The sequence below is a fragment of the Scardinius erythrophthalmus genome, assembly GCF_964197995.2.
Source record: "Scardinius erythrophthalmus genome assembly, chromosome: 10".
Lineage (NCBI taxonomy): Eukaryota > Metazoa > Chordata > Actinopteri > Cypriniformes > Leuciscidae > Scardinius > Scardinius erythrophthalmus.
The window spans coordinates 19,971,858-20,218,238 of record NC_138230.1 but is presented as its reverse complement, the minus strand read 5'-3'; the positions used below and the strand labels follow the sequence as shown (position 1 = coordinate 20,218,238).

Genomic DNA, 246,381 nt, shown 5'->3' with positions numbered 1-246,381 from the left:
GTTTATTTTAATTATTGTAATTTCAAACTGAGCTACTACAGCACTTTTCTGATTCTTGATTTCTGTGCATTTGCTGCACAGCTGTTGTGGTGGAGCAGGACCTGCAAGGAAAGATGATGGCGGCATTTGTGGAAAAAAAGCATTTTTGTCTTCTAAAAATAATGACTGCTTTTGTGTTATGTTTGTGCATTTTTGCACCATCTGAAATGTCAGCAGACTGGTGTGAGTACTGAGGATGAGGAGCCCAGAGCTGAATCCTGGAGATGGTGCCATGGATGAGACCCTCCATCACTCCACCTGCCCTTATTGCCTCAGATTGGGAAGCACAACACATCACGCAACAACCTCAGGCACGAAGGCACGGCTTACCTCTGGCGCTCAGCTGATTCATCAGAATAAAGCCGCAGAATGGGAACCGCTGTGTTGAGATGGCAGAAGGATGTGGGGTTCAGCGCCTGTAGCTTACATACGATTGTAGTTTGAATAAAGCTTTGTTTCATGTGTTGACTTGTATATGCATTTGTTTATTGTGTGATGGTGACTTTGATTCATTCTTTAACTAATTTATTAATATTTCTCATTGTTGTCAGTAAATAAAATACAATTAATTCATGCTTTATTTATTGTTTGAATGAAAATGTAGGTATGTTCGCTATATACACATCTAGAGTGTATTCATGCATAGCTATTTCAAATGACATACATTACATTTTGTTTGTTTTATTGAATTATATCATTTTCAGTAAAAAGTAATATAATTAATTGGTCAGCATTTATCGTTGTTATTATTGTATGTTTTGGGGTGGGATAGCAATGCAATTCGTTCTGGGGTAATATTAATTTTTAATAATGATACTTAAATTTTTCGAGTATAAAATCAACAGTTTTCTCCAATCTTCGCACAGCAGCCCTTTGTGCAGACATTACAAACGCTGAGGAAAACCGTTCTAGGTAGGGCTGTCGAGTTACTGATGTTATGAGGTATATGTGTATATATATATATATATATATATATATATATATATATATATATATATATATCTCAATCATGGGTTTGCAAACATGAGATTTTATACACAGGAAAAAAACTATAAGGTTGAATATCTAAATATATATTTTCTTAATTAATTATATAATACATTTAAAAAATGCATTTTCTGTTATTTATAGGCCTGAGGGATGAAACGAGAGTTAAATTTAACAAGAAAAAGAGGAAAACATAAAGCAGTAAGCCACTTTTGCTTATGGATGAAAATATTTGGATATAAAATAAAGAAATTACAACATATTCACCCAGCCAGCAATGACACGTGGGGCCCAGATGGGTTAACTACGGTTTCCATGGGTACTGTGTGGGCATGGGCTTTGGCTGGGTGAAATCAGCGGGTCCCATGTAGGTTTTGTAGTATGAGTCCCACATAGGAAGCCCATATGAGCTGATTACATGGGCCCCATAAGGGACAGGCATGGGCCAATTGGGCATGGGTTTGAACTGAGAACACATATATGGGTCCTGCATGATTTATTTATGGGCCGAGTGGGCATGGGTTTGATCTGGGAACACATATATGGGTCCTGCATAGAATTTTTATGGGCCAAGTGGCCATGGGTTTGAACTGGGAACACATACATGGGTCCTGCATGGTTTATTTATGAACCAAGTGGGCATGTGTTTGATCTGGGAACACATATATGGGTCTTGCATGACATATTTATGGGCCGAGTGGGCATGGGTTTGATCTAGGAGCACATATATGGGTCCTGCATAGAATTTGTATGGGCCAAGTGGCCATGGGTTTGAACTGGGAACCCATATATGGGTCCTGCATAGCATATTTATGGGCTAAGTGGGCATGGGTTTGATCTGGGAACACATATATGGGTCTTGAATGGCATATTTATGGTCCAAGTGGGCATGGGTTTGAACTGGGAATGCATATATGGGTCCTGCATAGAATTTTTATGAGCCAAGTGGGCATAGGCTTGAACTGGGAACACATATATGGGTCCTGCATGGTTTATTTATGGGCCAAGTGGGCATGTGTTTGATCTGGGAACACATATATGGGTCTTGCATGACATATTTATGGGCCGAGTGGGCATGGGTTTGAACTGGGAACACATATATGGGTCCTGCATGGTTTATTTATGGGCCAAGTGGGCATGTGTTTGATCTGGGAACACATATATGGGTCTTGCATGACATATTCATGGGCCGAGTGGGCATGGGTTTGACCTGGGAACACATTTATGGGTCCTGCATAGAATTTTTATGGGCCAAGTGGCCATGGGTTTGAACTGGGAACACATATATGGGTCCTGCATGGTACATTTATGGGCAAAGTGGGCATGGTTTTGAACTGGGATAATATATATAAAAATATATTTTTGATTTATTTACCGGTATGTTGTGACATTTAAATTGTTTTTTAAAGATTATGTTGGTTGTTCGATGTAACAATTTTGTATTAATGTATTTTTTGGAGAGCTGCTTTTTTTTCAGAGATTTTTTTAAAATTTAAATATATTTTTGATTTGTTTACCGGTATGTTGTTGTGACGACCACAAAAGTGTTGTATTTGTGTTTTAAGAATATTCACAATTATTGTCTTTTATTTGAAACAAGTGATTGTATAAAAAAAAAAAATGAAAATTCTGTCAGTAATTACTCACCCTCATGTTGTTCCAACTGAGTAAGACCTTCGTTCATCTTCGGAACACAAATTAAGATATTTTTGATGAAATCTGAGCCATGTCTCACTCCTCCATAGGCTGCTATGTGACCGAAACTTGCTGGCCCAGAAAAGTTATTAAAGAGATCGTTAATATAGTCCAAGTGACTCCAGTAGCTCAATCTTAAGTATATCAAGTGACGAGAATACTTTTTGTGCGCAAAAACAAACAAAAATAACGACTTTATTCCACTATTCATTTCCTTCTCTCTGGACCTCTAGTTGGTTCGCGTAGTGTTTTTGCGTAGCGCGTCTGTGTTACACGTCACTACGTAGGCTCACTATTGGCCGACGCCGGTCATGTGTGTGATGCGTGATGACGTGCAACACAGACGCGCAGCGCAAAAATACTACGAGGCCCAGAGAGAAGGAAATGAAAAGTGGAATAAAGTCGTTATTTTTGTTTGTTTTTGCGCACAAAAAGTATTCTCGTCGCTTGATATACTTAAGATTGAGCCACTGGAGTTACTTGGACTATATTAACGATCTTTTTAATAACTTTTCTGGGCCAGCAAGTTTCGGTCACATAGCAGCCTATGGAGGAGTGAGACATGGCTCAGATTTCATCAAAAATATCTTAATTTGTGTTCCGAAGATGAACGAAGGTCTTACGCGGTTGGAACAACATGAGGGTGAGTAATTACTGACAGAATTTTCATTTTTGGGTGAACTAACCCTTTAAAGTGAATTGTGTAGTGTTTGCTCCAGGCCAGTAGGGGCAGTGTAGAGTGACGAGTTACTGTAGCTGCGTGAGTTGCGGGTTTCTCATTGCAGAGAGCTCGAAACTGATAACACTGGCTGCGTCCGAAACAGTGTTGCCAACTTAGCGCCTTTGTCGCTATTTTTAGCGACTTTTCAGACCCCTTTAGTGACAATTTTTCAAAAAAGCGACTAGCGACTAATCTAGCTACTTTTTGAACAAACCTCGGTAACCTCCTAATGTTGCCAGCATGAGTCCTGCGAGCGCGAGATTTGCTTTCTCCTTGCGGTCACACACCTCTCTCTGTGTCTACCCTGTTCTGTGAATGGCTGAGGGCAGCAGCACGGCAGCTACAGACGTGAATGATCAGTTTCCACGGACAGACTTTTAAAAAGTATATATATTTAAAGAATTTAGTTTGACCATTTTATTTTCCTTTCTTTTCTTGTGCTTATTACTTATAATACTCACTATCACAGTGCTTTAGTTCACCCAGTTCCCAAACTCTCAATTCAGATAATTTTACACATATAAAAAATAGTCATTCAACAGCTACTCGTTCTATTGTCTGACAAAAAAAATATAGTAAATGAGAACAGCTTTATTGGACATTCGGCTATATAGCCTATATTATATTATATTATATTATATTATATTATATTATATTATATTATATTATATTATATTATATTATGTTATGTTATATTAAAATACAGTATGTGAGCATGATTTTAATGAGAAAAAACATTAGGCAGGCCGAACGCAAGTGACGTCATGAATATGTTAATTTTCGTTTGACATCATCTAGCGTCATTTAGCTACTTTTAGGGGAGGCGTCAGTTACTTTCCATTGAAAATAGTTGGCAACACTGGTCCGAAACCGCATACTCAATGAGTAGGTACTTAATTTCAATGAGTACTTACTTAACGAGCGCTAAAAGAGTAGGTACTTTATAGCCAAATCTCGTTGAGTATGAATGCGAACCGGACATCTGCCATGTTGACGTTATCATGTGACTTACGACGCGTTATCACACGCGCAACAACTTAAAAGATTTGAACGACACGTTTAATTCATCTATCTGTAAATATCTTGATATTGATTAAACTTGCTCATTTTGAAGAAACTGCTGCCCATTTATTTTGTGAATACATTTATACATTTGATTAAAGTTCTTATATTTAACCCTACTAATGTGACCCACCGTTTTATCCTTACGATATTATTTATTTTTATTACGAAATCCCAAAATGGTCATCTCTTGAATGTTGTTAATTTCTTTATTTTATATCCAAACATTTTTATCCACAAGCAAAAGTGGCTAACTGCTTTATGTTTTCCTCTTTTTCTTGTTGAATTTAACTCTCGTATCATCCCTCAGGCCTTGGCCTATAAATATATATATATATATATATATATATATATATATATATATATATATATATATATATATATATATATATATATATATATATTTTAATGCATTTTTACATGTATTATAATTAATTATTTAAGAAAAAAATATATTAAGATATTCAACCTTTTACTAGGTTCTTTTTTCCTGTGTGAAAAATCTCATATTATGTATGCAAACCCATGATATATATATATATATAACATCAGTAACTCAACAGCCCTACCTAGAACGGCTTTCCTCAGCGTTTGTAATGTCTGCACAAAGGGCAGCTGTGCGAAGATTTGCCTTTGGAGAAAACTGTTGATTTTATACTCAAAAAATGTAAGTATCATTAATATTAAAAATTAATATTACCCCAGAATGAATTGCATTGCTATCCCACCCCAAAACATACAATAATAACAACGATAATTGCTGACCAATACTTAATTATATTACTTTTTACTGAAAATGATATAATTCAATAAAACAAAATGTAATGTATGTCATATGACATAGCTATGCATGATTGAATACACTCTAGATGTGTATATAGTGAACATATCTACATTTTCATTCAACAATTAAATAAAGCATTAATTAAATAATTATATTTTATTTACTGACAACAATGAGAAATATTAATAAATTAATAAAAGAATGAATCAAAGTCACCATCACACAATAAACAAATGCATACAAGTCAACACATGAAACAAAGCTTTATTCAAACTACAATCATGTATGTAGGCTACAGGCGCTGAACCCCACATCCTTCTGCCGTCTCAACACTGCGGTTCCCATTCTGATGAATCAGCTGACCGCCAGAGGTGAGCCGTTCCTTTGTGCCTGAGGTTGTTGCGTGATGTGTTGTGCTTCACAATCTGAGGCAATAAGGGCAGATGGAGTGATGGAGGGTCTCATAAGGACAGGTGGAGGTTCTCATAAGGGAGGTGGAGTGATGGAGGGTCTCGTCCATGGCACCATCTCCAGGATTCAGCTCTGGGCGTCCTCATCCTCAGTGCTCACACCAGCCTGCTGACATTTCAGATCCTACAAAAATGCACAAACATAACACAAAAGCAGTCATTTTAACCACACAATGTCATTTGATTTCAGTATTATTTAGAAGAAAAAAATGCTTTTTTCCACAAATGCCGCCATCATCTTTCCTTGCAGGTCCTGCTCCACCACAAAAGATCTACAGCAAATGCACAGAACTCAAGAATCAGAAAAGTGCTATAATAGCTCTGTTTGAAATTACACTACTTAAAATAAACTACAACTTAATATTGAAATAGTTGTTGTTATTCATTTTTGTAGTGTCACTCAAAGCCTTTGATGGCAGCATTCAGCTTCACTCCAACGGATAAACACACATCTGTTCATCTGTCCCTGTAACATCCAGACAAGATTCACATTACCATTTATGAACTCAACAACATTTTCATGTTGAGGTTGTTTTAACTTTTTATCCAACATAAATGTTCCTCAATTTATCAACAGTAATGGACAAATAAAATAGATAACTTATGTTTATTACTTTATAGATTTATTCTACATAATAGCACACATTCATCGCTGAGATGTCTATTTCATGTTGTGATGTGCTCTTCTGCAATACTTACTGAAGATTTTCCTATCAGATGTAAATAGATATTTAAAATAAGCATCTTTAAGATGTATATGGTTTATGTAAATCCACTTTAGAGACGTAGCTTATGTGTCCTTACTGGAACTCCCCTGTTAGCTAACGTTATACATAATAAAACGTGTTTTTACAGCAAAATCACAACTATACTACACTGTGTAACGTCTTTACACCTTCAACAATTCAACAGTTTACTCTACAGTAGTGCAACACTTGCAATTTTAACACAAGAAACCGTGTTTACTCACATTTGAAAGCACCCGCGTCGCCGATCTCTGCGATGTTTTATAATGACGTATCCTCTCGCGTGGCCTCCTGGGATAGAAGAGTAGCCATCGGTCGAGCACTCGAAAATCTGGCCGAAAGCAGTAAGCCATCCGGGAACTTCTCGCCTACTCTTTTATGAATACTGATGTTTCGGACGTACTGCTTCCTTCACGTACTGTTTTCGCCTACTATATAGTAGGAAAGTAGGCATATTCGGACGCACTTCAGTCCGAATCTCGCGATAATTAGTACGTCATCCAGGTAATTCTCGCCTACTCTTTTTCCCATACTAAATAGTAGGGAAGTATGCGGTTTCGGACGCAGCCACTGGGTGCTTCTCAATTCTTATTTGTGCATCCTCGTTTCCTCTCCTCGCTTCCTTTCCTCGCGTCTCAGCTCCGCCCCCTGTAGGATGTGAGGGAAGGCTGCAAGGAAAAGACGCGGAAGAAGGATCGAATGAAAGCTTTTTTTATACATTGGAATCCTTGGGTGCTTCTCAATATCCCTCCTCGTCTCCTCTCTCCTCCGTCCTCCATCCTATGACCCGGAAACCGATCGAGCTCAGCCATCTTGAAGGACATCTCAATTCTCTAATTGCACCGCGAGGAGTCGAGGATCGAGGAGTTAGGAGGCTTCCAGAGGAGTCATGAGCGAGGATACACAGGTGTATCCTATGCGGAAGAGTTTCATCGACTAAAACGTGACGCACGTATAAATTCTCCTCCCCCTTTACATCGGCCACAATAATTTTGATTTATACTTTACTTTTGCTGTTTATATAAACCACACACCTCACATATTTCAACAGGGTATCTTTCTTTATTATTATTTATTATGAATTTCTTAAATAAACAAATTTCAACAACATGAGGGCAGATCCTCTGAGCGCTGCTGATGACGCGATGAAGTGACGCTCGAGTGATCAAGGATTCCAATGTATAAAAAAAGCTTTCATTCGATTCCTCCGTCCTCGCGTCTTTTCCTTGCAGCCTTCCCTCGCATCCTACAGGGGGCGGAGCTGAGACGCGAGGAAAGGAAGCGAGGAGAGGAAACGATGATGCACAAATAAGAATTGAGAAGCACCCCTTGATCACTTGAGCGTCACTTCATCGCGTCATCATCAGCGCTCAGAGGATCTGCCCTCATGTTGTTGAAATTTGTTTATTTAAGAAATTCATAATAAAAAATAATAAAGAAAGATACCCTGTTGAAATATGTGAGGTGTGTGGTTTATATAAACTGCAAAAGTAAAGTATAAATCAAAATTATTGTGGCCGATGTGAAGGGGGAGGAGAATTTATACGTGCGTCACGTTTAGTCGATAAAAACTCTTCCGCATAGGATCCACCTGTGTATCCTCGCTCATGACTCCTCACTCCTCGATCCTCGACTCCTCACGGTGCAATTAGAGAATTGAGATGTCCTTCAAGATGGCTGAGCTCGATCGGTTTCCGGGTCATAGGATGGAGGACGGAGGAGAGAGGAGACGAGGAGGGATATTGAGAAGCACCCAAAGTCTCCTCGTTTCTCTCCTGTTTTACAGTTTGGTAAATGTATAAAAACACCTCAGAAGTAGCATTTATCTATGCTGAAATGTATGTGAGATATGAGTGAACTGTTTTTAGTGAAATGAGTTTCGTTAGGGTCTGTTTTTGATTTAGTTTGAAATGAGTTGAAACGAGAGGGCAAAGTCCTACAGAGTAACGGTCGAGAGACATTTACTAGAGAGCAAGTCAGCTCAACACACACTTTCCCCGTGTATATGGTATTTTTTTGAGCTTGTAATGTTAACAGATATGTTTAGCTCACTGTATGTCAGTTTCCCACCATCTGTTGGAAATGTTTTTTTGCTCAATGAGTTTATACAAAAATGTTTACAGTTTAAAATTCGGTTAAAAGTTACACTTTAAGCACTTTATGAGTTCTGAGCATGATTTTGCAGTACTGTATTAACATGATACTGATAAAATACTGTGAATGGAAGATTCTAAGTATCTAAAAAAAAGCTGGTGAATATTACCATTGTCTTTACATTTCATTTTGATAAATAGTATAAAATACAAGCATGAAGAGTAAGTGAACATGCATTTGGTGGAAAGAGGTTTATTTTAATATGGATTTTGCATTGACATGGACACTGAAAATGAATTGTAATGTTAAAAAGACACTGAACATGTAATATGTGAAACATACAATGATACTTAACAATAGAGATGTGATTGCTGAAGAAAAGTCAGAAAATAAATTACTGCAGAGAGCTCGAAACTGATAACACTGTCTCCTTGTTTCTCTCCTGTTTTACAGGAATTAATCTGTTATCCACGGTGCTGTTGCTACGGTACCCGTTACATTGTGACATTTAAATTGTTTTTTAAAGATAATTTTTGTTGTTCAATTTAACAATATATTTCTTGCAGTTCAAAGCATCAAGTGTCTTGTATTTATCTTGGACTTATATTCATTCTTCGTTTTTAGTTTTTCTTAGATTGTTTCTGTAGTAGACTGGGTTTCTTATGTTGTGAAATGCTGTTACGTGATTGGTTCTTGGATCATGTGGTTGGGGGGGAATCAGGAAGCTCGGAAGTGAGCTGCAGAGCAGTGAGTGTATCTGCTGATGTTCAGCTGTTTTTCAGTAAACTTTATTGAGTTATTCAAACCACCGTCTACCGCGTCTTGTTCTAAACCCAAGATATTACATTGGCGACGAGGATGGCGCTAATAGGACGAGTGGAAGAGTTCAAGGAGTCGCGGGAGGATTTCGCATCCTACTTGGAGAGATTTGAACTATGGCTATTGGCAAACGAAATAAAGGCAGAAAAACAGGTCAGTGTATTTTTAGCGTGCATTGGACCAGAAACTTATGGACTGCTGAAGAATTTGGTCATACCAAAGAAGCCCGCAGAAATGACGTATAAAGAGTGATTTTAAAGAGCGGACGCATTGAAATCACATTATCGAAGCCTTTGGTCATAGCGGAGAGATTCCGTTTTCAAAAACGTGATCAAAAAGAAGGAGAGTCAGTGACGGATTACATAGTGGCAATAAGACAATTGTCGAAGGATTGTGAATATGGAACGCACTTAGATGACGCATTGAGAGATCGTCTGGTGAGTGGACTGTCCGCTGAGTCGATTCAAAGGAAATTACTGGCAGAAAGAGAGCTGACGTTTGCCCGAGCATGTGAGATAGCGTTGACAATGGAGATGATGTCGAAGAATTCTCTTGAAATTTTGGGAAAAGTACAGGCTGCAGCTGTAAATCAAGTCTCTAAATCATATCTTGGAAGCAAGGGACAACGCCAGTTTAGACATGGAAATGAGAATCCAAAACTGAAAAATTATCAGGAAGGGGACAGCGAACAGAGATGCTACCGTTGTGGGGGAGGGGGACAATCACCTCAGGAATGCCGATTCAAAAATGAGAAATGTCATGCGTGCTCCAAGACAGGGCATATTTCCAGAGCATGTCGGAATAGGAGACAGACCGCCAAGGCCCAGTACGTGGAAACGGAGGATCACAATATAGACAGTGAAGATGACCCATTAGGGGTCTTTACAGTTTACATGGCATCCAGTGGGGATGGAGGCATTAAAGTTAATGTGAAAGTGTGTGATGAGGACATTAGCATGCATTTGGATACTGGTGCGGCAGTGTCCCTTGCATCTGAAGTGCTGCACCAAAATAAGTTTTCGCATTTACCCATTGAAAAGTCCAACATCAGATTAAAAGCGTACTCAGGAGAAATAATTCCCCTTCTTGGCTATGTTCAGGCACCAGTGCAGTATTGGGACCAGAAAGCTACACTGCCTCTCATCATAGTGAAAGGTAACAGGCCTGCTCTGTTTGGCCGAAATTGGCTGGAGAAGCTGAAGCTGGACTGGAGGAATATTTTTACAGTCGAAAAAGGAACTAAACATGGCGACCCGGAATTACAAGCAGTGCTGCAGCGCCACGCGGTGGTGTTTTCGGAGAAGGTCAGTGCCATAGAGGAGTTTAGAGCAACAATAAGAATGCAGCCGGATGCGCAGCCAGTCTTTTGCAAAGCCCGGCCCGTGCCATATTCATTGAAAGAGGCTGTGGAAAAAGAACTGGATAGGTTAGAAAAAGAGGGAATAGTTTCCAAAGTGGATCGTAGCAAATGGGGGGGCCCCGATCGTAGTTGTACCGAAGGCCGATAAATCCATCCGCATCTGTGGGGATTACAAGGTTACAATAAATAACCAGCTGGAAGTAGAGACTTACCCTCTGCCCAACACTGAGGATTTATTTGCGACCTTAGCAGGAGGGAAGTGGTTTTCAAAGTTAGATCTCTCTCATGCTTACCAGCAGTTGAAATTGGACAAAGACTCTGAAGAGTATTTAACCATTAATACTCACAGGGGACTGTACCGCTACCATCGTCTCAGCTATGGGGTTGCCAGCGCACCGTCAATTTTCCAATCAGTGATGGATCAGATTCTTCAAGGGCAAGAAGGGGTGACTTGTTTCCTGGATGACATCTTGATCACAGCCGACACAAAAGCCCTGCACTTAAAAAGGCTGGATGCAGTGTTGAGCTCTCTTGCACGCTATGGCTTGAGAGCAAAGTTGACCAAGTGCAGATTTCTACAGTCAAGTGTAGAGTATTTGGGGCATCGGATAGACCAGGAAGGCCTGCACCCCACTCAGCACAAAGTGGAGGCTATTGTAAATGCCCCAAAGCCCACAAATGTCTCTGAGTTGCGCGCTTATTTGGGGCTGTTGAACTATTATGGCCGCTTTCTGAGAAACTTGTCTAGTGTGCTACAGCCATTGCACACTCTGTTAAAAAAAGAGGAAAAATGGAGCTGGACACCTGCATGTGAGGAGGCCTTCAAGAAAGGTAAAGAGATGTTACTGAGCAGCACGGTTCTGGTACATTATGACACAGAGAAGCCATTGAGATTGGCATGTGACGCATCCCCGTACGGGGTGGGGGCAGTCATTTCTCATGTGATGGACAATGGTGACGAGAGACCAGTTGCGTTCGCCTTGCGCACTCTTACTGAGGCCGAGCAAAAGTATGCGCAAATCGAAAAAGAGGCACTGGCGATCATTTACGGAGTGAAGAAATTTCACAAGTATCTATATGGATGCAAATTTACTCTCATCACTGATCACAAACCCTTGCTGGCTATTTTGGGGCCAAAATCAGCGGTGCCGACATTGGCAGCTTTGCGCATGCAGCGCTGGGCGTTGATTCTCATGGCTTACAGTTATGAGCTAGAATACAAGAGGTCGTCAGACCACCTTAATGTTGATGCTATGTCCAGACTTCCCGTGACTGAGTTGGACAACACGGCACAGGAATCCAACATTTTCTACTTCTCGCATGTGGAAGAGTTGCCAGTAACAGCTCAGGACATAAAAGTAAGCACCAGCAGAGATCCATTGTTGAGCAAGGTTTGGAGCTATACTATGAATGGATGGCCTAATTACCTGAATGCTGAAAGCCTGAAACCGTACTTTGTCAGGAGGCATGAGCTGTCAGCAGATCAAGGTTGTGTTTTGTGGGGTCTCAGAGTCATTGTTCCTCAAATGCACCGGCCGCAGATTCTCAAAGACCTGCACCATGAACACCCGGGCATCTGTAAGATGAAGGCCCTAGCTCGTAGTTATGTATGGTGGCCAGGGTTGGATGGCGAGATTGAGATATGGTCCAAAACTGTGCTGTGTGTCAAGCCGTGCAGAAGGTACCTTCGGTGGCACCGCTCCATCCCTGGCGGTGGCCTGTCAGAGTGTGGCAGAGGATCCATCTGGACTTCGCGGAGAAGGATAGACAGTACTACCTAGTGATAGTGGATAGTCATTCTAAATGGCTGGAGGTTTTCCACATGACCTCCACAACGTCAAGCCGAACCATAGAGGTGTTGCGCAACCTATTTGCGGCATATGGTCTTCCGGAAGAGGTCGTGTCAGATAATGGACCCCAGTTCGTCTCCGCAGAATTCAAGCAGTTCCTTGACAAAAATGGAGTAAAACAAACTCTGGTCCCACCATATCATCCAGCATCGAATGGAGCGGCTGAGAGGTCAGTGCAAATACTGAAGCGTGCTCTTGTGAAGCAGGTTCTAGACGCAAGTGGACAGCCCAGCATCTCGCTGCAGCACAGGCTGTCAAACTTTCTGCTCATGTACAGGGCTACGCCGCACTCAGTCACAGGTCGCTCTCCAGCTGAGCTGTTTTTAAAGAGAGAGCTTCGCACCCGTTTCAGTCTTTTGAGACCAGATATGTCACGCACTATAGATCACCAGCAGGCAAAACAAAAGTTGTATCATGACAAAGAGAGACTGAAATTGAGAGAGTTTCAGGAAAACGACCAAGTCCGAGTGAAAAATTTCAGGGGAGGAGAAGAGAAATGGACTGCCGCTACTGTCATAAAGCGCTTAGGTCCTGTGACATACCGTGTCTGGGAAGGAAACAGACAGCGGTCCGTTCATGTTGACCACATGCTGGGAAGAAGAGGAGAACTCAAGGAACTGGAGCCATGCATACTTTTTGAGGGCCAAAACTTTACATCAGATGCTTCACCAGAGCCTGACCCAGTATCGGCCAGCGGAGTGAAACTGCCTGACTCCGACACTTCAGAGGAGGGCATCGGCCTGGGTCCAGCATGGTCAGGAAATGTTACGTCTCCTCTGGGCAGCCATAACAGCACTGTGGCTGTACCTCCAGGAGTGCAGCTAAGGAGAAATCCAGAGAGACTCAGAAATGCTCCCAAGAGACTGGACTTGTAAGGTGTTAAATTGAGGCAGGTTAAAAAAAAAAAAAAAAAGCATAGTTGAAGGACTGTTCCTGGTTCATGAAGACCTAGTGAGTTAAGGTTGTTAATTTTAGTAAACAGGTATTAAACTTAAAGGGGAAGGAATGTAGTAGACTGGGTTTCTTATGTTGTGAAATGCTGTTACGTGATTGGTTCTTGGATCATGTGGTTGGGGGGGAATCAGGAAGCTCGGAAGTGAGCTGCAGAGCAGTGAGTGTATCTGCTGATGTTCAGCTGTTTTTCAGTAAACTTTATTGAGTTATTCAAACCACCGTCTACCGCGTCTTGTTCTAAACCCAAGATATTACAGTTTCCTTAAACCATTTGGCATGGTTGGGCTTAGATAGGCCTTGCATGAATTGCCCAGTTAGGACCCACATAAGATCCTTACAGAGCCCACTTAAAGCCCATAGGGGCATTCACGGTTGAATCCTGGTGCAAGCCCACTTTAAACCCCTTTAGGCAGGTGGGGCCCAAATGGGTCTGACATGAATTACCCAGTTAAGACCCCCATAAGACCCTTACAGGTCCCACTTAAAACCCATCTGGGCATCCACGGCTGGCCCCCGTGTGGATCCCGGGTGCAAGCCCATTTAAAACGCCCTTTAAGCAGGTGGGGCCCAAATGGGTCTGTCATGAATTGCCCGGTTAAGATCCCACATAACACCCTTATAGATCCCTTTTAAAGCCCATCTGGGCATCCACAGCTGGATCCTGGGTGCAAACCCACTTTAAACCCCTTTGGGCAGGTGGGGCCCCAATGGGTCTGGCATGAATTGCCCAGTTAGGACCCAAATAAGACTCTTACAGAGCCCATTTAAAGCCCATCTGGGTAGCCATGGTTGGATCCCGGGTGCAAGCCCACTTTAGACCCATTTGGGCAGGTGGGGCCCAAATGGGTCTGACATGAATTGCCCAATTAAGACCCATGCAGTACCCTTACAGGTCCCACTTTTAGTACGTCTGGGCTTCCACGGCTTGCCCCAATGTGGATCCCGGGTGCAAGCCCATAATGGGGCCCACATTTGCCGCCCATGAAGCCCTCATCTGGGCCCCACATGTCATTGCTGGCTGGGCAAGAGATGACAATTTTGGGATTTCGTAATAAAAATAATTATCGTTAAGGATAAAACGGTGGGTCACATTAGTAGGGTATAAGAACTTAAATCAACCCTAAATGTACTCACAAAATAAATGGGCAGCAGTTTCTTCAAAAAGTCCACAAAAGGAGCAAGTTTAATCAATATCATGATATTTACAGACAGATTAATTAAACGTGTCGTTCAAATCTTTTAAGTTGTTGCGCTTGTGATAACGCGTCGTAGGTCACATGATAACGTCAACATGGCAGATGTCCGGTTCTCATTCATACTCAACGAGATTTGGCTATAAAGTACCTACTCTTTTAGCGCTCGTTAAGTAATAGTCGGGGAGCCAAAGTCTCAAAAGCTCAATAAAATGGGTTGAACCTGACATGGTCTGTCATACTTTTTATTTGTGTTTTTTCTGTTAACTTTGACCCTAAGAACCAATAATTGGAGGGTCTGCTCTGCCGGAAATATCGCGAAAAAAAATTGTGGCCATTTTAGTGTATGCACCCTTTTTTTTTTATCAGAAAAATGTGAAAAATGATTTTTTTCCTCAAATCCTCAGTGGGTTTGGTAGGCTGTCAATAAAAGCATTCCAGATACAAAGAACACATTTGCTGACAACATCCACTGAAAAAATAACTCTTAAAACACATTTCTACATGATTTTGCATCAATTTAATGCAAAAAATTAGGCGTTTTCTCACTTTTTTCCAATATTTTCATCTTTACTTCATTGGCAATCAACTATTGCCCCAAGTTATGACATCAGTCAATATGTCATTTTTTTCACCAAACAGTATACTCATTCCACAGAAAAAATCATAAAAATCCAACCAAAATCAATGTGTAGCAGGACGGTCTATCGCCCCTCCCACTCGTAATTGTTTAATATGTGGCCAATGGCCCAGCGTCCGGTGCAAATAAGAGCACGGCGTACCTGCTCTTTGGCATGCGTCATTGTCCAGGGACGTGATGTCATCCATGTGCCCTGCTGCTGTTTGATCGAGTCACGGCCAGCCGTGTTGCCGCTCGTAAAAGTTTCGCCGAGGCTGCTAGCCACTGGCAGTGCTGTTTGCTAGTCACTGCTGTCGGGAGAGTTGAATGTGGACATCTGAGACAGGTAGGAGAAGCATTTGCGTGTAATAGCGTTTTGTAAACCACGTTTCTATGTGTTGTTTGACTGAGCGATTAGTCTGATTAATTCGTATGCCCACTGTTACTTTAGTGTGAGCTCTGTCTGCGCCGGTGAGTGTTGTCGGAGGCATTTGGCCCTATTCATCGTATATTGATCCCGGGACAGCGTGCTCAGTTGTGAGTATTGAGTTACTGTTAGAGCGTGAAGCCGAGGGGGAAGAACTCTGTGTAACATCCTCTGTTTTGTTTTTAGGCATGCGATAAGGACAATATCGCCATTCTGAACGAGAGTTATCTGCCTGGTGCTTCATGGTGGAGCCTGTTTGCGCTGTGCCTTACTAGCTGCTGTTCTGTTTTGTGCTGTTCTGTTTTGTGCTGTTTGTTTTGTTCTGTTTCACGCCAAGTGAATGGTTCTAAGTGAATCGTTTCCAGCGAATCATCCGAGCGAACTGTTTTTGAGAATCATCTCAAGTAATCCATTCTGTGTGAACCATCTCAAGTGAACCGTTTCGGTGAACCGCATCGAGTGAATCGTTTCGGTGAACCGCATCAAGTGAATCGTTTCAAGCGAACTATTTCCACCGACGGTGACTTTATAACCGTGGTATGTTTTGAGTTTATTTTGTTTTCTTTTTGTTTATTACTTTGATTTATGTTAAGGAGTGAGTGGTTTTCTTAATTTGCATTTGTTTCCGACTCAATTATTGTGTTGGTGAATTTATATATTATTTTTGGTTGATTTATGCTGTTGAAATGGAGGATGAATTACGGGAGTTGCGAGACTTAGTGGCTCAGTTAAGGGCTGATAATGCCAGGATGCAGCAGCTACAGGCGCCTGTGGCTGGTGTTTCCGGGGATGGCGAAGTCTTGCCTGGTGCTTCTGATGCTCCACCGGTAATGCCCCAAATTTCTGGTGCTAGTGCACCGGAACGATTAGTTTTTGTGCCTCGTGAGCGTCGGTGCCCAAAATTTAGCGGTAAATCCGGTATAAGTATCGATGAATGGGTCGAGGAGGCACGGGCGTGCATGAGAGCGCGGTATATGGGGATTACTGAACAAGCTTTCTTTGTATTTGACCACCTGGAGGGGGAGGCCCGAGAGGAGATTCGGTATCGTCCTGAGACAGAGCGCGGAGATCCAAATAAGATTATTAAAGCGTTGCAAGAGCTTTATGGGTGTTCGCAGTCGTACATCGCGTTGCAAGAGGCTTTCTTTTCAAGAAAGCAACAGGAGGGTGAAACACTGTTAGAATTCTCCCTTGCGCTTATGGCTCTTTTAGAGAAGGTTAAGAACCAAGCACCTAACGCTGTCACAAATACCGAAATTGTATTGCGGGATCAATTTGTGGAGCATGTATCCGATAGCACTCTGCGGCGTGAGCTTAAACAGTTGGTACGTCGCCAGCCCACTGCTACGCTATTAGAAGTTCGCGGAGAAGCAATTAGGTGGGAACGTGAAGGGATGCCCGGGGGTGTGCAGCCGGCCCTATCTTGTCATATAGATAGGTGGATTTTAAGTACCATGCGTGACCGATACGAGCTCTGTGCACGGGTAGGCAAGTGGCCGGTTCGGGTCTTGTAATATGTCCCGTTTAGGTTGCCATGTCCCCATCTTGTCATATAGATAGGTGGATTTTAAGTACTATGCGTGACCGACACAAGCTCTGTGCACGGGTAGGCAAGTGGCCGGTTCGGGTCTTGTAATATGTCCCGTTTAGGTTGCCATGTCCCCATCTTGTCATATAGATAGGTGGATTTTAAGTACCATGCGTGACCGACACAAGCTCTGGGCACGGGTAGGCAAGTGGCCGGTTCGGGTCTTGTAATATGTCCCGTTTAGGTTGCCATGTCCCCATCTTGTCATATAGATAGGTGGATTTTAAGTACTATGCGTGACCGACACAAGCTCTGTGCACGGGTAGGCAAGTGGCCGGTTCGGGTCTTGTAATATGTCCCGTTTAGGTTGCCATGTCCCCATCTTGTCATATAGAGAGGTGGATTTTAAGTATTGTGCGTGAGCGACACTAGCTCTATGGTATTTGTTGCATTCGTAAACTTTTTGAACTATAGGGTCTGGACAGACTTCAGTCGTGTCAGTGGTTGTAGCTGCAGGCTGTTTAGGGGCCGTTAATTCCTTATATTGGTCATTTGGGATTGGACAATATGGCTCTGTTCTTTTCGGTCTGCCATTAACCCTTGAAGTTCATTGTTTTAGGCAGGAGTGCGGTGAAGCAGATTCATCGTCCCCTGTAAACGATTTGAGTGCAGTGAGGTGTATCTACTGTCCACTGTAGATGAATTTAGGTGCGGTGAAGCAGATTCATCGTCCTCTGTAAACGATTTGAGTGCGGTGAAGTAGATTCATCGTCCCCTGTAAACGATTTGAGTGCGGTGAAGCAGATTCATCGTCCCCTGTAAACGATTTGAGTGCAGTGAGGCGTATCTACTGTTCACTGTAGATGAATTTAGGTGCGGTGAAGCAGATTCATTGTTCCCTGTAAACGATTTGAGTGCGGTGAAGTAGATTTATCGCCCCCTGTAAACGATTTGAGTGCAGTGAAGCATATCTACTGTTCACTGTAGATGAATTTAGGTGCGGTGAAGCAGATTCATCGTTCCTTGTAATGTGATTTTAAGTGTGGTGTCTTCTAGCTCCCAGGGTGGTTGCCCCTCGGCAGATAGGCCGAGTGGGAGCTGGTCGGCATGGGAATTTGCATCATCTTCCCAGTTGGCTCTGAAGTAACCACTGCCGGTATCTTGTCTAGGCCATGGTCATGAGTGGTGTTGGGGACCCTGTAATGAGTCCATCGACGGGGCGCCGATGCAAAAAGGGAGGGGAAGATTGTAGCAGGACGGTCTATCGCCCCTCCCACTCTTAATTGTTTAATATGTGGCCAATGGCCCAGCGTCCGGTGCAAATAAGAGCACGGCGTACCTGCTCTTTGGCATGCGTCATTGTCCAGGGACGTGATGTCATCCATGTGCCCTGCTGCTGTTTGATCGAGTCACGGCCAGCCGTGTTGCCGCTCGTAAAAGTTTCGCCGAGGCTGCTAGCCACTGGCAGTGCTGTTTGCTAGTCACTGCTGTCGGGAGAGTTGAATGTGGACATCTGAGACAGGTAGGAGAAGCATTTGCGTGTAATAGCGTTTTGTAAACCACGTTTCTATGTGTTGTTTGACTGAGCGATTAGTCTGATTAATTCGTATGCCCACTGTTACTGTAGTGTGAGCTCTGTCTGCGCCGGTGAGTGTTGTCGGAGGCATTCGGCCCTATTCATCGTATATTGATCCCGGGACAGCGTGCTCAGTTGTGAGTATAGAGTTACTGTTAGAGCGTGAAGCCGAGGGGGAAGAACTCTGTGTAACATCCTCTGTTTTGTTTTTAGGCATGCGATAAGGACAATATCGCCATTCTGAACGAGAGTTATCTGCCTGGTGCTTCATGGTGGAGCCTGTTTGCGCTGTGCCTTACTAGCTGCTGTTCTGTTTTGTGCTGTTCTGTTTTGTGCTGTTTGTTTTGTTCTGTTTCACGCCAAGTGAATGGTTCTAAGTGAATCGTTTCCAGCGAATCATCCGAGCGAACTGTTTTTGAGAATCATCTCAAGTAATCCATTCTGTGTGAACCATCTCAAGTGAACCGTTTCGGTGAACCGCATCAAGTGAACCGTTTCGGTGAACCGCATCGAGTGAATCGTTTCGGTGAACCGCATCAAGTGAATCGTTTCAAGCGAACTATTTCCACCGACGGTGACTTTATAACCGTGGTATGTTTTGAGTTTATTTTGTTTTCTTTTTGTTTATTACTTTGATTTATGTTAAGGAGTGAGTGGTTTTCTTAATTTGCATTTGTTTCCGACTCAATTATTGTGTTGGTGAATTTATATATTATTTTTGGTTGATTTATGCTGTTGAAATTGTGATCTTTTGTTTACAGTTTTTTTTGGGTTTTGATTTGTGACGATCAGGTTGGGACTAGGGAGCTGGTCCCATCCTGAAATTGTAAACCAAGTTGATATATTATTTTGTTTATATATTATTTTGTTTATATATTATTGTTTATATATTATTTTGTTTACATATCACTGGTTAATGTCTCTTTTCTTTTGCTTTTTGGTAGGTCCTGGGCACCCGGGGGCAGACAAGTGACAATTAGGTGGTGGTGTCCTCACTGTGTGTCGTGGTCTTCTCTGACATGAGTCGCTGAGTGTGCTGTGCTGGTGTGTGTGTGCACTGAGTAGAGTAATTTCCAAAAAGGTGATATCCTGAGACTGCCTCCTGGGTGTGCCCAGGTCCCTCCATCGCCAACATTAGAATTTAGCAAATTGAAGTGATTGCTGGTCAACACCTTTTAATGACAAATGTCTTTTAACGATTAATAAAATGTACATCTTTTTTGTAATTCATCTGTGTCTCTTACTCAACGTGATTAGGACCTGTGCGTGCCTTCTACATTAGAGGTACCGTTAGATTCCTGGGGTGAAATTCCCCAGGTGGCGTAGTCGAAAATAGGTTAATTAGAACTGCATGAGTGAACACCGCTTCGCCACAAATGGATCTGTGATGATTTCACTAGTAGTTGATCAGCAGGCTCAGAACCTCAATAGAATTGTAGGCTACTCTCAAAATTCCGAAAGACATATAGTCCATGAGCCAGGGGGGTTGATCGGTATCATCGGGGGGGAAAATGCTATCATTGTTATTTGGCAAGGTATTGTGAATGAATTTTAATTAATCAACTTTAATTAATCAACTTTAATTAATCAACTAACATTTGTTTTTCTTGCAGGAATAACATTCATATGCTTTTAATGTGTCAAAACTCTTTGGGGAAAAACTTGTGACTTTGAGTAGTGTCTATGGGTAAAAATAACATAGTTAGGGGAATTGAAACTAGACAGTCTGTTAGAACAAATTAAGTCATCATTAAAACCTTGTGATAAGTAATCACAAGATCAGAGTTTGCTTTACCTAGTAACAGAGGGGTTTGCATATGAAGAACCAATCAAATAATGGGGAAATTATGTAATGGAGCCTGACATTTATGCCATACCCTGATTCTATAAAAACTGTTGTATATGTGTTTTTCGGTGGGATTCTCAATGGAATTTGTCTGAGATCCTCCGGCCTTGCTTCTTGGGAGAGATTCCCTGAGAACTGCTCGGGAAGATCTCCTGGCCGTGATTAAAGCATTTAAAGGACAATTGCAGGTCTGTTTGTCGATTTATTCCTGCGCAGGAAGCTAGTTTAGGGAAGCAAGTTAGTTAGAAACTCGGCCAGTTGTCGACTGAAGATGCAAGAGCTAGAGTTTAAGGTATTGGTGTCGAGTGTAGACGCCAGGGATATTAAGGCAGGTGTCGAGTGTAGACGCCCCGGATATTAAGGCAGGTGTCGAGTGCAGACGCCCCAGATAGTTAGGTTTAGGGAAAAATCCACGACAGTATACCCCCCTAGTATTAGAAAAATCATGATAGCAGTGCAGGGGTAGTGGCGAAGTCACTTTTTTCAGCTCATGAACTTACTAACCCCCTAAGATAAATTCCGTTTTTGAAATCTGGTGTATATCTGGTTTAGGCTCATGCTAGGGATATTGTCAATATTCTATAATATGGTGCTTGGTATCGCTGGAAAGGGGACCTTTTAGGCTTTCATTTAAGCCCAGTACTGAATCTGTCTGACAAACACAGAGGTCACATGACTTCTTTAAACCAAAAATAACACACATTTTTTCACAATTTCCGCCTAAACTGTATGCTTTATTTTATCCCTGTGGCATGAAAGAACACCACGGATACAAAAGTCAACAACTTCAATACTCAAGGCACTCTGATGACTCAGAAAATGTATAATATACCCATACTATTTATTTGTTAGAGCCTTAAATTGTGCTGGCTGCACAAGTCTTCAAAATAGAATAGAGCAAATAGAATGGACGAATAGAATACCCTAGTCCAGGGCCAAATGTTGTAATAAAAACACTTGTAATTGGTGTAACAAAGTGTTTCTATCATGTATTTTGATATTCACCCACTTTCAGTTAGAATTTCAGAAAGTAGCTCATGCACTGAATGTTGATGGATTTTGACAAGGTTTTGTCAGTTTTGTGAAAAGATTGTTGGTTCAGTTGACTGGTTATAACAACACCAACTATAACATCTTCAATCAACTTCCATTGAGTTCCAGGGGTATTAAATGTAAGTACAAAATACTTTTTCTCTTGTGCTTGTGAATTGGTGGGGAATAGTAGCAGTAGCTAATGTAAGCTTGGTGTTTTTCACACTTAGTATACTTCTTTTAAACTTAAAATAAGAAAGTATACTTTCAGTCTACATTTTATGTACTCAGAAATATACTTAAAATTACACTTCAGTGTACTTGATTTATACTGAGAGAAAAGTCCAGGGCCCGTATTCATAAAGATTCTAAGAATCCTCTCAGAAAACTCTTAATTAAGCTTAAAGGAGAACTCCGGTCAATTTTAACATTGAGCTCATTTTTTGTAAATTTGGAGTGCTGTCAATACAGAGAACAACGACAAAAATCGGTGTTGCCTACACCATGTTATCCTCTTTTTAAAATTTGCACCCTGTTGACTTCAATGGGGCAAGTTTTAAACCTGCTTTTAGCCTCTTAACATCCTTGATGTGTCATTACAAGTGCACAGCCATGTGAGCGCTGGCTGAATTATTATCATTTTTATCCATATCTTAACAGCACTCCAAATTTACAAAAAAAATGAGCTCCTTTAAAAACTTTTACATAGGAGTCTTAGCTTAAGAGCGATTCGGGGCCGATCTGAGAGCAACTCTGAGCAAGGAAAAGACAAAAACTTTCATCTTAGTGAGGAGGCGGGGCTGACCCCGTTGCTATGTATGACACAATCTTTTGAAGACTGTGATTGGCTGGTAGTCCAAGCAGGAAAAAAATAGTGATTTTAAGTATAGTGTCTATTCTAAGCCTTCACTTTGAAATTACATGCGACTGTGTACATTACACACTGCTGCATTGTTGCATTTTCCCAGTTGCCAAATATCGTAATGTAGTGATTACTTTCATTTCTGGCGCTATTGCATTTCTGCGCTGTCGGAGATGTTAGCGCGTCTCTACGATCAGTCACAAACATGATCCCTGCATGATCTAATCTATAGCGTCTTATTAACTCACTGTCATCCATTGTCTGCAACACATTTCTTCTCCTTCGTCTTTTATGGAATTAATTTTGTTCCAATAATAATGAACGTAACTTTTCAAGAAACTAATTAAAATATAAATTGAAACTGAATAAAACATTCTTGAAACTGAAAAAGAATAAATCGCAGGCAAATTTTTTTTATGTATACTTATATATAAACATATATCCATGGCTGTGTATTCCCCAGTTGCTAGATGTTTTCAGTCATAATTACTTGCATGTATTAAGGTTTTAATTTGGACATATATTTATTATTAAAGACTATTAAAGATTAAGCATTTTTCTCAGAAATGTTCATTTGAAGTGCAATTTTTGGCATTATTATTAGTCAAATATGGACACAGAAAAAGTATTTTCTCATACTAGCTACATATAATAGCTTTATCTATCAGTCATCTTTATCACACAAAAGTAATCAGAATAAATAATTTCTAAATAATTAAATAATTTTCAAGATTCAAAATAATTGAGTGTTTACATGTTATGAACAGAGACGTGTTCTGTGGTCAAGACGTGTCTCTCCTCTTTCAAAAACTCTGCATCGCAAATTAATCAGCAATTGAGAAATTCAGGTTTAAATAGCTTTATTGGCATGGTAAAAAAAAGGCTTTACATTGCCAAAGTTGAATCAGGCAGTGATTGACAGCGCTCTGGTCCTATGGCATCGGTCATTGACTGATACAGTACTTTTTGTACTGTAGGCTACAGTACAGATACTGTACATTACTCTAGCCCAATGTTGTTTGGGGTGGCTGGGGGGAAATATGATCTAATCGAAGACTGTAACCGAATGTAGATAAACAAGTCATGTAATGATTATGGTTACACAGCAGTATTACAGATGATAAATGCTGCATGACTCCCGAGGTAAATATTTAAGCTAGTACTGTAAAATCCCTTAAAACATTTATATAATTTGTTTGGAAAAAATATTTTAAATCTGCAACTTATTACTGTATGTGGGAGTTCAAAGTAGTTTGTATTGTTAGATTATAATACATTTCCTCTCTCATTTTCCAGGGAGTGGAGCAACTTTTCCATAAACAAAATTCTGATGCTGACACAGAGGATGGAGTGATAGTACCAGAGATCCACTGTCCCTGTCAGAAAATAATCTTACTTTGTTCAGACACATCACCTTTGAATGACTGGGATCTTGATCTTCAGACACCTGATTTATTTTATTTTAATATAAACTAGCAAATATTTTAATTTCCTCTAGATTAAAACAAACACACTGCTACTAGCCCCGCCCCCACGAGAGAAATGTGTCAGAACAGCAAACGAAAACTCTGGGAGCGTAAACGAAAACTTCAGAAGCGTAAGCGAAAACTTCAAAAGCGTAAATGAAAACTCTGGAAGCGCATTTGTAAGTTCAGATCAGCGAACGCAATATGAGAAATAGTTAGCAAAACATGCAGTGAATTAAAAACGAAGTAAAAAAATTTGCCTGCGATTTATTCTTTTTCAGTTTCAAAGATATTTTATTCAGTTTCAATTTATATTTTAATTAGTTTCTTGCAAAGTTACGTTAATTATTATTGGAACAAAATTAATTCCATAGTCTTTCTGCCATGTTCTCCTCTGCTGAAGAAACTCTTCAGCCTCTTAAAAGTCCTCGTCCGTGCTCCTAACAATTTTGACCTTAAGACCTCTTTTAAGGGTTAAGATGCTTTCTGAATTACTTTTTTCTTTAGTGGGATCTTTAATTTTAAGAGTAAACGGACACATTTCTAAGAATTTTCTTAGAATTTTGTCACTAGGAGCTACTCTTTGCATTAAGATTCTTTATGAATACGGGCCCAGGTATATTTGGCCTGTACTTGAACTCAATCTTTTGATCCAGATATAAAATAATAATTAAGAATTCAAAGTATACTTGTCTTGTAGTTGTGTTAACTCTTTTGATTGAGTAGTCAACTAAATATACTTTTTTTGCATAGTTTTTTTCATATACATACAGTCTTATGAAACTTACATTGTTTGAAAATATTGATTAGCAAATTGATATAAAACAGATATGTTTCTAATTCTGCATATCTGAATTTTTGTGTAGGCTAGTCCACTGGTAGTGTATATCAATTTACTCTAATTTTACTTTTTTGTTTAAAATGTTGCCTTTCTTTATGAAACTTACTGACATTCAAGTGTTAAGATTAAAAAAGGATGCATGAAGCTAATAACATGTTTTTAATATTAAAGTACAGTTAAAGGTATTTTTCAAGTGCAAAAATAATAATGTTACATGTTAAGTGCAAAGTATAATGTTATGTTTACTTAAAGAAAACTTACAAGTACACTTGCAGTATAAACTACGAAACTAGTAGTTTACTGAGAGTACACATCAGTGTGTACTTTCATAAACTAAAAAATGTACTACTTGTATTAAAACAGTAAACTACTAGTATACTTATAAGTTCACTTGTAGTACAGATGCATTACAAATGAGAAACCTAGTTGTGTACTTAGTTTACTACTCTTACAAATACTAAAAATACGAAAAGTGAGCCAATTTAGTTCCAAGCAGTATTGAAATAGTACACAATTTTACTACTAGTACACATTGATATTAGTATACTTACTACATAAAGAATACTTAAAAATATACTTGAAAATATACTTGAAAATTACTTAAGTATACTTCATAAAATGAACATGAAGAGATGCACTTTTATGATGAAGAGATGCACTTTTATGATGGAGAGATGCACTTTTATGATGGAGAGATGCTTTTTTATAATGGATAGATGGACTTTTATAATGGACAGATGGACTTTTATAATGGATAGATGGACTTTTATAATGGACAGATGCACTTTTATGATGGATATATGCACTTTTATAATGGATAAATGCACTTTTATGATGGATAGATGCACTTTTATAATGGATAAATGCACTTTTATGATGGATAGATGCACTTTTATAATGGAGAGATGGACTTTTAGAATGGATAGATGGACTTTTATGATGGAGAGATGGACTTTTATAATGGATAAATGCACTTTTATGATGGATAGATGCACTTTTATAATGGAGAGATGGACTTTTAGAATGGATAGATGGACTTTTATGATGGAGAGATGGACTTTTATAATGGATAAATGCACTTTTATGATGGATAGATGCACTTTTATAATGGAGAGATGGACTTTTAGAATGGATAGATGGACTTTTATGATGGAGAGATGGACTTTTATGATGGAGAGATGGACTTTTATAATGGACAGATGCACTTTTATAATGGATAGATGGACTTTTATGATGGATAGATGCACTTTTATAATGGATAGATGGACTTTTAGAATGGATAGATGGACTTTTATGATGGAGAGATGGACTTTTATGATGGACAGATGCACTTTTATGATGGATATATGCACTTTTATAATGGATAAATGCACTTTTATGATGGATAGATGCACTTTTATAATGGATAAATGCACTTTTATGATGGATAGATGCACTTTTATAATGGATAGATGGACTTTTAGAATGGATAGATGGACTTTTATGATGGAGAGATGGACTTTCATGATGGAGAGATGGACTTTTATAATGGACAGATGCACTTTTATAATGGATAGATGGACTTTTAGAATGGATAGATGGACTTTTATGATGGAGAGATGCACTTTTATAATGGATAGATGGACTTTTAGAATGGATAGATGGACTTTTATGATGAGAGATGGACTTTTATAATGGATAGATGGACTTTTATGATGGATAGATGCACTTTTATAATGGATAGATGGACTTTTAGAATGGATAGATGGACTTTTATGATGGAGAGATGGACTTTTATAATGGATAAATGCACTTTTATGATGGATAGATGCACTTTTATAATGGATAGATGGACTTTTAGAATGGATAGATGGACTTTTATGATGGAAAGATGGACTTTTATAATGGATAAATGCACTTTTATGATGGATAGATGCACTTTTATAATGGATAGATGGACTTTTAGAATGGATAGATGGACTTTTATGATGGAGAGATGGACTTTTATAATGGACAGATGCACTTTTATAATGGATAGATGCACTTTTATGATGGATAGATGCACTTTTATAATGGATAGATGGACTTTTAGAATGGATAGACAATAATAGATTTTTACAGCGATTGATTCCAACAATCTTTTCACAAAACTGACAAAACCTTGTCAAAATCCATCAACATTCAGTGCATGAGCTACTTTCTGACATTCTAACTGAAAGTGGATGAATATCAAAATACATGATAGAAATATTTTGTTACACCAATTACAAGTGTTTTTATTACAACATTTGGCCCTGGACTAGGGTATTCTATTTGTCCATTCTATTGGCTCTATTCTATTTTGAAGACTTGTGCTGGCTGCAGCTCTAACAAATAAATAGTATGGGTATATTATACATTTTCTGAGTCATCAGAGTGCCTTGAGTATTGAAGTTGTTGACTTTTGTATCCGTGGTGTTCTTTCATGCCACAGGGATAAAATAAAGCATACAGTTTAGGCGGAAATTGTGAAAAAATGTGTGTTATTTTTGGTTTAAAGAAGTCATGTGACCTCTGTGTTTGTCAGACAGATTCAATACTGGGCTTAAATGAAAGCCTAAAAGGTCCCCTTTCCAGCGATACCAAGCACCATATTATAGAATATTGACAATATCCCTAGCATGAGCCTAAACCAGAAATACACCAGATTTCAAAAACGGAATTTATCTTAGGGGGTTAGTAAGTTCATGAGCTGAAAAAAGTGACTTCGCCACTACCCCTGCACTGCTATCATGATTTTTCTAATACTAGGGGTGTATACCTTGCCAAATAACAATGATAGCATTTTTCTCCCCGATGATACCGATCAACCCCCCTGGCTCATGGACTATATGTCTTTCGGAATTTTGAGAGTAGCCTACAATTCTATTGAGTTTCTGAGCCTGCTGATCAACTACTAGTGAAATCATCACAGATCCATTGATTTTGGTTGGATTTTTATGATTTTTTCTGTGGAATGAGTATACTGTTTGGTGAAAAAAATGACATATTGACTGATGTCATAACTTGGGGGAATAGTTGATTGCCAATGAAGTAAAGATGAAAATATTGGAAAAAAGTGAGAAAACGCCTAATTTTTTTGCATTAAATTGATGCAAAATCATGTAGAAATGTGTTTTAAGAGTTATTTTTTCAGTGGCTGTTGTCAGCAAATGTGTTCTTTGTATCTGGAATGCATTTATTGACACCCTACCAAACCCACTGAGGATTTGAGGAAAAAAATCATTTTTCACATTTTCTGATAAAAAATAAAGGGTGCATACACTAAAATGGCCACAATTTTTTTTCGCGATATTTCCGGCAGAGCAGACCCTCCAATTATTGGTTCTTAGGGTCAAAGTTAACAGAAAAAACACAAATAAAAAGTATGACAGACCATGTCAGGTTCAACCCATTTTTGAGACTTTGGCTCCCCGACTATAAGTACTTATTGAAATTAAGTACCTATACACATTGAGTATGCGGTTTCGAACGCAGCCAATGTATGAGAAGGAAATCGAGTCAGCCGACCTGCTATATGTAGCTGATTCTGAACAAACTCATTTTTAGTCAATAAAATGTTAACACAATAGTACATATTTGACCATTAATTTTTTTACATTATAGGGGAAGCCGAGCTTACCTTGCAGTCTTAAAGAAATCAGACTGATCCTTAAGTGTGTAATATCAGAGTTTTTTAGTTTAAGGGCAAAACAGGTTTAACTGGCAGGAGGCGCTTTCAACCGTCCCAACAGCGCCTCCTGCCAGTTAAACCTGGTCAAAGGAAAACCGCTTTTAATGTGGCCACACTATGTGTTTAAATATTGAATAAAAAAGTGTTTTGCAATAAATAATGAAAACATTTGTAATGCATAAGAATAAGGAGAAAAACTACAAGGAAGCCAGAGCCAGAGCCAGAGGTATATGAATATATGTATATGCCAGAGGTATATGAAAGGGCCTATTTAGATATAGTGTCTAGGGAGGTCAGCATTAGGTGTGCAGCTGAAATACATGGCCTCAACCACGTCACCCTGTCATGGTACGTGAAGAGTAGAGCTGAGAAAACCCTACTGTAAGTTAGGCCCCCAGGCTACTTGAACCCGAATAATAGAGTGTTCAACCCAGAGCAGGAGGGCAAGCTACAGGCCTATCTTAAAAGAGCAGCTGCAATTTACTTTGGCTTGAGCCCTAAAGAGGTCAGTGTGAAGAAAACAGGGAAACACAAAATTAAACTACATCCTACATTCATACATGAGCTATATACAGTTAAATATGAATACAAATAAATAGTTAAATATGAATACAAATAAATAAATACAGTTACATATGAATACAAATGAATAAATACAGAACTATATACAGTTAAATATGAACACAAATAATTGCAGAACTATATACAGTTAAATATGAATACAAAACATACACAAACAGTGATTACCAAGATAAGTTTCATTATAAAAATGTTCCATGAGCTCAAGTACGCAGGCTTGTATACCAACTTGCAGAAAGATTTCACTGCAAATGCCCTGGCGCGACGAGTTTCAATGTGAACAATGTGAACTCCTTCTACCTCAATTTGCAGAAGGTCCTGGACCGCCACAAATTCACGGCAAAGGATATTTGGAACATGGACAAGACGGGTAGGTTATATTCATGAAACTCATGTTAATAAATAAACATATAGATAAATAAATAAATACAATACATCCATAAATAAATAAATAAATACTAGTTTAACTATAAACATGTGCTTAAGTTCATTTAAAAGTTAACATTTCATTTAACAGTTAATTTGTTTTTGCAGGCATTACCACTGTGCAGGTGCCAGACAGAGTGATAGCCGCCACGGGGGAGCGGCAGGTAGGAGCAATGACTTCTGGGGAGAGGGGGACATTGGTCACCATCGCCTTCGCGGGTAACGCGCAGGGCAACTATGTCCCCCCGTTCTTCATATTCACAAGGAAAAAATACAAGGACCACTTCGTCAGGGATGGTCCGGCTGGCTCCATTGGGTCTGCAAATGGATCCAGGTGGATGCAAGAGGCAGAGTTTTTGCTCTCACTGTTCCCACCGCCTCCAGCCTCTGGATCAAAGTGTGTTTGGTCCACTCAAACACTACGTGAACATAGCTACAGACCTGTGGATGAAAAACCATCCAGGCCTTCATATGACCATATATGACGTCCCCTCCCTGGTGGCAGCAGCACTACCCCTGGCGGCAACAATATCTAACCTAACAGCTGGGTTCTACTGCACCGGGATTTGGCCCTTGAAAAGGATGCCTTTGCCCCGTCATTCGTGACAGACTGTCCTCCTCCCCCACCTCCTACCCCATCACACAGTGCAGACCAGGTGCCGGAACCCTCTGCGACTCCAGGTACATTAAATGGATGGATGAATGGATGGATGGATGGATGGATGGATGGATGGATAAATAAAATAAATGCATGAATGAATGTTACATTTAAAATTAACCAGTTCTTTAAAAAAATGTCATCCTTCCATTTGCAGACATCGACATCCTTGAAGCTGCCCAAGAATTTAGCCTGGAGGCAGTCCATCCTTTTCCTAAGGCTGGTCCTAGGAAGGAAAATAAGAGAGGAGGGAGAAGGAGGCAAGTGAAGTTTAGTGTTTGACTTCTCTTCCTTTCCAGTCATGTGCAGTGAATTCCAAGTTGTTTAACTACCATTAGCCTAGGCATAGCTAAATCCTCTAGCAATTCTCAGATAAACGGTTGCTTTTACTTTGCCTTTATTGCAAAGATTAATCATTTCCATCCACAATGGCCTCTTTTTCATGTACACTAATATTCTGCTAGAAGCCGTGTTTCTAACTGCTTTTTACGGATTCGTGTGTCCAGGGGAATTCACTTCAGTTACCAAACAATTCAATCCTGTCCGTGGTCTTTCCTTCTCTGATTTGCACTTCTCACTTAAATTCTATACATTATTTCTTAAGCACTGTAAGAATGACTCTCAAGGTTCTGGCATCAAATTAACAATTTCTAAATTAGCAATAATTTGTGTCCCTTCTCATCTATGATTAAATTCCTAAAAATCCGTCCTAGATCCTCAGATCACTCCTCCCTATTTATCCTACCTAACGGAGCACCTCTCTCTACAGCCTGCCCTTACGAAAAAAAAGTATACTTCAAGTTCATTTTATGAAGTATACTTGAGTAATGTTCAAGTATATTTTTAAGTATACTTTATGTAGTAAGTATACTAATGTCAATATGTACTAGTAGTAAACTTGTAAGTGTACTACTTTAATACCGCTTGGGACTAAATTGGCCCACTTGAAGTATATAAAAGTATATGTTTAAGTGTACTATAAGTGTAACAGTAGTAAACTTTAAGTGCACAACTAGTTCATAATTATGTTTCTCATTTGTACTGCAAGTGAACTTATGAGTATACTAGTAGTTTACTATTTTAATACTTGTAGCAACTTTGAAGTATACTCTCAGTAAACTACTAGTTTAGTAGTTTTATACTACAAGTTTTATTTTAGTGTACTCTCAGTAAACTACTAGTTTAGTAGTTGTATACTACAAGTTTACTGAGAGTACACTAAAAGAGTAAAAATAATATATAAATGGTAAATTATAAGTATGATGTTTAGTTTACTGAACTTTTTTTTGTTTACTAAACTGAACTTTAGTTTAATGATGTTTACTAAACTAGTAGTTTACTGAGAGTACATTAAAAGAAAACTTGTAATATAAAACTACTAAACTACTAGTTTAGTAGTTTTATTCTACAAGTTTTCTTTAAGTGAACTTAACATTATACTTATAGTTTACTATTTATATACAATTTTTGCAGTTGCAGTAGGCCTACAGTATACTACTATGTTCAAATGTTATTTTTTCATACTTGAAAAATACCTTTAAAATTTTAAAAACATTAGCTTCATGCATCCTTTTTTATCAACACTCGAATGTCAGTAAGTTTCATAAAGAAAGGCAACATTTTGTTAAAATGTTGAGAAAATAGTTGAGAAAATCACATTTTTGTCAAAGACTACGCCTTGATCAGATCCAGAACGATGATCAAAACACAGGTGGAGTAGATCGAGTCCAACACTCCCAAAGCTTCACAGTCGTTTTCTCTTCATGGGTTAGGCCTACGCTTCATTTCATTTGGAAACATTAAGCAGTTTTGATTTACAAGCTGTTTAATGTTTGATGATCACATTATTTTACATTTGAGTGAGCAATCTTCTATCACATGTTTCACCTTCTTCTTCTCCTGTGTTTTGATCCAGAGATTCTGTACTAGAACTATCATAGCGCCCCCTACCGTATACCAGTGAAAACATGGATAGCTGGAAAATTCAGTCAATGGTGGGGAAAAGTTTAAAGTAAATATGTACACTACCAGTGAACTAGCCTACACAAAAATTCAGATACGCAGAATTAAAAACATATCTGTTTTATATCAACATTTTAATCAATATTTTCCAACAAAGTTTCATAAGACTGTATATGAAAAACAATGTAAAAAATAGTATATTTAATAGGCTACTCGATCAAAAGAGTTAACACAACTACAAGCCAAGTATACTTTGAATAATTAAAATTTTAGTTATATCTCGATCAAAAGATTGAGTACAAGTATAGGCCAAATATACTTGGACTTTTCTCTCAGTATAACTCAAGTACACTTAAGTGTAATTAAGTATATTTTTGGGAAGTATATAAAATGTAGACTGAAAGTATACTTTTTCTTTTTAGTTGAAAGTATACTAATAGAACACTTGAATAAACTTATTTTCCATGCTTATTTAATTTACTTTATAAGCTATTCCACCCGAAAGTTTGTTACTAGATAAAGCTGAACATGTTAGTTTATAAGACGTTATGTAATATTATGTTTTTAAAAAGTATTTAATAAGCTACTCAATCAAAATAGTAAACACAAGTACAAGCCAAGAATACTTAGAATACTTAATTATACTTTTAAGTATATCTCGATCAACAATAGGCCAAATATACTTAGACGTTTCTGTCAGTATAAGTCAAGTATACTTAAGTGCAATTTGAAGTATATTTCTGAGAAGTACATAAAGTATATTTCTGAGAAGTATATAAAAAGTAGATTGAAAGTATACTTTCTTATTTTTAGTTTAAAAGAAGTATACTAATAGAACACTTGAATAAACTTCTTTTTCGTAAGGGTGGTTCAGGACTCATCTAGTTTCTGTCCTTAAAAGCTGCAGTCTATCTCCTTCCCAGTATACTGGAAACTCCTTTAGGATCGGGGCAGCCACTACAGCGGCTGAACATGGTGTTTCTACTGCAGCTATCAAGATCCTGGCCAGATGGTCTTCCTCTGCATTCGAGACATATATAAGACCCTATTTAAAAATCATCCTTTAAGCTCAGCAAGCTCTTCAGTAACGATTTAGGTAAATCCCTATGCAACTACTGGTGGTGGTGTCATGCTCTATCTATATTGTCGATAGTCTTAGCTTGAATTACTCGTCTGAGTGGCCAACGTGACATTAGCCGCTTTCCGACCGGAGGAACCTTTTCACAGTTCCTAGAACTATTGGCTAAAGTACCCGGATGTCGGCGTGTTCGCACCGCAGGAACTAGGAACGATTTTAGTTCTAGGAACTCCATTTGTAGGAACTAATTTAGGTCCTACTTCAGAGTAGGGTCTAAACCAGCACTATAGGAACTACCCGTGACGTTTAGTGTACGCTGATGACCGAACGCATGCAAAACACCAGCACCCGCCATTTTTAAAACAGCTAAAATGTAAACACACAGATTATAGCCTATATATTTACTCCATAAACTAACTATACAAACATGGAAAACAGTGATAGATGGGTCTCTAAACCTTTATGCTGAAGAGAAAATCCAACGCAACTTTTCGAGGGGACCAAGCCAAACATGATTATGTTTATCTGCCCAGTTAGCAACACTGGACATCAACCACACGGCATAAGCTAATAACCTTTTTTTCATATAGGCTACTGTCTACTTTCTATAACAGTTCTATCTAATAAGATATTAAACAGTACTGTTAGACAGATCGCTAACTAATAAACACAGAGAATGCGAGAATTGTTTGCTCTGGCGTTCTCAGCGCCGCCAAAATAAAGGTCCGTCGCTCCGTCAAAATAAAAGTCAGCGTGCTTGCGTCACTCCCTTACCCCTCCTACCAGTTCCTATGGCCACTTGGCCAGTGCGAACGCAAACAGCAAAACCGAGTTTGGGGGAGAGTAGTTCTTAGAACTGTTTAGAAGTGGACAGTTCCTAGAACTAAGTTCCTAGAACTACTTGGTCGGAAAGCGGCTATTGTCTCTATTTGGCTTAGTTGCCGTCATCTCTGTGTAACCTCGTCTCTTTGTGGCCTTTAGTGGCCTTGTGGCATAGCGTTGCCTTGTCCTTTGTGCCTTGTGGCAGTGTGGCCCTTCGGGGCTTAGGTTTTGTGTAGTCTCCATGGCCTTGTGGCATATCGTTGCCTTGTCCTTTGTGCCTATCGCTGGCAGTATGGTCCTCCGGGGCTTAGGTTTCGTGTGGCATAGTCGCCTTGTCTATGAGTGTTTATTGTTTCTGTGTGGCATTAGTAGCCTTGTGGCTCAGCTGGGCCTTGTCTCTGTGTGGGTCTTCGAGGCCTTGTGGCATTTCGTTGCCTTGTCCTGTATGTAAAAAAAATGGCCATGGTGGTCTCGTGGCCCTTAGCGGCATTGGTACTATGTGGCCTAGTAGCCGTTGTTTCTGTGTGGCTTGTCTCTGTGTGGCCTTTAGTGGCCTTGTGGCATATCATTGCCTTGTCCTGTACGTAAAAAATGGCCATGGTGGTCTCGTGGCCCTTGGCAGCATTGGTTCTATGTGGCCTAGTGGCCGTTGTCTGTGTGGCTGAACAGCCTTGTGGCATATAGTTGCCTTGTCTGTACATAAAAATAAATAAATAAATAAAATAAAATAAAATAAAATGGCCATGGTGGTCTTGTGGTCCATTGTGGCCTTGCTTTCATGTGGCCTTGCGGCCTTGTCCAGTCTTACTTTGTCTTCTATGTGGCATTAGAGGCCGTTGTGGCTGATCGCCAGCCGTGTCTCTGTGGTCTACTAAGGCCATGTTGCTGTTTGCGGCCTTGTCTCTGTGTGGGCAGTCACGGCTTGCAGATTTCATGGATTGTCTATATGTCTGTTAGCCCTCATCTCGGTTAATGTTCCACTATTCCCCAGCTCTTGCTTCCCTTCAACACGTCCTTCTCGTAGCTCAACAGTAGAGCGTTGGAGCTTATAATGCTAGGTCATGGGTTCATTCTCCAGGGAAAGCAAGAACTAATAAGAATGTAAATGTGTATCTGTCATGATAGAACAGACAGGAAACAGTTGCAGGTGCTCAAAAACGTTTAATATCTCAAATGGTCAGAAAACAGTTCAGGAACAAAGAAGGGCGGCGACTCAGGCTCGTGCAGGGACTTAAGATGGTCTGTGGTGCTCTGGTGCTGTGATGTGCAGAATCCCGATCCCGGTGAAGTGCGGTGTATCCAAAGACAAGGAACAAGACGGCAAGAAGACAAGGCAGGCGAAACACCGACACGGCAACTACACAGGACGGCGACTTCACAGGAACACGGAACAGCAACACAGGACCTCAACAAACAATCCGACACTGGAACAGATAATGGTGTGAGTATATGTAGGCAATGGGAATGAACAGCAGCTGTGAACAGTGATTGAGATGATGATGATCAGCTGGAGCGCTGACAGACACGTGAGCGGGACAACGCCCACTCACACACATAACAACAATGACACGAGACAAGAAGGAAACAATGCATTCAACAACCGTGACAGTACCCCCTCCTCTAGGAACGCCTCACGGCGTTCCCAGACTCCCTTACCTGTCGATTGTAATCATCGATAAGAGAGTGATCCAGGATGTCACGAGCCGGAACCCAACTTCTCTCCTCCGGACCGTAACCTTCCCAGTCCACCAGGTACTGGAATCCGCGTCCCCTCCGCCTAGAGTCCATAATGCGACGGACCGAATAGGATGGTTCCCCATCTACGAGTCGCGGCGGTGGGGGAACCGGGGCAGGCGGATTAATGCGGGAAAAAAAAACGGGTTTAATTTTGGACACGTGGAATACCGGATGAATTCTCCTGTACACTGGAGGGAGGTTGAGGCGGACTGCCACCGGACTAACAATTTTGGTGACAGAAAACGGGCCAATGAATTTAGGAGCCAGTTTATTGGATACGGAGCGGAGCGGAATGTTCTTAGTAGAAAGCCACACTTTGGAACCGACGACATATACGGGAGGCCTAGACCGGTGGCGATCGGCTTTGGCCTTGGTGCGCGCCCGCACACGGAGGAGAGTCTCACGGGCTCTTGTCCATGTGCGGTGACACCTCTGGACGAAGGCGTGAGCGGAGGGGACCGCGACTTCGGATTCCAGACTAGAAAAGACCGGTGGCTGGTATCCTATACTACACTCAAAAGGAGATAGGCCCGTAGCTGACACTGGCAACGAATTGTGGGCGTACTCCACCATAGGCAGTTGCTGACTCCAGGAGGAAGGATTCCTGGCAGCCGTACATCGCAAGGTTCTCTCCAGGTCTTGGTTGGCTCTCTCAGTTTGACCATTGCTCTGAGGGTGAAACCCGGAAGACAGACTGACCGTCGCCCCCAGTAACTTACAAAACTCTCGCCAAAATTTGGACACAAATTGGGGACCCCTGTCAGAAACCACGTCTGTCGGGAGGCCATGTAACCGAAAGACGTGATTAACGACTGCAACCGCTGTCTCCTTGGCTGAGGGTAATTTGGGCAAGGGAACAAAGTGGGCTGCCTTCGAGAATCGGTCCACCACGGTTAAAACTACCGTGTTACCCTGGGAGGGTGGGAGGGCGGTAACAAAATCTAGAGCGATATGGGACCAGGGTCTCGAAGGCACCGACAGCGGTTGGAGTAACCCATCTGGGGGTCGATTGGAAGACTTACCAATAGCACAAACTGAGCAAGCCAAAACAAAATCGTGAACGTCGCGAGCCATAAGCGGCCACCAGAATCGTTGTCTGACCAAATAGAGGGTGCGAGTAACTCCTGGATGACAGGCTAGACTAGAACAATGGCCCCATCGAATAACGTCTGGACGTAGTTTCTCCGGCACAAATAAGCGGTTCGGTGGGCACCGGATCGGAGGCGTTACCCCTTCTAGAGCCTTCTTGACTCTCGATTCGACCTCCCAAGTGAGCGTAGAGATAATTAGGGTCTCAGGAAAAATACGCTCGGGAGTAGGTGCGTGTTCGGATCGATCAAAAATACGGGACAAAGAATCGGGTTTGATGTTTTTGGAACCCGGACGATACGAGAGGGTAAAATCAAATCGGCCGAAAAAAAGTGCCCACTGCGCCTGCCTGGAGTTCAACCTTTTAGCGGATCTAATGTACTCCAGATTCTTATGATCCGTCCAGACGATAAAGGGTACCCCGGACCCTTCTAACCAATGACGCCATTCTTCCAAGGCTAACTTGACCGCCAACAACTCCCTGTTGCCAATGTCGTAATTTTGTTCAGCTGGTGATAAGCGATGGGATAAAAACGCGCATGGATGCATCTTGTTGTCTGAAGGTGAGCGTTGGGAAAGAACTGCGCCTACCCCCACCTCTGACGCGTCGACCTCCACCACAAACTGACGTGAGGAATCAGGGGCGATTAAGATGGGAGCCGAAACGAAGCGGCTCTTGAGGTTGGTAAAAGCAGTCTCGGCTGCTTCCGACCACCTGAACGCAGTTCGGGGGGAGGTCAAGGCAGTCAGAGGTGCGGCTAGTTGGCTAAAGTTGCGAATAAAACGCCGGTAGAAATTGGCGAACCCCAGAAACCTCTGTAGGGCCTTACGGGAATCTGGGTTTGGCCACTCTACCACAGCCTTAACTTTGTCAGGATCCATACGCATACCCTCAGCCGACACGATGTGTCCTAAGAAAGGGACCGACTGTGCATGAAAAGCGCATTTCTCCGCCTTGACAAAAAGCCCATTCTCTAGCAACCTTTGGAGAACTCGTCGGACGTGCTGCACGTGTTCCTGGAGAGACGAGGAAAAAATCAGAATGTCATCCAGGTAAACATAAATAAACTGATCGATCATGTCTCGCAGCACGTCATTGACGAGTGCTTGGAAGACTGCGGGACTGTTGGACAAACCGAAAGGCATGACCAAGTATTCAAAGTGCCCCCTAGGGGTGTTGAAGGCAGTCTTCCACTCATCCCCCTTCCTGATACGAACCAAATGATAAGCATTACGTAAGTCCAGTTTTGTGAAGATGGATGCTCCCTGCAACCTCTCGAAGGCTGAAGACATCAACGGCAAAGGATAAGTATTCTTTACCGTGATGTTGTTCAACCCCCGGTAATCAATACAAGGTCGCAGCGATCCATCCTTCTTCCCCACAAAAAAGAACCCCGCCCCCGCTGGAGATGAGGAAGGTTGGATGAACCCGGATGCTAGAGAATCAGAAATATATTTCTCCATAGCCTCCCTCTCCGGAACCGAGAGTGAATAAATCTTGCCTTTAGGCGGAGACTTACCTGACAGTAAATCTATAGCACAGTCGTAGGGACGGTGCGGAGGAAGAGAAGCAGCCCTTGACTTACTGAACACTTCCCTCAGGTCACGGTACTCCGCGGGCACGTTTGATAAATCCACTGCTTCCTCCTGCAATACAGGAACAGAGACAACAGAACAGGCAGACACAAGACAAGAACTATGACATTCAGTGCTCCAGGCTGATATGGTTCTTTGTTTCCAGTCAATGCGGGGGTTGTGTTTCTTGAGCCAGGGGTGACCCAATACAATGGGGGTGTGATGGGAGTCCGTGATGTAGAATGATATTGTCTCTGCGTGATTTCCTGAGATGATGAGTGTAATGTTCTCGGTGGCCTGGGAGATGGTGGGTAGTGACTGTCCATTGAGTGCATGTACGGTGATGCTCTGGGGGAGTGTTCTGAGTGGGATTTGAAGCTGAAGTGCAAAGGTGCGATCCATAAAATTACCTTCTGCCCCGGAGTCCACCAGTGCGGTGCAGTGATGATCGTGGACAGACCATCTAAGTCTCCCCGGGAGGATGGTGGATGTAGATGAGGACTTTTCGGCGGAGATCCCACCCGATAGTAGCCTCATACTTACTATCGGGCTTGACCTTTTACCGGGCAGTTGTTGGCAAAGTGTCCTGCTCCCCCGCAGTACAGGCAAAGGCCAAGGGATCTCCGCCTCTCCCTCTCCTCCCGGGAAAGCCGAGCTCGACCCACCTGCATGGGCTCGGGATCGGAGGGACCGACCGCGTCCATGCCGCTGGATCGCTGATGTTCCCCCCCCCCACGAGGCAGGCTGGGTGGAGCGCATGGTCCGACCCGGGCTAGTCGAGCGTCCACCCTCAGAGCCAGATCGATAAGTCCATTCAGTGAGGGGGGTAGATCCAGGGCGTAGATCTCCCTCTGGACGCGGTCAGCCAGCCCATGCAGGAACCTATCCCACTGCGCTTCCTCGTTCCAGCGACACTCGGCCGCCAGGGTCTTAAACTCGATGGCATAATCAGATACCGAACGCTCTTGCTGGCGTAGCTCTGATAAGACCCTGGCAGCCTCTCTTCCCGCGACCGCGCGGTCAAAAACTCTCCTCATCTCCGAGGAGAGCTCCTGGAACGAGGAACAGCATGGTTCTTGATTCTCCCACACCGCCGTCCCCCATAGTGCCGCTCTCCCAGTCAATAATGTGAGAACGAAGGCCACCTTCGTCTCTTCCCTCTCAAATGTCCGTGGCTGGAGAGCAAAGTGCATGCTGCATCGAGTCAAAAACGGCCGGCAAAAGTTAGGCTCACCAGAATAGGGCTCAGGCGTAGGAAGGCGTGGCTCCGACTGGGAGGCGGTCATCGGTGGTGTGGGAGGGACGGGCGGTGCGGCTGGCGCAGCGGGAGGTTGCAGCTGTTGAAAACGCTGGGTCAGCTCGGACACCTGCGTGACGAGAGCCTGAATCGCGCGCGCCGCATCCCCTTGCTGACGGTCTTGGGCGTCCATCCTTTGAATACTTGCACGAACAAAGTCATCCATTGTAGCTGCGGCGCCACCTGCTGCTTCCATCAACTGGTCGGATTGTTCTGTCATGATAGAACAGACAGGAAACAGTTGCAGGTGCTCAAAAACGTTTAATATCTCAAATGGTCAGAAAACAGTTCAGGAACAAAGAAGGGCGGCGACTCAGGCTCGTGCAGGGACTTAAGATGGTCTGTGGTGCTCTGGTGCTGTGATGTGCAGAATCCCGATCCCGGTGAAGTGCGGTGTATCCAAAGACAAGGAACAAGACGGCAAGAAGACAAGGCAGGCGAAACACCGACACGGCAACTACACAGGACGGCGACTTCACAGGAACACGGAACAGCAACACAGGACCTCAACAAACAATCCGACACTGGAACAGATAATGGTGTGAGTATATGTAGGCAATGGGAATGAACAGCAGCTGTGAACAGTGATTGAGATGATGATGATCAGCTGGAGCGCTGACAGACACGTGAGCGGGACAACGCCCACTCACACACATAACAACAATGACACGAGACAAGAAGGAAACAATGCATTCAACAACCGTGACAGTATCTTGAATGTAATGTAAGTCGCTCTGTATAAAAGCGTCAGCAAATGCATAAATCTGTTTATGTAAATACAGCACCAGAAAATATAAAAATGCATAAATGCATACAGTAAATGCACGTCTTCACATAGTACCTTACAGGTTCACTGTTTCTCACAATAATGAAGTGGCCCTCTTTACTAATTAAGCCATCGGCCTATGAGGCCGTTCCATGTTTTATCATACTTATTTGCTAACGCTTTTTTCTTTCTATGTTTTAGGAATTACAGGATACATGACTGGTGAGTATACTTTTCTTTGCCATTCTTTCGGGTGGGCTCTGTTCCGGTGGAATTATTCTTCCACCTATTTTGGGGGGTTGGCTGCGCCCCTGCCTTCGTCTTCAGACAGGAAATACAGAGTCCGTTCCGGGATTGATGCATATGTGGAATGACATATGGGGAACGAGCCACTCGGCAAACCCAGTGGTGCTACTGGGAAGTATGGACTCGTCTTCGTGTAGAAATGACAAATAGGAGTTATAAGCAGCATTGACATCTGACAGGAGTTATCATATCCTGACGTCACGTGTCTTTACCGGATCTCTACGGGATGTGTGTGAAACGCATTCACAGATTCCGGAAAATCACAGGCAGTGTGAATGAACCAAAACCAAATCCCGGGACACATTATCCATGTATTTTTTCTGGAATCTCTGTGTGAAAGGGGCTATTAAGGGATGTGCAAGCACTGAGTGTGATAGGGCATTTTACTTCAAGCAGCTTGTCATCAATGATACCATCAGAGTTTGCTGCCAGTCGTGGGTCTCCTGCACACACTACTAACTCTTTGTCCATCGCTATTCAACCCCTCTCCCTAATCTACTCCTTAGCAAGTCCCTCACTTTCCTTCCTATACCTTGTGGCCACACTCCCCTGGAACTTTGGATAGAGGTGTTCAGTGAGAAACTTAGCCAGGTCAGTTGTCTCACACTGAGGCATCTTGCTGGCTGTGCTTGCTGTTATGCGCAGCTTGCACGCATCATGCCAAAGTGGTTATATGCTCTGTTTTCTGGTGTTCCTTTCTAGTTCCACCCCTTAATCTGAGTTGGGATCTTCGGACAGCTCAAAGCACTACCATGTTCACTGTGGGGCTGAGCTAAGCTGCTGAACACGTTGAATTCCTCTCCCTGAGCATCTTGCTCTCCCTGACTGCTGGTGAAATCCTGACTACCTGACTCAGAGACTGTGTCTGTCTCACTGCTGTCACACATGACAGAAAAGAGAGCACAGTCTGACACAACTTCCTAAAACAAATGGTGAAAATACCTTACCTACACTGCCATATATAGTACTGAATCTTTTAAATTAAATTAACTGGATGATTTGTTAGAGATATATAAACTATACTTAAAGCTGCAGTCTGCAGTTTTTCCTCTTTGTCGCCATCTCTGTTCGAAAGCTGCAATTGCAGTTATTCGCGGAATTATCAACTTTACGTGCGTTGTGCCTTGGCATGGCACAGCATGGATGAATCCAATGTTTTGAGGAGAATGTGGCTGTCAGTCACCACGCCGGTGTGGATACTGTCATTTGCAATCACAGATTCTACTTTTAGGAAGTATGACCAACATAAGAATTTTCACCAGAAAATGTCGTCTGAACAAATAAGTATCATCCACTTTTGTTCTGCCCAACTAAGGGGAAAAAGCATTGCAGTAAATCGCGCCGATTAAATCTAACGATCGCTCATCATATCACGTCAAACCGTGCAAATTATACTTTGTTCTCAAATTGTTAATGTTAACAACATCAGCATTGCGTGACTACATTTAATGCCCTTCCGATATTTATCCTTGTTTTCGCACGGGCCGGTTGCAGTCTCTTTTTTTCTCAGAAGTCCGAAGTCTTTCGTGTTTTACAACGGGTGAATCTCCTGGTGATCAAAGGTCGTTTGAACCTTTCTGGATCCGCCTCGAATTGATAGGTTTAATTATATCAAGTGCTGCGAGAAAAGGCTATAAATCTCCACCTCCAACATCCTCACACGCAATATAGCCTACTAGCCGAGACACCTTCTTTATGTTTACAAATGTGACGTAATGACGCAAAGACATGCTCAAATTTCCCGCGGAAATCCACCAGTACCACTGGAATTAAAAACATTATTACAAGCTTACCATTTTGAATCGAGCTAAGGCAAGCAGATAGGGTTGAACACTGGCTGGTTATGTACTTGCTCAAAAATTTATTTTGGATAATTTTTAACCCAAAAAAGCTACGGACTGCAGCTTTAACTTTCAGGGCTTTAAAAAGCTTTTTTGGTTACTCATTTTGTTGCTGCAGGAAATTGTTAAACATATGTAATGGGCACATTCTAGTGGTTACATTTGTGATTACTTATGCTTATTCAAACTAAAAACTGCCTAAAATCATAGCACCACATCCAAAGTGTAATCTGTCAGCTTGAATTTGAGATTCAGTTCAGCCAGATTCTTTGCCCCTCCCTCTTTGTGATGTTATAGTACAAGTACAAGAGGACTGGCTAACTGTAGCCTCAGCTTGTTCCTCTCACACATACCCCTTTTCCACCAGCAAGAACCAGGTGCTAGTTCAGAAACAGAGCTATTGCCAGTTCAGAGTTGGTTCGACTGACGAGCCTTCTAAGAATGATTTGCCTTTCCACAGGCCAGAAAGCCACCACAGAGCCAGATCTTACGTCACTGTTGTTAAGTGAAAATGCAATTTATTCTATTATATTGCCTTACATATAGAGGCTTATGTATGTTATTAGCCACATTTATAACCTTATGAGTGGAATATAAATATATGCAATTTATTCTGTATTAACTGATGGTTTATGTATAACCTTACATATGATATTAGTTATTGTATCTTATTAAGAAAGAGTGTTGTATGAGAAAGACACTGCAACTTGTTTTGTAAAAGTCTTTATTTTTGAATCTGGTTTATTAATAAGGAGACACTGCAACTTGTATTGTAAAAGTTTTTTATTATGAATCTGGTTTATTAAGAAAAACACTGCAGCTTGTATTGTAAAAGTTTTTTATTATGAATCTGGTTTATTAAGAAAAACACTGCAACTTGTATTATAAAAGTTTTTATTATAATAATGCATGAAAGAAATGACGATACTATATTCAATGTTTAAGCATTTAATCAATAGATAGAAGTAACATTAAGTAGTGAAAAGTATGTATCTTAGCAAAGTAGAAATGGCAAGCATTACCAGTTTGATGAGGAGCATGAGAAAGGAGAGCGGCAGAGAGTCCAGAGCAGCAAACAAAGGAGAACAAAGGAAAGAGCTTTATATATGGAGTTACCAGGGGGTTTCCAGAACTGAGGACAGTTCAACACTTCGGATTGGACAGATTGTCTGTAAAGGACTGAATCTGTGCGGAGGGCGTGTGGACTATAAAAAGTATTGTAAGGAATGTCAAAGTCAGACGCTGTAATACCCCGGCAGCCTCTCCTCGGTTCAATAGTCAAAGCCTGACACCTGTGGCTGAAATTTGCAAATTGTTTATTGTACTCTTTTTTGTTTTATTTCATTTTATTATTCAGTATGTAACCTTTTAACTTTACTATAATAAAAGTACTTATAATTATTACAAAAAGAACCAGCCTGCTTTGAGTCTCTGCTGTAAAAAGAGTTGAGCTGAACTAAACCACGGAGTAGTCTTTCGACTGAGTTGTAAGTATGAATATTTTTATACTTATTATTTAGATCGAAGTTGACTTACTTTACCTTACCTGAGAATAAATAAAATAAGGTAGAAGGTGTTTGGGAATACACACCCTAAAACATGGCGCCCAACGTGGGGCAGATTAATCATAGATCTCTGGCCTAGATCGATGATTAATTGCTCAAAAAACTAAGACCGTCGTTTAGAATACACAGATATAGATAAATCTGAATAGTGGGAAAAGGAAATCCTCGAAATAGGCTCGATCAAACAATAATTCAAAAAAGAATTATTAAAACAATCCACAAAGGATTGTATAAATAGTAGTGTTGAAATCTCATAATAATGAGATGTATATAGGATAAATGAAAAATCCAATATACTAAATAATTCCAGGGGGAATTATTTTAAGCCCAAAAACGGGCTAGTGCATGCACGCACTACTAAAATCTCTACGATGAAGTGTGTGATAATAGGCACTTTAAGGAAAGAGACTCTATAAATCAGTATAGAGAATATAATTCAAAAAGAATTATAGTGTCAAACTTATGGAAGTTTGAATAAGCACAGTAGAGATAGACTAAATCTGCAAAGAGAAAGATTTAGGGTGAGCTGTATAAACCATCCAACAAGAGTGCGCATATTGTTGGATGGCGAGGACAGCACAAACACACATCAGGATTTACACTAGTTAGAGATCCAAGAGTGATTGTGTGGGAAGCAAATAGATCGGCGATAGAAATAGAGTTGGATTTATTTGTACTTTGGCTTCCATCCAGAAATCAGTTAGGAGAATTTAATGAGATAGAAATATGGAGGAATTAACATCAATAAATGAGCAAAATAACCAACAGATAGAATTGGTTAATAAAAGCCCAATAAGAGAAACAGGGCAACAGGGAGAAGCAGATGCAGACCTAACAGATTCCGAAACAAGCCTGGAAGGGGAGAGAAAGATTGATGATTTATATTCATCAATGATTAGTACGGAATATGAAGTGAGTGAAGAAGAACAAGTGATAAAGAAAGAAACAAGGTTACGACACAAAAAAGGCGTAAAAATACAGTTACAGAGAGTAACTAAACAAATACAAAATGATTGGCCAGAAGTTGAGTTTAGAGGGACTAAGTATAAAAATCCCAGTAATGCGAAAAGAGATAGAGAACTAATAAATAGATGGGATAAGAAAATAATACCTGGAAGAAATCTGACTTATGGTCAGGTAAAGACGGCTAGCAGATCTCCCCCTGCAATACAAATAGCTGAGCAGGAAGGTTGGTCGAAGTCAGGAAAACACACCTTATTCATAGAAGGATATGAATACATTAGAAAAATAGTAGTAGAAATGGAGAATATTATAAAAATGTTAAAAGTTGAAACAAAGGAGTTACAACGAAACCTAGAGACTATGAGAGGCCTTAGAGCCATAGATAGTTTGGGCCGAGAAGCTGAAGAGGAATGGGAGTGTGAGAGTCTGACAGATCTAGTGCAGGATGATATAAGACGACCTTTGACTCCGGCAAGCAGAGAGAATCCAGTTAAACAGCTGCAGTTTAATACTCCTCAGAAAAGAAATGAGGAAGATATACAGTCAAAGTTGCTGGAATTGAAACTAACTAATGTAGTTAGGAAACAAGTAGGCTCAAAAAAGCCAGGAGAAGATTATAGTGCTTACACGGATAGGATAATAAAAGCATCCGAACAAGCAAGTCTAAACTCTGAGGCAATAACTCGACTTGTTCACACATGCACTGGTCATGCTATATCTGCAGAAGCGATTGAGAAGGTTCGGAACCTCACTGGTGTAGAAGATAAATATATCCAGTGGAGAGACATGCTAGTTAATGCGAATAAAGACCAAGTACCATTATTAAGTATTTGGTTAACTATAGAAGAGGAAATACCAATGTCAGACAAAGTAAGACTGTTGAGAGATGTGGGAAAGAAAATACCAGGAGGAGGTAGATTAGTGACAATCTTAAACACAGTGACAAAGAAACAAATAGAGGAGAGATTAGCAGAGTATGACTTAGCAGCTCAAAATTTGAGGAGAAAGGAGCTTCAAAATAAGGGAGAGCAGAAATTACAGAAAAGTAGTACCAAAAACCAGCAAAGTGTTCGAACGAACTACACGAACCCTTATAATACCCGATTTCAAGCCAGACAGTTTGAAAAAGACAAATTTGGTAAGCCTAAAACAGGAAATCAAAAACCAATGACCTGGGAAAGAAACAATAATGCTACAAGTAAGTTTGAAAGTGAGAGAAAAGGTAGTGCATTAAAAACTAATTATATTCCAGAAGAAGAATGGGAAAAAATGACACCAGAACAGAAAAAGCAAGTAGTTCAGGAACGTGAAACCGAGAATTCGAAAATAAAAAGATTTGCTTGAAATAAATGTATTCCGAGAGATGAAGTATCATCAGCTGCAGACAGACAGGAGAAATCTGAGAGAAATAAGCAATCAGAACACTCTAGACAATGAAATGAGCTTGGCCTGTTGAAGAGGAATATCAGTAATAAAAGAGGAATAGAAAATAATGAAGAATTATTTATAGATAAAGAAAGAATAACTGAAATAAAAACACCAGAAAGTGTTAGAAATGTACAACAAATAATGGGACTAATGAATTATATTCGAGATTTAATTCCTAAATTTAGTCAGAGGGCTAAATCAATATATGCTACAATAAAAGGTAATAGATTATCCTGGACAGAAGAAGCGGAAACAGCATTGTGTGATTTAAAAGAAGCAGTTTAAATTCAGGACAATTGGAAGGCAGAAATGATGAAAAGAATCTCAAAGTGGATCTAGATATAGATGAAATTGACAATCGATTGGTAATAAGGAATGAGGGAGGAAATATACCCATAAGGATAATGTCTGGCACTTGGGAAAATCCAGAAAAGAGATTTCTTCCAGTGTAAAAGAAACTAGCAGCTATCAGTAAAAGATATGCAGAATTACAAGGCTTAGCAAAAGGTCAGCAGATAAAAATCAACACAGATGAAGTAGTATTGGTCCATTTAACCAAAACTAAAGTAAAAGATGCAAAGGCACAAAATTCTCAATGGCAGCGATGGGAGAATATATTATTAGACCCTAATATTAAAATAATTAACAAGGAACGTAAGAAAAGCCAAAAACCTAATTTGAAGTTATTCAAAGGTGCTATAGTTTATACGGATGGATCTAAAACCCTTGCAGATAGTGAAGCTCACTGGGCATACATAATTAGAAGGAAAAAATGTGAAGAGATAAGAGACAGAGGATCTGTTGCAGGCACAGCTCAGAGTGCAGAAGTAATGGCCGTCTTGCAAGCACTTAGAAGGTTAAAAGAAATAAAAGCCACCGAAATAATAATTATAACAGATAGCAAATATGTAGAAACAAGTTTAAATGAAAATTTGAACATTTGGAGACAAAATGGATATACTAAATTTAACAATAAGCCAATTGAACATGAAGAAATGTGGAAAGAAATTGATGATTTAGTACAAAATCGGGATTTGATAGTAATACATCAAAAAGGTCATTCTAAAGAAAATACAGAAATTGCTAAAGGCAATGATGCAGTTGACAAATTAGCGAAATTGAGAAGAATTATAATTATCAAAGATGAGGACAGTAATGCTATTCAAAAGTTACATGATTGCATGAAGCACCCTGGCATAAATTTAATGGGAAAAGTATTATCAGAGAATAACATTAATATTCCTAATTGTAGGAAAAAATACAGAGAAATTAGGTTGGCTTGCGAGAACTGTATGAGAAAAGGATATCACAGGACTATCAGAAACGACTTTGGGAAAATAACTCCTAGCAGAATCAATGAAGAATGGTCACTAGATATAGCTGGCCCTTTAAATCCGCGCTCTAAATCAGGAAACAAATATATGTTAGTGGTTGTAGAGGGATTCTTGAATAAAATATGGGCTAGAGCTTCAAAAGATACTAATGCTAAAAATGTAATTAAAGCAATAGAAGAATTAATGGCAGCATGGGGAAGACCAGAGTCTGTCAGGGTGGATAACGGAACATATTTCGTTGGAGGACAATTAGAAGAGTGGTTAAATGATAAACATATTATGATGAATAAATCTTTAAGGTATTCGCCTCAAAGTAACGCATTGGCGGAACGTGCTATTGGGAGTTTGAAAAGTTTTTTCAGAGCAAATCACAATAATACAACATGGGATGAACATACGGAAGAAGCATTATATTTTGTTAATTTAAATACAGGAGACAGGGAGGTCAGAGTGAGAACCGAACAGCTAGATGATAAAAGTCAAGTAGGAGGCTCTGTGTGGATAAAATTGAGAAATAAACAATCTAGCAAACCTTTTAAGGATTTAATTACGAAGAAGGATAAAATTATGAGAATTGTAGATAAACATACGGTTGAGCTACAAGAAAATGGGCTGTGGAGCAAATGAAACTTAATTCTAATTAAATGATTTTACAAGAACTGCAACATTCCTGAAGGAGGGAAAGAGATAGCAACAGCTCCAGCGGCAGAGCGCAGTGACACATCGTAAATTATTAGAGCGGTATAGGCAAATAAATTATCCCTAATGAGGCCAGTAAAACAGAACAACACTATCCTGTTTGGATAATGTAGCTTTACACTTTCTGGATGGAACTAAAGGTAGTAATGATCGAAGCTAAAGGATTTCGTTAGATGAACAAACAGCTGTAAGTACAAACAGCAGAAAAGCTAAAATATACTCAACAACGGGACTAATGAAAGCAGAGTTTTTACAAAACATAAAACTATGAGACAAACAATTGTTGCAAATATTCTTTATGGATGCATGGCTTGGCTATTGGACCGAGTAAGTATAAAACATTTCTCATAGAAGGGTAAAATGTGTGAAAGGATTTTTAAGAAGGGGAAATAGATAGTGGACATTGTTAAAAATCCTGTTAACACACACAAAGCATTCGGAAAGAGTGGTGGAATTTAGGAGTTACCTAAAGATTAACGACCGAAGAAGAGGCCTAACAGGAAAGTAACTTTGTTATATTTCAGGACATGGAGTGCCAGGATAGGCAGAGGTCAAGGAGCCGCAGAATGACAAGAAAGTGGAAGCAGGCCTGCTTAAAAAAAACCCATCTTTATAGGGGCAATTATGTGTACGGGATTGCTTATTATATTGTTTTGGAGCAGGATTAAGTTAAGTAGTACCGAAATGAGGACAAATCAGGAAATTGATAAAGAAGAAGATATTGATACGGATAATGTAGATCCGAATTATGAGATAGACACAACGTTTCTGGTAAATAAGGAAATTGATCTGAAAGATCAAAAGGACAAAACGAGTGAGATGAGGCCTGCGGAAACAGTATTGATAGGTAAAAAGAAGATAAAAAGCCTAAGAGAAAGATATTTTGCGGTTGACTGTAAAGAAGCATATACGGAACAAAAATACACTATATATGAGACGTTAGAAAAATTAAGTAACCCAATTCCTGGTTCAATATGGTATAGTGAGACAAAACGAAAAGCTGAAGTTGCTTTAGGACGAAATAGGTATTCGGAGAGTGAAGGAATGTTTTATCAGATAAGTATTACAACTAATAAATTCTGGGAAGAATGCCCTGATAATAACCTAAATGAATGCAGTAAAACCAGATACAATTGGAAGTTACATAACATATGGAGAGATAAAGTGTTAGAAAAAATAAGTTACCAACTTAATAATCAGGCTTGTAAAGCAGATGAGATGAATTGGATTGGTTGTATTTGTAAGGATAAATGGGAATGTGATCAGAATTATCACAAGAAGGAAATAGGAAAAGGGAATGATAACGAAAATCATTGGTTAGTAATTACGAGTGGAGATAGAGGTGAAAGTCAAGGTATAGGAATAACAACAATGCTGGAGCGATCTAAAATGTGGATAGATTTGATAACAGAAAACGGGGCAGTGACAGATCAGATGATAATTCAATTTAGTATTTGACTTATTGGAAGATATAGCTATAGGAGAGGATGAAAAAATAATTCCCATTGGTGTTAAAAGCACAGCAAAAAACTCTGAAGTGATTCAATCTGGAGTGACCATCCAATATAATAATAGAAGATTAGGAAGATATTATCCAATACCAATAGTTCGAATGCGTTACAAAAATGATTATGAAATAATTACATGGGCTATTCCAAAAGAGATAAAGGAATATCATGGAAAGGAAAACGTGCCCAAACCAGCATACAAAATGACCTGGGACTATTTTGGTAAAATAGTAAAAGATGAAGAAATGTTTAACTTAAAGACTTTCTGGACCGTAAGATATATTGGAGGAATAAGTCCTTGGATGTATGCAGGCTGGGCATGTGCAAATGGAAAGATTGATGGAAACTGGAGAAGAAACGAAGTCAATCAAGGGATATGCAGAGTGTTATCCGAACCTGTGAAAACTGGAAAGACTATTTATGCTGATACAGTAGCAAATTTTAGTTTGCAAGAAAATAGCAGATGTATGCCTCCATTTCCATTTTACTTTATGTTAGCAAGAAAACAGTTTTTTGAGAAAGGAAGGCAAAATAAGGAGCCCCAGAGAACTCAGCGTATTGAGGGAGAGATAAGGAAGAAATTTTCTCTAATAAGTGAAGAAGCTCGAAAGAAAGTATTACAAATAGGAGGAATAGGAGAAAATACATATGAAACAATAAAATGGATTGTAAATCATTTTAAACTGATTTTGACTCTGGTAACAATTCTGTTTGTACTAATCGTTATAGAATGTTCAGGGTTAGGAAGGATTTTCAGGATCATTATTTCTGTGATATGGAGAATGTGTAGAGACAGCAAATGTGGTAAGGGAGTGACCAGATCAAATAACCATGATTTACATACAGTAAGGGCATCCTCTGCACCTGTAGGGGTGGTTTCATCACACATTGAAAGTTATGTGTGAATGTACATGTACTCTTTATCAAAACTTTGAGATAAGAGGACCATGGCTTTTAGCAAACACTGTACACCCAGACGCTCGGAAAACACTTTGGATATGCTGGATGACTTCGGAACAATGGTAGATATGAATTAATTATATGATAAGAATATAACATTTTATTCTAGTAACAATAATAAGAGAATGTGAATGACATACGAAAAACCATAATTTGTTCATAGGAACTTAGGAAGACTCCTTCGGGACAAATTCTATCAAAGCAAAAGGAATACTGGGTTGCAGTTATAGAGGATGTATGTATGAATTGTCACGAAGTGTTGTGGGGGAAAAAATATATTGGTTTAGTGATGGGAAATATATGTAGCCATTGTTTTGACAGAACTAAGAAAGTGTTGTGGTTCAATGAATTTGGTTTAATTGAATACTGTGTGGATATTTTTGAACTAATTGAGCATATGGATGTTGATGTGGTAGAAGGATACAAGGGCAGATTTAAAGTGCTCCATCCAGAGGTAAAAGATCTTTATAATGATTTGACTGCTCACAAAATTTGGAGAAGTGGAGACCAGTTATTTGTACACGAATTACATGATAAATATGTGAAAGTGATTAAATTTGACGGAGTTTTTTATTTTGTAGCAAGAAACAGTAATGGATTTCCGGGAGAAGGAGAAGCAGAATTGCTCGACGCAATTGTCTCATCAGATCTCCTGGATGAAGCCGACGGCTCAGGGCACGGGCAAGGTAGTCCTTCTCCCAGCCCAAGTTCCTGAGATAAAATCATGTAGAGCTTGTTTTGTCAAGGGGATGAGCCGCGCATTCATCTGTGAGACTCCTGGGGGACATTTAATTGGGGCATGTTCTCATGAAGTGAGAAATGGCAAATTGATGCGAGAAAAATTTGGTAGTTATTTAATCATATTGAAACAGAGTACAAAGATCTGGCCTCCCGGAACTAAAATGAGTGAAAAAATTATTGAAAGCAAAATAATGAAACCAAAGAATGTCAGACCCTGGCTGGAGCACTATATGAATGTCTTTCAAATGAATGTTGTTTCTGAGACAGGAAAAGTGTATTCTAAATTGTCAAAATATGACAAAAAGAAAAGATGCTACATGCAGTATTTGACTTTGGAGATAAAATAATAAATTGGCATAAGGGGCGTGTTAAGTGAAAATGCAATTTATTCTATTATATTGCCTTACATATAGAGGCTTATGTATGTTATTAGCCACATTTATAACCTTATGAGTGGAATATAAATATATGCAATTTATTCTGTATTAACTGATGGTTTATGTATAACCTTACATATGATATTAGTTATTGTATCTTATTAAGAAAGAGTGTTGTATGAGAAAGACACTGCAACTTGTTTTGTAAAAGTCTTTATTTTTGAATCTGGTTTATTAATAAGGAGACACTGCAACTTGTATTGTAAAAGTTTTTTATTATGAATCTGGTTTATTAAGAAAAACACTGCAGCTTGTATTGTAAAAGTTTTTTATTATGAATCTGGTTTATTAAGAAAAACACTGCAACTTGTATTATAAAAGTTTTTATTATAATAATGCATGAAAGAAATGACGATACTATATTCAATGTTTAAGCATTTAATCAATAGATAGAAGTAACATTAAGTAGTGAAAAGTATGTATCTTAGCAAAGTAGAAATGGCAAGCATTACCAGTTTGATGAGGAGCATGAGAAAGGAGAGCGGCAGAGAGTCCAGAGCAGCAAACAAAGGAGAACAAAGGAAAGAGCTTTATATATGGAGTTACCAGGGGGTTTCCAGAACTGAGGACAGTTCAACACTTCGGATTGGACAGATTGTCTGTAAAGGACTGAATCTGTGCGGAGGGCGTGTGGACTATAAAAAGTATTGTAAGGAATGTCAAAGTCAGACGCTGTAATACCCCGGCAGCCTCTCCTCGGTTCAATAGTCAAAGCCTGACACCTGTGGCTGAAATTTGCAAATTGTTTATTGTACTCTTTTTTGTTTTATTTCATTTTATTATTCAGTATGTAACCTTTTAACTTTACTATAATAAAAGTACTTATAATTATTACAAAAAGAACCAGCCTGCTTTGAGTCTCTGCTGTAAAAAGAGTTGAGCTGAACTAAACCACGGAGTAGTCTTTCGACTGAGTTGTAAGTATGAATATTTTTATACTTATTATTTAGATCGAAGTTGACTTACTTTACCTTACCTGAGAATAAATAAAATAAGGTAGAAGGTGTTTGGGAATACACACCCTAAAACACTGTATACATCTTATATTGCCCAGCAATGCTACCGCGGCAGCGCCAAACACACCAGGCTTGTTCGAGATGCATCGGCTTCTCGCAGACCGATCAGCGCATGACATCAAAGCACTGCGAGAGCGATCCAAAAGCACAAGGAGTTGTATGCTCTCCAAACACTCCCGCAGCTCCAATCGGTCTGCGCCGCTCCGATGCATCTCCAACAAGCCTTCCATCATCAATGGCGGTCGTTGCTTTACTATTGATGCTTATGGCTTTGCAAACCTACATCGGCATTGAAACACAGTGAATCCAACGCGTTTGTGCAGCTCGCCATAACTTGCATAGACGGAGACTACAATCAAGCTGCTATTAGCTTGATTAGCTGCTATTTTAAAAATGGCGGTCACAAGTTTCTGTTCGTCTTGCTGGTAACCCCGCCATCAGCCCCTGACAAAAGCGGTTCTCCCTTCTAGACCAGCAATGTTTTGGTTCTACTTAAGAACCACTTTTCCTGGTTCAGAGCTGGTGCTTTGGGTGTCGAAAAACAAAGAACCGATTTGAAACTAGGCTCGGGCTCCGAACCAGCACCAGCACTGCCTTGGTGAAAAAGGGTTAGCAAAGCTGCTGGTAGTATTAGCATTAGCAAGCCTGATAAACAGCAGGGCAAGCCATGTACTGACTCTCCCCCATAGACATAATACTCAGTACTGAGTTGGTTTGAGTGGGCAGGAAGGCATTAATACCGACTGATGAATCAATTTGCTTGGCCAGTAGGATATTAATTTTGTCCAACAGTTTGCGCAAGTATAGGTCAGTTTGCTTCATGCAATGCAGTATTGCAGCTTTACCTGAAGTTAGTCACTGCAGGTGTTAAGTCTTTCCTTGATGACACTTTAAATGTTCATGATAGAATTACAAGATGTTGCCGGTGTGCTTGGCTGGCCGTCTGTTCCTTGGCCTGTTTATTTGCTTTTTTATTTCCTTTTTAACTCAGAATGTTTTTACTTTGATTGTTTATGACCGTCAAATGCTTTTGAATATAAGGGACTCTGTTGAGGTTTCATCGAACGCTGATTTAAAATTCTTTCACTCAAACTACTCCCCTCCATTTTTGAAAACTGTCCCGGCCTATGAAAGCCGGTTGCCATGGGATTTTCATGGAAAGAAACACCGCAGGAGAAGAGGAAAGCGAGGGGGCACTGCGGCTAAATTTAAGTTAAGTTTAGTGCGTCAGCTGAAATCGCGTCATGGCATGGATCGCCTTCAGCTTGGGCTCGCTTTGTTATGCGGCGATCACTTGAGGTGGCTTATCAATGGATTTTACCTGTGACCCAGGATACATTTTTAATCTCTTCATGCTGTCGGACACCCCGTTTGCGTCACAGAGGTGTAAATCTCTGCAATATTCACCCGCTGTGCCGTGCAGCACAGCCGGACTGCGATCCAGTAAGTGTCAGGATGGCTCTGGTAAACGCAAGATCTCTTGTAAAAAAGACATTTATTTTGCGAGATTTCTTCAACTTAACTAAACTGGATTTTTTACTAGTGACTGAGACTTGGATGAGTATGGATGGGGATACAAGCCTTTTTTCTGAACTTGTGCCCTCAGACTGTTCCTTTTTGAACTGTCCCAGACTTTTTGGCAGAGGTGGTGGGCTTGCGTCTGTTTTTAAAAGTAGTTTTTGTTGCCGATCTTTACAGACAGAAATGTTTTCTAATTTTGAAGTTCTCCTGTTTCAGCTAAATATGGATCAGTTAGCCATCGCTGTGGTTTATCGCCCTCCAAAACCAAATAAGGATTTTTTAAGTGAGTTTGCCAACTTTTTAGGAGACATGTTGTTCTTCATTATGATCGTCTTTTGATTGCGGGGGATTTTAATATCCACATTTGTTGTGAGTCAAATTCTTTGGCCAAGGATTTTACTAATCTGATTGATTCTTTCGATTTCACTCAAGTGGTAAATGGTCCAACTCATAAACAGCATCTTATGTTGTTCAATTCCATTAGTAATTAGTAACATGCAACAGTTAAACCCCTTCTTACAAAACCCAATCTTGACCCAACCATACTTTCCAATTATAGACCGATTTCAAATTTATCTTTTATTTCCAAAATCTTTGAGAAAGTTGTTATGGAACAACTGCAGAGTCATTTGGAGTTAAATATTGTTTTTGAAGAATTCCAGTCTGTGAAAATATCACAGTACTGAGTCATCTTTATTAAAAGTTTTTAATGATACTGGAATAATCTTCCTCTTTCCTTGATATCTATAACTTCTTTTCGCTTTTTCAGATCATCCCTAGCTCTATATCTTAAAACAACTTGTTTATGCTTTTAACTTTTAAGTTAACTTCAATCCTTTGTTCATTTGTTTATTTGTTAAAATGTCATAGTTTCTCATTTATTTATTTAACTTTGAGTAAAAAAACTTGGGTTAGTGTGATGGTCGGTGTGAGTTGGTGAGAGAATTTGTGTATGAATGAGTTGTGTATGAATGAATTTGTAGGTTTATCTGTAATGTTGTTATTTATTATTTTTGCTTATGTTTTGTCTTTTGTATTCTGTATTTGTGTTTATAGGACCCTCTTGAAAATGAGATGTTGCATCTCATGAGGCTATCCTTTAATAAATAAATTCAAATTCAATTTTATTGTCTGTTGACTCAGGGGATTCTGTGATACTTTTACTCTTAGATTTAAGTGCTGCCTTTGATACTGTGGACCACAAAATTCTTATCTCACGACTTGAACAATGTGTGGGTATTGAAGGTTGCACTCTAGATTGGTTTAAGTCCTATCTGAATTAAGGACGTTTTCTGTTTGTCTAGACGGCTTTTCTTCTTCTATTTCTATTTTGGATTATGGAGTTCCTCAGGGCTCCAATCTGTTCCCTGCTCTGTTCTAGTTGTATATGCTCCCTTTGGGGACTATCTTTTCTAAACATGGGGTGTCATTCCATTTTTACGCTGATGACACCCAAATTTATTTGCCCCTAAAGAAAAATGACGAAAAGGGCCTAAGCTCATTGTCAGCATGCTTGTCTGATATTAAGTCCTGGTTTTCCTTAATTTTTTTGCATTTAAACGAGAGCAAAACTGAAGTTATTTTTTTTGGGACCTCAGGTGTTTATGTTACTCCTGATGGCAATTTGGGAGATTTTGTCCCCTATGTAAAACACTCTGTGAAAAACTTGGGTGTTATTTTTGATTCTGCTCTTAAATTTGAAAAACAAATAAATTCTGTAGTTAAACCTAGTTTTTTTCCAATTAAGATTATTGTCTAAGGCTAAGAGCTTTTTAACATTTGCAGAGTTTGAGAGAGTGATCCATTCGTTCATTTCATCTAGACTTGACTATTATAATTATCTTTATAGTGGAATTAGTCAATACAATATTAGTCGTCTCCAGATGGTTCAGAATGCAGCAGCCAGACTTTTGACTGGCACAAGGAAGTTTGATCATATTTCCTCAATACTGCGTTCGTTGCACTGGCTGCCAGTTTGTTACAGAATTGATTTAAAAAAATTCTGCTATTTGTTTTTAAAGCCACGAACTGATTAGCTCCAAACTATCTTTCTGATCTTTTGAAATGAAATAACTCTGCTAGATCATTGAGGTCATCTCAAAAAAGATTGCTGATGGTTCCGAGATCTAAACTTAAGACGAGAGGTGACCGTGCATTTTCTGTTGTTGGTCCAAAATTGTGGAATAGTCTTCCTCTATCCCTAAGACTAGTATCCACAGGGTCTGTTTTTAAATCTAAGTTAAAAACCTACCTCTTTTCACAGGCTTACAACTGTCCTTGATTTTAATGTTGAATTTTCAAATTGGTGTTTCCGATGAAAACTCTTTTTATCATTCTACTGTATCAACTACTGTTGCTTTAATTGTGCTATATAAATAAAAGCTGATTGATTGATTGATTGATTGATTGATTGATAAATCATGGTGCTATGATCATTAGACAGTTGTTCTTGTTATTTTATTTTATATTATATTTTATACTTGTATTATTTATTTATGTTTCCATAAACATAATTAATCATAAACATAAACAATCATAAACATAACCACCATGTGTGCCCATGACATAATATACCAGACAAAAGTTGAACACGCTTTCTCATTTAAGTGAATGTGAGGTTGGTTCAAACTTTTGGCTGGTACTGTCCATGTTCTACAACAGCAAAATTAGAAAAGAAAACCGTTAAATAACACAGTAGAATAACACTGAATTAAAAAAAAAAACAAAAAAAAAACGGAATTGATAAAATCACAGGAAACCATAATTCAGATGTCATAGGGTATAATTGTAACATGTATATTCTGTTTTGGTTTGGTACCTTTCCTATTTGTCCTGTCATTATTTGTTGACTTTGGCTGCAGCCTAAATCGCATACTTCCCTACTATATAGTAGGTGAAAAACAGTGACAAAAGTATGTCTGAATTCCTACTCATAAAAGAGTAGGCAAAAAAAAAAAAAAAAAAAAAGTTTTTGAAAGTTAATTTGAACATCTTTCAGATCTGTAGAACACAGGATTTTTTTTATTTATTTCAATGCTGTTGCAATAGACATCAGGTCTTGAAAGATATTAGCAGGAACCCCATGACTTAGTTTTGTGCCAGGTTGTGAAATTTGTGCAAGCATTTCAAAGCATAATTACAGAGCTACAAATTCTAATGTTTATGTTTAATGAACATGAACATTTATTAATTGTTAATATGATTTTATTTGTCTTTAAGAGACTGTAAACTGCTATTTAGTTTTTCATTGGCTTTTGTGAAAGACAGAGACAGTAAAGAGGTTTATGATGATAAGGTATACACACACACGCACACACACTGAAGCATTGCTAGTCTTACACTGCTGTTTTTTTTTTTAAGACTTCATCTGATCATATGACAACCTTTTTTCTACATTCTTATAGCATTGCTCATTTTTACAGTATGTGGGTTATTTTCAAAATCTTCAAGAGTAGTTCACATACTGTATGTTTAAACTCTATTTCATAAGTATGGTTAAAATACAATGAATTTAATGTTACTTCAGTCCTGGTGTATTATAGTGGACAAAAATTTTCTAATAAAAAATGAGTTGGCACAAGTCTTGTTTTTTAGACTCATTCATTCATTGGAGAAAAACATGTCAAGTGGACAAAAATGTATTTACTCAGTGGAGGTTGGTGGTTGTGGAGATTGCATAACAATTAGCAAGCACCATCGCACACCTACAGGTGATAGGTGCATGGGAAAAAAAGACCATATGAGTAGGTCAAAAAATCTACAAAAAACAAGGAACTCTCGCACACTATCAGTATTTGCAATTGAGTATCAAAATTTTATTAGCAATGTTTCGGTCTCAAGACCTTCATCGTGTAACGGTCACCAGCTGGAGTGCCTTCGAGAGCCACCAGAGGCCACTCCACACTAGACTGTGATCACTCCTTCAAACACTACATTTCCCATAACGCACTGCCGGACTCATCAGCACTCATCTCTTTCACCTGTTTCTCATCACCTTGTTTCACTCACACCATAAATACCTGGTTTTCACGTTCACTCATCGTGAAGTCTTGTACTGTTAGTCTGTATTTCTGAGCGGTTTTCCCGTGTTTGTTTTCTGTTTTTGACCCTGGACTGTTTAACGTTTCTGACTCTGTTCTGCTTGCCCCTATCTGGATTGTTTATTGGACTCTGTTTATTGCTGCCTGCCTTGACCACTGCCTGTTTACTAGATTTCGAGTTTGGATTACCCTTATTTAATAAAGCTGCGTTTGGGTCAATCTTCGTGTCTCAGAGCATTCATAACAGAAGACTTCGCCTACTACAGATCCAGCAGCCAAGAAAGATCCAGACCTACCATGGATCCAATAATTCGTCTGTTCCGTCTCAGCCAAGGTGACCGCCCTATAGAGAGGTATATGGAGGAGTTCTGTAAACTCTGCCATGGGGTGGACGTAGATGAGAGTGTCCTGAAGGACATGTTTCGCTATGGGCTTACAGATATTGTTGATTACCTCATGCCTGATAACACCCCTCAATGGACTTTAATTCAATATATTGATCTCGCTTTCCGGTTAAGTGCCTCATCCTTCACAGTGGGCTTTATGGATGAGGGGTCCCACAAACTCACAGCATCCGCTGAACCTGAGCCCTCAGCGAAAGTGGCCACCGCCACGTCACCAGAGCCCTGTTACGTCTCAACAGACAGCCCAGAGTTTCCCAAGTTGCTGGCTCCGTCCAGCCCAGAGTTTCACGAGAGGCTGGTCCCGTCCAGCCCAGTCCATCCCAGAGTTTCCCGAGAGGCTGGTCCCGTCCTGCCCAGAGTTTCCCGAGAGGCTGGTCCCGTCCTGCCCAGAGTTTCCCGAGAGGCTGGTCCCGTCCAGCCCAGAGTTTCCCGAGAGGCTGGTCCCGTCCAGCCCAGAGTTTCCCGAGAGGCTGGTCCCGTCCAGCCCAGAGTTTCCCGAGAGGCTGGTCCCGTCCAGCCCAGAGTTTCCCGAGAGGCTGGTCCCGTCCAGCCCAGAGTTTCCCGAGAGGCTGGTCCCGTCCAGCCCAGAGTTTCCCGAGAGGCTGGTCCCGTCCAGCCCAGAGTTTCCCGAGAGGCTGGTCCCGTCCAGCCCAGAGTTTCCCGAGAGGCTGGTCCCGTCCAGCCCAGAGTTTCCCGAGAGGCTGGTCCCGTCCAGCCCAGAGTTTCCCGAGAGGCTGGTCCCGTCCAGCCCAGAGTTTCCCGAGAGGCTGGTCCCGTCCAGCCCAGAGTTTCCCGAGAGGCTGGTCCCGTCCAGCCCAGAGTTTCCCGAGAGGCTGGTCCCGTCCAGCCCAGAGTTTCCCGAGAGGCTGGTCCCGTCCAGCCCAGAGTTTCCCGAGAGGCTGGTCCCGTCCAGCCCAGAGTTTCCCGAGAGGCTGGTCCCGTCCAGCCCAGAGTTTCCCGAGAGGCTGGTCCCGTCCAGCCCAGAGTTTCCCGAGAGGCTGGTCCCGTCCCGTTTTTGACCCTGTTCTGCCTGCCCCTATCTGGATTGTTTATTGGACTCTGTTTATTGCTGCCTGCCTTGACCACTGCCTGTTTACTGGATTTCGAGTTTGGATTACCCTTATTTAATAAAGCTGCGTTTGGATCAATCTTCGTGTCTCGGAGCATTCATAACACATCGGGCATATACAAACATTCAAACTCAATCCCATTTAAAATTATCACATGACCAATCAATGTAAAGATCCATTTGCAACCAATTAGGCTCAATGACTGAATTCATAATTAACACCACATAATCATAGACGGGTACAAACATAATTGTAAATAATATCAAAGTTCAAAGTTTAACATCACATTAAATAATGCTTAATCATTCATACCCCTAGGTGATGAAGTCTGAAGGGTAAAAATCTATCAAAAAAATCAAAGTTAAAAAAATAATCAAAACACTTTATAACATCACATTAAATAATGCTTCATTATTCATACCCGTAGGTGAAAGTCTGAAGGGTAAAAATCCCAAACAGTTCACGTCTCTGTAAGAGCAATTCAATATCACCCCCTCTAGGTGGCACACTCACTTTTTCAATCCCACAAAAAGGTAAGGAGGAAACATCGTGATTCAAAGACAAAATTAGCCACAACTGGATAATTTACATCTTTTCCTCTGATAGAACTCTTATGTTCACTAAAGCCCTATTCGCACGGGATTAGTATTACCTAGGGACCTCTGGTAATTTGTAATAATCGCAGAGGTCGTCTGTGATTTTTATCCCGTGCGAATCTGCCATGTCTGTAAAAATGTCTGTAAAAATTCCCCCGAAAATTACCTACCGTATTTCGGCCAACACAGGGGTCCTCTGATAATACCAGTCCCATGCGAATACCCATGTCTGTGATTTGGGCTGTTTTTCTGTGAGCCTATCGTTTCCTAAAGAACATAAAAACCATTATGGGCCGTTTAACAGTCCATTTTACGTCTGTATTAAAACTATATTAACAATAAAATCTCTCGATATGCTCTACTCCAATCCGATTATAGTTTTTCTCCAATAAAAACTATGAAGTGCTGCAAAAGAGAAAACAAACTACAGTAAAGACGTGATCCGGAAGCTCAACTCGGACCGTTGTCAAATTAAGCATTTTGGCGCAACATGGAAGCTCTTTTGGAAAGTTTGGACGCTTTTTGTGGTAGTGTAACTTAGTAGTCTGTATCGTGAAGCATTTCTTTGTCTCACACGGCCTCTAAAGACGTCCATCCTGTAAGTATCTCAAGAAATCAAAGTGTGAAAGAGTAAAAATTATATAAAATGAAATAAACCAAATCAAATGAATATAAAAACAAGCCTATCGCGACGTTTCGGTATTTATAATAGGCTACCTTCTTCAGGCAGGCTTGTTGTAAATATGGACAAAGAATAAAAGAAAAAGAAGATATATTATATATTTATACAATAATATGATATTCTATAATATATATATAATATATTTCTCTAATAAATTGGTTTTAAATAAGTTCTTTTTTTGAATTGCAATACTGCAGCGCGATCTTCGTTTCAGCACGTTCAGCTGAAGTGTGAATGGGTGGGCGCACGCTTATTTGCCCGTGTGAATGAGCCAACAAAAACACAGACGTTAGGGGGTAATTTCTTAATTACAGAGGTCCAGGGGTAATACTAATCCCGTGCGAATAGGGCTTAAGTCTTTGTTTCAATTGACGTGACGTTTTTCCCACATAACCTAAACCACAAGGACAACGGATCAAATAAACGACATGAGTGGGAACACAATTAATCACAGAATTGATTGTATATTTTTTTTTACCAGTTCTTGGATGACAAAAAAAATGATGTCTTAAATGTATTATTGCACTAAGCACAATTCCCACACCGATAATTACCATTCTGTAAAGGACTAAGTAAACTCTGAGACGGACGCTAACACTCTGAAAACGAGTATGTACTAGGCAATCTCGTAAATTCCTAGCCCGTTTATCAACGGAGGATGCTGACAAATTTTGCTCAACTCCGGATCAGAAGACAACAAATGCCAGTACTTTTTAAAAATGGGTTTTATCGCAGAGGACTTAGGTGAATGAGTCGTAGTCGTAGACTTTTTTTGTCTTCTTTTTTAACAACTCAGAACGTGTCTTTTGAAATGACGTATTAAATGCTTCATCAACCCATTCTGAAGGGTAACCCCTATCTAAAAATGCATTTTTCATGATCTTCGATTTTTCTTTTTAATAAAATCTGAATCAGAATAACAAATTCTCCTCAATCTATAGAACTGACTCTTAGGCAGACCTTTTTTTAAAAAAACAGTCGGATGAAAACTGGTAGCGAGTAAAAGTGTGTTGCGATCAGTCTCTTTTGTAAACAAAGTTGTAATCAAATTTCCTTCATTCTTCTGTACCCACATTGGAAGTGGACTCTAAAATAGTTGACTTCCGAGGTAAATTCCAAGTCGTCAACCAAGTTACCTAGGGGTATAAATGATTAAGCAGTATTTAATGTGATGTTAAAGGTTTTTTTTTTTTTTTTACAATAAATCCATACAGAATTGCATTAGAGAACAGCCTGACGATGAAAAAGAACCGATGCTAGCGTTGTGGTTGTGGACATGCAAGTGACAATAAGAGGAGAAGATGACATGACTCACCGTGTTTGTGGACTGATCCTACTCACCACAGTTGTTTGATGGACTCGTAAAAGGCACGTGATAAAAAATAAAGATGGCTGACACGGATGGCGCGCGCGCGCGCGAGTAAAAATAAAATTATAAAGACCGCAGATACGGATGGCACGTTAACAGGCTAGCGAATTCTTAGTGTGTTGAGCTAGCGATAATGATTTAGATTGAAGCTAGCGATGTCAGGTTAATGTGTGGTGATGAGTAAGTTATATTTAGCAATATAAACAACAAGGAATGATAGTAAATAAAGATTAAAAACAGAAAGCTATACAGAGCATATACAGATGCAAACCACTCAGCAGCAAGGCAAACTAGCCTGCCTTTTAAGAACCTTTGTCACTTTGAGCAGCACTTTACTGCCGGATGTTGGGCAGTCAACATCCAAAAAAGTTGACAACGAAAGTTGTCGAGGCAGCCCTTGTGCCACTCTGGCAACACGGGGTTCACATTCTGAACTATCTCGACGACTGGCTGATCCTTGCTCACTCTCGAGACCAGGTTTGCGAACACAGGGATCTGGTGCTCCGGCATATCGCCTGTTTGGGCCTTTGGGTCAACTGGGAAAAGAGGAAACTCTCCCCGTGCAGAGGATCTCAGTATGGAAATCGACTCTGTCGCCATGTGCGCACAGCTTACAAGTGTAAGACTGAAAATACTGGTTGAGGCCTGGTCTGAGACAAAGGGCCCTGCTAGCTAATTAACATTCGACCTCCCCCATACAGGAAGTGAGGTTCACTTCCTCTCAGAAACAACGAAGAACTCACACAAGAACATGGTTTAATGTGAATGTTTATCATTGACTTATGTTTTTGGTGTCATTTGAAATGTCTCAAAGTGAGTGGTACAGATATCTCATATCCAGATAGATAAAATAAAAGGAAATAAGGTTTATAGAAGTTTAGAGAAAACTGGTCCAGATAATGCCACCCCCCTTTTGTTGAATAATAAGCCATTTTGAGGGTGGTCTCCACCATCCCCCATGTCACCTGGTCAAGGGGATAAAGGAAGGTGTGCTCCGGCTCTCGGGGGCTTCTTGGCTGGATACGACTGGAATAGGTGGTCTTTCTCCCTCTCTCTCTCTCTCTCTCTCTCTCTCTCTCTCTCTCTCTCTCTTTCCCTTTCTCTCTCTCTATCTCAGGTGCAAGCTGGGTAAGATTATTTAGTGTAACCAATGTATAACCATGTACTAGATATTTGAATTGATTGTGGAAGAGATCTCTGATATCTGAAATATTAAATTGTAACGTGATTATTCTAACTGATTTTGACGTTGTTCATTTAATGGTTAAAAGCAATAGTCAAACATTCGCTCACTTTTAGTGAGGCACAGATATTATTAAAACCTTTCATTTATGGAGTCAGATGAAATTACGAGAGAATACATGATTAATGTATAGCATTTAACTAACCAATACTTTGCATGAGAAAAGGACAGTAACACGTGATACCTTCCCCGTGTATTGGCGAACCGGCAATTGGACCAATATAGCGGGTCTTACAAAAATGGTGACCTCGAGACATGATCTCAAAACAGATCAAAACAGTTTAACGAGAAACGTCCTTTCCAGCAAGCATTGGGATTTTAAAATCAACAAGAGGTTTGAACATCTTCTCTTTCTTCCGCGGTTGTGGTAAGTAAATTTTCTTTGCATTTTTAGAAGTGTTGAAGAAATGCTTGCATTGTTTACGGGTCGGAATTAAAGCCCTTTGTTTGAGAAACTTGATGCGGCAGCCAGATGAAGAATGATTAGATTTTAAAGATCTCCTTGTTTTGCCTAAGCAACAAGAAACGAAACCAAAAGTGAGAATAACATCTTCCAAATAATTAATAACTCGATGAAGAGCTGAAAAAGTAAAGCCTAAAAAGTTTTAAAATCAGCCGCATGTTTTCCGGCCATTGTTGTATCTGGGCTTGTTAACTCAAACCAGCAACACGTGATGAGAATGAGCAAACAACAGAAAGAAAAATCTAAGTTTGTAAACGAACGGGAAACACGTGATTTTATAAATGAAAAGGCAGATCGATGCATTGTTTAGGAAAAGAAAATTTTGGGAAAACAGGATGATATGATTTACAGGCTAAAACGCTCAAGGCTAATGCTAAATGCTATTGTCAATGCTAAGCCATGCGTCGCCCAAGGCTAATGCTAAATGTTATTGTTCTTAAACTTTAACACCGATGGGATTAAAAAGTATGCAGTAATTCTGTGAATTTTCAAATTTGAAATTGTGATTAACACACCATGCACATAGAACACAATTTGGTTGTTTGTGCTACAACATGCACAGGCTAATTTAAAGTTTATGCTTTAAACACATGAATGCTTTACTGTAAGTGTATTTGAAACACTTAAGCAAAGGTGATATAGATGTTGTATTCTATTGCTTTGCTGTGGGTGTATTTGGAACACTTAAGTAAAGGTTTTAGATGTTGTATTCTAGGCCATGTATCCTGTGTAAACTGAATTAAACACGCGTGTCTATGCTGAATTTGGTGGCTATAGTGTGACTCACAATGAATTTGAACGATCGGGAAACATGTAATTGGATAAACAAAAAGACAAGTCGATGCATTTGTTTATGAAAAGCAAGGTTGAGAAAAAGAGGATGATGTGATGCATATTCATGTTTGCAATGATTCTGTTTCGATTTTCAAATTTGTAACGTTAGTTGTGCTTAACACATTGTGCTAGAACACACTTTATAGTTGTTTGTGCTACGAAAATGTGCACATAGGCTAGTTGAGTTTATTCTTTAAAAACACAAGATTGCTTTACTGTAAGTGTTGTATAAAACACTTAGGTAAAAGGTTGTAGATGCCATGCATGCTAGGCCACGTGTCTTGTGTAAACTGGATTAAATATCAAGTGTGTTTGTTGAATTTGTTTGTCTCCTTGGTGGAAAACTCTGCTATTTTTGATATAGCTGCAGTAAAACCATAACAGGAGCAAAGGATTGCCATGTGGCTACAATGTAAATCACAAGACAAAGAAATCTGAAAATCAGAAACAGCGAACGCATCTCATTAATCCTGAAACAAAAACCTTTTCATATTTAAGGACGAAATATTGTCACGTTTGAACTCATTCTGGATTGCTCTGCTATTATTTTTCCCAAATAGATTACCGGATTTGTATATTTCCACAAGTTTGCGCCAGACATTAGTGACGACTAATACTGATATCAGATTCAAGTGTACTTGAATGAGGAGGGCGAGTTATTTCCGTCCAGAATCAGCAAATGCTTTTTGATCAACCTGAATTCGGGTGCGTTCCATAACCTCTGTTCTAATTTAATGTTCTTTTAGATAAGTGTACGTGGATGTACCACGAGCTTGACTAAACCAAAGCCATTTTAAGAAAAGTAAGTTGATCGGCTAACGTCTTTTAATGGTGGTCATGACCTCTACTAAATGAAACGATTGAATTAAGTTCCTGAGGTGGCATTCAAGGGGGCTATATGTAAGTGTCTTGTTATTTTGTACGTGTGAATACGGCAAATCTCAGATATTTAGCCAATTACCTCTGTTTTGATAATCAGACTGGCGAGATTGTGTCGTGCATCCTTAGGAGAAGGACTACAAAGCAATATAGTTTCCTTATCTATCAATGGAAAAATATGAAGTAAGAGTAAATAGAAGAATCAAACGTTAAAATGGCTATTTAAAAAGACTAAATGAGAAGAAAAGGTATTTGAAACCTAGCAAAGGAAAAAAGAGAAATAGCTAATGTACATCTTATCAGCCCTGAGCCAAAAAGCCTTTTTATATTCAAATGTATTGACATGATAAATAGCAGAGACTTGACCATGTGTTTAGCATGTGCTGGCGGTTCATTGAGTGTTAACAACGACAGAGTCCCTCATTGGCTTTCAGCCTGACCTGTGTTGCACATACAATGCACTGGCCAGTACGGCTGCGATTACAGGGCCAAATCTAAAATAAATCGTCTTTTGAAAAATGAACACTTCAACAAATAAGCCGTTCCAGAGACTCTTCAGAGACCGAAAACAATATAATTTGACTTGTATTGTTAAAGAATATAATTATATTATAACTTGAATTATAATAAACATTATACTACACTCGCAGAGCAGGATAATAATTGAAGAAGTGTGACTTTTGTCATTAAAACTGAATTTCTGAAACAGAATTTCATTTGTGTGCTACCCAGTGCCAAAAAAGGGGAGGGGTATGCCTTTAATTTTCACCTTTAGAAAACACGGCTAGAATTGTGGCACAGGTAATAGCAAACCAAATTGTGCAACAACTAAAATGTAATCTAATCAGAGAAGTAAATTTACGAGGAGGGTGAAATTAAGTAAATTAACGAGGAGGGTGTGAAATGCTAAACAGCAGTCAGAAGTACCACAGTTTTTGGCTGTAATGAGAGAAAGCAATGAGCATTGCACATGCAGCGGACTGAAGGCTGAACTGAAAAAGCAGCTTCAGGTGTCATAACACTGAAATAACAGCAACAATTCAGACTTGGTCAATGAAACTCAGTTTCATGTGACATCTGGAATTAAAAATTGCAACTGACATGATCATGGAACAAGTAAAAGAATTCCACACGTCTGAATTTAACGCTTTTGAAATATTGGAATTATCTGTGGTTCGCTTTCCTATGTTTTCTGTCTCAGGTTTACGTCTGCAAATTCCTCAGAAGACGGATGCCAGGAGGGGCAGGAGCCCACCTGGAGCAAATCCAGGACAGCGGAATTGTTAGAACATAACCTGAGACTCGGGAGATGGGTGAAAAGACATTACAAAAGGACTTTTCACACGTCACACTATCACATTACTGCATAAATATGGCCTCCCAGTTTAGAACTGGATCGAAATTTGCAACACAATTGTTATAGATTAGATTCCACCCATCTCCTAGACATGAACACTGAACGCACCCCTCCATCACTATACCCTCACAGCATCATCACCTGGGGTAGATAGAGTCTATCCAGGCTGAACACTACACATCAGACGAAGATGTGTCATCTTCACACTAACAGATCCAGATAGCTTCACACACACAGGGTGGAGCTGATCTCATGATCATGGTCTAACAGAGACACAGAGAATAGCATACGCTATTCACAACAAACTGCCAACTAATGTAACACACATGAACAACTGAATGGCTACAGTCACAAATCAAGACAAATTCTAAGGCAGACCTGCCATTAAATTTCAAACTCTATGATTGTTGGTGGGAGTTGGAAGATCAGAGGGCCCCTGATTTCTCAACTTACCACTAATAACAGAAACATCATAAAAAACTAATAAATCTGAAGTGTGACCGCTTCAATCAATTATAAAAATTACAATTCAACTCTATCATCGACTGTGACTTAGCCAGATCAATACACACACACTCTCAAACACGCTCTCAAACACACTCTCTCACAGACACACAAACACACACAAACACAAACACATACAAACACTCTATCACAGACAAAAACACACTCTGACATTCTAAAAAACACTCTCACACAAACACACAAAACCATTGATTGGTTCCCTTTCAAGGGAACTCGCGTTGCGTCGAGTTTGACGCTATGGGAACGCTTTGCGTGATGACGTCTTGAAGCACATGTAAAATCAGTCCAATGGTGTGGCGGAACGTCAGAGGCGGGTGACGTCATGTACCAGGAAGCTATAAAAGCCGGCCCGAAACAGAAAACGAAAGCTTTCTGAGTCTTCAGTTGCGCTCTGTGTTGAATCTGTTATTTGGTGTTGTCTGTCTATATATATATATTCAGTATGGCGAGCAAGCAGCAGTTTAGAGTGTGTGTCCATCCCTGCCCGCGTTATTTAACGGGAGGTGATACTCACACTCTTTGTGTTGTTTGTTTGGGTGAGGAGCATGCCCAGTCAGCACTCGAGGGTGGTGGCTGTGTGCATTGCGACGCGCTTCCATTGCGTACGCTCCGATCCCGTCTGGCTCGATTTAGCCAGGATTACGTTCCCCAGGGCTCGGGTCCCGCCGCTGCTGAGGCTCGGTGTCGATCTCAGACCTGGGGTTCGCAAATGGATCTGTCAGTGGATGTTGAGACGGGCTCTGCCTTATCTCAGCCTCTTTCTGACAGATCCAGTGCCTCTCATCAGGGTGTGGAAGCACGCGCTGCGGTTTCTTCCCCCCCGGTGGAGGCACCAATACTGCAATTGTCCAGCTCTGAGGAGTTGGACGTTGTTAGTGTTGACGCTGAGTCTGAGGATTCGCCACCTCAGTCTCATGCGTTCGAGGAATTACTCGATGTTGTCACTAGAGCTGTGGAAAGATTATCTATTGAGTGGCCAGAAGATAGGCAGGACGTTCGCTCGAAAAGTAAGCTCGACGAACGCTTCCTGCCATCTCGCGCACAGCCTCAGCGCAGAAGCCTTCCGTTTTTTCCCGATCTCCACACCGAGGTGTCGAGATCGTGGGGGAAGCCCGTGTCATACAGAGTGTACAGTGCACAAACATCACACTACTCCACAATTTCCCAATATAAAGAACATGGTTATGGGGAGATGCCGAAGGTGGAGAAGACACTTGCGAGCTATCTCTCTCCAGCAACGGCATCTTCCCTGAAGGCTCCTGTATTACCCACCAAGCCAGTCAGATTCACATCATCACTGATTAATAAAGCTTATTCCGCCGCTGGTCAAGCTGCAGTGTGTCTTCACACAATGTCTTTGATGCAAGCCTACCAGGCAGAATTACTGGGTGATTTAGATGAGGGCGGAGGAATTGGTCCTGATACAGTTTCCGAATTGCGTAGGGCCACAGATTTGTCTCTCAGGGCCACCAAGGAGACGGCTAAATCCATCGGCCGCTCTATGGCAGCCCTGGTGGCCACTGAGAGGCATCTGTGGCTCAATCTGAGCGAAATTAAGGACAAAGAAAAACATTTTCTTTTGGATGCTCCTATTTCCACATCAGGTTTATTTGGTGATGCTGTAAATAGTGCCGTTGTTAAATCTCAAGAGGCTTCTAAGCAGGCAGCCGCACTTCAAAAACTTCTCCCCCGCCGTTCTTTCTATGAGGCTGCTGAGCGGGAGCAGCCTCACTCATCTAAAAAGAGCGCTGAACATCGTGCCACTCAAAAACAGAGCGTGTCCTCCCGTGCTCCCCCACAAAAATCACGGGGACACGGAGGGCGCTCTCAAACCCAGCAGTCTTCGAGGGGTAAGACGGATCTGCGGACCGTTATTACCGCCAAGAAGGCTGCTGGGAAAAAGTCCTGATGTCCGAGGGCTCAGGACGAATGAGGGTAGTCCCCCCCGAAGTAGAGCGGTCAACACCTCTTTTTACGGTGCCCGTCTCTCTTCGGTACCCTCAGGGGGCCGTTCTGCCAACCCTGCCGCCTCCGGTGTTACAGGGCGCAGCGGTCTCCGGCGAGCACATATCTCAAGGACCACCCGGAAACGTAGTGGCCTCGGGATGCCCGCCCCCTCCGAGGAGGGTGTTAGAGCAGTCTGTTCGGTCGTTCCCTGCCGGTGCGCCGCTACAGGGCGACGAACTGGCTACTCAACAACAACAAAATCCAGAAACCAGTCTCGAGAGGCTGGTACCTTTAGTAGAATCTCTGACAGCGTGGAAGCTACTGTCAAATGTTTCTCGTTGGGTCCTGCAGACCGTGGAAAAAGGGTATCAGATACAATTCAAGAAACACCCACCTCGGTTTATGGGGGTCCTGCCCACAGTGGTGGGTCCCGAGCAGGTTCTGGTTATGGAACAGGAAGTAAACACTCTGTTAGAGAAAGGGGCCATAGAATATGTACCGGTTTTACAGCCGGTACTTCATAGTTCCGAAGAAGGACGGGGGATTGCGTCCCATTTTAGATCTTCGAGTTCTGAACGAGTCAGTCATGCAGCTCAAGTTCAAAATGTTAACATTGAGACAGATCGTGCCACAGATCAGGTCCGAGGACTGGTTTGTCACAATAGACCTCAAGGACGCATATTTCCATATTTCCATCCGTCCGTGTCATTGGAAGTTCCTGAGGTTTGCTTTCGGGGGCAAAGCATACCAATATCGAGTACTTCCATTCGGCCTAGCTTTATCACCCCGCACTTTCACCAAATGCATGGATGCAGCTCTGGCGCCCCTGCGCCTCCAGGGTATTCACATCATGAACTACATCGACGATAGGTTGATTTTAGCTCAGTCGCATCAGTTGGCGGTTCAACATCGAGATGTTGTTCTCGCCCACATGAGAGAGTTGGGGTTACGGCTGAACGCCAAGAAGAGTGTGCTTTCTCCACTCCAGAGGACCACTTTCTTGGGCGTGGTTTGGGATTCAGTGTCGATGCAGGCGCGCCTGTCACCACCACGCATAGAGTCCATCCTTGCGGCTGTGAAAAGTGTAAAGCTAGGCCAGCTACTCACTGTCAAACAGTTTCAGAGACTGTTGGGTCTCATGGCAGCAGCTTCCAACGTGATACCTTTTGGACTACTGCACATGAGGCCCCTGCAGTGGTGGCTCAGGACCAGGGGGTTTTCCCAGAGGGGCAACCCATTTCGCACAATCAAGGTCACGCGGCGATGCTTACGTGCCCTGGTTATGTGGAAGAAACCTTGGTTCCTGTCCCAGGGCCCAGTGTTGGGAGCTCCTTGTCGTCGCAAACTGCTAACGATGGATGCTTCCCTCACGGGTTGGGGAGCGATCCTGGAGGGTCGCTCATCTCAAGGTCTGTGGGAAGACCATCATCGTTCCTGGCATATCAATCGCCTAGAGATGTTAGCTGTCTTCCGGGCTCTGAGGAGCTTCATCACAGATCTCAGGGGACACCATGTGTTAGTGCATACGGACAACACGTCGGTAGTCGCCTATATCAACCACCAAGAGGGTTTGCGCTCGCGCCCATTATCCAATCTGGCACGCCATATCCTCTTGTGGTCCCAGGGGAAGTTGCTGTCACTCAGGGCAGCTTACATCCCCGGGGTCCAGAATATAGGAGCAGACACTCTGTCGAGACAGGGGCCGAGGCCCGGGGAATGGAGGCTCCACCCCGAGGTGGTGGAGCTGATATGGAGGGAGTTTGGCCAAGCACAAGTGGATTTGTTTGCGTCTCGAGAGACGTCCCACTGTCCACTTTGGTTCTCCCTCACGCATCCAGCTCCTCTCGGACTGGATGCTATGGTACAGGCGTGGCCGAGGCTACGTCTGTATGCCTTTCCCCCAGTTGCTCTGCTCCCGGGAGTTCTGGAGAGAGTTTGCAGGAAACGGGTTTGCCTGCTTCTTATAGCCCCGCGTTGGCCGGGCAGAGTATGGTTTCCCGATCTTGTGTCCCTCCTCGACGGGCATCCTCTGGAGCTTCCTGTCAGGAGGGACCTTCTGTCCCAAGCAGGGGGTTCAATATTTCACCCCCGCCCAGAACTGTGGAACCTGTGGGCTTGGCCTCTGAGGGGGCCCAGCTCATAGAGTCAGGTCTCTCAACTGAGGTTGTTGAGACCATTCTACAGTCCAGAGCTCCCTCCACGAGGAAACTTTATGCCCTGAAGTGGAGAGTATTCACTTCTTGGTGTAGTGACCGTCGGTTGGACCCAGTTAACTGCCCAATTGGTACAGTGCTGGAGTTCCTGCAGGACCGGTTCACGGCAGGTCTGACCCCATCCACTTTAAAGGTTTATGTGGCGGCCATAGGTGCTTACCACATTCCTTTGGGTGGAATGTCTGTGGGGAAAGACCCTTTGATATCTCGTTTCCTTCGTGGCACTTGGAGGCTGAGGCCTGCAGTTCGCTCTAGGGTGCCACCTTGGGATTTGTCCATTGCGCTACAAGGCTTATCCCTGGCCCCCTTTGAGCCCATTGAGGAGGTTCCTGAGAAGTTTCTAACTCTGAAAGCTCTTTTCCTTCTGGCTATTTCTTCTCTCAAGAGAATAGGGGATCTGCAAGCATTGTCGGTTGCTCCGTCATGCTTAGAGTTTTCACCGGGTATGGTTAAAGCTTTTCTACATCCGAGACCGGGTTATATCCCCAAGGTCCCCACTAATGTGGTTAGACCTATTGTTCTGCAGGCCTTTTGCCCTCCTCCCTTTCAGAATGCGGACCAGGAGGCTAATAATTTGCTTTGCCCAGTTTGGGCGTTAGACGCTTATGTCCACAGAGCTGCCCTGTGGCGTAAAAGTGATCAATTGTTTGTATGCTTTGGGTCTCCTAACAAGGGAGGTCCAGTGTCTAAGCAAAGAATGAGCAAGTGGGTGGTCGAGGCTATCTCGCTTGCTTATGAGGCGGCTGGGCAGCCTTCTCCTTTGGCTGTCCGGTCGCACTCTACGAGGAGTATGGCGGCCTCTAAGGCCCTTATATCAGGAGTGTCTTTACAGGATGTCTGTGATGCGGCAGGTTGGTCCTCACCGCACACTTTCGTCAGGTTCTACTCTCTGGATCTAGACTCTGCTCCAGGGTCTCATGTTTTGTCTTCCTAGTGCTGCTCACCAGATTTCACACAGGACAGACATTTGGAGCTATGGAGGCGTTGGTATAGACGTTCCCATAGCGTCAAACTCACCGCAACGCGAGTTCCCTTGAAAGGGAACACCTCGGTTACGACTGTAACCTCGGTTCCCTGAAGAGGGAACGAGCGTTGCGTCACCTTGCCATATCTCCTTCATGCCTGTCAGCACGACTTCAGACTTTACGAAGCTTTTGTTTTCTGTTTCGGGCCGGCTTTTATAGCTTCCTGGTACGTGACGTCACCCGCCTCTGACGTTCCGCCACACCATTGGACTGATTTTACATGTGCTTCAAGACGTCATCACGCAAAGCGTTCCCATAGCGTCAAACTCGACACAACGCTCGTTCCCTCTTCAGGGAACCGAGGTTACAGTCGTAACCGAGGCGTTTACACCGACCTCTTGCTGCATTTCTGAAACCTATTTTGATTTCTGTATTTTTTCCTTTGAGTAATTCAGAAAAAACATTTCTGAAACTTATTTTGGTTTCCTTTGAGTAATTCAGACAAACATTTTTGAAACCTATTTTGATTTCTGCATTTTTTCCTTTGAATAAGTCAAAAAAAAAAAAAAAAACATTTCTGAAACTTATTTTGATTTTAATTTCTGAAACTTACTTTGATTTCTGCTTATTTGTATTTTGTCCATTTTACTTGCAACGATGTGTAACCCGTACACGTGATAAATTTGTGTCAACTTTACAAACGGACCAGTGGGCTCAAAAGATTAGGTTCGTCCGGGGAGAGAGATGATACAGCAGCAGTGAATACTCAACAAAAGGATGAGGTAAGAACAAGATTGAATTTACTGAATATGTTCTTTTCTTTTCACCTTGTTGTTAGATTGTAATGATTAATCAATTTGTTGAACATGGACCCATATAACCTCACACAGGCGTAAGGAAAACAATAGAAAATGAAACAAACAAAACAAAACAGAATTTCATTCACTCTTGAATGTAAATACTCAGAAAGTCCAAAAGTTGGATGTTTCTCAATGAACAGATCAGTTCGTAAACTCAGTGTAAAAGTTCGTGAGGCACTTAATTCAGTCGTCCTATTCTGCCCTGGATAGAACAGAATAATTTGATGTGTGGTTCTAATCCTACCGTTCAAAGATGAGCAAGTTTTCTCTTTCACAGGGAAATCAAAGGATTCGTTAAATGGGCGGCTCGCCAGTCCAACCCCACCGTTACGCACACAGGAAGACAATCCACAATTCAGGAATGATTCACACTTCGTTCGATTCACATGCAGAATGGATCACACTCATCAGCTGGACATCACAGCACTCACGTGGAAACAAAAGCAGAAGAACAAAAAACCTGGCCAAGGAACTCGTTTACATGTACATCGAAAGAACCAGGGAAGTTCCAGATGAAACACGTTCTCAAAATGTCATTCGAGCATAAACTGCTTCTCTCTGAATCGTCAATTCTCGACTCAATCGGAGCTTCAAATCTCCCGGAGCAAAACAAGCGTCTGCTCGCGTCAGAGGTTCACGGAGAAAAGAAAGTTCTAGAAGGCGCTGCTCTCTAAAAGTGCCGCGATAGCGGAATTTTCCATGACGTCACTTAAAATGCGATCTCATTGGAGGCTTATGTAAAGGAAGATAATGCTATTGGACATATTTATAACATTCAATATTTTATATTTATCCATTTCTATATAATTAATTAATTTGTTTGCAGTCTTATATTTGATCTGAAAGTATGATCTTTCATACTTTAACTCTGTTTAATTTGAAGTGCATTTTGTCTCTGTCCACTGGTAACCTGGGTTACACTTTCCCCCTCTGAATTCAGACGCGTCCTCGGGCATGCTTGGGGTTGACTTGTCACCACTATAGGAAAAGCACCAGACATATTCAAGGACTGATCACTGATGGATGTGGAGTCTTCCAAGGAAGTGGTAAGTGCAGAACTTAACCCTTGCAGTAAGGACTGAATAACTAGTGTTAGGGGATTTCCTAGTTTATGATACTGGAATTTGTTAGGAGGCCCACGCTGCCTTTTGGAACGTCTAGGGTCAATAGCTCCAAGGTCATCATCTGTAACGGGTTGGTTCCTTGTAACATCCTGGGCAGGTGAGATTGTGTCATTGGACTGTGTTTCCTCCGTCACAGGGTCTGACAGACCTGAAAACTCCAGCACATTTCCATTCATAGGTGCTAACAACTCTGGGGGCTCAGTACTTTCAAAGCATTTGCTTCTGCAGTTCTCCACTTCAACAGTGTCTCCATCTTGAACAGGTATACAATTTTCTTCATTTTCTGATTGATTATCTGTGGAGTCTTCTTCTAGTCTGATGCCAGGTAAGGTTTCTTTTACAAGGTCTACGGCAGCCGGAAGGGTTCCAGTGTCAGGTAAGGTTTCGTTCACAGGTTCTACCACAGCACCAGGGGAATTGAGAAACTCTGTTTCAGGTAAGTTCTCTATGGTCATAGGATGTTCTGGAGGTGAAATAATTTTTGTACTAAACTCCAATTGGCGTCCTGAATTTCCAAAATAAGAGTCATCCTCTGATTCAGACTGACCACTCAGATGTTCTTGAGGAACTGCTTCACGTGCAGAGTGGGATCTGGTTCTAGGCTTACGACTAATTTTCAGAGGGTCTGTTCTTTCGATTTCATTCAGGGGTAGGAACCCACAAGGCAGTAGCAGATCAGGGTGTAATGTGCGGACTGGTCCATCTTTCCCTTCTGGGCAGACTGTATATACTGGCATGTCACCTGCTTTCCGGACTACCACATAGATCTCAGAGGCCCATTTATCTGACAACTTGTGTTTCCCTCTCAATCTGACATTTCGCACAAGGACTCGATCACCTGGTTCAAGTGTAGAGGCAACTACATTTCTGTCAAAACGTCTTTTGTTCCGGTCAGCTATTTTGGATGCATTGTGAGAAGCAACTCTGTAGCTTTCCTCTAATCTACTCTTTAGGGATTTCACATAGTGCGAATGGGACTGTAATGGGAAGTTGGTATGAAGTCCGAAAGCAAGGTCGATTGGCAGTCGAGGCTGCCTCCCAAACATTAGCTCATATGGTGAGTATCCCGTTACATCGCTCCTGGTGCAGTTATATGCATGCACCAATGGTTTGACGTGATCTTTCCAATGAGCTTTGCTTTTGTTCTCCAGGGTGCCTAGCATCTTTAAGAGGGTCCGGTTAAAGCATTCCACCGGGTTCCCTCTAGGATGGTAGGGGGTGGTTCTCACTTTTCGGATGCCAGCAATTCTACACAACTCTTGGATGATATGAGATTCAAAATCTGGCCCCTGATCGCTGAGCAGCTTTTCTGGAAAACCGTAATGGACAAAGAAATTATCCCACAGGCATCTAGCAACTGTTTGTACTTTCTGGTTACGGGTAGGAATAGCAACAGAGCACTTGGTAAAATGGTCTGTGACGACCAGGATATCCTTGGTGTTGCTGTTGTCTGGTTCCAGCGACAGAAAATCCATACAAACTAGTTCTAATGGCCTATGAGTCTGAATATTCACCAAGGGAGCCGCTTTCTGTGGAGGAGTCTTCCTACGAACACAGCGCTCGCACCTTTTGATTTTTTTGTCCACATCAGCCGCCATCTTTGGCCAGTAAAATCTGGAACGGAGAAGATCGAGAGTTCGCTCCAGACCCAGATGCCCCATGTCATCATGAAGACTGGTAAGTACAATTCCTCGAAGATCTTCAGGTAAAGCCAGTTGGTTCAACACTTTGTCTCCGTCCATCCTCTTCCGATATAACAACCCATTCTTCAGCTCAAGTTTGTTCCATTGTCTCATCCACAAGGTTACTGCAGGTAAGTGGAATTTCAAGGTTGAAGGTTTGTTGTTAGACTCCAAGTACTCAATTACCTCTTTAATTTCAGGGTCAGCTCGCTGCTTCCTGATCAGATCCTCTTCAGACAGGCAAGGCATCTCTGGGAGACCATGACCATCTTCTTCCTGGATTTCTGGAGGTAATGCCTTTTCATTCATGCTCAGAGACTCTACCAAGGTCAAAGGGAAAGACTGAAAATCATGGGATTGATTGACTTGATGTTTTTCACAGATGGCCTCCACTACTTCAGGTAAGATTGTCTTGGTGTTGCCTTCAAGATCTCCAAGATGATGTAGAGTGAACTGTCTGATTCGTTCTTGCTCTTTTTTAGATTCCCAATCATCTGATGGTTCACCATTGGGAAAACGAGACAATCCGTCCGCATCTTGATTTTGTGCTCCAGCTCTGTATTGGATCTTAAAATTGTAGGTTGAGAGACTGGATAACCATCTATAACTAGTAGCATCTAGTTTGGCAGACGTAAGGACATAGGTGAGGGGATTGCTATCAGTGACCGCTGTGAAGTCTGCCCCATACAGATAGTCATGGAATTTTGTGGTGATTGCCCATTTGAGAGCCAGAAATTCCAATTTGTGGGCAGGATACTTGGCTTCACACTTTGTTAATCCACGGCTGGCAAATGCTATGACTCTCATGTGTCCTTGCTGTTCTTGATACAAGGCTGCTCCTAGTCCTGTAGCACAAGCATCTGTATGCAATAGGTAAGGCAGACACGGATTTGCGTACCCCAAGACAGGAGCAGAGGTTAACCTTTCCACGAGGCTTTCAAATGCCTGTTGACACTCGGTAGTCCATCTGTCACACAGAGACTCTCTTGGATTAAAGTAAGTATGATCTTTATCTTTCCTTTTTCCCTTTAGAACCGGAGGATAGCCAGCTGTAAGATTGTTGAGCGGCTTTGCAATCTTGGAGAAATCTTTAACAAATCTACGGTAATATCCTGTAAATCCTAAGAAAGATTTTAGTTCCCGAAGGTTCTGGGGCCTTGGCCAGGTTTTAATGGCCTCAATTTTTGATGGGTCAGTTTCTACACCGTTCTGGGAGACAATGTGGCCCAAGTAGCGCACAGATGTTTGGAAGAATTTGCATTTCTCGGGTGAGAGCTTCAATCCGTATTCTTTTAGACGATTCAGGACTTGTATCAGTCGGCGCTCATGCTCCTCAAGGGTTTCGGAGAAGATGATAAGATCATCGATGAAAACTAAGACTTCTCTTCTATTTAAGTCACCCATGCAGCGCTCCATGAGCCGCTGAAAGGTGCTTGGCGCATTGGTTATCCCTTGCGGCATACGGTTAAACTCCCAGAACCCGAGGGGGCATACGAATGCTGTCTTCTGCTTGTCCGCTTCATCCATCTCAATCTGGTAATACCCGGATTTTAGATCGAGAACAGAAAACCACTTGGAACCAGTTAACATGGAGAACACTTCCTCCAGGTTTGGGAGTGCATATGCATCTCGTATGGTTTGAGAGTTTAGCTTCCTAAAGTCAATACATAGCCGCACTGAGTTGTCTTTTTTCCGGACCACTACAATGGGGGATGCGAATGGGGACTCAGACTCTCGTATAATACCAGCTGCTAACAACTCCTGTAGATGTTTCCTGACGGCATCAATATCTTGTGGGTGGATGGGACGAGCTCTATGCTTGAAAGGAGTTTCGCCACTCAGTTTAATTCGGTGCTTCACCTTATCAGTGTGTCCATAATCCATTTCCTTCAAAGCAAAAACTTCAGGCATAGAGTTTAACAAGGCTGATATCCGTTCTTTCCATTCGGAAGGAAGTGGGGAGTCTCCAAAATCGAGAGTTATCTGAGGACTTTCTGGTGTTTCAGAAACATCACTTGTTAATGGCTTGTTTATCACCTGCTGGACAGCATGCATTTCTGCAATCACAGACCGGGGAGGGATTACTATGTTAGTCTGGGTTTCATTCTTGACTACCACAGGCAAGGAGAAGAAACGTTTCACAGGTAAGGCGTGCAATCCACTAGCAACTAAAAGACCACTTGGCAGAGAAGATATGGTGGGAGGACTTATAACACTCAGTGTTTCTGCTGGGAGGTAATTCAGACAGACGGCTCCATCAAGAACAGTAGTGCATCCTGCTGGCACTGTTTCAGGGACTGCCCCTTTTAATGTCACACACCCAAGGGTTTTGGCACATGATTGTCGATGCCTCACATCAAGTGTCTTCAGTACAGCTGCGTACCCTTTAACCTTCTGAGTTCGACGAACGCGCCGGCGCGTTTTGCTGGATTTTTTTCACATAGCAGCAACATAAACTTAAAAAAATCTGTCATTTATGGTCATATAAATAAAATAAATACATGATTATAAACTATAGAGGGTCTTCTTTTTTTTTGTGTATACTCACATTAACATCAAAACCTTGTTTTTATTTTTAAATAAATAAACTAAACAGGGTGCGCTTTCAGCTCACTCTGTCTGCGCAAAAATCTTTCTGAAACAAGTCTGGAAAATGAACTGAAACTCAGCTAAAGAAAGCTTTACATTTCTACTTTTAAATAAAACAATTCACATTCAAAACAAATATTCTCCTGCAATGTAATCTGTATGAAACTAAAGAGAAGTACAGTTTCTCCCGTCTCATCTCATTACATGTAATGAGTTCACACCCACTCGCACATCGCGCTATTCATAAGATAATGCGCTGAGGTGATCTATGCAAAATGAGGTAACGCCCCCTGAAATGCCTTAAAACCAGCAAGTTTCATTCATTCACTTTTCTGCGACGTTGGAAGATGACACTGTTCACAGGTGAGGAAGCTCTTCAGCTAGTCCTGGATAGTGATGATGAGTTCACTTTTTCCTCAGAAGAAGAGCGGGACTCTGACGACGAACGCTTGTATTTTGAAGAACGGCTTGATCCAGCTGTGGATAATATTTCGGATGAGTAAGTCTTTTTAAATTTACTTGCATAAGTTGACAAGCTATTTTATATATAAACGTAGGCTACATATTTTAATAGTTTTGTTCAAAATAACACATTTCGAGCTTTCTATATATTTCTCTGGCATTTTAGGCAAAGCTTATGAGTTTGGGTTCATTTATGAGACAAGCTCCAGTTCACATGCCGACACGGAGCTCTACTGCCTGTTATTTTTAATTATTATGTATTAAATACAGGCAATTTGTTGATGAAACAACGATTAAAATTAAGATACAATTAATACAAAACGAAATTCACTTTAAAGAAAGGCTTTATACAAAAAATAAACCTAATGAAATGGTCTAAATCTTGTCTGCCCACTCCATTTGTCTCGCGATTGCGCACAATCTTAGAAAATGGCCTGTATGAAAGTTAGGATTTTGAAATTTTTAGAAAATATTAGATTAGATTATATTTTGACTAGTGTTTATGCTGCCTCATTATCATCAACGAAGAGTGCTTGCAAATATCTATTGCAAATGTATGTGCTGAAATGTGTAAATATGCCCAGCTGATGAATTGCAAATGTGTTAATGTTTGCGCTGTGCTATCTCAGTAATGGCCCATTGACACGCAATATATGCCTACAGCACGTGTCTACAATTATTTGCATCAGTTATTCATATAGACTAATGGTAATATACTTTGAAATATTTATGTTATAATAGTTTTCAACTTTTTAAAAAAAAAGGAATGTAGCTGCATCACCTTCATCTGCAACTCGGAGGGCGCGCAGCAACACAGTCGAACATCAGAATGAGTAAGTACATATTTACCCATGTTCCTTCAATTTTTTTTTACAATATGAGCCTGTATAACTTTATTTTTGGAGGTTGGTTGATAATGTTACATTTTTTCTTTGTTTTATCTTATCAGCATATGTCCATCAGTTGTGCATGTGCTGGAATAGTACTCTAAAATATATGATAATAATAGCTTTCAACTTTTTTTTAAAGGAATGATGTAGGTTCTGCAACTCACACTAAGAGGACATGCAGCAACATAGACAGAAATCAGAAAGAGTAAGTAATTGGAAAAATGCCAGGCATGTAATGTTCACTTGTGTCTTCAGCCGAACAGGAACTGTTTTCAAAAATGGCACCAAGACATGTAACTATATTCTATCTGCCTTTATTTTAGTTTATTTTGCTCATTTTTCATTATTTTGCTTTATTTTGCTTAGAGCCCGCCATCAACGGGGCATAGGCATTTACTGTGAGATACCTGCAAATTTAGAACATTTAGTTCCTCCACATAGAGGAATTACAATAAAACAGATTGAAAAACAAAACCTTTGAATCTCCTCTTCTTTGTTCAGGCTGTGATGGGCCATTAGCCACTGGGGGAGTGTAAGTCACACCCCTGGTCTGAATCTCATTAATATTCATGGTTAATCACCCCTCCCATGCATAAACCTCTTCTGACAATTTTTTTTTTTACAAGGTTTAAATCAATGTATTGGTTTATGAGAATGATTAGGCAGGATGATTTTCACATAATTTTGAAGAAAAAACACTAGGTGACCTCATCCATTAGTCAAAAGTCTTGTGGACACATATTTACTATATGTTTTGTGGTGTTCTTTTAGCAACTTTCATTTTTATTTTTTAAAAAAAACACGCATAAACATTATTCTCTTAAAAACACAAAGATTTACAAGCATTTTGATCAGATATGATGGTAGCCCTGTTTGTGCTTTATAGAGTGAATTTACACCTTTGCCATTAACATGTTTATAAATAACTGAAAAAAGCACAAATGTCAGAGCATGTCAGAACACCTCCAGGGCCCAGAAAACCCCTCAGACTCCAGAGGGTTAAAGGCTGATTTGGGCTGACAGTCTCTTTTTGAACGTAACTGGAGTAAAGCACATCCAAGGTATTTGTACCGATGAGGACTTGTGGTACATTTACCAAATCTGGAACCACCAGTGCTAGTGTGGTAACCTTGGTATCTGTTCCTAGGAACTCTTTGGGAAACATTAAAGTTAACTCCACATACCCAAGGTAAGGCACGGATTGTCCATTGGCTCCCTCCACTTCCAGCAAAGACTCCAGGGGTTTCATGGGGTAATGAGACAAGTTATTTTTGTAAAATGAGAAGGGGATTGTAGTCACCTGGGAACCAGTGTCTAAAAGGCAGTTCACTTTGATTTCGTCAACATAGATTTGGGCAGTACATTTCATTCCAATTAGTCCCTTTGGCAGTTGGCTTTTAGGGCAATGATGCTTTGTCCCAGTCTCCATATGCCCTGCTACAGAGACTGCCTGGTGTTTAACTGAGTAGTAGTGGTTTGGTTCTTTAGGTCCCACTGGGCTTGTTTTTCTCTCTGCGCCTCTTCTCATCTACCTTAGAAGGGTTCGGTTCATTTTCGCAGTTGATGGCAAGGTGTCCCTCCTCACCACATCTAAAACAGTATCCAGGACGAGGACGAGTGAACGTCACTGAACCACTTCTGAGTTGGTTGTTCTCATCCCTCTCAGTTTGCCTATGCTGTAATTTTGCAGTCTTGCCTGACCGATGTTGTGGTATGTCAGGGGCTGACAACTGAGCCTTTAACTCTGCCACTTGCTTCTTCAGTCCCGCTATTTCCTTAGCTGCTAAGGGTTTCTTTTGGCACTTTACCAGAAATGGATGTTCTCATAGCCTCTACTTCTGCTTGTAGTTCTACTAGCTCTTTCTTTAGCTGGATCAATTCAGAATTTTTGGAATAATCAGGCTTGCACTTCTGGTAAGTTGAGGTTTGCATAGCAGCAACCTGAGCATTAATTTCAGATATTTGAGCCCTCATAGTATCCACCTCTTCAGCTGCTCCACCAACTGCATCATGGGAGTATGTTGACATTTGATGAGTAGCAGTTCTCATTTTGGGGGCATTACTCTGTTTGTTCAATCCAAAATGATTTCTCATCCTGTCTTCTTTTGAGGCTTGTCGGTCTTCTTCTGTACGAATTTGCACTACCATCTCTGCAAAAGAAGGTGGGTGGATCTTTTTCTTCTCTAGCTGTAAGCTGGAAATTAACCCATTATCCCAGCATCCACGGCAGAACTGCTTTATCAGACAGCGGTTTTGCTCACTCTCCGCAATGCCACCTCTCCTTACAGTAGTGCTCAACATAACTTGCAACCGGTGCAAATAACTGGAGGGCTTCTCCCCTGGGTTCTGTAGCATGGTCATGAATTTTGCTAACAGCTCATCTCCATCCTCCACGGATCCGTAAACTGACTCTAGTAACTCCAAGTAAACTGAAGGTAAAGACTGGGGACTCACATGTTTAATGACATCAGCTGCCGGGGGGAGCAGACTATCAAGTATTCTCCTTGTGCGAGACAAGTCCGAAATGGAGGGATCATCTAAAAGAAATTGAACACTTGCCCGCCATGTGTCGAAGTCTGGCTCGTTTACTGGCCTAGGAACTTTCCCAGAGAAAGACCTGAGACGGAAAGAGGTAGGTTGTAATGTAGCAGTGTCGTTGGTTCTGACAATGTGTTCAACTACAACTTTTTGCACGCTGGGTGGATCAATCATGTCCATTGTCCAAGTACTGGATGGGGTAATACTGTAGGTGCAGGATGGCTAGTTCTACTGCTGGGTCTTTCCTTGGACAGGTTTTGTGATGTCTCAGATTCATTTGAGGGAGGGGCTACTTGTTCTGTGGTCACTCTCTGTAATTTGGCTGGGGACGACGGTCCATCCAGTGAGCTGGTGGTGCTGCTATCACGAGTTTGAGAGTCTGCAACATGTGGATAGTTAACTCTTTCACCTGAAGCAGATAAGGGCTCAGCAACAGAACAGCCAGCTTTCATCCTCTTTAACTCCTCCTGGAGCACTTCTTCAATTGACTTTCCACTAGCGCTAGCAATAGTTTGTAGTTCTTCGAAATACAGCTTAGTGGCACTGTCACTAGCTACTTGAGTGTAGACATGGCTTAAGGCACGTACTATGAAAGTTGTATCTGGGTTTGACGTACTGACCATTGTTACGGGCAGAAGGGGCATTAGTGTTTTCATAGCGGAGCTATAAGTAAACTCTATAATGGCATGTTGATGGAATTCGGAGTTTGGATCATCAATGAGAAGGTTGCGACTAATGCTGCCATATCTCAACAACAGTGTTGTGTGTAACGCGTTACAAAGTAACGTAACTACTTTTTCGGGTAAAAAGTAGTGTAACGCGTTACTACTAAAAATTTGGTAACGAAACGTAGTTCCTTTTTCAATTCGGCGCAACGTTACTTTTCCCATGGATATATTTGACAGCGACACTGCCTCAGGTGCGCGCTTGAGAGAAGAGAACGGTTGAGATCTGAAGAGAACGATTTAGTTTCATATTTATGTTTAAATAAAATAAATAAATAAATAATTTAATCTATGTTGATTATATGAAAAGTGAAAAGCATGAGTAAGATCATAATTTTGTGCAATATATCGGGAGATAAATGGAGTGGGCAGACATGATTTAGACCACTTTATTAAGTTTGTTTTTGTAGAAAGACTTTCTTTAAAACGAATTTCGTTGTGTATTAATTGTATCTTAATTTTAATCAATGTTTTACCAACCAATTAATTGCTTGAATTTAATAAATAAGTAAATATGGCATGGAAAATAATCATGACGGCACCAGCGCGTGAACTGGAGCTCGTCTCCATACTGTAAATGAACCGAAACTTAGATAAGCTATACTTGTCTCACAGACCTGAGAAATATATAGAAAGCTTGAATATGTGTACTTTTAAACAAAATATATATTTTTTCTCAAAATCTCTTTTTTTCTCCTACTCCCTTAGAGTGAGTAGTATGTCTGAAAACTAAGCTTATGTCTTCTATATCATTTTGTCCTATGCTATCAAGACGCGATTCGCACCGGTGTTAGAGAGCAGGAGCGCTTTATTGGCTGTTGCCGAAATTTAAAGTTCGGTGGATGGGGGAGCGGAGCGGAGAGAAGTGGTGCGGGCGCGCTGCTCATCGCGGAGTGTCGCACTCTACCCCATGATGCAGAGCCGGCTGAGAATAAAAGTTGCCGCATACAGCAGCACCAATGAGAAGGACTTTTTTTTGATACTATTGATACTATTTTTTTATAATAAAGAGCACAAAATAATTACCTGTTATGTCCTCCATTGTATAACTTTATGTCTTCATATTTAGGAACAGATATTGGGTTCTGCCCAAAGTCAAGCAACATAAAAGTAACGTAATAGTAACGAGTAACGTAAAAAGTTACTTTCCAAATGGGGTAACTAAGTAAAGTAACAGATTACTTTTTTAAAAAGTAACGAGTAACGAGCAAACACTACTTTTTAAAAGTAACTTCCCCAACACTGCTCAACAACCATGCTTCTAAGTCCTGATCTGTTTCAGTTAATGTTAAGCCGCTGACTATTACGGCATTTGAGACATCTACATTCTCTCTTTTTACAATATCCATGTTGTCAATATTCTGCTGAGTATATAAATAATTAATAATATATTTATATTGTCACTATTGCTGCAGGCCAATCTCTCTCCTGGCTGGCACTCGCCACTTTTACTTGTAACCCGTACACGTGATAAATTTGTGTCAACTTTACAAACGGACCAGTGGGCTCAAAAGATTAGGTTCGTCCGGGGAGAGAGATGATACAGCAGCAGTGAATACTCAACAAAAGGATGAGGTAAGAACAAGTTTGAATTTACTGAATATGTTATTTTCTTTTCACCTTGTTGTTAGATTGTAATGATTAATCAATTTGTTGAACATGGACCCACATAACCTCACACAGGCGTAAGGAAAACAATAGAAAATGAAACAAACAAAACAAAACAGAATTTCATTCACTCTTGAATGTAAATACTCAGAAAGTCCAAAAGTTGGATGTTTCTCAATGAACAGATCAGTTCGTATACTCAGTCCAAAAGTTCGTGAGGCACTTAATTCAGTCGTCCTATTCTGCCCTGGATAGAACAGAATAATTTGATGTGTGGTTCTAATCCTACCGTTCAAAGATGAGCAAGTTTTCTCTTTCACAGGGAAATCAAAGGATTCGTTAAATGGGCGGCTCGCCAGTCCAACCCCACCGTTACGCACACAGGAAGAGCTGAGACAATCCACAATTCAGGAATGATTCACACTTCGTTCGATTCACATGCAGAATGGATCACACTCATCCAGGGCCGTTTGAAGGAATTTGGGGGCCCCAAGCAAAATGGACATGGAGTCCCCCCCAATAAAAAATATATTATAATATGTAACCATATGCAATCCGTTCGAAAAAAAAGTTGCACTAACTGTTTGTTACAAGCAGCATTTGCCGTCAGGCAGGTAGCTAACATAAACATATTTTTTTTCTAGCCTACGGTAGGCTGCCTACCTGCTGCAAAATTACACTATTTGTACAAGACAAGTGGAGCTATTTTATCCAGTGTAATTTATCACTTACCACAAGGGGTGTAACAAAATTCACGGTTCGGTTCAATACGATACACGTGTTACGGTACGTTTTCGATACAGCAAAAAGAAAGAAATGCCAGAGAAATTTCCTTGATTTATTTATTTTTCTTCTTTTTTTTTTTATTAAAACTAACATCATAAAATATGATTATTTATTTTTTACTTTGAGCAATTCTGGAGCTATAGGCTAATTGACTCTTCTTAGGAGCATATAAAACAAAACAGCTCCTTGGAAAAAATGAAATGTAATATTGTAGTTTATTTGTAGTAGTTATAAACAAATGTTTATTTTAGTTCAGATTAACATTTGAGGGCATTGTATTCATAATGTCAAAATAAAACCAACGTAATGTTACTTGAAGGCATTATAGCCTAGCCTGCTATTCCTGCCAAACTATGTGAATGTTTCTTACTAGATCTTGCAGCGATGTTATTACTTCTGTGGCGAATTCAAATGCTTTCTTTACTGGATCTCTTATTAGTGCTGTGTAGTAACAGTTTCGCATGATCACGATCGGCTCGCGCTGCTTTGGTCCAAACTGATAAACGGTCCTTCAACCACACAATAACGAGCAGTTTCGTTCCGCTTGCATTACGTTTGCCATTTGATGTTGGGCAATGTTGTGGTCGCGCCGGCGTCTCTACATTATGAGCGCGCTTGCCACGCACAACGCGCCTACATTTGAAATAACGAAATTTTGGTCGGAGGAAAAAATTATTTCTAAAAATTATATATTAATATTTTGCCGGCAGCAGAGATCACGCAGTTGGCTGGCTGCTGTCAGCGACTACTGAGAGGGGCCCCTTGAGGGGGATTCCGATAACAGTGTCATTCCACTTTACTGCATTGACTATCAAAGGGGCGCTTACACAGTTTGTCGTTGCATTTTATTCTTAACCAGTCGTTGTCTTGGGGCCCCAGGCCAGCTCGGGGCCCCAAGCAATTGCTTGGTTTGCTTGCCTTGTCGCGACGGGCCTGCACTCATCAGCTGGACATCACAGCACTCACGTGGAAACAAAAGCAGAAGAACAAAAAACCTGGCCAAGGAACTCGTTTACATGTACATCGAAAGAACCAGGGAAGTTCCAGATGAAACACGTTCTCAAAATGTCATTCGAGCATAAACTGCTTCTCTCTGAATCGTCAATTCTCGACTCAATCGGAGCTTCAAATCTCCCGGAGCAAAACAAGCGTCTGCTCGCGTCAGAGGTTCACGGAGAAAAGAAAGTTCTAGAAGGCTCTGCTCTCTAAAAGTGCCGCGATAGCGGAATTTTCCATGACGTCACTTAAAATGCGATCTCATTGGAGGCTTATGTAAAGGAAGATAATGCTATTGGACATATTTATAACATTCAATATTTTATATTTATCCATTTCTATATAATTAATTAATTTGTTTGCAGTCTTATATTTGATCTGAAAGTATGATCTTTCATACTTTAACTCTGTTTAATTTGAAGTGCATTTTGTCTCTGTCCACTAGTAACCTGGGTTACATATGTATTTGGACATCAATTCAATTGAATCTCTATGTTTGGTTACACCAAAATTTTGCTGACACTCTTCATGAAATGTTGTTTTAACCCAGCACTGGTTGTTTTGTTAGAATGCCATTTATTGAAATGTTTCTAGAAACAGGGTAAGAGCTTGTAAAATCTTCCTTTGTCCTTCCTTGACCCTCTATAGGAGTACTATTGGCGTGGTAATTAAAAATCAGGTAATTAATGAGACCAAATGGACCACTCACATTTGCTGACATGAACATGGTATGCTTTATTGACATGATTTTGCTTTATTGCATTATGCATTCCTATGCATTTCCTTACGACTGTAAGTTCATATGTGCTCAATCGTGAAGCGGACATTTAAGATGCTTTTCAGGTGTCTCACACAAAGCAGTGTGGATCAAAGGAGAACCCCTTCATCCACTGAGGTCTGCCCAGACCACCGTACCGCTGGAGGTGACAGGATTGGTCAAGAAGGGTTAGATCATCATCGTGGAGAAGGTGCCAGGGAAGCCGAAGTTTCTCCATGAAGGAATGACACGTCAACTGAACAAGTCACAAAAGGTCCAGATTGACTCTATGAACTTTGCTCACGTCACAGGATTACAAGAAGAGAACCTGAACGCATTCATCCACCTGCTGGACTCAAACTATACACCTGGTGAGAGCAGGTGTTCTGCAGGTGAACACAGCCCACTGAGCTTCTACAGATGCCAACATTGCAAAGACAATTTTTGTGCTACATCTTCAAGGATTATAACAAACGTCTTACTGTGACCCCATAAGTGTTCATCAGAACGTGACCCACGGGATCAAGGAGGGAAATCTGTAAGACTGAAAATACTGGTTGAGGCCTGGTCTGAGACAAGGGCCCTGCTAGCTAATTAACATTCGACCTCCCCCATACAGGAAGTGAGGTTCACTTCCTCTCAGAAACAACGAATAACTCACACAAGAACATGGTTTAATGTGAATGTTTATCATTGACTTATGTTTTTGGTGTCATTTGAAATGTCTCAAAGTGAGTGCTACAGATATCTCATACCCAGATAGATAAAATAAAAGGAAATAAGGTTTATATAAGTTTAGAGAAAACTGGTCCAGATAATGCCAACCCCCTTTTGTTGAATAATAAGCCATTTTGAGGGTGGTCTCCACCATCCCCCATGTCACCTGGTCAAGGGGATAAAGGAAGGTGTGCTCCGGCTCTCGGGGGCTTCTTGGCTGGACACGACTGGAATAGGTGGTCTTTCTCCCTCTCTCTCTCTCTCTCTCTCTCTCTCTCTCTCTCTCTCTCTCTCTCTCTCTCTCTCTTTCCCTTTCTCTCTCTCTATCTCAGGTGCAAGCTGGGTAAGATTATTTAGTGTAACCAATGTATAACCATGTACTAGATATTTGAATTGATTGTGGAATTGATCTCTGATATCTGAAATATTAAATTGTAACATGATTATTCTAACTGATTTTGACGTTGTTCATTTAATGGTTAAAAGGAATAGTCAAACATTCGCTCACTTTTAGTGAGGCACAGATATTATTAAAACCTTTCATTTATGGAGTCAGATGAAATTACGAGAGAATACATGATAAATGTATTGCATTTAACCAACCAATACTTTGCATGAGAAAAGAACAGTAACACGTGATACCTTCCCCGTGTATTGGCGAACCGGCAATTGGACCAATATAGCGGGCCTTACACAAGCGAGCGCGCGCAGTCACTGCTGAATTGCCTGAGTCAAATCAAAGGCAAGAATGCGGTTCCACTGAAGTTATTTCAGAGGCTCCTGGGGCATGTGGCATCTGCAGCGGCAGCCACACCGCTCGTACTGTTTCATATGAGACCACTTCAGCACTGGCTTCGCGATCGAGTCCCAAGATGGGCATGGCAACAGGGCACGCTCCGAGTACCAGTCACTCAGGCCTGCCGTCAAACCTTCACCCAGTGGACGAACCTCTCCTTTCTACGAGCCGGAGTTCCCTTAGAACAAGTTTCCAGGCATGTTGTTGTCTCGACAGATGCCTCCACACGCCTATGCGTTGAAGTGGAACCTTTTCGTCACCTAATGTTCTTCTCACTGAGAAAACCCCAGAAAATGTGCGATAGGGCCCATGCACTCCTTCTTCAAAGAAGGGTTGGAGCGAAGGCTGTCTCCTTCCACCCTGAAGGTTTACGTGGCTGCCATCTCTGTGCACCACGACCTTATGGAGTCAAAAACGGTGGGACATCATGACCTGGTCGTCAGGTTCCTGAGGGGGGCGAGGAGACTGAATCCTCCTCTTATACCCTCTTGGGACCACGCAGTGGTCTTATCAGCCCTGCAGAGAGCTCCCTTTGAGCCATTGCGATCAGTGGATGTTCCTGTCAATGAAGACAGTACTCCTTGTCACTTTGGCTTCCATCAAGAGGGTAGGGGACCTGCAGGCATTTTCATTTGACAAAGCATGCCTGGCTGGCTAACTCTCACGTAATCTTGAGACCCCGCCCTGGATACGTGCCCAAGGTTCCCACCTCTCCTTTCAGGGATCAGGTGGTGAACCTGCAAGCGCTGCCCTTGGAGGAGGCAGACCCAGCCTTGGTACTGCTCTGTCCAGTACGTGCCCTCCGTGCTTACGTAGACAGAACGCAGTGTTTCAGGACCTCAGACCAGCTCTTTGTCTGTTATGGTGGGAAGCGCTGAAGGGAAAGGCTTCAAACAAAGGTTGTCTCACTGCATAGTGGACGCCATTGTCTTGGCTTACCAATTGCAAGATCGACCATGTCCCCTTGGGGTGAGGGCTCACTCCACCCGGAGTGTAGCTTCCTCCTGGGCTTTAGCGCATGGCACCTCGCTAACAGACATCTGTAGAGCTGTAGGCTGGGCAACACCCAACACTTTCACAAGATTCTATAATCTCCGCGTAGAGCCAGTGTCTTCTCATGTACTCGCTTCCACTAGCCGGTAAGCAGGACCTGCTCGGTGTCATCGCTTGCTGCACCATTCCACTCCACGGAGGTTGGTCAGCCCTTGTGTCTGGCTAGGTGCTCCATGTGCATGGTTCCTCCGTTGGGCGACCCCGACTTGTGTATTGTGTATCTATTCCGAGTTTTCCATATGCATCCCGCTCTCAAGTCATATGTGTATTCTAAGTTATCCCCTCGGGTAGGCGCTGTGTTACATATTCCACCTATATGATATGCCACCCAGTGTACCTTGGTATTTCTGCATTAAGCCTAGCCCTACTCACCACCATTCCAAATCTGAATTTCTTTCTTCTGTGGAACATAAAAGACGATAATTTGAGAAATGAGAAGTGTCTTTTTTTTGGTCCATACAGTAGAAGTTGAATTGAAATTTATTTGACAAGTTTACAAACTGTACAAAACAATTATCCCACACACTTTAAAAAACTGTCAAGGATAAAAACACAAAGCCATTGGCTTATTTACGTTGCGGCCCCCGATGTTAATAAATGGGAAATCTTAGGCAGAGATAAACATAAGGAACACAGGACCTGCTCGAAATGCTGACAGCGAATACAAACCAAAACAAACAAACAAGACTTCAAATGAATACAGGGCAAAAGGCATTTAAATAGACAGGGATAATGATCAAATGAAACAGGACACAGCTGCAACAAATAAACTAATAATGAGCAGAGAGTTCTGGGAAATGAAGTCCAGGAATAACATGGTGGCAGTTAAAGGGATACTTCACCTCTGGAAAGATGAATGTGTATTTAAATTGTGTCATTTATGTAGTAGAAATGTGAAATTATTTTTGAATTTGGAGCCTTCTAGAATGAGAAAAGCCAGAAAATGTATTTTTGGCTCATGTGGATGAAAGACAACAACTCACAGAATGCACTTGCTTCGCTGCTCTACGAGGCCACTCCCAAGCCATGCCTACCGGTTACAGAGCAGTTGTAAACAATAAAGCTAAGCTACAAGTAAGTCTCCGTGACGAGTCTGCCCGGGTTTTTGAGGTCGCACAAAATGTCAGGCATTCGGCTTTTGCGTTCTACAGTCGCCATTCATCATGTTTACTGTGGCGAGCAGGACGAGGCTAGGGCCGCGGGAGAACGACGCGAGGCCAGTGGCGTGATTACTGATGAGCGACACCTGTGAGACGCACTGGTCGCGTATCTCTCACGGAGGAGCGGGTATTTTCTTAACAATGGTAAAACGCACATCAACCGATCACGCCACCGGCCTCGCGTCGTTCTCCCGCGTCCCTAGCCTCGTCCTGTTCGCCACAGTAAACATGATGAATGGCAACCATAGAATGCAAAAGCCGGTGGCGTGATTACTGATGAGCGCCTGTGAGACGCACCGGTCTCGTGGGCTATCTCTCACGGAGGAGCGGGTATTTTCTTAGCAATGATAAAACGCAGATCAACCGATCACTTGTTTAGCGTTCATGTAAACACTACATTCAGATTCACCAGTCGGAATGAATTCAGTTAGATTGAAACAAAAGGTGTGCATGTAAACAATGAATGGCGACTGTAGAAAGCAAAAACTGAAACCTGGACATTTTGGACGATCTCGACGGCCGAACATGTCCGGGAAAAAGAGGATGTATGGTAACTCCTACTACTTAGCTTTCTCCACAGAATAAGAACTCGATAGCTTAGCTTCCAAAAAAAGATGGCTGACACTGCTTGTACATTCTGTGAGTGAGATTTCAAGGGTTGAAAACATGCAGAACAACGCCTTCTACTGGCTGTAGTCTTTAGCCTCTGGCCAAAAAATCCTCAGATGACACAAAATGACGATTTTTGCGTCATCGGAGGATTTTTTTCAGACAAAAAATACATAAATCTCTCATATCAGGGGGATATGAGGGGGGAAAGCATGGTAATTCGAAAATACTACAGGTTTTCTACTGATACAAAGCTTAATGCTAAATCCTGAAGTATCCCTTTAATGATGGTTAAACCTGCTGTAAATGAGTGTAAATCAGTGAGGAATGAGGCTGCCATCTGCTGGTAGTTAAGGGGACCGTAGCTAACAGATGTAACAACATGAGGGAGAGTAGCCTGAATGATAACAGAATTTATAAAGAGTAATTTACTGCACCCTTATTCAAAATCAATGCTTTACTGTCAAGTGAATTTCTATGTGACAAAAATGCAATATTAACTTTGTTAACTGCGTTTGCCATCTATTCAATAATATATATTATTATTTTTTCCTGTCCTGTATTATTTGTTCATTTATTTAAACCAATTTAAGGCCATTAACCCCAGCAAAACATTCATGTGGGAACTTGTGAGCCAGATTTTAACCCCAATCCAGCCATGGATGTCAGTGTTTAACTTTGAAAGCCAAATAATAGAAGTCCTGTTGAAAACAAAGAAACATACAGGATTTCAGCCAGGCTTATTTGTAGTTATTCAAATATTTTCATTGCTGTGTAAAGGCAGACACACTCAGTCACACTTGCGCACATGTCGACCATTAACTACCTTAACTTCAGGACTCATTGATGAGCTATAGTCTGTGCTGTTGGAAGAAAGATGAATGAATAAACAAAGACTTGATACGCATCAATCCTTCTGCTCTCTGCATCTGCACAGGTGGGTTGAAACTCAAAGCCTTATTTACATCAAGTAAATCAGAGAGTAGGGATTCTGCTAAAAAGCTGTTCAGCCTTATTACAAGATGGTTATTACAAGTAAAAGTCACTTTAATGAATGAAATGAATCTGACTGGTGTTTCAAGTTGATTAAATAATTAATGCTTGTTATATTTTAAATGTGGCTGTTGCTATTTTGTTACTATCTTGGTTTGTCCCCCCTTGTTTTTTTTTTTTTTTATACAAATTTAACTTAGATTTCCATTTAACCATGCCTGGGGCAGAGTTATTTGTGTAATTCAGATACTTTGATAAAAACAAAGAATATAATACAAACACTTTTTACTAAGTTTACTTTATTTTTACTAAAATACTTTTCTTGTTCAAGGGTTCAAGAGATGAGTAAAAGATGCTGTGCTTTGCCACCAAAAGAGCTCGATACATCACCTTAAGTGTGAGTGTAATCATCTGTCTATTTATAATCTCTCGACCTTCTGTACAAAGACATATCTCTGGAGCATGTGCATGTGGTCAGTGTGTGCTAGACCTCACTCATGACACCTGGTTCCAACAGCACTATGACCCCTACACCCAACCCTTACTGACTAAGAAAAACAGCAAACTCAGCAACGCCCTCTATTGGTGGTGGCAAGTAAGTGCCTCGCCCAAAATATCCACAATGTAGGATTATCTATGCAATATCATTATTGGCATTAATTTTAAATTACCTTGAAGAAGGAAATCTAGTGTATTGTACCACTGGAATCCATTGGATTATACTTGGTTTTTTTTTAGCAGAGAAGACAGCTCTGATAACCATGTATGTTCTTCCATAATTTTTTAACAGAAGCTGCAATATAAGAGTAGAGTGAACTACAAAGCAATAGCCGAGATGTTATTTGGCATCTTCCCAAATGAAGAAGATTACTCTGATGCTGGCCCAGGCCGCTGCAGAACCTGTGCTGTAGTGGGGAATTCTGGGAACCTCAAAGGATCCCACTATGGTGCTCTCATTGATGCCCATGATCTTGTTGTTAGGTGAGTGATTTAACTGCATTGAGTTAACAGTGTTAACTGCATGGTAGAGCCCGAAGCCATTTGTTTTGAGAATAATGGCTGGCTGATGAAGTTATTGGCTGGCTAGCCGGCTCAGCCAAAACCTAAATGGCTGCTGCAGCCGCCAAACTTTTCATAGCTGCAAATGGCTGAAGCCATGTTTTTTGGAATAAAATTGTATATCAGGCTAGGAATAATATATTTACAAATCCCTCTGTAAATGTCTTCATAATATAACTAGGTACTACTGAAGTGGAGATTTCGGACTTGGAGTATGAGAGAAAGGTCATTTTGAGAAAACGGGCTTTAAAGATTTATCATCAGCCAATGAAATCGCGCATTCAGTCTTTTTTACTTTCAAGATTGGTTGCTGATAAAAAAGGAAATTACCATATTTGGATCTGACAGCATTGTACAGGAGAGAGAGAGAGAGCTGCCTAACGATGCATGTGATGAGAGGGTGACGGAAGAGATCGCGGAGAAGTATGTTGATTAAGAACGCAAACTTTTGTTGAATGTATGAGAAATCTACAGACGCAAACAGACGAAGTGTAGTAAAATAAAGACCTACTGTGTATTTCGGACTTTTTTCACCACAAGTCTGAAAGAAGACATGTATTTGAAGACAAATTTCCAAAAATCTCAAAATTGACCAGTAAAAAAAAAAAACGATGTTTTTGCCTGCCGTGTCTCGGCTTAATATAAACACACACTGTTATCAGTATTATTATGGACAAAGTTTTGCACATTTCACTTCAATGTACACTGAAGCATGCGTCGTGAATTAGAAACGGTGGTTTGTTACTGCAGTAATATCACGTTCAGTGCTATAAATCTCTCCGTTCCAGAATATTTGGTTCATAACGTCAATCTTTGTTTCAGGTGTTTGTGCAACCGTGCCCTGAAGATTTAACAAAAGTCTGGGTAACGTTAGGCCTAAGTTAAAAAAAAAGTAAGTAGGAATTAGGAAAGTATGTGAGAAGTGAGATCAAAATTACCTTGCTTGCTTCTTTCCGCCATTTCACCTCAGTGCGAGAAAAAAATGCATCGCTTAGCCTATTCTGTACGGAAAACGAGCAATTTTAATTGGTCGTCAGTTCACTGTGAGTCTGTGTATCGTAGCAACGAGCACAAGACTGTGCTGTTATGAATCCAGTGGGAAAATATATCTTGTGTATTGTTTATATATTTCGTGTGTGTATGTCTCTATGTGATATAATTATTATTTGATGCAAATAATTCTAGCCGGCTCAGCCAAACTTTATCAGATGGCGGCTCAATTTGGCTTACGAAATTATTGGCTGGCGGCGGCTGAAATTCTAAATGGCGCAAATGGCGGCGCCTGGCGGCGGCTTCGGGGTCTACTGCATGGAGTCTCCATAAACTAGAATAATTATACCATATGTAGTCTTATTCGTCTTCTCTCTACATATAGATCATTCTATAAATAATGTTTACTCCTTAAAAAAAAATTATTCATTTTAAATTAATTTTTATTTTATATTTTATTAAATTATGTATTATTAGCATTGCAAGAGATGATGTATAGTACGTCAAGAACAAAAACAAAATCATAATAATGATTTCTTGGTCTGGGTGTTGTTGTATGCACTATGTATGAAGCATTTACGTTTTACTGTGGAGTGAGTGTCTCTTGGCAGTTCCAACTTTGCATAGAGCTATTTAAATATACTATTTGCACGAAATAGTACATTTAAATAGATGTTATGGGGTGTATGCTTCTAACATACAACATGTTTCCAAAACACTGAAGTTCTGCAATGATGAAATGCCTCTGAAAACAGAAACAGAGCATAGTTTGGTCTTGATAATGCAGACAAACTGCTGCCAATATCTGAAACTGGAATCCAGCCTCTGAAGGATTGTGGCTGTGATACAATTAGCAGATAAGCTTGAGAGTTGTAATAACAATGTCATAAGCCGCTTTTCCAATGTTGGGCCAGTGAGAGCCAGGGCTAACAACATGCCTTAGACCTCAAGCACTGAGGCCAAAATCAAATTGCGTTTCCACTGTCGGGGCAGTGTTGATACAAATAAACGCCTGTTCTTCTAATGTAACCGGTCCTACTCGACCCACACCAAGCGGGATTCGAACCAGGGTCTCCAGTGTGGAAGGCAGGCGGGCTAACAAAGACGTGAAAGACCACAGCTGCTAGCTCGCCTCTTGAGGCCAAGGGAGTGAGGTTTCCTCGCACAGCTCTTACTGGTCCAGCTCTGTTACACTCACCCCCCTAAACCTCACTCCCATCCAGGTCAATAGCACCAAATGTAACCTGTCCTACTCAAACCGCTCCGAGCAGGATTCGAAACCGTGGTCTCCGGTCTGGTAGGCGGGCATGCTAACAAGGACACTAAAGACCTCTTGAGACCAGGGGAGTGATGTTTATATTGCACTAGTGTCTTGAGTCCTCGCCTTATCCCTCACCGACCCTGACAATGACATGTTATGGAAGGAAGGTTTGCTGATAGAATTAGATCAGATTGGAATGGGTGGTAATGGTAGACTATATCATTGGATTAAAATAATAATAATAATAATAATAATAATAGAAAAAAGTATAAAAGTGATGATTAGAGAGTATATATCAGAAAAAGGTTTGATTTAGAATGGGACTCCACAGGGTAGTGCCATAAGTCCATTGTTAATTATTATTATGATTAATGACCTGTTTGCAACAATAGATATTAATATAGATATTGTTGTTTGCAGATGATGGAGCTCCTTGGTTTAGAGGAATGTGGATTATATTGTTAATAAAATTCAATCAGCTTTAAATAATATTGATAAATGGTCTTATAAATGGGGATTAAAATTCTCTATGGAGAAAACCAAATATATTTCCTTAACAAATAAAAAGATAAGTAGTGATTTAAATCAAAAAGTTTGTGACATGAAGTACACACATAAATAAGATGGAAGACAAATGTAAGGTTTTAAATGTAATGAGTTGTGTATCAGGTCTTGAATGGGGGGCCAATAGAATGTCAAATCCACTTGAAAAGGAAGCAACTGACATTGACATACTGGGGAAATTTATATGGTCAGAAGAATAATCATTAGAGAAAAAAATATATTAGAGGCAAGTTGAGAACATTAATAGTTTTGGCTGCATCACACTGAAGATTTAGTACAGGATATGAAATTAAATGAGTATAAAGTTATCTTAGCTGTAATATTACCACCAATACCTCTATGGATTTTACCACAACCAAATGTTGTTTTATTCCTATTGGAAGCAAGACATAAAGGGTCAAAATGCATTAGAGGCAGAGTTAACAAGGGAGTTTATGGACTAAGAACATTATATCCAGGTTTTTACAGATGCATCTAAAGATCCAGGGAAAAGTCAGGTGGGGGTTGCATACATCATACCAAGATTGAAAAATTATATCAGATCAAGTGTCAGTGTTTACGGGAGAATTACTAGCAATTTTGATAGTAAAATAAAATAAATTAAATGGGATTAAACAAAACTCGTATATGTTCAGATTCAAGCTTGGCCCTGTTAAGACTGGATGCTCAACAGTCTGAAACTAGATATATTGATGTAGATCCTTCAGATATTATATAATGCAGCAGACAAAATAAGTTTTTATGGGTTCCTGTGCATACTGGAGTATCAGGGAATAAGGAAACAGATAAATAACAAAACAAGAAATGACAAAGAAAAGTACAGATATGCAAATAATCTATAGTTGATCAGAACTTGAAGAGGAACTATGCAGTTTTTTTAGCTTAATATACCTTAACTGAACAGCTTCGAGTCATTGGAATGGTTTTATGACTTTTTTTGGGTTGAATAGTGGTCTTCTCGCACCCCCCTAGCGCCTGTGAGCGGAAAAACACCCTTGCAACTTTGCCGGCCTCAGCGTCAGGACGTATTGCGTGATATCAGGTAACGAGTTGCTTTACGGCACTGCACACATACACTATCTAAACATTTATATGCTAGCCTTCTGTGTATCATACTGTACATACCTCAGTGGACATGGCTTTGTCAGCTTCTTTGAAAACAAATGCACATGACCACAGGGAGAAGATGGGAGAGGGTAGAGTCGCCAAAGAGTTTTGACGACAGTGTTGTCAAATATCTATTCCGAAGCTGTAGGGGGAGCTCTATAGAGAAACCTGCGAGCAAAAAGCTAGAAAACAGCAAAGAAATTGCCAAAACTGCATAGCGCCGCTTTAAATCAATAATAAAAAAAGAAGCAATTTTATTGGGATAATGAACAAAAGGGCAGGTATCTACATTTAATACAACTATTAGGAGGAAGAAGAAGGAATTCAGGTGGGAGGAGGAAAGAAGATTGTATTATATCTAGACTCAGACTGGGACATACAGGCGTCACAATCCCAGTCACTTTACTATCACCTGTCACCCTCACACTACATTTCCCAGCATCCCTCCTGGTCCCCACCTGCACTAAGTCAGCCATCATCACATCTGCCACTGATTATCAACTCCTCAAGAGACACATACAGTGCTATGCATAAGTTTAGACACCCATACTAAAGTTGACTAAAAAGAGGAATAAAAAATCATCTTTTGGAAACTGAACTTAATGCCTTAATTTAAAAAATTAGGAAAAATCCAACCTTTAAGGACACCAATTTTCTTTGTGAATGAATAATGTATCGTAAATAAATAAATGTTCTTCCTTAAAATACAGGGTGCATAAGTTTGGACACCCCTATGTTAAATTCCCATAGAGGCAGGCAGATTTTTATTTTTAAGTATTTTTTTTTTTTTTTTAGTACAGGATATGAAATTAAATGAGTATAAAGTTATCTTAGCTGTAATATTACCACCAATACCTCTATGGATTTTACCACAACCAAATGTTGTTTTATTCCTATTGGAAGCAAGACATAAAGGGTCAAAATGCATTAGAGGCAGAGTTAACAAGGGAGTTTATGGACTAAGAACATTATATCCAGGTTTTTACAGATGCATCTAAAGATCCAGGGAAAAGTCAGGTGGGGGTTGCATACATCATACCAAGATTGAAAAATTATATCAGATCAAGTGTCAGTGTTTACGGGAGAATTACTAGCAATTTTGATAGTAAAATAAAATAAATTAAATGGGATTAAACAAAACTCGTATATGTTCAGATTCAAGCTTGGCCCTGTTAAGACTGGATGCTCAACAGTCTGAAACTAGACAAGATATATTGATGTAGATCCTTCAGATATTATATAATGCAGCAGACAAAATAAGTTTTTATGGGTTCCTGTGCATACTGGAGTATCAGGGAATAAGGAAACAGATAAATAACAAAACAAGAAATGACAAAGAAAAGTACAGATATGCAAATAATCTATAGTTGATCAGAACTTGAAGAGGAACTATGCAGTTTTTTTAGCTTAATATACCTTAACTGAACAGCTTCGAGTCATTGGAATGGTTTTATGACTTTTTTTGGGTTGAATAGTGGTCTTCTCGCACCCCCCTAGCGCCTGTGAGCGGAAAAACACCCTTGCAACTTTGCCGGCCTCAGCGTCAGGACGTATTGCGTGATATCAGGTAACGAGTTGCTTTACGGCACTGCACACATACACTATCTAAACATTTATATGCTAGCCTTCTGTGTATCATACATACCTCAGTGGACATGGCTTTGTCAGCTTCTTTGAAAACAAATGCACATGACCACAGGGAGAAGATGGGAGAGGGTAGAGTCGCCAAAGAGTTTTGACGACAGTGTTGTCAAATATCTATTCCGAAGCTGTAGGGGGAGCTCTATAGAGAAACCTGCGAGCAAAAAGCTAGAAAACAGCAAAGAAATTGCCAAAACTGCATAGCGCCGCTTTAAATCAATAATAAAAAAAGAAGCAATTTTATTGGGATAATGAAAAAAAAGGGCAGGTATCTACATTTAATACAACTATTAGGAGGAAGAAGAAGGAATTCAGGTGGGAGGAGGAAAGAAGATTGTATTATATCTAGACTCAGACTGGGACATACAGGCGTCACAATCCCAGTCACTTTACTATCACCTGTCACCCTCACACTACATTTCCCAGCATCCCTCCTGGTCCCCACCTGCACTAAGTCAGCCATCATCACATCTGCCACTGATTATCAACTCCTCAAGAGACACATACAGTGCTATGCATAAGTTTAGACACCCATACTAAAGTTGACTAAAAAGAGGAATAAAAAATCATCTTTTGGAAACTGAACTTAATGCCTTAATTTAAAAAATTAGGAAAAATCCAACCTTTAAGGACACCAATTTTCTTTGTGAATGAATAATGTATCGTAAATAAATAAATGTTCTTCCTTAAAATACAGGGTGCATAAGTTTGGACACCCCTATGTTAAATTCCCATAGAGGCAGGCAGATTTTTATTTTTAAGTTTTTTTTTTTTTTTTTTTTTTTTTTTAGGATACTATGCATCCTGATAAAGTTCCCTTGGCCTTTGGAATTAAAATAGCCCCACATCATCACATAGCCTTCACCATACCTAGAGATTGGCATGGTTTTATTTCAGTTAGCCTAATAGCTAGTTTGATTTGCATTGAGAGATGATCTTATGGAAAGTACCCCATGCCAATCTCTAGGTATGGTGAAGGCTATGTGATGATGTGGGGCTATTTTAATTCCAAAGGCCAAGGGAACTTTATCAGGATGCATAGTATCCTAAAAAAATAATAAAAAAAAATACTTAAAAATAAAAATCTGCCTGCCTCTATGGGAATTTAACATAGGGCTGTCCAAACTTATGCACCCTGTATTTTAAGGAAGAACATTTATTTATTTACGATACATTATTCATTCACAAAGAAAATTGGTGTCCTTAAAGGTTGGATTTTTCCTAATTTTTTAAATTAAGGCATTAAGTTCAATTTCCAAAAGATGATTTTTTATTCCTCTTTTTAGTCAACTTTAGCATGGGTGTCTAAACTTATGCATAGCACTGTATAAGCAGCCACTCTCCACTTCATCCATATCTACTCTCGTTGTTTCCTTCGGAGTTATGCTGGGGCCACACCACAAAATATTCAGTCCAATTTCTCCCCTTCTGACAATCCTAAGTAAAGTCCCAATTATCTTGATGTTTCTATTATTTTATCAGATTTTCCTGTGGTATGAGGTGTGTTAAGAGTGACCGAACCTGCCCGGAAGAACATTGGAGCCACCCGATCGCAAATTGTAAATATTCAACATGTTTACCAACCGAAATTTACCAAATAATCCACAGTGAAATACACTGAATACAAACAAATAATGCACTGCTGAGACATTCACATTGTTGGGGAAAAAAAAAAACACTATCCTAGCATTAGGATTGTTTGGAAGGTAATGGTATTGATCCTGTATCGATCTTTTCTCGTTCTCATGTCACTGTTCACTAACGCTCGTTTGCTGGCCTTGGTTTCAATAAAAGCAGTTTTTGGAATAACAAGAAAGTTTTGAGCTTTGAAACTTACAGGGTATTTTTATAGTATGACGAACTCCTAACTGTCAAAGGATCAAGGAACATTTGAATTCTCATTCTATTACCCCTTTAAGGCTGTATCAACATATAAAGCAACACCTCCTCCTTTTTTATCATAATCATAAACAAATTGTATCCAACTCTACATCTTGTACTTTCTCGTTATCAAGCCAAGTTTCTGACTCAGCAATTACATTAAATTTGTTAAACTGGCACAATTTCATCGTTACTAGCTTAGTCACCATCCAACACTACATTTCCCATCATCCCTCCTTCTGCTTACCTGCATGGAATCACCAGGCTCCACCCTCACTCAGTCACACCGATCGCCATCACCTGAATATTAATCACCACCAGCTGTCACCCATCACCGCAGCACCAGTTAAAATGACTTGCCACACACACATGCTGCATCTCAATTCGCCTACTTATACTACGCCTGTTGTGTCATGTACTGTAATTCCTAAAGCTACCTCTAGAGACGCTGTGTTGTAAGAAGAAGAAGAAGTGGGTGAAAGAAAGAGAAGAAGGAGAAGAAGAAGTGTGCTTAGTGTTAAACATGTGAAGTTACTGTTCAGAATAAAATACGAGATCTTTGAAGATATACGGTGTCGTGCTTACTACTCACACAAGATCTAACAAATTGGCGACGAGGATACTAAGTTTTGCTTAACGTTACTGACTTATCAACCATGTCTTTGCATGTCTCTGCACCGTCAATGTTCCTGGCCTGCCCGGGAGAGCCTACCATGCCATTTGGCATGTGGTTGCGCATGTTCAATAACTATTTGATGGTAATCAACACAGTGGGCGCTGCATGGCCTGAAGCTCGGAGGAGGGCTACATTACTTCACTGTTTAGGCGCAGAGGGTCAACGGATCTTTTACGCACTGAAAGACATTACAGAAAGCAACTACCCTTGCAACACAATTAGAAGCTGCGGCTGAGCACACAAATAGAATGACGGCCGACAGAGATGCTCCAGTGCGAGCCGTACAAGTCAAGCCACATCATGAGAGAGGGAAACCCCCTTCACGTCCGACTGCTGTCCCCGCTTCTTCGACCAGTAAGTCATGTTTCAGATGCGTTTCAGACAAACACCTAGCTAACTCAGCACAGTGCCCAGCTGCAAAGGTGTTTTGTAAATTATGCAACAAGAAGGGACATTTTGCTTGTGTGTGCCGTTCAGCCCCAGCGAGTGATGTGCAAGTGCATGATGTCACAGTGCTGTATCTAGAGAACTCTGCCGAAGTACCAAAGAAACTACATTGCGAAGTGACTGTCAATACTCCTGCTTCACCTGGCACCACAGTACAATTCGTTGTGGATACAGGTTCTTCTGTGTCTATATTGCCTCTTCACATTTATAAACACCACTTCAGTGTCACACAATTATCAACACCTGCCATCCATCTGGTGACTTATACACAGTAATACATACCTGTACTCGGATGCCTGCAAGCACAAGCGTGTGTATCAAGTGCATCAGCTGCTGCCACGTTCTTTGTTGTGGATAATGGGACTGCTTTGTTAGGCATGGACTTCTGATTTCTGCCATAAAACTTCAAACAAAGGGTGATAATGTCTGCTTCTCGGTCATGGCCACCAATACCACATCCCTGACAGATACTGAAAAAGGATGTGTAAAGAACTTTGTCCACAAGGCAAAAATTTACCCCACAGTAAAACCTGTGCGTCAGAAATTGCGATGCTTACCTTTTGCAGTCCGAGCATCTGTTTCAGCTGAATTAGATTGTCTGCTAAAAGCAAGCGTCATCGAACGTGTGGATGCTTCAGCCTGGGTGTCCCCCATTGTTGTTACTGGGAAGAAAACAGGTGGGATACGAATGTGTGCCGACTTAAAGGGTAACTAAACCCTAAACCAACTTTTTTTAGTTAATGATCTGTAAGAATGGGGCTTTATTAGTGCTGTTCATTGATTCGAGTAACTTTTTTGACATTTGGGTATAAAGTGTTTTAATTCTACAATATATGGTGTAAAAACATCTGAGTGCTGCCCTCTTAAGGTTGAACGGTGAGGTTGACGTAAGGTTGACGTAAGCAGGTTCCAGCTCACCATGCCCCTGGTACGAGCTCACCACGCCTTTGGTACGAGCTAGCGTATATTTATCTGTATTGTACAGTGGGCAGGAGGGTACTTAGGTGTATCTGCTGGACTGCATAGCTTTCCAGCAGACTTGGAAATTAGGCGCTAGTGTTTGCATGCACTTGGCCTGGAAGACCGTGAGTGTGAAACCTGCATTTTACGCGGGATTGCTTCTCCAACGCAATAGAGGTGGACATGGGCTTCTCCACACAGCTCGCGCTGAAAAGCGACGAATTGCCAAACGCTGCTCCTCCTGCATGGACTCCACCACCGCAGCGGCGTCTTGATGTGAGTGATCATATATATTTTAATCACGATTTATGGTTAGGCTAAAGTTAATCCTCTGGGGTCGACAAACGCGTCGGCGCATTTTTCTAGATTTTTTCACATAGCGGCAAAATATGAAAATGCCTATAGAGAGCGTGCGCTATTGACATCAACTCGATAAAACTCATCAGATGCATGTACTTTACGTCGTCTTGCGACCCTGTGAGCAAACTCTCCATTTTAGAGAGTCTGACAGCAGGTCTCAGGTGCACGCCCCCCCGCTCACTGTTCGTCCCCTCTATCTCCGCTGGGGTCTGCCCACTTTTCTAGCATTTTTCAAATATTGCCAGTGGGTGGAGTCAGGCTCTGACCAGGGGTTTAGTTACCCTTTAAGTGAAGTTAACAAAGCCGTCATTATTGACTGTTAACCATTACCACACATTGATGAAATTCTTACCAGCCTTAGGGGTGCTACAGTATTTTCTACTATTGATCTGGCTAATGCATACTATCAGCTTCCCCTGCATGAGGAGTGTAGAGATATTACAGCTTTTATCACTCATGACGGCCTGTTCAGATTTTGCAGGGTTCCCTATGGCCTGGCGTCGGCACCCTCCACTTTCCAAAAGATGATGGCCACCATCCTGGAGGGAGTAGCAGGTTTAAAAAATTATCTGGATGATGTTATTGTGTATGGAGAAACAGAAATTGAAAGAGTCTGGGCTGGTGTTAAATGATAAAAAATGCAATTTCAAACAGACTTCACTGCGGTTTCTGGGCCATGTAATCATGGAATCCTACCTGATCGAGAGCATCTGGATGCTGTCTGTGAAGCTCCGCCTCCATCTAATGCAGCGTCTCTGCAATCCTTTCTAGGATTACTGTCCTGGTACTCAAAATTCCTTCCTGGGTTTGCGACAGTTGTTGCCACAATGCGTGAGTGCGCTAAAGAAAAAGGACAATTTTCTTGGACGCCTGCTGCTCAAAGCAGTTTTGAGAACATTAAACAGATGCTTGTGTCCAGTCCATAAATGTCCCTTGCCATTTATGACCCCACAGTTCATTCAGTCATTTCAACGGATGCCAGTGACTACAGGTTGGGTGCAGTGTTCGCCCAAGTGCAATCAAACGAAACAGAAAAACCAGTGGCTTTCGCTTCCCGCACACTCACTGATGCTGAAAAAAATAGCCATCGCTTTACACTTTACACTTCACACAGATCACCAGGCACTCCCCACCTTACTGACTACAAAAGGCATGGGGAGAGCCGGAATGCGGATTGCTCGTTGGGCAGCACGTCTGCTTTGTTTTGATTATGACGTTGTCTATCGGCCGGGTTCCCAGAACCACATAGCAGACTGCTTGTCTCGTACCGGCATCTGCTGACTCCTCTGCTGATTTAGAGCCTGAAATAGTTGCATTCATTTTCCTCAACATTATGTTCTCTTTCAGTGACTGATTTTGAAACTGCCTGTGCCTGTTGTCCTGAACTGGAAATGCTGCGAAAGCAAATTACACATGACTGGCCACCCTCCATCAAAGTGGTGAGTCAGGACATGATTCCATACTTCAGAGTGAGAGATGAACTTGCAGTGAAAGATGCTTTCATTTTCAGAGGAACAAGATTGTTAGTTCCTGTAGCCCCTACGACACGCTTTGATTTCCTTGGCACACGAGTCTCACCAGGGAGTAGTCCGCACAAAACAGAGGTTGCGGGATCTTTACTGGTGGCCGAAGATGGACTCTCAGGTCCAGTCAACTATCGCTATATGCATTCCCTGCCAGTCCAACGACAAATCTGCTGTGACGCATCCAGCACCTCTGCAGCCAATTCAGTTTCCTGAGGGTCCGTGGAAAAAACTGGATCTGGATATAGTCGGACCATTTGAAACAGCCACCCCTGGTTGCAGATATGCTATAACGCTCACAGACTATCATTCCAAGTGGCCTGAGCTTGCATTTGCTAGCACTGCAACTACTGAGGATGTTATCAAATTTCTGAGTATGGTTTTTAGTCTTCATGGCAACCCAGAGTGTATCATCATGGACAATGGTACACAGTTCACCTTAGCTGTCTTTTCGAGTTTTTGAAGGAACGAGAGTTTTGCTGAGTTTTTGAAGGAACGAGATATAAAACACATCCGTATATCTTTGTACTATCCAGCATCTAATGGTGCTGTTGAAAGATTTCACCGTGCACTGAAAGGTTGCATCCAGACAGCCATTCAACACTCACAAACATGGAACAGAGCTGTGAGCATGGAACAGTGGCTCAGGTGTACAAACCCTCATGCTACTACGGGTGTGTCACCATACGAGTTCTTATATGGGAGGAAGATGCGAACCAAGCTTAACATCCTGCATTTACAATGGGAGGACAAATGTGATCTTGCTGCTGTCCGTGAAAATGTGAAAAAGAAACAGGACAAAATTAAATTATACACTGATCTCAAATGCAGTGCTTGCAATCCTCTCTTTGGTGTGGGAGTGAGAGTGAGAATAAGGCTTCCTCGTGCAACCCCAAAAGGTCATCCTAGATGTTCTGCTCCTGTAAGAGTAGAGAAGAGAGTGGGACCCAACACATTCCTGCTCAGTGATGGGAAAATGTGGAATGCTGCTCACCTGGCATACTCGACTGGATTGGCTGACTGTGAGAGAGAGGTTATAGGGCAACATATGTCACTTTGAGTGATTTATTGCCCTTAAGCCCCGCCCCCTTTTTGACCGTGGGAACTTTCCCACGCTTGCCCCGCCCCTTTTCCAGCAGGGGATTTTTCCCCACGCTTGCTCCGCCCCTTTTGACCGGTGGCTTTTTTTCCCACGCTTCCTCCTCCCGTATGGGCGTGAACAGAACCAGGGAAATATTATAAGATAAATTATATATTAAATTATATATTTAATAGTATAAAACGTTTTATAAAAGTTAAAATACACATATCTTTAGTGTTCTCACACATTTGTAAAATGTTAAAATGTCGATGAAAAAGTTTAAATTGCATTATCTTAAAGCTATCAAAATTTATTAGTATTAAGACATTAAACAAATATTAAAACATATCATATGTATAAACACATACGTACATTTAAAAAACTGACTTTGTTGAAAGAAGAACAAAAGTTTTTTATCCGTCTCCAAAGGCTTAGAGCTTTTAACTCCAAAATCCGAAAAAGCGAATAGTTCTATTTTCTAACATACATTTAAAGAAAAAGCTGTACTTTCACAATTACATTGTGTTTAAAGGTGTATAAAACATTGTTTAAAGTTTAAATTATATTTTCTTAAAGATATCAAAATGTGTTAGTATTAAAACATCTAAAACAACATTTTATGTTAAAACATAAACCGTGGGAAATTTTCCCACGATCCACATTAAAACATCTAAAACAACATGTATTAAAATTATACCGAGCAAATAGTTCTATTTTCTAATACATTTGAAGAAAAGTTGTACATTCACAATTACATAGTGTTTAAAGGTGTATAAAACATTGTTTAAAGTTTAAATTATATTTTCTTAAAGATATCTAAATGTGTTAGTATTAAAACATCTAAAACAACATTTTATGTTAAAACATAAATGTTAAAACATTGAAAATCAATGTTCAGTCATTTACAGAAGAGTATAACAAGTTAAGAGTTTTTCATTACAAAAAGATAATTTTTAAAAATGTTGAACCATAATCATTTAACTTTCACACATTATTTATAAAACGTTACATTTTACATAGTATCTTTAAAAGTGTATATTTTCTTAAAGATGTAAAAAATGTGTTAGCATTAAAACGTCTAAAACAACATTTTAAAGATGTTAAACATTAATGAAATAAGTTAAAATTGCATTTTTCTCTAAAAGAGTTATTAAAAATGAGTTAGCGTTATTTTAAGATGTTAAAAATCAATAATTTACAGAAAAGTAAATGTATCCATCCGCACAGTATTTGTAAAACTGTTACATAAAACACAAACTAGTTTAAAAACATTGTTAAAAAGCAATATTCAGCTCCGGACCGTGGGAATTTCCCATGGTCCCCTTCCCTACAAACATCCCCACCCCTCCCCACTTCTGTATTGTTTAACAGATAACATTATGACAATGTATATTAAAACTTTTTTAAGAAATGTACAATAAAGACATAATCAGAGATGAGATCAGTGTTTTTTATTTATTAAAGAAGACAGATGTAATTTCATTTCATCCATGTGTCCATCACTTTTAAAACATTAATGAAATAAGTTAAAATAGCATTTTTCTCTAAAAGAGTTATTAAAAATGAGTTAGCGTTATTTTAAGATGTTAAAAATCAATAATTTACAAGAAAAGTAAGTGCATCCATCCATACAGTATTTGTAAAACTGTTACATAAAACACAAACTAGTTTAAAAACATAGTTAAAAAGTCTTACGCTTTTTACATACCATTTGTTGAATGAGAACCAAAAAACGTCTCGGTTACGGATGTAACCCTAGTTCCCTGAGTAGGGAACGGAGACGTTACGTCGGATGACGACGAATGGGGTTTCGCTTAGAAATCCTATCATCTTCGAGTATATAAAACGAGCCAATGGCAATGAAATGCCATGGGTCTGCAGAATTTGCATAGCGTAACTCCGCCCCACCCTGGGGGTATATAAGGAAGTGCGCTGGCAACATGCAGATATGTCTTCGCTGAGGAGCCGAGACTGAACTCAGGCGTTCCAGCGTTCCAGCGGAAGTGGCAGGGAGACGTAACGTCTCCGTTTCCTACTCAGGGAACGAGGGTTACATCCGTAACCGAGACGTTCCCTTTCGTTGTCACTCCGAGTTACGTCGGATGACGACGAATGGGGTTCCCAGTGTAATCACGCCACCTCTCGACTGTCTTCCAGTGCCCTGCGTAAGTCTGAGCTCCCTGTCGTGAGACTAGCACAGACGAAGGAGTCCTACTTAACACAGGAATACCAAGGTACACTGGGAAGCATATCCAGTGGAAATATGCAATCAAGCCCAACCCGAAGGGGGGGACTTGGAATACACATATGACCCCGAAGGGCTGCATACGGAATAACACTGGGGTGTCCAGCCGCAGGTGGAATATTTCAACCCCAGGGGTGGCAAGGTGGCTTGCCAAGGGAAAGACACATGCTCAAAGAGGCTTACAGTGGAATACACATGTGGGGGTCGCCCGGAGGGGAACCATGCACATGGAGGCACCTAGCCAAGCGCGAAAGCTGCCGGTGGCATAACTCTGGCGTTGACGTCGTCAGTGCTGGAGGAGACTCAGGGCTTATCAGGCTCACCTGAGGAAAATATCGCACGTATCCCGTCCGTGGAGAGGAATGGCGAGCAAGCGAAGACACCTGAGCAGAATCTCTTACCGGCTAGTTGAAGCGAGTACATGAGAAGAAACTGGCTCCACTCGGAGATTATAGAATCTCGCGAATGTGTTAGGTGTCGCCCAGCCTGCAGCTCTGCAGATGTCTGTTAGCGAGGCGCCATGCGCTAGAGCCCAAGAGGATGCCACACTCCGGGTGGAGTGGGCCGTCACACCAAGGGGGCATGGTCGACCTTGCTGCTGGTATGCCAAAGCAATGGCGTCCACTATCCAGTGAGACAACCTTTGCTTGGAGAGAGCCTTTCCCTTTAGCTTCCCACCATGACAGACAAAGAGCTGGTCTGAGGTCCTGAAACACTGCGTTCTGTCTACGTAAGCTCGGAGTGCGCGTACTGGACAGAGCAGTGCCAAGGCTGGGTCTGCCTCCTCCAAAGGCAGCGCTTGCAGGTTCACCACCTGGTCTCGAAAGGGTGTGGTGGGAACCTTGGGCACATATCCGGGCCGGGGTCTCAGGATCACGTGAGAGTTAGCCGGTCCGAATTCCAGGCACGCTTCGTCAACCGAAAATGCCTGCAGATCCCCTACCCTCTTGATGGAGGCCAATGCAACCAGGAGCGCTGTCTTCATTGACAGGAACTTAAGCTCCACTGATTGCAGAGGCTCAAAGGGAGCACTCTGCAGGGCAGTTAAAACCACTGAGAGGTCCCAAGAGGGTACGAGGGGAGGACGAGGAGGATTCAGTCTCCTGGCTCCCCTCAGGAACCTGACGATCAGGTCGTGCTTTCCTAAGGACTTACCATCAACTGCGTCATGATGTGCGGCAATGGCGGCAACATACACTTTCAGGGTGGAGGGAGAAGGCCTACGCTCCAACCCTTCTTGCAGGAAGGAATGCACGACACTGATGGGGCATTTCGTGGGTTCTAGATTTTTAGAAGAACACCAGTTGACGAAGAGGTTCCACTTCAACACATAGGCATGTCTCGTGGACAATGCTCTAGCGGAAGTGATGGTAGCCACCACCGCTGGTGGTAGGGTACTCAAACCTGCCTCATCCCGTCCAGGAGCCACACGTGGAGGTTCCAAAGATCGGGACGAGGGTGCCATAAGGTGCCCCGTCCCTGAGAAAGCAGGTCCTTCCTCAGAGGAATTGGCCAGGGAGGTGCTGTCGCGAGGAGTACTAGTTCTGAGAACCAGGTGCGGTTGGGCCAATACGGGGCAACCAAAATTACCTGCTCCTCGTCCTCCCTGATCTTGCGCAAGGTCTGCGCAAGAAGGCTCACTGGGGGAAACGCATACTTGCGGAGGCCCCGCGGCCAGCTGTGCGCCAGTGCATCCGTGCCGAGCGTGCCCTCGGTCAGGGAATAATACAGGTCGCAGTGGGACGAGTCGTAGAAGGCAAACAGGTCTACCTGTGCGTCCCCCAACTGATCCCAAATTAGCTGAACCGTCTGGTGATGGAGTCGCCAATCTCCAGCGAGAGGCCGAAGCCGAGACAGCTCGTCGGCCGCCTGGTTCAGGTGTCCCGGTATATAAATGGCACGAAGCGACCTCAGATGCTTCTGACTCCATATGAGGAGGTGGCGGGCGAGTTGTGACATATGGCGGGAGCGCAGACCACCTTGACGGTTGATGTACGCTACAGTCGCGGTATTGTCCGATCGGACCAGTACGTGTTGACCCCTGAGCAACGCATGGAAGCGTTGCAGGGCAAGACGTACAGCCAACAACTCGAGGCAATTGACATGCCAAAGGCGCTGGGGTCCTGTCCAGGAGCCCGCAGCAGCATGTCCATTGCACATGGCGCCCCAGCCCGTGGTGGAGGCATCTGTTGTCACAACAACATGCCTGGACACTCGTTCCAAGGGCACTCCGGCCCGAAGAAAACTGAGGTTCGACCACGGGGTGAAGGTCTGACGGCAGGTCGGAGTCACTGGAACTCGGAGCGTGCCGTGGTGCCATGCCCACCTCGGGACTCGATCGCGAAGCCAAAGCTGAAGTGGTCTCATATGAAGCAACCCGAGCGGCATGACAGCCGCTGCAGATGCCATATGCCCCAGGAGCCTCTGAAATAGTTTCAGTGGGACCACACTCTTGCCCTCGAACTGACGAAGGCAAGTCAGCAGTGATTGCGCGCGCTCGCTCGTAAGCTGCGCGCACATGGCGACGGAGTCGATCTCCATACCGAGAAAAGAGATCCTCTGCACGGGGTAGAGTTTGCTCTTCTCCCAGTTGACCCGAAGGCCCAGACGAGCTAGGTGCCGGAGCACAAGGTCCCTGTGTTCGCAAACCTGGTCTCGAGAGTGAGCTAGGATCAGCCAGTCGTCGAGATAGTTCAGGATGCGAACCCCGTGTTCCCGAAGGGGAACAAGGGCTGCCTCGACGACCTTCGTAAAGACGCGAGGAGACAGGGCTAGCCCGAAAGGGAGAACCGCGTACTGGTATGCCTGCCCCTCGAAAGCAAACCGTAGAAACGGTCTGTGTCGAGGAAGAATGGAGACATGAAAGTAGGCGTCCTTCAGGTCGATCGCTGCAAACCAATCCTGCGGCCGTATACACTCGAAAATGCGCTTGGCCGTGAGCATCTTGAACGGCATCCTGTGAAGGGAGCGGTTCAAGACGCGCAAGTCGAGGATTGGCCGTAACCCACCGGATTTCTTCGGTACATTGATGTAAGGGCTGTAAAAGCCAGACCTCATTTCGGCTGGAGGGACAGTCTCGATCGCACCCTTCACCAGTAAGGTAGCGACCTCCGCTCTCATAACCGGGGCATTGCCACCGACCATAGTGAAGCGGAGACCGCGCGAACTGAATCGCGTAGCTGAGCCTGATGGTCCTCGCGACCCAGCGGGACAGCCTGGGAAGCTCTAACCAGGCTTCCAGGAACTGTACCAGCGGGGTCATACGGACCACAGACGTACCCTTGGTGGTGCAGCGAGGCGGAATGACCGGCCCAGGCGTGGGTGGCATAGCGGCCCGGTGCGGGGGCACGGTCATTAGCCGCGTCCTGCCAGAGGAGGCCAGGGGAGGACCAGCGTCCCACTGGGGCGTGCTCTGGCAGGGAGCTGGCGACAGAGGGGGACGAGAGTGGCGAGGCTCGTGAGCGGCGCGCACTGTCATCCGGACACTCTGTGTGCTCAGAGATGGGGGAGTGAGTTCTTTCTTTGACCACAAAAGGGTGCTGGAGCGGGGGAAGGAGCGGCCCTGCTACCGGCTCCTGGGAAGAACTCAACGCCATCTCTGAGCAGCCCGTCTCAGGAGCGCCGCTTGGCCTGGCGTTTAGCGGGGCATGGGGCGGGAGAGGGCTGTGGCGGGAGGGGGCCGTGCGGGAGGGGCGGGAGCCGTAGAAGGGCGCCCTTGGCGGCGAGCAGACTGAGGCACCTGTGCCGACGGCTGGGTGGAGGCAGCAGCTGGCCGTCGGGGCAGGACATGTCTGAGAGCCTCAGTCTGCTTCTGGGCGGTCGAGAACTGCTGGGCAAAGTCCTCAACCGCACCGCCGAAGAGGCCAGCCTGGGATATGGGAGTGTCGAGGAACCGGGTCCGCTCGGCCTCACGCATATCGGCCAGGTTGAGCCACAGATGTCTCTCCTGGACCACGCAAGTGGACATCACCTGACCCAGGGAGCGTGCGGTCACCTTCGTCGCTCGGAGAGCAAGGTCGGTGGCGGCACGCAGCTCATCAAAGAGCGCTGGGTCAGTCCTCCCCTCGTGCATGTCACGCAACATCTGGGCCTGGTAGACCTGGAGTGTCGCCATGGCATGCAGTGAGGAGACCAACAGCCCCGCAGCTCTATAGGCCTTCGCCACAAGCGTGGAAGAGAACCTACAGGCTTTGGAGGGGTGCTTTGGGTCACCACGGGAAGAAGCACTCTGAGGACACAGCTGCATCGCAACAGAGCGTTCAACCTGGGGAACCCCAGTGTACCCTTTGGCGGCCGCCTGATCGAGAGGAGGCAGGTCGGAGGAGGTCGCCGAGCGATCACGAGAAGACAATGGTGCCTTCCAGGACCTCGTGACCTCCTCATGCACGTCCGGGAAGAAAGGCATTGGGGACGCGCGCTGACGGGGATCAGCGGCGGCACCCAAAAACCAATCGTCCAGCCGCGAGCGCACCGGACCAGGTGGCGGGGACCACTCAAGCCCAATGGCCGCGGCTGCCCGGGAAAGCATGGCAGTCATCTCGGGATCAGACTCGGGCAATGCTGGCACACCCGAAGGTGGCAGCACAGCCGAATCCTCACTTCCCAAGGACTCTTGCCCACCCTGCGATGCAGCGATCGACATTGAATCTTCCTCTGGAGCGCCAAATGAGATCCGCGGCAAGTCAGAGGACTGTACTGCGGGCTCATTTGGACCACTCGCGGGTTGCACGGCACTAGAGGACGGTGTGGAGCGTGGAATAGTCGGCGCTTTGTCCCACACCGTAACCCTCAGGTCACCCTGACCGCCAGCCGAAGTACTAGCTCTCGCGGAGCCCGTAGATCGGGGTGCGGATGAGGGGACTCTACCATGAAGGTCATTGAGTCTCGACCGTAACCGTGCGATGGGCATGTTCCCACAATGGGAACATGACTCATCCACAAACACTGCCTTAGCGTGCTCTAAGCCCAGACACACAAGACAGCGATTGTGCCCATCAGAGTCAGAAACAAATAGACCGCAACCAGAAGTGCACGGGCGAGGCATCTTTAAAAAGACGTGCCGCGTGCAAGCTCTTTTAGAAAGGAGATTTCTCCACAAATGCTGAAGCGACCAGGGAGAGAACACACAAACACTGGCAAATCACTGCACAGATAAGCAGGGAATGTGCACTCGCTGGAACTCGCTGTCACACCAACACTTGGAGAGAGGCTCGTCTCGAAGAGAAATGAAGAGATGAATCTCAGGATTGGCTGTGGAGTGAAGTACATCAACTTGGCTCCGAAGCGAAAACATATCTGCATGTTGCCAGCGCACTTCCTTATATACCCCCAGGGTGGGGCAGAGTTACGCTATGCAAATTCCGCAGACCCATGGCATTTCATTGCCATTGGCTCGTTTTATATACTCGAAGATGATAGGATTTCTAAGCGAAACCCCATTCGTCGTCATCCGACGTAACTCGGAGTGACAACGAAAGGGAACTCTTATTATCTCCAAAGGTATATTCCACATGAAATGTATATCCAAAAGGTATATCCAAGACCAAAGGTTTATCCAACAACAAGGATATATCCATGACCAGAGGTATATCCAAAATGTATATCCAAAAGGTATATCCAAGACCAAAGGTTTATCCAACATTAACCCCCTGAGGTCGACGGTATCGCCGGCGATACCAGCTCGCTTTTTTTCAGTTCAGTTCAAAAGAAATTAATTTTGCTCTGTGGACTTTGATATTACAAGCAAGTTTCATACATCAATCGATTCTGTTAAATGTGTATTATTTTTGTGTATACTCACAATAAAAACAAAGTGTTGTGTTTTTTGCCAAATAAAGAAAAATAAACGTGATGCGAGTTCTGCCTTCTATCTGTCAGTGTAGTCCATTCTGAAACGCGTCCGAAAATAAACAATAACTCAGCGAATACTCAGTCAAACAGGCAAACAGACATACAGGCATGAAGCTTGAATTCTCTTCTCTTAAATGAAGTAATTTATATAAAAAAACAAATATTCTCATCTTGTGAAATCTGTATTAAAAGAGAGCGATTCCAGTCGACCTCATTACAACTAATTCAAATGTAATGTGACTCCGCCTACGGAGAGCGCGCGCTATTCAAACGCAAATGAATGAGGCAATCCGCGCAATCCTGTGAACGCCCCCATATCAGCTCGAGAAACACAAGTTAATTCAGATCATTACTTTAACACCGTCTCGTAGCGCTGTGAGGAATAACAATAATGAAAAAAGTACCTCAGAAGTGCGGGTATATCGAGGAGCGAGCTGAGGAATACTGTAAGTTTTTTTTTCTTCTCACATGAATCGGGTTTCTGTTTATGAATGAACGAACGGCAGAGATGCGCGCTGTTTACCACAGCTCGCAAAAAGACAGTTTAAATTTAAATTGCGTCTCTGTGTGAATGAATGATGATGTTTTAGCAAACTGTATTGCCGTACTGAGTTGAGTAAAAATCGACAGAAATATGTTGAAATAAAATGTAGGCTATTTGTATAAGCAACGTTTTAAACTGAAAATTAACATTTTTATGCCCTAATATTTCATAAAAACAACGTTACAGTCAGGCGTTTCTGTTTGTGTATGAATGTTTCGGTTTTAGCAAACTGTATTGCTACACTCAGTAAATATCAACTAAAATATGTTGAAATAAAATGTATTTGTATAAGCAACGTATTAAACTGCAAATTAACATTTATATTTCTTATAATAAAAATGAAAGACCTATGTTACAGACATATGAAAGACAACATTTCGTTGATTAGTTTTGGATAGATTATACATTTTTAATGTAAAATATCTGCCACCTCAAATAAGCTTCCAAATAAGTTTGCCAATATTTGCTTATGTTAAATATAATATGTTTTGTCAAAAATAAAGTTATCAAATAATCAATCAAATCCTTAACTTTGAAATATGTATGATAAAATGTATACTAGTTTTTACAAAGAAAGATTACACTTGAATTGTTGTAATTGTAACCTTTTTAATAAAAAAATATATTTACAAGGTAGATGTAAACAAACTATTAAAAGGTAAATATAAGCCTTTTCTTTAAATAACTTTTATTGTGTTTTATTATTGACAAATTTGGGGAGAGGATAAATATTCCAAAACTGAAAATACAGTATGAGAATTAACTGCACAATTACTAGACATGTTTTCCTTGGATATTATAGGCCAAATTGCAAGCTCAATATGTGGAAAATTAAAAAAGAATTGAGATGCTTCCAACTGCTGCTCTTGCATTCTTGTGGCTCAATGACTCACCTGAATGAATGGCTAATTAAGTATGCGGCCCCATTGTCTCCTCGGGTGTGAACCACTACATATACATGACCGTTGACGCCCACTCCGCATATGGCCTTTCCAAACAGAAAGTGCTTTGCAAAATTCAAATCAATGTATTGTGTTATGTGAATGATAAGGCAGGGTGATTTTCACTTCATTTTGAAGAAAAAACACTAGGCAATGACATATTTTAGACAAAAGTCTTATTGGCACATATTTAGAATGTGTTTTATGGCCTTATTTCAGAAACTTTAGTTTTTAGTTTTTTTCAATAACCATGCATAAACATTATTCTCTCAAAAATGCAGACATGTACATTCTTGTTGCTCACATTTCATGGTAGCCCTGTTTGTGCTAAATAGTGTGTAATTTTTTTTTGCCATTAATATGTTTATAAGCAACTGAAAAAAGCAAAAATGTCAGGGCATGTCAGAACATCTCAAGGACCCCAAAAACACCTTAGACCCCAGAGGGTTAAGGGTATATCCGGATCCATAGGTTTAGAGATTTTATTTCCAAAAGTTACAAAGTCTCGTGAGGAGCTCAATGAAACACGTCCGAACAGTTACACCCCAAAAGTTAGACTGACCTCTGTGACATCTGCCCAGTAGCCACAGGTAGACCACTCCCACCCTAGACACCTCCCACCCCTAGACACCACCCACCCCCTAGACACCTCCCACACCAAGACCCCTCCCACATCAAGACCCCTCCCAAGCCACTTATGTGTCTGGTAACAGATCAGTGAGTTGTTTTAATTAAAGAACAGTTTTGTTTCACCCAATAATTTAAAAACTTTTTAAAAACAACGTATGTATAAAGTTAAAATACAATGGTTTAGTATTCGTACGTTTACAACGTTATCTGAAAAAGCTAGAATTAATAGCTAGATTTTAGTTAAATTATTAGTTAAGTTAGAGTTAATTCATGCTTTAGTTAAGTTATATTCACTAATTTACTGATTTATTCACTACAACCCAATGGAGAAATCTGATTATTGTTTGAGAATGTGTATTTGGAGTAAAAATAACGATTCTGTTCAAAACTATGTCCTTTTAACTTTAAACCGTGAAACGTAAGCGCTAGGCAGACATTTTCCACACACATGTAACACTTTCACATACAACTTTAATAATAAAATAACTTTAACTTTAATAAAATGATACAGACCTTTAAAATACAAAGGTGTATAGGGTAGTATTTAAAACGTTAGGCCTATCAGAAAAATGTAAACAAGAATGTCTTCTTACGTATACAGATTTTAAACCCTGTTAAAAACAAAAAAGTCAACGTTAAATCATTTAAAACAAGTTATAGAATGTCTTTCACAAACAACTTTTAAAGATACCAGAAAAATGGTAAATTATGTTTCAAACGTGAACAACATATCAGGCATATCAAACAACAACAGTTAAAAAAAATAATACATAAAGTGAATAGTTTTTAAGCAAAACTTTTAAACATTACAATTCACTAAAAACTTTGTTTAGTTTTTAGCTAAAATATATATCTTTCACTGTCTCGCAAAGCATCCTTGCGCTCCGAAAGCACAACACGAATGAGAAATAGACTGGTCTGTGAAGCGCGTCTCCGCCCACCTAACACTCATTCCAAAATGGAGTGTTCACAATCTACAATATACAGTTAGATATTCTCCTACCTCGTATGTGTGTAAATAGTTGCGCTTATGGACTAACTTTAAAAAATAATCTTTATACGGGAATACATTTGTGTAAGATTCAAAAGACCAAATCACTAGAAAAGAGGGGTGAAAAGTATAGTTTACGATAAATACACAAAGCTTGCAAATGATGACCCTGTTTCACATTTTGTATTCTGAATGTACAGAACAGAAGCAATATAATCTTGTATTGTTTAATATTAACTGTAATAGATAGAGTAATGGTTAGGATTTGGCCTATGTTTAGTTACTTGTAACGTAATTTACTGTTATTACTATTAAGTAAATGTTGTAACGTATAAATATGTCACCTTAAAATAAATGTTACCAGGAATTCTTAAAAGAATCAACCTTTCTTTTTGTTATAACACGTCTGGTTGCTGACAAACTGGAAGGTAGACAAATATATTTCAACACAAAGTTTATTAACAATAATCTGGCAGAAGGACAAACGGTATGTAACATACACAATTAGCACACATGATATACCGATCAATAAACAGAACATATGCTGGACCTTAAACACATTGCTGTAGTGTAATGACTGTGTATGTTCCCATGATGGCAGATAAGTGGCGACAATTAGGAACACGTAAAACTCAACAAAATCCTAGAACTGAATATAACTGAACAGATGGTAACGAATGTAAATAACATTTTAATGATACTTTTTCCACTAAAAGGGTATAGTCTTTTAGAATACATGTTCGGGTTGTTTTATTTAAAATGTACATCGTCACAAGTAGTCTAATATTAGTCCACCAATAATGTCTACACACAGTAAAATGTAGTAGAAATACAGTCACGTATATACGTAACGTACAAAATTCATAAGGAAATAACATCAATCAATTGAGTTTGTTTTAAAAAATAACAATCAAATTTTACCTTCTCATAAAAGGATCGTATAATTCTCTCAACACTCGTTGAACAACGTTTAGTCTTTCAGAAATTAATGACAATGCAATTGTTAACATTTGTTGATCGCTTCTCACCTGTTCAATCTCCTGATGAACGGTTAATAATTCATTGCGTGTTTGTCTGTTTTCATCCAATAATTGCCAATGGCAGATCCCAAAAAATTCAGCAGTGTTCCTTAACTCATTCGTGTGTTGATTTTGCTGATCTAACATTCTATGAAGAATCGTTACGATGTCTCTTTGCGACTCTGATGTAATCTCCTCCATCTGCTGGTAGGTTAATGGTTGTGTTACGTTACCTAAAATACCCAAAACATTTCTATTGATACTACGTAATGTATCATAACTCAGTCTGTGAAGATCTTGTTCGCCGAATAACGGGGGGCCGTTCCGTACAGAGTTATCCTCATTGGAGTTTGACGATTCCGACACAGAGTCGTTGACTTGACATAACACTGCTGATTGGGAATCCAAGAATATTTCCAATTCTCTTTCGATGTAATTTTGTTCTAGGATCAAACATAAAAATAATTTATTATATGAAATGTTTAATAGATAAAATACAATAAAAATGTATAGTGACTTACCGCTATCTTCCGGAGAGTTTACACAAGGACTGGAACACAGGCAATGTGAATCCAGACTTGGTCTAAGCACTTTCGATCACCCCATGGTAATCAGGCACGGATGTACACTGTACAGGAATGTTTTGTTCTGGAAAATAACATTTATTATTTTAAAAATTCAAAGAATAAAAATATTATGATAAGACAAAAATAAATAGTCTAAATATAGCGCACCACCGTCAGGATAGTGTAATTGGCTACCATTAATGGCATCATATTCTCCGTAAACATCTCGTAGTCGTTTCACACCTCTTCCAGATACACGGAAATTCAGGCGCTCGGTAGAAGTTATCGGCCCGTAGCTGCACGTTGGTTCCTGATCGGGTTCGTATACGTTATCCGTGCTGCATTCAGGCGTCGGAGAATGATCTGATTGTTCGCAGACATACTGTTCGGGGGACGAGCACGGTGTGATGTCTTCGTATCCATTGCCCGCTACTAACACATCGGGCCCTTCAATCGATGGCCGTGATAACTCCGTAGCACTGATAGTGCTGTGAGCCACTGTGTCCTCTGAGATATCTGTTGAATTATTGTAAAGAGTTTACGTTTTTTCCTTTTTTAAAAAGTTAAGAAAAATGATATAACTAAAAAATAAACACTCACCTTGAAAAAAATCGCTAGGTAAAACACCATCGGGGAATGAACTGTCATCTGATCACCGAACAAAATATATATTAGGTCTGGGTTACTGACAAATTCATTCCATAAAAATTTAATAGGCCTTTTGTTGAAAATACTTACAAAGATCGTTTAAAATTTGCGATAAATCTTCATCATAGCACTGATCCGATGAAACTTCTGATTCGCGCTGATTTCCAGACATAATGTAGGCTAACTTACGATTTGGAGATCTGTCTCGTTCGCATAGAGTTCCGTAAATGATTTAGACAACCTCATTTTAAAGACTGTACAGCCATTTTAAAACACCTTTTTTTCCCGTCACATTTTCAAGGGAGTCTATCTCTGTAGGTGGTAGAGATTCTGAAAGCTGATTGTATGACTAGAAATACGTATGACGGATCTGATCTCATCTTGTTTAATAAGATCTGTAATAATCTAATTCACACAAATCCGTCAAAAGAGAAAAATAAGATATGTGAATGCTAACACAATGGATAATAACACCAATGCAGACACAGTGCCGCCAAGTGTATGTGCGCGTGCGAGCGTGCGTGCACATGTGTGTGTGTGTGTGTGTGTGTGTGTGTGTGTGTTTGTGTGTGTGTGTGTGTGTGTGTGTGCTTAAAAATCCTTAAAAACTCATTGCTCTAAACTTTTAAATATAACTTTGTAGGTTCCGACACATAACATAACTTTATTTAGTAGATTTCATGTCACATTGTAACATGTGGGGGGACACATTGTAACATAACATATGACAGCTTAAAATCTTATCTGATCTAATAAAAAATATACAAAACAAACTAAATATTTCTAAATAAAATACAATTAAAAGCGTTTCAATATAAAATAACGACAATTTTTAATAATTAAATATAAATTCATTTTTGAGTTTTGACTACAAACACATGAAAACACAGCTATACAACATAGTTCAAAACAAATAAATATTTATTAATTTCTGAACATTGACTCAGTCTTTATTCACCTTTTTCTCACGTTTTCTCAATAAAATTAATAAAACCGCCTGCGCAACCGATATTTAAAAACTGCTAGGGTCTTCTGCTAGTTAGCGAAGCATTAAATAACTATCTCAACTGTTAAATAACATCTAGGAGATTCAAATATGATCAGATTTGTCTTATTTTAAAAAAACACAAAAATAGAGATGAAATTAGCTTAAGTAAGAAATGTACCTTTGCTATGGTTTAATAAATGACTATGGATATCTACCAAAAAATTGGCGGAATTTTTCTATATAGTGTTGATATGACAACTAGTAAATACACAAAGTTTCGTCATCCAAACATGTGTGGAAGTATTTAAAACAATCGTGTTACAACTAACCTCAGCGTATCTGCCTTTTAATCTATCATCAAACTCTTATCTTTTGTCAGTGTGTGTGTGTGTGTGTGTGTGTGTGTGTGTGTGTGTGTGTGTGTGTGTCTGTGTGTGTGTGTGTCTGTGTGTGTGTGTTTTTCCAGATGGTAGAGATACCATAACACCCATTGTAGACACCCCGCCACCAAGTGTGTGCGTGTGTGTGTGTGTGTGTGTGTGTGTGTGTGTGTGTGTGTGTGTGTGTGTGTGTGTGTGTGTGTGTGGCTACTGTATAGTGATGCATGTCGTGAAAGGTTTACAACGTATTCAGTTGTAGACTATCATTTTGTTTTGATTATTGGATTTATTCACAAACAGGACTGTCCTAAACTGCATGAAGCTTTTGAAGTTTCCTAACTTTTGTGTCTGTCTATTTACGTGATGGTTGTGGTGAAAATAATATTATTTTGATGCGAAACGCAAGTTCTGTTGCTTTTATATGAAATAAATATAATGAACAAGACACCGAAAGTAGCCTACTTATTTAATTCCATTCCAAATACATGTTTATCAGTCTTTTTCTTTAATACAGACATCTGTTTTTTTTTTGTTTTTGTTTTTTTTTATAAAAATTACATTGCATAACCCATAGAGATCGCACTGAGATAGTTTGGGAATATTACCACATAACGTATACACATAAAACATGATATCAGAGTTTTATTAAAATCAAACCTTTTAAAAGAGAACAATACATCACAGTTGTTTAAACCAATGAACAAGCTGTGTCGTCAGTAAGTGTTTCCCGTCATGCTTTTGATCAGCGCAGTCGGTGGAGAGCAACTGCGCTCGACTTCAGAATCCGCCAGGTGCGCCTTGCGCTCGCGGGAGATTTTTGACATACGTCAGCATGACATCAGAGCAAGGCGGACCGCACTCGGACACATTTCTAACCAGCATGCATCTCGCGCTGATCACCGGTGCACGCCGTTTCCGGGAAACATGACGTTCAACCCTGAAACCGTAGCAGTGCAGCTCTCGCGGTACTTTGTTGGCATACGTCACAGTCACGTGGCGTCGCTGTGATGCAGGCTAAAAATGGGGCTATGGTCGTTCTAGTTGTTATGGAATTCCGGCAGTTCTAGTGTTAACTTATTTCATTGGTGTTTTAACATTTTACATAATGAATGAAATGCTATAAGACTGATGTATTTTAACGCAATGAAATTACAACTGTCTTCTTTAATAAATGACGATGATCACTACTCTGAATATGTTTTTATTTATTTTTTATTATTATTATTTTACATTGAACAAAACAAAATGCTCTGATTGTCCAAGATAAATGTCTTCTGTTACAATTCACATAAAAAATCACAAGTACCCGACAAAAGTAAAATGTAAAATTCTATTCAAAATTGTTATAGGATTTATAGGGTGAAGATTTACTATGGTAAAATAAAACCATACAAGTGTAGTCGTTGTGCGTTCTTAAATCTGATTCACACAATGAAAATACATTAATTATGTTTGAAAAAGATACGTGTATTGCCTACTATGTATGTGCAACACTAGGGATATATGTGTTTATTAAAAACTCTGCACCCTATCTGTTTGTAACTTTACAGGTAGGTTATATTAAAATGATCTTAGTTACTTCAGACGTGGTTTTATTTCGTGACACCTTGTCCATCCACATTTCAAGAAAATATCAATAATAGTTTGAATATATTTAATATTGACGTTCTCTTTAGAGAATACATGTATACAGACAGATCTGATAATCTTACGTCATATAATCCTGTAACACTATCTGTTTTAATCTATCTTTACCTCCACAAAACACAAGAATTCGAAGGATAGTCAAATATCTTAGTTCAGACATGTCAATACAGTCAGATTTCAATCAATAAGAATTATGTTACAAAGTTGTACATTATTTTTATTTCAGAATATAAAAGTCACAAACATTTTTTATTTCACAATATAAAAGTCACAAACATTTTTTTTTCACTACATAAAAGTTACAAAACATTTCCAAACAACAAAAATGATTTTTTCTTTTATTAGAATGTAAGTAGAAAGTTAAAAACATGTATAATGTGAATTATATCACACAAACAAAAAAATAAATTTCACAGACATTTCAAAATTCTTCTCCATGATGTATTCACCTAAAATATAAAATCATTTTACAAATATTTTTAATCATTTTACAAAACACTCAAGGACATATTATATATTGTCCAAACAAAGGTAAATTTATACATGCATTTTTAAAAAAGTAGGTTACATTGACAAATTATATAGTCTTGATAATCCCTAAAATATAAAATCGTTTTTACAAACACTCAAGGACAAATTATATATTGTCCAAACAAAGGTAAATTTAAACACACATTTTTAAAAAAGTAGGTTACATTGACAAATTATATAGTCTATTATCCGTACAAAAAATTAAAAATTCCAAAATGACAGCCAAAATAGTCTTGATAATCCGATGGCCTGTGAATCCCAAGGCATCTGTCCACCTCATCGACAGTTGTGACGAGGCCTCGCTCACTGGGCCAGGTGTTGCAACTCCATAGTTTTGGGGAATGCCAAATTATGATATCCAAGTTCAGTTGCTGCAGAATTTATTTAACCATTCGATGTTTTTCCGCTGTAATCCATTTTTGTAAATTCATCAGTAGTTCCCAGGGGTTGAGATGTTGAAGAAGGAGAACCAGTATCCTGAGTCAGATAGTCCGGAGAGTAGTTTCTTAATGTTTGTAGATCGTAGGTGGGGTTATATGGGAGCCACGCCTACACGGGACCGCCCACTCGGGATGGAAGAGCTTCACTTTAATGTTGGTGTAACGCTCATATGCGTTGGTCCACTGGAAAAACTGATTGATCTTTGAAAAAATCTCTTCCATCAACGCTAGATCCTTCCATTGGAACATGAATTTCAGATCATAAAATTTTAAATGCTCCTCCTCAGAAACAGGCCAAGAGTAATCTGGGGTGTTCCTTCCAAAATCACTGCACAGAATGTAGACGTAATCGTCAGGGTGTTTATTTATCTGGTCTGCCAAAATCCGATACCTCGTTCCCATGGTTATCGCCGACCATTCTCAGATAAAGAGAGGTGTATCCATCCCATCTTTCAAATCTCTCCATACTTTTGAGTAGAATAAAAACCAATCTCTTTCTTCGAATATTAAAAATGGATCATCCGTTGAATTCATGGTGAATCTCTCATCGTTATCCACATTAACCAATCTGACTTCTCTGTTGATTTTGTCATACACGTACATACACGCACGTCCTTCAGACAAGTGAAAAGCATATTCCACACGATCCGCCGGCTCGTGAAGAAATCACGTTAAACAAGGCCCATGGGTTTCCCGTTTTTTTCGTGGTGCTAAAGTCAAATCCTCCATAGCATCAGTAATCCTTCTCTCAGGTGTTTTCGGTGCCGCAGTAGCCATTGCAGGTTGTCTGGTTTGCAAAATCAGAAGTATCTCTAGTAGTGTTTGAGTTCCTTTTTAAACTCTGTCACACTGAGGGAGGGAATTCCCACGTGATGTCACCATCGGTGTCATTTTTACGCACACCTTTAAATCGCAACAGACCTCTCAGCTTTGAGAGGCGTGTTAGTGGGTGGAGTCTGTGTCACATTTTGGCCCGTTAATGTATATGTCATTTAAGTTCGGACACTGTGCTGAACGGTCACTTTTCACGATGGGGTGTGTTTGTTGTCTCGCCTAGTGATTTGGTTCTTTTAGTAAAGTATATCACCAAGCACTGAAAAAGTTCTGCTATGTATGATCTCACAAAGATTACAATAATATTACTTTTCTCGAACACGACATGTATGTAATATGTCTTGTTATCTAGACTTAACACATCAAACAATATTAGGCTAGAAAGATCTAATACTGAATTAATAACTAAATTAAATAAAATGTACAAAAATTTAAAATGTTGTTTTGATTAAGTCTTTTTTTTACCAACGTAGACCTGGGTTCACAGACCAGTCTATTTCTCATTCGTGTTGTGCTTTCGGAGCGCAAGGATGCTTTGCGAGACAGTGAAAGATATATATTTTAGCTAAAAACTAAACAAAAGTTTTTAGTGAATTGTAATGTTTAAAAGTTTTGCTTAAAAACTATTCACTTTATGTATTATTTTTTAACTGTTGTTGTTTGATATGTTGCTCACGTAATTTACCATTTTTCTGGTATCTTTAAAAGTTGTTCGTGAAAGACATTCTATAACTTGTTTTAAATTATTTAACGTTGACTTTTTTGTTTTTAACAGGGTTTAAAATCTGTATGTGAAGGAAAACATTCTTACTTGTTTTACATTTTTCTGAGGCCTAACGTTTTAAATACTACACCTTTGTATTTTAAAGGTCTGTATCATTTTAAAAAGTTTTTTAATGATTGTGGAAAACAAAACTCTTCTTTAATTAAAAACAATTCACTGATATGCCACCCAATACATAGTTGGCTTGGGAGGGATCTTGATGTGGGAGGGGTCTTGGTGTGGGAGGTGTCTAGGGGGTGGGAGGTGTCTAGGGGTGGGAGGGGTCTAGGGTGGGAGTGGTCTACCTGTGGCTACAGGGCAGATGTCACAGAGGTCAGTCTAACTTTTGGGATGTAACCGTGTGGACGTGTTTCATTGAGCTCCTCACGAGACTTTGTAACTTTTGGAAATAAAATCTCTAAAAAGTAAGACTTTTTAACTATGTTTTTAAACTAGTTTGTGTTTTATGTAACAGTTTTACAAATACTGTATGGATGGATGCACTTACTTTTCTGTAAATTATTGATTTTTAACATCTTAAAATAACGCTAACTCATTTTTAATAACTCTTTTAGAGAAAAATGCAATTTTAACTTATTTCATTAATGTTTTAAAAGTGATGGACACATGAATGAAATGAAATTACATCTGTCTTCTTTAATAAATAAAAAACACTGATCTCATCTCTGATTATGGCTTTATTGTACATTTCTTAAAAAAGTTTTAATATACATTGTCATAATGTTATCTGTTAAACAATACAGAAGTGGGGAGGGGTGGGGATGTCTGTAGGGAAGGGGACCATGGGAAATTCCCATGGTCCGGAGCTAATTATTGCTTTTTAACAATGTTTTTAAACTAGTTTGTGTTTTATGTAACAGTTTTACAAATACTGTGCGGATGGATACATTTACTTTTCTGTAAATTATTGATTTTCAACATCTTAAAATAACACTAACTCATTTTTAATAACTCTTTTAGAGAAAAATGCAATTTTAACTTATTTCATTAATGTTTAACATCTTTAAAATGTTGTTTTAGACGTTTTAATGCTAACACATTTTTTATATCTTTAAGAAAATATACACTTTTAAAGATACTTTATGTAAAATGTAACGTTTTATAAATAATGTGTGAAAGTTAAATGATTATGGTTCAACATTTTTAAAAATTATCTTTTTGTAATGAAAAACTCTTAACTCGTTATACTCTTCTGTAAATGACTGAACATTGATTTTCAATGTTTTAACATTTATGTTTTAACATAAAATGTTGTTTTAGATGTTTTAATACTAACACATTTAGATATCTTTAAGAAAATATAATTTAAACTTTAAACAATGTTTTATACACCTTTAAACACTATGTAATTGTGAATGTACAACTTTTCTTCAAATGTATTAGAAAATAGAACTATTTGCTCAGTATAATTTTAATACATGTTGTTTTAGATGTTTTAATGTGGACCGTGGGAAAATTTCCCACGGTTTATGTTTTAACATAAAATGTTGTTTTAGATGTTTTAATACTAACACATTTTGATATCTTTAAGAAAATATAATTTAAACTTTAAACAATGTTTTATACACCTTTAAACACAATGTAATTGTGAAAGTACAGCTTTTTCTTTAAATGTATGTTAGAAAATAGAACTATTCGCTTTTTCGGATTTTGGAGTTAAAAGCTCTAAGTTTTTGGAGACGGATAAAAAACTTTTGTTCTTCTTTCAACAAAGTCAGTTTTTTAAATGTACGTATGTGTTTATACACATGATATGTTTTAATATTTGTTTAATGTCTTAATACTAATACATTTTGATAGCTTTAAGATAATGCAATTTAAACTTTTTCATCGACATTTTAACATTTTACAAATGTGTGAGAACACTAAAGATATGTGTATTTTAACTTTTATACAACGTTTTATATTATTAAATATATAATTTAATATATAATTTATTTTATAATATTTCCCTGGTTCTGTTCACGCCCATACGGGAGGAGGAAGCGTGGGAAAAAAAGCCACCGGTCAAAAGGGGCGGAGCAAGCGTGGAAAAAAATCCCCTGCTGGAAAAGGGGCGGGGCAAGCGTGGGAAAGTTCCCACGGTCAAAAAGGGGGCGGGGCTTAAGGGCAATAAATCACTCAAAGTGACATATGTTGCCCTATAACCTCTCTCTACTGTGCCAGTAACACATTACAGCAAACACACAACACTACACACAGTTCTGTGAAAGTCACAAGGACTATGAGATACACTAAACAGGACTGTTTTACACAACTGTAGCTCTCAATGAAGAAAAAAAAAACTGTTCTGAATGAGTTAATCACTCCTTGGTTTACAAAAGTGTTTGAAGTAACAGTAAAGTAATGTTATTAAATATGTTCAAATGTCAATTGACCTCTTTTGCTGACCATTCATGTATTGATGTCATGAGTTATTGATGTCATGAGTTATTAGGTAACAGAGATGTCACTGTTTTACATACATTGAATATAATGTACAGACTGTTACTGAATAGTTGTCTAGGTTGTCACAGCTACTTTATTCAGAGTACATGTTTCCTTCTGGTTGAGTTAAGAAAAATGTTTTTACAAAGAGGGGAAATGTTGTGTCATGTACTGTAATTCCTAATGCTACCTCTAGAGATGCTGTGTTGTAAGAAGAAGAAGAACTGGGTGAAAGAAAGAGAAGAAGAAAAAGAAGTGTGCTTAGTGTTAAACATGTGAAGTTATTGTTCGGAATAAAATATGAGGTCTTTGAAGATATACGGTGTCGTGCTTACTACTCACACAAGATCTAACAACGCCCTAAAAGTATGTACTCTTTTTGTGAAGAAAAAGTAGATGTAAAGTAGTGATGGGAAACCGAGGCTTTCTGAAACATTTGAGGCTTTCTGAAGAATTTGAGGCTTTCATCAAATTGTGCCGAAAAAAAGGTTCATTAAGAGTAAAAGAGTACACAAGCTTTTGGACATACTATCACATTATACAATTGCGTCCTTAAAGGGGGGGTGAAATGCTATTTCATGCATACTGAGTTTTTTACACTGTTAAAGAGTTGGATTCCCATGCTAAACATGGACAAAGTTTAAAAAATTAAATTGTACGTTTGAAGGAGTATATCTGTTCCAAAAATGCTCCTTCCGGTTTGTCACAAGTTTCGGAAAGTTTTTTTCGAGTATGGGTCTTCGTGACGTCAGCTGGGGCGGAATTTCCTTATACGGGTCCTAAGGGCACTTCTCCGGAAGGACGCGGGCGCGCGCGCATCCGTAGACCAGAGCGAGAGAGCGAAAGCAGTACGCCATCAAAGCGCTATGCTCAGCTTTAGGGAAGTCAATGTCACCAAAGAAGTGGGTTTTTGGTTGCCAGGGCAAGACAGCCCTGCACAGATTCCCAAAGAACCCAGGGACCAGTGGGTGAAGGGACCAGTGGATGGAGTTTGTTTTTCCAGAGCATCAACGGAGGTTGTGCAAGACTGTTTGTTCCCTGCATTTCGACGATGATTGTTTTATAAACAAAGCCCAGATCGACGGATTTGCAGATCGTCTAATGCTTAAGGATCGAGCAGTCACAATGATAAAGGTTCGCGGTCATGGTTGGAACCGGGCGGTGAGTAAAACTGCTTTAAATGTCTCTGTGTTGTTAGCTTGGCGCGTTAGCACACAGCTTTAGCTCCGCCCACACGGCCCGCCTTCAGCCGCTCGTTTTTTTCCGGAAAGACTCGGTACAGCCTATCTTTCTTTTATAAATATAATAAAACTAAAGACTTTTTGGAGATATGAAGGATGCAATACTACTCTATAGGTACTCAAGATTAACAGGAGATTGAGTGAAAATGAGCATTTCACCCCCCCTTTAACAGTTGCTCTCTGTCGCATCCTGTCACTAGTGATGGGCAAATGAAGCTTTGGCGAAGCACTGAACCACTTAGAAGAATTGTTTTGAAAATGGGTTCATTACTCGAAGCTTCAGTAACAGCGACCTCGCCTGGTGAAGTGCCAAGGCTGCATCTAAATGATCCCGGCTCGATAGTGGACAGGAGGCTTTAAAGGATTAGTTCACCTCAAAATTAAAATTGCCTGATAATTTACTCACCCCAATGCCTTCCAAGATGTTCATGTCTTTCTTTCTTCAGTGGAAAAGAAATTAAGTTTTAGGAGGAAAACATTTCAGGTTTTTTCTCCACACAATGGACTTCAACGGTAACCAAATAGTTGAAGTCCAAATCAATGCAGTTTCAAAGGGCTTTGAAGTGCTTCAAATGGCTCTGCACGATCCCAGCTGAGCAATAGGGTCTTATCTAGCGAAACAATTGGTCATTTTCAAAAAAAAAAAAAAAAAAAATAGGCACTGCTACTTCTGCGGATTGATTTACTCCAACTCTGAGCGAACTCTCTGCTCCTCACCACAGGGCTTCTCAGGTGCTGCGAGCAAATCACTCCGCCCAAGTAGCAGTGCTTCGCCTTCTGAGAATATAGTTCCCAGAATGTATACGGTTAGAAGATGGCTGTGTCTCATGTGACCTTGTTATTTGTACACGCTGTGACTATACAAAAGGATGAAAAGGGTAAGTATGGACTTACCTAACTTTGGGGGATAAGGTGAATAAACTAAAGTCCCAAAAAGTCGGCGTGTTCCTTTAAAGGGACACCAGGCAATGTTTTCGTGTTAATTAATCATCTTCGTAAGTCGGTATATGGTTAAATGACTCATTACAGGGCGAATGAAGACTCTCTCGCCCTTCCCTACTGCCTGTAGGAAGAATATCCCGCTTGCAAGTTCGGTGTATCCTACCCGCGTCCTACCCGCGTCCTTCAGTCTCACAAAGTCTCAGACATCGCGAGAAGCAGGATCAGTTTACGGCAAGCATCCCCAGCACAGAGGAAGGCTAACGAAACCCAGCTAGCGATTGTTGCAAACGTGTACTAGTATGCATGACAACGCAATTAAAAAACAAACTCGCCATCAGTTGGTTTACTTTACTTACCTCGGTAGACATAACTGGTTTTGAAATAGCCGGTTCCTCTGCTCAGCTGGGTTGACAGCTGATCAGCTGGGTTGCTCGTGGCGAGGGGGGAGGGACAACAGTTCGTTTTTACAACAGTGTGTTTGAGAGCATTTACTACCAGACACTAGGGGGAGCTTCGTAGAGAAAAAAACACTCAGGCTTGCTTGGTGTCCCTTTAACCCTCTGGGGTCTGAGGGGTTTTTGGGGTCCTTGAGATGTTCTGACATGCCCTGACATTTGTGCTTTTTTCAGTTGCTTATAAACATATTAATGGCAAAGGTGTAAATTCACTCTATTTAGCACAAACAGGGCTACCATAATATGTGAACAACTTGCATGTACATGTTTGCATTTTTGATAGAATAATGTTTATGCATGTTTTTTTCAAAAACAAAAAACTAAAGTTTCTGAAATAAGGCCATAAAACACATTCTAAATATATGTAAATAAGACTTTTGACTAATGGATGTCATTGCCTAGAATTTTTTCTTCAAAATTATGTGAAAATCATCCTGCCTAATCATTCACATAACACAATACATTGATTTAAATCTTGTAAAACACTTTTTGTTTGGAATATGCGGGTGGGCGTGATTCACACCTGCGGAGTCAATGGGGCCCGCATAATGAGGCTGCATACGTAATGAGCCTTTCATTCAGGTGTGTGACTGAGCCACAAGAATGCAAGGACAATATATAACTGGTTTGTTGTTTTTTTCCACAAATTTTGCTTGCAAATTGTACAATATCCAAGGTAAACATTTCTAGTAATTGTGCAGTTAATTGTTCTCATACTGTATTTTCAGATTTGGAATATATTCTCTTCCCAAATGTGTCACTAATAAAGCATAATAAAATTATTTAAAGAGAAGGCTTATAATGACCTTTTAAGATTTTGTTTACATCTATCCTATCCTATATATATATATATATATATATATAAATATATATATATATATATATATATATATATATATTATTTTTTTTTTTTTTTAAGGTTATACAATTACAACAACATTTAAAATTGTAACAATATTTCCAGTGTAATCTTTCTTTGTATTCGCGATTCATATTAAAACAGTATTTTTGCCAGCTGTAGTAGCTCCACAACAGCGCGCATCTGTGCGTTCATTCATTCTTAGAAACGCGATTCATATTAAAACAGTATTTTTGCCAGCTGTAGTAGCTCCACAACAGCACGCATCTGTGCGTTCGTTCGTTCATTCATTCATACACAGAAACGCGATTCATATTTAAACAGTATTTTTGCCAGCTGTAGTAGCTCCACAACAGCACGCATCTTTGCGTTCATTCATTCCGATTAGAACAAAGCAAACAGAACTGACCTAATTCCTCAGCGGGATCCGTTTGCTCCTCGAAATGATACTTCCAGAACTTCTGAGGTAAATTTTTGCAGGTTTATTATCAAGATAGTATTATTCCTCACAGCATCGTAAAGTACATAAGTCTGAAAGTGAACTCGCGGTGTGTGTTATCCAGCTGATGTGGGCGTTTCACAGGTTTGTTTGGATCGCCTCACATTTGCGTTTGAATAGCGCGCGCTCTCCGTGGGCGGAGCACATTAAAACTTAATTAGCTGAGATGAGAACGACTGACATCTGTCTCTTTGCATACATATTACATAAACTGTGAATATTTGTTTTTTATAAAAATTACTTCATTTAAAAGAAGAGAATTCAAGCTTCATGCCTGTGTGACTGTATGCCTGTTTGACTCAGTATTCGCTGAGTTACAGTTCATTTTCAGACGCGTTTCAGAATTGACTTAACTGACGGAGAGTAGGCAGAACTCGCATCATGTTTATTTTTCTTTATTTGGCGAAAAGCACAACACTTTGTTTTTATTATGAGCATACACAAAAAAAATACACACTAAACAGGATCGATTGATGTATAACACAAGCATATAAGATAAAAATTAATATATTTTTTTTATTATTTTTTTGCACTCATACGGAAAAAAACGAGCCTATCGCGCCGGCGCGATAGCCGACCTCAGGGGGTTAATGGCATGTGTTGCAATCTCTGCCTCTCTCTCTGGCGTCTTGTTGAAAGAAAACGCGAATGTGTGACGTAGTGGGATATGTGGGTTTCCGTAGTGTAAACAAAGGATAGCGGGTGAATCAGTCTGAGTTACCAGTGAAAAATGTGGTAGTGACGCAGTCTATGTGCCAGTCGAACGCTAGCAAGCAAAGTGCCTTTATGCTGTGAATGCTTACCACTGTGAGTAATAAAGCCCGAGTTCATTGCTGAAATCAACCGATGCATCATGGTTTGTGCTTCGGCTCTGTTAGCCCAGATCACTAGACGCAAGTTACCTGCCATGAGCCAAGTTATTATGTTGAGACTAGCTCGCTCCCAACTAAGGTTCGGAGCGTGAAAGCTGTAAAGGTAACACTGGTGGCTCGTCCGGGAGCGGAATGACGGCGCTCGGGGCTTGAGCTAATGCTAGCGCTGGGACTACGAGGTCTGTTGAGATGGAAACCCCAGATGTAAGCACCAATCCGTTTTTAACGGATATAAGAGACATTAATATGGACCCAGTTAATCACGGGGACGGCCGATACGCCGACAGCACCAACCATTTCGCGGCCGGCACAGAACAAACATTAGCCGCGGACGGCGCGATTGTTTACGGCCAGATGCCGTCATTCAACCTAGCTTCGCCCCCCACACCACCGTCATCACAGTTGACTAACCCGTTCCTAATGCCTGTGGAACCTCAGAATAAAACAGATGGTGAGTCCACATACTTTTATCAGCAAACATGTGACTGTTCAAAACGTATGACATCCAGATCAGCTGCAGGTCTACCATACAGTTTGAAAAATAGCCCCACTCCAATGTTTGCCCTTCGCAGTGCTAACCAGCTAGCTAACCCATTCACCTCCATGAACTTTACGGCACAAAACCCATTTTCCCCGGCCCACGCATTGCTCTCACAGTTCACTTCGACACCTTTTCCACCCTGCATGCCCCGGCCCGTGGAACGTAGTGGAGTAATAAGCTATGATGAAGACTATGCCTCACACCGTGATCGATACCAATATGGTCAGTCAGCTGTGGAAAGGGCCAAGTCGGCGCCACGTATATCACACAAAGAGCCAGATGTTGAAATAATGGACACTAGTGATGATGAGTATTATGGGCATAAAGAGAGAATTCCAATATTAAAGCCAGGCCATTTTGATGGAACGGGCTCCTGGAAAGACTTTATTCACCGGTTTGAAAGCTGTGCAAGGGCAAACCATTGGTCAGAAATGACAATGGCGGTTCAACTGAGATTCAGCCTGACTGGCGCGGCTGGAGCTATCGTCCATAAAACCCCAGATCTGACCGCTGGAGCTACCGGCGCATTGTGACTGAAATAGAGACCGCCTACGGACCGCGATCTGACCATGCAGCAGCCATCGGCATTGAACTGAGACAGAGGGTTAGGGGGCAAAACGAAGCCTTACACCTATTAAGGGATGACATATACGAGAAAGTGTCCATTGTGTATACTGACCATACAGAGCTGGAGCAGGATGCCATCAGTGTGGAGGTCTTCACCAACGCCCTGGCCGACCCTGAAGCGGTGCAAAAACTACTGGAGAAGCAGCCGCGCACCCTATCCAGAGCATATGACATCACACACAGCTACGAGACTACCAAGAGGGCCGCCAGAACGGTCACACAGTTCATGCAGCCTGGCCAACGTGGTCTCGTAAATCAGAGAGCCAGGGCCACCACAGTACGTGAGAATAACAGCAGGCCAGCTTGCGTGGAGCCAGTGGGGGTAGCTGTTTGGTCCATCGACTCGCCAGAGAGAGCTCCAAGATTTAATCAGCAGTGGCGCCAGAAGAGAGACACAAATGTCAAAATGCCTATGGGGGATGTTCAATGCCACAACTGCTCCGGTCTGGGGCATATCCAGAGGAACTGCCCTTCTCCCCGTCGACCCAGACAGCAAGACTGGACAGTCAATAAGAACACAGCACCCGACACAGGTAAATTGGTCACCTGTACTGCGAGTCAGAAAGATGATATGTGTGTTAAAATATTGATATATGAACTGGAAATGTGTGCTCTGCTTGACTCTGGTGCTCGGAGGAATGTGTTGCCCCTCCATGTTTTTAACTCCATTCCCACAGAGTCCAGAACCCCAATAGAGCCATCTGTCGCACAGGTCCTGCAGGGTATCGGCCCCAGTGTTTTGGCAGTGCTGGGGGAAGTCAAACTACCAGTACAAGTTGGAAGCAGAGCTACCAATGTGAACTTTATTATTGCCGACACAAAAAAGAACACAGAGGTTATTCTGGGGCACCCTTTCCTCCATCAGACAAGTGCCCAGCTGGACTATGGTTGCCGTGAGATAACCCTCTTCGGTGAAAAGGTACCTCGTCTTAACCCAAGCCATCAGTCCCGGGTGCACATTGTCAGAGTGGCCCGCACAACAGTGTTGGAGTCTGGGTGTGAGTATGTAGTGCCTGGCACCGCCCACCTGTGCCATGCTACTGAGGGAGACCTGATGCTGAGCCCAACCAAGGGTTTCAAAGAAAAGCACCATGTTCTTGTGGCTCACATCGTCGTACAGGCGCAGTGGTCAACCAATGTGCCCATCAGAGTCTTTAACCCTGGTGCCTTACCTGTCACTTTGAAGAGAGGTGCTGTGGCGGGGATTCTACAGCCAGCCACGGTGTTGGGGAAGGTGGAGCCCCAGCCACCCTTGGCCCCACCGGCCCTTGAACCTACTAACTTTGTCTGTGCTTCTTTGCCTAGCCACCTGCAGGTCCTGTATAACGAGAGCTGTGGTAGTCTGTCCAAGGGTGACCAGGAGAGATTGGCCCGCCTGCTACGGTCTTACAGTGACGTCTTTTCCTCGGGGCCCACTGACCTTGGCCGTACGGGACTCGTGCAGCATGATATCCTCACCACCCTGGGTCCGCCTGTGAAACAGCAACCACGCAGGATGGCTAGAGACAAACAAACTGCAGCAGACCAGCAGGTGCAGCAGAGCCTGGACACTGGTGTGGCCCAACCCAGCAACAGCAGCTGGGCTGCACCAATCATTATGGTCAGAAAGAAGGGCGAGACCTTGCGGTTATGTGTCGACTACAGGCCCCTAAACGAGAGAACCATAAAGGATGCTTATCCACTGCCCTGCATCCAGGACACCTTAGACACACTTAGACACTGCCAGGTACTTCAGCACGCTGGATTTAACATCAGGGTACTGGAAGGTGGACATGACACCGAGAGCCCGAAAAGCCGCTGCTTTCTGCACCCGTAAGGGCCTGTTTGAATGGAACGTGATGCCTTTCGGACTGTGCAATGCGCCAGCCACGTTCCAGATGCTCATGGATTGTGTCCTGGTGGGGCTGCAGTGGGAGACCTGTTTGGTCTACCTCGATGACATCATTGTCCTGGGGCAGGACGGAACTGAAATATTGGAGCGGCTGAGTCAAGTGTTCGACAGACTATGCGCAGCCAACCTGAAACTTAAACCGTCAAAGTGTGTCCTGTTCCGAGAGCAAGTGGCTTACTTGGGGCACATTGTCTCCGCCAAAGGTGTCGCCTCCGACCCCCAAAAGATCCAAAAAGTGGCTGGGTGGCCCGCACCCCAAAACGTATCTGAAGTGCTTCAGTTTATTGGCCTGGCATCGTATTACCGACGCTTCGTTAAAGATTTCGCCAAACCCCTCCATGAACTGACCAAAAAGTATGCACGTTTTAACTGGACGGACGAATGCCAGGAGGCGTTTGAACAGCTGAAAAGCCACCTGACGTCAGCACCCGTGCTGGGCTATCCCCTCGACAGTGGCCAGTTGCTCCTCGACACGGATGCCAGTGACTGGGGAGTTGGAGCAGTCCTCTCCCAAGTGCAAGAAGGTGAGGAGAGAGTACTTGCTTATGGGAGCAGGAGATTGTCAGCCACTGAGCAAAACTATTGCACCACCAGACGAGAACTTCTGGCAGCTGTATTCACCTCTCATTTCCGGCAGTACCTGCTAGGGAGATCATTCATCATACGGACGGACCACAGCAGCCTGCGCTGGTTGACTCGGATGAGGGAGCCTGAGGGCCAACTCGCTCGCTGGCTGGAAAAACTGGCAGAGTATGACTTCCAGGTGATCCATCGTCCAGGGAGACACCACCAAAATGCAGACGCGCTCTCCAGAAGACCCTGCGGGATGTCCTGCCCATGCACAGTGCCAGAGCCTAGCCTTCATAACCAGCTTCAGCACAAAGGGATTCAGTGCAACATGGCAGAGAGTCCAACTGCAGAGGATGCTGGGGAAACTCCTGCAGAGCAACCTCCAGTGGGGGTAGTGGTGCCCGAAGGTAGCTATGGAGGCAGCCCTGCAGTCGAGCCTAAGTATCTTCCAGTGGGGGTAGTGGAAGCTGTCAGTGACAATCAAGCTGGCTCTTTGTTCCGTCCAGGTGTCTACAGGGTCAGTGAGCCAGCCCAAACCAACCTGTTCGGTGGTTGGAGCAGGGAAGAGTTAATCAGTGCCCAAGAAGCTGACCCAGATATAGCACCAGTGAGAAAGTGGGTGGACAAAGGGATGGGCAGGCCACTGCGAAAGCCCGCCCCAAGAAAACACCTCAAGCCGCCATGGGCACAGTGCGTGTTGGTGCCCCCTTTGAACAGATCGCAGTTGATTTAATGGGACCATTAAATGAAACTGAAAGGCACAACCGCTACATAATAGTATTACAGGACTACTTTAGCAAATGGGTGGAAGCCTATCCTGTTCCCAACGAACAAGCAACAACAGTGGCTGAAAAGATTGTTTCCGAGTGGATGTGTAGGTACGGAGCTCCACAGAGCCTACATAGTGACCAAGGTACCAATTTCGAGTCAGCTGTGCTCCAGGAAATGTGTGAGCTGCTGGGAATTGACAAGACACGGACCACGCCGTTTCGCACACAGTCAGATGGCCAAGTAGAGCGTTTCAATGCCACCCTGCAGAAAATCATAGCCACCACTGCAGAACGATGTCATTGGGACTGGGACATTATGACACTATATGCAGTCATGGCTTACCGCGCTACCAAACACAGCTCCACGGGCCTGACGCCTAATATGATGTTGTTCGGACGGGAAATTACAGAGCCAGTGGATCTTGTTGCTGGGCAGCCACCTGACCCAGACAACACTACTACCCCTCCATCTTATGTTGTACAGCTCAGAAAACGGCTCGAGCTATCTCACCAGTTGGCCCGAGAGGCGCTGGGAAAATCTGTGGAGTGTGCTAAACGACAGTACAATAAAAATATTTTCAGAGTCCAACACAAAGTCTGTGATGCAGTATGGCTCTTGGTGAGGCACAAAGAGAGTACAGAATAAAGTGCGGAAGTTCCTGCCTTCCTACGAGGGCCCATACTTCGTCGTTGGTGTTCTGGACGATTTGGTCTATCGGATTAAAAGGGGCCCGAGGACAAAGATGAAAGTCGTTCATCACGACAAACTTAAAGCTTTCCATTGCAGGACAACACTAGACAATGGCTGGGTCTTTCAGGAGGCTGAAACGTGGGCACCAGTGGAGGCACCACCCCCGTTGTCAGACCGCAGCTCTTCAGAAATCAATATTAGCCCCCTTGACCTTTGGGGCGAATCAACAGAGACAGAGGACCCTGTGGTGGGTTCCCTTCCAGGTCTCTTCTCTTTACCACCATCATCGGCAGCTTCACTGAGCAGCAGCCAGCTTCCTTGCCATCCCGCTGAGCCTTCACTAATTGAGGGGACCCAGCATGAGACCAGGGGACAAGCTGCTTGCCCTGTTTTGAACTCCACCCCTTGGCGTCAACCCCGGAGGGTCTGCAGAGCTCCTGACATGTTTGGTGATTGGATTGGTTATTGAGCACATTTGCCTGAGGTTGGGTGTAGGCGGATCGCTGCCCTCCTCAGAGGAAAAGAGTTTCAGTAAAAAGAAAGACAACAAAACAGTGTTGAAAACAGAGTTCATGTGTTGTCAAAACAAAAGAGTTCATGTGTTGTCAAAAACAAAAGAGTTCCAGTATTGTATCATTACATAAGTAACTTGTTTATGTTGAGGTTAAAAATGTGAAGATGGTTTGGGCTTAATATAATTGTTTACTATCAACAGTCGGTAATTTGGATACTAATGGGCTACATAGTTTTGTTATAGCATCCTGGGTATGTTTACTGCTAAGAACTTAGTTTAACAGAATATTTTGCTTCAGTTTTGCACTTGAAATCCTGCACCCCTGGGTAATTTTACGCTAACTTTGGGTTGAGTGGTTAAAGTAGTAGTCCCATTTTTCTCAGGGAATGTATAAGTGTCATGTCTATATTGCCTAGGACATTTGCTTACATGCGAAGGAGTATGCAATATGCTTTAATGGACATTGCCTCTTCACCTTAACTTTCCACTGGAGGAGTGCCCTTCAGGGACTGTGGGAAATACGGGTTATGGTTGGGGATGTTTGTATAATGGCTGTCTAATTAATATTTCCCTGTGTACATTGTAATGATGCTGGAGATATGTTAAAGGTTTAAACATCCTCCAGAGTGGGGGTAGTGTTGCAATCTCTGCCACTCTCTCTGCGTCTTGTTAAAAGAAAACGCGAATGTGTGACGTAGTGGGCTATATGGGTTTCCGTAGTGTAAACAAAGGATAGCGGGTGAATCAGTCTGAGTTAACAGTGAAAAATGTGGTAGTGATGCAGTCTATGTGCCAGTCGAATGCTAGCAAGCAAAGTGCCTTTATGCTGTGAATGTGTACCACTGTGAGAAATAAAGCCCGAGTTCATTGCTGAAATCAACCGACACATCATTGTTTGTGCTTCGGCTCTGTTAGCCCGGATCACTAGACGCAAGTTACCAGCCACGAGCCAAATTATTATGTTGAGACCAGCTCGCTCCCAACTACGGTTCGGAGCATGAAAGCTGTAAAGGTAACACATGTTTGAGTCATGCTCTTAACAAACTATGTTTTATTTCCTCTTTCCATATTGTGAATAATAAACGTGTATCATTTTAATTTGCTTGTTTCACAATGGAGCCTAACTTTTTGTAATAATTTTTTAACGTAGTCTACTTTTACACTCAGAATTATTCCATGCATTCCCACGTACTAAACTGCATTTTTTTTTTACGCCATACGCTATAACACCGTGTGCAGAGTGATGTTAATATTTAAGCTAGCTAGTGAGAGAAAATGACACTATCAAAGAGTCTAAGACTATTAAAATGAAAAGCTCTCAATTAATTTCAAAATACAACTTTGCTGCAAAAATGTTCTTGTACTTTTATTTTGAAGGCAAAGTCACTAAAGACGAAGTTTTTTGTGAGTACATTTCAGAACCAGCCGCTATCAAAATAATATTGGCTGCGGGCGCGGGCCAGATATTATTGCTGACGGGCCAGTTTTGGCCCGTAGGCCACCTGCTGCCGACCCCTGAGTCTAGCCATTGAGTCATTAATCCAGTTTTCGACCATTTCAAGGGGACACCGCTGTAACCCCATATTCAGTAGCTTCTTTAAATACTCCTCACGGTCCTCGGCCGGCAAAGAGAGTGTGTATGTTTGTGCCATTTTTGCTATCAAGAAACTGCAGATCTAGAGCGAGCGAGCTCTGTTCTCAGGGGAATCCGTTTGTCTTCCCCTAAAAAGGGGCGTTACCCTTCGATGACGCAAAAGTAGAGTTGGTCTATCGCCTGTCGCCATGCAGTTTATGAATGGCTCTAACTTAAATGGCGACAGTTGAGACAGACTCTGGGTTGGGAAAGAGTTTGCACACTCTGTGAGGATGTATTCTCTCGTTCGAGAGACCAGTCTGAGAGACTGATCAGTGTTTGGGGTTCGCTGCTTTTATGATCTTGCAGTTAGATCAGTTCTCTTTGTTTGTGCTCGAATTTTTTTGTGCTCTTGATACGTGCTGGAGGTGCTGCTAAATGTTTGTTGCTGTCATGAAATCTTCATATCTGTTCACCGTCCAACCTTGTGTAGATTGGCGGGAGAGGTTGTGAGTCAGGTAAGCAGGTCGCGACCTACATTTGCACACGTAGTTTTCTGTGATGTATTAGACGCACTACCTAGATAGCCACTGGACGCTGTAACGGAACAGGGCCGCAACCGCAAAACGATAGAGCCGGGTCTGGCCCGCATCCGCCTCACAGACTCGTTCCTGAGTCCAAACGCACATCGGGCCGAAGCCGTATCTGGTCTGTTTTTAGGGGTTGTTGCGGATATGTGCCAGCGCCGATCCAGCACCGTCTGATCATCCCGTTACAGATGCGTAACGGGTGCGTGAAACGATTCCGCCTAAATCACCACTGAATTGTCCTTTTGCCTTATTTTCGGCATTTTTGTCAGTTAGGGTATCATATTAACCTATGCTACCTAGGCATACATAAAGTTATTTTATAATAATGCTCTATCTACAGTAATTATCTTTTAATATATAGTTTTTCTGTGTAAAATAACTATGAAGTTATGTATAAAAATGCAATAAGTACATACATTCAAATACAAAGTTTGTATATTTACAGTTTTAATTTTTGCAGATCCAGTTTCACAACTTTGACCAATCTCTAATTAAGTACTTAATAATAGCAAATGTAGTCAATTTCTGTTAAATTAACTAAACGTACAAGTACGGAATACCTGCACATTTACAGTATTTCTCATTAAACAAACACTAAACATCAAGATACGTGAATGATAGGAAATACAAGCTTAGTATATAATTTAGAACATGTAAAAATATCCACATTAAAAGACAATTGCTGTATACCTTTATACTCTAATAATTGCTGTATACCTTTATACTTTAATATAACTTATTTTAAACATTTACAATTACATTTTATCCAAAGTGACTTAAAATTAAGAGAACAATAGAAGCAACAAGTGCAGTGACAAGTCCCAGTTAGTGTAGCACAGTGCACATTTTTTTTTTTTTTTTTTTTTTTATTAAAACAAAGATTTAGTATTATTGGGTCAAGTGTTTATGAAAAGATGGATCTTTAGCAGTTTCTTGAAAATGTGTTGAGTTGGGCAGGTCATCCCACCAGCAGGGAACAGTCCAGGGAAAGGTCAGTGAAAGTGATTTTGTGTCTCTTTGGGATGATGGCACCACAAGGCGCCGTTCACTTGCAGAACACAAGCTTCTAGAGACACATAGATCTGAAGCAGTGAGTTTAGGTCTTTCTGCAGCATGTGGATCAGTTGCAGAGGTTTGACTGATGCTGGAAGGCCTGCCAAGAGAGCATTACAATAGTCCAGTCTGGATAGAACAAGCACTTAGACAAGGAGTTGTGTGGCTCCGATAGGAAGGGCCGGATCTTTCTGATGTTGTATGAGGCAAATCAGCAGGATCGCAGCAAGTATAGTTTGGCTGAAACCATAAGCAGTTCTGTCTTGGCAAGGTTGAGTTGAAGGTGAAGGTCATTCATCCAGCAAGAATTTTCCATCAGGTAGGCTGAGATGTGAGCAGCAACCGTCAGATCCTCTGGCTGGAATGAAAGGTAGAGATATGTGTCATTAAGTGATAGGAAAAGTCATGTTTCTAAATGACAAAGCCTAGTTACGCTAAAAAAAAAAAAAAAAAAAAAAAATTAAATAGATGGGTGGAATCTAACACAATCGTGGTTTTACTGTAGTAAAACCAAACCTTGTGCAGCTACAGTGGCCTCACAAGGATCAAATGAATATTCATATGGGAAAATATAGTATAAAACAAATTAAATTTTCTGCCACTTTTAGTGCAATCATATGGAATCAGAAGACTCGGCCAATACAACATTTTAAATTACTTCTTACCGTACCTTGTTTGCCATGATCATTCTGCTTTCCACTTGACCTGTCTGAAATCACACACAAAAAAATAATAATTAACAACTCAGTATTCCATTTACACATGTCAAGTCAAGTCATCTTCATTTATATAGCGCTTTTAACAATGTAGATTGTTTCAAAGCAGCTTTACAGAGATAAGAGTATAATTTAAGGTAACAGAGATTGTTTTGGCTTTATAGCAGATTTAAGTTATTTTCCATCTAAAGTTAGTTTTGATTGATTTGCTTCCGTCGCAACGGTCATTTGTTATTAAATTAGGGGCCGCTAAGACGACACCATTCTCTCTACACAGACTTTAAACACGAACCTGTGAGAAACGCTGATGGCGTTCACATGCGCATTTAGAATGGGTTCTATAGTTATGTGCGTTTGAAAATACGCAGGTTTGGAATTCCCTACAAACCAAGCCTAAACAAAGTACTTGTCTTTCCTTATAAATTTTGATAAAGAATTTTATTTTATTTTGTTGCTTTGGGGTAGGAACGTGAAACGAATTTTCCCGACAACGCCTTTCTGTATAGTGGTAGAGGGATCCTCCATAGGGAGAGACTAGTTGGCACTTCAGCACTGCGTTGTCATCGGTCCAGGCGAAGGTCCTTCGTCAGATCTGGATACGGCCTGGATCCGGCAGGCTGCAGGAAAACCTCGGGATAAACACAGACACTAAAATTAGCGTAGATGCCATTCTTCTCATGATGTAACGAGTACATCAGGATTTATGGGAAGTGTTCCCGGTTCCGGCTGACCTAATCTATGCAGCCTAACATTAAATTATAGAAGTCTATAATGTATTATGTGAATGCTAGGTCAAAGAGATGTGTCTTTAATCTGGCTTTGAACTGACAGAGTGTGTCTGCTTCCCGGACAATGGTAGGAAGACTGTTCCAGAGTTTTGGTGCTAAATAGGAAAAGGATCTACCGCCAGCAGTCGATTTTGATATTCTAGGTATTAGTAACTGGCCGGAATTTTGAGATCGCAATAGACGTGACGGACTATAATGCGTTAAGAGCTCGCTCAAGTACTGCGGAGCTAAACCATTTAGTGCTTTGTACGTGATCAGCAATATTTTAAAATTTATGCGATGTTTAATAGGGAGCCAATGCAGTTTTGACAGAACTGGGCTAATATGGTCATACTTCCTGGTTCTAGTAAGAACTCGAGCTGCTGCGTTTTGAACCAGCTGTAGTTTGTTTATTAAGCGTGCAGGGCAACCACCCAGTAGAGCATTACAATAATCTAGCCTTGAGGTCATGAACGCATGAACTAATTGTTCCGCATTTGTCAATGAGAGCATATGGCGTAATTTAGATATATTGTTAAGATGGAAAAATGCAGTTTTACAGATACTAGACACGTGACTTTCAAATGAAAGATTGGTATCAAAGAGCACACCCAGGTTCCTAACCGACAACGAAGACTTAACAGAGCAGCCATCGAGTGTTAGACAGTATTCTAGGTTATTACGTTAGGAAGTTTTTTGTCCAATAATTAGAAACTCTGTTTTTTCAGAATTTAGAAGTAGGAAATTACGAGTCATCCAATTTTTTATATCCGCTATGCATTCCGTTAATTTTGTGAATTGGTAAGTTTCGTTAGGTTTTGAAGAAATATACAGCTGAGTATCGTCAGCATAACAAAGAAAGCTAATTCCATGTTTCCTAATGATATCTCCTAATGGTAGCATGTACAGAGTGAACAGCAGCGGTCCTAGTACTGAGCCTTGTGGTACGCCATACTGAACTTGTGATCGATGAGACATCTCATCATTTACTGCTAAAAACTGATAACGGTCAGATAAGTATGATTTAAACCATGCTAGTGCATTTCCCGTAATGCCAACATAATGTTCTAATCTATTTAAAAGAACGTTGTGGTCAATGGTGTCAAATGCAGCACTAAGATCGAGTAACACTAATAGAGAGATACAACCACGATCGGATGATAAGAGCAAATCATTTGTGACTCTAACGAGAGCTGTCTCGGTACTATGGTACGGTCTAAATCCGGACTGGAAATCCTCGCAGATATAATTTCTTTCAAGAAAGGAACACAGTTGTGAGGATACTGCCTTTTCTAGTATCTTTGACAGAAAAGGTAGATTCGAGATCGGCCTGTAATTGACTAATTCTGTAGGATCAAGTTGCGTTTTTTTAAGAAGCGGTTTAATCATAGCCAGCTTAAAGTTTTTTGGTACGTATCCTAGAGACAAAGATGAATTAATGATATTAAGAAGAGGATCTAGGACCTCTGGAAGCATCTCTTTCAGTAGCTTAGTCGGTATAGGGTCTAACATACATGTTGTCGATTTAGATGATTTAACGAGTTTAGTAAATTCTTCCTCTCCTATAGCAACGAATTAATCCAATTTTTCCTCAGGGAGACTACAATGCACTGCCTGATGCGATACTGTAGTGGGCGGTTGCATAGTTATAATCTTCTCCCTGATATTATCAATCTTATAAGTGAAGAAGTTCATAAAATCATTACTGCTGTGTTGCTTGGAAACTTCTGGGCTTGAAGCTTTATTTTTCGTTAGTTTAGCCACCGTTTCAAATAAATACCTAGGATTATGTTTATTTTCTTCTAATAGGGTTGAAAAATAAGCAGATCTAGCAGCTTTTAATGCCTCTCTGTAAGTAATTGAGCTCTCCTTCCATGAAATGCGAAATACCTCTAGTTTTGTTTTCTTCCAGTTGCGCTCCATTTTTCTGACTGCTCTCTTAAGGGCCCGAGTGTGCTCGTTGTACCACGGCGTTGGACTATTTTCTTTAATCTTCTTTAAGCGCAACGGAGCAACTGTGTCTAAAGTGCTGGAAAAGAGAGAGTTAAACGTTTCTGTTGTAATATCTAGTTCTTCTAAGCTATCTGGGATGCTGAGATGATGAAACTGATCAGGAAGATTATTAATAAAGCAATCTTTAGTAGCAGAAGTGATAGTTCTCACATATTTGAAACACGGAGTCGGCTTTGCAGCCTTGGCTAAATGCAAATTACACGAGACTAGGTAATGATCTGAGATGTCATCGCTCTGCTGCAGAATTTCAACGGCATCAACATCTATTCCGTGTGATAATATTAGATCTAGAGTATGATTACGACGATGAGTAGGTCCTGACACGTGTTGTCTAACTCCAATTGAATTTACAATGTCTTTAAATACCAATCCCAATGCATCTTTTTCATTATCGATGTGTATATTAAAATCACCAACAATTAGTACTTTATCTGCAGTCAATATTAATTCTGATAGAAAGTCCGCAAATTCTTTGATAAAGTCTGTATGGTGCCCTGGTGGCCTATATACAGTAGCCAGCACAAATTTCAAACGTGATTTATCGTTTACACTATTTATTTTTACATTAAGCACCAATGCTTCAAAAGAATTATATTTAAAACTTGATTTCTTAGTGGTTTTGAAACTATAACTATAAATTACAGCAACACCACTCCCTTTGCGTTTCAGACGAGGCTCATGTTTATAACAGTAATCTTGCGGGGTTGATTCATTTAAAGTAATGTAATCGTTTGGTTTTAGCAAGGTTTCTGTCAAACACAGCACATCTAGGTTATTATCTGAAATCATATCATTAACAACGAGTGCTTTTGAAGTAAGCGATCGAATATTCAGCAACCCAAGCTTTACCATTTGCTCATCTGTATTATAGCTGTTTTTTATTTGTTGAACATCAATTAAATTTTTAACCTTAGATGGGTTTAAACGTTTTTTGGATTTCCAAGTTCGGGGAACAGACACAGTCTCTATATGATGATAGCTAGGTGAAAGAGGCTCTATGTGATGTGATTTATCTGACCTTGGTGACGCGAGGCCGCTAGCAGACGATCGGTTTAGCCAGTCTGTCTGCTTCCTGACCTGAACCCCAGATTGTCATGTTTGAGCTCTAAGACTATGAGCCATATTATTAGAGAGAAGAGCAGCACCATTCCAGGAGGGATGAATACCATCTCTTTTCAACAGGTCAGGTTTGCCCCAAAAACTTTTCCAATTGTCTATGAATTCTATATTATTAAGCGGACACCACTTAGACAGCCAACCGTTAAGCGAACACAATCTACTAACTATCTCATCACTCCTGCGAACAGGAAGGGGGCCAGAGCAAATTACAGTCCTTGACATCGTACTTGCAAGTTCACACACCTCTTTAATATTAATTTTGGTGATCTCCGACTGGCGGAGTCGAACATCATTAGTGCCGACATGAATAATGATCTTAGAGAATTTACGATTAGCATTAGCCAGCACTTTTAAATTTGCTTTGATGTCAGGCGCTCTGGCTCCCGGCAAACATGTGACTATGGTGGTTGGTGTCTCTATTTTCACGTTCCGTGAAATAGAATCGCCAATAACTAGGGCACAATCAATCTCAGTGGGTGTTTCACTGAGCGGGGCAAATCGGTTTGTTATGGTAATCGGAACGGAAGAGTGGTTTTTAGATCCGCGACTAGAGCGATCCCTCACTGTCACCCATTTGCCCGGCTGCACAGGCTCTACTTCAGCCGGAACCGACTCATGTAAAGTGTTCACTATGCTATGCGCATCCAAAACATCTAAAGCACTAGCACTCTTACTATCCTCAATTAAAGTTTGGATGCGTGTTTCTAATTCTGAAATCTTCTCTGTCAACCTAACTGTCTCCTTACATTTATCACATATAAATCCTATATTGCCGACAGAGAAGTCTATGCTAAACATGTGACATGAAGTGCAGGTGACAATAACAGGACAAGACATTACTCACCGTGTTTGTTGAGTGATTCTTACTCACCTGAGCTTTTATGAACTCAAAGGCGCGGACGCGCGAGAGAAAAATAAATAAATAAAAATAGCTGAGCGCACGGGTGGCGCGTTAACAGGCTAGCGAATTACTAGCGTTTTGTGCTAGTAGTACTAATAACAGAAGCTAGCGATGTCAGGTTAATCTGAGATGTTGGGTAAAATGTAGTAGTATAAACAACTAGAAATGGTAGTAAATGATGGTTCAAAACAAAGAAATACAAGGCTAAGACGGAGCTTACAGCACCGAAGCAAAGAAACACACTCACAGCAGGCAGCGAGGCAGACAGGAGCAATCGATCGTAAGAATATGTTCCACTGAGACAATGCAAAACCTGACTATGATCTGGAAGCTGAGCAGGAAAGGCTAACAGTGAAGTTTTGAGCTGAGACGAGACACCTAACGTTAGGGGTGTAACTGTCTGTTCATCTGGATCAATGCAATTTTCATAACCAATGATCAAAAGTATCCTATGAAAAAGGCTACTATGATGACCCCAGGCCATCCAAAATGTAGATACATCAATTTCTTCATCAGAACACAAACATTCTATCAACTTTTATTTTATAAGCCTAATATATGCACATATATGCATTCTATAGCTACGTGTTGGCAAGCAGATGCAGCCAGAATATGCAATTTATCATGTGCCGTTCATATTCTAGTCTCATGTTCTTTCCTGTATCATCAACAAGTACAGTATTTACTGAATTCGTTTTCTTACCAGTCTTGAGATAGCCATGTTAACCCTTACGAAAATTAACTATGGTTTAACCACAAAGAAAAAAAGGAAAAAAAAAAAAACATGGTAGGCCTATTTGTATTTGTAGTATAACTGTGGTTATTAAAAATGGTAATAAAAATCCGCCAAAAACGTGGTTACTATAATTAAAACCGAGGATATTTTTTAAGAGAAGAGTTTTCAGCTTCCAGGCAGTGTTTCAAAATGTCCCGCCATTTAATAGATTGATTTACAGACAGATACTATCGCGTATTAACAAAGATTTTATACACAATTAAACGGACTTTGATATGTATAACAAGTCTACGAAAGCTTGTTTTAGGTCTTTTGAGATGTGGGTTCAACTGATCTTTCTTAAAACAGATGGAAAATGTAAAGACGCATGATGCATTTTCAGTATTTTGCCCTCCAGCTCTCGCCTGTTATGACAGAACATCATTTAAGAATGCTAACGTTAGCTTGAAAACTGTAAACGTAACACAAATGTAATATAAAATATCGTTCACATGTAACTTAGTATAATGAGACTCTTACCTCAGCCGGTGATCGGTTGGCATGATGTCCGCTGTGACGAACAAGGCTCACTGAAAAGGGCGTTATTTCCAAAGAATCCAAACGGACTGACTGACAACAGAGGTTACAGAACTCCTGCTCACGGCTGCTCGCCTCTTGACGAATACGATTGCTTTGAACCACTGTTGATCTCCCAATCCACTTCACGAGAGTAGACTGAATTCAAATCTCCCTCTTGCCCAAACTCGACTAATCAGCTAACGTTAACCGTTGTGGGCGGGAGTAAACAGCGGAAAAGTAATGGTGGCGAATTTGAATCTGCGTCATCGCGCGCACTCACACACACAAAGCCCTGAATGTGCAGCAACGGAGATTTGGAAAAATATTCATAAAATATACATGAAATTATGGGAGAATAAGACAATGAAATAATGATCAAAATGAGTATAAAATAAAATGTGAAATAAAAAATAATTCAATACAGGCCTACTGTAGCCTATGTAGGGTACTGCAGCCTATGTACAAATACTATTATTTAACCTTAAAAAAACTCACTTTAACCCCCACATGCTTAATAATCTGTAAGGAAAACATATTGAATAGATGCAGATTTCCGCAGTTATACCTTCTTAACTTTGTTTTCTAATTTCACAGAAAAAAATCTGTAAAATATTACCTAATAATTTCTGTAAAATGACACATAACTCTGTAAAAATACAGAAAAGTTCCTTTTAAAAAACGTAAAATTGATGTAAAACCAAAATACAAGCAATTACCTGCAAATTTAACAGTGGACCTTTAAATTACAGCAAATGCCTTTTATTTTACAGATATTTGCTATAATAATGACAAAACGGTAAAAATCTGTAAAAAAATACAGACAATTACCTGTAAAATTACCCTTTTTTTTTACAGTGTGTGCTGTAACGGACCTTATAGCATCACACAATGTTGCTGTATAGTTTTTAAACACTGATAATATTGCTCAGCTTAATGACAATGCATTTATCTCATGCTCTAGATAGAAAAAAGATACACAGGTATCCATGTTGTTTTGAAAATGTTTATTCCACGGAGTTCTTCACACAGTTTGAGAGAAGTATTTCGGATGTGGTCCACATCAGGTAGTCTCTGTCAAAACAGTGTTGTCTCAAATCCGTTTTGCAGATATGGGCCAGAGCAGTTTTTAGCCCTTTTTTAAATGCAGTTGGCTCAGATATGTGTAACAGATTCGGGCCACACCAGTGTAGCCTATGTGAAAACAGTGTCGGCTCAGATTCATATTGCAGATCTGGACCAAATCAGTGTCAGACACAGCTAATGTCTTTCAGTTACCTATGGGAAAAGTGATCTGGGCCAGATCTGTAAAATGATATAAATACTGAACTGATGGCAGTTAGAATGTTTAAGCTGAAACCTCTATCTGGCACGGATCTGGTTCACAATCAGAAAACGTCTCTAAGATAGAAACGAGGCAAGGGGCTTAAAACGGATCCAGGCCAAATGTAATTGCTATCTGGGTAGTGTTAGGAGTGGTGCTAATTATGTATGTTTTGTTTTAGTTAGTATAGTTTAGTTATAGCATCTCGTACGCTGAAGATGTTTATTTCTACCTCTTTCGTTGATAGTTAGTTTAGTTCTTTAACTTGGGTTAAAGTTTTTTTGTTGTTGTTATATTCAGTTTTTTTATTTAAGCACCACTCTCTTGCTCTTTCCTCTCCTCCCAGATTGTCTGTTGATCTGATTATTCTTGATACGTTGTACGAATTGTAAATATTCATTACTTTATTCCTTTATTCCTTTATTACTACTTCTCTTTATTGCAGTTGAAGAATTAAAGGTCCCGTTTTATGCCCCTTTTCACAAGATGTAAAATAAGTCTCTGATGTCCCCAGAGTGTGTATGTGAAGTTTGAGCTCAAAATACCCAACAGATCATTTTTTACAGCATGTTTAAATTGAAATTTTTTGGGGCTCAGAAAAACGACCTGTTTCAGTGTGTGCCCTTTAAATGCAAATGAGGTGCTGCTGGACGACACAGGGGGCGGAGCTTCATGAGCTCGCGCTCAGTCTGTCAGGAAAAATTCATCTCACGGAATGATGATAATATCAGAAACTCTCAGTAACGGCGTTCATTTCGAGTCGGACAATAATGCCTACAGAGTCAGAGTGCTGTATAGAGATGAAACAGGTATGGTTTAGTAGTTTAATTACGGTTATTATAACGTATTTGTCATCTGCTTGTAGGCTATGTATCCATTATTTATTAATAGCCTACAAGTCTGCTGTCTGAATGATGATCAAACATATACTGATGAGTATAATAAAGTTTATTGTACATCACACAAAAGATGAAGCGTCAGTTTTACTTCAGAAAATCACCGTAAGAGCTGAGTAAACACAGTAGCCTAAGTTATAAGAAGTGCGCAAGTAGCCAGTAGAGTTGAGGGAGCATTCCTGTGGGCGGAGGTTAGTCAAGAAACGGTTCTGGTGATGTCACTAATGCAGGAAGTAGAGGGGTGTAGTCCAATCGAGCCGTTTTTTGTAGTCAACTTCTGTTAAATAAAATATCTCGCTTGGCATTGAACTTTGAGCTTTATAATTTTACAGATATTATTTATGCTCTAACAGCAACATTACACACTAACTAAAGTTTGAAACATGGGATCACGCAGAACGGGACCTTTAAAACCTTTCAACTAAGTTATGGATTGTTGTTTGTTCCTTTTCAATTGCAGTTCCCGTTACTGTATAAACACGTATGCAAAACTTTTGTTACGTCTAATAATATTCCTAGACGAATAACATCTAAATAACGAGGGACGTAACAGGTACAGAGGGTGATTTTGGACACAGCCCTAGTCTTCCTCCAGCCCAGGAAATCATGGTCATCTGGTATATTCTCCAAAGGTTGCTGGCTCTCAGACCATTATACACCTGTCAGTAATACATCCAACTGGTTAGTTTATTTGCAGGTCCTCTGCCAGTCTTAAACCTCTCTTCGGATGTCAGCAGGAGTTTTTGGTCCCACTTTATATTAAGTGGCTTTAACTACTATGTACTAACATTGAAATTAATAACTTGATACAATGGACTTATTGTGTACATACATGTTTTTACATTGTACTTATATTTGAAAATACCAGCATGTAATTACAGCTGTAATTAATTTATTTGACCCTTCCCTTACACCTCAACCCACCCTTAAACCTACCCATATCACCACACCTGAATAACCTTACCGTATCCACCTCAATAGCAGCAAAAGTGTTTTACAATACAACATCAACTTTTTGATGTAAGTAGTACTTAAAGGCACAATATGTAACTTTTTTGCTTTAAAAATAGCAAAAATCACTATATCTACGTTATATATTTTTTTTAGTTGTGTACTTACATTATCCAGACTGTTTCCAACTACTTTCAAACCAGGAGAAATTTTAATTTAATTCGAAGACACGGCACGTTTCTTTATTTCCGTTTTGTCGCAGTCAATGGCGTCATATCCGCATTGTAAGATTAATAAGGGAATTAAGATCAATATAACTCAAAGGGGATTGAATTACAGGGAAGAACCGAATTATTATGCAAATTATTCAGAATTAATATTTAACACTTTATCAACTATTCGTCCACCGATAAGTTGAGATTAGGGTATTTTATCAATTCTGGACAGAATATTATCCCGTGGCCTACGGTAATAATATCATAAAGTTATGATAACTGATTAATATGAGCAAGGTAGCAAAATCTTTTTAGTTTAAGGCAGTAACTTGTAAGCACACAGCACAAGACGCTTGTATGTAAAATCAACCAAGACTTTATTGAACTACTCTAATACACACAAACTAAACTAACAAAAACACACAAACATTCATTCAAACAGTGACAGAGAGTGATGTTATTAACGGAGGGTGAATGGAGTCCCAAATGTCTAGCGTTAGACACTATTTCTTGACCGCAACCTGAGAGAATCAAACTACTAGCACTTCAATCTTAGTTCGTTTTCTTAATAAGATTTGCACCAGTTCACTTCAGCCAGAATTAGGAGAATTGTGTACTTGCGTTTAGATGCTCCTGAGCGCATGCGTTCCCTGTGACGAAGTTGCTGGAGAGGGAATCTCTTCGGCGCTGATTGGCTGGCAGTCGGTCGATGTGCGTTCTGAGGGACAGCACTCGATGGTGAGTGGTTGGTTGGCTTTGCCGGGTGGCGCTTCGTTCGCGGGATTTCCTGGATTGCGGGTTGCTATGCAACGGAGTTTCCTCTGAGTCTGGAGCGACTCTGAGAGGGGTTTCTTTGACGAAGTTCAACGAAGGATCTTACGGAAGAGTTGATGAGTTTTGCGTGAGCTCTTGGTGGTTTGAAGAGTATGTAAGCATACACGCTGGACGATGGAAAGGTCAGCAAGAGCAAAAGTCACTGCAAAAGCGAGGCACAAGGCAGGCAAGCAAGGCAAAAAGCAACTCATAGCTGCTTGTCATTGGGTTATAAGCGTGTCCATCTGACCCGTCCTTCCTAGTGCGACAGCCAATCAGATATTGTCTTGGGCGGGACCTACGCCCCGTTCTCCGGTTCTTGCATGTAATTAGCGTAAAGTCCACATGATCACATGTGCCCAAACTCCTGAGAGTTTAGTTAAACGCTTTAATAAGTAAACTTAATAGTTTAAATATGGTGCATCCTACACACATCTACTTTATATCAAAATTCTAGAAATCATTTACCCATCAAGTAGGTACCAAAATACATATACTTCCCATAGTTGAGGTGGGAGTAAATAAGGATTTAGCTGTGATAAGTGTTTAACACACAAAATTAACTTGAGTAATATAAAGCATACAGACTACAGAGAATACACATGTATGAGGCAACTTCTGGTGATTAGTTCCTATAGCTGAGGTAGAAAACCTTACAAATAGGCTGTAATGAAAGTTAAACACACAGAAATAACTCCACAGGTTACATAAAATATACATGATACTTAAGATATATGTGAGGTAAATACTGGTGATCAGTTCAGCTTATTGGAAGCAATTTTGAGACCGTTGTTTGTATTAAACAACGAGTGGGTTAATTTCAGTCTATTGGTTTTGGAGACAAAAAGTCTCTGGAATTTACAACTGCAGAAAGGGGGGTGTCCCCTGGTTGAGGGTTTCTGGTGATTCTGGGCCATAAGAATGCTTTAGCATCCTTCGTTTCCTGATAAGGCTGTGGATTTATGCATTGGGGTCACCACAGGGTTCTTGGCCATTTGGTCTTAAGTTTGTGGAACAAAGAGGAATCTTTTCCTGCTGTCCTGGCAACGCTGGTTTGAGATTAGACACACACAAAAAGGGGAAGGGGGGTGACATCTCCTTTAGCCATCTCGCCACCATGACTGTGTTTTATGACTTACTAATGGTTCACTAGGGAATCGTTCCGAACTGTGGAATGTGGTGTTGGTTTCATATGACATGGACTGTTCAAGGATAATCCTACATATTCCCCCTTTCGGTCGGTGATGTTCCAGGTGAGGACATCGGCGAGCGCTGGATAAAATAGGCAGAGAGAGAGAGACAACACATACAAACACAACACTCCATCACTTAGCTGAGTTCTGGTGCAAGATTTCGCTTTTGAGAATATTGTGGGCCTATGGCGCGACAGGTTAACAATTATGATGATGATGGTGGCTTTTCTTGATTACCCTAGTTTTGGTTGTGCGACGCACGGGTAGAGACGTAATCTCAATTAAATTGGTCGAGTTCTCAGATCGGGATCTGGTTCTGCTCGCTCGCATTGAGTCTTGTTCTACATCGGTTGCGAGAGTGCCATGACTGGTAGCTCACGGGACTCTGCAATCCACGTTTTTGCACAGTGGACGTAGTGAGTCAATCCTATCATCAGGCCCTATACCAAGTTTTTGTAGGTTTAAGATTGTTTAGGTGAGAGGAGTGGAGAGTGGAAGAGAAGGAAGGGAATAAAGAAAGTGAGCATTAGTAATGACTTCTAGCAATTGCTTCTTGTTAGTGGGGCAATCTCAAAAGAGTGGGTGCATATCATTTGACAACTCTGAGTAAGGTGTTTATGAAGACAATTGAGTGTTTCATTAAATGGGGTGTAGTGTGTGGAGTAATTGATCTGTGTCAGTCACTTTTGGTTTCCCCCTTTTCTTGTCTGTTGGAGCCCAAGTGCCCTTTTATCTGGTTTCGGTGGACCCAACGTAGGACTGGCTCGTTGCGCTTTTGGCTCATCCTGATTCGGTATGCGACAGGTGAGAGCTTGTCCACGATTTCATGGGGTCCTGTCCAGCGAGGCAGGAACTTCTTTGACAGGCGATGGGGACCCGATTGTTGTGACTGCACAAAACTGTAGTACCACACTTTGTCTCCGATGTTGAATTCTTGGTGAGAGGCCTTCTGGTCGTAATAGGCTTTGCGACCTTCTGCACTTTTCTGTAGTTGTTGTTGCGTAAAAGCAAAGGCGGTTCTTAGATGGCGATGCAACTCTTCAAGATACTGGTGGGTGGTATATGCCGTGACAAGGCTCATGTCACCTGGCTGGTAGAGCAGGTGGAGCGGCAGTGTCATTTGCCGTCCTGTCATTAGCTCAAAGGGTGGCACCCCGGTGGACTTGTTAGGAGTTGCTCTGATAGCCATTAGCACTAGCGGGAGCTTGATATCCCAATCCTTTTGGTTCGCAGACACATACTTCTTTAGCATGCTGACCACGGTTCGGTTGGAACGCTCCACTTGCCCAGAGGCGATAGGGTGGTGGCTGATATGAAGCTTGGCCTGTATGCCCAGGAGTTTCCAGACTTCCTGCATGATTTCGGCAGTGAAATGTGTTTCGCGGTCAGAGTTCACTCTCAGCGGCAGTCCAAATCTTGAAAAGATATGGTTCATTAGGAGGCAGGCCGTGGTTTGAGCTGTATCATTGGGAGCGGGAAGGCACTCTACCCATTTTGTGAATTCACAGACGACGGTGAGGAAATATTTGTTACCCCTTGTTGACCTTGGTAGGGGTCCGACCCAGTCGATTTGGAGGTCCGACCATGGGAAGGACATTCCTTTTCGCTGTAGTGGTGCTCTGTGGTTCGGGTTCGCAGGTTGGAATTGGCAACACACCAGGCACCCTTTTACATAATCTGCTACATCCTGCTGCACGTCCTTGGAGTGTCATCAGCCATGTGTCTATGCGAGCGTTGGTGACCACACCGTCTCTGATTCGCTGGCTGTTAAGGAAAGTTACAGGTTGGTGGCATGTCTCTATGATGACCTTTTGGGCACCAATGTAGTTTGAGAAACGTTGAATGGCCCACACCGTGCAGAGCAAAGCCTTTTCACAGTCTGAGTATTTGGACTCTGGTGGAAGCAGCGTCTTGCTAGCATAGGCGACCACTCGCTTATCTCTGTCGTGGAGCTGGTATAGGCCCGCACTGAGACATTGGCTGGAGAATCCAGCTTCCAGGTAAAATTCTTTCCCTGGGTCAGGGTAGGCCAGACATGGGGCAGAGCAGAGGCGTTGTTTTAGCTCACTCATGGCCTGGTCTTGAGCTTCTGACCACACAAATGGTTGGTCCTTCTTGAGAAGGGAAGTGAGTGGACGTGCAATGTCTGAGTAGTTCTCTATGAATTGTCGTGAGTAATTGCATACACCTAAGAAGCTGCGAAGTTCTGACACATTAGTGGGCGTTTTGATGTTCTGAATTGCTTGGGTGCGGCTCGACTGTGGCTCGATACCTTGAGGTCCGATGCGCAAGCCCACATAGTTTACTTTGGTTTTACACCACTGTCCTTTGTGGAGAGCAATCTTTGCACCTGCATTTGTTAGTTGGTTCAGAACATGATCTATCTCCTTCAGATGATCAGCGACATTGGTACTCTTCATGAGTACATCATCCACGTAGATAAGGTTGCCTCTGGTTCGTGCATCAGGGCATGCTTTGTTGAGGAAGATATTGAATTCTGCTGGTGAATTGGCATACCCGAAGGGGCACCGGGTGAAGGTGTATTGTCGGTTCCCAAAGGTGAATGCCAGTTTGTGTTGGTCCTCTGGGTGTACAGGAATTGTCCAGAATCCTGAAGCGACGTCCAGAGTTGAAAGAATTGTTGCACCTTTGATTTTTGGAATTTCTTGGTCTAGCTGTGTCATGGGCCATCGTGATAAGGGCACCTGTTGGTTCAACTTACGATAGTCTATGGTGGGCCTCCATTTGCCGTTGGGTTTCAGGACTGGCCAGATGGGGGCTGAGTAGGTGCTGTTGCAATGACGGATGACTCCGTTTTTCAACATTGAGTCAATGATTTCCTGCACGGGCTCATATGATGCAATGGGAATTTTGTACTGCCGTACAAAAGTTGGTGGCGCACTTGGGTGCGTCGGTATGCGTACCGTGTGGATGTTGGTGAGTCCACAGTCCAAAGAGTCTTTTGCAAAGGAGTCTTTGTACTTATACAGGACTTTGTGAAGTCCCTGTCGGTCAGTGTCATTGTGGAGGGCGTCTGCCTCGTTCAGAATTTGTTGGAGCTGAGCGTTGAACCCTGCATACGACTCTTCCACCGTAGGGTCGTCGGAGAGGCCCTTGACTGTGGGGATTACCAGTTCGTTTGGTTCTGTCACAGGTTGTGTTGAGATGGTGTACACAGCGAGGTGTGCGTCATCCGTAAGTTCTGATCTGCAGACGTTTTCTTGGGAAACTGGCAGGATGGAGGTGATGGCAATGGTTTTGAGGGGTGCTGTGAAAACTCTGTGGTCAATGCTTTCTTCTGGCAGTAAGTGGGCTGGTATGGGGCCTATGACAGGTACAGAGAGCTCAAAGTCATGGAATGTTTGGCTGATGAGCCATCCGAGGTGACTTGCTCTGGGGATCTTGATGTCGTTGGCGGTACAGTTGTTGAACAGTACATACACAGCACGAGATGACACTTCCATGAGAGGTGTGGCTTCTAGAGTCAGTCCCAGTTTTAAGCAGTTACGGGAAGGCTCAAAGAAGCCCAGATTGTGGTTGAGGTTTTGGCCAGGTCGCATGTTAAGGCGGACACTGACACTCTTGGTGTAGGCAGGTATTGTGACCTCCTGTTCATTGGTCGTGGCACATACTTCTGGTATGGTTTGCCCAGATTGGAGATTCTTGAGGTTGACTGAAGTGCTTATTTGGCGAGACAAGGGAGCCCATATAGCTTCGTTCAAAGTGTCCACGTAGGCATTGAGTCTGACCATAATGTCTGCTCCGATGTAGATATCGTGTGGCAGGTCGGGGACAACGAGGAAGTAGTGACTTAGGTGTCTGTCGTTCCAGCGCATGTCTAAGGCACAGACAGTCTTAGAGGTAATCATGGTTAAGGAGCATGGATTCAAGGGGAAGCGGTTATGCTTGGTGGCATGTGGCAGTTCAGGTTTGTCTTTCTTTAAGGCTCTGAAGAGCTTCAGGCTGATGGCTGAGTTTTCGGCCCATAGGGCTAGCACAGAGTCAGGTGCTGTCATGCCTTGAATGTCTATAGCTGTCATCAGTTGAAAGCCATTTGAGCCTGGTTCTGTGGTTTTGAATGCGCACAGAAGAGAAGTTTGACTCTTGCCATGTGGCACCAAGTTTGAGACTTGCTTTTGTCTTGGGCTTGAGTTTTCGCTCAATGAGCTGGAGCCAGTGTCTGTGACTTGACACTGCGCTTCTGTGGAGCATTGTGAGTGAAAGGGAAGGGGTTCCCGAACTTGGGCCCATATCTTTAGGTGCTTAAAGTCTATTAAGGGCTCAAAGCGATTCAGAAGGTCTTTGCCAATGAGAAGAGGATATGTGTCCAACGGCGAGATGTACACAGGGTGTATAAGGCTCATTGGTCCGACGGTCAGGTGGATTGGGGCCACCTGCTCCAACCGCAGTCCCGTGTGGGAATAGGCTTGAACATTGAGTGCACACTTTTGAAGTCTGAGAGTTCCACTGGTTCTTTTGGTTCTTTCTTGAATTTCTTCTAAGAGCTGAGTGGACATTAGGGTGATGTCGGCTCCCGTGTCTACTAGGGCCTCTAGTTTGACATGGTGTTCTAGTGTGATGGAGAGGTAGAACTTCCTTGCCACACCTTTCTCGATGAGGTCACCCAGAAGTTGAGGAACTGGAGTTTGGGTTGAGACGGGTAGAGTGTTGTGGTTTGTTTGCTGTTGCTCGCAGGGGTGACAGACAACCAAGATGGCGCTTTCTGGTACTTGAGTGGTTCCATCCTCCTCTGGTTCTTGGAGGTTTCTGTGGTCTGAGTTGACGTGTCGGATCAGGTTCTGAATCTGTTGCTAGGCATTCAGGTCCAGTCTCTTGTTTCCTTGACAATGGTGTTATGGCAGCGTTACTTGTCGTGTTTTGAGGGTGGTGAATGTGAGAGAGGTGGTTATTGCTCTGGCTGATGTGTACCAGGTGGTCACTGTTCCCTTGCTTCGCCTCTAGTCATGCTGAGTCTGACTTGTCTTTCTTTTCCCATTTCCTGTCCTCTTCATTGCGTTTGAAGAATTCTTTCATGAACATCTGCATCATTTCTTGTGAACTGATACCTGGTGCAGTCTGTTGTTCTTGTGTGGACTCAGTGTGGGGTTGGTCTGATTGATGCCTGGGTGGATTTCGTCGTCGACCCCTTGGGCTAGTTGTTCCTGGGGGCATGTGTCGCTTTCCTTTAGACGTCCAGTTAGCCTCCCATAAACCTTTTCCTCTTGAGTTTCCATATGACCGTGTCTGGTTCCATGAATTATCCCAGCGGTTTTCGTGCGGCCATGTCTGGTCCCATGATTTCTCCCAGTGGTGTCCAGACGTGTGTGGCGGGTCTTGTTGCTTGTGCCAGTGATTGTTTGGTTGTTTTGGTCTGACACTGACATAAGAGTCCCGTTCTTTTCTGAAAGAGGATTGTCTCTGTTCTTTAGATGGCAGCTTGGTGCTTTCGTGATGCTGGGTGCCCTCTAGGGCTAATCCTTGATGTTGAGTATTGAAATCACAAACTGCTGGTGGTTTGGTTCCCTTTTCTGAGGCCATCTTTTGTTTGCCATAGGCTTTGTGGGCCAAATCCCTCAACTGTTGTGTAGTCATTGTGCGAGGACAGGCCATGACGCCTAGGTGGTGGCTTACTCCAGGGTGGAGGTTTCTCAGAAAGAGGGTTTTGAAGTTCACGTCCTCTTCCATGTCAGGTTCATTACGTGCACCAAAATACGCTCGTCTGAGTCTGTTGTAAAAGGCTTGGGGTGTCTCATGACGGCCTTGTTTGGTTTCTAGGGCGGCCACCAGTCCTTGGTCTGCCTCTGGGTCTGCAAATTCTTTAATTAGGGCTTCTCGGAGGAGGTGGAAGTCTGACTTGGTGTGGGTAGGCTGTCTATCCAAGAAACTTCGCACCTCAGGACTGGATGTTGTTCGAAGCAAATAAAGTCTGTCTCTGTCTGTCACGTTGGATCTCATTTCCAAGTGGAATTCAATATCTTGCAGGTAGGCCTGGACATCTTGACTTCCTGCCACATTTGGGTTGAATTTGTTGATGTTCCTGGCCAGTTTGTCAAGGTCCTTTAGTTCCAGGCCATGTGCAGCTTCGTAGTCGGTTCGGAGAGGCCCCCTTCTCTTGTCAGCAGGGTAGCGCTCCTCCATGACAGCTGGATAGGGCTTTGGTGGTGATTCCTCACCTTTTCTTTGATGTGGCAGTCCCAGGATAGGGGACGCAGCTCTGCTGGGCAGGTGTGAGACCAGAGGACGCCTTGTCCTGGTTGGCTCAGGGTGCAGCTCATACGCATGCTTGAGTTCCTCTCTGATTGAGTCGGATTCTTCTTTTACATAGTCGAGCTGTTGAGTCAAGTCGCTGATCTGATTTCGTGACCTTTCAAGATGGTTTTCAAGGGCCTTTATTCGGCTGTTCTTGTCTCTGAAGTCAGCCTTGGCTTTTTCCAGTAGCTGCTCTGCATACTGTAACTTGTTGGCCAGATCATCTTGGGCAGCCCTAGCTTGTTCTAATTCTCTGTTGGTGGTTGTCAATGTTTCTTGAAGCCTTTCGATTTCCTCTTTGGCGCCTGGCTCCACCTCGTCGGACCCTTCCTGTTGGTCCTGTGCTTCCAGTTCTAACTGCTTGATGCGTTGTTTTGCACGAGTCAGCTCCTCCTGGAGGTGAGCTTCTTGCTCATCACTCAGCTTGAGTGAGGCTATCAGCGTGTGACTCAGGGAGCCAGTGATCTTTGCTATCTCTTTGTGGTTGTAGCTGCGAGTTGGATCCTGTGCTGTGATGTCAGAGATGTTGGCATCCAGTTGTTCTTGCGTGTGCTGTCGTAGGTTGTTGGCAGCCTGGGGCAAGAAGTTGCATGTCATGATACTTAACCAGTTCTCTAAGTCTTCCCAGTGGGTGGTGTGATCATCAGTGCGAGACATGTTGGCACAAGGTAGGGAAACCTGGAAAAGAGACTGGCACAGATCTGTGAAAGTGTGTGTGAGCTAAGTATGTGATGGGTGGTTAAGTGTGGTTTGCTGGAACTGTGGGCCTCCGTTGACGTGTACTGCTACTTGTAGTCTCTGTGGGAGAAAAGAGTGCATACAACTTTGGAGGATACAGCTGAGCGGAGGGAGAGTGAGCAAAGACCAGACAAAGCAAGGTAGTACTCAAAGACAGTAGATAGCAATCAGGGCTGTGAAACAAAGAACTAAAACTAAAATAATAGTAATATTCTCAAGGAAGGGAAGATTTTTTTTTTTGTAAATAATTCAATAGAGATACTTCAATGAAGGTCAAATTGAAAGGTACCTGGAATCTCTTAATTCTGTGTATTATTGTTGTTATAACTTCCTCTTGGTAGAAAGAAAGTGTTAACGACAATAATCGTGCTCCTTCTTATAGGATCGACACCATACACCTGTTACGTGCTCTCTTTTTTTTTTTTGGAATGCGTTAAGTGAGCGGTAGTCGTTTATTGTTCCTCCTATCAATTTATTTATTAATTTATTTACTTATTCAGCAATTTATTCGACTGTGTAGGATGCCAAAAATGTAGGGTAGCGTGCAGTGCAAGGAGGGTGAATTCACACGACTGTTAAAACTGAACAGAATGTTTGCAAACCATTTCTTTTGAAAACGTCCTGTAATTACTGATTGATTCTCACAGGTTCAGTTCCAGAAATATCATGGGTAAGAGAGAGTATAGAGGGATACAAACTGTCACTTTTGAGTGATTTATGACCCTCTAAGCCACGCCCCCTTTTTTGACCGTGGGAATTTCCCACGCTAGCTCCTCCCACTTATGGGCTGTACGTACACCATGGGAAAATCGGACTTGTGGCACGCCTCCTTATGGGTTGAACATCTGAAGCGTGGGAAAATTTCCCACGCACAGTAGTTCTAAACAGTGTATATTAAAACTTTTTTAAGAAATAAAGACATAGTCAGAGTGTGAGATCAGTGTTGTTGTTTTTTTATTAAAGAAGACATATGTACATTTAAAACAACAGAGGTATAAGTTAAAATTATATTTTTCTCTAAAAAGAGTTATTAAAAATTTAGTTAAAGCATTAAAACATTAAAACAACTTTTCTTTTTTTCCATTTACAAAAAGATCGTTTTAAAAATGTTGACTTGTAAGCATTTAACTTTCACATAGTATTTTGTAAAACTTTTACATAAAACACAAACATTGTTAAAAACCCTTGCATTTTTACATACCCGATTGTTAAAGGACTCAGAGTTTAAAGATACATAAGTATTTTCCTTGTGGTGGAGCAAAGTGGAAAACGTCCAATCACTCCAGAGATCAGTCAGGACTGAAAGTTTCTGAAGGTAGCAGAGAGACACAGTCAGACTCCGCCTCTACCCCACCCACAACATATGTCACCGTGGGAAAAATACCCCCACCCCTTAGAGCTCAGCTTCATCTCCCAAATAGAAAACACGACCGGTCACTTCAGAGCCCAAGCTGGAAATGACCAAAGAATCAGGATGCAACGGCTCGAAGAGACCACACCCCTAACACACCCCTCTCAAAACTGAGTGGCCAATTTCAATTTAAGGGCGTGTGTAAAAAAAAAAAATGACATCACGTGGGAATCCCCCTCGCACAGCGTCACAGTCACATGAGATGTTTAAAAAGGAGCGCAAACATGACAAGAGATACTTGTGATTTTATAAAACAAATCTGCAATGGCAACGGCTGCACCCCCAAAAACACCTGAGAGAAGGATTACCGATGCTCTGGAGGATCTGACTTTAGCTCCGCGAAAAAAACGGGAAATCCACGGACCTTGTTTAACGCGATTTCTTCACGAGCCGGCAGATTCTGTGGAATATACGTTTCACTTGTCTGAAGGACGTGCGTGTACGTATGTTTATGACAAAATCAACAGGGAAGTCCGGTTGGTTAACGTGGATAACATTGAGAGATTCACCGCAAAATCAACGGACGACCCGGATTTGTTATTCACAGAAAGGGATTGGGTTTTATTTTACACGAAAGTATGGAGAGATTTGAATGAAGGGATGGATACCCCTCTTTTTATCGGTGAGTGGAATGGATTAACCATGGGTACAAGATACCGGATTTTAGCTGACCAGGTTAACAAATTTCCAGACGATTTTATCTATATACTTTGTAGTGACATGGGCAAGAAAGCGGAATTCACGTGGCCAATATGTGAAAAAGATCATTTAGAATTATATGATCTGAAATTCATGTTCCAATGGAAGGATCTACCTGTGATGGCTGAGATTTTTTCCAAGATCAATCAGTTTTTCCAGTGGACCAACGCGTACGATCGCTATTCTAACATTAAAGTGAAACTTTTCCACCCCGAGTGGGCGGTCCCCGAGAGACGAGGATCTTTTATAACTCCGCCCACTCTCTACAAACATTAAAAGGCGGCCTCTTGAAAAGCTTACCTCATTCACGCACCATGGATCAGGATACTAGCTCTCCTCCTTCTTCATCATCATCTCAACTGCTTGGATCTACTGATGGATTTACAACTAATGGATTAATGACTATGGCAAATGGATTACCTCAGAAAAGCATCGATTGGATAAATAATTTCTGTACTGAACTTGGTTATCACAATCTGGCTTTCCTCACAAACTACGGAGTTTCAACACCTGCCGTAAACGCTGAGACCCCAGACACAACCGTCGATGAGACGGACGGATGCTTGGGGGAGACAGGCCACCGGATCATCAAGGCTATTTTGGCTGTGATTTTAGAATTTTTGCTGGATAAACAGATGAAAAAAGAATGTCCCGGATGCACCGTAGATCATCCATCTCAGACTAGACACAGCTGCTTGTATGAACCCTCTGCTTATTATTTTTTCGGATGTTTTGAAGAGATCAGACTGGAACTTCTCACACCTGAGTTAAAAAACATATTAGCTCAGGCCTTGAGTCAGTTCGGATCCAGCCCTAATCTACAGAGAATCCTGGGGGCTGTTGATGCTATTTTATTTGAGCTCCGGGATGAGATATACATAGTGGAAAAATTATCTTCAATACGTGACAAGCTGATTGACGAATCATGCGAGGAAATAATCTACACAGCCGTGGACAAGTGGAAATTCGACGTATCTGAAGATCCAGAGATTACTCTCGTTTGAAAATGGGGAACTTCTCCTGCGTCTCTTGGATTACAAAATATTTCTTCAAATCACGTGTTAAATCTGAAATATCTAGCCTGCTCCATAAGATTATCCTGAATAATAGGACTACAAATACCGACGTGAGTCCGGATGAAAAACGACTAATGGAATTAATGAAAGGCGTACGTGTATTATCGGACGAATGGGATCATATGGTAAACATGTCTCTTACCTGTGACAAGACCCCGTATGCTGTTATCAAAAACATTCTCGATCTAATGCCTGAGTGTCAGAACTCTCTTAGGATAGGAGATATATTATGTATTTGTACGTATGTAACTGATGTGTGCATTTTGTTAAGCAACGAAAACCCAGATGTATGTAATATTATTGATTTTTTAGTCGAATACATTCTGGAGAAGAATTTTAAAATGTCTATGAAATTTTATTTTGCTGTCTGTGTGTTATAATTCATATTATGTATGTAACTTTCTACTTCTTACATTGTAATAAAAAAAAAAAAAAAAACATATATTTTTGTTGTTTGCAAATGTTTTTTTTTCCCAACGTTATATTGTAAAATAAAAATGTTTTGTAACTTTTATGTTGTGAAATAAAACAATAAAAAAAAAAAATGTTTGTGACTTTTATATTGTGAAAAAAAAATGAAATAAATACTGAACAAAATTTGCAACTCGAATCATTATGACCGAAATCTCATAGCGCTGACATGGCAGAACTAATGAAAAAGATATACTATGACCCTGCGAGCTCTGGAGCTTTCGGGGGTAAAGATAGATTAAAACAAGCTGTATTAGAACAACACGGTGTAAGACTATCTGATAATGAAGTGTCCAAATGGCTCGCTAGTCAGGACACATACACTCTTCATAGAACTGCGCCAATAAATTATAAGCGGAACCGCGTAGTGGTGTATGGGATAGACCAACAATTTCAGGCCGATTTAGTCGATATGTCCGCATACGCAAAAGAGAATGACAATATCAAGTTTATAATTACCATTATAGACGTTTTTAGCAAGTACGCGTGGACACGGTTGTTGCGAAATAAATCCGCGTGTGAAGTAACTAAGGCTTTTTTGTCAGTTTTGAAAGAGGGACGTGTACCCATCAAACTACAGACAGATAAGGGTACAGAGTTTTTCAACAAACCTTTTCAACAGATGATGAAAAAATATAATATAACACATTTTTCAACAGCTTCTGAATTAAAAGCGAGTGTAGTAGAAAGGTTTAATAAAACTTTAAAAGGACGGATGTGGCGCTATCTTACATCGATAAATTCCAAACGCTACTGTGATGTTCTACAGGATTTGACAGAGGGGTATAACTCCAGTTACCACAAGTCCATTAAAATGCGACCGTTGGATGTAAATAAAGAAAACGAATCCATGGTATTCAGCAATTTATACGGAAAAATGCGTAAAGAGACACCCATCTTTAAATTCTCAGTGGGTGACGTGGTCAGGATATCTAAAGTCCGGAATATATTTACCAAAGGCTATGAGCAGAACTATACCGAGGAATATTTTACAATAGCATCTTGTATACCCAGGGAGGTACCTGTGTATAAATTGCAGGACTATGATGGCGAGATAATACAGGGATTTTTCTACGAAAAAGAACTCCAAAAAATTATTGTGAGTGATGATAAATCATTTAAGATCGAAAAAATTCTCGATAAAAAGCGACGTGGAAAAGCCATGTACGTTTTGGTGAAATGGCTCGGATGGCCATCGAAATTCAATAGCTGGATTCCTGAAAAACAGATGATCGATCTTCAGCCCCCTTCAAAACCCTAGGGAGAGTCGCTCGCGTTCTCATTTAATCAAAAAACATGTCAGAGGAGGAGGGGTTTTACGTCACCCTACCGTGCAATGCATCAGGTCACGTTTACCCCGAAAATCAGATAGCTAATTACAGAACTAGACTGGCAAGAGCAATACATTTAAAAGGATTATGGGAAGTGGCGTTGGTCGAGTTCCACTATCCAAAAACTTGGTATACTTTCAACGAGGAAGACGCTACTTTTATTATTGAATGCAAGCCCTGTTTGAGCGACGATGAACGTAGCAAGGTGCGTGGGGATAGTATTCAGACTTTTCGGAAAAACCTAAAAATAAAATACGGGTATTTTGAGGATATTCCGGTATTACTCAAGGAAATAAACGCATCTCTTCCACCACGGGTGCAACTCAGGTATGATAATATAAAAAATAAAATATCCCTGAAATCAAATCAGAGAGCATCGCTGACTTTTTACGGAAAGTTGGCCATCATTCTAGGGTTAAAACCAGGCGTCCCTATAGAAAATGTAAACAGTTCGGATGAAAACGAAGACGTGCGCACATATGCACCACACCAGGCTGATATAAGCGGAGGATTTTACACTCTATTTGTATACATAGATATAATAGAATATCAAGCAGTCGGTGACGTGCATGTTCCGTTATTAGAGACGATACATATTGAACCGACCACTAACAAAGCAGTCAATGTGAGGTACAACAAGTCTCATTACGTACGTCTTAATAAAAACATTATATCGGATATCGGGATCGAGATTAAAGACGATCAAAATAAAGACGTGCGGTTCACCTACGGCAAAGTTGTGACGAAGCTACACTTTAGGCCAGTGAGAAAACATTTGTTTTAAAAATGGCTTATCTCCATCCCTACCAAGAAGACCCCCACCGCTACATATCTTATTACCAGTCCCAGACTGGACACGGCATGCCTGGGTATGCCGGAAGCGGTGTTATGTACGGTTCCGGTTTTGCGTCAGGGATCGGGGGTCTGTTTCGTGGATTATATCGTATGGCAATACCGTTTTTAAGAAGGGGTTTCAGTATTGCAAAACCACACATAAAAGCTGCGGCAAAAAATATAGTAAGTGACGTAGTAACCAGTGCCTTGTCAAAGTCATTTAATAATAATGATAACACTGAGACTCAGAGCGGTCATGGGCTTATGGTCATGCGTAGAGGATTGAAGCCCCCTGGGACCCGTATGAGGAGGGGGCGTGGTCATGGTGTAAAGAAGACTAGACGCGTCACTAAGAAGCGCCCAGTTGCGAAAAAGAGAGGAAGAAGCCGGACGAAGCGTGTAAAAAGATCTACAAGTTTGAAAAGACGCAGCAACACTATCTTCTAAATCATGTCATTGATTCATGCATTATCAGATGAATGTATTAAATCCGAACTGGATATTTTTACCCTTCCTTTGACTCAGACAGCTATTGAGAAAAACACTTATGTGGAAATCCCACCCATGTCAGCGATTAATGATGCTTCTCCGATTGAGTTTTTCATCGCAGGGACTGGTGAAGATTACACAGATCTGAATAACACAATGTTATATACCCGTGTGAAAATAACTCTGCCAAACGGAGATGACGTACCACAAGGAGCTCCGGTGTCTTTGATTAACTATCCTGGAGCATGCATTTTCTCGCAGGTGGACGTGTCCCTAGGAGATCGACTAGTGTCACAGTCATCCAGCACGTATCCGTACAGGTGCATTCTGGAAATGCTTATTAATTATGGAAAAGATACCCTAGAGAATAACTTTTCAGCAGGACTTTTTTATAAAGATACAGCGGGGCATATGGATGCTACAGATCCGGCAGGGGCTAATGCAGGTTTAACAAAAAGAGCTGCGTTTACAGACGGGAGTAACGTTGTCGAGCTACTGGCTCCGATACACAGCGATATATTTTTTCAACCGAAATTAATTTTGAACGGTGTTGATATTCGTATTCGTTTAACAAGAGCAAAAGATGAATTCTGTCTTATGCGTGGGGACGCGATCGATTATAAACTAAAAATAATCTCCGCATCTCTTTTTATCAAAAGAGTGTCTGTCTCCCCCTCACTCCGTTTAGGCCACGCCCAGGCGCTACTGGCGGCCACAGCAAAATATTCTTATGATAAGGTCTGTGTTAAATCCTTTTCTGTACCGGCTGGAGCTCGGGTCTCAAACCACGAAAATCTCTTCCTTGGAACTCTTCCGAAATCCATCATTATAGCAATGACGGATAATGATGCTTTCACTGGCGCATACGATAAAAACCCATTTGCTTTTAAACACTTTCACGTTGAATATTTAAATATCACATCAGATGGTGGACACGTCCCTAACCGTCCTCTTCAGCCACAATTTAATTTAGGCAACGCGGTAAAAGAATATTATCAGCTGGTTACAGCCACGGGGCGACATCTGAAGAATCACTCTCTCGCTATAGACAGGGAGGATTTTCTCAACGGCTACACACTGTTTGCCTATAACCTTACACCAGATTCAGAGTGTGAGCAGCACGTGTCTTTGATCAGATCAGGCAACATAAGGTTGGAAGTCCGTTTTAGAGAACCTCTACAAAACACAGTAAACATTTTAATTTATGCGACCTATGATTCTCTGCTTGAGATATCACACAGAAGACAGGTGTTAGCAGACCATTACTGAAGAGTTGAAATGAACACTGTAGAGCTAACGGAAATTATGGATAACATTACGTGTAATGTAAATTTTTTAGGAGTACTTGCTAGTGATCATCTTCCCAAAGAACCGTTGGTAGACGTTCCAGCTCTATTAATTTGTAATACGGATCGATCGGACGAGCCGGGACGCCACTGGTTATCTATATATATAGATCGAAACGGATACGGATGTTTTTTTGACAGTTTTGGAAATCCTCCTGATTCAGATTTTTTTCCACCGACCATTCTTGACTTTCTAAAAAACAATTCTACACAAGTTCATCATTCTACCAGACAAGTCCAAGATTTTACATCAGTCACCTGTGGACAACACTGTGTCTTTTTTCTGTATCATATTTCACGGGGTGTTGAGTATAAGGATATAATGAAATTTTACCATAACGATAATCTATTAAGAAATGATACTATGGTGTCTCTTTTTGTGAAAAAATTGAAACCGTTGGTTTGTGTTAGTAAAAGATTTAAATGTATCCAATGTGTACAGTCTGGTAAAATGTTCCAGTCTTATTAATTCCTGTGTAACGAATAAATAAAGAATATGTAGTAATGAATGAAAGTGAGTCGTAAGCAGATGAATAATTTCATTTCTTTCTTTTATTTGACATCATAAAACAATAACACATAGGCCTAGATGTTAACAACAACATAACAACATAATAACATAATAACACACATAGTTTACAAAAAATAAAACACAGATACAAAACCTCTCACATGACTATATTTTGTTAAAAATTCATCCATTGGCAGGCTTCTACTCTGGGGGGGTTAAATACGTTTCCATCAGGATCATGTGCATGTGTGTGAGTGTGGCGTTTTTTCAATGACTTAGTAGGTACAGCACCAAAGTCATCCGCGTGTGTTTTTGTTTTAATCGTTTCAATCATCCGTCTTACATTATGATTGGTTACAGTCGAATAAGGAATCTTTAATGCCGCAAATGCATCCAGAAACTCATACCATCCTGGAGGATGTCGACTGTTATGTTTCATTTGTGGTGAAGTTAGAGTTTTTACCAGATCAAATATATGGGATCCTGAAATGATTCTCCCTTTATAAATAAATTCTCCATCATTTGTCCATGAAGACACGTGTTTGGCTTTGGACATTTTATCCATAATATATTTGACATTTTTTAAGCTTCTCTGAGGTATATTGTTTAAAACCTCTGAGACGATAGGGTCCTCGCTGACGTCATCATTCCTAACATCCGGGGTATGGGGGGTGACAGGTGTCTCGTGTTCCGGTAATGTAAGAGTTAGAGTGGTACTTTCCGTATCACCATGTTTTACCACGTTTAAGAATCGTTGTAAAACACTAGTGTAGAGCTTGGATTTTTCGTAAGTGTTCAAATCCTGCCTCTGCAGTATATCTCTAATGGATGAGTCCAAGTCATTCTCCACAATCGTATGAATATTTTCACGAGGCTGAGCAGTTCTTAGTCTATCCAGCTGATGTTTTGGTACAAGATACAATTTCTCGGCATGCTGCATTTTTTTCTCTTCAGATTCAGTTTCTAGTTATCAGACTGCTTATGAAAGGAAGTGCTACGCTGAGTAGAGGGAGCAGAAAACCCCCTTTTTGATTAATCATACGTCTCTTCCTGCTGATATTAATCTTTTTATTTGCAACGTATTTTAATTCTTTTTTTCTTCTTTTTAAAGTCCCGTGTTGTTTCGCAGTTAGAGGGATCTTGCCATGAATAATATTTAGAGCCACTTCACATAGAGCTAATATTAACTCGTCGGGTGACGATTGGAGAATAACACGTCGCTGCTTGGGCGAACTCTTGTATAATAATTTTAAGAGGTAGAGATTTCTGGAAAGCCGTGTGCTCATCTTCACTTTTGGAGGTAGACCACCGGATAGTCTGACAGTAAATCTGCTCTGAGACGGAATTTTTCAGGTGTGTGCGGTTTATAATCGATTAACAAATAACTGTGAGGACGTTCAGTTGCATCGTTATATGCTTCGATAAAGAACCTTGCATTACCCGGAAACATTTGTCGACCCAAAATACCAATCTGCTGCTTATCGCGAGGATTTTTAAATATTATTAAATAATTAGTATTTAGACCGATTGTTCTGCTAGATTTACCCTGGAAAAACAGATTCTGTATTAATAGCAAACAGCTAATCTTCATGTGATGCACTAGTCGTGTAAAAACGTTTTCGACCTCTGAGTTGGATGCTGCTTGTGTCATGACGTCATCCATGATGAGCAAAGAGCGTTTGGCAGGTGGAAATAAACATTTGTCATCCAGTTTTTGTGGTATGCCTTCAATGAATTTAATATCAAAAGCATGTAACATTTCATCATACATTGGTTGCCAGGATGTATACACGTACACAAAATTGTCAAACTTGACAGAACACATCTTGTCTGAATTATACATTAGAGTCTTCACAAAAAAAGTCTTCCCACTATTACTCGGACCGACAACGACAGCCGAGAATGGGTGCTGCATTCTGCAGTCAAAAACATCTGTTTCACACATTTTCAAAATATTGTTAAAACCCGTAAGGCAATGTTGAATAATCTCTTTGGAGGATTCTTTTGTCATAGACTACTGAAAATTTCTTCACATCTGACCTATTGTGTAATGTGAATCTCCTTTTGTTTCTTATGATGGTGTCTGTTTTTGCTGTCAGGTGTAATTTGACACCTGTTTCGACATAGTCTCGCACAAGATCGGTCAGACTCTGTAGTGTAACTATTTCTGCATTCTTTGCATTGAGTGTAATACCCTTCGCTTTGAGACACAAACGGCCATTGGCTGTTTTAAATGCATATGACTTTGGTCCTGATGAGACGTACTCCACAATGGTGTCATCAGGATCTAACTCATTTGTAAGCTGACCGAGATAAGATCCTGTTTCTGGCATCCAATCATCTTTTTTTGATACAAAAATCACCGAATCTGTGTCTGAATAAATCGCACGTCTGCCTAATTTATCCAAAAGATTATATAATTCGAGTCGAGCCCAACAAGTCGTGAAAGCCCCCACGAACACATTCACGTCGTGCGTGGGGGCAGGGTCTTGCGTTGAGCTAGAGTATTGAATCATGGCTACCGTATCAGATACGAAAGAGAAATGACGTATTACGTGGGCGCGGCTAAAGAGCCGTTGTGTGAAGTCCTCTGCGTCTGTTAGGAGTTCCGTGGTGGGCAGATGCGTGCGGAGAGAGAAACGACCCCATAATGTATTCAGAATTAGTTTACTTATGGATCTTTTTGCCGGATTTTTTATTATTTTAGAGATGTCTAGTTGAACGCCTTGTTTGTCGAGATAATCGTCAACGTACGCTTGTTTATCATCCTCTGTTACTACATGCGAGGGAAAACCAGATGACTCCTGTTTTGATTTTAGGAATGTTTTGACATAATCGGTGAATAAGCTGTCAGATGTGTGTGGAAAATGCCAGACCTCTTGTATTTTTATTATGCGATAGCCGTGTTGAACAGCCTTCTGGAGTTCCGGGCTGACCCATGTACCTGTAATACATCTATCAGCCTCTGTGTGGCAGCATTGTGTATCCTGAATCTGATTTTCGGCACACGTTCGACAGAGAGGAAACATTAATTTGCCCCCACATCTGTAAGGTAAAATGGGGTGGTACAATCCGTGAGGCGGTAGAACTTCTGCCTTTATTAAGCCGAAATATTTCTCTATCTCTTCAAAGTCCTTGAAGATAATTTTAGGGTGCCCGATAGGATACGTTTTAGTGGATTGAACAAAAGGATATAACGATGTGAAATCGTAATAGTCAATTCTCTCATCTTCAGCTGTTTTGTGATACAATTTATACGCATTTGTTCTCCCTCCGTAAATTGCATCACGAGCTTTCAGTCTCTCGGGTGCGTCATAAGACTCCATAAACCGGATGACGTCAGGATCTGTCTGTTTTAACCCCTCCCACTCACAATCCCAAATAGAAATGACACGCAAACCATAAACCCTATGTAGTGATTCTAGTTTTGCATCAGTTTGCCTCCTAAGAGTACCGAAAGACACTTTTGATAAAGGGTTAATTTCATCTGATTTAAAACGACAGTCGTGGCCGTGGAAAAAGCATCCTAAGTACTCATATGCAGTTTTTAAGCCGCAATCAGATTCATGAAATCCATCGATGTGATATGGACCTACCGCACGTTCTCCGTGATTTAAGGCATGTTCTATATTAATGCTTTGACTAGTTTTGATATACTCTAACCACTGTATTGAGACGTTTGAGAACGTTTTATACTGATTTATGTATGCGTGGCTGTGTGTTAGAGCCAGCGTGTCGCGAGGAAGAAAATTGGTTTTGAACGTTTTCATGCATGTTCCTGCCAGCGTTATTGATTTAAAAGGATCAATGTTTGTGATGGCGAGGAATTCGGCTCTGTAACGAATGCACGCTTCTCGTAGAATAACAACATCGTTTCGACAGTAGAAAGCGAGTTCTTTTTTGAAGTCAAATACGCCACCCGCTACACCTGCAAACCACTCGTCAAACTGTGTACGCTCCTCTGTATGCATCGAATCATATCCATAAAACTCTTTTGCAGGATATGGACCGATATATTCCTCATTTTCTGGCTTATTGAAACGATGTGGAAAGAAACCCTTTTCACTGACACTCAAATTTAAGGCTGAGGGTATCTTTGCGAGTTTAAATGGGATGAATTGCCATGAGTCTATAAAACGCTGTTTAAACACACTATCGTACATATATAGGATTCGGCACCCCTGCAGAATAACTTTAGGAGTTAAACCTTCGTCGGTAAGATACTCTAACAGGATGTAGGAATCAAAACCCGAAGAATTATGTGCTATGAAAGTATATTCTGCATATTTTGGACGTCTAAAATGCTTGATTAGACGTCGGATACAATCTGCTCCACCGGCTTCAAACATCTCTCCCCCCTGTGTCATGGCGCATACATAGTTAGCCACATGTTTATCATTCTGATACCTAGTCTCAAAGTCATAATATATGTATTTCTCGGTGCATAGTTCAGGTTTTAGAGGCTGTATGTAGCACTCATGAACACCTTCACTTACCAAAACCTCATCACAGTGCACGCACCTGTCAGATTTACACGTGTGTGGTTTTCCACCTGACGATCTATAAATGGTGTGACATTTTGAGCAGAATTTGATCGTGTCACATTGAGATTTTTCATTAGATGCGCCCTCTTGTTTATGTGTTTTGTAGCAGAAGATGTTTTTACAGAATCTGAGACAGTCTGGACACTGTCTACTTTTGGTTGGTTGTGTTCGACACTCGTTTGTCATGCATATTTTACAAACAAACTTGCAATTGTGTGTTCTCCTATCTCTATATCCTTTAAAACAGTATGGACAGACGTATGGAGATCCAAGAAAACCCTTCAAATTTTTTATTAGATGGAAATGTCCTTCGTGATTAAATAGATGTACGGTTTTTGGGTGAATTTCGTCTGTGTTTTTGTAAACCTGTATCTTTCCTGAACAGTCTCTGTGAAAAACTACAATTTTTACTCCTAATTCTCTTTCGAAAATGTTTAGATCATGAAATCCTATTTTATCATACGTTGTAAAACCGCATTGTGTGTGGATTTGAGTCGCTGGTGTTTGCAACTCTTGATCGCTGAATGTTGGGTTAAAAAAATATGCCAGGCAGTAGCTCAAACACATTTCATTGCCGATGTTTACAGGACTAAATAAGTGCATTTTATTCCGACTAATACTCTCACTTATTGCAAGGTCTGTGATTTTCCTACGCCCACCTGCAGATTTATCTCTCACAATTGAGATTTGTAATGTCAAGCTCGAATCTGTCGATACGTCACGATTGCTTTGAGCGGCTTGTTCTATCTGGCTTATGAAAACTGATGCGTCGTGGTTGCTCTCGGGTGTTAAAACAGCATTTACAGAGGTTGCAAGCGAATCTCCAGCTAATGATACGTTAATATACCCTGTTCGCCCTGCAAACTGTTGAGAGAAATCCACAACCTCATTCAAGATATTTTGCAAGCGCAAATTGTACTCTGCAAAATCACAAGCCTCTATTCCACGGAGATCTAGCGGTCTGTGTAACTGCACACCGTTGAAACGCGGTCTTGGTGTTATTGTAAAATCAGCCACGCGCCCTCCTTGGACCATTAATCTATCTATTTCCTCCTGACTTAGTTCCGTAGGATTTTGAGATGTCTCTACACCACTACCCATCTGTACACTCTCGTCTCCATCAGCCATAACCGGCTCTAACCAATCATGTTGGTCAATTATAATATTATTTAATCTCTCCGTATTAGACAAATCATTACTATTTAAACCTCTTAACTGTTCCCTTATTAAAAGATTGAGTCTTTCGTTATTCTCAGACCTAGGTCTTATTTCATCACACTCTGAGTCGGTTCGTTGCCTTTTAGGAAACATTTTGATATGTTTATTTTTATTTTTATTTTTAAAATTGTGTGAAACAGAAGCGTACCATCAAATATAGGTCACAATGTTGTTAATTGTATAGATCATAACCATCAGTAAAACATAATCACACACACACACACACACACACACACACGCTTAGATTAAAAAAACAAAACAAAAAAAACAGAGAAATAGATTTTAAAAAACTAAAGACACAAATGCAAATCTCACACAGCTAAATATAAACAATATCACACATAGGGTTTTCAAACAATAACACTGAAATGGTTTATACAAAATCAAGCATCAAACATTCCTCGATTGCCTCTGGATAACATTCAATCTTTCAGATATTAAAGAAAGTACAGTTATTAGCATGGAATGATCGTTCCTCACCTCCACCAGGGCTTGCTGGAGTGATAAGACCGTGTTACGTAATTGTCTGTTTTCTTCCAAGACGCGTTCTTGGGAGGCAGCGAAAAATTCCACTGCACTTCTTAAATCGATGGTGTGTTGATCCTGTGCATCAATGAGTCTATGCAAAAGGTCTGCAATACCGCTCTGGGCATGTGAAACTATGTCTGCGGTCTGGTGATAAGTTAGGGGTGATGTTGCGATTTCCAGAACACGTTGAAAGCTTCTGTTTGCCGTACGTAAAGCGGCATAATTCAAACCATGTAGATCTCTTGCGTTGAACAGCGGAGTAAAGGGCCTCTCATCTTCGTCACTAGTATCTGAAGTTCTCCGCTCAGAATTGATAGTGTTCAGCACAGAGTCCTGAGATTCAAAAAACACTTGCGCCTCTATTTCATCGGGGAATTGTTCTAGACCCCGCCAAAAAAAAAAATATATATATTATACGATTTATTTAATGTAGATACAATATGATAAAACAAGAAATATATCTTACCGTCTCCTTCCGAAGAATTCGGACTCTCACAATAATTCGAACTCTCACAAGAATATTTGCCGATTCGCTTTTTGCCTTGAGTTGTGGATGAAACAGATGGACTTTCACTGTTTTCTTCTTCTTTAAAAAAAAAATATATATATATTATGTAAAATTTGGAGTAAAAAATTCAATACAGAAAAATTATAGTTGAACATAAATAGTTTTCTTTTTTCCTTACCTTTCTCCGGATAGATTAATCCTTCTCCATAAATTTCTCGAAGACGTTTAACCCCTTTACGTGAAGCGTGAATGGTGTTAGCCGTCTCGGTGATTCTTGATGGCAAAGACAGGTTCGGAGGGAGAGAATCCTCGCCTTCAACTGTTTGCGTGCCTTGGCATATGGTACTCCCAGAATCTCCGGAGATGTGGGATCTAGGCGTCACGTGGGGTGTGATATCCTCGTAAATTTCATTGGCTGGGGCTGGATCGACAACCAATGGATGGTTAGTGGGATTCGGTGCCTGGGCGGAGTTATGAGCCGATGCATCCTCTTCGAGTTCTGTTGAAATAGCACTGTGAGTTGATTTTTTCTTTAAAACAGATTTGAAAATAGTAAATATATATATATATATAAAAAAAAAAGACATAGCAAAAATATATCCCTTACCTTGTAAAAAATCATTTGGCGAGACACCATGTGGGAAAGATGTATCATCTATAAATAAAACCATTCGTTGAGATATCTTTGCAGTTTTGTAGGTTATAATTAATGATAAAAATAAAATAAAAACTCACATAGGTGATTAAGGATTTCTCCTAATTGAGAATCAAAATACTGATCCGATGAGTCTTCAGCTTCTTCTGTTCCATAATAATGATTTGCAGCCATTTTCCGATCCGGTGATGTGCCTCCTTCGCCGACTTGGTGCACAAATGAATTAGCTACCTCCTTTTAAAGATTACGATACGGCGCGTTTTAAAAACACTTTTTCCTTCTTCATTTTCAAAGAAACCCTTTATCTCTACATGTGGTAGAAAACATATGTCGAATTTAACCCCCACTCTAATTCACACAATTCCATCAAAAAGAGAAGAAATAAAATATGCAGGATGTTATCACACGCCATAACACCTCGTGTAGACATTATGACGCCGTCTATACGTGTGTGTGTGTGTGTGTGTGTGTGTGTGAAAGTTGAGAGAGGCTTAAAAAACTATATGTTCTATTCCTTAAATATGATGTAGGCCTATAATCTATTAAGAAAATGATACTATGGTGTCTCTTTTTGTGAAAAAATTGAAGCCGATGGTTTGTGTTAGTAAAAGATTTAAATGTATCCAATGTGCACAGTCTGGTAAAATGTTCCAGTCTTATTAATTCCTGTGTAACGAATAAATAAAGAATATGTAATGAATAAAAGTGAGTCGTAAGCAGATGAATAATTTCATTTCTTTCTTTTATTTGACATCAAAAAACATAATAGTTTATTTACCACATTTCATATGGCTGTTCAAGTTTTTTTTTTTTTTTTGTAAAATCACAAGTATCTCTTGTCATGTTTGCGCTCCTTTTTAAACATCTCATGTGACTGTGACGCTGTGCGAGGGGGATTCCCACGTGATGTCATTTTTTTTACACACGCCCTTAAATTGAAATTGGCCACTCAGTTTTGAGAGGGGTGCGTTAGGGGTGTGGTCTCTTCGAGCCGTTGCATCCTGATTCTTTGGTCATTTCCAGCTTGGGCTCTGAAGTGACCGGTCGTGTTTTCTATTTGGGAGATGAAGCTGAGCTCTAAGGGGTGGGGGTATTTTTCCCACGGTGACATATGTTGTGGGTGGGGTAGAGGCGGAGTCTGACTGTGTCTCTCTGCTACCTTCAGAAACTTTCAGTCCTGACTGATCTCTGGAGTGATTGGACGTTTTCCACTTTGCTCCACCACAAGGAAAATACTTATGTATCTTTAAACTCTGAGTCCTTTAACAATCGGGTATGTAAAAATGCAAGGGTTTTTAACAATGTTTGTGTTTTATGTAAAAGTTTTACAAAATACTATGTGAAAGTTAAATGCTTACAAGTCAACATTTTTAAAACGATCTTTTTGTAAATGGAAAAAAAGAAAAGTTGTTTTAATGTTTTAATGCTTTAACTAAATTTTTAATAACTCTTTTTAGAGAAAAATATAATTTTAACTTATACCTCTGTTGTTTTAAATGTACATATGTCTTCTTTAATAAAAAAACAACAACACTGATCTCACACTCTGACTATGTCTTTATTTCTTAAAAAAGTTTTAATATACACTGTTTAGAACTACTGTGCGTGGGAAATTTTCCCACGCTTCAGATGTTCAACCCATAAGGAGGCGTGCCACAAGTCCGATTTTCCCATGGTGTACGTACAGCCCATAAGTGGGAGGAGCTAGCGTGGGAAATTCCCACGGTCAAAAAAGGGGGCGTGGCTTAGAGGGTCATAAATCACTCAAAAGTGACAGTTTGTATCCCTCTATACTCTCTCTTGGGTAGAAGAGAGAAGAGCAGAAAAGACAAGGAAGGAGTTAAATGCCAGTGAGGGAAGGGATACTGACTCAATTAGCATGTGGATCTAGTTGACCAATAGTTATGCTATGGTAATATGCTAATCCACTAAACCTTACTGCGATTAAAGGCTGCTTTTATTTGGTGCACACCTAAATAAAACAATGTAAAAAGGAGTTGTTTCCACTTTATCATTAAACTCGCAGAGTGTTTTATCTATACATTTATGTCAATAAATATATACATTACTGCTCCCACTGAAGATAGGAGAAGGGAAAATGGAGCGGAAGGGAAAACAATACTGGCAATAGGAGATTTTGAAAACAAAATTAATCAAAAATAAAATAAAAATAAAAGAAAATAAAAATAAAAGAAAATTAATGTCAAATTAAAAGTAAATAAACAAAATTTTAATTATTGTCGTCTCTTTATTTAAAACAAATGAACGATGAAGTTCCTCGTTATTTATTTAAAAGAAATGAGACTAACAGTGTAATCCAAGCGTTAATAATAATTAACATGCAAAGGAACCGCTTATGACGGTATAGAATGAGAGAGAAAACAAATGAAAATGGGAAATAAACAATAAAACAGAGTGAATAAATAAAGCAAAATAAAGGAATAAAAAAAAAGGGAAGAAAAAAAAATAATTATAATAAAATAATACAAAAATAAAGAAAAATAAAATGGCTGATCTAATTGGTAACTGGTTTACTTAAACTTTGAAGGTCAAGATTTCCTATTACACAATTGAAGAGCTATTGCCAATGTAATGCTTAGGGTATTGGTGATTACGATTAGCCTAGATTTAACTCTAGTTAATTGTATATTCGTCACAAATTAAATACTTCTGAGTCAATATTCCTTTAATGGGGAGAGGGAGGTAAAAAAAGAGTAAAACATAAAATGGGAATGTTCACAGATTGTTAGAGTGGAGATGTGAAAAGGTTAAATCATTTCAACACTGCTACACAACACACCGCATCCAGCTTCAGCGAGCAACACCAATGCTTGTGCTAACCTACGAGGCTAATGGCTTTAGCATAGACTTCCGTGAACACCTGAGTTGTTTACAACAGTGCGCGCATGCGCACTTGAGGGTCAACCCGAGAATCTTTTAAGACTTCCGTGTCACGGCTGTTACTATGGTGACGCACAGCCATACAGTTCAAGCCGCACGTGGGTATGTCTGCGTGCAGACAAAGTTCAAAACATTACATGAAATGGCGGCGCATTTCAGTATTACACAAACACTGGGCGCTTATTCTTTACGATATAGCGCTCAATAAATCTCAGCTCTTTGTGAGTGAGGCAAAATATTTCGTGCACTGCAGATGCACTGTTAAAACAATAACGTTATTGCGATCTCGGCGGATCGGAATTCTTCGTGTCAGTTTCTGTGGACACGCAACACAGCATGCAGGGTTTACTGCATCAATTTACTTGATCAAGATTAACAAAACTCCCATTCAAATCAGACTCGGACACGTAGTGTTTCACGAGTAACAGTATCTACTTCACCAAGTGAGTCAATACAAACAGGTACATTAGTTAGCTACTTCTAATGTCAACCTAGGGAGACAGCTTAGTTGAATTAATATTGGAACACGCAATAATTAATCAATCTAGCTATAACAAGGCCTTTTAGGAAGAAAGTAAGGAACACGCTTACTTCTGTCCTGGTGCGCTGTAAGGCGACTTTCTTTTGTCTCAATAGACAATCTTAAATTCGTTTACTGCAGTTTCAACAATAACAACAAAACACTTATACAAACTAAACGTGAGTTTAGATTTCCATTCATTCACACAACGCCCTGTTATGCGCTCTTAACGTTACACATCAACAATAAAAAACTCGTTTTCCTGTGTCTCTAATCTATCTTTCCGGACCAATAGATTAGATACAATCACAAATGACTTGTTTTGTGCTTACAATTTAGTTTAAACTGCCCGCATTTTTCTCCACCATAAATATGTAAGATTAATAAGGGAATTAAGATCAATATAACTCAAAGGGGATTGAATTACAGGGAAGAACCGAATTATTATGCAAATTATTCAGAATTAATATTTAACACTTTATCAACTATTCGTCCACCGATAAGTTGAGATTAGGGTATTTTATCAATTCTGGACAGAATATTATCCCGTGGCCTACGGTAATAATATCATAAAGTTATGATAACTGATTAATATGAGCAAGGTAGCAAAATCTTTTTAGTTTAAGGCAGTAACTTGTAAGCACACAGCACAAGACGCTTGTATGTAAAATCAACCAAGACTTTATTGAACTACTCTAATACACACAAACTAAACTAACAAAAACACACAAACATTCATTCAAACAGTGACAGAGAGTGATGTTATTAACGGAGGGTGAATGGAGTCCCAAATGTCTAGCGTTAGACACTATTTCTTGACCGCAACCTGAGAGAATCAAACTACTAGCACTTCAATCTTAGTTCGTTTTCTTAATAAGATTTGCACCAGTTCACTTCAGCCAGAATTAGGAGAATTGTGTACTTGCGTTTAGATGCTCCTGAGCGCGTGCGTTCCCTGTGACGAAGTTGCTGGAGAGGGAATCTCTTCGGCGCTGATTGGCTGGCAGTCGGTCGATGTGCGTTCTGAGGGACAGCACTCGATGGTGAGTGGTTGGTTGGCTTTGCCGGGTGGCGCTTCGTTCGCGGGATTTCCTGGATTGCGGGTTGCTATGCAACGGAGTTTCCTCTGAGTCTGGAGCGACTCTGAGAGGGGTTTCTTTGACGAAGTTCAACGAAGGATCTTACGGAAGAGTTGATGAGTTTTGCGTGAGCTCTTGGTGGTTTGAAGAGTATGTAAGCATACACGCTGGACGATGGAAAGGTCAGCAAGAGCAAAAGTCACTGCAAAAGCGAGGCACAAGGCAGGCAAGCAAGGCAAAAAGCAACTCATAGCTGCTTGTCATTGGGTTATAAGCGTGTCCATCTGACCCGTCCTTCCTAGTGCGACAGCCAATCATATATTGTCTTGGGCGGGACCTACGCCCCGTTCTCCGGTTCTTGCATGTAATTAGCGTAAAGTCCACATGATCACGTGTGCCCAAACTCCTGAGAGTTTAGTTAAACGCTTTAATAAGTAAACTTAATAGTTTAAATATGGTGCATCCTACACACATCTACTTTATATCAAAATTCTAGAAATCATTTACCCATCAAGTAGGTACCAAAATACATATACTTCCCATAGTTGAGGTGGGAGTAAATAAGGATTTAGCTGTGATAAGTGTTTAACACACAAAATTAACTTGAGTAATATAAAGCATACAGACTACAGAGAATACACATGTATGAGGCAACTTCTGGTGATTAGTTCCTATAGCTGAGGTAGAAAACCTTACAAATAGGCTGTAATGAAAGTTAAACACACAGAAATAACTCCACAGGTTGCATAAAATATACATGATACTTAAGATATATGTGAGGTAAATACTGGTGATCAGTTCAGCTTATTGGAAGCAATTTTGAGACCGTTGTTTGTATTAAACAACGAGTGGGTTAATTTCAGTCTATTGGTTTTGGAGACAAAAAGTCTCTGGAATTTACAACTGCAGAAAGGGGGGTGTCCCCTGGTTGAGGGTTTCTGGTGATTCTGGGCCATAAGAATGCTTTAGCATCCTTCGTTTCCTGATAAGGCTGTGGATTTATGCATTGGGGTCACCACAGGGTTCTTGGCCATTTGGTCTTAAGTTTGTGGAACAAAGAGGAATCTTTTCCTGCTGTCCTGGCATCGCTGGTTTGAGATTAGACACACACAAAAAGGGGAAGGGGGGTGACATCTCCTTTAGCCATCTCGCCACCATGACTGTGTTTTATGACTTACTAATGGTTCACTAGGGAATCGTTCCGAACTGTGGAATGTGGTGTTGGTTTCATATGACATGGACTGTTCAAGGATAATCCTACAGCATTGTCCCTGGTTTCTGCTCATACTGCCATGGTAACCAGAGCTATGAACCAGAGCCCTCTGATAGTAACCAAGGCGACATCGTTCTTTGCACGCTGTTGTTGTTTCGTTCAAACATTATGGACCATGGCAAGCAGACTTTGGATAAAAAAGGAGAACTAAAACGAGAATCAATATCAGCGCAGTGTTTTCGAGATGCCTAGAGCTCCCATAGACCGTCGCGTGTGGAGCTGATAGCTGTCTCTTAGCAATCCCGACCTGCTTCATATCACAGTCATGATAAAAACATTGATGTATTCAGTCATCCATAAACATTATTAGATCGGTCGGCTTGACGTTGACGACAAGATCCATAATTCTTAGCAAACATTGCGTCATCAAACGCTTTGTTATTGTAAGAGGTTAGCGACCCCTAGCGGCGGAAAAAATGACATACTGTACGTTTAAGGCCACTTAATATAAAGTTGGACCGAGTTTTTTTTTTTTTTGGGGGGGGGGTATTTTTATATTCTTCCACAACACCAGTATTGAATAACTACTGTAATGTCACCCCACAGATTTTCAAAAAAAGTAAGGTAATAAATCTGATGATTCAATCTTATTTGAAGTTGTTGTATTGTTCTTGTAGATTTGTTATTGTTTGTTGTTGTTGTGTGTGCAACTGTCCTAAGAATGTAAACAATATAGCAAGATTTATCAAGATTTAAATTATTTGGCCCACAAAAAAATACAAATATGTTTTATGCAAGTCAGTGAAAACTAATAAAAATGAGTGTTAAATATACTCTATCAAAAAAACTCTACCGAAATGATATTTGCTTTTTTTCAGGATTAACAAAGGCCCAACAGAGGGTTTTGAGAGGGATGTGGGGTTTAAGACCACTCACCGTATTATCTACCCTGAGAGTGCTGTAGACATGGACAACTCCACCCATCTGGTGCTGATTCCGTTCAAGACTCTGGATCTGCAGTGGCTCATTAGTGTCTTTACTACCAAACACATTGATCGGTAAGACCAGTTTAACAAATGAACATGCATCACAATGCCATTGTGATTTCATTTGTGTAAAACAAACTCACCGGCCACTTTATTAGATACACCTATTTAACTTCTCATTAATGCAAATATCTTATCAGCCAATCACATGGCAGCAACATGGCAGCAATGCATTTAGGCATGTAAACATGGGGCACGTTCAAGTTCAAAACGGTGCGCAACGTTTTGCTACGGTTTCCGGGTTGAACGTCATGTTTCCTGGAAACGGCGTGCACCGGTGTACAACGGGGTTTGAGATACGTTTTCTCTTGTTTGGTGGGTGTGTCAGAACTGCAGTCCAATCAGCAGCAACATGCATATAAAGCATGTGGTATTAAAGTGAACTCGCACAATGGGTTCAAGGAAAGTAATTTACAAATGTGTTCGATGCAGCTCGGTATACGCAACAACTGAGGATATTAGAAGACATGTTTGTCGTAAGTTTTATTGTAAAAATATTGGATATCAACATAATGATGTAGTTGTTTTTAGCTTCATTGCAAGTGTATGACATTTGGTATAGAGAACAATGGTACTTAAGTGCTTTTCCTAAAAATGAGAAAGAAAATACAGGGTATTAAAACAGTATGAACTACAAATAAAGTCAGTATGTGAGGCTAAATAGAAGTGTTTTAGTCTGAATTAGGTAAGATGTGTGCTTCCATTTCAGTTTCCACAAATCCCTTCACTCGATTGGGATGTTCTATTTTGTTCTGGACGGCAAGTGCAGTAACTGTAACTGTTGTGGCAAAAACAATAACTAACAAAAACAGCATCAAGGCATAAGAAACATTCAGAGTCAAATTGTATTAAAGAGAAGAAGTTTTATTCTCTTTAAGAGGTTTGTTCACAAAAATACCACGACAGCTACCTCATGATAGGAACAAGACCTAATCACACAGAAACCAGACAGTCTTTTATACAGTCCCTTCTCCTGTAATTTTCCTGCTCCCCCCGTAAAACCAGATCGAGCTAGTTTATTTTCCTGCTCCCCCCCTGTAAAACCAGATCGAGACAATAGTTCTTCAACCCTCTGTCTTTCCTGAATAGGAACTCGTTCATGCCAGGTGACATACATGCACACTGAGATAGAATCACAAGCTAAATCAAAGGAAAAAAACCCACACAATATCTGAGTAAATGGGAAAGAGTAAAATATAAAATTTCCATAACAATTCCTCCTCTTTATCATTCTCTGATAAACGATTTAGTCTCATTAACATTAGTTTTGATCAAATAAGTAAGTATTTTATCTTAAACCAGGCTAAAAATGAATAAATATTGTCATCACGTTTTTCCGGTTGAGAACCAGACCCTCATTTCAGACCCTGGATCCTTCTAACCAATGTAGTTGTTCAAAATTAACTCTAATACTTCAATTACGGACTGTCTTTCATAGCTTATTACACATCAGTTAATAGATTTTCTACATTTGCACCTAACAAATCAATAACTAGTTTGATTCAATCAAATAAAATCACAAAACTTTTCTTCAACCATTAATTGGTCAACATTTTTCTATGTTCGTTGCCCCATGGACGTTCCATCTTCACCATTTTGACACTTTGCGCACCGTTGCAATGGTCTTTCCAACGTCGGCAGGAGAGGTATGTTTCTAGCACATCCTTGATCCCCCACTTTATTCTTCGCGTTGGCGTATGGGGTTGCTGATGTTGGTTGGTATAGTTTAAGGTGAGATGCTTGGAACCAGGTCTCACACTCTCCAATCATTTTCAAATCCTTACAAGATTTTCTCTTAGATCACAATCGCACCCCCACTGGAATGAGTCATTTACTGTCTGCTGTCACCTGCGAATGGAGACCTTAAGTGATTTTGTTAGTAGCCGCTTGTCTTGTCGTCCCTTTGGTGTGACCTGTGGATTCAACAGCCTGAAACATATTGTCACCAGACAATTTTGCTCACTGAATAGCACTCAGGGTCCATTTCCCCTGAAAAACACTCAACCCACGTTGCTCATGTTAACAAAACAATATTTATACATTTGGAACAGAATCAGTTCTGTTTGATGCAATCCATTCTGACATCCTGCAAAGTAAAAATTTTAAGTTATGCGCTGCGCAAGTGTTGCACCTTTCTTTCTGACACAATAATAATCCAGGCCAGGATAACTAGTTAAATTCATCCATAGCTATTATTTCATTGGGCACAGTCTGCCCTGCCCGTTCACTTCTGTATGACAAGATCAAGCTGGTTTTAGAAACAAATGCTCCTTCTGACCCCGTCCTGGGCTTTCCTGTCCTTCCAACATTTATCTTCCCACCTGTGCAATGGCTTTCAGCAAATGTGAACCCCTTAGTAAACCATATTTGGCAACTGTTGTCATCCTCCTCTTGATGCACGACCCATCTCGTGCATCATAATAAAATTCTCTTGCTTTTATCAGACGCTTTTATCCAAAGCGACCCACATTTCAAGGTACACATTTACATTCTTATCAGTTCTTGCTTTCCCTCGGAAATCGGACCCATGACCTTGGCGTTACAAGCGCCAACGCTCTACTGTTTTGAGCTACAGGAAAACTGCAATATTCTTTTAATATTTATTTGGTAACATTTGTTTGGATAAAGTTTGCTAACCCAAACATTGTCCTTCAGCCAAATTTCCTTTAGACATCTTTCTCTGCTTCTGAAGCAAAAATATTACTTGAAGCCACAATTACATCTTCTTATCAAATTGTTTTAAAGGGGCAACGGCCCCGAGTTTCACAGCGTGTCCTGCTTTTCAGGCCTGTTGTTGGTCTCGTAATTCAGTCATCTACAAACATTCTCCAGGTCATCAATTGGTCAGGTCAGGCTGTGGTGTGCAGACTTCGTCAACGTCAGTCGAGCAACAATCTCCCCCTTTTTTCAATACATAACTGTTAAGGGCTCTCTGGATAATCTGATATTTACTTAGCCTATGTGTTTGTTGCTGTCAAATCTTCAACTTTTTCTCAACTTATGTCTGACGGCTATCTACGACTTTACAATTCTAATTTACACATCAATACTTAAACCTGTCGAGAAAGTAATTCAAATCTACTGCACATCATAAATGACCAAAATAATAATTAACAGACAGAGCTCGATGATCAATCAACTTAAAGCTCATCCTATGTTCTGTGTTGTCTTCTCATCAGATTGACTCACAATCCTCAGCTTACTTTCGAATTTGTCATTTGCCTTAACCCATCTATAATGTTAAAACACTCTTTCCAGAGGTTAATGACAAATTTATACACACTATTCAGACAGAATAGTTGTCCTAAACTAACGCATACTGTACAAAACATGAATTAACACTCACACTCATCCCTGACTATGAACCGCTCATATTTCTTATTCATATCTTTTCTCTAAAAAGATTTGCATTTTAAATGACATTTTAACTTTACATTTTCCTGTATCTTTTATCTATTGTTTTTATGGCCTCTTAACCAGTTTCAAAGCATGTCTGTTCATTATTCATTTTATTTTAGAAAAGTCAGCTGGATTGTTTTGGTGCATTATTATTACTTTGCTTCAGCTTTCTTTGGCTGGCCGATAACAGAAAGACAGGCAGAGTACCATCCCTTCCTCCATTCAAGCAGTCTCTATCTCTTTCACTATAAGCAAATCATATTTTCAACAGCCTCCTAGGACTGTAACTAAAATAATCATAGTCATGGTCAATCCTTAATAGTTCACACATGTCAAAGTACAAATGTTTGACTCAAATTACAACAATCTAAAATACATTATACTATGATATTTTCTAAGGTTATCTTTAGTTTAAATACTCAATTTACCTAACCTTTGTTTTCCAGAAAATTCTCTTGACTCATCACAAGCTGTTCTCATCTTTAGCCACCACCATATTTTATAATGGTCCTTTGTCATGTCTAATGATCTACAAGAGTCAGAATTAACACATTAGTTCAACATCAACACAATCTCTGCGTTTTCCTTGCCCATCAGGCCACTAAAATTACAAAAGTTTTTGTTACTGTCTCCACAACAGATAATTATTAGTTCAATGGTCTCTGCTGGCTCTTGAATGCCCATTCAGATCAGCTCTTAAGCTATAATTGTCTTTTCTTCAGGGTGTTGTCCCCTGGCATAGTTGTAGACGCTTGTCACAATGAAAAACAAGCCATACAATCAACGCGGTTTTCTCGTGAGTGCATAGAGGGGCTCACATTTTCTGGGCTAGACTGAACTTCTTACAGCTCATCTCCCCTCTCAATGATCTGCTGATGCTGGTGACCACTCAGTCAATCAGCGCCACTCATATATTCATGTCACATAAAGCATCTCCATCAGGAGATGCCCAGTGTTTGTGGCGTGATCCCCCTGTCTTAGGTTGCCCTTTGGCCAGAGGGTCTTACCCGTCCCTGGGGTAATCACTTCGTACACACTGGTAACCGCTCTTTCCCATCACAAAATCAGTTTTCTTCAACAAAATCTGTTGTTCTCTGGAGCTTAGGAAAGGCACATTCAAGAGTCACACAGAGCCATTCAGACCTAATAGTGTTCACAGGGAGACAGGTTAACAACAACAGTATTTAATCACTTGAATTCATTAATCATCTTAAAGGTAGCAACCTAGCTGCTTAGATTATAGTTAGCGAATTTAGATCACAACCGTACATTCAGTGTACTGTTACTTCTGTAGCCGGAGCCATCGGCCCTGTTTCATGGTGGAAGCTAAAATGAGAGCTAAAAGTCTCTGGTCCTAAAATAAACAAGTCCAAAACAGTATTATTTTAAAGATTTCTTTAAAGTCATTCAGTTTTACTTTTAAAACATTTACAAATTGTCCTCTAAATTTGTCAAATCTGAACTGCCTGTAGCATGATTTGTTTTAGCTTTTCCATATCTATGATTTTCAACTGAAACACTGTGCTTTACACTGGCTCAGACAACAGCTTTCAGCTGACATTGAATGAGAGAGAGAGTATTGAGGCATTCAGGACTGGTACACTGCATTCTCATAAACTTTTAACTTCAAAATTTATCTACCATCTTTTTTTAACTCCAGCCCATCTCAAGGCATCTTTTCCATAAATTACATGTATTGTAATTAAGACATTACAAATTTCCACTCAGAATGAGTCTCTGTTGCACTGAAACTGTGGCAGTTTCAGTCACAGCACATACCAGATTCAGATAAGCAAATCACAAGCTTATCTTTTAAAATCAACATTAACAAGCTTTTGTTTAAAGGAGCTGTATGTAAGAAATCTATTTCAATTAATCATAAAATTGCCCTGATGTGTCACTAGACATTAAGAAATCATGTTCATTTCAAATACTTATATCACTGACAACAGTAGTATGGCTAGGATATTGTCATTTAAAAAGTGGACTTGCAGCCCTCAACTGATGTTGATGTTGTCATTTTGTGTTTTGGCCTGACGCGCCTCCCTCCACCTATCTACCAATCACGAAGTCAGTAGTGTTTCGGGATCCGGGTTGCCAGCTTTGCTCTAACCTAACCTACCCTAACTCTAGTCGGATAAAAATGTCTAACGTTACTAAATCAAAAAGACCTCGTTATAATTCAGAAATTCGTTGTGACAAAGTCCGAAATAAAACCAGAATTTGTATAGGAGATGCTTTTGAAAGATGGAGGCGGCTGAAAACGGAGAGGAATTTGAACACAGACGCCAACGTTGCTAATTTTCTCCTAGACAGGTAAGATTCATCTATGCTTGGCTAACTTGTACTGGATGTCAATGGACATTTCATATATTCATGACAGTCGAACAAAGTTATGCATGTTCAAGCAACGTAACGTTAGCTCACATGGACGTATGCATTTGCAATGCATTATAGGAGCCCGTTTCTCTGTCATTATGCTGAGACGCTGATGAAAACAACATTAGCACGCCCATTATGGCAATTTGAAACGTAATTGAGACAAGCCTAACTTTACCTCAGAAAAAATTATTCGTCATTCGTTCTTCACGTATATCGTGGACTAAGTTAGACATGCTGCAAGTTGACCTGTATGACCATTGCTAATGTAATTTAGTTACTCTAACAATATTTTCTGATGGGACTGAAAACAACCCTGTGATAGCCATTGATGATATTGAATTTGTCCCGTGTTATAATTTCTGTGGCAAATGTTTATTCTGTTTTTAGCCTACTTATGACAAAAACTGTAGCACTTGTAAATCGAGGGGTTTTTTTTTCGTATTGAAAAATAAGGAAGTATTATTTTGTTGTTTAAGTCTATATGTTTTTTGTTTTGTTTTACTATTATCCTTTTTTTTTCCTCAGATTTTTTTTGAATCGTAATTGTATTTATATGTTCAAAATAAAGAAATCAAATCAAATTAAATATCAAATCAAAAACGCTTATCTCTTCAGCTATTATGGCCCCAGCACCTCAACAATTAGTACATTTTTTAAATAAGTAATTACTCATCAAAATATCTCTCATAAAGCATAAACACAATTAACAGAAAAAAAACTTACTGTGTACGTCTCGTCGTCACTTGCCATTGGAAGCTCATTGAAGCAGCATACGTTTCTGCTGAATCCTGCAGCTTATCTGGCAACCTGGAGTCAGGGGGGAGGGGGAGGGGATACACGGCTCTACAGTATTTTTAAAGTGATTGCAGTACCAGTTTTGGCCACAATCCTACATACGGTACCTTTAATCAAATGCCTTTTTTACACATTTTACATTTAGCAACTGTTATTCCTGTAACAATACTTCTGTTTATTTTATCTTAAAGAAATAATAATAATTATTCTATTTCTTAATAACGTTTCAAATTTAATTTCAATTTTAGTTGTCAGGTTTTCAATTGCCATAATTTAATACCTGACTTCAGTGTTTTCTCTAGGAGTTTATCAATCTGCTTCTATGATTCAAGTTTCGAGGCTGCGCTCTCTGCTCGTGATACATTTTTTGATTATCATTATAAATCATTCGTTAGATTTGTCTCTCTATATCATCTAAAACCTTATCAAAGCGTTTCATTCAAAACACAATCATCCTTTTAGTGACCGGTACTTTTAAAGTATTTTACAACTCATTTAGTAATTTTACGTCAACCGGTACTTTTTATAGTTCTTTCCTTTCAAAAGGAATTCCTTACACTTAAATCTTTCAATCTTCTTACAGCTTTCAAACTTTCTTTTCTCCCTCATTTACATGCACATTCTTTTCACTTTCCGTAGCACTGCATTCACATTCTCAGTTCTTTCTCAGAACAAAACTTCAATATCATCATTTAAATACTGTTCCACTTTCAAAACCCCACATTAATACACGTACCAAATGGGCATTTACAGTCACTGCAAAATGACCCCGCTGACCACAATAAAAACACTTTCTGTCACCTTGCCTATTGTTTAATCACGTGAGCTTTCAAACAGCTCCAGCTTACTTCACACCCCTGAAGCAGTGTGTCCTATTCAGGAAATGCAAACAGAGCCACTGATAAGCAGTTCTCTGCATTTTCCCCCACTGTCCCTGCTGCAAATTCAATTACAATAGCCGAATCATAGTCTTCATCATATTAACCTTAATCTACTTTCTAACCCATATTAACACAGACTTTTCTTTAAATTTGTGTCATTTTGGCACTTTCTTTGTTTGGAGACAGTCAAGTTATTGTTTATCTTTCCAATCAGAATCAAACTTTTACAAAAACATCATCTGCAAATCTTTTTAAAGAGCTTCAGAGCAGAGCTGCTTATAGCATTTGCTCTCTTTTATCTCACTTGTATCAGGACTGTGTTCAATTACTCTTTATACAGTATATAAAACACTTTTTTTTGTATGTCATCAATTTCATCAACACTGGTTTGAAATCTTATTCTTCTATCAAATGGTTAGTTTGCAGATTCAACTTAAATCACAAGATTGTATTATAATTATTCAGTCCCACTTATCTCTACTGTTTCACAGAAACCACAAGATTCCCTAAATCTTGTTCTCAGTCTCTAAATTACACAGACAGCTATCCTAGATGCTTGCACCTTCAACTCTTGTTACAAAAATATGGCAATCTATTCTTAAATACCCTTGTTTTCATAACATTAATACAATAAAATGTATTCACATCGTCATTTCAATCATTATTTTATCTCTAAAATATAGAATTTTTCCCGTTTTGTTTAATGAAACATTCCTTATCTTTATATCATGTTAATCCCTGTTGATCATACTCAATGCCTTATTTTATCTAAAACTCACTTTTCATACCATTTCAACTTAATTTGCCTTAACAGGCGTTCATAAACAGTTCCATGAACTCTATCTTCCCTAAATGCTAATTCTTTCTGCATTTATTTTCGTTTTCTTCTATCTTCTTCAGTTCAACAAACTACTGTCTGTTCACTGTTTTACACACATGCTGAACACGACTACAATTACTTCTTTGCTAAAAAATTATCCGTTTCCCTATTTCTTGCATGAATTTCTGGCCGTATTTTTTTTCCATTTTACAGAAAACCGGTTTATTCAGTTTACTGTGAGGTGATCCCATATTGGCTGATTCCTATCTCTCCTGGATTTTCCTTCGACACGCGTCTAATAATCTGTTAAACGTCTTCAACAGATCCGATTTTGTCACCTCAAATCGGCAAGGTTTAGCAAATATGCTTCCTGTAATTACGGTCTACTCAAAATCTTTCCGTTTAGATTTTGAGTAAACCTAATTAATCAGGTGTGGCTCTTCCGTCCACTTTTACGAGCTAGTTTTCGGCATTAAATTTATTGACTTTTGTGTTTTTGTATGCACAAAGCTTACTTGATTTGACAATCTCCCCATCGAAAACCTTCTCTGCCCGTACCAAAGAGATAGTTCCAGCCACTATGGTTCATCCACAGTTATATCAAATTACACCACACAAATTAAAGTTTTGGCTCTTCTCTCTCAATTCGGCGAGGTAAGACTAAAGCCTTTTGTGCTTTAGGGTGATCAGTCCGTCAATTCGCTTTCTCAGGACCAGAAGAAACCTCATGGAAACCCGTCCTCGTCGCCAATTGTTGTGGCAAAAACAATAACTAACAAAAACAGCATCAAGGCATAAGAAACATTCAGAGTCAAATTGTATTAAAGAGAAGAAGTTTTATTCTCTTTAAGAGGTTTGTTCACAAAAATACCACGACAGCTACCTCGTGATAGGAACAAGACCTAATCACACAGAAACCAGACAGTCTTTTATACAGTCCCTTCTCCTGTAATTTTCCTGCTCCCCCCGTAAAACCAGATCGAGCTAGTTTATTTTCCTGCTCCCCCCCGTAAAACCAGATCGAGACAATAGTTCTTCAACCCTCTGTCTTTCCTGAATAGGAACTTGTTCATGCCAGGTGACATACATGCACACTGAGATAGAATCACAAGCTAAATCAAAGGAAAAAACCCACACAATATCTGAGTAAATGGGTAAAGAGTAAAATATAAAATTTCCATAACAGTAACATAGGGCATATTTTGTAGCATTAAACACATAATTATACCGACTTCATCAGGCTCAGAAAATTATTCGCAAAGAACACAAAGAATGGCCTTCTCAGCTGCCATAGTTGCAACTCTTGCGTCATCAGAACAGTGTGTTCAACGCATCACCGTTTCTGTTTAAAAAACGTTGTGCAACGTTTTGTCGGGGCTGAACGCAGCCCTGGTAAATACAATCTGCTGAGGTTCAAACTGAGCATCAGAGTGGGGAAGAAATGTGATTTAAGTGAAGAATAAGAAGTAGAAGAATAAGTTTTATTTGTATAGCACCTTTCCAGAAGCCCAAGGTCGCTTAACAAAGGTGAAGAACATTTACAACAAACAATACAAACAAACAAATAAATAAATAAATAAATAAACACAAAAGCATCAAATACAATTAATTGAAAACACATTTCTAACAAATACATTTTAAGTTGAGACTAAAAGGCAGATAGAGAAGAGATATTACAAAGAGAGGAGGTAATGAATTCCAGAGCTTGGGAGCAATAACACAAAACTATTGTACACCTAGAAAGCCAGAATCTAGGAACTGACAATAGGCCAAGTTCTGATGAGCTAAGAGACTGGATGGGCAGGTATGGGTGAAGTAGGCCTGATAGATATACTGTAGAGGTGCAAGACCATTTTAAAGCCTTAAAGGTTAACAGAATACCTTAAAATGAATACATGATGCAACATGTAATCAGTGAAGATCATGGAGACAGGGAGGTGAGCACTAGTCGAGTCGAGGTGAGCACTCTCACGGCTACATTTTGTACATTCTAATACGTTTTTTTTTTTTTTTTTTGGTGTAATGTTTTATGGTCTTAAATATTAATATTAATATTTAGTAGTATTATTAATATTGAGTTTTTGATCACACGTCACCTAAGGTGAGTGTGAGAGTCTCAGATGATTCTAAGATTACGGGGGACCAGCAAAGGAATTCCGCCTTGACAGTAAAGAACAATCATGGAAGATTGTTGACTGAATTAGAAATATATAAATTATATATATAAATTGGACTAAGTTTGTTAGTGAGATATCGTTAACTTGTAGGGCCTCTTACTGTATTATCAACACAAGGAAGACACAAGTGCAATAAAAGGATTTTATTAACAAAAGGATAGACACAAGTAACTAAAAACTACTGAATGGATAAAGTGCAAAAAAGACTGATAAATGCAAGTGACTGAGTTGGATGTTACTATGGCAGTTACAAGTTATATTCTGGAAAGATAAACAGTAGTTCCTCTGGAAGTAGGTAAACCTTAAACAAATAAATTGAGAGATTATTTGTTATTAACTGACATCAGCTATGCAAAATCTAATCCAAATTAGATATTCATGTACTGAAAATGTACACTAATGCCAAGGTCTCTGGAAAGAGGTTTGGTACGTTCTGCCTGGTAAAGTGCTGAGTCCGAGCGGCAACGTCTTCTACTTGCTGAGCTGGGCTGCGTTGCAGTGGGATGAAAGGAGTTGGAATCCGTTTCACAGCCTTGAGCGCCAAGTACTTGTGTACGTTGAACTCCTGGAGCAAAGATAAGGTCCTTATTCTGGAACACGCAGATGAAGGAACCTTGAAGTTGAAGGTTCTAACGTCTGTGCAGATGATCCTTATAATCTGGATCACGCAGATGAAGGATCCCTGAAGAGAATATTCTGAAGTCCGTACAGAAGATCTGGGCAATCTGGAACACGCAGATCTGGAGAATCTCTGAAGAGAAGATTCTGAAGTTGGCGCAGAAGATCTTGAAAATGGCGGGCGCTAAGCTTGTGGTCATTGTCTCTGTTGTCTCTGTTGCTGTTTTCAAACTTCACAAATTCACTTCTTGCTGAACTTCTTTGTTTTTCTCTTTAAAGCTTCAGAGTCTTGAGAGAGCAACTTCTCAACTAGATATAGTCGCACTTAGATCTTAGCACATCTTGGAACTGGAACCTTAAACCAGAACCAGAACAACTCTTTGTGTTAGAGAGAACCGTATGGCCCCTCTTTGGCATGAGGTTAATTTGCATAGCTTTAAGTTCATGTTTAGAACAATGTCTTTAAGGTTTTTCCTATGCATAATTAACTTTCAAAACCAATGATTTGGTAACCTAGACATTGTGCTAAAAACATAAAGACCAAACATTGATTCATTTTGAACTTTTACCCATGCATATGTAGCAGAGCGGGCGCGAGTTGGCTCAAATTGATATAATTTCCGACTACGCCACCTGAGGAATTTCACCCCAAGAATTTAACACAACCTCTAAACACAGGCACACACAGGTTCTAATCACTGTTGGAATCAGAGACATAGGTAATGAAAAAGATTTTATTAATTATTAAAAGACAATGATTATAAAAGGCGTTGACCAGCAATCACTCTCATCTATTTGCTTAATTCTATCGTTGGCAGCAGAGGAACCTGGGCTTACCCGCAGAGGCAGTCTCAAGATATCACCCTTATGAAAATTACTCTATTCACAGTGCACACACACTAATACACACTCAACGACTCATGTCAGAGAAGACCACGACACACAGTGAGGACGTCACCACCTAAATGGTCACTCGTCTGCCCCTGGGTGCCCAGGCCCTGTCACGATTCATGAATTCACTGTTTTCTTCGTGTCTCGTGTATTTGTTGTTCTGTGTGTGTGGGTGTGTGTGAGTGGGCGTTACCGCTCGTTATTGCTGATCAGCGCGCCGGCTGATCTCATTCCCCGCACCAGCTGCTGCCTATTTACTCTCCTATAAATTCTCATCACAATCTCCTCTCTTTGTCAGATCGTTGTTTGATGTCTTCAGTGTTTGTGTATCCAGTCCAGTCGGAGTTTCAGTTCGTGTCCTCGTTTCCTGTTCCGTGTTCACTGGATTTCGTGTTCACCTGGATTCTTCACTGTCTCTTCACCTCTACACTTCTGCACCAGCATCTGACCATCTAGTCCCTGCGTTGCCTGCCTGCTTGCCCGCCTGCTTGCCTGCCTGCTTGCCCGCCTGCTTGCCCGCCTGCTTGCCTGCCTGCTTGCCTGTCAGCCTGCCAGCCTGCCTGCCTGCCTGCCTGCCTGCGATCATTGTTCTACTTCTACTACATTCAATAAAAGAGATTACTTGCATCCTTGCTTCCTGTTTATTGATCGTGACAGAACGATCTGACCTTCTTCATGGAAGCAGCGAGTAACCCATCCAGCTTGGATGAATTCGTCAGCTCCAGCATTCGGCCTATGGACAGTCAGGAAAAAGGTCTGACGGAGACCGCACGGGCTGTCCAGGCATTGGTGACGCAGGTGTCCGAGCTCACCCAGCAAATCCAACATCTGCAAGCTCCCACTGCGCCACCCACACCATCAGAGGGAGCTTCCCAGTCAGAGCCCCACCTACCTATTCCAGAATCATACTCGGGTGAGCCAAGCTTTTGTAGAGCATTTTTAACCCGTTGCTCAATGCATTTCTCTCTACAACCGAAGACCTTCAGCAAAGAGAGTGCCAAGGTGGCCTTCGTGCTCACCTTATTGACTGGGAAGGATTAAGAGGTATGGAAAATCAGCGGTCCAGCGGTGGGGACGCAGTCAGCCCCGTCGACGACCACGAGCCCATGCAGGTCGGTCGAGCTCGGCTTTCGGGGAGATCCCAGGGACTATGCCTGTATTGCGGCGCGGCGGGACATTACGCCTATAACTGTCCGGTAAAAGGCCAAGCCCGGCAGTAAGTATGAGGCTACTGTCGGGTGGGATCTCCGCTGAGAAGACCTCATCAACATCTACGCTCCTCCCGGTAAGACTAAGATGGTCAGTCCACAATCACGACTGTCACGCACTGGTGGATTCAGGGGCCGAAGGTAATTTCATGGACCATTCATTCGCTGTCAAGTTTCAAGTTCCCATCCAACCACTCACCCGCAAGATTGCTGTTCATGCACTCAACGGCCAGGACTTACCCACCATTGCACTCATCACCGGACCCATCACACTCATCACATCAGGCAATCACACGAGACACTTTCATTTTACATACTGGACTCACCTCTCGCACCTGTTGTTCTCGGACATCCCTGGCTCATCGATCACAACCCCAAAATAGACTGGCAGCATAAATCTGTGTTGGAGTGGAGCAGTAAATGTCATGAGTCCTGTCTTGTGTCTGCCTGTTCGTCTGTTTCTGTCCCTGTGTTTCAGGAGGAGGCAGTGGATTTGTCTACGTGCCCGCGGAGTACCTAGACCTGAAGGAGGTGTTCAGTAAGTCTCGTGCTGCTTCTCTTCCTCCGCATCGTCCCTATGACTGTGCCATAGATTTATTGCCAGGTAAGTCTCCGCCTAAAGGCAAGTTATATTCGCTTTCTGTCCCAGAAAGGGAGGCTATGGAGAAATCTATTTCTGATTCTCTAGCAACAGGGTTCATCCGCCCTTCCTCTTCTCCAGCGGGGGCGGGGTTCTTTTTTGTGGGGAAGAAGGACGGATCTCTGCGACCTTGTATTGATTACCGGGGGCTGAACAGCATCACGGTAAAGAATACTTATCCTTTGCCGTTGATGTCTTCAGCTTTCGAGAGGTTGCAGGGAGCATCTATCTTCACTAAATTGGACTTACGTAATGCTTATCATTTGGTCCGCATTAGGAAGGGGGATGAGTGGAAGACTGCTTTTAACACCCCCAGGGGGCACTTTGAATACTTGGTCATGCCTTTTGGGTTGTCCAACTCCCCAGCAGTCTTCCAGGCACTCGTCAACGACGTGCTGCGAGATATGGTCGACCAGTTCATTTATGTCTACCTGGATGACATATTGATAGTATCATCTTCTCTCCAGGAACATGTGCAGCACGTCCGACGAGTGCTTCAGAGGTTGCTAGAGAATGGGCTTTTTGTCAAGGCGGAGAAATGCGTTTTTCATGCACAGTCTGTTCCTTTCCTAGGATACATTGTGTCGTCTGAGGGAATTCGTATGGATCCTGAGAAGGTTAGGGCTGTGGTGGAATGGCCAAATCCAGATTCCCGTAAGGCCCTACAGAGGTTTCTGGGGTTCGCCAATTTCTACCGGCGGTTTATTCGCAACTTCAGCCAACTAGCCTCGCCTCTGACTGCCTTGACCTCCCCCAGAACTACGTTCAGGTGGTCAGACGCAGCTGAGGCTGCGTTTGCCAAACTTAAGGGCCGCTTTGTTTCAGCCCCCATCCTCATTGCCCCTGATCTATCACGTCAGTTCGTGGTGGAGGTCGACGCGTCAGAGGTGGGGGTAGGTGCAGTGATATCCCAGCGTTCTCCCACAGACGACAGGATGCATCCATGCGCGTTTTTGTCTCATCGTTTGTCCCCTGCCGAACGCAATTATGACATTGGTAACAGAGAGTTGTTGGCAGTCAAGTTAGCGTTGGAGGAGTGGCGTCACTGGTTAGAAGGGTCGGGGGTACCTTTTATCGTCTGGACCGACCATAAGAATCTGGAATATATTAAGACTGCCAAAAGATTGAACTCCAGGCAGGCTCGGTGGGCACTTTTTTTCGGACGTTTTGACTTTACTCTCTCGTACCGCCCGGGTTCCAAGAACATCAAACCCGATTCTTTATCGCGCATTTTTGACCGTTCCGAACGCCCGTCTACTCTCGAGTGCATTTTGCCCGAGACCCTATTTGTCTCCACACTCGTATGGGAGGTCGAATCGAAGGTCAAGACGGCCTTGAAAGGGGTAACGCCTCCGCCCGGTTGTCCACCGAATCGTACCGGAGGGATTACGGTCTGACGTCATTCAGTGGGGGCATTGTTCCAACGTAGCTTGTCATCCAGGAGTTAGTCGTACCAAGTTTTTTGTTAAGCAACGATTCTGGTGGCCGCTTATGGCTCGTGATGTCCACAGTTTTGTTTTGGCTTGCTCAGTTTGTGCCATTGGTAAGACCTCCAATCGACCCCCGGCTGGGTTACTTCAACCGCTGTCTGTCCCTTCGAGACCCTGGTCCCATATTGCGCTAGATTTTATTACCGCCCTCCCGCCCTCTCGAGGCAACACGGTAGTTTTGACCGTGGTGGACCGGTTCTCGAAGGCGGTCCATTTCATTCCCTTGCCCAAATTACCCTCAGCCAAGGAGACAGCGTTGACCGTCGTTGATCACGTCTTTCGCTTACATGGCCTCCCGACAGACGTGGTTTCCGACAGGGGACCCCAATTTGTGTACAAATTTTGGCAAGAGTTTTGTAAATTATTGGGAGCGACTGTCAGTCTGTCCTCAGGGTTCCATCCCCAGAGCAATGGTCAAACTGAGAGAGCCAACCAAGATCTGGAAAGGTCGTTGCGATGTTTGGTCTCCAAAAATCCTTCCTCATGGAGCCAACAACTGTCAATGGTGGAGTACGCCCACAGTTCGTTACCAGTGTCATCTACGGGCCTGTCTCCGTTTGAGTGTAGTGTAGGTTACCAGCCACCAATTTTTCCTAGTCTGGAATCCGAAGTCGCGGTTCCCTCCGCTCACGCCTTCGTCCAGAGGTGTCACCGCACTTGGACTAGAGCCTGTGAGACTCTACTCCAAATGGGGGAGCGCACCAAGGCCAAAGCCGATCGCCACCGGTCTAGGCCTCCCGTATACGTCGTTGGTCAAAAAGTGTGGCTTTCTACCAAGAACATTCCTCTCCGCTCCGTCTCTAATAAACTGGCTCCCAAATTTATCTGCCCGTTCACTGTCACCAAGATCATTAGTCCGGTGACAGTCCGCCTCAAACTCCCTCCAGTGTACAGGAGGATTCATCCCGCCCTCCATGTTTCCAAAATAAAACCCGTGTTTCGTTCTTGTCTTAATCCGCCTGTCCCGGTTCCCCCCCCCCCCCGCCGCGACTCGTAGAAGGGGAACCTACATATTCGGTTAATCGTATTCTGGACTCAAGGCGGAGGGGACGCGGATTACAGTACTTGGTGGACTGGGAAGGTTACGGTCCGGAGGAGAGAAGTTGGGTTCCTGCTAGAGACATATTGGATCACTCCCTTATTGATGATTACAATCAACAGGTAAGGGACTCTGGGGACGCCAGGAGGCGTTCCTAGGAGGGGGGGTACTGTCACGGTTCATGAATTCACTGTTTTCTTCGTGTCTCGTGTATTTGTTGTTTTGTGTGTGTGGGTGTGTGTGAGTGGGCGTTACCGCTCGTTACTGCTGATCAGCGCGCCGGCTGATCTCATTCCCCGCACCAGCTGCTGCCTATTTACTCTCCTATAAATTCTCATCACAATCTCCTCTCTTTGTCAGATCGTTGTTTGATGTCTTCAGTGTTTGTGTATCCAGTCCAGTCGGAGTTTCAGTTCGTGTCCTCGTTTCCTGTTCCGTGTTCACTGGATTTCGTGTTCACCTGGATTCTTCACTGTCTCTTCACCTCTACACTTCTGCACCAGCATCTGACCATCTAGTCCCTGCGTTGCCTGCCTGCTTGCCCGCCTGCTTGCCTGCCTGCTTGCCTGTCAGCCTGCCAGCCTGCCTGCGATCATTGTTCTACTTCTACTACATTCAATAAAAGAGATTACTTGCATCCTTGCTTCCTGTTTATTGATCGTGACAGGCCCTGCCAACAAACAAAAGAAAAAAAGACAAACAGTGATATGCAAAAAGAACAAAATGATATAACCATAAGTCACTAATACAATAATCAAACCAAAATAAACATACAAATTCAAAAAGATAAATCAATTAAAGAAATAAACAGGAAAAAGCAAACAAAAGAAACTCAAAGCATATCACGGAGAACAGAATTCACAGAAAAGTGCACTGGAACAGTTCGCTCGAGACAGTTCACTCGAAACACTCGGGTCAGTTCACTCGAGACGGTTCACTCGAGTCAGTTCACTCGAGTCAGTTCACTTGAGACGGTTCCCTCGAGACGGTTCACTCGAAACAGAACACTCAAGACAGTTCACTCGAAACAGAACACTCAAGACAATTCACGCAAGACAGTTCACTCGAAAAAGAATTCAAAACAACACAAAACAAAACAGCAGCTGATGAGGAGCAGAGCAAACAGCACTTTATGATGAAGCAACGGGGCAGATAATTCTCATGCAGGATGCCGCTATTGTCCTTATCGCGTGCCTAAAAACAAAACGAAAAGGTGTTACACTGCAATTCCTTTTCCCTTGGCTTCACGCTCGAGCAGTATACTCACAACAACTATGTGGTGGATGGAGCCAGATGTCTCCGACAAAACTCGTTGGCAGAAAGCGCAGATGGATCTTACACTACGTTACGCATACAGATTAGTCAGATTACCCGCTCAGCCAAAGCAAAACTTCATTTACAAAACACCGTCGCATACAAATGCTTCCCTTACCTGTCTCAAATGTCCATACTGAACTCTCCAGAAAGCACACAGACTGGCAAACAGCACCGACAGTGAATAAGCAGCTTCAGCGATCTTTTACGAGCAACACCTGACACTGCACTCCAGCAAAAAGCAGCAGGGCACCTGGGTGACGTCACGGCCCCGGATAGTGACGCACACTAAGGAACCAGTAACCCATGCTCTTATACGCACCGGATGCCATGGTCATTGGCCAAACCATGACAAGTAGGAGGGGTCATAACCCTTCCTGCTACAATCTTCCCCTCACTTCTGTATCGTCGCCCCGACGATAAGCAAACCCTTGCCACTCAATTCCAGGGCCTAAAGTGGGCAGAGACAAAATTAAAAAGGAGCCATCATAGCGACAACACACTTAAAATCATTTACAGAGGGCGATGGATATGCTTCACCGCACTTAAAATCTACAGAGAACAATGGATAGGCGTCATCGTACTCAAATCATTCAAGCGGACTGGCACTCATACCGAGAACTGAGCGACACAAGTTCTCTTGCCATGACGGCTACACACCGAGAAACAAGTGATGCACAAGTTCTCTGCCTTGACGGCTACTCAATGAAAAACACGAATGAGATACTGGTTATAAGTTCTCTTGCCATAACGGCTACACACCGAGAAACAAGTGATGCACAAGTTCTCTGCCTTGACCGCTACTCAATAAAAAACACGAATGAGATACTGGTTACAAGTTCTCTTGCCATGACGGCTACACACCGAGAAACAAGTGATGCACAAGTTCTCTGCCTTGACGACTACTCAATGAAAAACACGAATGAGATACTGGTTACAAGTTCTCTTGCCATGACGGCTACACACCGTGAAACAAGTGAAAGCAAAGGGCGTTGCGAAACGCACTCTGAGGGGCCTATAAGGACACGGGAGAACTCCAATATGGACTCCCCCTCCCGTTGCTTCATGACATTACTGGGATCTCCGCGCTCTGCCTCGGGGCAATAACAAATCTCCTCTCGGGCTTCCCCCTCCAGGTGGTCGAATAAAAAAAGAAAGCTTGTTCAGCGATCCCCATATACCACTCTCTCGAGGCACAAAAACCAATCGTTCCGGTGCACTAGCACCAGAAGGTTGGGGCACTACAGGTGGAGCAGTAGAGACACCAGGCAAGGCTGCATCATACCCGGGTACACCAGCCACTGGCGCCTGTAGCTGCTGCATCCCGGCACTATCAGCTCTTAACTGAGCTACCAACTCCCGCATTTCCAGTAATTCTTCCTCCATTTCGAACGAAATTAAGTAAACTTACCACCCCGGGGAGCCAACTGCCCTTACACCAAGCTGCTGTTCTGTTTCCAAAATTTTTTTTTTAGGAAAAAAAAAAAAAAAACCATAAAGGCAATACAAACACACCGAAAACCTATTGTCTCTGACCCAATCTGGTGATAATCCTGCCGACCTACGCCAAAATGTAGCAGAGCGGGCGCGGGTTGGCTCAAATTGATATAATTTCCGACTACGCCACCTGAGGAATTTCACCCCAAGAATTTAACACAACCTCTAAACACAGGCACACACAAGTTCTAATCACTGTTGGAATCAGAGACATAGGTAATGAAAAAAGATTTTATTAATTATTAAAAGACAATGATTATAAAAGGCGTTGACCAGCAATCACTCACATCTATTTGCTTAATTCTATCGTTGGCTGCAGAGGAACCTGGGCTTACCCGCAGAGGCAGTCTCAAGATATCACCCTTATGAAAATTACTCTATTCACAGTGCATACACACTAATACACACTCAACGACTCATGTCAGAGAAGACCACGACACACAGTGAGGACATCACCACCTAAATGGTCAATCGTCTGCCCCTGGGTGCCCAGGCCCTGCCAACAAACAAAAGAAAAAAAGACAAACAGTGATATGCAAAAAGAACAAAATGATATAACCATAAGTCACTAATACAATAATCAAACCAGAATAAACATACAAATTCAAAAAGATAAATCAATTAAAGAAATAAACAGGAAAAAGCAAACAAAAGAAACTCAAAGCATATCACGGAGAACAGAATTCACAGAAAAGTGCACTGGAACAGTTCGCTCGAGACAGTTCACTCGAAACACTCGGGTCAGTTCACTCGAGACGGTTCACTCGAGTCAGTTCACTTGAGACGGTTCACTCGAGTCAGTTCACTTGAGACGGTTCACTCGAAACAGAACACTCAAGACAGTTCACTCGAAACAGAACACTCAAGACAGTTCACTCAAGACAGTTCATTTGAAACAGAATTCAAAACAACACAAAACAAAACAGCAGCTGATGAGGAGCAGAGCAAACAGCACTTTATGATGAAGCAACGGGGCAGATAATTCTCATGCAGGACGCCGCTATTGTCCTTATCGCGTGCCTAAAAACAAAACGAAAAGGTGTTACACTGCAATTCCTTTTCCCTTGGCTTCACGCTCGAGCAGTATACTCACAACAAAACGTGCTGTCCTGGGATTACTATCCCCGAACTATGTGGTGGATGGAGCCAGATGTCTCCGACAAAACTCGTTGGCAGAAAGCGCAGATGGATCTTACACTACGTTAAGCATACAGATTAGTCAGATTACCCGCTCAGCCAAAGCAAAACTTCATTTACAAAACACCGTCGCATACAAATGCTTCCCTTACCTGTCTCAAATGTCCATACTGAACTCTCCAGAAAGCACACAGACTGGCAAACAGCACCGACAGTGAATAAGCAGCTTCAGCGATCTTTTACGAGCAACACCTGACACTGCACTCCAGCAAAAAGCAGCAGGGCGCCTGGGTGACGTCACGGCCCCGGATAGTGACGCACACTAAGGAACCGGTAACCCATGCTCTTATACACACCGGATGCCAGGCCATTGGCCAAACCATGACAAGTTGGAGGGGTCATAACCCTTCCTGCTACACATACATTTATATCTTAATAGGTAAGTTTGTACTTTTTTGCATGTACGCAAACAACACTCTTTAAGTAAATACAGTTCTTTAAATAGATATTGTAAGGGGGGTACAGTTATAAGACCCAGGACCAGATATGATGAAAGAAGACCAGGAGTTGTGAAGTTCAATCAAATAAGTAAAAATTTACTGAAGAATAGTTTGCAGTTCAATTGGTAGAGCCAGCGTCAAAGTCTCACGAGGAGGTCGCAAGCTAACTCTACCTTACACAAAATCTTACACCAATTATACCTTTTACAAGGACATACATGACATCATCGTTGACTTCTGATTTGCTAAGAGAACATAAAGTCTAAACATGAATACATTTTTAATAGATAAGTGGGTATATCATCATTAATCAAAACAGTTGTTGCCCAATTCCAAGATTTAAGTCCATGGTGACCTTTCAGGGTCCGAGGAAGGCGTCTTCGTGTCTATATGTCGTAGATCACAGTGTTAAGAACCTGTAAAGAATATCAAACACACAAACACAGCACCAACGAACAACAGTTCTTCTCAAGGCTGAAGAAGGCCTGAGCTCATTATCAGAAGAGCAGTCCACCATAACAAGCTGATAAAACATTTCACTCCTCAGAAAGCAGGAACAATAATATCCCCCTTTACTCCTTAGAAAAATGCACATGAGGATGTAGACTTAATTAAAATCAGGTAAATTTATGCATTAGAAATTGACCCTTGAACTTATACAAGTCAACCAAGAAAGATATATATATATAGATGCAGATGTATGAAGGTATAAGCAACACATGAGTACAAAGTCCTTCTCGCTGCTCTCTGTATCTCAGGAGAATTATTATCAAGAGGGCCCTTGCCTGCGAACACAAATCAAGGGCATACATTGGAATGCACCTAAAAGAAAATGGTTAAACACTCACAGAAATCATATGAGTATATATATATTTGATTCATTCAATGAATATAGAAATGATTATGATAACATGCATATACTTGTTTATTGAATTGTTAATAAGAATAATAAAGTAATCATTCAAAAGGATATATGTAAATTTAAATTGAAGAGGCAAGGAATTCTGACCCCAACCCTTCAATATGAAGAAGATTTACGTCATTTTGTCCATTGTGTGTCCATTTTGCATAGAAAATCCATCCTTTGTGGCTTCAAGCCACATGGCAAAACTTTTTTTGTTGAGTCCGAGAGTCTGTGGTCATTCAAACCTTGGTCTCAGGACTGAGGGACTGGGGTGAACAATGGACAAATGGTGATGGGATCAGTCCGTGATCAGTAACATGCTAATGTCATCATTATTCCCTTCCACAAATGGTACCTGGCAATTGTCTTTGCAGGCTTATCTCCTAGCCCACCTAGTTCTGGAACTTCTTTTGGAGGTGTGAGTTTTAGGGAGGTGGTCCGTTCCAGGGCAGACTATCTGCACATGTATCGCTCTTACTGCCTACAGGAGGAGGCGGCGGCGCACCAGTCTGTTCAGCAGACAGGACCTGAGAGCGTGTAAATGTGAAAGTAGGACGATTGTAGAAGCAAGCACAAATCAAAGCTCAAGTCAAGTCACCTTCATTTATATAGCGCTTTTAACAATATAGATTGTTTCAAAGCAAATTTACAGTGATAATAGGAAATTAAAGTTACAGAGATTGTTTTGGCTATAGCAGCTCTAGAATAAAGTTATTGTCCAGTTTTTGATTGATTCACTTCCATTGCAAATATCATTAGTTATTAACTTAGGGCCACTTACATGACAAGCTTAGCCAGCTTAAAAGTTTTTGGTAGGTATTCTAATGACAAAGATGAATTAATGATATTAAGAAGAGGATCTATGATCTCTGGAAGCATCTCTTTCGGTACAGGGTCTAACATACACGTTGTTGATTTAGATGATTTGACGAGTTTAGACCATTTTTCCTCTCCTATAGCAATGAGGGCTGCAGGGAATTTCTGTACTGCACCCTTTGATAGCAAAACATGTACTTCAGCTCAAAGAAAGTGGGTGAGTAGGTCTTCGAGCGAATATTGTCTCTAAATCCCAACTGACATGCCAGGAATGGCTTCCCAAGTCTGGCTCCAGACAGGGGCGGGGAGCTTGCAGCAGGAATTGTGTTGGTTTTTTTTGTTTTTTGACACACTTTAACAACTGAAGGAGGTCTGGGTGCACATACCACTGGTGGGAAGGACCCAGTACCCACAACAAACACAGCACCTCCAACGCCTGGAACTGAACAGAGGGTTGGGAGGTGAAGACACGGTCACTTTGAGGGTTGTCTGGCCTTGGAGCAACTTACCCCCCCCCCCCCCCCGTTCAACTTGGGAAGCACTTAGCTGGGCGGAAGCATTGCCTCACCTCGGGTTCCGCCTTGGGCTGAGGCTGAACGGGCACGGGAGCTGGCTTGGTGTGCTGCTGAGTCAACAATGACAACTTAGGGTGACTAAAAGCAACAGAAGAACTTGTATGCTTCAGTAGGAAGTGGTGCATAGCCTGTGACAGCTTCCAGGCTGCTGTAAAATGTTCAGCAAAGCTGTGCAGATCCGAACACAGCCGAAGGAGAGACAGGGGTGTCAAGGAGGGCTGTCTTGTCTGTGTCCTTGATCTCCAATTCTGTCAGGACCACTATCGTCAAATACGATTGACCATTAGCATACTGTATAGTTTGGATTGACAGTATGGTTCTGTTCTGGGCAAGAACTCCCTGCGCATCCATGCAGCCCAGCATGGATAAGAACAGGGAGAAGAGCAGCAAATAACCCCCCTTAGGGTAAACAAAACAGAACCAACAAGAATGTATTGCAGATTTCATTAATGTCAATATTTTAATATAGTCAAGTCAAGTCAAGTCATCTTCATTTATATAGCGCTTTTAACAATGTAGATTGTTTCAAAGCAGCTTTACAGAGATAAACATATAATTTATGGTAACAGAGATTGTTTTGGCTTTATAGAGGTTCTTTACCCTTAAGAACAAAAAGTATACTTCAAGTTCATTTTATGAAGTATACTTGAGTAATGTTCAAGTATATTTTTAAGTATACTTTATGTAGTAAGTATACTAATGTCAATATGTACTAGTAGTAAACTTGTAAGTGTACTATTTTAATACCGCTTGGGACTAAATTGGCCCACTTGAAGTATATAAAAGTATATGTTTAAGTGTACTATAAGTGTAACAGTAGTAAACTTTAAGTGCACAACTAGTTTATAATTACGTTTCTCATTTGTACTGCAAGTGAACTTATGAGTATACTAGTAGTTTACTATTTTAATACTTGTAGCAACTTTGAAGTATACTCTCAGTAAACTACTAGTTTAGTAGTTTTATACTACAAGCTTTCTTTAAGTGAACTTAACATCATGCTTATAGTTTACCATTTATATATTATTTTTACTCTTTTAGTGCACTCTCAGTAAACTACTAGTTTAGTAGTTTTATACTACAAGTTTACTGAGAGTACACTAAAAGAGTAAAAATAATATATAAATGGTAAACTATAAGTATGATGTTAAGTTCACTTAAAGAAAACTTGTAGTATAAAACTACTAAACTAGTTTACTGAGAGTACACTAAAAGAGTAAAAATAATATATAAATGGTAAACTATAAGCATGATGTTAAGTTCAATTAAAGAAAACTTGTAGTATAAAACTACTAAACTAGTAGTTTTCTTTAAGTGAACTTAACATCATACTTATAGTTTACCATTTATATATTATTTTTACTCTTTTAGTGTACTCTCAGTAAACTACTAGTTTAGTAGTTTTATTCTACAAGTTTTTTTTTAAGTGAACTTAACATTATACTTATAGTTTACTATTTATATACAATTTTTATGCAGTTGCAGTAGGCCTACAGTATACTACTATGTTCAAATGTTATTTTTTATACTTGAAAAATACCTCTAACTCTACTTTAATTTTAAAAACATTTGATTAGCTTCATGCATCCTTTTTTATCAACACTCGAATGTCAGTAAGTTTCATAAAGAAAGACAACATTTTGTTAAAATGTTGAGAAAATAGTTGAGAAAATCACATTTTTGTCAAAGACTACGCCTTGATCAGATCCAGAACGATAATCAAAACACAGGTGGAGTAGGTCGAGTCCAACACCGCCAAACCGTCACAGTCGTTTTCTTTTCATGGGTTAGGCCTTCGCTTAATTTCATTTGAAAACATTAAGCAGTTTTGATTTGCAAGCTGTTTAATGTTTGATGATCACATTATTTTACATTTGAGTGAGCAATCTTCTATCACATGGTTCAGCTTCTTCTTCTCCTGTGTTTTGATCCAGAGATTCTGTACTAGAAGATGTGTCATAGCGCCCCCTACCGTATAACAGTGAAAACATGGATAGCTGGAAATTTCAGTCAATGGTGGGGAAAAGTTTAATTAAAGTAAATATGTACACTACCAGTGAACTAGCCTACACAAAAATTCAGATACGCAGAATTAGAAACATATCTGTTTTATATCAACATTTTAATCAATATTTTCAAACAAAGTTGCATAAGACTGTATATGAAAAACAATGTAAAAAAAGTATATTTAATAGGCTACTCGATCTAAAGAGTTAACACAACTACAAGCCAAGTATTCTTTGAATAATTAAAATTTTAAGTATATCTCGATCAAAAGATTGAGTACAAGTATAGGCCAAATATACTTGGACTTTTCTCTCAGTATAAGTCAAGTACACTTAAGTGTAATTAAGTATATTTTTGAGAAGTATATAAAATGTAGACTGAAAGTATGCTTTCTTCTTTTTAGCTGAAAAGAAGTATACTAATAGAACACTTGAATAAACTTATTTTCCATGCTTATTTTATTTACTCTATAGGCTATTCCACCAGAAAGTTTGTTACTATATAAAGCTGAACATGTTAGTTTAAGACGGTATGTAATATTATGTTTTTAAAAAAAGTATTTAATAAGCTACTAAATCAAAATAGTAAACACAAGTACAAGCCAAGAATACTTAGAATACTTAATTATACTTTTAAGTATATCTCGATCAACAAGTATAGGCCAAATATACTTAGACATTTCTGTCAGTATAAGTCAAGTATACTTAAGTGCAATTTGAAGTATATTTCTGAGAAGTACATAAAGTATATTTCTGAGAAGTATATAAAAAGTAGACTGAAAGTATATTTTCTTATTTTTAGTTTAAAAGAAGTATACTAATAGAACACTTGAATAAACTTCTTTTTCGTAAGGGTAGTAAAGTTATTTTCCAACTAAGGTTAGTTATGATTGATTCGCTTCCGTCGCAACAATCATTTGTTATTAAATTAGGGGCCGCTAAGACGACACCATTCTCTCTACATAGACTTTAAACGCGAACCTGTGAGAAACGCTGATGGCGTTCACATGCGCATTAAGAATTGGTTCTATAGTTATGTGTGTTTGAATATATGTACGCATGTTTGTAATTCCCTACAAACCAAGCCTAAACAAAGTACTGGTGTTTCCTTATAATTTTTGATACAGAATTTTATTTTATTTGATCAATTCGGGGTAGATACGCGAATTGAGTTTCCCGACAGCGCTTTATCTGTAGAGTGGTAAAGGGATCCTCCATAGGGAGAGACTAGTTGGCACTTCAGCACGGCGTTGTCATCGGGTCCAGGCGAAGGTCCTTCATCAGATCTGGATACGGCCTGGATCCGGCAGGCTGCGGGAAAACCTCGGGATAAACAAAGACACTAAAATTAGCGTAGATGCCATTCTTCTTATGATGTAACGAGTACATCAGGATTTATGGGAAGTGTTCCCGGTTCCAGCTGACCTAATCTATGCAGCCTAACATTGCATTATAGAAGTCTATAATGTATTATGTGAAAGTTAGGTCAAAGAGATGTGTTTTTAGTCTAGCTTTGAACTGACAGAGTGTGTCTGCTTCCCGGACAATGGTAGGAAGGCTGTTCCAAAGTTTTGGTGCTAAATAGGAGAAGGATCTACCGCCAGCAGTCGATTTTGATATTCTAGGTATTATCAACTGGCCAGAATTTTGAGATCGCAATAGACGTGAAGGACTATAATGCGTTAAGAGCTCGCTCAAGTACTGCGGAGCTAAACCATTTAGTGCTTTGTAAGTGATCAGCAATATTTTAAAATTGATGCGATGTTTAATAGGGAGCCAGTGCAGTTTTGACATAACCGGGCTAATATGGTCATACTTCCTGGTTCTTGTAAGAACTCGAGCTGCTGCGTTTTGAACTAGCTGTAGTTTGTTTATTAAGCGTGCAGGGCAACCACCCAGTAGAGCATTACAATAATCTAGCCTTGAGGTCATGAATGCATGAACTAATTGTTCCGCATTTGTCAATGAGAGCATATGACGTAATTTAGATACATTTTTAAGATGGAAAAATGCAGTTTTACAGATACTGGACACGTGACTTTCAAATGAAAGATTGGTATCAAAGAGCACACCCAGGTTCCTAACCGACGACGAAGACTTAACAGAGTAGCCATCAAGTGTTAGACAGTATTCTAGGTTATTACGTGAGGACGTTTTTTGTCCAATAATTAGAAACTCTGTTTTTTCAGAATTTAGAAGTAGGAAATTACGAGTCATCCAATTTTTTATATCCGCTATGCATTCCGTTAATTTTGTGAATTGGTAAGTTTCGTTAGGTTTTGAAGAAATATAGAGCTGAGTATCGTCGGAATAACAGTGAAAGCTAATGCCATGTTTCCTAATGATATCTCCTAATGGTAGCATGTACAGAGTGAACAGCAGCTGTCCTAGTACTGAGCCTTGTGGTACGCCATACTGAACTTGTGATCGATGAGACATCTCTTCATTTACTGCTACAAACTGATAACGGTCAGATAAGTATGATTTAAACCATGCTAGTGCAATTCCACTAATGCCAACATAATTTTCGAGTCTATTTAAAAGAATGTTGTGGTCGATAGTATCAAATGCAGCACTAAGATCGAGTAACACTAATAGAGAGACACAACCACGATCGGATGATAAGAGCAAATCATTTGTGACTCTAACGAGAGCAGTCTCAGTACTATGGTACGGTCTAAATTCTGACTGGAAATCCTCGCAGATATCATTTCTTTCAAGAAAGGAACACAGTTGTGAGGATACTGCTTTTTCTAATATCTTTGACAGAAAAGGTAGATTCGAGATCGGCCTGTAATTGACTAATTCTGTAGGATCAAGTTGCGTTTTTTTAACAAGCGGTTTAATCATAGCCAGCTTAAAGGTTTTTGGTACGTATCCTAGAGACAAAAATTAATTAATGATATTAAGAAGAGGATCTATGACCTCTGGAAGTATTTCTTTCAGTAGCTTAGTCGGTATAGGGTCTAACATACATGTTGTAGATTTAGATGATTTAACGAGTTTAGTAAATTCTTCCTCTTCTATAGCAACGAACGAATCAAATTTTTCCTCCGGGAGACTACAATGCACTGCCTGATGCGATACTGTAGTAGACGGTTGCATAGTTATAATTTTCTCCCTGATATTATCAATCTTATAAGTGAAGAAGTGCATAAAGTCATTACTGCTGTGTTGCTTGGAAACTTCGGTGCTTGAAGCTTTTTTTTTCGTTAGTTTATCCACCGTTTCAAATAAATACCTAGGATTATATTTATTTTCTTCTAATAGGTTTGAAAAATAAGCAGATCTAGCAGCTTTTAAGGCCTCTCTGTAAGCAATCGAGCTCTCTTTCCATGAAATGCGAAATACTTCTAGTTTTGTTTTCTTCCAGTTGCGCTCCATTTTTCTGGCTGCTCTCTTAAGGGCCTGAGTGTGCTCGTTGTACCACGGCGTTGGACTATTTTCTTTAATCTTCTTTAAGTGCAACGGAGCAACTGTGTCTAAAGTGCTGGAAGAGAGAGTTAAAAGTTTCTGTTGCAATATCGAGTTCTTCTAAGCTATCTGGGATGCTGAGATGGTGAAACTGATTAGGAAGATTATTAATAAAGCAATCTTTAGTGGCAGAAGTGATCGGTCTAACATATTTGAAACACGGAGTCGGCTTTGCAGCCTTGGCTAAATGAAGTTTACACGAGACTAGATAATGATCTGAGATGTCATCGCTCAGAATTTCAACGGCATCAACATCTATTCCATGTGATAATATTAGATCTAGAGTATGATTACGACGATGAGTAGGTCCTGACACGTGTTGTCTAACTCCAATTGAGTTTACAATGTCTTTAAATGCCAATCCCAATGCATCTTTTTCATTATCGATGTGTATATTAAAATCACCAACAATTAGTACTTTATCTGCAGTCAATATTAATTCTGATAGAAAGTCCGCAAATTCTTTGATAAAATCTTTAAGGTGTCCTGGTGGCCTGTATACAGTAGCCAGCACAAATCTCAAACGTGATTTATCATTTATACTATATATTTTTACATTAAGTACTAACACTTCAAAAGAATTATATTTAAAACTTGATTTCTTAGTGGTTTTTAAAATATTACTATAGATTACAGCAACTCCTCCCCCTTTACGTTTCAGACGAGGCTCATGTTTATAACAGTAATCTTGCGGGGTGGACTCATTTAAAGTAATGTAATCGTTTGGTTTTAGCCAGGTTTCTGTCAAACACAGCACATCTAGGTTATTATCTGAAATCATATCATTAACAATGAGTGCTTTTGAAGTAAGCAATCGAATATTCAGCAACCCAAGCTTTAGCATTTGCTCATCTGTATTATAGCTGTTTTTTATTTGTTGAACATCAATTAAATTTTTAACCTTAGGGTTTAAACGTTTTTTGGATTTCCAAATTCGGGGAACAGACACAGTCTCTATATGATGATAGCTAGGTGAAAGAGGCTCTATGTGATGGGATTTATCTGACCTGGGTGACGCGAGGCCGCTAGCAGACGGTCAGTTTAGCCAGTCTGTCTGCTTCCTGACCTGAGCCCCAGATTGTCATGTTTGAGCTCTAAGACTATGTGCCATATTACTAGAGAGAAGAGCAGCACCATCCCAGGAGGGATGAATACCATCTCTTTTCAACAGCAATACCATCTCTTTTACACAACATAATTCGAGAATTTAGTCTGATTCAAGGGGAATCAGAATGCCAAATCCTGACTGGACGAGAGGAGGAGCTGTGGATGGAAGAGAGTAATTAGTTCCTGAGAGACGCGATAGCTGCTGATAATACCGAAGGAGCTTATGAATACAGTGATAGGCGTGGTATTCCTATAGGTAGACGTGGATCAGCTGAGAGTCAGCTGAAGCGAGCTTGACTAACGTGACCTGCCAGAACCAATGCTATGAACCAACCAATGCAACGCTTGATGTTTAACCATAGATGGCACTTTGAGCACCTAGCGTTTGAGTGAGGTCAGTTGCGCTGTGCAGCTCCTTGAAAGGAGCGGGGTCTGGGCCGGACTCATCCATAGCGTGGAGGAGTTTGGCTAGAAACACTTGAAGGACCGCCTTCATATGGAGAGCGAGTCCAGCTTGACAGGCTGCAGAGTAGGTTTGCGACGGCCTCCTCCAAGGAGAAGCTTTCGGCACCGTCAACAATGGTGAGGGCGGGCAAGCAAAAGAGTGACCGCAGGCAAAATAGGTGCCACATATGGTAAGGTCATCATGAATGACTGGGGTGAGTTCCTGATGAGGGGCTGGCTGATGGCACCCTGACTGCAGGAACCAATCGTTTGAAGCGGCTGTGGGCAGGCACTTCCAGGGCCAACCACTCCAAATCGAGTTTATGACAAGTTCAGGCTAGGCCCTTAACATCACCTGGCTCCTTAGGCGGTAGGGGGCAGAGTCCTGCATGGAGTCCAATGTCATTGGCACAAATTCCTCCTTGGAACCCTTAAAGGACACCAAAACACTCACACCAGACCAGAGCATGTGAGCGGAGTGGAGCAGTGAGAATCTCCGCTCATCGCTCACGGAACTGTTCACCCCTCCGCTCCCCCGCTCAAAGCTACATCAGGCCGCTCCGCTCATTATCGCTCAGCGCTCAACGCAGTTTGCTTCGCGCTCCACTCAAATTGCCCCCCACTCGCTCCAAAAAAGAAAAAAAATCTATATATGACTTTTAGCTTAGACCACAGCCTTACCTCCTAAAGAACTAATGAGCAACAACAACATTTTTCAAATAGAAATGTTTTATTTCAAATTACAAATGACAAATTAGTCACAAAAATTCCTGTAAAATTAAACGAATAAATGGGCCTAATAATATAAATAAAAATTATATAAACAAAAATATACATAAACGTTTTAAAAGTAAATTAACTATTAGGCCAACATTCTTATAACTGAACTTTTGCGCAGCGTGCAGGATTAAAATTTAAATTGGCTTATATCAATTGTACAAAAAAAAACTGCTGTAAAATTAAACGAATTAATGGGCCTAATTATATAAATAAAAATATACAGGCTATAGGCCTACATCAAAGTTTTAAAATGAACTATGAGCCGCTTTAGACAGGCGGGGAAAAGACGTTGAGTTTTCTTTCCAAAATCGAATGACATCTGCGTCCGGGTTCTGTCTCGGGGATGAGAGGTAATTTTCAACTTCACCTTTGGCGTCTCCGGTAATGCGTTGCTGCTCGTTGAAGTATGACCCGAAGAGGCGAGCTCTTTTTGGTTCAGGCTTGGGATTCAGGTCAGCGGCGGGTGGTGTGTCGGTCTCGGGTGTCCCACTGGGAGCATTAATTTCCTACACTTCTTTTATGAGGAGGTCACGGATCTCCCCGAGTTTGTTGCATACAAACTCATCTCGGATTATCCATTCTGTCTTGAAACGGGGATCTAACACTGATGCTAAAATGAGATGTTTATCAGTATAGTATATTCCATAGCGAGTTGACAAGTTGTTTGCCAATGTTTCTGCAAAAGCAGCGATGCCCATTGGAAGTGCAGCATGAGTGTCATCGGTGAGCAGGGATTTTATTTCTGTGACAGCAGGGAGGATCATCCCCAGGTTCCCCAGCTCCTTCTGCATTTTTTCTGTGAGGTCTGCCAGAGGTGTCAGCACACTGACAAGGTGCGTCAGCTGGCGTACTTGATTCAGGGTGATGTTAGCAACATTAGACTTGAGTTTGTTTTGCCATAACGGGTCTTTTTGGAACAGCCGGATGACCGACTGAATCATCCGAAGCTGGCTGCTCCATCGAGTGGCGCAGGCATTTGTGGGACGGACCCCTAATTGGTCTGTTTCCCCTGTGTTCAGGGTGCTCTTGCGTACACTTTTCACCAGCTTGCAAACTTTCACTAATCGCCTATTAATGTTGTCGTGCTCGTTAACGGCATCTTTGATCGCCAGCTGAGCATGTGAATGGGGCATCTCAGATGTAAATTTGACACAGTAAAGTACTGATTTATCATAGTGTCTACATTAATTGTGATCACTTCCACATGGACTTGCGAGGGCGCCGGTGGTTCCTCATCCTCCTCTTCATGTTCAGCATTGCTGCTGGCATCCGCGGTCACTTCACCCTCTGCCTCCTCTTCAGTGCCAGGGAGGAGGTTAAACGCCTTGATCATGTTGCTGCCACTGTCAGTGACGACACGAATCACACGTCGTTGCACGTTCCAATATTTCAGTACACTTTCATACTTTTGATAAATACGATCTGCGGTGTGGTGCCCTTGTATGTGCTCACAGCCCAACAAAACCGTGTGCCCCGGAACGTCCCATCAATGAAACTGGCCACGATGCCAAGGAAGCTGTGCCCTCTTCTACTGGTCCAAATGTCCGCTGACAGTACGAGCCCATCACCATTTTGCAGTAGGTCTCGCAGTTTGGCTTCCATCTCTTCCAGAGCATGTGGCATGAGCGTGTCCCGTACGGTGTTGTAGCATGGGGGTGCGTAGCAAGGTTGAGCTGAGCTGGCGAAGTGTTGCATCCCTTCGCGTTCTCCTATACTCAGCGGTTCATAGTCCATGTAAATCATTTAAAAAAATGCTACATCCAGCTCTCTTTTTCTCTCCCTTGTTATGGTTGGGCCTTTGCGTGCAGTGAAGAAACTTTTGAATTCCTTAACCGTTGTCTCTTGTTGCTGCTGCTCCTCCTCTCGCTCTATCAAATACAAATTCACGGACGACACAAATGAAATAAAACGAACCATTATGCCTACTTGAATGACAAAACGAATTTGTTTGAATATTAAGCTATATTTAATTTACACTTTGTTACAAGTTACTGTATTCAATTTGCTAACCTTTGGCTTCCTTCCCAGCGTGTTCACAGAGAACACTTTCATGCTTTCATGCTTTTTTTACTTACTGAAACGATGTCTCCACATTCGTTTTCTAGTACCACATTGTCACTGTTAGTTAGTTTTTTAATAGTGCACCTGTATGATTTCTCGTTTTCTTTTTTGAAGTACTTTTTGAACTCCATTATTGAGCCGCGTTTTGAATGAAAATAGTCTGTTGATGACAGTGAAAGACAGATGGATTCTGGGTCAGGCTTGACTGAGCATGCTTCAGACTCGTGGTGAGCGGAGCGAAATTTGAGCGGGAAATAGAGAAAGAGAAAGCGGTCTGTGAGCGCAGCAAGGTGAGACTCACACTCTTGAAGTGAGAGCGTCAGTCTTTGATGAACGCGGTTTGGAGCATCAGTCTTTGATGAACGCGGTTTGGCGTTGGCGCAGCCCCGGCAAGTTACGACCTCAGTGACAAATGTGGCAAGCGGCTAATAGGCTAATTATTCTCACCTGAATAATCGCAGAATAGTCGCAGGGGAGAAGTGCCATTCTCAGCTGCCGAGTTGTCAGCGCTATTCTCAGCTGCAGTGCTGTCAGCGCCGTTCTCGCAGTGTGAGCAGCTGGTCTCAGTGAGTGCAGCCACTGCATGGCAATCTATGCAATCGGTGAGCTCGTCCGAGCTACAGTTGTGACGCAACATTTTGCATCAAATGTTGCTGCTCTTTTAGAAAGAAATTTGCTTCTTTGTGCTTTTACCAGAAAGCCACAGGGGAGAATCACTGAGTCAGCTAAAGCTGCAAGGTGCCGTTGGTCCACTGTAGAGGCTTGCTTCAATGGCGAGTAGAGAAGCTTGTTTGTTGTTGTCTTTGGAGTCAGCGAGGAGATGATCTTCATGCTGAAGGAGAAAAAATCTGACTCAAAATGGCTTTTAGCATGACTTAAATAGGCAGTCGGTCCGTCTGTTTTGGTGGGCTGAAACCAATCAGGCTTCAATATTCTGAGAAAACGTCTCGGTTACATATGGTAACCCTCGTTCCCTGAGTAGGGAACGGAGACGTCTCGTCGGAGGAGTTTTCAACGAATTGGGATCACGCTAGGGAGACCAACTGTCTTCGAGTGAGATAAAACGAGCCAATGAACATTGGCATGCAAAATTTGCATTCCGCGGCCCGCCTACCAGCGTGGGTATAAAGCGGAAGCAAGCGCATACACAAATGTATGCGCTTTGTGCTTTTCGCTGAGGAGCCGAACGGTGTCCAGTCCTCCGCGAAGGTACAGCAGCATGGCGACGGGACGAGACGTCTCCGTTCCCTACTCAGGGAACGAGGGTTACCATACGTAACCGAGACGTTCCCTTTCGTTCGGGAACTCCTACGTCTCGTCGGAGGAGTTTCCAACGAATTGGGATCCCTAATAAAACGCCATGGTGCTGGCCCCTTCCAGCACCCTACCTAAGCTTCAGCAGCAGTTTCTTAAAATTTACTCCTATGTGCGGAAGCTTAGCTGGGAAGAGTCACACTGCTGTTCCGCAAGACCCGCTCAGTGGACATTGGATAACACTGGGAAAGCGTGCCTAAGATGTAGAAGGGAACGCTGCGGAGCCCAAGCCTGCCCGAAGGGAGGCACTAGGAAAACACATGTGCACTAGCCCGTAGGGTAGTGAACACATGGCAGTCTCTGAGGTAGTCCCAGCCCGGAGGGTGGGAGCGTACTCAGCAGAGATGACAGACAGAGTCTGTCAAGGGGAAGACACTGGCTAACCCGGAGGGTAACCTAACGTGGAAAGACACCTATGGGGTCGCCGTAGGGACCACTACATAGGACCCAGCCTGAACTCAGCTCAACAGAGAGGAACAGGCCTGGCGACCGGCGATCCGCCTCGCCTGTCACCAGAGGGGGAGACGGAGGAACTCACGAGGTTAGCCGTTTGTTGGGTAATCAACGGAGCAGAATAACGCATGTATCTGGCCCCTGGGGCGAGAATGCGTAGCAAGCCGACACTAACCTAATTCCTCGTGCTACTGGCCAAAGCGAGTACACGGGAGGAAACAGGTTCTACACGAAGGCTATAAAACCTAGCGAACGTGTTGGGTGTCGCCCAGCCCGCAGCTCTACAAATATCTGTCAGCGAGGCGCCTTGTGCCAAAGCCCAGGAGGAGGCAACACTCCTAGTAGAGTGTGCCCTCAACCTAGGTGGACAAGGCACGTCCTGGGACTCATAAGCCCGGACGATAGCATCCACTAGCCAGTGGGCTAACCTCTGCTTGGAGACAGCCTTCTCCTTCTGCTGGCCTCCGTAACAGACAAAGAGCTGGTCTGAGGTCCTAAAGCTTTGAGTCCTGTCAATGTAACAGCGCAGAGCGCAAACAGGACAGAGCAAAGCCAGGGCTGGGTCTGCCTCCTCCGGGGGCAGCACTTGCAGGTTCACTACCTGATCTCTAAACGGAGTGGTAGGAACCTTGGGCACATATCCGGGCCGGGGTCTCAGAACAACATGAGAGAAGTCCGGCGCGAACTCTAGGCACGATTCGTCGACCGAAAATGCCTGCAGGTCCCCTACCCTCTTGATGGATGCCAAAGCGAGCAGGAGAGCTGTCTTCATTGACAGAATATTTAAATCGACTGCATGCAAGGGCTCAAAAGGTGGATTCTGGAGTGCTCTGAGCACTAAAGTCAGATCCCAAGAGGGTACGGGTGCTGATTACGAGGAGGATTCAATCTCCTAGCACCCCTGAGGAACCTGAGGACCAGGTCATGCTTTCCCAAGGACTTACCTTCTACTACATCGTGATGTGCGGCTATTGCGGCAACATACACTTTGAGGGTGGAGGGAGACAGCCTTCGCTCCAACCCATCTTGCAGGAAGGAAAGCACGACACTGATCGGGCAAGTTCGGGGGTCTTCCCGACAGGAAGAGCACCAATCGACGAATAGGTTCCACTTTAACGCATAGAGGCGCCTCGTAGAGGGGGCTCTAGCGGAAGTGATGGTGTCTACCACAGCCTGTTGTAGGCCACCTAGAACCTCCGCGTCCCGTCCAGGGACCAGACATGAAGTTTCCAGAGGTCTGGACGCGGGTGCCATAGAGTTCCCCGTCTCTGAGAGAGAAGGTCTTTCCTCAGAGGAATGGGCCAAGGAGGGGCTGTCGCGAGGAGCATGAGTTCTGCAAACCAAGTCCGGTTGGGCCAATACGGCGCAACTAGCAGGACCTGTTCCTCGTCCTCCCTGACTTTGCACAGAGTCTGTGCGAGAAGGCTCACTGGGGGAAACGCATATTTGCGAAGACCCTGGGGCCAGCTGTGCCCCAGTGCATCCGTGCCGAGTGTTCCTTCGGTCAGGGAATAAAACAACTGGCAATGGGTCGTGTCCGGAGAGGCAAACAGATCTATCCGAGCGGCTCCGAAGATTCCCCATATCAGCTGGACCACCTGGGGATGGAGTCGCCATTCTCCCGGAAGTGGCGGCTGTCGTGAAAGCTTGTCAATTGTGCGATTGAGCACACCAGGGATATGAATGGCTCAAAGCGACCTCAGATGCTTCTGACTCCAAAGGAGGAGGAGGCGGGAGGCGAGTCGCGACATATGACGGGAGCGTAGACCACCTTGATGGTAGATGTACGCAACGGTCGCAGTGCTGTCCGTTCGGACCAGTACGTGCTTGTGTCTGAGAAACCCCTTGAGGCGACACAAGGTTAGGCGTACTGCTTGCAACTCTAGGCAGTTGATGTGCCAATGCAGCTGGGGCCCCGTCCACAGACCCGAGACTGCATGCCCTTTGTACGTGGCCCCCCACCCCATGGCAGAGGCATCTGTGAAAACCACAGCATGCCTGGAAACCTGGACTAAGGGCACTCCGGCCCGAAGAAATGCAGGATCCGACCATGGGGAGAAGGTTTAGCGACAGTGCGGGGTTACTTTGACCCGGAACGTGCCGCTCTGCCACGCCCACCTCGGGACTCGATCGTGAAGCCAGCGCTGAAGCGGTCTCATATGTAACAGGCCGAGCGGCGTTACTGCGGCTGCGGCTGCGGCTGCCATATATGTCCCAGGAGCCTCTGAAACTGTTTCAGTGGGACCGCTGACTTGCCTCGAAAAGACTTGAGGCAGTTAAGCACTGACTGGACACGTTCCTCTGTGAGGCGCGCAGTCTGGGCGACCGAGTCCAGTTCCATACCGAGATAAGAGATCCTCTGCACAGGGGAAAGTTTGCTCTTGTCCCAGTTGACCCGAAGCCCCAACTGACTGAGGTGCCAGAGCACCATGTCCCTATGATCGCACAACACATCTCGCGAGTGCGCCAGAATGAGCCAGTCGTCGAGATAGTTGAGAATGCGAAAGCCTTGTTCTCTCATGGGGAACAATGGCCGCCTCCGCGACTTCCGTGAAGACACGGGGCGACAGGGCCAGCCCGAAGGGTAGGACCTTGTACTGATATGCTCGACCCTCGAAAGCAAACCGAAGAAATGGTCTGTGTCGAGGAAGAATCGAGACATGAAAGTACGTGTCCTTCAGGTCGATCGCTGCAAACCAATCCCGGGGACGGATGCATTCGAAAGTGCGTTTCTGTGTGAGCATCTTGAACGGGAGCTTGTGCAGGGCCCGATTCAATACTCGCAGGTCCAGGATTGGCCGTAACCCACCGCCTTTCTTGGGTACAATGAAGTAAGGGCTGTGAAACCCTGACCTCATATCGGCTGGAGGGACCGGCTCGATCGCGTCCTTCGCCAGCAGGGCGTCGATCTCTTTCCGCAAGACAGGAGCATCCACTGGACGCACACGGGTGAAGTGGATGCCCCTGAACTTGGGAGGCCGGCGTGCAAACTGAATTGCATAGCCGAGCCGGATGGTGCGGATGAGCCAGCGCGACGGCCTCGGGAGCACTAGCCAGGCTCCGAGAAACCGCCGCAACGAGCCCACCCGCACCGCCGGCGTACCCGCGGAGGGGCAGCGAGGCGGAAGGCAGGGACACGGCTCTGGTGGCATTGTAGCGGCCGAGAGCGGGCTCTGGGTGTGTACTTGGACAACACCTACCTGCTTCCACCGGAGGACAGACGGCAGAGAAGACCCTAGAGTGTTCTGCTGCGGGCTGTCGCCTGGCGAGAGAAGGGGAGGAGACGAGGAGCGAGGCCCAAGGGCGGCTGCTGGTCTCCGTGCCTTCACGCCCAGCGGCAGACAGGAGTGACATGACCGGGGTGGCGCCACTAGCTGGGAGCCAGCGCTGTGACCAATCACGGTCAGTCACTAAGCGCAGCTCCACCCTGAATCAGAACTACCCACGTGCACTGAATGTGCAGGGGTAGTGAGAGAGGAAAAACTTCTGCAGATTTAGGCATGTTTGGCTTGCCATATTGGCACCAAAATGCTTCCATACTGCCAAAGTTTTTCACACCCATCCAGGCATTTTAGACCCAGGAAGTGTGGCTGTCAAGTCTGAATCAAGCACGAGAACACACCATTATAGTAGGAACTCAGCATCATTTTCAGAGTATAACAGCCCTCTCTCCGATGTAGCAATCGACATCTGTCATCCCCTGGAGCCCCGAATGAAATGCTTGGTCCCTCAGGAGAAGGACCAGAATCCCATCCGAAAGCCTCGATGGCACACGGCACGCTGAGCGGCTCAAGCCCTTATTTCTTTTTCACGAACAGGGAGACGAACAACGTGCCGACGTGGTCATGCACTCATGAGAAAACATGAACCACCCACGAACGCAGTCTCAACACACTGATTAGGCATGTGAAACAGTGATCGTGGCCGCCAACCAGGCATGCAAGACAGTGAACGTGGCTATCGCCTCGATGACACACGGCACGCCAGGCGCTCAAGCCTTCAGGCAAGGCGAACAACGTGCCGACGTGGTCATGCTCTCATAAGAAAGCATAAACCACCCACGAACACAGTCTCAGCATGTTTGCGATGCGCTAGAGGAGTGGGAAGCTCGTGAGGGTCTTTCACCTGGCGAGACGTTCCACACTGTAACCCCCAGATCACCAAATGCTCATTAGCCAAAGTAGTCCTCCCCTTTTTTAGAAAAGGAACTAGATTGGGGAACAATCAAAGGGACTCAACCTCGTAGAGGTACACGAGTCTCGATCGCGCATCTAGAGCGCCAAATGACTCGCGCTGGGTTGCCGTGACAACCCGCGCTGTCAGCCGGCGCTCGACGGCACACAGCTCGCTGAGCGGCTCGAGCCTTTAAAAAGGGGAGACGAACAACGCGCCGACATGGTCATGCACTCCTGAGAGAACATGAACCACCCACGAACGTAGTCTCATACTCTGATTAGGCATGTGAAACAATGAACGTGGCCGTCAAATGAGAAAAGGAAACGATCGCATCCAGAAACACATGAGTGAAACGTCATCCTGAAAAGGACGCACTCGTATTGCTCTTTCAGGAAAAAAGTACTCTCTTTATTGTGCTGAAGCACACAGGGACCCAACGCGGCAACACAGCAGGGAAACTGCAAGCCCGCTGTGCGCACTCAACCGTTTACCAGCTGTGAAAACAGCTTTTGAATTAACAGCGTGTAGACGCAGCCGGCAGACAGGAAATCGCGCGGTCGCTGAAACGCCGTCTCACCAACACAGAGAGATCCCTTCCTGAAACAGCAGACTCGTAGAGCGTAAGATAGATACAATCTTAAAGCTCATTCACTCAGAGAGGACACAATCGGTCGGCTCCGAAGCTAAAAGCGTTTGTGTATGCGCTTGCTTCCGCTTTATACCCGCGCTGGTAGGCGGGCCGCGGAATGCAAATCTTGCATGCCAATGTTCATTGGCTCGTTTTATTTCACTCGAAGACAGTTGGTCTCCCTAGCGTGATCCTAATTCGTTGGAAACTCCTCCGACGAGACGTAGGAGTTCCCGAACGAAAGGGAACTGAGTTTTTCCCATATGCGTCAGAAACATCAACGCAATGTGAGTGAACCGTATCGAAAGGAACCTGAGGATGCATGTTCATGGTTACCATATTCTGGATCAAAGTATAGTATATGTTACGTTTCCTTAGCTGGTAGCATAGCTTTTCTGTCAAGGTTTATGTAGAGTATAGTATATGTTACGTTTCCTTAGCTGGTAGCATAGCTTTTCTGTCGAGGTTTATGTAGAGCACGGCTATCAGACCAAATAACAGGGACACCATTTGAGCAAGAGTGGAAAAAAGCCATATAAGTCTTCCGCTAACAATGTATACAATGTAGGCATTACAAAATACCAAGCTATTTATACATTTGTAGCGTTTAAGGGCAAGTGCAGAGAACTTTTACAAGTTCTAAACTGAGCAGTTAAATATAGCAGAGCCATGTCAGAGGGAACCATTTGATTGAAACCATCCAGGAAAAATACAAAAAGGTAAAATAATATAATATAATATAATCTACAGACAGATAGGCTAACCTTACATAAAAAGAAGTTTATTCAAGTGTGCTATTAGTATACTTCTTTTAAACTAAAATCAAAAAGTATACGTTCAGTCTACTCAGAGATATACTTTATGTACTTCTAAGAAATATACTTAAAATTGCATTTAAGTATTCTTGACTTATACATAAAAGTTGAATAAATATTTGGCCTACTTGTACTCAATCTTTTGTTCAAGATTACATAAAAGTATAATTAACTTGGCTTGTAGTTGTGTTTACTCTTTGGATTGAGTAGCCTATTAAATATTTTTTCACATAGTTTTACATACTGTTTTATAAACTTACACTGTTTGAAAATATTGATTTATAAAGAAAACAGATATGTTCCAAATTCTGAATATCTGAATTTTTGTGTAGGCTAGTCCACTGGTAGAGCACATAGGCATTTTCTTCAAATCTACTTTACTCTTTCCCCGCCATTCCACTGAATTTTCCAGCTATCCATGTTTTCACTGTTATGCGGTATGGGGGGTTATTACGCATCTTCTGAAATAGTACATAATATCCAGATCAAAACACAGATGAAGAAGAAGCAGAAAAAAGTGATTGAAGCGTTGCTTATGCACATGTAAGCTAACGCGATCATCAAACAAATGAACAGCATATAAGCTCAAAACTGCCTAATTTTACCGAATGAAATGTCGAACCCATGAAGAGGAAATGACTGTGAAGCTTTGATGGACTCGATGTACTCCATCTGTGTTTTGATCATCATTCTGAATCCCATCCGGACGTAGTCTTTAAAAAAATGTGATTTTCTCAACTTTTTGTTTAAAATGTTGCTTTTTTTATGAAACTTACCAACATTCGTGTATTGAGGGATGCATGAAGCTAGAATTTTTATTTTTTTTTAAGGGAAAGAGTTAAAGTACAGTTAAAGGTATATTTAAAATATAAATAATTAATACCTAAATAGGAACAGAATAGGTGATAAACCTATGCGCGTGAACTCGGCAATCGACTACTTTGGACTTCAACCGAAAAACAGGATGTAAACAGGTATTTGCGCTGGCTTAAATAACATCATTTTTATACATATCTTTTACATCTACTGCAGTCAGATCCACTCGTGTTAACTCAGAAGGAATCACTCACATTTTCTGTGCACTTGTAATGACACATCAAGGATGTTAAGAGCCTAAAAGCAGGTTTAGTACTTGCCCCATTGAAGTCAACAGGGTGCAAATTTTAAAAATAGAATAACTCGGTGTAGGCAACACCGATTTTTGTAGTTGTTCTCTGTATTGACAGCACTCCAAATGTACAATAAAATGAGCTCAATGTTAAAATTGACCGGAGTTCTCCTTTAAAGTGCAAAAATAATATATCGAAAACTATAAGTATGATGTTATGTTCACTTTAAATTTATGCTGCATAAAACTACTAAAATAGTAGTTTACTGAGAGTATACTTCAAAGTGTACTTTCACAAACTAAAATATGCCGTATTTGACTAGTAAACTGTCAGTAAACCTATAAGTTCACTTGTAGTATAGTTGCAGTACAAATTAAAAAGTTAGTTGTAAACTAGTTGTGTACTCTTACTAGCCTAGAAATCTAGACGCACCCTAGCGGCAGCAAAATGTATTTCGCAGCCAGGGTAGTCTAGCAACTCTCAATAAACCTTCTCGCTGCAAAAACCCAGATTGGGTCAGGCCAATCACGTTGTGTATAGAGTAGGCGGGGGCGGGCTTAACATACACGACAATTGCGACGGTTACCTGGCTGCTGCTACTTGAAAACAAAGAATGGCGGCTGCTGATGGAGAACAACGGTCTTTCGAATCGGCTTTGGCCGCGACTCTGGAGGACTTGGAGTTAAGTTTTTCTTTGAGAAAAGAGCAAAGAAAGGCACTTAAGTCATTCTTAAAAAAAGGAAGATGTGTTCGTCGTTTTGCCGGCCAGATATGGCAAAAGTTGAATCTATCAACTAAGCTCCGCTGTTGGGAAAACGCTCTGGTTGGTTGAAGCGCTGTCCTATTGCGTGCAGAGAGAATTTGAAACACAGCCGTTAATCCCGCCCCTCGGATTGAGCCGTGACTATGGTGAGTTTCCAGACCTAACATCTTGATGTAGGTCTGGCTTGCCAGGCTATACTCTTACACTTAAAAGTATACTTTTATACACTAAAAAGTGGGCATATTTAGTCCCATGTAGTATTGAAACTACTAGTATCTCACGTCAGTATTGAATCATCTAATACATTGATATTAGTATACTTACTACATAAAGTATACATAAATATATTCTTGAACTTTACTTAAGTAAACTTAATAAAATTAACTTAAAGTATACTTATTTTTTGTAAGGGTACCCAACTACTATATACCAAGGAATTGATGATGGCTGGGACAAACGATATAGAGAGTGGTGGTAACTTACTGTATCAGATGTCGGAGAGGTGATGGATACAAATAGAGAGGGCTCGCAGCAGATCAGCTGATGGGTTCAAAAGGAAAGTCAAGCAAAAACAAAATACGAATACCAGCGGGAAGCGGCAGCACAAGCACACCTAGTGTTCGCACACCGTAAACCAGAAAGTGACTGGGATATATGTACCAAGTGACTCTGAATGTGCCGTTGTTGTTGGTGCCAGACAGGCTGGTCTGAGTATTTCAGAAGCTGCTGATCTACTGGGATTTTCACACACTATGGGCGAAAATGCCTTGTGGATGCCAGAGGTCAGAGGAGAATGGCTAGACTGGTTTGAGCAGATAGAAAGGCAACAGTAACTTAGGGCGTTATCACACCTGAAAGTCTGCATGAAGGTCCGAACCAAAGTTCATGTTTTGATACATTTTATACATTCGGTTAGTTTTGGTTTGGTTTCACATTGCAATTATGCGAGCGCACTAAAGAACTTTACATGACATACTTGCGTCCTGTCGTCAACATCTATGTGGGCTGCATCTTGACATTGATTGGTTTGTAAACGGACGGATATCGTTGCCACTATACTGTTATTATTACGGCATTACTACCTGCAGCACCAACTATACTCAAGGCTAGTTCAAATTCGCCAAATGAACGTCCTCGTTGTGCAAACATTTTATCGTCGCCGGCAGGAAAGGAGGAGAAGACTGCTTTAGGCTATGCGGGAACCACCGGAACTTCCTGTAAATGGTCTGAAAGTCCAAACCATACAGAAAATGCTTTCACACTAAAAACGAACCGAACCTTTGTTCAGTTTGATCCGGACCGAGACTACCTCTTTTCGTCTGACCAAATTTTGTCTGTTTGGTCCGGACCATGGTCCGGGGGAGGTTTCACACTTGTAATTTTGATTCGATCAAACTGAAAAGTCCGAAAATCCGGACCAAACAAGGTAGGTGTGAAAGGGCCCTCAAATAACCACTCGTTACAACCCAGGTATGCAGAAGAGCATCTATGAACGCACAACACGTCAATCCTTGAAGCAGATGGGCTATAGCAGCAGAAGACAATACCAAGTGCCCCTTTTGTCAAGTCAAGTCAAGTCATCTTCATTTATATAGCGCTTTTAACAATGTAGATTGTTTCAAAGCAGCTTTACAGAGATAAACGTATAATTTAAGGTAACAGATATTGTTTTGGCTTTATAGCGGTTCTTTAATAAAGTTATTTTCCAGCTAAAGTTAGTTTTGATTGATTCGCTTCCGTCGCAACGATCATTTGTTATTAAAATAGGGGACGCTAAGACGACACCATTCTCTCTACACAGACTTTAAACGCAAACCTGTGATAAACGGTGATGGCGTTCACATGCGCATTAAGAATCGGTTCTATAGTTATATGCGTTTGAATATATGTGCGCAGGTTTGTAACTCCCTACAAACCAAGCCTAAACAAAGTACTGGGCTTTCCTTATAAATTTTGATACAGAATTTTATTTTGTCACTTCGGGGTAGGTACGTGAAACCATTTTTTTGCCAGCAAAGAACAGGAAACTAAGTCTACAATTCACATGGCTTACCAAAATTGGACAATTGAAGATTGGAAAAATGTTGCCTGATCTGATGAGTCTTGATTTCTGCTGCGGAATTCAGATTGTAGGGTCAGAATTTGGCCTAAACAACATGAAAGCATGTCCTGCCTTGTATAAATGGTTCAGACTGGTGTTGGTGGTGTAATGGTGTGGGGGATATTTCCTTAGCACACTTTAGGCCTTTAGTACCAAGTGAGCTTCGTTTAAACACCACAGCCTACCTGAATATTGTTTCTGACCATGTTCATCCCTTTATGACCAAAGTGTACCCATCTTCTGATGGTTACTTCCAGCAGGATAACACACCAATCTACAAAGCTCAAATCATCTCAACAGGTTTCTTGGACATGACATTGAGTTCACTGTACTCAAATGGCCTCCACAGTCCCCAGATCTCAATCCAACAGAGCACCTTTGGGATGTGGTGGAACGGGAGATTTGCATCATGGATATGCAGCCAACAAATCTGCAGCAACTGCATGTTGCTATAATGTCAATATAGACCACAATTTCTGAGGAATGTTCTGAGGAACACTTTGTTGAATCTATGCCACAAAGAATTAAGGCAGTTCTAAAGGCAAAAGGGGGTACAACCCGGTACTAGCAAAGGTGTACCTAATATAATGGCCGGTGAGTGTATTACATGACTTTTAGACATCATAAAGACATCACTTTATTTCAACAGTGTCCACTCTGCTGCTTCAGTCTGTAGATTTTTTCCCTCGTTTTTAAAAAAAAAAATTATGTTGACCAGCTTTATATATTTACATATTGTATTTGAAGTTTGCCCTAGAAGCATTGCAATTGCAATTTGCAATTAAAAATTGGTCATAATAGCATTTTTCCCCCTTTTTTTTTTTTTTTTAGAACATATGTTCCAGTAAACCCCACAATAAAAGCAAACAGGGACAAGGTGAGTAGCAGCACTCAGTCAATCAGTGCCTCAATATACACTGAACAAAATTATGAACACAACACTTGATTTTGCCCTCATCTTTCATGAGCTGAACTCAAAGATCTAAGAATTTTTGTACACAAAAGGCCTATTTCTCTCAAATATTGTTCACAAATCTGTCTAAATCTGTGTTAGTGAGCACTTCTCCTTTGCTGAGATAATCCATCCACCTCACAGGTGGGGCATATCAAGATGCTGATTAGACAGCACAATGCCACAGATGTTGCAAGTTTTGAGGGAGCGTGCAAATGGCATGCTGACTTCAGGAATGTCTACCAGAGCTGTTGCACGTGAATTGAATGTTCATTTCTCTACCATAAGCCGTCTCCAAAGGCTTTTCAGAGAATTTGGCAGTACATCCAACCGGTCTCACAACCGCAGACCACGTGTAACCACACCAGCCCAGGACCTCCACGTCCAGCATCTTCACCTCCAAGATCGTCTGAGACCAGCCACCCGGACAGCTGCTGCAACAATCGGTTTGCATAACTAAAGAATTTTTGCACAAACTGTCAGAAACCGTCTCAGGGAAGCTCATCTGCATGCTCGTCGTCCTCATCGGGGTCTCAACCTGACTGCAGTTCGTCATCGTAACCGACTTGAGTGGGCAAATGCTCACATTCAATGGTGTCTGGCACTTTGGAGAGGTTTTCTCTTCACGGTTGAATCCCAGTTTTCACTGTACAGGGCAGATGGCAGACAACGTGTATGGCGTCGTGTGGGTGAGCGGTTTGCTAATGTCAACGTTGTGGATCGAGTGGCCTATGGTGGCGGTGGGGTTATGGTATGGGCAGGCGTATGCAGTGTTGGGAAGGATACTTTCAAAACGTTTTTTATTACAGAATACAGAATACATGCCCAAAAATGTAATTTGTAACGTATTCCGTTACATTACTCAATCTGAGTAACGTATTCTGAATACTTGGATTACTTCCACATTGAATTGCATTTTATAAGTGTAGGAATGTGGCCATCAAATCCTGCTTACTAAACAGGCCTATTCCGGTGTGTTTTTCTGTTCCAGCTGGCTGAATGTGTTAGGCCCAAGTCTCGCTGAAAGTGCAAAATATTATAATTTGCTGTAGAGACAAATAGACAAATAAAATATTATGTTTCTGTACAGAATTTGGCATTACATCTAAAAAAAAATTCACTGAGCAACTTAGTGCATGAGTGTTTCAACTTATCACCTTTAAATAAAGGCACCAGAATTAAACCTGCATTTTCCCATACCCTTTTCCTGGGGCCTGTTTCAGAAAGGAGGTTAAGTGAAAACTCTGAGTATGTTAACCCTGAAATGAGGGAAACTCTGAGTTTTCTGTTTCAGAATGGGAGGTATGTTAAACCTGACAAAGCAGAGTAAGTCAAGCCCGTTTCTGAAAGAGAGGTAACTTATACTCAGAGTCAGTTACCATGGTTACTTACTCTGTGAACCTAACCTGGTCGGGAGCAGGTTTTCTTCGGTAAACCCAGAGTTTCTATCGGTCTCCTCCCCTTTTTTAAAGGGGAAGCGGCGTTTAAACACCTCATTCATTCTTTCAGTCATTTTTTATTAATAAAATTAATATTTTATTAATAAATAAAATATTGCTATTTTTACTGCAGTTTTTTTTAATAAGATGAAGTCTATATAACTCCTTAACTGGCAACTGAAAATACAGTAGTAGATTAGAGTTACATAATGTAGTTCTAAACAAATTCTACAGAATTAAACTGTGGCATTTACTGGAAATCACTGAAATGTGTTCATCTGTGCAACAGAAGTTGATGGACCGTCCTCCTGCTGTTCTTCCACACTCTGGGTGGGGGGAGAGATAAGAATACCCGTTTATACTTAGATTTAAACTTAGATTATCCACATAAAAATTTGAAAAAATCTGAATGGGTAGATTGTTTGATGTGTAGACATCATTACATCATTATTGATGTGTATTAACATTACCTCTGTAGGCCTCTCTGTGGCAGCAGAAACTATTTATCCTCATCGTCCTGTGAAGATGAGCATTTGGTCGAGTGCACTTTATAACACTATTTAATTTCTGGTGTATTGAGTAGGTGACTTACAACTGCCTGGGGTTATGTTGGGACAGGAGGCTCCAAAAGACAGATATTACCATCAGAATCTGTTAGGACCAACAAAAAAACCCAACCTCAAAGTAAAATAAATGGAAATATCAAAAATAGCCTATCTAAAAAATAACACATATGTAAACCTCTTACATTTTATGAAGGCCCTTGGATCTTTGGGAGTGACTGGCTCTGAAGTCCCTCCTGGAATTCCCTCAGCCAAAAATGCTGCTACACTGCTAGACACAGGATGCTATTTAGTTATTTAATATGTCAAATGTTTGTAAAGTCAGGTAGCCTTCACCCATGATATGCTCAAGCCTTACCTGATTGAATTATGTTTTTATATTTAATTTTCAGCTGCTGCCATGTTCTTTTAATGCCTGCAGGATTGCTCCACATGAAAATTAAAATTAGGTTGAATAACATAGGCCTACTGTTCTTCCAGTTTCACCTCTGATATTATAACAGTTGGGTAAGTTGCTCTAAAATAGTTATCAATGTTATCTTCAACAGTGTAATTAGATTAATGTAATAATTACTATCTTTAGAAAGTATTGGTCTACTAATTACTAAATCCCATATCAACCTCAACCACTTGAACAATACAAGGAGAGACAAGAAACTGCGCTTTTAATGCTTTCAAATAAACAATATACAATTGCATGAACTATTCTTGAATTGACCAAAGTGCGTAGAGGGAGAAGGTTACATAAAAAATATACCTTTTAAAAATGTATGTTAAATCCACTATTGTTTTATACAGAATTGTCCTCTATAGTCTATGCAGTAGCCTATTTAATGTAATTACATCAGATTTTATTTTAAATTACAGAAGAATTAAGAGTTATCCCTTTAATTAAATCACAATATTTAGATTACTTGGTAATTAATTACACTCAACACTGTATAACATTAATTCCTCTTTTTGTTTGGCGCTGTTGCCATGGTGACTCGTAATATCTGCGCTCCATTGATAATGGCTTTTTATAGTTGTGGTGCACGCGCTTAACTCAGAGTAGGTCAACTCAGAGTTAATTGAACTAACTCATTTCAGCTGTTCTGTAACCGAAAACTCAGAGTTTCCTATCTCAGGGTAAGTCAACTCAGAGTTCAAGTTTTAACTCAGAGTTGGTTGAACCTCCTTATTGAAACAGGCCCCAGATCTTACAGGATAAAAACATAAGGATGATATGAAACATTCCATAAAAAATTTCAAGATTGTTACAGCTGACTATATTCACATTAATGTTCTTTCATTAGGAATGACACACTAATAATGGTCCATCGAAATAATACAGAAACTCAAGCTGAATGTGATGATGGCAAAATAATATAATTGTTTTAAACTACGCCACCAAATATCATTTTACCCACATGAAACAATGTTATATTGAGAAACCAACATTATGTTACATTACTTCTTGGTAATGTAACAACAAAGGCTACTCAAACAGTTTGTCAAATGGGGCTAGTCAGTCTTTCAACGGCTCTGGGGCTAGTAAATCAGCACATAGGAGAATGTAAAGTCGCACGTCAACTAAGCAGGTAGCTACCTGATACAACTATAAAATAGCAAGGTGACCAGTAAAACTACAGCAGACGACTACCCCTGGCTAATAATAATAATAATAAAAAATAATAATTTAAGATACTTCTTCAGGTTGGAGGTGGAATCTTTAGACGCTGAAAGAAGGTTGGTTGTGACTTGTGACTGATCACGCAAACTGCACATTTTTTTTTTTTCATATTGGGGCTTCTAGGAAATGCATGGAGTTGCCTTAATTTATTTAGAGAGTGAATAAACTCATGAAACAGAGAAATATCGTCATGTAATCCGTTGATTTCAACAATGTAACTGTATTCTAAATACCAACTATTTAAATTGTAACTGTAACGGAATATAGTTACTCATAATTTGTATTCTGAATACGTAACGCCGGTACATGTATTCCATACTCCCCAACACCGGGCATATGTTATGGACAACGAACACTGGTGCATTTTATTGATGGCATTTTGAATGCACAGATATACTATGACGAGATCCTGAGGCCCATTGTTTTGCCATTCATCCATGACCATCACCTCATGTTGCAAGGATCTGTACACAATTCCTGGAAGCTGAAATCATCCCAATTCTTGCATGGCCAGCATAATCACCGGACATGCAACCCATTGAGCATGTTTGGGATGCTCTGGATCAGCGTATACGACTGTCACGGAATGGTAAATAGTGAAGCGAGGATTCATGTGCAGGAAACTCAGGATCTTTATTAAACAAAACCACAAACCAAAACTCCCCGTGGGGAAAAACAAGACAGGTGTATGGCATCAAACAAGAACACGAGGGAACATAGACAACGGACCAGCACAGGACTGCAAACACAGGGAGACTAAATAGGGAAGCAAACAAAAGAGGGTAACGAGGAAAGCAGGTGGGGCAAATTAATCAATGATCAGGTAACAAGATGGGAGGGGCTAGACAATTGACAGGAGAGCACATGGCACAAGGAAATATATGACAAGCAATGTGCTCACAACAAACCAGACTATACACAAACACATGACAAACCGGGAATGCCAGAGCTCTGTCACCAACCCAAGATGTAACCCAAATGCATGTGACAGAACTCTGACAACGACAGCGTGTTCCAGGTCCTGCCAATATCCAGCAACTTCGCACAGCCATTGAAGAGGAGTGGACCAACATTCCACAGGCCACAATCAACAACCTGATCAACTCTATGCGAAGGAGAAGGAGGTGTGTCACACCAGATACTGCTGATATCAGTCTCCCCCAAAGGAGAAGTGCTCACTAACACAGATTTAGAAAGATTTGTGAACAATATTTGAGAGAAATAGGCCTTTTGTGTACTTAGAAAAAGTCTTAGATCTTTGAGTTCAGCTCATGAAAAATGGAGGCAAAAACAAAAGTGTTGCGTTTATAATTTCGTTAAAGTGTAAGTTGCAGGTAAAAAATTTCATGAAGAAAATGCAATAAACATAAAGATAAGAACCACCCACCACTGTTTTGTATGTTTTTCATACCAAAATGCTGAATATAATATTATGAAAAGTTGGTACTTTTTTAGTGGTTTTAAGCACTCCCGCTCCCTTCCACTAGGCTGGGCGTGACGTCATAAAAGGAACTCCAAGCCTAGAGTTACTGTAGTCTAATGGCAAGTAGGCTAGCAGTTATATTGAAATAACTTAATTGTAAACATAATCATGTGTGCTGGCTTCAAGAGGACCGTGATCCTGCCTGAAATAAGAGTAAGCTATTCGCAAAACAAACGGGTTCAGGCAGCATGCACGCAAAGTTAAACCGAACTTTTATTTTGACGGGTTGCCGCGAAGACCGTTGAGTTTCTGTGTGTGTATGATATGACGATAGTTTTTCTCAAATGAAACGGTAAAATGACTCAGAGTGGCTCTGGAGATGAATTTCATCATGTCATCATATCGTGACTGGCAGCAGCTAGACTGAAAACAGCGCGCACATCACTCGTGCTTCAGTGTGTGTGTGTGTGTGTGTGTGGTAAATGACACCGCGCGTCTGCGCCATTCATTCACACAGAGACAAAGAGCATGCAATGTTAATACTTAAATAGTATTTCTGCAGTTTAATATACACAGACACTCGTGGTATCGGCTACAGTGCTCATAGTAATAAAAGTTAGTCTGGAGCCCCGTGCTTAGATAAACATGGAAGCGACTTAACGCAGCTGCCTATTACTGGGTACCGAATATACCCGGTGCTACAGAAATGCTGGTACCGTCACATTTTCAGTATAGTACCGGTATTTTGACAACACTAGTTTCCCACCTCCCCAGTCGTTCTCCATAATCGAGCCACAAACAGTTGGAGTCTAGCAGAGTATGGTTGCAACTTCCTTCTATGACGTCATCACCCAGTTGCTGTAAAAACGCGCTACCTTGAAGAAACCCCAATAAATGTTATTTTAACGCATTTTAAGACAGAAATTTTTACATATATACATATTGAGCACTTAATTTACACATTAATTGGTTGTGGTGGTTAACCTGCAACTTACACTTTAAGTGTATTTACCAACCAATAAAACAACCTATCAGGCATTCACTCTCAAGACATGTTTGAATATTATATTTGAATAACACATAAATGTAATGATTGTCTAATTTTTCCGGTGTGAATTCTCTCTGTGGCCTCAGGTGATGATTCTCCATCCTGGTTTTCTGAAATATATTCAAGAGCGCTGGCTGCAGAAACATGGCAGATATCCATCCACTGGTTTTATTACACTTATATTTGCCTTGCACATCTGTGACCAGGTAAAACTCAAAGAATATCAAATTATAGAATATTAAAAGAAAGTGCCTTTGTTATAACACACAAATAATTGAGGTAGTGAGAATAAGTCTGTGTGCAGTAAATTATACTCGTCATAGCTTGACAAAGCAACATTTAAAAGCTAAGTCTTAAAAGGTGTCTTAAAAATAAAGTGTAATAGATTCACCATTTAGATTTAATATGAAACTGAACTATTATGTATAGTTTGAAAAACTTGTAATTAAGGCTGGTACATGACTTACAATGCATGATGTCAGCGCTGTTTGTAATGCTGAGGTGGTCTAACCATTTTTTAAAGGGGTGGTATAATGCCCCTTTTCACAAGATGTAAAATAAGTCTCTGATGTCCCCAGAGTGTGTATGTGAAGTTTTAGCTCAAAATAAAATATGTTAAAATTGTCCCTTGTGTGTGTCCCTTTAAATGCAAATGAGCTGCTTCTCCTTGCACAGAGGGCGGAGCTTTAAGATCTTGTGTGTGTGTGTGGACAATGATGGAGAGACTACGATGGCCGAGAGAGCTCAATGCGCTGCACCCGAAGAAAGTACATGCAAATAGAAAAAACACATGTAAATAGAAAAACAAAACAAAAAAAAAACATGCAAATAGAAAAAAACACCCACAAATTATGAAAACATCTTCATCAGTTTCACAACACACGTGTGCTCCAAATACTCACAACACAACCAAATACAGAAACGCGCTGCAAAAGTTCACAACACAACCAAATACAGAAACGCTCTGCAAAAGTTCACAACACAACCAAATACAGAAACACGCTGCAAATAACACAGACCACAACGGAAATGTTTCCAGGGGAACCAAATAAGTGACGAACCCGGCTGCGACGTGCTTACAGCTCAAAAGTCTACTTTATTTTATTTTATTTCTTTTAACTTTTTTGTTGTTGTTGTTGTTGTTGTTGCAAAACATACGGAGATTACATTTTTTTATGACATACAACTTGTATACAATATACAAAATGTATTAACAATATGTTCAATGTCATAAGAATATAAATGAGAAAAGAACAATGAGCCGAAAACTAAAATAAATAAAAAAGATAGAGAAAAAGCCCTGCCCTGCCCTGACCGTGTTTTGATATCTGCCTGTGTTTCCAGGATTAACCCTTTGCTTGCCCTTCGGACTCTGTTTGCCCCTCATTGCTTGTGTACCTGGATTATCTCTCTGCCTTGCCCTGTTGGATATTGTTCACTGATCGTAGACCCACGCTTGCCCTAGGATCTCTCTTGTGTCTTGCCCGTACCATACCTGTTTACCGTTGTCTGACCCTTGCCTGTTTACTATGTTTATAAATAAAAGCTTGCACATGGAGCCGCACGCCTCACGTCTTGTTCGCCCCGTTACAAACGCATATTTTAAAAGCTTTTTTGTAAAAAATACTATTTGCAAACGTTATGTTAAGAGCATTATGTTTCTGTCGTAAGAACAGCTATTCAGCTGATGGGAGATGGTCCTCAATGCAGTACAAAAGATCCGGGGGGAGGAGTCGGATCTAGATCCAACTCCTCCCACCTTACATACCTAAACCTACCCAACTCCACCCCCTGATCCCTAGACCCACCCCTAAACCTACCAATCTCCACCCCTTATATGAGATCCGACTCCTCCCCTCGGATCTTTTGTACTGCATTGAGGTGCTACTGGCTGATGGACACCGTGCTTCGATGTCATGGGAACATCCCAGGTGAAAATAATGAGGAAATTACGGTGTCTTTCGTTGCTGGTTCCCCTAGAAACACTTCCGTTGTGGTCTGCTATTTGCAGCGTGTTTCTGTATTTGGTTGTGTTGTGAACTTTTGCAGCGCGTTTCTGTATTTGGTTGTGTTATTTGGAGCACACGTGTGTTGTGAGACTGATGATGTTTTCTTAATTTGCGGGTGTTTTTTTTTTCTATTTGCATGTGTTTTTTTTCTATTTGCATGTGGTTTCTTCAGTTGCTGCACGTTGAGCTCTCTCGGCCACCGTAGAGACTCAAGAAGTGACAACATGTAGAATGCAACAGGACGTTTCTGAATGGTTAGTTGATGAATTTATGCTGCTGATGTGGAGTTAACTATCTTCAAGTCATTGATTAGCATATTCTGCCATGATAATCTACAGTATACAATCACTTCTGTGGGAACTGTTGTAAGATGCATACAGAGTGACATGCCATTGCATTTGTGTTACATACTGTATTGCATGTGAAAAGACGGATGCAACAGCTTGAGTATACTCACAAATGTGCTCTACTATAACAACTCTTCCTCTTCTCAACATGGACTGCGTGTTCATGGGGGTTTATGTAAATTTGAGGGTTAGTGATGTCACTAACCCGGAAAGAATGTCATGTAGTTGTACTCCTTAAAAAACGATTTCTTTAAAAGCAAATATCTTCCTTTGCTTTGAACTTTGAGCGTTGTAACTTTGCAGATGTTGTTTATGCTCAAACAGCAACATTACACACCAACTAAAGTTAGAAAAGTGAAATCATAATCAACCACCCCTTTAATGTTTGTTCTCGTCCATAGTGCTTTAAAATACAATAATCTGTTTAAAATTTAAATGAGTCGGATACATTGTGGACTGCACAAGATTGTGCATGTGATTTGCGTTTGAGAAAATGTGTGAAAAGCGACTGATCTTAGATACAGATTTAGTGTATTTTTATAATTTAGGTGAGATGCTTAATATTCTATCTAGACAGCATGATTGGACTGTCTGATTGGACAGAAAACCTGATGAGAAATTGAGGTGCAGAGCAAAATTGTTCATTCGTATAGGTGATGGAGAGAAACTCTGAATTTTACATTTATAACCTCAGTTAGCTTCTGTGCCTTGTCTTGTGTTAACGTTACTACCTGGAAGTTATCATCGTCTGTTTATTGGATTATCTCTGTTTATTTCCTGATTTCTATTAAAAACCACTTTACTGATCCATAAGCCTGATCTTTCTGAATCCAAACAAATCAGGCTGCTCAGGCCTGCCCACGGCCTCTGACTGACAGTCCTGCATTACCATAGATTCCACCCTCAGCAAGTTGTGCGCTATCCGCCATTTTCTCTGCGCTCTAGCAGCTGTAGTGATAATGTCTCGTAAGCAATCCAGGTGTTCTGTTGTTGGATGTAAGAGTGAACATAAGAGTCTTAATTTTCTCCCATCATCCGAGCCACTGAGGACGCAGTGAATTTATTTTATTTTTGAAGGTAATGTGCAAAATATACCTAAATTCGTTTATGTCTGCACAGATCATTTCATTCCAGACTGCTCTGTGAATGAGGGTCAATACAAAGGGACAATACAAAACACAGGCTTTGGTAAAAAGTTGTTACTCAAGGATGGATCAGTAACTACTGGTCACGGCAGTAATGAAAGGGAATAGTGCGCACTTTATTACAGTTCATATGAGTTGTTTTACGGATATAATGTTTTCTAGTTTATTAAGCACCCCCCGAAAAGGCATAAAGTCTGTATATATTTGTTTACTGTTAGTTGTAACAAGTGGTTTTGTGTTATTCGCTGTGTATGTTGATGATAATACAAGGGAGAAAGAGAGTATATTGATAAGACTTTAATGCACACTTCTTGTACTGTGATTTATTCAACTCCTACAATGATTTTCTGGAGCGAAAATGGTCGCCTCATCTTTGATGTACAATAAACTTCATAAAACTGACTAGCAATGTTTTGGCCACCATTTGGACAGGGTACACTACAACAGACTTGTAGTGGATAAAAGCAATGTGACAACATATGTTATAACTGTGATTAAACTAAACTATACCTGTTCTATCTCTATGCAGCATACTGTATATTCTCTGGCTCTGTAGGCATCATTGCCCGACACCGGTTCGAACTTAACACTGCTAGTACAGTTTCTGACATTTCATTGTGTGAGACTGTCATGTTTTGTTACCACCGGAGCACAAGCTTTTGAAGCTCCGCACACTTCTAGAATGAGGGCCAGGAGCAGCAGCTCGTATGCATTTAAAGGGACACACACAAATAAGCTCACCTCCAATAAAAGTGGAAATTTTAACATGCTATAAAATAATGATCTGTGGGGTATTTTGAGCTTCAACTTCATAACTTCTGGGGACATCAAAGACTTATTTTACATCTTGATAAAAGTAGCATAATAGGTGTCCTTTAAGAAATTTAAGTATTATTTCTGTCTCTCACAGCTTTGCACTTGTCTGTCCACCGTGGAACAGCTTTCCTTGTCATTTCCCCTCTGCTTTTCAATATTGGTTCTAATGCTGCCACGAGGATAGTTGCACAAACTTTCTCATTCAAGTTTTCAGTTTCTTGATTTGAATCAATTGCTGCCACTTAAACTATTCCCAATATGCTTTTTCAAATATCCATCTTCTTCTTCCTTGTATTGACATTCTATCTGTCTCAATATCCACTGTAGTGATCTGGGTAGTGAACACTCCCAATGGAAGACTCTTCTCATATATTCCAATTACACTTTCCAGCCAGAGTGTTAGACACTATAGTGTCAAATCCAACACAGATTCCATTCCCGTATGAACCTATATCCTTTTTCCACACCCATCATTCAATCAAACCAGCTTATTTTCCTCTAATAGAGTTTTAATGTGGACGGAGATCAATTCTAATACGCAGCTAAAACGCTGATGTGGACGGAGATCGTATTCGTTTTAATTCTCCGTTTCTAAACTAAAACGCAGTAGTGTGGATGGGGCCTTAGAACACTAAAAGGCTGTTATCACAGCTAATAAGAGTTGCACCTTCAACGAGAGTGAGTGGACACTACAGGCTGCAATTCCCTGTCAGTGTTGCCGCAATCTTTTCCCCTGTGTGCCTCAGCACTGAGAGAGCGAGTCTCCTAAAAGAGCTTACATGGGTGTGAGTTCCATCATTCTAAAGATGACATTCCACCCGTGTGTTTCTTGATGCAGTCGTTTCTTATCCTCACTGATGGCCACAATCACGGTCTCACATGCCTGGGCAAACGTGTTGAGACTGTGTTCGTGGGTGGTTCATGTTTTCATATGGGAACATGACCACGTCATCACATGCCATTCGCAACTCTTTTTTCTCCAGAAAGCTTGAGTCCCCTCTGTTGTTGGCCAGTCACCGCTTGTGTGTAAGCGGTGTGTGTGTAAAAGCACAGCCGCAGGTCTGCTCAACACTCTGGGAGACGATAGAGATCAGCGAATGCCTCCGCCGGGCAAAAATCGCTGCATCGGAGAGAGGGCTGTTATGCTCTGGAAATGAGGGTGATGCTGAGCTTCCCACTGTAATGGTGTGCTTATGCTGACTCAGATTCAGAGTTGACAGCCATGCTTTCCCGGGTCTTTTACCGGATGTGCATTGGAAAACTTGACAGTATGGAGCTATATTGGTGCCAAAAATATGGAATGCAAAAATCTGCATAAGTTTTCTTTCTCTCTGTGCGCAGACCACCTCCACCCTGCATTTGAGGCCAAGGCACTCTTAATGCATAAGGGTAGTTTTGAGCCGGGGTTGAGCTACGCATGTTGACTAACCGGGATCAAGGTCACTGCGCAGGTCCTCGGCCAGACGATGTCCACCTTGCTGGTCCAGAAGCAACCCTGGCAACCAGAGGACTGAGCCCAGCAGTTCTCCGCAGTCAGTAGCAGACTGAGGAGCTTCCCCGACATGCCATCAGAGTCCCTCGTGGGCCGGCCTAGGGCCTACTCGTCGCCTAGGATGTCGTACCCTGCAAAAAAAAAACAACAACAAAAAAAAAAACTCTGGCACAGCCTCCTCTACTGTGTCCGCCACAAGAGGACAACACCACCCGGAGATGGGTGGAGCTGTTCTCCCCTGGTTGTGGTCAGAGAAAAAAAAAATCTCTGGATCCGAAGAGGGCCCGGAGAGCAGTGGGAGGAGAGAATCCTCACCACTCTCATTCGCCTCTTCTATTGCCAGCGGGCAGCAATGCGTAGTTCAAGAACGCAACCAAGCCTTTTCCCGCGCCCCCTGCCCTGTGGGGGCAGGCTGGGTGCCATATGTGCGACCCTGCAGGGATCCCATATGTGGATTCTTCCATTGCTGTTCATAAACTAAAGCCCATGTCTTTCCCTTGGGCTAAGTCACCCCAGTATTTCATATGCAGTAAAACCTTTGGGTTAGTCCATTTGTATATCTCCACATAACTCCTTCGGGGAAGAACGTGGCTTCCGCAGCATGCTCCTTCCTAACGGAAAGAGCACACTTTCCCAGTGTTATCCAATAGTATCACCGTATAGGTTACCACGGAACAACAGTGACAGACACTCTCTGTGTAAGCCCTCTCCTATCATCCCTCCAGGCAAGAAGGGGCAGGAGGCTTTCACAGGGCACTGGAAGGGGGCAGCAGCTGTGGCGATTTGGTAGGGATTCCTGTTCGTCAGTCATGATGTACGTCGAGAGTGACCGACTGATAGGGAACGTCTCGTTTACGTATGGTAACCCTTTTTCCCTGAAGGAGGGAATGGAGACGTGCGTTCCGTCACCACAACTCCTGTACTCCTCAGCGAAAACCTGAAGATGCAATGCACCTGCTGCTCATTATGTACCCTCTCTGCGAGGCAGAGCAGCTGTTGCAAATCGTTGCATGCCAATGTTCATTGGCTCGTTTAGTTACACTCAAAGTACATTGGCTCTCTGGCGAGATTCCTATTCGTCGGTCACGAACGAATGATTACGTATCCGTTCCCTCCTTCAGGGAACGAGGTTTACCATACCTAACCGAGACATTTCCGTAGTTTCCAAAATGCCACTTTATTTTCACTTTTTTCTATATATTTTTGATGACTGTGGTTGCTCATACCAACTTATGAACTTTATTGCATTAATAAATATGAAGGAACTCAGTGGTACTCAAACTCTATAGTTCTGGAATACCCCCAGAGCTGCACAAGATGTCTTCCTAATCAAACACACTTGATTCAACCTATCAACTAGTTAGTAAAGACTCCAAGACCTCAGATGGGTGTGTCAGATGAGAGAGACATCAAATATGTGCAGTGTTGGAGGTACTCCAGGACAAGGGTTGGGAATCAGTGTATTAACCAGTTTGGGACTATTATTTAATAGCCTTACCTTGTACTGTTATTCATCAGACTTAATGATATTCTTAAAATGTATGTATATGTTACGTAAAGAGGAACGGAACTTCATTTTGGGTAATTAATATGCTTGGTTCAAATTCCTAAAAATTTGGGTCACGGCTTCATGAACATGGGAAGATGTGGGTCCATGGCCAAACCAGTTGAGAACTGTTTTAGATAATGCCGGACCCAAGGAGAAGACACACAGGCGCTCTATATTCTGACACCCCACTGCACGTGTCCTTCATCTTTGGTTAAACTAACCATTTAAGTTTGTAAATTTTTAATGTTCCCCCTTTTTTCAGTTTCAATTAAATTTTTAGTTCAAATAAAAATACAGTGCATAGTTCAGAAACAGTACCTTGCGTTAATGTGTAGGGCTAGCGCCACCTAGCATCCAATCAGTGCCAATACCGGTATCATCGGTTTATATCGGTTTAAGTCTATATCAGACAAACTTAAATGACAGTCCAGCTATGGGATTGTGTCAAATGGCGCTTTTCCATTACCAGTACCAGCTCAACTCGACTCGACTCGACTCGCCTCGGCTCGGCTCGCATTTCGCTCCGTTTTCCATTGCAGATAGTACCTCCACAATAGTACCTGGTCATCATAGTGACGCCGCAGGAAACTGCCGTGACTTAATCTTCTACGCGAGGCACCCGCTACCCACACACAGGACAATGGAGGAAATCGAGTGTATGCTGTTTTTGGATGTTTTTGCTGTTTTTTATTCAGGATACTCCGTCTGGCGCGTGCAATGATGACGCAGTGAATAGTGACGATTCTCTCTGACCAATCAGCAGTCTGCCGAGTTTTCACGTCACATTTTAGTATCGCCTCAGTTCGCTTAGAACCTCGCCGGAGGTGGTACGAAAAAAAGTACCTGGAAGCAGGTACAGGTACAACTTTTACACAGTGGAAAACCAAACAGAGCCGAGTCGAGTCGAGGCGAGCTGGTACTGTGTAGTGGAAAAGCACCAAAAGGTTGAACCTCTGACACTCTTACAAAGGGTTCCAAATGTAAATGTCCACTTTATATTCACAAATATATATGAATACTAATGAGGTCACATTGTTGTTAAAGGCACACATTATTTGGTTGCGACTTATTTATATGATTATTTTTTTTCTTTTCCAGGTGAGTGTATTTGGGTTTGGAGCAGATGAAAATGGAAACTGGCATCATTACTTTGAACAAAATAAGCATCATCGTAACGCTGGCAATCACGGAGGAAGCTATGAATATCGTATTGCACTTAAGCTTCATGAGAAAAAAGGAATACGGTTGTATAAAGGATGGTGACATTGCAGTAAATTTCACATTTATTAAAGGGATACTTCACCTCTGGGAAGATGAATGTGTATTTAAAATAGGTAATTTAAGTAGAAGAAATGTGAAGAAATTTTTGAATTTGGAGCTTTCTAGACTGAGAAAAGCCAGAAAATGTATTTTTGGCTTATGTGGATGAAAGACAACAACTCCCAGAATGCACTTGCTTCGCTGCCTTAGGAGGCCACGCCTACCGGTAAGAGTGCGCAGTTGAAAACAACAAGGCTAGCCAACAAGATGAGTTTGCCAGGGATTTAGAGACCGTTCAAAATGTCCGGGATTCGGCTTTTGCGTTCTACAGTCGGCATTCATCATGTTTACTGTGGCGAGCAGGACGAGGCTGACGGCCGCGGGAGAACGGCGCGAGGCCGGTGGCGTCATTACTGAGACGCGCCGGGTCTCCCATCTCTCACGGAGGAGCGGGAATTTTCTTAGCAATGGTAAAACGCACATCAACCGATCACTTGTTTAGCGTTCATGTAAACACTACATTCAGATTCACCGATCGGAATGAATTCAGTTAGATTTAAACAAAAGGTGTGCATGTAAACAATGAATGGCGACCGCAGAATGCAAAAGCTGAATCCCGGACATTTTAACCGATCTCGCCCGCCGGACAAGTCCGGGAAAAGGAGGATGGTAACCCCTACTTACTCAGCTTTCTCCTACTATTCAGCTTTCTCCACAGAACAAGAGCCTGCTAGCTTAGCTTCCAAAAGGCTGACACTGTGTACATTCTGTGAGTGAGATCCCACCCTCTATGGGCGGGCTGAACACATGCGGAACAGCTCCTTCTACTGGCTGTAGTCTTTAGCCTCTGGCCAGAAAATCCTCCGATGACGCAAAATGACGATTTTTGCGTCATCGGAGGATTTTTTCCAGACAAAAAATACATAAATCTCTTGTCTCAGGGGGATATGAGGTTGAAAAGCATGGTAATTCGAAAATACTACAGGTTTTCTACTAATGCAAAGCTTAATGCTAAATCCTGAAGTATCCCTTTAAGTATTCTTAATATTATGCATGGTCAAGACATTTTTTTAAGGTCATCATGAACAAAACAGAGGCTAGTACAGGCAGCATGCTCAGTAATCAGTACCACCTAAAACATATGTTGTTTTTCTCAAATAAATATACAAACACATCCAGAGTCATGTTCTAACATAAGAATTGCTCTCATTACCAGATGGCATACATGCGATTCTGAGTAGTTATCAACAAGGAACAGATATGTAACAGCTATTATTACCAATGGAGGGAAAGATTATGGGGAATATGTGTTATGTTATAGTGTGTCTTTGTTAAATGAGATGGGTATGAAGATTAGAACATAATCTGCTGTTAACTTTAATTTATTTGGACCATTAAATGCCATCAAGTAAGTGTATGAGGCATTTGTCACAATACTGGGTTTTCAATTGAATGTTGGCTGTATGGGTGCCAGTCTATTAGTGCAAACCAGCTGAGGAATACATAGAAGTAAAAAATAGCTGGTAGTAGGAGGACAATCTTACTTTTCTAAAGGAGGGATCCAAATGTCTATACTGTGGCTATTACATAATGTGAATTAACATGGTATAATCCATTATACTATTGAAATATTTGGTTCTGACTTAGTGAAAGAGAAAACCCAATCACAGTAAGCAGTCATTTTCTTTATACTTACAGTACAATTTACAGTACATTTATTACAGGAGCTACCACTCTTGCCACATCCACAACGTGTTATTAAACATCATTACCCATTTACATACAGGCTTAATGTATTTAAACCACTCTTTGTCAGCCTTATCTTGCTAAAGTCTTGTATCTTAACACTGCAACTGTGTGTGCTGATCTCTTCTTGCTTTTCTTTGGTCTCTACCATTTGTCTGTGGTTTCTGGATGTCCCTACAGTGGGGAAAATAATTATTTGATCCCCTATTGATTTTGTAAGTTTGCCCACTTACAAAGAAATGAAGGCTCTATAATTTTTATGGGAGGTTTATTTTAATGGATAGAGACAGAATATCAACCAAAAATCCAGAAAAAAAAAAAAAACATTATATAAAGGTTATAAATTGATTTGCATTTCAGTAAGTGAAATAAGTATTTGATCCCCAAGCAAAACATGCCTTAGTACTTGGTGGAGAAACCTTTGTTGGCAAGCAC

General features: G+C 41.3%; 1 protein-coding gene across 1 annotated transcript; it reads left to right on the top strand.

Annotated features, from left to right (window-relative positions):
• Nucleotides 1-94,254: 94,254 nt before the first annotated feature.
• Nucleotides 94,255-244,203, top strand: st3gal1l3 (ST3 beta-galactoside alpha-2,3-sialyltransferase 1, like 3; the record flags this gene model as incomplete). The annotated part of the gene is made up of 6 exons (XM_081376219.1): nucleotides 94,255-94,497; nucleotides 94,693-94,883; nucleotides 184,004-184,183; nucleotides 229,317-229,362; nucleotides 235,669-235,788; nucleotides 244,039-244,203. 6 exons carry the CDS (start codon nucleotides 94,255-94,257, stop codon nucleotides 244,201-244,203), a joined length of 945 nt encoding a protein of 314 aa, XP_081232345.1.
• Nucleotides 244,204-246,381: the final 2,178 nt, after the last annotated feature.